The 288,358-nt window shown below is 35.2% G+C and overlaps 23 protein-coding genes and 1 long non-coding RNA gene across 27 annotated transcripts; 10 read left to right on the top strand and 14 right to left on the bottom strand.

Annotated features, from left to right (window-relative positions):
• Positions 1-13,091: 13,091 nt before the first annotated feature.
• On the bottom strand, positions 13,092-14,329 carry LOC109153084 (glycine-rich cell wall structural protein-like). 2 transcript variants are annotated; one of them, XM_019300847.1, is made up of 3 exons: positions 14,239-14,329; positions 13,860-14,082; positions 13,092-13,482 (listed from the first exon to the last, which is right to left on the bottom strand). In XM_019300847.1, the coding sequence occupies exons 2-3, from the start codon at positions 14,062-14,064 to the stop codon at positions 13,232-13,234; spliced, it is 456 nt and encodes a 151-aa protein (XP_019156392.1). In that variant the 5' UTR covers positions 14,065-14,082; positions 14,239-14,329; the 3' UTR covers positions 13,092-13,231. The 2 variants fall into 2 exon arrangements, with proteins under 2 accessions (XP_019156392.1, XP_019156394.1); XM_019300849.1 differs by having other exon boundaries at positions 13,860-14,070; positions 14,239-14,315.
• Positions 14,330-14,921: 592 nt separating this feature from the next.
• On the bottom strand, positions 14,922-23,593 carry LOC109153206 (nudix hydrolase 3-like). The gene is made up of 21 exons (XM_019301038.1): positions 23,466-23,593; positions 22,768-22,947; positions 21,624-21,701; positions 21,407-21,503; positions 20,727-20,860; positions 20,362-20,443; positions 19,820-19,906; positions 19,319-19,425; positions 18,919-19,090; positions 18,555-18,793; positions 18,392-18,473; positions 17,498-17,563; positions 17,034-17,111; positions 16,843-16,938; positions 16,554-16,660; positions 16,281-16,449; positions 16,075-16,158; positions 15,882-15,976; positions 15,710-15,800; positions 15,485-15,631; positions 14,922-15,389 (listed from the first exon to the last, which is right to left on the bottom strand). The coding sequence occupies exons 1-21, from the start codon at positions 23,543-23,545 to the stop codon at positions 15,327-15,329; spliced, it is 2,334 nt and encodes a 777-aa protein (XP_019156583.1). The 5' UTR covers positions 23,546-23,593; the 3' UTR covers positions 14,922-15,326.
• Positions 23,594-24,196: 603 nt separating this feature from the next.
• On the bottom strand, positions 24,197-27,672 carry LOC109153207 (nudix hydrolase 3-like). The gene is made up of 9 exons (XM_019301039.1): positions 27,591-27,672; positions 26,268-27,299; positions 26,050-26,146; positions 25,318-25,401; positions 25,137-25,231; positions 24,956-25,046; positions 24,736-24,882; positions 24,453-24,554; positions 24,197-24,403 (listed from the first exon to the last, which is right to left on the bottom strand). The coding sequence occupies exons 2-8, from the start codon at positions 26,597-26,599 to the stop codon at positions 24,492-24,494; spliced, it is 909 nt and encodes a 302-aa protein (XP_019156584.1). The 5' UTR covers positions 26,600-27,299; positions 27,591-27,672; the 3' UTR covers positions 24,197-24,403; positions 24,453-24,491.
• Positions 27,673-29,559: 1,887 nt separating this feature from the next.
• On the bottom strand, positions 29,560-37,220 carry LOC109153205 (nudix hydrolase 3-like). Of its 2 annotated transcripts, XM_019301037.1 has the most exons (22): positions 36,972-37,220; positions 36,245-36,424; positions 35,888-35,965; positions 35,116-35,212; positions 34,450-34,583; positions 33,510-33,591; positions 33,297-33,383; positions 32,827-32,933; positions 32,525-32,696; positions 32,203-32,441; positions 32,040-32,121; positions 31,876-31,941; positions 31,712-31,789; positions 31,521-31,616; positions 31,268-31,374; positions 30,993-31,161; positions 30,760-30,843; positions 30,569-30,663; positions 30,397-30,487; positions 30,176-30,322; positions 29,924-30,025; positions 29,560-29,889 (listed from the first exon to the last, which is right to left on the bottom strand). In XM_019301037.1, the coding sequence occupies exons 1-21, from the start codon at positions 37,049-37,051 to the stop codon at positions 29,963-29,965; spliced, it is 2,334 nt and encodes a 777-aa protein (XP_019156582.1). In that variant the 5' UTR covers positions 37,052-37,220; the 3' UTR covers positions 29,560-29,889; positions 29,924-29,962. The 2 variants fall into 2 exon arrangements, with proteins under 2 accessions (XP_019156582.1, XP_019156581.1); XM_019301036.1 differs by having other exon boundaries at positions 29,560-30,025.
• Positions 37,221-38,018: 798 nt separating this feature from the next.
• Positions 38,019-39,911, bottom strand: LOC109153281 (upstream activation factor subunit spp27-like). Its single transcript, XM_019301154.1, has 2 exons — positions 39,586-39,911; positions 38,019-38,586 (listed from the first exon to the last, which is right to left on the bottom strand). The coding sequence occupies exons 1-2, from the start codon at positions 39,808-39,810 to the stop codon at positions 38,461-38,463; spliced, it is 351 nt and encodes a 116-aa protein (XP_019156699.1). The 5' UTR covers positions 39,811-39,911; the 3' UTR covers positions 38,019-38,460.
• A 796-nt stretch (positions 39,912-40,707) lies between these two features.
• On the bottom strand, positions 40,708-43,545 carry LOC109153280 (uncharacterized zinc finger CCHC domain-containing protein At4g19190). The gene is made up of 7 exons (XM_019301153.1): positions 43,210-43,545; positions 43,008-43,070; positions 42,293-42,447; positions 42,044-42,157; positions 41,574-41,775; positions 41,309-41,423; positions 40,708-41,219 (listed from the first exon to the last, which is right to left on the bottom strand). The coding sequence occupies exons 1-7, from the start codon at positions 43,426-43,428 to the stop codon at positions 40,813-40,815; spliced, it is 1,275 nt and encodes a 424-aa protein (XP_019156698.1). The 5' UTR covers positions 43,429-43,545; the 3' UTR covers positions 40,708-40,812.
• Positions 43,546-46,708: 3,163 nt separating this feature from the next.
• LOC109152631 (ABC transporter G family member 14-like) lies at positions 46,709-49,322 on the bottom strand. The gene is made up of 4 exons (XM_019300270.1): positions 48,495-49,322; positions 48,234-48,410; positions 47,978-48,165; positions 46,709-47,901 (listed from the first exon to the last, which is right to left on the bottom strand). Exons 1-2 carry the CDS (start codon positions 49,297-49,299, stop codon positions 48,337-48,339), a joined length of 879 nt encoding a protein of 292 aa, XP_019155815.1. The 5' UTR covers positions 49,300-49,322; the 3' UTR covers positions 46,709-47,901; positions 47,978-48,165; positions 48,234-48,336.
• On the bottom strand, positions 47,257-48,103 carry LOC109152732 (ABC transporter G family member 14-like). Its single transcript, XM_019300382.1, has 2 exons — positions 47,978-48,103; positions 47,257-47,901 (listed from the first exon to the last, which is right to left on the bottom strand). Exons 1-2 carry the CDS (start codon positions 48,101-48,103, stop codon positions 47,257-47,259), a joined length of 771 nt encoding a protein of 256 aa, XP_019155927.1.
• A 20,552-nt stretch (positions 49,323-69,874) lies between the features above and the next one.
• On the bottom strand, positions 69,875-73,172 carry LOC109153325 (ABC transporter G family member 14-like). Its single transcript, XM_019301222.1, has 5 exons — positions 72,857-73,172; positions 71,666-72,458; positions 71,405-71,581; positions 71,149-71,336; positions 69,875-71,072 (listed from the first exon to the last, which is right to left on the bottom strand). Exons 1-5 carry the CDS (start codon positions 73,037-73,039, stop codon positions 70,428-70,430), a joined length of 1,986 nt encoding a protein of 661 aa, XP_019156767.1. The 5' UTR covers positions 73,040-73,172; the 3' UTR covers positions 69,875-70,427.
• Positions 73,173-95,644: 22,472 nt separating this feature from the next.
• Positions 95,645-99,753, top strand: LOC109153068 (WAT1-related protein At4g19185). 2 transcript variants are annotated; one of them, XM_019300819.1, is made up of 8 exons: positions 95,645-96,016; positions 96,908-96,970; positions 97,084-97,200; positions 97,424-97,709; positions 97,973-98,128; positions 98,755-98,906; positions 99,067-99,145; positions 99,486-99,753. In XM_019300819.1, the coding sequence occupies exons 1-8, from the start codon at positions 95,811-95,813 to the stop codon at positions 99,546-99,548; spliced, it is 1,122 nt and encodes a 373-aa protein (XP_019156364.1). In that variant the 5' UTR covers positions 95,645-95,810; the 3' UTR covers positions 99,549-99,753. The 2 variants fall into 2 exon arrangements, with proteins under 2 accessions (XP_019156364.1, XP_019156363.1); XM_019300818.1 differs by lacking the exon at positions 99,486-99,753 and having other exon boundaries at positions 95,811-96,016; positions 99,067-99,428.
• A 2,612-nt stretch (positions 99,754-102,365) lies between these two features.
• LOC109153066 (probable carotenoid cleavage dioxygenase 4, chloroplastic) lies at positions 102,366-105,843 on the bottom strand. Its single transcript, XM_019300816.1, has 3 exons — positions 104,343-105,843; positions 102,699-103,094; positions 102,366-102,667 (listed from the first exon to the last, which is right to left on the bottom strand). Exons 1-2 carry the CDS (start codon positions 105,755-105,757, stop codon positions 102,734-102,736), a joined length of 1,776 nt encoding a protein of 591 aa, XP_019156361.1. The 5' UTR covers positions 105,758-105,843; the 3' UTR covers positions 102,366-102,667; positions 102,699-102,733.
• A 4,142-nt stretch (positions 105,844-109,985) lies between these two features.
• On the bottom strand, positions 109,986-112,230 carry LOC109153069 (DNA-directed RNA polymerases II, IV and V subunit 8B-like). Its single transcript, XM_019300820.1, has 5 exons — positions 112,106-112,230; positions 111,882-111,961; positions 110,695-110,852; positions 110,406-110,500; positions 109,986-110,301 (listed from the first exon to the last, which is right to left on the bottom strand). The coding sequence occupies exons 2-5, from the start codon at positions 111,952-111,954 to the stop codon at positions 110,190-110,192; spliced, it is 438 nt and encodes a 145-aa protein (XP_019156365.1). The 5' UTR covers positions 111,955-111,961; positions 112,106-112,230; the 3' UTR covers positions 109,986-110,189.
• Positions 112,231-112,741: 511 nt separating this feature from the next.
• Positions 112,742-115,864, bottom strand: LOC109153067. The gene is made up of 9 exons (XM_019300817.1): positions 115,298-115,864; positions 114,974-115,112; positions 114,732-114,809; positions 114,250-114,610; positions 114,049-114,161; positions 113,720-113,884; positions 113,487-113,626; positions 113,316-113,408; positions 112,742-113,163 (listed from the first exon to the last, which is right to left on the bottom strand). The coding sequence occupies exons 1-9, from the start codon at positions 115,366-115,368 to the stop codon at positions 113,004-113,006; spliced, it is 1,320 nt and encodes a 439-aa protein (XP_019156362.1). The 5' UTR covers positions 115,369-115,864; the 3' UTR covers positions 112,742-113,003.
• Positions 115,865-125,093: 9,229 nt separating this feature from the next.
• Positions 125,094-129,633, top strand: LOC109153339 (peroxisome biogenesis protein 3-2-like). Its single transcript, XM_019301245.1, has 7 exons — positions 125,094-125,378; positions 125,833-125,994; positions 126,089-126,288; positions 126,449-126,579; positions 127,454-127,581; positions 128,281-128,508; positions 129,122-129,633. Exons 1-7 carry the CDS (start codon positions 125,371-125,373, stop codon positions 129,378-129,380), a joined length of 1,116 nt encoding a protein of 371 aa, XP_019156790.1. The 5' UTR covers positions 125,094-125,370; the 3' UTR covers positions 129,381-129,633.
• Positions 129,634-142,738: 13,105 nt separating this feature from the next.
• LOC109152731 (wall-associated receptor kinase-like 1) lies at positions 142,739-145,202 on the top strand. Its single transcript, XM_019300381.1, has 3 exons — positions 142,739-143,592; positions 143,727-143,768; positions 143,888-145,202. Exons 1-3 carry the CDS (start codon positions 142,755-142,757, stop codon positions 144,967-144,969), a joined length of 1,962 nt encoding a protein of 653 aa, XP_019155926.1. The 5' UTR covers positions 142,739-142,754; the 3' UTR covers positions 144,970-145,202.
• A 9,080-nt stretch (positions 145,203-154,282) lies between these two features.
• LOC109152730 (wall-associated receptor kinase-like 8) lies at positions 154,283-155,315 on the top strand. Its single transcript, XM_019300380.1, has one exon. It carries the CDS (start codon positions 154,410-154,412, stop codon positions 155,313-155,315), a length of 906 nt encoding a protein of 301 aa, XP_019155925.1. The 5' UTR covers positions 154,283-154,409.
• An 844-nt stretch (positions 155,316-156,159) lies between these two features.
• Positions 156,160-157,835, top strand: LOC109152729 (wall-associated receptor kinase-like 9). The gene is made up of 2 exons (XM_019300379.1): positions 156,160-156,201; positions 156,754-157,835. The coding sequence occupies exon 2, from the start codon at positions 156,780-156,782 to the stop codon at positions 157,833-157,835; it is 1,056 nt and encodes a 351-aa protein (XP_019155924.1). The 5' UTR covers positions 156,160-156,201; positions 156,754-156,779.
• A 3,450-nt stretch (positions 157,836-161,285) lies between these two features.
• Positions 161,286-163,717, bottom strand: LOC109153016 (wall-associated receptor kinase-like 9). Its single transcript, XM_019300735.1, has 3 exons — positions 163,080-163,717; positions 162,825-162,878; positions 161,286-162,558 (listed from the first exon to the last, which is right to left on the bottom strand). The coding sequence occupies exons 1-3, from the start codon at positions 163,678-163,680 to the stop codon at positions 161,447-161,449; spliced, it is 1,767 nt and encodes a 588-aa protein (XP_019156280.1). The 5' UTR covers positions 163,681-163,717; the 3' UTR covers positions 161,286-161,446.
• Positions 163,718-173,921: 10,204 nt separating this feature from the next.
• LOC109153012 (wall-associated receptor kinase-like 1) lies at positions 173,922-179,936 on the top strand. The gene is made up of 3 exons (XM_019300731.1): positions 173,922-174,971; positions 178,566-178,613; positions 178,785-179,936. The coding sequence occupies exons 1-3, from the start codon at positions 173,987-173,989 to the stop codon at positions 179,894-179,896; spliced, it is 2,145 nt and encodes a 714-aa protein (XP_019156276.1). The 5' UTR covers positions 173,922-173,986; the 3' UTR covers positions 179,897-179,936.
• Positions 179,937-182,307: 2,371 nt separating this feature from the next.
• Positions 182,308-247,397, top strand: LOC109153013 (wall-associated receptor kinase-like 9). Its single transcript, XM_019300732.1, has 6 exons — positions 182,308-182,610; positions 194,457-194,463; positions 207,678-207,682; positions 244,759-245,374; positions 245,548-245,604; positions 246,064-247,397. The coding sequence occupies exons 1-6, from the start codon at positions 182,335-182,337 to the stop codon at positions 247,173-247,175; spliced, it is 2,073 nt and encodes a 690-aa protein (XP_019156277.1). The 5' UTR covers positions 182,308-182,334; the 3' UTR covers positions 247,176-247,397.
• Positions 187,428-188,076, top strand: LOC109153018. The gene is made up of 2 exons (XR_002049455.1): positions 187,428-187,861; positions 187,988-188,076. It is a non-coding gene; the product is annotated as an uncharacterized LOC109153018 (long non-coding RNA).
• Positions 247,398-249,190: 1,793 nt separating the features above from the next.
• Positions 249,191-253,518, top strand: LOC109153014 (wall-associated receptor kinase-like 1). Its single transcript, XM_019300733.1, has 3 exons — positions 249,191-250,159; positions 252,201-252,245; positions 252,362-253,518. The coding sequence occupies exons 1-3, from the start codon at positions 249,271-249,273 to the stop codon at positions 253,477-253,479; spliced, it is 2,052 nt and encodes a 683-aa protein (XP_019156278.1). The 5' UTR covers positions 249,191-249,270; the 3' UTR covers positions 253,480-253,518.
• A 1,712-nt stretch (positions 253,519-255,230) lies between these two features.
• LOC109153015 (wall-associated receptor kinase-like 9) lies at positions 255,231-282,467 on the top strand. The gene is made up of 4 exons (XM_019300734.1): positions 255,231-255,305; positions 280,225-281,070; positions 281,159-281,197; positions 281,333-282,467. The coding sequence occupies exons 1-4, from the start codon at positions 255,236-255,238 to the stop codon at positions 282,427-282,429; spliced, it is 2,052 nt and encodes a 683-aa protein (XP_019156279.1). The 5' UTR covers positions 255,231-255,235; the 3' UTR covers positions 282,430-282,467.
• On the bottom strand, positions 263,916-273,048 carry LOC109153017 (wall-associated receptor kinase-like 1). Its single transcript, XM_019300736.1, has 5 exons — positions 272,191-273,048; positions 268,829-268,831; positions 265,420-265,565; positions 265,215-265,256; positions 263,916-265,103 (listed from the first exon to the last, which is right to left on the bottom strand). The coding sequence occupies exons 1-5, from the start codon at positions 272,484-272,486 to the stop codon at positions 264,010-264,012; spliced, it is 1,581 nt and encodes a 526-aa protein (XP_019156281.1). The 5' UTR covers positions 272,487-273,048; the 3' UTR covers positions 263,916-264,009.
• Positions 282,468-288,358: the final 5,891 nt, after the last annotated feature.

Genomic DNA, 288,358 nt, shown 5'->3' with positions numbered 1-288,358 from the left:
AAGGGGTCGTTTGGTTCACGGAATGTCAGATTACTTTAAGGAATGTTAGATTGCTATGAATGTTAGATTTCTGTGTTTGATTAAAATTGGGATATGTAATATAATCATGTTTGGTTTAGGGTTATATTTTATTCACACACTATAATATCCTTAATATATTTTTATATATTTAAATAAATTTAAAAATTAAAATAAATAAATAAGATGATGGTATCATATATAATTACATAATTTTAAAATATTAACTAAAATATTGAACTTGAGAAACAAAATTATTTTATATGCTAACCTAACATAATAAAAATAAAAAATATATAATTACAAAAATAATTATTTATATATGTGTGTGTGTGTAATAAACTAACATAACCAAGGTTATCTTACATAACTTAGAAATTGAAGGGAATCACATTCCTTCAAAATCCTATGTGGAGGGAATGTGACATTCCTGGGGAATGTTAGATTCCCTGAGATAATGTGAACCAAACATCGGAATGTGAGCATTGGAATGTCACATTCCATTGGTTATGTTATATAACCTGAACCAAACGCCCCCTAAAAGATTTCGCATTTATTAAATTAATTTTTTGGCGAAAGACCTTGTGGTCGAGAGTGGTATAGCTTGATCCATCATTTGAGAGGTTTCAGGTTTGAACCTCAGTTTGTATAATAGAGTTAGTAATATTCAAAAAAATAAAATAAAATTGATTACATGACCAATGATTAGCGCCAGTGTGGGAGATTAGAGGAGCTCTTTGTGCGCAATGAGTAAAAGTCTAGTCTCTGTTGATCAGTTGAGTGATGAGTGGAGCTCTTTGTGCGCAATGAGTAAAAGTTTAGCATCTGTTGATCAGTTAAGTCTCTAATATGGAGATGTCTCACCTTTGTTGATCAGTTGAGTTTTACAAATTGTTAGACCGTTAGCCTCTGTTGATCAGTTAAGTCATGATTTATCCCTTTACAAATTGTCACGAATTTGGAGACGCCGGGAGTGAACGATTCCACCCTTTTGCCACAAATAAATCCAATATAAACTTATAACTCAACTCTCCTATTTTAATACTGGTCAATTAATAACATCTTAATCGAACTTTTATCTATAAAAAAAAAAAAAAAAAAAAAAAAGAAGAATAAGGGTCAAATAGACCATCGAACTGCACATGATAATACAATTAGGGCACTGAACCCAAAAAACCAACAATTGAGTCCCTAAACTAACCAATCCCTAACCATTCTTCCAATTTGAAGGTTTCCAACAAGTCAACACATCATCCTCCAAATTAATTATTTTTTTAAAAATAAAATTTAAAAATTAATTATTAAAATTAAAAAAAAAAAAAAAAAAAAAAAAACAGATTCCGGCCGAAGACGAAGAAACCTTCGTCTCCGGCCTGTTTCTTCATCTCTACGGCCGGAGACTCTTCGTCTCCGGTCGAATTTTGTTTTTTTTTTTTTTTAATTATTTAAATAATTAATTTTTAAATTTTATTTTTTAAAAATAATTAATTTTGGAGGATGACCTGTTAACTTGTTGGAAACCTACAAATTGGAAGAATTGTTTGAAATTAGTTAGTTTAGGGACTCAATTGTTAATTTTTTAAGTTCAATGACCTAATTGCATTATCGTGTGCAGTTCGATGACCTATTTGAACTTTATTCCTAAAAAAAAATTGTAAATTTTAGTACCTTTATCAAAAAGTGAACAAAAGTTCTATTTTTTTTCCAAGTTTTCGAGAAGATGTGTTGCAGACTTAGAGCTAAGTGCAAAAATGGCGGCTAATAGTAATGGGAGAGAGGAAAGGCAGAAGGCAGAAGGAACGAACATCATCACTGTTTTACATTCACTTAAATTAGACAACAAAAATGGTGGCATGCAGAGCATAGAGATGGATGAGGCCATGAGGGGGGATGGATTTGCAAACTTCTATAATAAAGTAAAACCCACTTTTCTCCACTGCATAATTTATTTATTTATTTAGGTTAAAAGAAATGTATTTATCCATCTTCCAACTTGATATAAGTAGTGCATTGCAGAGGATAGCATTTCATTTTATTAATATTAATATATAAATGGCAACTTGGGTTTCCATTTTTTTTTTTAAATGTGAATTGCCTAAGCTAAGGTCTTTGGTTCACAAATGGACCAATAATATGTTGACTTGTTTACCTCATTTTTTTTTTTTCATTTCTTTAGTTTTTTATTCTTCAAATTTTCTCTTCTTTTTTTTTTAAAAAAAAAAATAAAATAAAATTATTTTTAAACTCAATTTTCAAGAAAATAAAATACTACGGAGTAGGTTCTAATCACAACTTCAATATGCATGTTAATATTAATCAGTTAAATATAAAATTAATAACATTAGTAAATGAAATATGAATTAATGGAATTTGGGAGATGGTGGTGGTAATGGGGGAAATGTTGTTTTCTTGTAGTTTCTTTGATGCTATTTTGTTACGAACAAAATAAAAGAATCTTGACGGACTGAAATTTTGGCCGTAGGATCGACTACAATGGAATACTCATCTGGAGCGAAATTACAATGGAACACTCATCCGTGCGCAGTTACAATGGAATACTCATCAGGAGCGCAACTACAACGGAATACTTATCAGGAGCGCAGTTACAACGGAACACTCACCCAGAGCCTTAATAAATGAAGCCGGACACAGAAACGTGCCTTCAACGTATCCATTGAGATTTTGACCACAGAGAAATGGTACAAGTTGAGCATTCCATAACATATAGTTGAGGAAGTATGTTTAATGGATATAAAGTGACGGGTTGTTTGTAGGGTATTTATCGGGACTGTGATTGGATAGACAATATTACCTAATGAGAACATTAGTTTTTATTACCTAAAATATTTTTCATGAAAAATATTTTTCTAAAAGTGAAGGAAAATAGTGTATTATGTTGTTTGGAAAACTTTTTCCTAGTTAATTCTAGGTATTTTGTTTTCTTTGAAAAAAGTTTTCCACGGAAAACTAGTATGAAAATTTTGCCCTCACTATATTTTACTCCGTATTTATTATTATTATTATTATTATTATTATTATTATTATTATTATTATTATTATTATTATTATTATTATTATTATTATTATTATTATTATGTAGGGTTATATTTGTCATTATACCCATTATTCTTTATCATTCTAAACCCAACCAAACAATGAAATTTATATTCTCAACAATTTCTTTTCCACCAACCAAACAATTGAATCAATTTTCTTGGAATTTATTTTTCATGGAATTGTTTCAATTCCATTCCTCTTCAAATGCTTGGTTCATGGAAAATATTTTCATTGAATTTGAGGAAAACTAATTTTTCTTTGTTTGGTTCATGAAAAATATTTTCCATTGGAAGATATTTTCCTCAAAAATGAGGAAAACATTTTCCATGGTCCCCCCTTGGTATTTTGTTTTCCATGGAAAACAAGTAGGAAAATTATACCCTCACAAACTTTTCTTAATTACCATTATTATTATTATTGTTGTTATTATTATGTAGGGGTATAATTGTCTTTATAGTCATTATTCTTTACAATTTCAAACTCAACCAAACAATGGAATTGATATTCACAGTAATTTATTTTCCACCAACCAAATAATGTAATTAATCTCTCCGGTAATTTATTTTCCATAGAATTTCAATTCAATTTTACCTCAAATATTTTTCGTGAACCAAACGGACCATAGAAGTTGTGCATTTACTAGTTTGAGCATAATTGTTTTTAAGAATATAATACAAGTATCGCTATACACTATTTAGAAGTTCTAATAGATAATTTTTATTTACTAGAAAAAGTGTATTTGATGAACAGTCAATAGATTTAGTACAACCTATTCTAACTAATTTACATGTGTCCGGAAACTCATAAGGCTCTCAATTCAAGTTCATCCAAATATAAGTAGAAGTGAAAGATTTTGATGATCAATATACAAGTGGAGAGCTCTATTTATATAAGAGATTCGACAAATACTCCGTATAATTCTGTAATATATAGTAAGTTGTCGATCGAATTGACATGAATTTTTTAGCTAAACATTCAAATCGGTTACATCACGTACAAGTTGTTGATGTAATGGCTGGTGAAGTGGTGACGGAATTTACTTATAGTAAAAGTGTTGATAGATACGCGCTTGAATAACATTTTTAATTTCATTTAATTTTTAAATATATAAATTTCATACATTAATACTAATTTAAATATCATGAAAAATGAAATTATAAATAATTTAAAGAAAGACTAGTTAATCATTAAATACAAAATTGTACCTATATATATATATATATATATATATATATATATATATATATATATATATATATATATATATATATATATATATATATATATATATAGAGTTGCACTCGGGTACGAACGGCTCGCCCAGGCGCGAAATAGGAATGGATTCTGTTCGTCCACGTGTCCAGATCTAATGGATGAGAAACACTGATTTTTTTTTTAAAAATGCGGTGGCATTTTCGTAAATAATTGAACATCGAAGTGCAAGTAAAATGTATTACAAGTGCATGTAAAATGTATTATAGGTGCAAGTAAAAATTTACACTGAGCATCAATACTTAGTTGCACTTATAGTTCTAAGTAGTTGCACATATAGTTCTAAGTAGTTGCACACATAGGTATAAGTAGTTGCATCTAGGTGTATGAATGTTTGCGAGTGGTTTTCAGGAGTATTACTACCCGCTGAACTCAGATCAATGAATGTTAACAAGACAAAATTACATGCACTTATAGGTGAAAGTAGGTGCACATATAGTTATAAGTAGTTGCACCTATAGTTATAAATAGTTGCACATATAGTTATAAGCACACCCAGGTGCATGAACGGTTGCGGAAAGTGAATGCTAACAAGGCAAAATTATATGCACTTATAGGTGAAAATAGGTGCACTTATAAGAGATTTTACTTGCACTTCGATGTTCAATTATTTACGAAAATGTCACCGCGTTTTTTTTTTTAAGTTATTAGATCTGGACACGTGTCACGCGCTGATTCGTTCGCATTTCCTTCCTGGGCACTTATTCGCACCTGAGTGCGTCCCTATATATATACTAGTTTTTTACGCGCATTGCGCGATTGGGATAATGCCCAATGTTTTTTTTTTTTTAATAAGTACTTTAAAGTATATCAATGCAGGATTATATTAGAATTGTTCATGCATAAATAATTGAATGTTGAATTTGTATATTTAAATAGGTAATTCTAAGTTTACAAATGCAAGATAATATAGTCAATATTGATTATAATAATTGTCAATAAAATAATTGTATAGGTATGGTTGAAACTAAATATGGGACATAAGGGAGATCAAATAAAAATTAGGGCATAAAATTTTAAATATATATTAATATTGAAGAGCTAATTATTGATTGTCAAACAAGGACATTGCAAGGAAGTTTTCCACTTCAATTTGTTGTTTAATTTGAATACTCTTTTTGTAAATAAATCCCCCAAGTAGTTAATATGATTGGCTTAATTATATTTTTTATTATATTTTTTTTATTTTTTAAAACAATTATTATTATTATTATTAGTATTATTATTATTATTAAATATATGTATACCTTAGGTCATTTTACATGTTAATCTAAAAAACTAATTTTTTTTCAAATATCTTTTTACCAACTGTTGATATAATTCGCTGGTCAAATCAGCTAATATAATCCGCTAACGCTAACCGCTAACTACTGATTGTCAAACAAGGACATTACGAGATAGTTCTCACTTTAATTTGTTGTGTGATTTGAATACTCTCTTTGTCAACAAATTCCTCTAAGTAGTTAATATGATTGGCTTTATTAATTATATTTTTCTTAATTTTTTCATAGTATTAATAAAATATTTAGTAAATAAATATATAACATTATTTTGTATTATAACTTTGATATTTAATTAAAAAAATAGTGCACAAAAAAGATAATAGGCAATGTAGTGAATATAATCAATTCATGAATTTGAATGTAAAGAATTTTTACATGGGAGAAAAATAAATAAAATATAATATAATAAAATTATTTCTCTTAATTAATTTGTTGATAATGAATAATTTTTTTTTAATAAAGACATTGTAGGGATAATGTAGCGAATATAATCAATTGATGAATTTGAATGTAAAGAATTTTTATATTGGAGAAAATAAAGACAATATAACTAATGAAATTATTTCTCTTATTTAATTTATTGATAATGAATAATTTTTTTGAATAAAAACATTGTAGATACATAATTCTAAATTAAAGATCGAATGCATATGTATTATTTTTTGTTCTAACTACTAAATTATTATTTAATTTAATAAAAGTAAAATAGAGTACTAAATATGCCAACTTTGATTGGGATGGGGTTCGAACTTTGAACTTACGACCTTTCTTATTGAAATCAATGAATAAGTTAACGGTGAACTAACATAAATTAACGGAAAAGATAATATTTAACGGAAAAGTTAACGGATAATCATATTCATTAAGGATAAATTAGTAAATCTTAAGAAAAAATTAAAATCTGATCAATCTGAGCTATTCATTTGATTAAAAAACTTGACCGCCATTTTTTCTACCCATTATAGGCCTAACTCTCTTGGGCTCTTATTAGTATATATATATATATATATATATATATATATATATATATATATATATATATATATTATTGCCACGTGGATTAATTATGTCATGTTTGGGGGCTATCTATCTAGTCCTATGGTCTTCATAAATGTTGTCCATCCCTATGACTGTCTAGAAAAATATATAAATTCTCTATTTTAATACAATTCTTCCATTGACAATAATAAATTATGTGCCGATTTCTGATTTCAGTAGGTGCATGGAAACTTCTTTTGTTTTTTGTTTTTTATTATTTTTTTTCAAAGGATAGTTAGTTTGTATTAAGTATTGTGAGGCATTGTTTTTACCGTATTTGGTACAAACATAAACGAGAAAAGAATAATTAATTTAATTATAAATAATAAATAAGACAAGTAAAATGAGACATAATGATACCAAGTTTTAGTTGTGATTTTACTTTTTAATGTTCACTTTGTGATGTAGCAATAAAATTATTTTTATTTATTGATTACTGTTATTAGGCTATTAGTCGACCTTACCCCGCGTTAAAAATAGAACCTACTGATTGTTTTACTAATCATATACGAAAAGAATCACTCATATATTACCATATAAAAACGTGAATATTACGAGTACAAATCAAAAGGAAAATATAGTATCACTCAATAAGAAATGTATACCATAAAATTATCATTAATCTAGCTAGAATCATAATATTAAAAAAAAAAAAAAGGAATAAGGTCCAAATTAGTCACGGAATGTAACATGAAAGTGCAATTAAGTCATTGAACAAAAAAATAAAAGTTCAATTAGGTAACTGAACACCTTAGATATATGCAATTTCAACCTGATAGCATGTTAACACCCATTTTTTCTACTTACGTGGACGGTGAGTTGACATTTTAAAATAATTTTTAATAATAATAAAAAAAAAAACGCCGGGTGGCTGCCGCCCACCCCCTTCGTCTCCGGCGGAGACGAAGGAGGGGGAAAGGGGTGTTTAAAAAAAATAGTTTTTTTAGTAAAAATGATATAAAAAATGTCAACTCAACATCCACGTAAAACAGACAACCGAATGAAATGGGTGTTAACTTTCTATCAGGTGAAATTGCATATATTCGAAATGCCTAGTGATCTAATTGCACTTTATTTTCATTCAGTGACCTAATTATACTTTCAGGTTATGTTTGGTGGTCAATTTGGATCTTATTCCTTAAAAAAAATAAATCTGAATTAATCATAAAAATGACAAATTAAAATTATTTCTCTCCCCTTCCCTCTCTTTATCTAATTATTATCAACCAATCAATAAATATCTTTACAATGGTAGCGAATATGCAGATCGTATCCTTACATAGAAAGGGGTATTAGCATATCAACTTTACTAAAATCATTCATAGTGAAATTAGATTTCATAATTAAATATTTCATTTTTAATATTTTTTTTTTGTTGTTATTGGGAAGTTTAACAGCAAACATTAAAGTCAACATCTCAACAACGTGGTTTGAATTGAATTATATTGGGTATTTGGGTGGAAGAATTAGTTCTTTACTGTGTAGGCAGTCTTTTTGGATTTTCTTTTTTCTTTCTTCTACTTGTTTACCATTTAATCTTTTAGTTTGACCCACTCGAAAAAGAAAAAAAGTGGCAACAATATAAGTTTAAAGTTTTTTTTTTTTTTAAATACTATTTACCTAACAAAAAATGTCATTTTCTACCCTGAAAAAGATGTTCGAGTAGGTGAAATATGAATAACTTATACCGGAAGTGGTTGGCTCTTGTTTACCATGAAGGGGGTGCATCGAAAAAGGTCATATGTTTGAATGCAATTCCTACGATGATTAGTATGAACGCAATTGAATACATTTGTGTATTGATAAGATCATTCACTGATTGTTGAAGCTCAATCTCTCCCCCGTATAAATTATATAGCCAAAATAAAGCATGAATTGAACCAGATTAGAAGAGTGTGGCATACCTTCTTGCCAACTCACTCTCAGTAATTCCGTCACACAAAGTCTTCCTAGTGTGACTTACCTCTCCTGTGTTACGTGTAGTTTACGATGATTACGACCCTATGCCACAAGTTCGAACGAGAGTGTATTGGTAAGAATCAAACTCTAATATGAGAATCATGTTCTATCCATTTCACCGTCACTTCTGAGCCATATATATATATATATATATATATATATATATATATATATATATATATATATATATATATATTACTTTTAAATGGACATCCCATTGTAATTAGAGTGAGATGATGATCGAGTTGTAATCTAGGCTAGGGCAAGATTCTCTCCGTGTTGCAGGGTTAAGAAGATTGCGGATGCAGCCATGAAGGAAATCCAAAAATGCTTAAAATTGCCCACATTTTTTTTTTTATTTCCAAGATTTGGGACACACTTTTTGTCTCTTCAGTCTTTGACAAAAATATGCCAAAAATATATCACCTTCATATGGATGCCCTATCTAATGCAAACGTAACTAATATTTATATAACTAATATTTTTTAGGTACTATTTTAATAAGATAAGTAAATAATATAATTTTAATAAATACTAAATAAATACTAACCCGAGTGATATATGAGTATACTGATTGAATGATAACGAATTTTGAATCTATTTAATTGTACGGTAAACTGAAAAATCCGATCAAAATTCATTGTCATCCAATAAAAATTAAACATTTATAGGGATGGGATACAAGAATTGGAGTCATTGACAGACAAAATGGTTCAGAGCAAGTTGGGCAATTGGCAGAACATACTCCAAAAATTGTGGAAACATATTGTAGGGGAGTGTGAGGGGTGGGTGGGAGAGGGGGGGGGGGGGGTCAATTAATGGCAAAACAATATATATGAGCTATGATTCATTGTGATGATGACAGGATGCTAATGTATGTATATATATATATATATATATATATATATATATATATATATATATATATATAGGTGGTCAGAAACCATGGTCCTCTTCCCAAGTCCCCAGTTTTGTTGGAAAAACCACTTCTCCCATCCATCACTGCTTCCAACAACTCCATCCCCTCCCTCCATTATTGCGATATGATGCTACAATTGCACCGCCCTGACCAGTGGCGGAGCCAGGATTTTTCTTCAGCGGGGGCAAAGAAGCAAAAGGAAAATAAATTAAAAAATGTTCAAATACAAGATTCAAATACAAATAAGATTGTTAAAATACAAATACATTATAAATTATAATATAAGGTTTATGATAAACTACAGGATAATACGTCACTAAACAATGTTGAAATCGTTGTAGAACTGATTCATTTGAAATTTGATCAAAAATATATTTTTCAACATACGACACTAAACAATCATTTAATAAATTAAGTAATTAGAAATTAACTAGGGATATAATCCACACTAATTAATAGTTAGCAAAAACTAACAGTAACTAATTAACAACAAAAACTATAACACTAGTAATTAATTAACAGTAATTAACACTTAGCAATTAATAAATTTAATAGTAATTTTAACAGTAAAGTAGTAAACTTAACAATTAGTCATTAACAATTAGTAACTAACAGTTGGTAATTAATAATTAACAGTAGTAACTAACATATATAATTTTGGGCAATGGGGGCAGCTGTCCCCACTGCCCCATGCTCCCTCCGCCACTGGGCCTGACAGAGCATTTAGAAATATATAAATCATGGTAACTCATTTAAACACAGAGGTTAAATCTTTACGTACTACACACAAAAAGCCCTCTCACTTTAAAAACGAAGTTGCTCCCACAATACATGCACTTTTCTCTCTAGTCTACTCATTACATGCACTTTTCTCTCTTCTCAAAAGTTTTAATTGGTCTTCACTACTAATATAAATTTTAATGTATTGATAAATGTTTTATCCAATAAACCAATTAATGCTTTAATTTTATAATGTGATGAAAGTCATTAGTCCAATTTTAGTCAATAGTGCACGTTTATGTTATATCTTTAATTTATTTGTTTAGGGTTGGTGGTAATACACTTGGTCAAGACTCAAGAGTCAAGACCCAAATTAATTCTTTAATTTGTTTTTGTTTTTAAAGTTTATTGCATGCAATATAATACTCCATTTCAATTTTCACCACAAACTCGTTGTCACTATCTGAAAATATGTAGTAGTATATTGCGTAAACAAGTTTAGTTGAGAGGGTGTTGGCAAGTGTGTAGTGAGTAAACAAGTTTGATTGAAAGGGTATTGATAAAAATCAAATTTATAATTTTATGGTATAAGTTAAAAATTTTGTTCTACTCACTCCGATCCACCATTATTTTCGGTTCTGTGTGTCATTCTTTAATCAATATATTTGCAGGTCGTCAACTAAGTAAAGATTACCAATAAATGACATGGACCCTACCCTAACCCCAAACTACCAAGTTGTCACATTTATATTTATATCATATTAATAATAATAAGAAGAAGAACAATAATAACTACAAATGTGTCACATGCGTGTAGGTTACCAAGTGGTGTATAGTTGTTGTACATCGTAGTGTACCATATAGTACTTATATATCAATTATTAGAAAATTAGTTTTATTTTAACTTGTGCAAAAAAAAAAAAAAAAAAAAAATCACGTTTTATCTGCTAAAATTGAACTAAAAATTTACATTTTTATCATGAAATTAAGATTGACTTAAATAGAAAATTTTTGAGTTATTTGAGCATAAGATTGAGAATTTTGCGAGATACAAACACCAATTGTTGGTGTAAATCGAATTTTAAAATCCCAAACATTGATTATAGAATAATTCATCAAAACAATATAGAAGTGAGAAAAAAAGAATGTTGAAAATGAAAGAATATTCTTGGCAACTTAGAGTTGCAAGAATGCAATAATGTGTACTAATTAATTACAAGGTGTCGTCTATAGAGTGTTGACCCTCTTTCAAGTTTTACAAACTGATATCTGTAGATTACAAAGCATTAGAATATTACACAACTATAACTTAGATGATGACACAATTCTTTGCGCGATTTGCCTCAAAGATGATGTTATCAACGAGAATATAAAAAAGTTGTAATCGACTATGAATGTCTAGACTTCATTAGCTGTCTAAAGTCTCATATTAGGCCTCAAGTGAGGAGATTAATTGAGATTTACTGAAATACTTTTATTTCTCCAAGTCTATTACATGATGAACCATTTCAAGTCCAAACTAGTTACCAATTATGAGTTTCTCAATCGGTCATATTATCTCAACAATAGTATACACTAGATAAGAAACAAGGTCACCCATCATTTATAATTATGTAAACATAAATAAATATTCCGCTATGATGAATAAAAAAAAAAAATAGAATTAGTTTTATATGATGAAATAGTACGTTATAGGTTTTGGGCCAGTATCATGGGTTCCTTGGATAAAGTGTCTTTACAAATGGACCTTCACAATACTTATAGTTGGGTCATGGCCGGGCAAAACAATCGTTATGCTGTGCATGGTGCACACGGTTGCAAAACGACACTGTTCCATTAAAAAATATTTATTTGGATTGTCATTAATAGCGTTAATTAGACAAATTTTTTTCGTATTTGAACAGTAGGATATATCCACAACTTCATAACTATATATCGAGAATTACATAAATTATATATCCAGAATTATATAACTATATATTCATAATTTGACAACAGTACATTCAGAAATTAATAATTACACATTCATAATTGACCTTATTGATTCTAAATATATAGTTAATTCATTCTGGATATATCGTTCATTCATTCTGGATATATAGTTCACTAATTCTGAATATATAGTTCATTAATTCTGGATATATAATTCAAATTATGCACGACATACTGTTATCGGCAACCAAAAATAATTTTTTTTTTTAAAGTTGGAAGCGTAATTTTTAATCAAAACGACATCGTTTTGCAATGGTGCACACGGTTGCACACATAATTCGCAGCTATTTTAGGGTGTGCTCAATAAGTAGAATTTTTTCAAAAATTATGTCATGGACTCGGGTCCACCTTGCAATGTGAATTTGAATTGAAATACATAATTTATAAAAATAAAGGTTAAATAGGTCACACCAAACTGCGATCAGGTCACCAAATTCAAAAATAACACAATTAGATTTCTGAACAACACACGAAGACTATATGGTCTAATGATACTCGGATTAGTTGGACTTCCATTTGGAAGATTGTGAGTTCGAATTTTAGTTGAGGCGTTATTAATTCTTTGTGTTTCAGTAGGTTGAGAAAATATATGAAAAAAAAAAATTCTTTTTTTTTTTTTGAAGAAGAAAAACTAATTCATTAAATTATGAATAAGAGAGTCCACAAGAAAAGATGGAGGGGAATCAAACCAACACAAACACAAAAAATGACGATGCTAAGAGTTTATACTTAACTAATGAAAAAATATTACCCATTTTTCAAGAAACGATGTCACACTAGATGGATATGGATATAGTAAGAATATCTATTTCTCACAAGATTGGTTTGCGGGATACAATCATGGAATTAAAGTTTATTATTCTTTCATAGAAATTATTGGAACATATATATATTATAATTAAGAAAATAATGTTATTACAGTAGAGGCGGTGCCGGCGGCCGGCGGCCATGAAAGGTGGCTAGGATCGAAAGATCACTTCCACTTCTTGAATTTTCCTCCTCCGAACATGCCGCCATATTTCCCATGCTTTCCAAACTTTCCATGCTTCCCAAACTTCCCACGCTTGAACTTTCCATGACCGTAATAGTGTCCGCCACCGCCGCCATATCCATAGTGACCGCCGCCGTGCCCGGAGTGATAACGACCGGCGCCATATCCCGCCGCTGCCGCCACCAAACCTTCCACTACCATCGGCACAGCATGGCTGCTAGATCCATATCTCCCTGAATATATATATATTAATTACTATTGTTATTATCACCCTAACACACATGCACTAACGTTGGTCATATATATAACATATAAAATATAGAGTTATAGTCTTATTATCAGTTTAAATATATATGGAACAACTCTAGTCAAGTTAGAGCAGAGTTGATTTATAATTATAAATTTTTAAGTCTAACTTCTGGTCAAAGTTGGCGGGTTGAGCGCGTCAGATATCACCTATCAAAACTTGATTCGTAGTCATTTTTTGCTTAGGATCATAAAGTGAGTTTCACCGAAAGCATACTTTTTAATATATTAAAATTTAAATATATACAGAACACATTTTTCAATTTAGTATAAGATCATAGCCCTGTAAATGGTGGGAGGTTACCTGATGAGTGGTGTGTAGGATAACCTGAAGAGTGGTAGGTAGAAGAATAGGGTTGGGGATAAGCTGAAGAGTGTGGGTATCCACTAGGAGGATACACCGCCGCTGGCGGTGGATACCCTTGCGGGGGAGGGTAAGCCGCTGCTGGCGGAGGATAGCAATAACTATTATTGTGTGGGTAGTGCAGCCCTCTATCCTTTCCCGACATTTTCTCTTATGTTAATACCTGTCAATCAATTTTCAAAAACGAAGATAACTAGGTAAGTAATAGCTAATTGGTATATATAATAAACATAATCAAACGAAGATAATTAAATAAGTGATAGTCCCACGTTATATACAGAATACGATAAACGCAAGAATGAATGAAGATTTGGCTTACAAATTATGGTTTCAAAGTTGCTTGATATGATATAAACAGAAGCTAGAAAGATTGGATGAGAAATGGTGGAAGGGGCCATGGCTATCTTTATAGGCTTCTTTGGACAATATTCATTTATTCCTGGCGTTACTAAGACGCAGGTTTGCGTGTTTTTTGCACCGTGTACACTTACACGTGTGTATATATAAAATAAGACCTTTTCTTGGACGATCATTTTTTCATGAGTGTTATCATTATTATTCTCAATAGTCAAGAATCACAAAGATATATGTGTTGGACATCGGCCGGGTTGGTTGAGTTCAGTCCCTGCTCGATTCCAGACGTAGCGTTATGGCTTACCATGAAGAGATATAGTTAAATGGTTAGTGTCCACATACTTGTCACCAATTGGTTTTGAGTAAGATATGGAGTCAGGCATGCTGTGCAACTGAGTTTGTGCATGACTTTCGGCAATCCTGGGATAGGTGACCCTCTGAGAAGTGACCATAATGCAGCGCTAAGATCCAACATCACGTCACTAGTTTTCTTTGAGATCGAGCATATCTCATGTTTAGCAGTATAATAATGAGAGAATATATATATATGTAATGACATTTTGTGTCAATCTCCCATAAACTTATTGCAATAGATTCTATACGGCTCCAATGTGATGTTAAGGGAGAACAGCATTAGATTCCAACTCAGAAAAGACACAAGTTGTGTTCTATTGTTCTCTTCACATTATATAAATCAATCTCTTGACAATAACTTTGAATTATATACATGCCATGGAATCAGTTCGATTTACGAGAAAACCCACAACTACTACTCGAATGTGTGCTCTCCCGTCTTATGATCCTAACCAGAAACGAACTGCAAAGAGATAAACCGACCTAGATTACCCATAGCTGACCGGCTCAAACCATAAAGAGTCGATAAAATCACTTGCAGCATATTGTGGAAGCAAAAGTTGATACCATTTCACATTATTCTCAAATTTTGTTTTCAGTTCTAAACACACATATCCCACATTATTCATGCAACTTTTGCTCACAACAGCATTTTAACTCACACTTCAAGAATCAAGAACACTTCCTAATGTCAAGTCTTCAATGGCTTTCGCTTAAAATTTGATCAGCAATGGGAAATTCAGGAACTATGTCCACCGGAACCTGAGAATACAGCACGGGGCAATCAGAAATATGTCAAGTGGAGAAGACAGTTTAATTTGCAGTAGAATCGCGAGAAAGGAAGTTTAGGCTCATACCCGAATCGTTTCCAGTTTTTGGAGTGCACATTGCAGTGGTGGAGTCATAACGCCATATTTCTCAAGAAGCATTCTGGCACCATCTTTATCGCCTCTCGCTTGTACTGTAAGGATTTCCCTACTCAAGCTCTCGACAACATCCTCGACCTTCCACAATAGGAAAAGTAATGAACATTTTGCTTCGGAATGATTAAAATTTAATCCTAAATGATAAGAAAATCTTACCTTATCGAAGTCAATGGAGAAAGTCTCATCAGGTTGTAAGACAAAGGCACCTTTCTCGAACATATAATTGAACTGCAGGGCCTGTCCTTTTCTGATCATATTGGAAAATTACGATATTAGTTCCATCAAAAACCGTGAAGGCAACAATATATAGGATCACACAATTGCTTACCCATGAGCTTCCTCTAATCCAAAGCGCACAGAGCGAAAACATCCAGCAAGAAAAGAGACATACATCGATCTCACTAGGCTCCTCGGAAGCAAACCCTGGCAAACATAGAAACATAAGTGGTTTTTTCTCGGTGTTTTTCTTGGGTGCATCAAAGTGGGATGGGGATTCAAAAGCCGAGGAAAAAGTTCATTACCTCGCCAATTAGAAACTTTAGGGCCCACAGCCCAACAATGTCGGCTTTAGCTTCTTCTAGCGCCGAGTGGAGCTCTTGCAGCTCCTACGATAGACAACAAAAGGAGTATTAAAGTGTTGTTAAAACACCAAACTAGTAAGCCTCTAATCAAACAACAAAACAAATTCGAAGATTCTTGAACGGCTAAAACTAATGTGAAAACTCACCAATCGAACTGTCGATTTCTTCCCATTTGGAAGTGTGATGGTGTGAGGCCCAATGCCATGGCAGCACTCGTGGCAAATTGTGTGCGTAAAGAAAGATTCAAAATCCACAAACTTCCGAAGTTCCTTGGTAATACATGCATCAGCTATAGGCTGAAGAATGAGCTTGAACCTAATTAGAAGAATATCACCAGATAAACACAAAATCATCAGCCAGAAAACTAAACATAATCGGGCGTTAAAAAATAATAGTCTCAAGGGTGAAAGCGCTTGTACTTTGCTTCCGAAACATTCTTAAGCATGACCATTGATGTTCCTCGATCTTTCACTATAGACTCATCGTTCGGAAGATTAAATGCAACTGTTTGAGGGCCCTTCACGTCCTGCCAAAGAATTGAATGTAAAGATCTCATTCATTCGCATCAAGTTTAAACACATGCAAGATTTTTAAAATCGACTATATATTTACACAAGATTCCATACGGGGTAAAGTAAGCATGACATCTTTTACGGTAGGAGAAATAAATTTCATAGAAGCTGTTATTTATACTAATCTGAGACTAACCCCGGAATTATAAAGAACCCGGATGACCCGAATAGGAGCAGCTGCCACATCTTCCGACTTATAAACATTGTCCATTGGTAAGTTCTTTTCCAAAACCTAGAGCAACACACTCTTCAGCAAAAAGTAATAGAAAAAACGAAGGAATAAATGGAGCCATAGTTTATTAAGAATGGAGTAATCTAAAAACGCACCTGCAAATGATCACCAAAGAGCTTGAGTTGAGCTGTTGCTTCGTCATCCCGGACTCCAATAAAGGCCTCAAAGGTAGCCTATGAAGACAATGGCAAATAAACCAATCATATTCCCTGTTTGGTAAAATAGTTAGCCTATAGGCCAATTTTGGCTTATTTGACCACTATTAGCTTTTTGATTTGGTTAAAAAACCAATACAAGTGTTTGGTTAATTACCTTTTTGTAATTCCAAAATGCTAAAATTCAAAAAGCTGCTCAAAGCAACTTTTCCAATTAGATTTTTGATAAAGGAAATTATACCAAACATCTATCAGCTAACAGCTAATTTACCAAACACCTTTCTTCAATCAACTAGTATACCCTCTAATTAACCCAATCAGCTAACAGCCATTTACCAAACAGGGCCAAAGGTAGTATTGGTTAAACAAGAACGGGTAGAAAGAGATGCATAACGGAAAGATACCTTATATCCAAAAAGTGCATCTTCGTAAGTTTCATACGGGCCAATAGTTACGTCCAACTTAGAGTCCTTCAAATGATGAAAATAAGGAATCATAATCAAACATCCCATGCCACAATGAATTTATGTCAAAGGTAGTATTGGTTAAACAAGAACTGGTAGACCAAAGGCATATTAGCATATATATAATTACACTTAGGTGATATAATCAGAGAAGTAATCTTTTAATGAGAAACGGATTTGACAATAACCTTAGCGCTTCAATTCTAGGTAGTTCAACACGTTATAGGTTTTCGCAGCAAGTCTTGCAAGAATCCTAATCATTTTGTGGGTCCAAGATTGTCTTCACGGACTGGTTCTTAGGGGCACTAAGACATGTATCTAGCATCTTCAACTATTATGTGAATGTGTTACTTTTCTCCTTTTTTTTAGTTGATACATTAGGTTTCCCAGCTTGCGCTGGACTAATCCTATGCCCCCAAGAACCACTGCCCAAGAGTGCTGGAGAAGGTAAATTGCGAGTCGCCCCGTCAGTCCCTAGGTTCCCACCCCTTGCCTGTACACTCTGCGCACAAGGGGTCTTCATCACCTTTGATCGGTCAAGGTCTCCAAATGACCCACCCCTCCCCCCCCCAGGGTTTCCAGTGGGATTCGAACCCCCACACTGCCACTGGAGCAAGGCTTTAAGGTGATCAATCGAACCAACTGAGCTAGCCCCGCAAGGCAAATGTGTTACTTTTATGATAATGTGACTTTGAAGCTATACATGCCGGTGATCGTTGATAAAAGGTCATAACAATATTCAAGGTTCGGACCAGTATTGGTAGAGAACAAGGCATCTAAACTATATGATCTGAATATATGCACTAAAAATAAATAGGTAAGCAACAAACATACCAACTCCATCCACGCAATATCTGAGTCGTAGTAATCATTGGAAAGAAAGGCATCCGCCTTGCTGTGTAGAAATCTTCTCAAACTAGAGGGAAAAGAATAACAAAAAATTCATAAGTCAGAAGTCCACCGCCCAAGTTTTAAAATCCAGGAACAGGCACAATACCTAAGTGAGCTCGTAAGGTCTCCGGCTTCATGTAGTAACTTCGCAGCTTCAGCAAGGAGCGAGTTGTACTCTTGACAGTACGGGACAATATATAGGTCATGCGAAGAATTTGTGGTCGATGTATTTTGAGATATTGGTATAGCCAGTTCAGATTCACTATGCCTTTTGATTACATTAAAGAATCCCATCGCTTCCTTCTTTTGATCCTCTGGGAGACCGTCTCTCCACAATGTAAATTCCTATAATAAAAGCAAGAAAATTGTGAATCCTCCTTACTACATTAGAATGAGTGTTAAAATAAATAAGTAAAATCCAAGTCAGAATAAATCTGTGCAGAAAGCAAAACTAACTTCCAATTATATACCATTTTGTCCATATCTGGTGGGTAAAAATTGGCACCAGGTGGTTTTATAACGGGAAATGCTGTTCTATACTGAAGACCCTTCCACCCTGTCACGGGCTTTGTAGCCTCGGGAAGGAGCTTTACAGCTGAGTCTGCAGTTGTCAAAAATGCCTCGTTTTCATCCAGACAGGACCTACCAGTAGAATAAATAAGAGTTTTATTTCGAAGCAATACGTTTATCCACTATCTCATCAAGTGCAGGAAGACAAGAAATAATCTTTTTAATATAAAAAGAGAAGCTTTTTCCAACAGGAAATTCAGGCTTAATTTAAAAGTCGAGAACATGCATAGGCTAGATTAGCAAAAGAACTGGTAATAAAGCAATTCCAAGACAGAAGAGAGTTTTCGAGAGTATGCATACCATGGACTTTTATTAATCTGATAATAACTCCATTTTAACTTGTCCAACTGAGATTTGCCAGCATGCTCCCTTAACCAATCTCTCAAAGATGGGTTGCTATACCAGACCTGTTTAGAATGGAATCGGAGAACCAGTAAAACACCACTCTCGTTAAGATCATTGAATTGACAAATGAATGCAATAAACAGCATGATAACCTAGTATTCAACGAAATATCTTGCTTTGCAATTTGGGTTATAGATATTTTCTCTTTTTGCCCCCCACCCCACACAAAAGCCCCCCCACAAAAATGGAAATAATGAAAATTTAACATAAAGGTGAGAAATGAACTTAATTAATTTGAAATTTTAAAGCAAAACTAAATAGTTTGAGCAATGGTTGAGAGAGAATAGGTGGGAGAAATGTCGAAAGAGAAGTTGCTCAAGTGTTCCAGCATATACAAACAATATAAAATTTATAAAATATTATTAAACTTTAATTGTCAATATTCAAATATTCAACCTGCAAGTAAAAAATCCTGTCCATAATCTTTGCAGCTTTGATAATAAGGGCTAGAGCTTTTTTATCTGCATCATTTAGCCCAGTAATCTGTAGCACAGAAAATTTGTGTCAGTGAAAACCATCATAAAGAAGCAAGTTGGTGATCATATGAGATCCAACCTTCCCATGAGTCCATGAGAACCAATCTCATCCATTAAAAAAAATAGATCTATGGATGAGATTAATTGGAGGGATTAAAAACGCGCGTGTGCATATTAGGCATTATGATCATATGATGTATGCATATTAAGCTTGTGTGCATATTATGCATGTGTTGTGTGCAACATAGGGACATGCTTAATATGCACACATCATAATGCCTAATATGCACATGCGCGTTTTTAATCCTTCCAATTAATCTCATCTATAGATCTATTTTATGAGATTGGTTCTCATGGACTCATGGGGAGGGGGTTCTCATGGGATCGCATCCCTATATATATATATATATATATATATATATATGGTCAAGATGGATGCAAGACTAAAGAAAGTGTCCAAACCTCAGCACTTAGGGAAACATGAGCATAACGACTAAGCTGCTTTTGTAGGGCCAAACTCCGTGATTCAACACTTTCTTTGTACCTGCAGCAATTGGACATTTATAGTTACGAAAAACTGGCACCAAAATTTATAATGTGGAGCACAAACATTTTTAGATTTTTTTTTATAACTAAAAACTAAAATCCACTCAAGCAGGGAGCGGGTTCTACAATCTGGGCAAGATTATTTTTATTTTTTTTAAACGAAGAAACATTAACTCTTCAGGGCACAATTCATAATCACGCTGACTATAGGATCCTTAGGAACAAATAATTTCACTTGAAAGTTGAAATATGAAATCCTTTCAGATATATATTTCACAAACCTTTTCTCAATTATCTTAAAGAGCTGACCATATTCACTATTCATGTCATAAGGCACATAATTAGGATCTTCTTTAGCAAGTAAACTTCTGTACTCATGGTAAGGGATATATTTAACAGCTGAAACTTCTGATTCCTACCAAAAAACAAAAAGTCAAAGGTGCATTCAGATTTCTGGTCAGTGGAAATAAAGATAGAATCGATAAATATGCATAAGATACTGAATAAGCAATCTCAAGGCACGGAACATGGATCTTAGTGGTCCGGATAAATAAGGCAGACTGTAGAAATTTTAAACAAAAAGTAAGAAAAAACTAGTGATGAAGGGACACAACCGACAAGTAAACCAGTAAGAGCATTAGCCACAATCAAGCCCAAAGCATAACTAAAAGATAACAAGTTAATTAATAACTAATAAGCACCGTGAGAGTACTAAAATTAGAAGATAGCTATTCAACAGTAAATATTAACACTAGTCATCTAAACCAACTCATTCAAAATGAAGAACATAAGCTAATTGTTAATATTTTAATTATCCCTTAACTTCATAAGCCAAACTTAGACAGTTGAGTGAAGAAACGGCAATTATGAAATGAACCAGTTATATGTATACTTCATATGATATATCGAAGTTGCTTCAAAATGCATGGGTAGGAAACAATGAACTGACACATCAACTGACCTGTAAGGTAAAGGCATCTAGAGGAATTGGATCTATTATGGTAACCAGATATACATCGTTGTATTCATTGTTGATGAATGTTCCATCATTGATAACACTGCAACCAGATGAAATGAAGAAAAGAAAGGATAAAATACATAACTATGGTAGTTTACACAAAACTACCAATGTCTGGCAAAAACTATATTAGGAATAACTCAGAGTTTCATCTACTAACCATTCTTGAAGAAATAAGAATATCAATTCAAATGCATCCTTCGGAAGTGTTATACCAAGTTCTTCTTGAAGCTCCCTCCTGTAAGAAGGTTAAAGGGTCATTTCAACGAGAGACACCCAACCATGAGGCATGGGAAGCACACTAATAACATATAGGCCATGTTTGGTAACATAGTTAGCTTATCAGCTAATTTTGGCTTGTTTGACTACTATTAGCTGTTTGACTTGGTTAAATAGCCAATATGAGTGTTTGATTAATTAGCTTTTTTGTAATAGCTTATTGCTCCAAAACGCTAAAATTCAAAAAGCTGCTCAAAGCAGTTTTTTCGATAAGCTTTTTGAGAAAGTCATTTTACATGTAATATAGTAATCAGCTATCAGCTAACAATTACTTTACCAAACATCTTTCTACAATCAGCTAATGCTATCAACTAGTCAAACCCACTAACCCAATCAGCTAACAACTATTTACCAAACACTCCCATAGAAAGATTATTAATTTTTTATTCACACCCCTCATATACAGTTACCATCATTGCCCCTCCCTTTCCACCATCACCCCCCTGCCTTCCAACCTTGTGATAGTTGTGACCTCCACCCACCATGCCAGCAACTCCACCAGCTCCATCCATGACCCCCCACACCATGTGTGTGGTGGATGTATAATATAGGTGTGAACATATTGTGTATATGTGAAAATGCAATCATTCATCAATTCTTATGTAAACAATGACACTACAAATTAGAATGAGAAAATTAGTTTTGGAACAATAAATTACATGGTCAGATAACCCAAAATTGTAATATTTGCAACTTAAATGTCTAAACATTCTTAGAAAGGGCCACCCGATCATTAAACAAGCATATCCCAAAAAAAAAAAAAAAGATAAGATGAGCATTTTGGCTAGCAACAACTTGGGAAGAGAAAAACACTTGAAGTTACAGAACTGTGGGAATGCTATTCATCATAACTATGATGATACTAGGGAAGAGAGTGTAAGCGATGAAATGTAAGACAAAATTCATGCATATAATAAACAATTCTCATCCAGAGATCAAAAGCTCAAGGGAATGTCCAGCAAAGGCCTGCTAATTTGGGGCCACGCTATTTCCATAGGTTAAGCTTACTGAATGGATAAACTTACGCAGCTGAAACCAGAGATGAATCCCCAGCAGATATATGACCAGCACTCGATGCATCCCACCGACCAGGCCAAGAGTCCTTGCAGTCAGCACGACACTGCAGAAGTAGCTCTTGTGTGCTTTCAGCATATATCCACACGTTAACAGCCCGATGATAATCCCCATCTCTGTGTACATCCCCTCTGCATAAGTAGCACGAAAGAAACACATTGAAATCACTACCCCAAAAAAAAAAAAAAAAATCATAATAGGTAAAGCTTGATCCTAAAACTAATGTATACTAACATGCCCAGACATAAAGTTCCTAACTTTGACCATATACTACCATATTACATACACATCAAAAATTAGTTAGGACGTTCTAAAAAATAAAGCTTCAAAATGATCATAACAGATAATAATAAATGATAAACTAACCATCATTCTCAATCGCCATTGCACTGTAAAATGCTGCAATAACCACAGAACTAATACAACTAAAAGGCACAATACACCTTTGCCTTTTCCTTCATTTCAAGCAATGAAAATTGCCCAAGTGAAAGAAAGATAGACTAAACAGAACTAACACTCTTAATCACTCTTCCTAGTAGCAAGAAATCTCAAGAATATCAGAGTACTGGGTTTAAATGTCTGAAAACGTTGAGAATCCAATTATTATCTTATTTAAAAACAAGTGAATTCATTGTCGAAGTTTGCATACCTTGGTTTTGAGATGCCGGTTTTTTCACCAGTTTTAGTGAGGACATCAAGGTACTCTACTTGCTGATGCACGGCAGCCATTATTTTGTCTTGATATAGAGAGATAGAAGTACTGAAAGTGAGCTGAGAGTAAAGAACTTATCTGGGTCGTAGGTTTACTTATTTTATACGCTAAAGTGGAGGGAGGGAATATATTTAGGAATCGAATGATCGTAGCCTCGTAGGTTACAATACTTATTATTGAATTTTGTTGTAAAATTACAAGTTACAGCGACTCATTATTAACACATATCTCTCCAAAAGATGTCTTATTTTAAGTACAACTACTAATTATTAAATATTATTTTAAGTATAATTACTCAACTCGTCATACGTATAATTACTCAGTATTAAATCTTATTTTAAGTACAATTACTGATCATGTTAGAAGTACAATTAGTAAATTATATGTACGATGCACAGATAAATTTTATTAAATTATATATTTAGATAATAAAATTAAAAATAAAAATTATAAATTATAAATAGTTCTAATAATTGAAAGTATACATTTATTTGATTATAAGATTAGTGCAAATTATTAAAGGGATGAAAGGAAAGAGGCTATGGTTATATGTTCTTAAAACTCAATTATTAATCTTAATATATATATATATATATATATATATATATATATATATATAAAACGTATTTGTCCCAAAAGAGTAACTGAGTGAATAGAATATGATTTTCACAGAAAAAATTACAAGTTCAATTCAATAAGCCTGTAGCTGATCGACTCAAACCACAAAGAGTCGATGGAATCATTTGCAGCATATTGTGGAAGCAAAAATCGATACTATTTCACTTTATTCTCAAATTATGTTTTCAGTTCTAAACATACAAATCCCACATTATTGATGCAACTTCTGTTCACAACAGCATAAAAACCCCATCATTTTATGATTTTTATCTTACACATAGTTAATGATCTCTCTCTCTCTCTGCCTGTGCTCCTCCTTCAAGAACAGTTTATAATGTCAAGTCCTCAATGGCTTTCACGTAAAATTTGATCAGCAACGGGAAATTCAGGAACTATGTCCACCGGAACCTAAGAATACAGCGCGGTGCAATCAGAAATACGTCAAGAAGAAAACATGCAGTGTTGATTCGTTCTAAGAAAGCAGTGACGTGAATCTTGATGAACATGGAAGGTTGGTTGGTTTCAGTTCGATTAGTAGAAGACAGTTTGAATTAGAATCGCGAGAAAGGAAACTTATGTTCGTTCATACCTGAATCGTTTCCAGTTTTTGGAGTGCACATTGCAGTGGAGGAGTCATAACGCCATATTTCTTAAGAAGCATTTGGGCACCATCTTTATCGCCTCTTGCTTGTACTGTAAGGATTTCCCTACTCAAGCTCTCGACAACATCCTCGACCTTTCACAATAGGAAAAATAAACATTTTGCTTCGAATGGTTACGTTTAATCCTAACAGATCACAAAATCTTGCCTTATCGAAGTCGATGGAGAAGGTCTCATCAGGTTGTAAGACAAAGGCAATTTTCTCGAACATATAATTGAACTGCAGCGCCTGCCCTTTGCTGATCATATTTGAAAATTACGATGCTAATGATGCCAATGCCATCAATAATCGTTAAGGTAACAATATATAGGATCACACAATTGCTTACCCATGAGCTTCCTCTAATCCAAAGCGCACAGAGCGAAAACATCCAGCAAGAAAAGAGACATACATCGATCTCACTAGGCTCTTCGGAAGCAAACCCTGGCCAACATAGAAACATAAGTGGTTTTTTCTCGGTGTTTTTCTTGGGTGCATCAGAGTGGGATGGTGATTCGAAAGCTCATTACCTCGCCAATTAGAAACTTTAGGGCCCACAGTCCAACAATGTCGGCTTTAGTTTCTTCTAGCGCTGAGTGGAGCTCTTGCAGCTCCTACGATAGACAATAAAAGGAGGAACATTAAAGTGTTGTTAAAACACCAAACTAGTAAGACTCTAATCAAACATCAAAACAAATTCGAAGATTTTTGAACATTAAACAAAAAAGTCAAAGGTGCATTCAGATTTCTGGTCAGTGGAAATAAAGATAGAATCGATAAATATGCATAAGATACTGAATAAGCAATCTCAAGGCACGGAACATGGATCTTAGTGGTCCGGATAAATAAGGCAGACTGTAGAAATTTTAAACAAAAAGTAAGAGCAAACTAGTGATGAAGGGACAGAACTGTACAAGTGAACCACTAGGAGCACTAGTCACAATCAAGCCCAAAGCATAACTAAAAGATAACAAGTTAATAAGCACCGTGAGAGTACTAAAATTAGAAGATAGCTACTCACCAGTAAATATTAACAATTTAACACCAGCCATCTAAATCAACTCATTCAAAATGAAGAACATAAGTTAATTGTTAATATTTTAATTATCCCTTAACTTCATAAGCCAAACTTAGACAGTTAAGGGAAGAAATGGCAATTATGAAATGAACCAGTTATATGTATACTTCATATGCAATATCGAAGTTGCTTCAAATTGCATGGGTAGGAAACTAGGAAACAATGAACTGACACATCAACTGACCTGTAAGGTAAAGGCATCCAGAGGAATTGGATCTATTATGGTAACCAGATATACATCATTGTATTCATGGTTGATGAATGTTCCATCATTGATAACGCTGTAACCAAATGAAATGAAGAAAAGAAAGGATAAAATGCATAACCTATGGAAGTTTACACAAAACTACCAATGTCTGGCAAAAACTATATTAGGAATAACTCAGAGTTTCATCTACTAACCATTCCTGAAGAAAGAAGAGTATCAATTCAAATGCATCCTTAAAGGCTAGGATCGCATCACAGGCATAGAAACTTAGGAATAAAAATGAAGCTTTTCTCGAGTGCTTCTTCTCCCCAAATGAAGCGTTTTTTTTTTGGAGTGCTTCTTCTCCTTTTCCTTCATCTGCTGAGGCCCCGGTCTTCCCAGCAGCGTCCTCGGTCTCACCTCTCCCTTCCTGTGGAGCGGTTCCATCTTTCCCGGGACTTCCCCGCCCTGTCTTGATGGTTATTGTCTTCCCTGCGTATGTTCGAAGGAGGAGGCTCTTCATACACGACCTCATCATCATCGCCATCACCCCCAAAGCTCTCTTCTGGGGCAGTAGGTGCAGACACCTCCGCTACGTGCTCTGCAAACCTCACCTTAGAAGCAACCTTGGGAGCGGCAACCACCGGCTCATCATCTGAATCTATCTCATTTCCGGCTAAGGTAGAACTCCTATACCTATGAAAACTCTCGGGGGGACATTCCATTCTGCCAACCCATCTAACATCAAAAGACAAATTAAAATTCTCACACCCATAACCAGGATCCTTGTCGAGGTTGCACCACAACTCGTAGTCCAATATAAACCGCTCACGAATGAACGAGCTGACCCCACCGTTAATGGTACTGTCTAAGAAATCACATACCTGCCCGATAACCTTCTTCAACTCGGCTTTGTCCTTACCCTTCTTTACTAGGCTATGATACGCTACCTCTTTTACTCCATCATACTCCACACGAGCATTCTGCCACGATGTGGATTGGTTTCGCAAAACCTTACTAATGCCAGCGAGGTCCACCAACGGGATGCCATTTCCCTCCATTTAAGAATCTCAAGATAGTTAATTACCTGCTTCCTTTCCGATTGATGTGCAATTGCTTCTAGGCTTTTTACCTCTTCATCATGAATTCTCTTCCATAGGCTTGTTGTTCATCAACCGACCTTTGATTGCTCTTCTTGTGTGGAGATGGCTATCTCACTTGCAACAAGGCATGGAGAAAATTCGCACCTTTCATTTGTGGAATTGCAAGTGTGATTGTACATGTATTTATAATGATTATTTAGTTCAAATCCTATTTGAAGAGAAGACATTAATAGTCAGGTAGTATAATTAGATTTCAGTCTGTATGTTTAGTTCAAATCTTATTTCAAGAGAAGACATTAATTTTTGTTATTGAAAACTGAATAGTATAATTAAATGGTGCGGCCTAGGGATTCTTCCATCAGGCCATCACTATATACATTTCAATAACACCAATGTAATGTAAAAAGCATTTAATTTTTTCGCAATCAGCATTACCTCAAAACGGTGCCGCTCACCATCTCCAGCTCTAAGCCGTCTTTGGACCACCGCAAACGCCGCTAGAAAATAGCTCAACACCCGCCGCCGTTCGCTCACCATCTCTTCAACCTTCCACTGCCGACGTCCACCACTGAGAGTGGAGACAAAAGGCCATCAAAGGCCTCAATAACGCTGACCACCGCGGCGACCTCCACCATTTGCTGCCACCACCGGAGAAGAGTTCCATCATTCCGCCTGCGCCATTCCACCACACCTCCACATTCCGCCGTCGGACCACCACTGTCGTCAAGCGCTTGCAGGCGAACTAGTGCCACCACTCCGACCGTGTTCTTCTTGCCAAAGTGTTTGGTTCCATCGCGGGTTTCGAATTAGTACGAAACACTTCGAATTAGCTAAATATTTACTTGGAATTAATTAGGGTTATTTGGGTCTTCGAACTGCTTAGCTTGATGTGGGTTCCTGTTTAGAAGTCAAAGAAATTGACTAATAGCACAAAGAAGGAGAAGACATAAAAAGACAACAATACCCTTCAATTTCACGGTCAACATACGACACTTATGACGGAAGACTAAAAGTGTCCAACGACCAATAAACATGGTTACAAATTGACAATTTTTATTATGGAAGACCAAAACTGTCCAACGCCTAATAAGTCTAGGACCAAAAATGGACTTAACTCGTTACAATACTTATTATTGAATTTTGTTGTAAGTTACAAGTTACAATGACTCATTATTAACACATAGCTCTCCAAAACATGTCTTATTTGAAGTACAACTACTAATTATTAAATACTCCGTATTATTTTAAGTATAATTACTTGTCTCGTTGTAAAATCTTATTTTTAAGTACAAGTACTGATCATAGTAGTTGATCTCGGTGCAGTATTTGAGAAGTTTTTGTAAGTATGATTTGAAAAGAGAATAAAGTAGGGGAAAGAAAAAAGAAAATTTTATTTTATATATAAAAAAAAACAATATAAAAAGGATGTCAGGTGCGCCTTTCACGCCACACAGGCGCATGTGCAATGCACGCGAGCATGTGGGTTCAGCTGTGCGCGAAACTTGCAAAGCTCCCTTCCTCACGAATAACAGCTCCCTTTTGTTTTTTTTTTTTTTTTTTTGTTTTTGTTTTTGTTTCTCTCTTACCAAATGGACCCCACAAATAACCCTCCCTTGCAAAAGCACTCTACCCTTGTAGTATCTCTCCTCCATCAACCGTTAGGGAGTGTTTGGTTGGATGGAAGTTAAATTCCATGGAAAATGTTTTCCTAAAAGTGTAGGAAAATGTTGTTTTATGTTGTTTGGTTGGATGAAAAATCTTTTCCATGGGAAGTTGAGTTCCTAAAGTTGAAGGAAAACAAAATCCTAGCAAGATATTGGTATTTTGTTTTCCAAAGGATTTGGGAAGAAAGTATTACATATTGGACTATTTTACCCTCCTCAAAGTTTATTAATTACACATGTATATATTATTGTTAAGGGCATATTGGTCTTTATATTCATAATTCCTTATCATTCCAAACCTAACCAAACAATAGAATTCATATTCACAGTAATTTCTTTTCCACCAACCAAACAATAGAATCTATTTTTCTGGTAATTTGTTTTTCATGAAATTTGAATTTCATTTCCCATCAAATATTTTCCAGCGAACCAAACGGGCTGTTATTGTTCCAAAAACTCCTCATGAACCCCTAATATGGATGCTCTAAGTAAAATTAGTAAATTATATGTGCAATGCACAGATAAAATTTTTTAAATTATATATTTAAATAATAAAATTAAAGATAAAAATTATAAAAAATTCTAATATTTGAAATTGTACATTTATTTGATTATAAGATTAGTCCAAATTCTTGAAGGACGAAAGGAAAGAGGCTATGGTCATATGTTCTTAAAACATCAATCAAAATCTTAAATCTTAATATATATAATAGGAAAAAAAAAAAAAAAAAAAACTCATGTTGTCTCCAAAAAGATAACTGAGTGAGTAGAACATGATTTTCACGGAAAAAATTACAAGTTCGATTCAATCAAGCTTGTAGCTGACCGCCGGCTCAAACCACAAAAAGTAACACATTGTAGTATCTGTGCATAACTACTTTCTTAACCTACTGAAACACAAAGAGTCAATGTCGCCTCCACTGAGGCTCGAACTCACAACAACCCATATGAGAGTGCAACCTTAGTGCCATTAGACCACAAGATCTTAGCTTCTGTTTTCAGTTCTAAACATACAAATCCCACATTATTGATGCAACTTCTGTTCACAACAGCATAAAAACCCCATCATTTTATCTTACACATAGTTAATGTTCTCTCTCTGCCTGTGCTCCTCCTTCAAGAACAGTTTATAATGTCAAGTCCTCAATGGCTTTCACGTAAAATTTGATCAGCAATGGGAAATTCAGGAACTATGTCCACCGGAACCTAAGAATACAGCGCGGTGCAATCAGAAATACGTCAAGAAGAAAACATGCAGTGTTGATTCGTTCTAAGAAAGCAGTGACTCGAATCTTGATGAACATGAAGGTTGGTTGGTTTCAGTAGAATCGCGAGAAAAGAAACTTATGTTCATACCTGAATTGTTTCCAGTTTTTGGAGTGCACATTGTAGTGGAGGAGTCATAACGCCATATTTCTTAAGAAGCATTTGGGCACCATCTTTATCGCCTCTCGCTTGTACTGTAAGGATTTCCCTACTCAAGCTCTCGACAACATCCTCGACCTTTCACAATAGGAAATATAAACATTTTGCTTCGAATGGTTAAAGTTTAATCCTGACAGATCACAAAATCTTACCTTATCGAAGTCGATGGAGAAGGTCTCATCGGGTTGTAAGACAAAGGCACCTTTCTCGAACATATAATTGAACTGCAGCGCCTGTCCTTTTCTGATCATATTTGAAAATTACGATATTAGTTCCATCAAAAACCGTGAAGGCAACAATATATAGGATCACACAATTGCTTACCCATGAGCTTCCTCTAATCCAAAGCGCACAGAGCGAAAACATCCAGCAAGAAATGAGACATACATCGATCTCACTAGGCTCTTCGGAAGCAAACCCTGGCCAACATAGAACATAATGGTTTTTTCTCGGTGTTTTTCTTGGGTGCATCAAAGTGGGATGGTGATTCGAAAGCCTAGGTAAAAGTTCATTACCTCGCCAATTAGAAACTTTAGGGCCCACAGTCCAACAATGTCGGCTTTAGCTTCTTCTAGCGCTGAGTGGAGCTCTTGCAGCTCCTACGATAGACAACAAAAGGAGTAATAATATTATTAAAGTGTTGTTAGAACACCAAACTAGTAAGCCTCTAATCAAACATCAAAACAAATTCGAAGATTTTTGAACATTAATCATCTTTCCTCGTACACTTTCATGGATGGAAACTCACCAATCTAACTGTTGATTTCTTCCCATTTGGAAGTGTGATGGTGTGAGGCCCAATGCCATGGCAGCACTCGTGGCAAATTGTGTGCGTAAAGAAAGATTCAAAATCCACAAACTCCCGAAGTTCCTTGGTAATACATGCATCAGCTATAGGTTGAAGAATGAGCTTGAACCTAATTAGAAAGAATATCACCAGATAAACACAAAATCATCAGATAATCGGGCGTTTAAAAATAAAATGTTAAAAAATAATAGTCTCAAGGGTGAAAGCGCTTGTACTTTGCTTCCGAAACATTCTTAAGCATGACCATTGATGTTCCTCGATCTTTCACTATAGACTCATCATTTGGAAGATTAAACGCAACTGTTTGAGGGCCCTTCACATCCTGCCAAAGAATTGAATGTAAAGATCTCATTCATTCGACTATATATTTACACAAAATTCCATACGGGGTAAAGTAAACATGACATCTTTTATGGTAGGAGAAATAAATTTCATAGAAGCTGTTATTTATACTAATTTGAGACTAACCCCGGAATTATAAAGAACTTGGATGACCCGAATAGGAGCAGCTGCCACATCTTCCGACTTATAAACATTGTCCATTGGTAGGTTCTTTTCCAAAACCTAGATCAACACACTCTTCAGCAAAAAGTAATAGAAAAAACGAAGGAATAAATGGAGCCATAGTTTATTAACAATGGAGTAAACTAAAAACGCACCTGCAAATGATCACCAAAGAGCTTGACTTGAGCTGTTGCTTCGTCATCTCGGACCCCAATAAATGCCTCAAAGGTAGCCTATGAAGGCAATGGCAAATAAACCAATCATATTGTTAAACAGTGTATACAAAGGGTGTAGAAAGAGATGCACAACGGAAAGATACCTTATATCCAAAAAGTGCATCTTCATAAGTTTCATACGGGCCAATAGTTACATCCAACTTAGAGTCCTTCAGATGATGAAAATAAGGAAACATAATCAAAACATCCCATGCTAGAATGATCGGAATATATGCACTACAAATAAATAGGTAAGCAACAAACATACCAACTCCATCCAGGCAATATCCGAGTCATAGTAATCATTGGAAAGGAAGGAATCCGCCTTGCTGTGTAGAAATCTTCTCAAACTAGAGGGAAAAGAATAACGAAAAATTCATAAGTCAGATGTCCACCACCCGAGTTTTAAAATCCAGGAACAGCAATAATACCTAAGCGAGCTCGTAAGGTCTCCGGCTTCATGTAGTAACTTCGCAGCTTCAGAAAGGAGCGAGTTGTACTCTTGACAGTATGGGACGATATATAGGTCATGGGAAGAATTCGGGGTCGATCTATTTTGAGATATGGGTATATCCAGTTCAGATTCACTATGCCTTCTGATTACATTAAAGAATCCCATCGCTTCCTTCTTTTGATCCTCTGGGAGACTGTCTCTCCACAACGAAAATTCCTATAATAAAAGAAAGAAAATTGTGAATCCTTACTACATTAGAGTATCAACATTAGTACGGGTATTAACTTCCAATTATATACCATTTTGTCCATATCTGGTGGATAAAAATTGGCACCAGGTGGTTTTACAACGGGAAATGCTGTTCTATACTGAAGGCCCTTCCACCCTGTCACGGACTTTGTAGCCTCGGGAAGGAGCTTTACAGCTGAGTCTGCAGTTGTCAAAAATGCCTCGTTTTCATCCAGACAGGACCTATCAGTAGAATAAATAAGAATTTTATTACGATGCGATATGTTTAACCACTATCTCATCAAGTGCAGGAAGAAAAGAAATAATCTTTTTAATACATATTTCAGAAGAGAATTTTCGAGAGTATGCATACCATGGACTTTTATTAATCTGATAATAACTCCATTTTAACTCGTCCAACTCAGATTCGCCAGCATGCTCCCTTAACCAATCTCTCAAAGATGGGTTGCTATACCAGACCTGTTTAGAATAGAATCGGAGAACCAATAAAACACCACTCTCGTTAAGATCATTGAATTGACAAACGAATGCAATCAACAGCATGATCAGAACCTAATTAATTTGAATTTTGGGTTATAGACATTTTCTCTCTTTGCCCCCCACCCCACACAAAAGCTCCCCCCAGAAAAAATGAAATAATGAAAATTTAACATAAGTGGAGAAATGAACTTCATTAAAACTAAATAGAGTGAGCAATGATTGATGAGAGAATAAGTGGGACAAATGTCGAAACAGAAGTTGCTTGACTATTCCAGCATATACAAACAATATAACATTTATAATATATTAAACTTTAATTGTCAATATTAGCAAATATTCAACCTGCAAGTAAAAAATCCTGTCCATTATCTTTGCAGCTTTGATAATAAGAGCTAGAGCCTTTTTATCTGCATCATTTAGCCCAGTAACCTGTAGCACAGAAAATTTGTGTCAGTGACAACCATCAAAAACAAGCAAGTTGGTGATATATATATATATATACACACATACATACATACATCAAGATGGATGCAAGACTAAAGAAAGTGTCAAAACCTCAGCACTAAGGGAAACATGAGCATAACGACTAAGCTGCTTTTGTAGGGCCAAACTCCGTGATTCAACACTTTCTTTGTACCTGCAGCAATTGGACATTTGATATCCCACAAGCATTTGAGAAAATTGTGAAATAATAGAAGGGATTCAATGTATTATCTCAATATAACTATACAGGGATCTACTATTTATACAAGTATTAAACTAATGGTCCCATTCCTACAAGGAAGGCCTAGGGTTTCAACACTCCCCCTCAAGCTGGAGAGTATAAATCATATGCTCCAAGCTTGTTACAAATATAACCAACTCTAGGAGCTCTAAGAGACTTAGGATATCAACGAACTGATCTGCAGAATTGACAAAGCTAGTTTTAATACACCCTGACACGATCTTCTCCCTGATGAAGTGGCAATCAATCTTGATGTGTTTGGTCTCTCATGATAAATTGGATTTGAGGCGATGTGAACAGCTGTTTGATTATCACATATCAGTGTCATTTGAGCAACATCACCACACTACAACTCTTGAAGCAAGTGATTCAACCACATTAGTTCACACGTGGCGAGGGCCATAGCCCAGTATTCAGCTTCAACACTAGACCTGGCAACCAGATCCTACTTCGTACTCTTCCAAGATATAAGATTATCACCAATGAGTATACAATAACCTGAATTAGAGCACCTGTCAAACGGACAAGCGGCCCAATCTAGTGCTTTCTTGATATACTTTAGAACCCGAACAACAATAGCCCAGTGAGTATCACAAGGATTCTCAAGAAACTGACTTAACACACTAACTACGAAAGAGATATAAGGAAAACCCTAGTACAGCTAGAATAATCATCAATAAAAGTGACAAAGTAACGAAACCCCAAAGTAAAATTGACACGACATAGACCCCAAACATTAGTATGAACCTTTCAGATATATATTTCGCAAACCTTTTCTCAATTATCTCAAAGATCTGACCATATACACTATTCACGTCATAAGGCACATAATTAGGATCTTCTTTAGCAAGTAAACTTCTGTACTCATGGTAAGGGATATATTTAACAGCTGAAACTTCTGATTCCTACCAAGAAACAAAAAGGCAATGGTGCATTCAGATTTCTTGTCAGTAGAAATAAAGAGAATCAATAAATATGCATAATAAGAAGCAATCTCAAGGCACGGAACATGGATCTTAGCAGTTCGGATAAATAAGGCAGAGTGTAGAAATTTTAAACAAAAAGTAAGAACAAAGTAGACATGAAGTGACACAACCGTACAAGTGAACCACTAGGAGCATTAGCCACAATCAAGCCCAAAGCATTACTAAAAGATAATAAGTTAATAGGCACCGTGAGAGTACAAAAATTAGACGATAGCTACTTACCAATAAATATTAACACTAGTCATCTAAGCCAACTCATTCAAAATGAAGAACATAAGCTAATTGTTAATATTTTAAATTATCCCTTAACTTCATAAGACAAACTTAGACGGCTTGTTAAAGGAAGAATGGCAATTATGAAATGAATCAGTTATATGTATACTTCATATGCTATGTCGAAGTTGCTTCAAATTGCATGGGTAGGAAACAATGAACTGACACATCAACTGACCTGAAAGGTAAAGGCATCTAGAGGAATTGGATCTATTGTGGTAACCAGATATACATCATCGTATTCATTGTTGATGAATGTTCCATCATTGATAACACTGCAACCAAATGAAATATATTATTATGTTTTCAATTTTATTAAGTGATAATGTTTTTCATAAAATGAATAGCACAAAGCAGTTGCATGCGAATGCAATATTATGATAATTCACAGACTGACGACATTCACGATTCTAAAACCACTAGAGCTTGAAATTGGAAATAACTCGGTTATTTATGCTCTAAAGTTCCTGGAATATGTTTAACACACAAGAAGCTTCGAGCATGACTGCACGAGCAGCGTAGCACAGAATCATGAAAAGTTAATAAGCAACTCAGGCACAGTATGCTCTTGCAACCATAATTTCCAACCACCATGATTCCGATAATAAGGGATGCAAATTATCCCGACAGATTCTATATCAAATTTCTAGCAATATTCTGTCTCTTCCTTTATTACCCTGCCTTTTATATTCCATAAAACCTTTTGATAGATAAACAGGGCTCTTTAAAAATTTCTTTCAAATGGCTATTGTTCAACCACAGTATTTTTTAAATCCAATTAAACATTCAACATTAAAAACAGAGCTTCTGTATTTCAATAAAGGGAGAGTCTTAACAAATTAAAAAAAAAAAAAAAAAGGATAAGATGCATAACTATAGAAGTTTACACAACACTACAAATGTCTGACAAAAAACTATATGAGGGATAACTCGGAGTTTCATCTACTAACCATTCTTGAAGAAAGGAGAATATCAATTCAAATGCATCCTTTGGAAGTGTTATACCGAGTTCTTCTTGAAGCTCCCTCCTACAAGAAGGTTAAAGGGTCATTTCAACAACAAGCATATCCCAACAACTTGGGAAGAGAAAAACACTTGAAAGTTACAGAACTGTGGGAATGTTATTCATCATTACTATGATGATACTAGGGAAGAGAATGTAAATGATGCAATTTAAGACAAAATTCATGCCTAAAATAAACAATTCTCATCCAGAGATCAAAAGCTCAAGGGAATGTCCAGCAAAGGCCTGCCAATTTGGGCCAAGCTATTTCCATAAGTTAAGCATACTGAATGGATAAACTTACATAGCTGAAACCAGAGACGAATCACCAGCAGATATATGACCAGCACTTGATGCATCCCACCGACCAGGCCAAGAGTCCTTGCAGTCAGCACGGCATTGCAGAAGTAGCTCTTGTGTGCTTTCAGCATATATCCACACGTAAACAGCCCGATGATAATCCCCATCTCTGTGTACATCCCCTCTGCATAAGTAGCACGAAAGAAACACATTGAAATCATTACCCAAAAAAATCATAATAGGTAAAGCTTGATCCTAAAAGTAATGTATACTAACATGCCCAGACATAAAGTTCCTAACTTTGACCATATACTACCATATTACATACACATCAAACATTAGTTAGGACGTTCTAAAAAATAAAGCTTCAAAATGATCATAACCAGATAACAGTAAGCTGTTAAACTACCCATCATTCTCAATCGCTATTGCACTGTAAAATGCTGCAATAACCACAGAATTAAGACAACTAAAAAGGCACAATACACCTTTGACTTTTCCTTAATTCCTAACAATGAAAATTGCCAAAGTGGAAGAAAGATAGACCAAACAGAACTAAAATTCTTATTCTCTCTTCCTTGTAACAAGAAATCTCAAGAATATCATAGTACTGGGTTAGTTTAAATGTCTAAAAAGGTTGAGAATCCAATTATCTTATTTAAAAACAAGTGAGTAAGAAAAATGATATTTTGACCAAAAATTCAGTGAATTCATTATCGAAGTTTGCATACCTTGGCTTTGAGATTCCTGTTTTTTCACCGGTTTTAGTGAGGACATCAAGGTGCTCTACTTCCTGATGCGCAGCAGCCATTGTTTTGTCTTGATAGAGAGATAGAAGTGCTGAAAGTGAGCTGAGAGTAAAAATGGGTAAAGAATTTTTCTGGGTCGTCGTCGTACTGCCGTAGCTTGCGTGGGCCGCCAATCCGAGGATCGAAACTTCTTATTTTATACGTTAAAGTGGAGGGAGGGAATATATTTAGGAATCAAATGATCATAGGTTACAATATATTGAATTTTGTTGTAATGAATCCTTGTTTATTATGGAGTATTTATTATTGAATTTTATTTTAAGTACAATTACTTATCCCATTGTAAGTACAACTACTCATTATAGAGTTTTGTTGTAAGTATAATTACTCTACTCATCATTAACGTCCAGTTATAACGATAATTATTTTTGAGTCAATATTGCTTTCATTCGATAATTATTTTTTAGTCAATATCGCCTTCATTCGATAATTATTTTTGAGTCAATATCGCCTTCAATGAAACTCAATCCAACGATCTCCGATACGAGGGAACAGCATCGCCTCCATTGAAGCTCGATCCCATGACCTCCGATACGAGGGAACAACTTGATGCTACCGAACCACGAAATCCTTGACATGGTCAAATGTTCTTAAAACATCAATCAATAATCTTAACAAAAAAACAAAATACTTATGTTGTCTCAAGAAAAGGAAACGGAGTGAATAGTGTGAGCATATAGCCATTACTGGATATGCTCCATCTCAACTAAAAGCTTAAGTTACGAACCCATGACCTTTGGTCTGGCTCTGATACCAAATTGAAACATGTGCTCCATCTCAACTAAAAGCTTAAGCTGATAGTGGGATACACAGTAATGGCTATATGCTCACAAATAGAACATGATTTTTACAGAAAAAGATCTGATGAACATCCTCTAAATCAAGCCTACCACACAAGGTTTTCAAAATTACAGTTTAGCTCTTTGTATGATTTGCAGATTATTTCAAAATCTATAAACACATTTATCAAATTTAAAAACGCTCTGTATATATTTATATTAAAAAATCTACATGACACATTTGCCTACAAGTTTAACTGAACACCTATTTCCAAAAGACTCAGAAACTGAGGGCAATGAACCAGATTTCATCTTTTGGTGCAGGCAGGGTGGCTATCAGCCTTGAGCTTCATGATTCCACAAGCAAGAACAATGCAAAGTTCAATCCAAATCAACCAACAGAATTCAAATAGCAAGAAATGTATTACTTGAAATTGTGTTGTGTCATTAAGATGGGCACATAATCAAGCATCCATGGCGAATCAACGCTCACAATCATCGTGTCCTACGCTGTTAACAAAAAACGCGGATCAAATCCAGAACAAAGATAATAGCCCACTTCAAAGGTTACATCCAAAACTAGTAAGCTCTTTATCCCCTACCCCTACTCTCAGCACATGTACATGGCAAGTTTAAGTGGCCTTGGGAAAATGCTGGGTTAGCAGCTTAGCAATCTCGAGAAACCCAACTTTGTCCTTGCCACTGAATATAGTCTTCAACTTCTCATCGCAATTTATCTCTTTCTTGTTTGCGGGATTCTGCAAATTATCAGATAGGAGAATTATAATGATGGCAAGGGAAACACTAAACAAAGCAATGGAAATAGAAACACTCCCCTCTGTTCATTTGGACTTCTATATCCTACTCTACTAAGAAAAGCAAGGCAAGTGATACAACCACTGGAGTAGCATTATTATTATTATTATTATTATTATTATTATTATTATTATTATTATTATTATTATTATTATTATTATTATTATTAGTGGTTTAGTTTATAGTGGAATAATGGGTAGTTATACAAGTAGTGGGGTATAGGAGTAGTGGATAGTCTCTAACTTTCTATGATCATGTATATATATATAGCTACATGTGTATTTGGAGAATATCAATGAAGAATATATTTATGGATGTCTGGTTTTTGGGAGTTAGACTATCACTCGAAGTATAGTCAATGGGAGTTCGGCTGTCACTCGAAGCACAGCCATGGAGTTTGGCTCTTGACTCGAAGAAGAGCAACCCATACAACCTCAGGGTTGTATCAGCAAGACGCAAGCTTTCTTGGCAAACTATCTAAAGGAGAAACCGAGAAAGCTGATAGCTTCGCAAGCTTTTAAGTAATTCAAAGTTTTCTATTCAATTGCATTGCATTTCTGCATATTAGAGCTCGATTTTAGCCTTCATTCTGCCATATAGGCATTTATCTATTAACTTTTCTTCAATTACAATTTACACATCCCTTAAAATGTCCAATAATGATTCATTTCTCCTTAGGCTAACTATGAGAAAACCAGCAGCAGATTAAACAGCATATTGAAAAAGTTCGGCCATGTCTATTGGATGATTTCAAATCTTTGATTTTAGGTTAAAGTTTTGTTCTTTTTGAACTTTGAAGGTTCATCAGTTGTGTTGTACCATGAGCTTCAAACATTTTACACCGTGTAAAAAGATTGAACATTTTTCTATGCACATAACACCATTAAAGCCCTAAGTGCTATAAATAAATATATAGACGGAGATGGAGAGATATGGGGAACCTGAAGATTATGGGCTTTGATGTATTCCCAGACTTTCTTGACGGCGTCAGTACGAGAGGCCTCAGGGGCACCTAAGAACTTCTCGAGAGCCGGGGAGACCTTGATCGGCTTCAGAATTCCGTTAGGACGGCCTCTGCCTTTCGTGGCAGTGGTAGCTGCGGAGCTCTTCGCGGCGGCCATCAGAATCCGGCAACCCTTCCCGAAAATCCGAGCTGATGAGGCCATGTTTTTCTCAGTGAATGCAAAAACCCTAGAGAGTGAAAAACAGTGTTGAGTGGCCTCGCAGTCTCGCCCGCGAAAATGTCGCAGCAAGGGTCTTTGGTAGGGTTTTTCATATCTTATTATTAAAAAAAATAAAAAATAAAAAATAGCAGTCATTACTCGAAAATGTTCAATTTAAATAAAAAATTAATAAATAATTTTAAATTATCAAACTTAAAATTTAGTAATTATTTTCCTAATAATTATTTTGACCAACTTGATATCTTTGAGAAGTCAAATATAGAGCGCTCATGAGAAATTGAATGAAACCTAACATCTCTGAGGAGTCAAACTTAGAGCGCTCATGAGAAATCGAATGAAACTTAACATTTCTGAGGAGTCAAACTTAGAGCGCTCATGAGAAATCGAATGAAACCAATGCTCATGAGAAATCGAATGAAACCTAACATCTTTGAGGAGTCAAACTTAGAGCGCTCATGAGAAATCGAATGGAACCTTACATCTCTGAGGAGTCAAACTTAGACCGCTTTACTATCCAACCGCCAATGGCATTATAATCTAGTGACAAAAAGTAATTTAGTGGTACAAAATGATTCTCCCATATCAAAAGCCCGTCGGTATTAATTCTTTATGTTCTAGTAGATTGTGAAGAACAGACTCTTTATGTTTTAGTATGTTGAAAATATAGTTATAAAGTCACTACCCTAAGTAGTTTAATAAAATGATTAAAATCCCTTTTTTTTAATAAACATCCTAAAATTTTGAACAACATTATGACACTAACTTTTTTTTTTTCTGATTTCTCCAACTTCAATCTCCCATTGGGGAGAACTAAAACAGGTGTAAAAAGTGGAGAAATAGATATAAATTGAAATTTTGTTTTTTTCATACTAACCAGCCCCCATGTTTTTAAGAACTACTAGTAAGATGTAACACACTATTAGCCAATCCAATGGCCTAATCAATGCCATTTTTTGCATATTGCACATGAAATTGTAATGCATGTCATTCTGATAAAGAATCAGAATGATGATCACGGTGGCGCCTGTGGTGGTGGTGGTGGTGGTGGTGGTGGTGATCTCTCCTCTTATGTTTCCCGGCTGAATCTGAGTAGCGAGATGAACTAGGGCGAGAGTGCCTCCGTTTGGTACTTCTCTTTCGATGCCTGTCAGAGTCGGAGCCCTCTGATGATGAGCTTGACTCGGAATGCTTTCGTGACTTCTTTTTATGTCTCTTCTTCGATCTTCTTCTTCTATCATCATCAGAAGAAGACTCGGTTTCTTCATGGCAGCGTGAATCACTGGAGGCTGGTGAGGCCCTCCTCCTGTGTTTACTCTTACTGGATTTTTTCTTCTTCGTTTTGCTTGAGAAGTTGGACAGCAGGTCAGGAATATTGTCCGTCGAGAGGAACCCTGTATTAATATATGATGATATCAGAATTTCACGCATCCAAAATACTCGCTAGCGTAAAAAGATCTTCAGAGCGATTGAGAGAATCTACCTCCATATTCATCAAATATGTCCTCTGCAACTATCTGCTGGTTGGGATCATCGGGTCTGAACCCGCCTCGAGGAGGACTCAACCCGGGTTTTTGTTTGAGTTCCCACTTTAAAGGCTGGCAGAGCAAGACAAAGATTTAGTTGTTTAGCATTACAAGATTTAGTAAATGGATCTAACACTAACCATTACGAAGCAATAAATTCCCCGAGTATAGATTGAGAAGAATACGAAAAGAAAGGCGGGATGACTTTGTCAGATCAATTACCTCACTTGACTCGGTCTGAGCTTGGATAGCTGTTAAAGGGTCGTCTCTTTTCAATCGACTCTCTTCATTTGGCATGATAGCATCTTTTAATGGGCATTCACGATCACCACTTTGATGACCAAAGTTTCCGCATCGTACACATTTGACATTGCGTATCTCAATTGCAAAAGGTTTGACCCTTGCAGGGGCACCTGTTTCCAGTCTGGAGAAATGCTATAATAATCAATATGTGTGCTAATATTCACCAACAATCAAGTCAACAATACTAAATATGAAGGTCGATAAAGTCCAACAATGCTAGACAACCTTCTTGGAGTGATACAGATTCAATCTCCCAGTATAATTCAGTTAAATTGGTAAATACCCAAAACTTCTTAAATTATAAATGCACATAGCGTAAAACTTCCAGGTAATGAAAACAAACCACCATAGCAATCCCAGATATCAAAAAGATCGCAGAAGAAACAGACCTTGGAGCATTCTTGAGGACTTCGAATTGTTCTTCTGTTGGTAAGAGACGGCCAAAGACATCTTTTGGCCTCGGTTTCTTTTTCTCTTCAATAGGAGGCATAGACTCGGGCTTCCTAAAACAGAAAGAAAAATCTTCATCAAGTTTACAATTTCAAGCAAGTAGTGAAATATATATATAACTATAACTATTACTCTCACTACTACTTTAACAAGCTCAAACTGAAATCGACACAGCTAAACAACAGTACTTTGAATCTGAAGCGCCCTCTGCAGTTGGGCTCTGAGAAGTGCCAACTTGCTCCTGCTTTTTCCTCTCATCTTCTACCTCAGCAGCTTTAGCGCTTTCCGGATTGTAGCCGGGCGGTCGAACATACATAAAACTAACAGCTTTCATCATCTCCAACTACAACATTGTAAAATCCAAATCAATATCTTCATACGATTACATATATAACAGCATATCTATGCTCATAACTTTGCATACATGAAAAACTTATAATAAAACAAGATGAAACTCAATTTAGCCCTGTTTGGTAAAATAGTTAGCCTATCAGCTAATTTTGGCTTATTAGACCACTATTAGCTATTTGACTTGGTTAAACAATCTATATGAGTGTTTGATTAAGTAACAATTTACTGCTCCAAAATGCTAAAATTCAAAAAGCGGCTCAGATTAGCTTTTTGAGAAAGTCATTTTGTATGTATCATCTAACAGCTAATTTACCAAACATTTTTCTACAATCAGCTAATGCTATCAACTAGTTAAACCAAGTAACCAAATCAGCTAACGGCCATTTATCAAGCTCTATTATACATGTATCTTTAAATAAATAAATAAATAAAAAGGAGATCTACATTTAACACAAAGATATAATATTTGTATAATTTCTTCTTACAGAGATGAATAGGAATGATAATCAGCTAAGAACTGCAAAGCAGGTGAATGAGGGAATTAGGTATTACCTTTTCTTTCTCCTTCTTGGAGACAAGAGCAGTCTGACGGAAAAAATCCTGTTCTTGAGCATACTGGAAAGGGTTTTAAGGACAGGAAATTAGTAAACTCAGTGAAAAATTGAACAAAATAGCTGGAATTGAAGGAAATTGTTCTGAAAAATTGAATAAATTGGGGAGCAATAAAATTGGTAGAGGAGTAAAGGGGTTAGACCTCTCGGGAAATCTCTTCGGCGCGGCGTTCCTTCTGGGAGTGGGTCTGCTCGGCGATCCACTTTCGGCGCTGGTTGGGGTAAGAGAGAGGGTGCCAGGGCTTCTGGTTGAGGAAAGAGTGAGACCAGGCGGTGCCGGCCTTGGTCTTGTAGTCCACTTCTCCGTCCTTGTCGGAGAACCTCTTGCTCAGCCTCGGCCCTCCGCCTTCCTCCTCCTCCATCGCTCGCGGTGGTTTCAGAGTGGGGCGGTAGCGGTAGCGGTGCAGCCGCGGTGGGTCTTGTGATGTATTTCCTTTCCTTTTGGGGTCTCGTGGGTTCTTTCCTCAGTCTCAGATTTCTATTTCAATTTCTTTTTTTTAATAACTCAACTTTTCAATTTAGTCCGACTATATTATGAATAATTTTTCAAATATTTTCAGCTCAAAAAATTTAAATTCCCACTATCTAGATTTAAATTTACCAACCACTTAAAATAATAATCAAAATGTCAATTACACTACCTGGTAATTAACTGTTAAATTTATATTTATGCTATTTTCTTAATAATTATGGTCAAATTTTTTGTGAGAAAACGGTCAAATATACTATCAAATTTTATTTAAGAAGTTAATTAGACTATCGAACTTTTGAAAGTTGTAATTAGACATATTAACATATATTAATTTAATGCATCAAATCTCAAAATCCTAAATAGTGACCTGCAATAGCAGGTCAATAATGCACTGGTGGAGCTCCGGCAACATTCCAACAAGCATGATCTTTTTCGGTTTGGTCACTATCTCCAACGATGGAGAAGGCGACCGGTTTGGTTGCCGTCTCCGTCGTTTGGTCACCGGAAAAGGTTGCACTTGCCGGAATATTGCCGGAGCTTCGCCAGTACATTATTGACATGTTATTATAGGTCACTATTAGGGTTTTGGGCTTTGATGCACTAAATTCATATGTTAATGTGTCTAATTGTCACTTTCAAAAGCTCGAGGGCCTAATTGACTTCTTAAAAAAAGTTTGATGGTGTATTTGACCCTTTTCTCAATTTTTAAATATATAATTTTTGATAACTTTTATGGTATCAATTTACTCAGTACATGATATAATTATATAATTGTACCGAGTACTAAAGACACACAATGTCATAACATTTAAAAAAAAAAAAAAAACCTTAAAATATATGTAGTCCTACAAGATAAGGCTATATATATATTTTTTTTGAGTACAGATAGGGCTAATCTAGTTGAGTATCAATTGAAGACATTCAAAACAAACCTTCTGTACCTTCAAAATATGTATGATTCAAAAGTGAATGTAATTTGGCATGAATTATTTGTATATTGGCAGCCCATTTAGCCCCAAAAAATCATATACAAGCCCATAAATGCAAATTTAGTTCAAAACTAATAAATAAAGACTTAATATCAAAATAGTTCTCGACTATAGTGATTTTTTTCAATTTCGTCCTAAACGACTTTGATGACCTAATGTAGTTTCAAACTTTTGTGTTTTTACTCACAATTGTCTTCCGTTTGTTAATCCGTTAAGTTGGTGTTAAATAGAGGGTCAATTATGTAATTTCAATACTTTCTTCTTTTTACTTCACCTGCGAAATCCAAAATACTGAAACAGTATTGAAATTACAAAATCGACCTTCTATTTAACACCAACTTGACGGATTAACAAACGGAGGACTATAGTGAGCAAAAACACGAAAGTCTGGGACTACATTAGGTCACCAAAGTCATTTAAGACGAAATTGAGAAAAACTACTATAGTCTAGGACTATTTTGGGTATTAGCTCAATAAATAAATCTTCCTTCAAATTCTTCTGCATACCCATCTTTTTCCAAGTAGGTATCACATTCTTCATTGAATGGAACTGTGATCTTTAATAGTCTTACAAGTGTGCTTGTATCATGTTGTGGGTGAGTTTAGCCTAATAGCCTTACATCTAATACTATCATCTATGACTTAGAAATCTTTTTGGATTGAATGAATTGACAATCCTAGGTTGAAATTTCTGTTGCCTGACACAAGCATAATTATCTGCAAAACTGCATCTTTATGATCTGCAACTCTGCAAGATTGCATCTTTATGGTCTGCAGTTGTTCATTCGTTGAAATCTATGGATATTGCATCACATTCCCAGCATTTGACAGACATTATTTCTTGTTTGGCTAGAATATCATGCTCTCATTCATCTAATGTGTATCTAACCTAGCAATTTAATTCATGATACTTGCTGGGCTTGAAACTTGAAACTTGAAAGTATGGATAATGTGTTGTGCATTTAGTATCCTAATCGGAGTGTTATGTTTTTTTTCGATATATTAGGTTTCTCAGTTTACGCTAGACTAATCTAAGGCTACAGAATCCCTGCCCAAGAGCCACAGTAAATCGCGAGTGGCCCATCAGTCCCCAGGTGGACTTGGGGTCCTCGCCAATGACCCCCAAGTTTCCCGTGAGATTCAAATTCCCACACTGCCCCTAGAGCAAGACTTTAGGGTAACCCGACATCCACCCGAGCTAGCCCCGTGGGGCAATCGGAGTGTTGTGTTCAGTAGCCTGGGACAGCATTGTACAGTTGATGGGCACTTCTGGCTCTGTTAGTGCAACTGCAGTTGTTGTTTTTCGTCCTTCATCAACAGTAGCCTTTCGTCGCTTTTATGGTGATGGGAAATTAAACCAGAATTGCTTAATTTACTGATGAAAAGGACGATTCTATACGGACTTGTCCTTTCACTGTCAGATAAAGGAGTGTTGTTGGGTAGTGAGTGATATATACTAAAGTAGGAAATGATAAGGATTTGAGGCATCATTTCTTGTTTTGGGCCTCCACCCAGTAGTGTTTTCCACATCCAGTGGTCTGTGCAGATCTGTGTGCTATTGATGATTTCTGGAGCAGTTCCAAGGAATTCTTGAAATTTTGATAAAGAGGATTGCAGGCCAGTATGAACCCTCCTTTTTCCTGACTGGTATTCCCACTTTTGTATTGATATGATCTTTTCTAGTCTGTTATCTTTCCAATCATCCAATGTGGTGCAAGACTGATAGGTTTGCATTTCTTCATGTAGAAGTTGCCTTGTGAAAGATGATGGTATTTTGCAGTATATGAAACCTCAAATTGCTGGGTGGCGGTCTAAAGAGCCAAGTCTAACGCCCTACCGTCTGGTGTGGATTCGAAACGCAACACACGCCGGTAGTTAGGCAAGTATAAGTAAATATAATTGCACTCTCGCTATTAGTTATAGTGAACTGTCTTGTGACCCTAGCCAGCAAAGAATTAACCAGTTTAAGTTATCCATAGCTGAGCAGATGACCAGTTCAAACCAAGAAAGCTAATAGGCTGCTCCCGCTAAGAGTCAAACTTGTAACCTTGTGGTGAGTACCAACTTGGCTGGGGTTGCCCCGTAAACCGTTGATCTTGATTGACACTAAGATTGCACTTTTCTTGTTTTTGATCTCTTTTATGGATAAAAATGATATCACAGGACAGGAACAAAATAGGGTAAAAAACATGGAATTAGGGAGAAGATTATTCATAAAAATAAGGAGACATCATCTAGACACAACTAAACTATTGAGTCATTTGTGGGAAATGCTCTCTCTTTATGCAGTCAATGGAAATGTGAAACTTATTACTTTAAAGCAGTTTTTATGTGATTTCAGAGACCCCACAAGGATTCTGAGTGCAGATATGCTGAGCACTTCATGACTTGAGTCTTCAAGGTTAGTGGATTCCCATCTTTTACTTTATCACAGCATTATGCATCTTTGTTCTGTTTATAACAACTGGTTTATTTCACAGAACAGTTGAGCTTTTGGGTCAGTCTGATGTAAAGTCATTGCCAGAAATATGGTGGAATCCTTTTTTTTTTTTTTTTTTGGGTTTTTGGGTGGTGGGGTATATGATCAAAATCTGGCAAAATGGGGGGATTATAACCTAAGTTCTACATTATTACTGATCAGTTTGAAGGGATGTAAAACTCGTCTTCTAACTGGCTTCTTTGTTGAGACTCGAGAGTGTGGTTATTGTCTTTTATGCTGGTGATGAGCTTCATCGAACACGGTGGAGTGCTAGGTAGGCGATAAACCGGTAGCCCACGAGCATCATTGCCATAACGGACACGTCCACCCACATATGGTTAAAGCCCACAGCTTTGACACCGGGGAAGTCTGCAACGCGGCAGTAGTGTCCTTTTGAGCACTCGTAGTAGTCGTTATCGTTGTACTGAACCCCGAGAAGAAGCTTGAAGCAGTAGAAGCTGTAGCTCAAGTATTTGAGCCAAAGAATGAACGGGGGGATTTGCTGAACATAGTATCCGCCCGCTATTAAGAAGACTAGCGTTGTGACTGATGCTAGTGTCGTGGCTTGTTTTACATCCATGAGTATCGCGCCAAACGCGAGTCCCAGGCTTTGGGAAACGAGGACGCTGAAGAGGACTATGAGAAGGGAGAGGGTGAAGGTGAGAGGCTCGGGTTTGAGCCCTCCCATCCAGTAAAGGATGAAGGTGAATGCGGTTGGTAATGCTAGTTCCAGTGGCAAATCTCCCACTGTTTTCGCCAGAAAGTAGGACGAGAGGCGGTACATTCCCGATGATCTTTCTTTGATTAGCATTCTTCTTTCCTGAGGGAACGTGAAAACCACATTGTAGAGTGGGTAGAACCCCCAAAAGACAGCGAAAAAGAATAGCATCGCGACCTGCATGAAGAAAGTGTACGAGATTAGTTTGCTAAAAACGGGAGGTGATCGAGATGGTTAGCAATGTGGCGCTTACTCGGTCTGCAATGTGGGAAGTTGGAGTGCGCCACCATAAAAGCCCAGCAAGAAAAGCGACGCTTATGACTTGGAAGATCCTTAGCCTGTTGAAGGCATCATATCGCCTCTCTTTTAGCCCCCTCATAAGGAGGACCTTGAATTGATGCCACCAGCTCGTGCACCACTGCTCTCCTTTCGCTTGAGATCCTGCATCGTCACGTTCGTTAACTTCTGGATCACCAACTCGAGAGATATAATTCCCGAAAGAAACTTACTTCTAGAACCATCCACTGCATAGTTGTAGCTGTGGGAATCAAGATTGCATAGCTCGGTTTTCAATGTTGTCGAAATGTTCTTGTCGTAAGCAGACAAGAGAGTTTATCTAACAGATTGGCGCTCCTGTTCCGTGCTGTTGCCTTGCTCTATTACATTGCTGGAATCTGGTTTTATACCTGAAATTTCGGGACTTGTCTTAGAACACGACGCCTGATGTTTTTGTCGGTTTCAGTACAAAAAAGGATGGGATTTGAGGTTACCATTAGCGAGATCAAGCATCAGATCAGCTGGGTTGACAGTGAGAGGCGTAGAGAAACCGATGGAAGAGAAGTATTCGAGGGCATTTGGTGCAGAGCCGTAATAGATGGGGCAGCCTTCTGAAAGCAAGACTACCTTATCGAACATATGGTAGAGGCGGCTAGACGGCTGGTGGATCGTGGTGACCACGGTTCTGCCTCCCGTGGCGAGCCGCTTGATGGTGGTGATGATCCTGAGAGCGGTGGTGGAGTCAAGCCCGGAAGTAGGCTTGTCTAGAAGCAGTAAGCTCGGGTTGATTAGCATCTCTTGGCCTATGCTCACCCTTTTCTTTTCCCCACCCGATATTCCCCGAAACAGTGGCCCTCCTATCATGCTGTTCCGGCACCTACTCAACCCCAGCTCGGTGATCACACTCTCCACGTGCTGCGATTTCTCCTCCCGGGTTAGGCTCTGGGGCAGCCTCAGCAGCGCTGTGAACAGAAGCGTTTCTTTCACTGTCAGATGCGGGTATAGAACATCATCCTGCGCCACGAATCCAGTTAGGCGTTTGATGGAGCCAGAAAACGGCTGGCTGTTGTAGGTGACCTTCCCCGATAGTTTGCCATAGAGACGCCCTCCTAGGGCCGTTAGCAGGGTGGTTTTCCCACTCCCCGATGGACCTAGCATGGCTAGTATCTCGCCCGGACACACCATACCCGTCACTCCATTCAGAATCGTCTTCTCTCTGGCACTCGATTTCCCCGTGCAGCATGATCCCTTGTCTTCCCCTCCAACCTTGTACACAATCTCTTCAAACTGGAACATCATGGTTTTACAAAATCAGCACAAATACACCACACTGAAATAGTTTCTTGATGACACTATCTTGACAAGATTTGCTGATCTAGGCTACCTAGCTATATATACATATATATGTGTGCATGTGAGCACCGGTCCAATCTCCTCCACATAAGTATTCTTAATTACTTATTTATTGTTATGAAATTCAAATTTACCCTCTTAATTACTCATGATTAATCATTTTGGTCTACACTATTAAAAGTTACAAAATATACTCTCACCTTTAAAAGATTGTAGCACTTAGAGTCACATCCTAATGGACAAAAAACTTAAGACCGTCATCAAGGTTTAATCGTTCAAACATTTTGTTGGACATTTTGGTACTTGTATTAGGGTGTAAAGAAAAAGTAGTGAGCCTGGTAGCTTCAGCCACTCCTTTTAAAAATGGTCGCTTTATTATCTTGTGTATTTTACACTAACAGAGACCAGATGAGAAAGCTAATAGAAATGATTAAAGGAAGAGCCCATCAATCTGATTCCAATTCCTGTCCATAAAAATATTGTTTTTGCAGAGCACTCAGAGAAAAATAAAAAAATAAAAAAAACAACAACTTGGGGTGTGAGTGGAATGGACTCATCTATCCTTAATCAAAGGTTAGGGTTTGATTCTTGGCTTTGAGTATGGAGCACCCTTAAATCTCCAGGTCAGCTGTCCCACCCAAAAGATGTACCCACAATTCAGTAAGGGGATTAGTCACTGTGTCTGACTGTGAAAATCCTGAGTACACAAAAAAAAAAAAATAAAAAAAAAACAAATAAAATATAAAAATAAATAAATAAATAAAGAAGCTGCAGGCATATGGGGTCCTTCATGGTGGAGCAACCGGACCCAATCTTTAATTTTTCTCCTATAGTCTGCAAGTCTATGTGATTCATGGTGCGCATTATACTTGGTTTGCACTTTCACTTCTCCTACCACCTCAAAAAAACAAAAGAAAATCTTATTCTTTTATGATCTTGGATTGCTTAATTCCCATTTATATGGGATATATGACAAAGCGATGTTAAATTTGATCCAAATAATATATCTTTTGTGTCATAACTAATTTTGTTAAGGTACATGTTTTGTCTTTATTATAATTTATTTTGTGACAGCAGAATCTAAACGATGGTGTTGTGAAATGAAAGAATTTTAGTAACTATATATATGCCCGCATCATTCAAATAATTATTCATTTGTTAAGAATGGAGAAATTAATAGTTAAAACCTCCCATCATTAATTCAACAAAGCAATATGATGTTGAATCAAAATATATCTTAACTTTATATTGTAACGGATTTTGTTAAGGTGCATGTTTCGCATCTATATATTGTAATTTGTTTTGTGAAAAAGGAACATTCGTTGCGTCCGATTGTGAAACTAATTAAGGAATATTATTATACAACCTAGGCTGGTTTACGTCCTTTTGCCAGCTAAGGTTGAGCCGGTCAGCTATGGGCAAACCTAAGCTGGTTTACGTCCTTTGACGATTAGGATTGAACCGGCCAGTTATGAATAAGCTAGACTGATTTACGTCTTTTGCCAGCTAGCTAGGATCACAAGGCGGGATTTACTCAGTGCCTACTTCGGGTAGTAAATGCGGGTTTCCCTAAAGAAGATAACTACAAAACAGCATCCTTAACTTGTTTAAGGTTTTATCTAAAACCTCTGTGACATTACTTGTGTTTTTCGGCTCGCTGTCATGTTATTCTTTAGGTGTCTAATCTGGCGCATTGGTGATTCAATTAGATCAGTGAGGTGAAATCTGGGCAGAATTGAGTGTTCATATCTTTGTGATAAAACATGAAATCCAGTGAGAATGGCAAGTTGGGCGGCGATATATGCTGCTGCGTGGCACAGTGGAAGGTCAAAGACAAGAAACAAATTCTTGAAGGAGCTTCATTAAATTGCTGCAGATGAGATCCTAGATGTCTGCTAAGCGAAGGTGGGAGAAAAAGGAGGGGATTATATTACCGGCGTCCATTTTGTGTGAATTGTGGGAGTACGTACGTGGGATTGATGCAAAGTTGCAGTATTTACTGTACTACTGTGATCAAGATCGAGAAAAATATGTATATATATACCAAATGCTGGGATCAGATGAAAATGGAATAACATGACGACAGCCGATTAGGCCGAGTGGTTTCCTCTCACGTCTGTTCCATATACCATCTCCCAGCCTCAACTTTATGCTAAAGATTTTACTGTCCCATAAAATCTCTGTCATCCAAATTTGCACGTCTGATTTACTCCTCCACTATCTTGTCGGATGAGGTGTGAAGTGAAGACCCTTGAGACGCGCGAGAGGTTTTACTTTTGGGATCCTTGGGGCGAGGGGTTTGGGTTTTTGTTGCAAATTCGAGATATATAAAAGTTCACGTATTTCAATTCGGTGAAAAAACATGTTTTCGGCCACTTTTACCTCCACAAAATAACTTTGATCTTGGTATTATTGACTTGACCACCCGTGTGCAGTGTTGTAAAATTGGCCTAGGCGCCTCTAGGCCGAAGCGATTTCAGCCCTAGGCGCCATTTGACTGGTCGACTAGTAGGTGCCATAGGCGCTGAGTTGGGCGCCTAACTCTGCCTAGTTGGCACCCAACTAGGATGAGTCAGCGCCCAACTCGGCCAAGTTGTATTTTTTGATGCTGAATTGCTCCTCTTCTATATTCCTCCAGCTATGTACTGAACTAACCATCTAACATATATAGTTGACTAGTTTGTAGGATTATAATAACCTAACAATTCACAACTCTGAGTGGAAAAAGTGGAAATGATATACTCCAATTACTCGATCGCCTGGGCGCTAGGCTCCCCTCGGACGATCGACTAGCGCATAGCGCCTTCTACAACATTGCCCGTGTGAACACCTATAAGGCAACCACTTTTTTTAATGGTTAAAAATTTTGGTTGATTAGGTTTCCTTTCCTAATTTTCAGACTATAGGTGGTCAGAAATGTCATAAAAATTTTAAAACATTAGAGTTTTGCAGTGTCAAACCTTACTAGATCTTTCGTACTAGGTATAACTATGTATGCTATTTAATTTTACATTGTATTGTCAGTATTAGCATTAATAGTATTCCGTATTCAGCAGTACAAATAAACATTGGTTATACCTAAATAACTGTCGCTATAATAATAAAAAAATAATAAGATAACAATAAATCTAGTAACAAATTAAATAGTTATAACTTAAATATATATGGATTTCAGTGTTTTACTTACGAATTTTTGTATTAATAAATTTGATTTTTCTTATGTAGTACATACCCAAAAAAAAGAAAAAAAAACCGTAACATCGGTGTTGGTTACCTGATTGGTAGCTTAAAAAACCTATATATATTTACCGAGCTTAACTTAACTCATAAGTTCTAACTATAATCTCAGTCAAAACCAAGAACGTAACTTTACATATGCATTCAATCACCTTTTCAATTCTTAATTTATTCATTTTTATAAAATATTTTTTTTAACTGCAATTCTGCATGTGGTCTCCAATAGGGTATCTTTTATATACAATTTCTTGTGCCTTTTAAAGATTCCATAATTAACATATTAATTAGCTGTAATCTTTATAGGAACTGTTGAAGTATTATTGGTGTCCTTCTACTTATATAGCCACAAAAAAAAAAAAAAAAAAAAAAAAAGTTTAATACAGCACAAATGCACATACATATATTAAATCTTAGTCAATATCCTTCTAACACAATGGCCAAAGAATTTCGTCAGTATTCGAGCCTTACATCAGATAATCTTTTTTAGTAAGGGATCAGAACATAATCCCTCCTACTGAAGATATTACTAACAAATATAGTTTGATATTCGACGTTTTTAATATTTTATAAAATTATAATCGTCATATCGAGCGGAAAAAAATATGACAGAGTGTTCGAGTGTTAATTTCTTGGATGCGAAGATCCATTGATGTAACTCAACTCAAAGTTTGTAATGATAAATGAGAAAAATGAATTTGACCCTTTAGATTAAACTACATTAAAATCTGATCCAGAATTGTGGGTGCACTTGTCACTTTCCACTCAAAAAAAAAAAAAAAAAAACATAGGATATACATGCTCCCTGTTGGAGCATATATGCTTTTTTCCCTCTCTAGCAGATGTAACAAGAGAACAATTTTTTTTTTTTTAAACTTAGAGAACAAAAAAAAAAAAAAAAAAAAAAGGAGCGTATGTAGTATAAATGAGATGACGTAAGTCTCTTTTAGCTTAACTAAATGTTTCAGTTTGAATCCGGAGATACAGTTACTTTAAAAATCATAATAAAGTGTTTTACTGTCCCTAAAATTTCACTCGGCATGGACATAATTATTAGTCTGGGTGTGCTGTCCTAATTAACAGGTCGAGGAAATATATAGATAGAATTTTTTTTTTAAATAATAATAATAAAGGAAGGAAGACATGCCCTTGTGATAGAAAGCTGTGCCATTAATCAATTGCCCAAAAGATTTATTAAGTAAATGAAAGTGAAAGCAATGGTGCTTTTCTTAATAAAGCAAATTGATTCTTGATATATATATATATATATATATATATATATATATATATATATATATATATATATATATATATATATATATATATATATATATATATATATATTCCCCTCTTGTATATATACAACATTAATTTTTGTGAACTGTGGTTTTCAACATTCGTATCGCCGAAATCTGATACGTACACCACCTTAATTAGCTAGCTTGCATGTTGTAATTTATATTGTTATCCCTTTTTCTATAAATATTCATTAGAAAGTTGGGGTTGATATATGCATGAAGTTGGATGCTAAACAAAGTCTTCTCCTAGCTTCCTTATAATATTCTTGATAACATTCTCATCTCCACCGTCCACCACCACCTAATTTAGTAATTAATCGTCGGCCCTTAATTTAGTACTTGTGAAATTTTGTAAGTGGTAAGTTTTTAATCTCATCGACCACTATTTTGAGTAGGGGTGTAAACGAGTCGAGCCCTCGAGCTCGTAAGGAAGGCTCTGCTCGAGCTCAAGCTCGATCGAGAACTGATGCTCAAGCTAGAGCTCGATAATTTTCGAGCAATTTAAGCTCGGCTCGAGTGCTCGATTGTTCGAGCTCGAGTTCGAACTTGATCTTGAGCTAGAATTTTTGTGCTGAAATTTTGTTTTGCTAAAGAGAAAAAAGGAAATAGGAATTCTTAATTTCTTATTCCTGTTTCGGCCTTCGAGGCGGAGGCCGGAGTGCCGGACAATTTCGTCCACGTTGACAAGGACTGAGGCAGAGGCCGGGCAGCTTCGTCGTCAGCAAGGGTGGAGGCGGAGACCGGAGAGGAGATTCTTGTCGTCGTAGCAGTCGGTTGAGGGTTTCGTTCTTTCGTAGCGATGTGAAATGCGAAGACGAATTGAGTTTGACTGTTTGAGACCTTACTGCCTGCTGCCTTAATTTATTTTTTAATAATAACAATAATAATATTATATATATATATATATATATATATATATATATATATATATATATATATATATATATATATATATATATATATATATATATATATATATATATATATATCGCGAGCGGCTCGACAAGCCACGAGCTTAGAATATGTGAGCTTGGCTCGAGCTTGATTATTAAACGAGTTCGGCTCGAGCTCGAGTTTGACCAAGCTCGAGCCAAGCTTTGACCGAGCCGCTCGCGAGTGGCTCGGCTAATTTACCCCTAATTGTGAGTGAAGTGTTTTAGTCCCTTGTATTTGATTTCCGGTTATTTGATTTATTGGTATTGATCATTTCAAGTATTTCAATTATTCGTGATTAGTCATTTTAGTTTACACTATTAAAAGTGACAATACGAATATATATATATATATATATATATATATATATATATATATATTCTGGAATTTAAGAAATTGTAGTAGTTTGGATCCTCAAATAGACAGAAGCCTAAGATGACATAATAAAATTTAAAATAACGTACTTACCACCTCTGTTTGATTTAGTGGTTGAGGTGAAACTCCTTAAGTGAAAAGGTTTTGAATCCCATTGACTATAGTGAGTAATCTTATGTATGAAGTATTGTGCCTGCATGGGTAGCTCAACTGGTCATAGAGGTGAAACTTTGGAAGAATGATTAGAGATCGAGTCTCAGTGAGGAGGGCTCCTTATGCGCAGTGTGCACCGGTCTAGCCTCTCTCTCTCCTCCACATAAGTCATCTTCTCCAGATGCTCTAATTCTTAATTACTTATTTATTGTTATGAAATTCAAATTTACCCTCTTAATTACTCATGATTAATCATTTTGGTCTACACTATTAAAAGTTACAAAATATACTCTCACCTTTAAAAGATTGTAGCACTTAGAGTCACATCCTAATGGACAAAAAACTTAAGACCGTCATCAAGGTTTAATCGTTCAAATTAAACATTTTGTTGGACATTTTGGTACTTGTATTAGGGTGTAAAGAAAAAGAAGTGAGCCTGGTAGCTTCAGCCACTCCTTTTAAAAATGGTCGCTTTATTATCTTGTGTATTTTACACTAACAGAGACCAGATGAGAAAGCTAATAGAAATGATTAAAGGAAGAGCCCATCAATCTGATCCCAATTCCTGTCCATAAAAATATTGTTTTTGCAGAGCACTCAGAGAATTTTTTTTTTTTTATTAAAAAAAACAACAACTTGGGGTGTGAGTGGAAGGGACTCATCTATCCTTAATCAAAGGTTAGGGTTCGATCCTTGAGTATGGAGCAGCCTTAAATCTCCAGGTCAGCTATCCCACCCAAAAGATGTACCAACAATTTAGCGAGGGGATTAGTCACTGTGTCTGACGGTGAAAATCTTGAGTACACCAAAAAAAAAATTTTAAAAAAACAAATAAAATATAAAAATAAATAAATAAATAAAGAAGCTGCAGGCATATGGGGTCCTTCATGGTGGAGCAACCGGACCCAATCTTTAATTTTTCTCCTATAGTCTGCAAGTCTATGTGATTCATGGTGCGCATTATACTTGGTTTGCACTTTCACTTCTCCTACCACCTCAAAAAAACAAAAGAAAATCTTATTCTTTTATGATCTTGGATTGCTTAATTCCCATTTATATGGGATATATAACAAAGCGATGTTAGATTTGATCCAAATAATATATCTTTTGTGTCATAACTAATTTTGTTAAGGTACATGTTTTGTCTTTATTATAATTTATTTTGTGACAGCAGAATCTAAACGATGGTGTTGTGAAATGAAAGAATTTTAGTAACTATATATATGCCCGCATCATTCAAATAATTATTCATTTGTTAAGAATGGAGAAATTAATAGTTAAAACCTCCCATCATTAATTCAACAAAGCAATATGATGTTGAATCAAAATATATCTTAACTTTATATTGTAACGGATTTTGTTAAGGTGCATGTTTCGCATCTATATATTGTAATTTGTTTTGTGAAAAAGGAACATTCGTTGCGTCCGATTGTGAAACTAATTAAGGAATATTATTATACATGCATCTTTCCAATCCTTGTTCATTTATAAGTACAGAGAAATTAAGTAGCTTCCCATCTTAAATTCAACGAAGTGATGTTGAATCGACATATATCTTAACTTTATATTATAACTGATTTTGTTAAGGTGCATGTTTTGCATCTATAGTAATTTATTTTCTGAAAAGAGATATTCGTTGCACCTATTATGAAACTAATTAAGTACGTAGTAACCATGCATCTTCACAATCCTTGTTCATTTATAAGTATGAAAAAATTAATTAACCTCAGCTCCCATCATTAACTAAACATATCTTAACTTTTATATTATAATTGGTTTTGTTAAGGTGCATGAGTCGTATCTATCTTAACTTAATTTTTTTACGTGAGATCGACATTCATAGTAGCTCCTGATTAATAATAATGTGAGACGACAAAATTTTAATAACCATACATGCATCTTTCCGATCCTTGTTCATTTGTGAGTACGGAGAAACCTCCCATCATTAACCCCCCCCCCCTTCACACTTTTTGTACATATATATTCCCTTCATCCATAGATAGCCTAATTGCCCCCATGTAAATAGCATGTAAAGATTCTCTTCACGCATGCCCTTCATTGCACAATTCAATTTCAAAAGTTAACCTAAGCTGCACCCTATACATACATTATTCATCATCACCATCATATGTTTTCCTTTTGCACCTTACACGTGTCGAGATCGACCTTCATTGAAATTTTATTTTTTGAGTACTATTGACCCTGTTACATGTATTATCTGTTCATATATACTTCCTCAACCTACTGAAGTCCAACGTACTATTGACCCTATTACATGCATTATCTGTTCATATATACTTCCTCAACCTACTGAAGTCCAACGAGTCAATATCACTCCTACTAAGGTTCGAACCAATGACTTCTTACTTGGAAGAATCACTTAATGCTACTTGATCGGTCTTTGGCGACCTTCGTAAAATTTAATTAATAAATAAAGTAATGAAATTAGCATAGCTGATAGATTTTCCACTAAAAAATGATTGGTTGGCTGCAGTAAAAATCGAATATTATGTGAGTATCGTATAAATTATATATTTTTTATAACATAAACGATCTTTTACTATTTCAATGAATATTTACCGAACTAACTTAATGTATAATTACAAGAGCGTATAGTAAAGGATTTATACTCAAAGAATATATAATCTTAATCGGCGGCATTAAGGAAAAACAAGATAGAAAAAAGGACGATGATCAAAGAATATAACCGACTTTCATGCATTTTTCTTTATATTCTTGTCGGCGGTTAAAACATTCCATCAACCTGCATAAATTATAAATATTCTCTTGGATCAATAATTGTTTTTTCTCTTTTTCTTTTGTACATTGAAAAATAAAATGGAAACTCAAAATTTGACCCGTTTAATTTGCATCTTCTCAAAGTAATTGTTGTGACAAATCCTTGGATTTAATTAACCCGAGGTCCGAATTAATAAATTCGATAAATTAAGGAAAGTGTAAATGGATAAGAAAATTGATAGGCAAAATAAGTGTTGTAGGGTCGCGGAGACTAAATATTATATTAAATGACGATTGCAATGCTATTACAAGACAATTTAATGCTATTACAAGTGTAGTTTAGGACAAAATGGATAAAACATGTTTTAATGAGACAAACACAAGGCTTTTTATACATGATGAACCCCCTAACTGCCCCTTAATGCGGTGGGAGTGTTTAAAACCCCTTTGACCGGGTTTGGTCCCGAGACCAAACCCGCAGTTTGACTGGCCAAGGCCTCATGGCCGAGCCCCCATGGTTGAGGCCTCATGGCCGAGGCCCCAGGGCGGTCTAGGTCAAGCACGGGGCTCAACCTCGGGGCCCCGGGTCCGCTCGAGTCCTCCTTGCTCCGTCTTCCCGAGTCGATTTGTTCTATTTTTAATATATCCATCACTTTGTAAATTAAGCGTTTATCACTATGCTGAAAGTCCTAACAATTTTTCTCTTGCCCCAGCACCTCCGCCCAATAATTTTGACTCAAACTTGTGACCTGCTCTGATACCAATTGTAAGATCAATAACTTACCTTATTAGGATAGTATGCCAAAAGTTGTAAGTAGTAGCGAATGTACAACTTTATTTCGTTATATTTTCATAGCAGCTAGTCAGCGCAATGTTTAGATGACAGGATGCTGGACTCGATCCTCCGATTCAAACCTTAGCCTAACATATATGTTTAGTTTCTCAATTATATATGTAGCTCTAGTCGTTTTAATTAGTCTTTCTTTAAGTTATTATTGCATATATAGGTTTAATTTAATCAGGGGAAAATGACACTTTTTCCCCCTATGTTGTTTACTTATAGCACATTTCCCCCCTGTGTTATTTATGTAGCCACTTTATTCCCCTCAATTATTTCTAAAGTGGCTATTTATCCCCCTCTCTGTTAACTAAGTGTTTGGACTGTTAAAAGTGAGGGTAAAAATGATATTTCATTTTTTCTTTATTCTTTATTCTTTTTTTTTTTGTGATAAAGATGGAGGGCTACGTTCACCGGTATTTCACTCATTTTCCTTAGTTTCTCCAACAAAACATTACTCCACATACACTGCCTAACCCTAACTCTCTATAATCTAGGAAAGAACACCCCATCTTGAAGCAATCGGAAAAAATTAACGCAACCATGAGTAGCAGGAGGGTGCTTGGATTGGATAAAACTCTAAATTGTAAATTTTTCTTGAAACCTTATATCTTTATAGCATTTGTATTTGATTATATTATTATAAGAAATTAAAGATTGAATTATCTTCATACCTGTTGCCGTAACCGGCGAGGCGGGCACCCATCTTGCATTTGGCCCGGTACGAGTATTGATCATTCCTCATATCCCCTTAATTAAAACATGCCTGAAGGATCATTGTCTGCTATATCATTATTTTCCTATTAATCCTTACTCTGGTATATGTGCTATCATTTGTTTATTTAGTTTAATAGTTGTTTGTTTATGTTTTCATAGATTTGTGTTATCTTTTGCTTATTTGTTTATTTAATTTAATATTGTTTGTTTATGTTTCCTGGAATTTGTGCTATTTCTTTTGCTTATTTGTTTATTTAATTTAATAATTATTTGCTTATGTTTCCAGAATTCCAGGGATCTGTGGACGGATGAAAGAATGGATTATGGAGTACATTTTAATTAATGCAATATGAATTTCTAAGAGAAGGAAGTGAAATACCAATTAATCCCTCCATTTTTATTAAAAAAGAAAAAATGAAATACCATTTTTACCCTTACATTTAACAGTCTAAACATTTAGTTAACGGAGAGGGGGAGAAATAGCCACTTTAGAAATAATTGAGGGGGATAAAGTGACTACATAAATAACATAGGGGGAAAATGTGCTATAAGCAAACAACATAGGGGGAAAAAGTGCCATTTTCCCTTTAATCAGTGAATCTTAGAATTTTACTACTTAATCATATATATGCTTTAATTAAAAGATACTAATAATATCATGTTTGAATTGTGTTGATTATTCTCTCAAATTTTAAGGCTTCATGATATGTCAATCAAGCTACAGCTTTTGCCCCTCACCTCCTTGAATGAGTTGATCGAATTGAATGCCACAACTCAAAGAGGGGAATATAATCCTTATCACATTTGTTTTTTTTTTTTCTTTTCTTTTGATGAGTAACAATAATATTCTTTTTTTTTTTTGTGTGTGTGTGTGTGTAAATAACAATAATATTCTTATCATCACCACATTCAATCTTATTTAGCATTATTCTTACACTACATGATGTTCTCTATGCCTCATTGACATATGTTGCTTTTCTTCTGAAATAATATTCATTTTATATCTGCACTTGACTCGTAATGAGTCGGCGGCTATAAATATATTCGATCTCCCGCCTATTTCTGATTTAATATCTTCAGATACAGTTAATGTGATAATCGAGATAGAGTCCAGATTATGCTCCGTACTATCTTGGAATTTTTCTTTTCTACTTATTGGCCAAACTACATCAACTTTTTTTTTTTTTTTTTTTTTTTAATGTTATTCCTCTTTTGATTCCCAAATTGTAGTAGTTTTTTCAATTTTGATTATCTATTTTTATTCAGTTCACTTTTTATTTCTCAACTTAAAAATATATATATATATATTCCACTTTTAGTCCAAAATAATTGAATACCGTGACTTTTTGAAAACTTCACCAAACTTTATCATACTATAATAATTTTTTAAAAAACATTTTGCACTAAAAGTGAGTTTAAAAATTTTTAAAATGACACTTATTATCCATCTATTTTCTGCAAAATAACCTTTTACACTTGACAATTATATTCTCTACAAACTAATTTTTTTAACCCAACCTTGACAAAACTTATAAGCCAAAAAAAAAAAAAAAAAAAAAAAACACTTTGCTTGAAGGACAAAAGGTGGTGATATTATAATTGAAGGACAAAATATTTTATTTTTCTATAATTTAAGAATAAAAATTGTCATTTTTCCTTTTTTTAAAAAAATTAAGGACTAAAAAACGGAACGACTCGAAGTCGAAAATAAAAATAAAAATATCACTATAGTTTAGGGATTGAAAGTGAAATATATTATGTATTATTTAGTCATATATCTAGTTAGTATTATGCCCTAATAGGGGGGCACTGACTGGCTAGATTGATTTTTTCTATACAAGAAGGGGTTTGAACTCCCGATCTTTCTTAAGGGATAAGAGTGCACGATCACTCTGTTCACGCCAACCAAGCTTGTTACTACTCTTCATTTTATATTATTTCTAAGAAAATGGTATATAAAACTCTTAATAATATATAATATGGTGTTGTAAAAAAATCAAAAAGTTATAAAAATTGACAATATAATTTTTTATATACATGAATTATGATTTTTGAGAAACAAGAATTAGTTTATTAAATCATGAGTAAGACAACTTACAAGGAAAGATGAGGATGTATCATACGACTCCCTGCAACCTAACTCAGAAAAGGTCTCCCTAGCAATCGTGTGAGCGGTACAATTCACAGATCGCTTAACAAAATAGAATTCAACACCACCAATCGTGGATGTTAATTCTTTAATACATGAATTATGATTTATTTTTTCTAGTTTTTTCTAGTTTTTACACGGCCGTTACCTAAATATGTATAACTATAAGGAGGTAAACCAATATATATTCTCCATAGCTAATTCGCTACTATCGAAAACATCAATAGACTCACTTTCCATGGGGTTGCACCATTTTTTTCCCTAAATGTTAATGAGGTAATCATGAAAGCCCCAAAGCTTAGCACATTGGGCAATCATTATGTACCAAGTTTAGAAATTAAATATACTTGTATGGAAGCTAGCTAGGAGTGTATAAACTAAGCAAAAGGGTTAGGCAAATTGAGAAAAAGACACCAAATTGCTTACAAGATGATGGAGCTGAGCTAGCAATAGATATATATTTTTTACTTTTTTTTTTTGGGTTGGGGGGGTGGGGTGGTTGTCGTCTGTGAGTTTATGAACTGGAGTTGGGAAGTTGACACGTGGCAATCACTTGTATTTTCTAGTGGGGGTAATAAAAAAAAATGTTAGGTAACATTTTGTAATTGATTTTGATTTTGATTTTTTTTTTTTTTTAAATCAAGATGGCAGGATGATGAGATGATGTTCACACATTGCAATTCCATTAAAATCGTGCTTATTATTTTGTGGTGATGAGTGGGTTGTCCCTACTCACTCATCATCATAATTTCCACTCTCATTATCATCATCATCATATATATGTTAGATATTCGAATGAGAACCTGCGAACTTGTACATGAATATACACAATTTAATATTTGAGACATATAATTGAATGCACACAATGAATCTACCTGGCCTGAATTGAAGTAGTTTATATGCATCCATGTATTAGATTGTGTGTATTTATGTTGGTTCTCACCATATTAAGCTAGAGTTTACCTAGGGGATCAGGTATACAACAATTCTACTAGTCTGTAATTTGAGAGTCTATTAAATATGGATATACCTTCATTTATGATCTTGAGAAACTAGTCACAAAGTAAAGACCGGACACCATTGATAAACAACCCACTTCCATTGTCACTACTCCAGACATCACACTCAAAGTACAACACGTGTCACAATCGATCCGCCACAAATGATGTGTCGCCACTTCAGACCTGTCACGAAGATCCAACATGTGTTCCAATTCCCTACTACAATGCTATAAATAAGGATCTCCTCCAATTAGTTAAAAGTTTGATTTTTTGGTTTCTTAGTACACTTCTTGACCACTGCCGAGCTTTCCAAACTTGTCTTACATTTTAGAATTGTACTTGAACTTGTACTATAACTCAAATATTATTAATAAACACACTCTTTACATTATATATATACCTCGTTACCACTTATATTCTACCTTAAATATTGTGCAGCGTGTAGGACTTATACCTAATAAAATTATCATCACCTTTAAAACATAAAATAACATTTACTTAAGTATTGTGATGTATATATTGAGCATCAAATGTTCCTAAGTATCTTTATATGATTCATAATGAGTTCTTATGTTACAATTATAACCTCGATCATGAAAAATATATATTATAATATGTGAAAAATTGTACAATATAAAACAAGGCACAATACTTACTACTTTATATATTATAAATAAATTAAAATAATAAACTATGGAACAACAATATTTTTATACATATAATGAAAATTGTTTACGATCATTATTACATCAATATTATCATTTTAATTTTAAAAAAGTTATCTAGAATTATTATTATTATTATTATTATTATTATTATTATTATTATTATTATTATTATTATTATTATTATTATTATTATTATTATTATTTTATTATTATTATTATTATTATTATTATTATTATTATTATTATTATTATTATTATTATTATTATTATTATTCATTTCTGGTGAATATGTGTCTGCACTTTCCATCTCTCATTTGGTCCTAATTATTGCCACTTAAAAACAACGTTAATTAGTTGTTGACCTCTACTCCCACCTCCTTTTATGAAGACAATGACTTTCATTATATTATCTCCAATAATAAAATATAATTTAATAATTATGTGATATTCTAATATATGATTCTTGACCAATTCAATATAAGCAATTTGCTTACTGAGTTTTTGCCGATTATAACGTCCACTCTATACTTCAACTTCACAATATGCCTCATATCATATACAGATATACCACCACTCTAGCTAAGTCATAGATATTTTGAAATAATAATATTCCATTTGGATTGTTGAACCACCGATATGCACACTCGAATGTTGAACCACACGCCCTTCTCATCAGCCTATAAGAATTAATATGGTGTATTAAAAAATTAAATATATGAATAAGCTAAGATTATAAAATTTTATGTTGCACTGTTTGATGTATTCATCTTTAAAAAAAAAATCTCAAAATATACCAATAAATTTGTTGACCTGGTCAAACATATAATCATGTTTCAAAAAGCTGAAAGGTCGTGGCATGCAATTGTAATATTGATAGGGGCATGAGGTAATTAAGCATTGAAAGCGATTTTGGTGATATATGCCTCTTAGGATTTTTAATCTTTTTAATTTAATTTTATTTTTTTAAAAAAAATCTTTTTAAATTTAGTTAGTGTAGTCAAGGATGATTCTGAAAGGACACAACAGATCTTCATGTCCTTATCAAACGTTAGTGGTCGGAGATTATATGTCCATTAATTAATGATTATTAACCCATTCTTAATTTTTATTAGTTAATTCTTAGTTACATATCTCATCTGTTACCTTTTGCATATTTTATTAGGTTTTCTTCCTCACTTGCTAACCACTTACCACCCCCACGTTTTAAAAGAAAAGCCTTTTCTGCCCCAAAAATAATGAAGAGTGAATAGAATATGATCCTTGTACTAAAAGTTTAAAAATTTGATATTTGTCAACATTTTTTCAATTGAATCTGTTGTACATAGTCTTTTTAGTATAGTTACTTCTCCTATGTGATTTGCGAACTATTACACAGAAACAAAATTTACTCAATGCACTAAAAAAACCCGCAGTCATTACCAATGGTATACACTGGATAAATCACACTCATGTATTGCCGGTAAACCACACAAGATGGGTAAACGACACTAGAAAGATCCTAGTGCAACAAGCTCAACTAAGAAGATATTGACAAGAATCAAACTCATGACCTTCAAATAAGAGAATGTTCTACCCACTTAGTCACTCATTTTGGAGTAAAATTATAGAGTATTATTTTATGGTTGGTTTAAATTATTTAATTTATATGTCAATTCCTAGCCATTACTAAGTTGTTTGTATGTGCACAAATGCATAATTACATCACGAGGCAACTTAAGTGACTTCAATATCGTAATACAAAATATTTTATAGAAAGAATTATTTTATTTAAATTAATCAATTAACCATTGTTATCCTACTATAGTCTATAGGTGATATTTCTATAAGGTTTGTTTCTATAAGGTTTGATTGAATTGAATAATATAAGTTTCAAGCTAAGTCTCACTCCCTGAATTATGAAAATTGTCTATTGAACTTTAATTTTTTGTTTAAGCTAGTCAAAACAACTAAAACTAGTTTATCTGCTTGTAGTCCTTTGTCGACTAGAGTAACAAGAAACGCTTCACCTAAAGAGCACATTTGGATAGCATGTAACTGCAAGCTTTTACATAAATCAAAGAATTTGAAAGATCAACTAAGATTGTAATAATTATTTTGATCTTATTTCTTATTCATGATTCCAAATTAGCCAATTAGATTTCTTTTCTTTTTTCTTTTTTCTTTTTTTTAAAAAAAAACTAAACTCTCAACTATTTTAGTCACTTCCAATCTTCTTGGGAATCTTTATTTTTAATTGATATTTTTGGTAATAGATGGAGATTTTTTGTTCTCCTTTCTTTTCTCGACCCAATTGATATTACAATATAATAATAATAATAATAATAATAATAATAATAATAATAATAATAATAATAATAATAATAATAATAATAATACTAATTATTATTATTATTATTATTGTTGTTGTTGTTGTTGTTGTTGTTGTTAGAGAAAATTATTATTTTGGTCCCTCAATTATTTCCCAACTGTCAATATAGACACATAGTCCAAAATTTTCAATTTAAACAAGTTTGATCCTCAAATTGCTTAAATTTTCGTCAATTAAATCTTTTTGAGGGACCAAAATGATGATTTTTTCATTTTTAAAATTTTGTCAATTTAATTGATAAAATTTTAAACAATTCGAGAATGAAATTAGATGAAATTAAAAACTAGAAACTATATTGAGAATTAAAAAATAATTAAGAAACCAAAATAATTATTTCCCCTTTTTTTTTTTTTTTTGAGGAATATTAGAAAATTCGACGCGCGCACACTAATGATGTTGAAATCCTTTGAAAAAAATGGCATCTTTCATCTAATAACTATTTCTGTCCTAATCATTCTGTTCCCTACTTTTCACTGGAAATGATCTTTTTTGTTCCTAAGTTATTTTTTTTAAACACAACCTTCTTAATAAAACTTATAGATGAAAAAAGTCATTTTTGAGAACACTTGAGGAACGAAAAATAACATCATTAATAATTAGTAAAAAGAAAAATATTTTCTTATAATTTAGGATTGAAAAGTGCCACTTTCCTGAATGCTTGCTTAAAAAAAAAAAAATTAAAAATACAAAGAAAATAACAAGTTATATATAAAGTCGTGGTGGAATACCTTCCAAAGGCGTGTTCAAGATACAAACTCTCATATTCCTTTAGATATACTTGAAAAATAAAAGTTTAATTTAAAGCATATCAAGTTGTCACATAGAACATCAATTTTTTACTTAGACTATAAGGTTCTTAGCCAATGCCCGGAGTTAACTGCTAGAATACCTAATTTATTAGGTGTTAGTTGATAAGATCGAATTGCTTAACACCCATAATTATACAATTAACAGTGATGGATTATTTATACTTTTCCATTATCAAACTCTCTATGATTACCTAGAAAGTGCAGTGGTTTTAAGGAATCCAAATTTATATATCCACCAAGAGATCGAAAAGAACAGCATTTCATTTTGATCCTAGATAGTGACCCATGCTATTGCAGCGGATTGAAAAAAAAAAAAAAAATATATATATATATATATATATATATACACACACACACACATACATATACATATAGGGCTAGGATCGGGTGAAAAGTAGTTGTGCGAAACATGTGGATTAATCTTATCCGATCATTTAAGATTATCAAGAGCTGTAAATTAAGGAAAAAATGCGCTAACATTTTTGTAATTAAGATAGTGCATTTTGGAAACGCTTAGCTTGATTGTACAATCACATATAATTGAAAATGCACTCAGGATTTATAATAGTAATGCCACGTGTGGACACTGTTACTTATTCGTGGATAGATGCACTATCAAATGTTTTTAAATATACCATCGTAATTACAAAAATATCACCGTATTTTTCTCATATTTTCTTACTTTTAATTTCAAACACTGATCATCCTAAATTTATAAATAAGATTAGTTCATGCATTCTCAGGTGGCTACTAGTTCTTAGAACATGATGATTATATATATACAATCTATGGATCGTTTATGTCCTTCATTAGAAGGTGCATCAAAATATTTTTTGACCCCCAATTCCATCTATATATGTACAAACACTAACTAAAACCACTTTTCAATATATATAATTGATCATATATGATTCATGAGACAAGACAAGTACTTGGGCACGACTCATTTGTATTTATATATATTTCCATAGAGTTGCCACCCTATCTAGCTAGCTAGGGTTTAATTTCCTCTTTCACTTTGCTTTAACCTGCTAGCTCAACCAAATATATATGTGCTGTCATTGTCAAAATCACCAATGATCTTCCCACTTGATAGGGGTATATATATATATATATATATATATATATATATATATATATATATATATATATATATATATCATGGCTGAATTGAATCTATACTATATTAGTTACCTTCAAAAGTGCCATGAAGATAAGTTTACTAGTGGCACTTTGTTTGAGTGACAAACATAATAATTATAATAATAAGTGTTAATTCCAATTTTTTGCCCTATAAATAACAATCCACTTTTAGTCCTTTTTTAATAAGAACATCCACATTTAGTCCCAGTATTATTGTGATATGGTCAATTTTAGTCATCTATCAATAAAATCGTTGAAATTTCATTAAATTGAAGGACATTTTGATCTTTTTAACATAAAGTGTGTTGACCCGTTATATTTTTTTATGTTTATTTTTTTAAAAAAATATTCATAATTGAAGTGCGAAATGCAATTGTATTTAACGAAATTTTAACTATTTTTTTAATGGAGGACCAAAATTGATCATGTCACAATAATACATGACCAAAAAGGGATGTTATGATAAAAAAAAAAAAGACTAAAAGTGGACTGTGACCTATAAATTTAGGACAAAAATGGAATTAACTCTAATAATAATCTCCTTCTCTTCTAACTCGATCAATTTGCAGTGCTTTTTGTGAGACATATATTTAGGTTTTCAATACCTACTTTTGAATTTTTGGCTCAAAAAGTTGTTGTGATGACGATAGGCATCGATCAAGTACATACTTAATTTAGCATTTAAGAATAGTTAAGGAAAAGTTAAGATTAAACACCTTTGCTTATCTGATCTGTGGGAGTATTATAAGTTTTACTCAAAACAAAAGGAATTAGAGATAAGAGGGGGAGGGAGAGAGATACCGAAATGAATGGAATATCCCATTTCTATTCATGATGATACATTTTCTTGTACAAACATGATAGTTTGTTGCTGTCGACATGGGCAGCTTAGTTGGTCACATAATGATAAAGTTTAAAAACAATGATTCGAGATCAAGTCTTACCAGTCGTAATGTGGGATTCAACCTTTTTGTTCCAATTAAGAACAAATCTTTCCTTGATTTACTCGTAATAAGTCATTAAGTCAGCATGCAAGCATGCTCGGTTGGGAATTCAACCTTTTTGTTCCAATTAAGAACAAATCTTTCCTTGATTTACTCGTAATAAGTCAGCATGCAACCAAACACGTGGTTTTGACAAATATTCACAAGATCGAAACTAAACTAGCTAATTAGATAAGAAAGGATCACATTCTCAGTATATATTCACGATAATTTGATGAAAATTAAGACAAGATAATACATAGTTTTACATCAGAAAGAAAAGACATTTGCCAAATATGGGAAATTGTAGCAACATTATTTCCCCCAACACGACAAAGGTGGTGGCTAATGATGAGACACCATTTGTGAAATGATAAGGATTTGAGGCATCATTTCTTGTTTTGGGCCTCCACCCAGTAGTGTTTTCCACATCCAGTGGTCTGTGCAGATCTGTGTGCTATTGATGATTTTTGGAGCAGTTCCAAGGAATTCTTGAAATTTTGTTGTGTAGATAAAGAGGATTATTGCAGGCCAGTATGATTTATGAACCCTCCTTTTTCCTGACTGGTATTCCCACTTTTGTATTGATATGATCTTTTCTAGTCTGTTATCTTTCCAATCATCCAATGTGGTTTAATTTAAGACTGATGGGTTTGCATTTCTTCATGTAGAAGTTGCCTTGTGAAAGATGGTATTTTGCAGTATATGAAACCTCTAATTGCTGGGTGGCGGTCTAAAGAGCCAAGTCTAACGCCTACCGTCTGGTGTGGATTCGAAACGCAACACACGCCGGTAGTTAGGCAAGTATAAGTAAATATAATTGCACTCTCGCTATTAGTTATAGTGAACTGTCTTGTGACCCTAGCCAGCAAAGAATTAACCAGTTTAAGTTATCCATAGCTGAGCAGATGACCAGTTCAAACCATTAAAGCTAATAGGCTGCTCCCGCTAAGAGTCAAACTTGTAACCTTGTGGTTACCAAGTCAAGAGTACCAACTTGGCTAGGGTTGCCCCGTAAACCGTTGATCTTGATTGACACTAAGATTGCACTTTTCTTGTTTTTGATCTCTTTTATGGATAAAAATGATATCATAGGACAGGAACAAAATAGGGTAAAAAACATGGAATTAGGGAGAAGATTATTCATAAAAATAAGGAGACATCATCTAGACACAACTAAACTATTGAGTCATTTGTGGGAAATGCTCTCTCTTTATGCAGTCAATGGAAATGTGAAACTTATTACTTTAAAGCAGTTTTTATGTGATTTCAGAGACCCCACAAGGATTCTGAGTGCAGATATGCTGAGCACTTCATGACTTGAGTCTTCAAGGTTAGTGGATTCCCATCTTTTACTTTATCACAGCATTATGCATCTTTGTTCTGTTTATAACAACTGGTTTATTTCACAGAACAGTTGAGCTTTTGGGTCAGTCTGATGTAAAGTCATTGCCAGAAATATGGTGGAATGGAATCCTTTTTTTTTTTTTTTTTTGGGTTTTTGGGTGGTGGGGTATATGATCAAAATCTGGCAAAATGGGGGGATTATAACCTAAGTTCTACATTATTACTGATCAGTTTGAAGGGATGTAAAACTCGTCTTCTAACTGGCTTCTTTGTTGAGACTCGAGAGTGTGGTTATTGTCTTTTATGCTGGTGATGAGCTTCATCGAACACGGTGGAGTGCTAGGTAGGCGATAAACCGGTAGCCCACGAGCATCATTGCCATAACGGACACGTCCACCCACATATGGTTAAAGCCCACAGCTTTGACACCGGGGAAGTCTGCAACGCGACAGTAGTGTCCTTTTGAGCACTCGTAGTAGTCGTTATCGTTGTACTGAACCCCGAGAAGAAGCTTGAAGCAGTAGAAGCTGTAGCTCAAGTATTTGAGCCAAAGAATGAATGGGGGGATTTGCTGAACATAGTATCCGCCCGCTATTAAGAAGACTAGCGTTGTGACTGATGCTAGTGTCGTGGCTTGTTTTACATCCATGAGTATCGCGCCAAACGCGAGTCCCAGGCTTTGGGAAACGAGGACGCTGAAGAGGACTATGAGAAGGGAGAGGGTGAAGGTGAGAGGCTCGGGTTTGAGCCCTCCCATCCAGTAAAGGATGAAGGTGAATGCGGTTGGTAATGCTAGTTCCAGTGGCAAATCTCCCACTGTTTTCGCCAGAAAGTAGGACGAGAGGCGGTACATTCCCGATGATCTTTCTTTGATTAGCATTCTTCTTTCCTGAGGGAACGTGAAAACCGCATTGTAGAGTGGGTAGAACCCCCAAAAGACAGCGAAAAAGAATAGCATCGCGACCTGCATGAAGAAAGTGTACGAGATTAGTTTGCTAAAAACGGGAGGTGATCGAGATGGTTAGCAATGTGGCGCTTACTCGGTCTGCAATGTGGGAAGTTGGAGTGCGCCACCATAAAAGCCCAGCAAGAAAAGCGACGCTTATGACTTGGAAGATCCTTAGCCTGTTGAAGGCATTATATCGCCTCTCTTTTAGCCCCCTCATAAGGAGGACCTTGAATTGATGCCACCAGCTCGTGCACCACTGCTCTCCTTTCGCTTGAGATCCTGCATCGTCACGTTCGTTAACTTCTGGATCACCAACTCGAGAGATATAATTCCCGAAAGAAACTTACTTCTAGAACCATCCACTGCATAGTTGTAGCTGTGAGAATCAAGATTGCATAGCTCGGTTTTCAATGTTGTCGAAATGTTCTTGTCGTAAGCAGACAAGAGAGTTTCTCTAACAGATTGGCGCTCCTGTTCCGTGCTGTTGCCTTGCTCTATTACATTGCTGGAATCTGGTTTTATACCTGAAATTTCGGGACTTGTCTTAGAACACGACGCCTGATGTTTTTGTCGGTTTCAGTACAAAAAAGGATGGGATTTGAGGTTACCATTAGCGAGATCAAGCATCAGATCAGCTGGGTTGACAGTGAGAGGCGTAGAGAAACCGATGGAAGAGAAGTATTCGAGGGCATTTGGTGCAGAGCCGTAATAGATGGGGCAGCCTTCTGAAAGCAAGACTACCTTATCGAACATATGGTAGAGGCGGCTAGACGGCTGGTGGATCGTGGTGACCACGGTTCTGCCTCCCGTGGCGAGCCGCTTGATGGTGGTGATGATCCTGAGAGCGGTGGTGGAGTCGAGCCCGGAAGTAGGCTCGTCTAGAAGCAGTAAGCTCGGGTTGATTAGCATCTCTTGGCCTATGCTCACCCTTTTCTTTTCCCCACCCGATATTCCCCGAAACAGTGGCCCTCCTATCATGCTGTTCCGGCACCTACTCAATCCCAGCTCGGTGATCACACTCTCCACGTGCTGCGATTTCTCCTCCCGGGTTAGGCTCTGGGGCAGCCTCAGCAGCGCTGTGAAGAGAAGCGTTTCTTTCACTGTCAGATGCGGGTATAGGACATCATCTTGCGCCACGAATCCAGTTAGGCGTTTGATGGAGCCAGAAAACGGCTGGCTGTTGTAGGTGACCTTCCCCGATAGTTTGCCATAGAGACGCCCTCCTAGGGCCGTTAGCAGGGTGGTTTTCCCACTCCCCGATGGACCTAGCATGGCTAGTATCTCGCCCGGACACACCATGCCCGTCACTCCATTCAGAATCGTCTTCTCTCTGGCACTCGATTTCCCCGTGCAGCATGATCCCTTGTCTTCCCCTCCAACCTTGTACACAATCTCTTCAAACTGGAACATCATGGTTTCACAAAATCAGCACAAATACACCACACTGAAATAGTTTCTTGATGACACTATCTTGACAAGATTTGCTGATCTAGGCTACCTAGCTATATATACATATATATATGTGCATGTAAAACCGACAGGCTAGCTTGATTTTTCGCGTGTAACCCAGGATATCCACCGTCAGACACAGTGACTTATCCCCTTGCTGAACTGTAGGCACCTCTAAGGGTGAGACGACTGGCTTGTAGATTTAAGGCTGCTCTATACACAGCGACTAATCCCATTGCTGAACTGTAGGCACCTCTAAGGGTGAGACAGCTGTCTTGGACATTTAAGGCTGTTTTTGATGCTAGTGCGTGCATTAGTGAAAAAGAGAGAGAGATATATATATACTATACCTTCAAGACTATGGGATACAAGGCTCTTTGAAGGAAGGACTGTGTATTGGTCTGCAAAGGGTAAGCCAGGCAGGGCTTGTCAGGTGCAGCATCTGCAGGCTGGTTCGTCGTGGCTGCATCATCCATCCTCTGATCGGGACTACAATTCTCGGGCTTTGGCGCTACAGAGTGAAGGGCGGGCATTGCCAAGCTGAACCGAAGAAAAGTTTGGGTTATGGAGATGGGAGTTTTGGTGGTGGATGAGTGGGGGGGAAGGGGGAAGGAGAGGAAGTTAAAGTGGTGCTTTTAACTTGGCTTGCCAAAGTGAATTGGACAGACACACATATATAAACACAGGCACACAATGAGGATCTCAATCTTAGTGTGTTTTAAATTGTGTGTGATGTAGACCAAGCCTTTTTTGAGTTATTTTCCCACCTGGTGGAGCCCCACCTCCTTTTTTCAAACTATTCTAACACTTGTGTTAAACCAATTATTTAAACTAATCTTCTTTCATTAACCTTCTCTCCTTCCTTATCATTTTGGCATCCTCTCCCTCTCTCTCATATATCTTGTGTGTTGAGATCAGTTTCTTTTTAGCAGTCCATTTTTTTTTTGGGGAGATGTGTGAATTTGACCCTTTAGCTTAAACTACATTAAAATCTGATCCAGAATTGTGGGTGCACTTGTCACTTTCCACTCAAAAAAAAAAAAAAAAAAAAACATAGGATATACATGCTCCCTGTTGGAGCATATATGCTTTTTTCCCTCTCTGGCAGATGTAACAAGAGAACTTTTTTTTTTTTTTTTTTTTTTTTTTTTTTTTTTTTTAACTTAGAGAACAAAAAAAAAAAAAAAAAAAAAAAAAAAAAAGGAGCGTATGTAGTATAAATGAGATGACATAAGTTTCTTTCAGCTTAACTAAATGTTTCAGTTTGAATCCGGAGATTCGATACAGTTATTTTAAAACTCATGATAAAGTGTTTTACTGTCCCTAAAATTTCACTCGGCATGGACATGATTATTAGTCTCGGTGTGCTGTCCTAATTAACAGGTCGAGGAAATATATGGATAGAATTTTTTTTTTTTTAAATAATAATAATAAAGGAAGGAAGACATGCCCTTGTGATAGAAAGCTGTGCCATTAATCAATTGCCGAAAAGATTTATTAAGTAAATGAAAGTGAAAGCAATGGTGCTTTTCTTAATAAAGCAAATTGATTCTTGATATATATATATATATATATATATATATATATATATATATATATATATATATATATATATATTCCCCTCTTGTATATATACAACATTAATTTTTGTGAACTGTGGTTTTCAACATTCGTATCGCCGAAATCTGATACGTACACCACCTTAATTAGCTAGCTTGCATGTTGTAATTTATATTGTTATCCCTTTTTATATAAATATTCATTAGAAAGTTGGGGTTGATATATGCATGAAGTTGGATGCTAAACAAAGTCTTCTCCTAGCTTCCTTATAATATTCTTGATAACATTCTCATCTCCACCGTCCACCACCACCTAATTTAGTAATTAACCGTCGGCCCTTAATTTAGTACTTGGTGAAATTTTTTAAGTCGTAAGTTTTTAATCTCATCGACCACTATTTTGAGTAGGGGTGTAAACGAGTCGAGCCCTCGAGCTCGTAAGGAAGGCTCTGTTCGAGCTCAAGCTCGATCGAGAACTGATGCTCGAGCTAGAGCTCGATAATTTCGAGCAATTTAAGCTCGGCTCGAGTGCTCGATTGTTCGAGCTCGAGCTCGAGTTCGAACATGATCTTGAGCTCGAATTTTTGTGCTGAATTTTTGTTTTGCTAAAGAGAAAAAAGGAAATAGGAATTCTTAATTTCTTATTCCTGTTTCTGCCTTTGAGGCGGAGGCGGAGGCCGGAGTGCCGAACAATTTCGTCCACGTTGGCAAAGACTGAGGCAGAGGCCGGGCAGCTTCGTCGTCGGCAAGGGTGGAGGCGGAGACCGGAGAGGAGATTCTTGTCGTCGTCAGCAGTCGGTTGAGGGTTTCGTTCTTTCGTAGCGATGCGAAATGCGAAGACGAATTGAGTTTGACTGTTTGAGACCTTACTACCCGCTGCCTTAATTTATTTTTTAATAATATATATATATATATATATATATATATATATATATATATATATATATATATATATATATATATATATATATATATATATATATATATGGCTCGCGAGCGGCTCGACGAGCCACGAGCCTAGAATATGTGAGCTTGGCTCGAGCTTGATTATTAAACGAGCTGTTCGAGTTTGACTCGAGCTCGAGTTTGACCAAGCTCGAGCCAAGCTTTGACCGAGCCGCTTGCGAGTGGCTCGGCTCATGTACCCCGAATCGTGAGTGAAGTGTTTTAGTCCCTTGTATTTGATTTCCGGTTATTTGATTTATTGGTATTGATCATTTCAAGTATTTCAATTATTCGTGATTAGTCATTTTAGTTTACACTATTAAAAGTGACAATAAGAATATATATATATATATATATATATATATATATATATATATATATATATATATATATTCTGGAATTTAAGAAATTGTAGTAGTTTGGATCCTCATATAGACAGAAGCCTAAGATGACATAATAAAATTTAAAATAACGTACTTACCACCTCTGTTTGATTTAGTGGTTGAGGTGAAACTCCTTAAGTGAAAAGGTTTTGAATCCCATTGACTATAGTGAGTAATCTTATGTATGAAGTATTGTGCCCGCATGGGTAGCTTAACTGGTCATAGAGGTGAAACTTTGGAAGTATTCTTAATTACTTATTTATTGTTATGAAATTCAAATTTACCCTCTTAATTACTCATGATTAATCATTTTGGTCTACACTATTAAAAGTTACAAAATATACTCTCACCTTTAAAAGATTGTAGCACTTAGAGTCACATCCTAATGGACAAAAAACTTAAGACCGTCATCAAGGTTTAATCGTTCAAACATTTTGTTGGACATTTTGGTACTTGTATTAGGGTGTAAAGAAAAAGTAGTGAGCCTGGTAGCTTCAGCCACTCCTTTTAAAAATGGTCGCTTTATTATCTTGTGTATTTTACACTAACAGAGACCAGATGAGAAAGCTAATAGAAATGATTAAAGGAAGAGCCCATCAATCTGATTCCAATTCCTGTCCATAAAAATATTGTTTTTGCAGAGCACTCAGAGAAAAATAAAAAAATAAAAAAAACAACAACTTGGGGTGTGAGTGGAATGGACTCATCTATCCTTAATCAAAGGTTAGGGTTTGATTCTTGGCTTTGAGTATGGAGCACCCTTAAATCTCCAGGTCAGCTGTCCCACCCAAAAGATGTACCCACAATTCAGTAAGGGGATTAGTCACTGTGTCTGACTGTGAAAATCCTGAGTACACAAAAAAAAAAAAATAAAAAAAAAACAAATAAAATATAAAAATAAATAAATAAATAAAGAAGCTGCAGGCATATGGGGTCCTTCATGGTGGAGCAACCGGACCCAATCTTTAATTTTTCTCCTATAGTCTGCAAGTCTATGTGATTCATGGTGCGCATTATACTTGGTTTGCACTTTCACTTCTCCTACCACCTCAAAAAAACAAAAGAAAATCTTATTCTTTTATGATCTTGGATTGCTTAATTCCCATTTATATGGGATATATGACAAAGCGATGTTAGATTTGATCCAAATAATATATCTTTTGTGTCATAACTAATTTTGTTAAGCTACATATTTCGTCTTTATTATAATTTGTTTTGTGACAGCAGAATCTAAACGATGGTGTTGTGAAATGAAAGAATTTTAGTAACTATATATATATGCCCGCATCATTCAAATAATTATTCATTTGTTAAGAATGGAGAAATTAATAGTTAAAACCTCCCATCATTAATTCAACAAAGCAATATGATGTTGAATCAAAATATATCTTAACTTTATATTGTAACGGATTTTGTTAAGGTGCATGTTTCGCATCTATATATTGTAATTTGTTTTGTGAAGAAGGAACATTCGTTGCGTCCGATTGTGAAACTAATTAAGGAATATTATTATACATGCATCTTTCCAATCCTTGTTCATTTATAAGTACAGAGAAATTAAGTAGCTTCCCATCATAAATTCAATGAAGTGATGTTGAATCGAAATATATCTTAACTTTATATTATAACTGATTTTGTTAAGGTGCATGCTTCGCATCTATAGTAATTTATTTTCTGAAAAGAGATATTCGTTGCACCTATTATGAAACTAATTAAGTACGTAGTAACCATACATCTTCACAATCCTTGTTCATTTATAAGTATGAAAAAATTAATTAACCTCAGCTCCCATCATTAACTAAACATATCTTAACTTTTATATTATAATTATTGGTTTTGTTAAGGTGCATGAGTCGTATCTATCTTAACTTAATTTTTTTTACGTGAGATCGACATTCATAATAGCTCCTGATCAATAATAATGTGAGACGACAAAATTTTAATAACCATACATGCATCTTTCCGATCCTTGTTCATTTGTGAGTACGAAGAAACCTCCCATCATTAAACCCCCCCCCCCCCCCCCCAAACTTTTTGTACATATATATTCCCTTCATCCATAGATAGCCTAATTGCCCCCATGTAAATAGCATGTAAAGATTCTCTTCACGCATGCCCTTCATTGCACAATTCAATTTGACCAAAAGTTAACCTAAGCTGCACCCTATACATACATTATTCATCATCACCATCATATGTTTTCCTTTTGCACCTTACACGTGTCGAGATCGACCTTCGTCGAAATTTTATTTTTTGAGTACTATTGACCCTGTTACACGCATTATCTGTTCATATATACTTCCTCAACCTACTGAAGTCCAACGTACTATTGACCCTGTTACATGTATTATCTGTTCATATATATATATATACTTCTTCAACCTACTGAAGTCCAACGAGTCAATATCACTCCTACTGAAGTTCGAACCAATGACCTCTCACTTGGAAGAATCACTTAATGCTACTTGATCGATCTTTGGCGACCTTCGTAAAATTTAATTAATAAATAAAGTAATGAAATTAGCATAGCTGATAGATTTTCCACTAAAAAATGATTGGTTGGCTGCAGTAAAAATCGAATATTATGTGAGTATCGTATAAATTATATATTTTTTATAACATAAACGATCTTTTACTATTTCAATGAATATTTACCGAACTAACTTAATGTATAATTATTTTAAAAAAAAAAAAAAAACTTAAATGTATAATTACAAGAGCGTATAGTAAAGGATTTATACTCAAAGAATATATAATCTTAATCGGCGGCATTAAGGAAAAACAAGATAGAAAAAAGGACGATGATCAAAGAATATAACCGACTTTCATGCATTTTTCTTTATATTCTTGTCGGCGGTTAAAACATTCCATCAACCTGCATAAATTATAAATATTCTCTTGGATCAATAATTGTTTTTTCTCTTTTTCTTTTGTACATTGAAAAATAAAATGGAAACTCAAAATTTGACCCGTTTAATTTGCATCTTCTCAAAGTAATTGTTGTGACAAATCCTTGGGATTTAATTAACCCGAGGTCCGAATTAATAAATTCGATAAATTAAGGAAAGTGTAAATGGATAAGAAAATTGATAGGCAAAATAAGTGTTGTAGGGTCGCGGAGACTAAATATTATATTAAATGACGATTGCAATGCTATTACAAGACAATTTAATGCTATTACAAGTGTAGTTTAGGACAAAATGGGTAAAACATGTTTTAATGAGACAAACACAAGGCTTTTTATACATGATGAACCCCCTAACCGCCCCTTAATGCGGTGGGAGTGTTTAAAACCCCTTTGACCGGGTTTGGTCCCGAGACCAAACCCGCAGTTTGACTGGCCAAGGCCTCATGGCCGAGCCCCCATGGTTGAGGCCTCATGGCCAAGCCCTCATGGCCGAGGCCCCAGGGCGGTCTGGGTCAAGCACGGGGCTCAACCTCAGGGCCCCGGGTCCGCTCGAGTCCTCCTTGCTCCGTCTTCCCGAGTCGATTTGTTCTATTTTTAATATATCCATCACTTTGTAAATTAAGCGTTTATCACTATGCTGAAAGTCCTAACAATTTTCCTCTTGCCCCAGCACCTCCGCCCAATAATTTTGACTCAAACTTGTGACCTGCTCTGATACCAATTGTAAGATCAATAACTTACCTTATTAGGATAGTATGCCAAAAGTTGTAAGTAGTAGCGAATGTACAACTTTATTTCGTTATATTTTCATAGCAGCTAGTCAACGCAATGTTTAGATGACAGGATGCTGGACTCGATCCTCCGATTCAAACTTTAGCCTAACATATATGTTTAGTTTCTCAATTATATATGTAGCTCTAGTGGTTTTAATTAGTCTTTCTTTAAGTTATTATTGCATATATAGGTATAATTTAATCAGGGGAAAATGACACTTTTTCCCCCTATGTTGTTTACTTATAGCACATTTCCCCCCTGTGTTATTTATGTAGCCACTTTATTCCCCTCAATTGTTTCTAAAGTGGCTATTTATCCCCCTCTCCGTTAACTAAGTGTTTGGACTATTAAAAGTGAGGGTAAAAATGATATTTCATTTTTTCTTTATTCTTTATTCTTTATTCTTTTTTTTTTTTTTTTGTGATAAAGATGGAGGGCTACGTTCACCGGTATTTCACTCATTTTCCTTAGTTTCTCCAACAAAACATTACTCCACATACACTGCCTAACCCTAACTCTCTATAATCTAGGAAAGAACACCCCATCTTGAAGCAATCGGAAAAAATTAACGCAACCATGAGTAGCAGGAGGGTGCTTGGATTGGATAAAACTCTAAATTGTAAATTTTTCTTGAAACCTTATATCTTTATAGCATTTGTATTTGATTATATTATTATAAGAAATTAAAGATTGAATTATCTTCATACCTGTTGCCGTAACCGGCGAGGCGGGCACCCATCTTGCATTTGGCCCGGTACGAGTATTGATCATTCCTCATATCCCCTTAATTAAAACATGCCTGAAGGATCATTGTCTGCTATATCATTATTTTCCTATTAATCCTTACTTTGGTATATGTGCTATCATTTGTTTATTTAGTTTAATAGTTGTTTGTTTATGTTTTCATAGATTTGTGCTATCTTTTGCTTATTTGTTTATTTAATTTAATATTGTTTGTTTATGTTTCCTGGAATTTGTGCTATTTCTTTTGCTTATTTGTTTATTTAATTTAATAATTATTTGCTTATGTTTCCAGAATTCCAGGGATCTGTGGACGGATGAAAAAATGGATTATGGAGTACATTTTAATTAATGCAATATGAATTTCTAAGAGAAGGAAGTGAATACCAATTAATCCCTCCATTTTTATTAAAAAAGAAAAAATGAAATACCATTTTTACCCTTACATTTAACAGTCTAAACATTTAGTTAACGGAGAGGGGGAGAAATAGCCACTTTAGAAATAATTGAGGGGGATAAAGTGACTACATAAATAACATAGGGGGGAAATATGCTATAAGCAAACAACATAGGGGGAAAAAGTGTCATTTTCCCTTTAATCAGTGAATCTTAGAATTTTACTACTTAAATCATATATATGCTTTAATTAAAAGATACTAATAATATCATGTTTGAATTGTGTTGATTATTCTCTCAAATTTTAAGGCTTCATGATATGTCAATCAAGCTACAGCTTTTGCCCCTCACCTCCTTGAATGAGTTGATCGAATTGAATGCCACAACTCAAAGAGGGGAAAATTTTTTTTTTTTGAAAATCAAAGAGGGGAATATTTTTTTTTGAAAATCAAAGAGGGGAATATAATCCTTATCACATTTGTTTTTTTTTTTTCTTTTCTTTTGATGAGTAACAATAATATTCTTTTTTTTTTTTTTTTGTGTGTGTGTGTGTAAATAACAATAATATTCTTATCATCACCACATTCAATCTTATTTAGCATTATTCTTACACTACATGATGTTCTCTATGCCTCATTGACATATGTTGCTTTTCTTCTGAAATAATATTCATTTTATATCTGCACTTGACTCGTAATGAGTCGGCGGCTATAAATATATTCGATCTCCCGCCTGTTTCTGATTTAATATCTTCAGATACAGTTAATGTGATAATCGAGATAGAGTCCAGATTATGTTCCGTACTATCTTGGAATTGTTCTTTTCTACTTATTGGCCAAACTACATCAACTTTTTTTTTTTTTATTTAATGTTATTCCTCTTTTGATTCCCAAATTGTAGTAGTTTTTTCAATTTTGATTATCTATTTTTATTCAGTTCACTTTTTATTTCTCAACTTAAAAAAAAAAAAAAAATATATATATATATATATATATATATATATATATATATATATATATATATATATTCCACTTTTAGTCCAAAATAATTGAATACCGTGACTTTTTGAAAACTTCACCAAACTTTATCATACTATAATAATTTTTTAAAAAACATTTTGCACTAAAAGTGAGTTTAAAAATTTTTAAAATGACACTTATTATCCATCTATTTTCTGCAAAATAACCTTTTACACTTGACAATTATATTCTCTACAAACTAATTTTTTTAACCCAACCTTGACAAAACTTATAAGCCAAAAAAAAAAAAAAAAAAAAAAAACACTTTGCTTGAAGGACAAAAGGTGGTGATATTATAATTGAAGGACAAAATATTTTATTTTTCTATAATTTTAGAATAAAAATTGTCATTTTTCCTTTTTTTAAAAAAAATTAAGGACTAAAAAACGGAACGACTCGAAGTCGAAAATAAAAATATCACTATAGTTTAGGGATTGAAAGTGAAATATATTATGTATTATTTAGTCATATATCTAGTTAGTATTATGCCCTAATAGGAGGGCACCGACTGGCCAGATTGATTTTTTCCATACAAGAGGGGGTTTGAACTCCCGATCTTTCTTAAGGGATAAGAGTGCACGATCACTCAGTTCACGCCAACCAAGCTTGTTACTACTCTTCATTTTATATTATTTCTAAGAAAATGGTATATAAAACTCTTAATAATATATAATATGGTGTTGTAAAAAAATCAAAAAGTTATAAAAATTGACAATATAATTTTTTATATACATGAATTATGATTTTTGAGAAACAAGAATTAGTTCATTAATCATGAGTAAGACAACTTACAAGGAAAGATAAGGATGTATCATACGACTCCCTGCAACCTAACTCAGAAAAGGTCTCCCTAGCAATCGTGTGAGCGGCACAATTCACAGATCGCTTAACAAAATAAAATTCAACACCACCAATCGTGGATGTTAATTCTTTAATACATGAATTATGATTTATTTTTTCTAGTTTTTATTTTAAAAAAAAAACACGTAACTGGCCGTTACCTAAATATATATAACTATAAGGAGGTAAATCAATATATATTGTCAATCGCTAATTCGCTATTATCGAAAACATCAATAGACTCACTTTCCATGGGGTTGCACCATTTTTTTCCCTAAATGTTAATGAGGTAATCATGAAAGCCCCAAAGTTTAGCACATTGGGCAATCATTATGTACCAAGTTTAGAAATTAAATATACTTGTATGGAAGCTAGCTAGGAGTGTATAAACTAAGCAAAAGGGTTAGGCAAATTGAGAAAAAGACACCAAATTGCTTACAAGATGATGGAGCTGAGCTAGCAATAGATATATATTTTTTACTTTTTTTTTTTGGTTGGGGGGTGGTTGTCGTCTGTGAGTTTATGAACTGGAGTTGGGAAGTTGACACGTGGCAATCACTTGTATTTTCTAGTGGGGGTAATAAAAAAAAATGTTAGGTAACATTTTGTAATTGATTTTGATTTTGATTTTTTTTTTTTTTTAAATCAAGATGGCAGGATGATGAGATGATGTTCACACATTGCAATTCCATTAAAATCGTGCTTATTATTTTGTGGTGATGAGTGGGTTGTCCCTACTCACTCATCATCATAATTTCCACTCTCATTATCATCATCATCATATATATGTTAGATATTCGAATGAGAACCTGCGAACTTGTACATGAATATACACAATTTAATATTTGAGACATATAATTGAATGCACACAATGAATCTACCTGGCCTGAATTGAAGTAGTTTATATGCATCCATGTATTAGATTGTGTGTATTTATGTTGGTTCTCACCATATTAAGCTAGAGTTTACCTAGGGGATCAGGTATACAACAATTCTACTAGTCTGTAATTTGAGAGTCTATTAAATATGGATATACCTTCATTTATGATCTTGAGAAACTAGTCACAAAGTAAAGACCGGACACCATTGATAAACAACCCACTTCCATTGTCACTACTCCAGACATCACACTCAAAGTACAACACGTGTCACAATCGATCCGCCACAAATGATGTGTCGCCACTTCAGACCTGTCACGAAGATCCAACATGTGTTCCAATTCCCTACTACAATGCTATAAATAAGGATCTCCTCCAATTAGTTAAAAGTTTGATTTTTTGGTTTCTTAGTACACTTCTTGACCACTGCCGAGCTTTCCAAACTTGTCTTACATTTTAGAATTGTACTTGAACTTGTACTATAACTCAAATATTATTAATAAACACACTCTTTACATTATATATATACCTCGTTACCACTTATATTCTACCTTAAATATTGTGCAGCGTGTAGGACTTATACCTAATAAAATTATCATCACCTTTAAAACATAAAATAACATTTACTTAAGTATTGTGATGTATATATTGAGCATCAAATGTTCCTAAGTATCTTTATATGATTCATAATGAGTTCTTATGTTACAATTATAACCTCGATCATGAAAAATATATATTATAATATGTGAAAAATTGTACAATATAAAACAAGGCACAATACTTACTACTTTATATATTATAAATAAATTAAAATAATAAACTATGGAACAACAATATTTTTATACATATAATGAAAATTGTTTACGATCATTATTACATCAATATTATCATTTTAATTTTAAAAAGTTATCTAGAATTATTATTATTATTATTATTATTATTATTATTATTATTATTATTATTATTATTATTATTATTATTATTATTATTATTATTATTATTATTATTATTATTATTATTATTATTATTATTATTATTATTATTATTATTATTATTATTATTATTATTATTATTATTATTATTATTATTATTATTATTCATTTCTGGTGAATATGTGTCTGCACTTTCCATCTCTCATTTGGTCCTAATTATTGCCACTTAAAAACAACGTTAATTAGTTGTTGACCTCTACTCCCACCTCCTTTTATGAAGACAATGACTTTCATTATATTATCTCCAATAATAAAATATAATTTAATAATTATGTGATATTCTAATATATGATTCTTGACCAATTCAATATAAGCAATTTGCTTACTGAGTTTTTGCCGATTATAACGTCCACTCTATACTTCAACTTCACAATATGCCTCATATCATATACAGATATACCACCACTCTAGCTAAGTCATAGATATTTTGAAATAATAATATTCCATTTGGATTGTTGAACCACCGATATGCACACTCGAATGTTGAACCACACGCCCTTCTCATCAGCCTATAAGAATTAATATGGTGTATTAAAAAATTAAATATATGAATAAGCTAAGATTATAAAATTTTATGTTGCACTGTTTGATGTATTCATCTTTAAAAAAAAAATCTCAAAATATACCAATAAATTTGTTGACCTGGTCAAACATATAATCATGTTTCAAAAAGCTGAAAGGTCGTGGCATGCAATTGTAATATTGATAGGGGCATGAGGTAATTAAGCATTGAAAGCGATTTTGGTGATATATGCCTCTTAGGATTTTTAATCTTTTTAATTTAATTTTATTTTTTTAAAAAAAATCTTTTTAAATTTAGTTAGTGTAGTCAAGGATGATTCTGAAAGGACACAACAGATCTTCATGTCCTTATCAAACGTTAGTGGTCGGAGATTATATGTCCATTAATTAATGATTATTAACCCATTCTTAATTTTTATTAGTTAATTCTTAGTTACATATCTCATCTGTTACCTTTTGCATATTTTATTAGGTTTTCTTCCTCACTTGCTAACCACTTACCACCCCCACGTTTTAAAAGAAAAGCCTTTTCTGCCCCAAAAATAATGAAGAGTGAATAGAATATGATCCTTGTACTAAAAGTTTAAAAATTTGATATTTGTCAACATTTTTTCAATTGAATCTGTTGTACATAGTCTTTTTAGTATAGTTACTTCTCCTATGTGATTTGCGAACTATTACACAGAAACAAAATTTACTCAATGCACTAAAAAAACCCGCAGTCATTACCAATGGTATACACTGGATAAATCACACTCATGTATTGCCGGTAAACCACACAAGATGGGTAAACGACACTAGAAAGATCCTAGTGCAACAAGCTCAACTAAGAAGATATTGACAAGAATCAAACTCATGACCTTCAAATAAGAGAATGTTCTACCCACTTAGTCACTCATTTTGGAGTAAAATTATAGAGTATTATTTTATGGTTGGTTTAAATTATTTAATTTATATGTCAATTCCTAGCCATTACTAAGTTGTTTGTATGTGCACAAATGCATAATTACATCACGAGGCAACTTAAGTGACTTCAATATCGTAATACAAAATATTTTATAGAAAGAATTATTTTATTTAAATTAATCAATTAACCATTGTTATCCTACTATAGTCTATAGGTGATATTTCTATAAGGTTTGTTTCTATAAGGTTTGATTGAATTGAATAATATAAGTTTCAAGCTAAGTCTCACTCCCTGAATTATGAAAATTGTCTATTGAACTTTAATTTTTTGTTTAAGCTAGTCAAAACAACTAAAACTAGTTTATCTGCTTGTAGTCCTTTGTCGACTAGAGTAACAAGAAACGCTTCACCTAAAGAGCACATTTGGATAGCATGTAACTGCAAGCTTTTACATAAATCAAAGAATTTGAAAGATCAACTAAGATTGTAATAATTATTTTGATCTTATTTCTTATTCATGATTCCAAATTAGCCAATTAGATTTCTTTTCTTTTTTCTTTTTTCTTTTTTTTAAAAAAAAACTAAACTCTCAACTATTTTAGTCACTTCCAATCTTCTTGGGAATCTTTATTTTTAATTGATATTTTTGGTAATAGATGGAGATTTTTTGTTCTCCTTTCTTTTCTCGACCCAATTGATATTACAATATAATAATAATAATAATAATAATAATAATAATAATAATAATAATAATAATAATAATAATAATAATAATAATAATAATAATACTAATTATTATTATTATTATTATTGTTGTTGTTGTTGTTGTTGTTGTTGTTAGAGAAAATTATTATTTTGGTCCCTCAATTATTTCCCAACTGTCAATATAGACACATAGTCCAAAATTTTCAATTTAAACAAGTTTGATCCTCAAATTGCTTAAATTTTCGTCAATTAAATCTTTTTGAGGGACCAAAATGATGATTTTTTCATTTTTAAAATTTTGTCAATTTAATTGATAAAATTTTAAACAATTCGAGAATGAAATTAGATGAAATTAAAAACTAGAAACTATATTGAGAATTAAAAAATAATTAAGAAACCAAAATAATTATTTCCCCTTTTTTTTTTTTTTTGAGGAATATTAGAAAATTCGACGCGCGCACACTAATGATGTTGAAATCCTTTGAAAAAAATGGCATCTTTCATCTAATAACTATTTCTGTCCTAATCATTCTGTTCCCTACTTTTCACTGGAAATGATCTTTTTTGTTCCTAAGTTATTTTTTTTAAACACAACCTTCTTAATAAAACTTATAGATGAAAAAAGTCATTTTTGAGAACACTTGAGGAACGAAAAATAACATCATTAATAATTAGTAAAAAGAAAAATATTTTCTTATAATTTAGGATTGAAAAGTGCCACTTTCCTGAATGCTTGCTTAAAAAAAAAAAAATTAAAAATACAAAGAAAATAACAAGTTATATATAAAGTCGTGGTGGAATACCTTCCAAAGGCGTGTTCAAGATACAAACTCTCATATTCCTTTAGATATACTTGAAAAATAAAAGTTTAATTTAAAGCATATCAAGTTGTCACATAGAACATCAATTTTTTACTTAGACTATAAGGTTCTTAGCCAATGCCCGGAGTTAACTGCTAGAATACCTAATTTATTAGGTGTTAGTTGATAAGATCGAATTGCTTAACACCCATAATTATACAATTAACAGTGATGGATTATTTATACTTTTCCATTATCAAACTCTCTATGATTACCTAGAAAGTGCAGTGGTTTTAAGGAATCCAAATTTATATATCCACCAAGAGATCGAAAAGAACAGCATTTCATTTTGATCCTAGATAGTGACCCATGCTATTGCAGCGGATTGAAAAAAAAAAAAAAATATATATATATATATATATATATATATATATATACACACACACACATACATATACATATAGGGCTAGGATCGGGTGAAAAGTAGTTGTGCGAAACATGTGGATTAATCTTATCCGATCATTTAAGATTATCAAGAGCTGTAAATTAAGGAAAAAATGCGCTAACATTTTTGTAATTAAGATAGTGCATTTTGGAAACGCTTAGCTTGATTGTACAATCACATATAATTGAAAATGCACTCAGGATTTATAATAGTAATGCCACGTGTGGACACTGTTACTTATTCGTGGATAGATGCACTATCAAATGTTTTTAAATATACCATCGTAATTACAAAAATATCACCGTATTTTTCTCATATTTTCTTACTTTTAATTTCAAACACTGATCATCCTAAATTTATAAATAAGATTAGTTCATGCATTCTCAGGTGGCTACTAGTTCTTAGAACATGATGATTATATATATACAATCTATGGATCGTTTATGTCCTTCATTAGAAGGTGCATCAAAATATTTTTTGACCCCCAATTCCATCTATATATGTACAAACACTAACTAAAACCACTTTTCAATATATATAATTGATCATATATGATTCATGAGACAAGACAAGTACTTGGGCACGACTCATTTGTATTTATATATATTTCCATAGAGTTGCCACCCTATCTAGCTAGCTAGGGTTTAATTTCCTCTTTCACTTTGCTTTAACCTGCTAGCTCAACCAAATATATATGTGCTGTCATTGTCAAAATCACCAATGATCTTCCCACTTGATAGGGGTATATATATATATATATATATATATATATATATATATATATATATATATATATATATACATATATATATATCATGGCTGAATTGAATCTATACTATATTAGTTACCTTCAAAAGTGCCATGAAGATAAGTTTACTAGTGGCACTTTGTTTGAGTGACAAACATAATAATTATAATAATAAGTGTTAATTCCAATTTTTTGCCCTATAAATAACAATCCACTTTTAGTCCTTTTTTAATAAGAACATCCACATTTAGTCCCAGTATTATTGTGATATGGTCAATTTTAGTCATCTATCAATAAAATCGTTGAAATTTCATTAAATTGAAGGACATTTTGATCTTTTTAACATAAAGTGTGTTGACCCGTTATATTTTTTATGTTTATTTTTTTAAAAAAATATTCATAATTGAAGAGCGAAATGCAATTGTATTTAACAAAATTTTAACTATTTTTTTAATGGAGGACCAAAATTGATCATGTCACAATAATACATAACCAAAAAGGGGTGTTCTAATAAAAAAAAAGGACTAAAAGTGAACTGTGACCTATAAATTTAGGACAAAAATGGAATTAACTCTAATAATAATCTCCTTCTCTTCTAACTCGATCAATTTGCAGTGCTTTTTGTGAGACATATATTTAGGTTTTCAATACCTACTTTTGATTTTTTGGCTCAAAAAGTTGTTGTGATGACGATAGGCATCGATCAAGTACATACTTAATTTAGCATTTAAGAATAGTTAAGGAAAAGTTAAGATTAAACACCTTTGCTTATCTGATCTGTGGGAGTATTATATAAGTTTTACTCAAAACAAAAGGAATTAGAGATAAGAGGGGGAGGGAGAGAGATACCGAAATGAATGGAATATCCCATTTCTATTCATGATGATACATTTTCTTGTACAAACATGATAGTTTGTTGCTGTCGACATGGGCAGCTTAGTTGGTCACATAATGATAAAGTTTAAAAATAATGATTCGAGATCAAGTCTTACCAGTCGTAATGTGGGATTCAACCTTTTTGTTCCAATTAAGAACAAATCTTTCCTTGATTTACTCGTAATAAGTCATTAAGTCAGCATGCAAGCATGTTCGGTTGGGAATTCAACCTTTTTGTTCCAATTAAGAACAAATCTTTCCTTGATTTACTCGTAATAAGTCAGCATGCAACCAAACACGTGGTTTTGACAAATATTCACAAGATCGAAACTAAACTAGCTAATTAGATAAGAAAGGATCACATTCTCAGTATATATTCACGATAATTTGATGAAAATTAAGACAAGATAATACATAGTTTTACATCAGAAAGAAAAGACATTTGCCAAATATGGGAAACTCTAGCAACATTATTTCCCCCAACACGACAAAGATGGTGGCCAATGATGAGACACCATTTGTGAAAAGAGTGGATCAGATTATAGATTTTTCCAAAGGTGATAATGTTGCATGCATGATTTTCGTTGCAACACATAATATAGTTTTACGTCGTCGAAAAGAAACGTGAAACGATTTGCAAAGGAAAATATATGCGTCGTGCCTGGCCTGCACTCTCCGATATAGCCGCCTCTTGTTTTGCGATACATGCACACTACACATAACATCAAATTGATTATGTCTTGAAATCGACACTCTTTTTTAAGATAGTTTTGTAGACTATAATGTCTCATGATAGAGACCAACCAAGCACTTTCTATATGGATGGTTAATTAAGTAATTATATATTTAGCCCCGTTTGGTATCATAGGCCCTGTTTGGTAAATGACTGTTAGCTGATATTTATTAGCTGGTTGGGTTAATTAGAGGGTATAGCTTGTTGATAACATTAGCTGATTGTAGAAAGGTGTTTCGTAAATTAGTTGTAGCTGTTTGGTATAATTTCCTTTCTCAAAAAGTTAATTGAAAAAGTTGCGCGCGTTGAGTAGCTTTTTGAATTTTAACATTTTGGAGTTACGAAAAGCTAATTAACCAACCACTTGTATTGATTTTTTAACCAAATCAAAAAGCTAATACTGGTCAAATAAGTCAAAATTTACCTATAAGCTAACTATTTTACCAAACAGGGTCATAGTTAATTTATCAGCCAATTTTGACTTGTTATTTGACCACTATTAGTTGTTTGACTTGATTAACCCGGCAATACGAGTGTTTGATTAATCACCTTTTTGTACTCCGTAATACTCGGTACAACCCTAAAGCTTCCTCCAAAACATTTTAGGTTCAATCAGTGTAAGAGGCACACGTGTTGATCGACATCGTATATTCTCTCATGTATATATGGAGGTACTATACATTTGATTAGTGTTAGTGGATATATGTATGTATGTATGTATGTATGTTTTGCATTGGGTTATGGGAATGTGATTAATTAAAGGGGAGTAGACAGTAGAATCCACAAAACCATGCGTTTGCCTGTAGTGTGTTTTGGTAATGAGGTTGAGTTGTATTCCCACTTATTAGCAATCAAATTTAAAGCAAAGACATGAAAACAAAAATCTGTGGTTACACAGTAGGGCACTCCACGCGCATGCACCAAATCTGATATCATTATTCAATCAAGTACAACCTATATAGAGCAGCAACAACAATAATACGACAAATAATTATTGTGTGGACTATGGTCCACGCAGTGTCATGTTGTGTGGACCAGAACAAAAAAATACATTATATAAAATAATGTATTTTCAGTACTCAAATAATGTATTTTACCTGAATATAATGTACATTTTTAATATCTAAAAGTGATACTGTAGATACGGGTATACGCAAAGTGACCCGCGGAGTGCTACTGACTGGATACTGAAGCTCGGGATTCTCAACAGTGGGTTTGGAAACTCCGGTTCAAGTAAATGCTCAAAGTCCCCCTCCAAGAGCAATAAATACCTTATTTATAGGAGGAGGAGACAGGCCCCAGGGATCCGGCATGGTCAGCACGTGGCGAGCATGCACCGGCCGCTACTGAGGTCGTGTATTATCTCGCCACGCAGCGATGCTACACTGGTGATCCCAGGAGCACGGGATCGAAGGCTCACTGGTCGGGGCCCGAGTGGAAAATGGTCGGGTGCAGGTCTCCGGCCTATCCGCATTAGGGCCAACTGCGGTATGAGTGGTCCGAAAGAGGACGGTCGGGAAGATGCCCGAGCGACCTGGCCGGTCGGTTCTGTGGCCCAGACATTCGGGATGACGTCACCGGCCGATATCGAGCATACAACTACAGTTATGAGGTGTATATCCCTATCAAAAAGTACATTATTTATGTACTGAATGTACATTATTTGATAGTATGATCTACACAGCTCTATTGACAATGTAATGATTGCAATAATACTTGAAAAGATGCAAAGGGCGTTTGTGATCCATTTGGATAAACAGTTGATCTGATTAGGAAAGTGGGAAATTATATATGCTACGTACTGCTCATTATAGAGTGGAGAAAGATATCCTCTCCTGCGTGCCTGCCCCCATCTCATCGTGCTTCCCCCTGCCCTCCAATCATTTCCACATTTTTCTTTCTTTCTTTCTTTTGTTTCTTAGCTTCTTTGCTTTATAATAATTTTCTTTGCTCTTTAACATGTGTCTTGTTTTCACCCTAGCTAGCTTGCTTTGCTTCAATCATTCAATTTGATCTTCATGTGTTTCTTTCCTACTACTTACTTTGATCCTCATATTGCATTGGTCGTAGTCGAACAAGGCTCTTCGATTGTACACTATGGACCCTGATCCAGTACACAGAATTCATGTTCATAATGCACGGAATTGTTCATAATACATATATATATAAACACGATATAATGAACATGAATTCTATGCATTATAAACATGAATTATGTCTATTATATTGCTGAAGACACATAAACACTTAACATAATACATAGAATTCATTATAAACAAGAATTCTGTGTGACTGTGGACCCTGGTCCACGATATAATTTGCCTTGAAGGCCTAGACTTGACCATCTAAGTTTTTAGGTAGCACTTCTTATGTAGTACAAGTGAGAAATGAAAGGTGGGAATGTTGGGCACGTGGTTATTGGGCCAAAGATACCAATGTGAAAACCTCAAAAGCCCTTTAATATGGGATAAATGTTTTATTATGATGGTATCTAGGAACATGAGCCCATTAGGGTAGCCTCCAACTATTCAACAAATATTATTGATGATAGATGATGAAGGTGTCAACTTTGGCATGCCGGCCGGACAATAATTCCTTGGAAATCATGCATGCATGGGCCATAAAAGTGTGACCCTGCCCCCCTTGTTGTCATCTTCACATTAGTCCGAAGGATATGGGGGATGGTCCATTCAGTATAGCAGGGAAGTAGTAGTTTCAAATGGATAAGTTGGTAGAATGGTAGGTGATAGGTATTTTTTTTGTTTATTTTTTGAAGGGAGGTGATAGGTACTTAGATATTAATGATATATAATCAATTCATATATTTATTTAATCTACACGAACGAAAATTCACAGTCGCTATTCAAAAACATAATTTAGGTGAAGTCTGTATTGTAATCCTAATCGATAAATGACTACAATGAGGTAAACCAGCTTAGGTTAGTTGTTATAATTGCCGGCTAAAACCAAGATAATCATCAATAAGCATAATTGAACTTGCCTGACCAACTTAGATAAGGGTTGCTCCACCCATACATCTACAGGGACAATTCTGAGCATGTCTAACATGTGCGACTACACAGGGTCCCCAATTTTTGGGGGCCCCATATTTAAAAGAAAAAAAAAAAGTTAGTTATATGTATATATAGAATATAGGATTTCATGCTAAGTGCGCTCTCTGTGTGTGTTCTAATCCCTTGATTCAATTCCCTACTTTTGACGGTTCCCAATTCTTAAATCTCAATTGACAAGTACCATTATTAATTAAGAATGACAATTTTTAATTTAAAATCTCAAATAATAACAATTAGCATCTTCGACCGGGACCTTATGCTAATTAGCAATTACCATTATTTTTATTTTTTAATTCAATTCCCAAATCTCAATGAACAATGTGGTGATACTGATGGAAATGAATTGTATATTGAGCTAAAATTGCTTAGAGAGATTTTATCGAAAGAAAAGATAGGGGCAATGAGTATATTGAATTCATTGAAACAAATGTGTTGTTTTCCAAATGCTACTAATGCATATCGAATATTATTGACTATCCCAATTATTGGTGCCTCTAGAAAGAAGTTTTCAAAGTCGAAATTGTTGAAATATTACTTACGATCAAGTATGTTGCAAGAGAGACTCAATGGTATAGCTTTAATCTCCATTGAAAATGAGCTTTTGGAAGAAGTTGATATCAAAAGTTTGGTAAATGATTTTGCGTCCAAATGTGCACGACGCATATCACTTTTTAAATGAAATTTTAGATGTATTTTTATATAATATTTATATTTTGATACAACTTTTTGAACAACTATTATTTATATATAAAAATTACTTGAAAAAATGGATCCAAATTAAGATATTGCACAGGGCCCCAATTTTTATTGGAACGGCCCAACATCTGATAGTGCTTTCGGGAGAGATGCATGGTACAATGGTTTCACAACTTCATCTCAAATATATATTCTCACGTGATTATATATATATATATATATCTAGATATTCTCTAAAATATAAGGAAAAGTTTACTATGCTAATCAACATGTACATGTATATCATATATACATAATTGTAGTGATATTGAAATGATTTCCTATTATATACGGAGTACCTTGTATGATGGATATATTAAGAATATGGATCCTAATCGTAGAAAATCGATCTGAATGAAGATGGAGAGCTGACCCGGGCAAGGTCAACCCAATATGGGCAAAGCCGACCCCGAGGTCGGCCATGACTCGGGCTCAACCATTGTGGTCCACTACGACATTAGAGACGAAGGCCACGAAAGGCTCTACCAGCAAGGTCGTCTTCCATGGTGAGCCTTCGGGGTCAGCTCTTGAGGTCGACCTCTAAGGGCGTTGGGGGAATACCTATTATCGTGGATCACGCTACTTCCGTGGAGTTCATTAGGCTTAATACTTTAAATAAGCATTATTTGTTTTCATCGAGAACATCTTCAATTCATCTTCATCCTTGTCTTATTATTATCAACAATCATGTTGTTATCTCATTACATGTTGTCAATTTAATCATTGTAATATATAAACATTACACAATGCATCAATACAATTCTTATCTCCGCAATCAATCCACTGTCCTTTCCTTATTATTATCTTTGTCTTTAAATTCTTTTTTTTTTTTTTTGACCACAAATCCCTATTATTATTATTATTATTATTAGACCATCCGGATCAATATAATCCATCACAATCATTATATATAAAATACCCAATAACTGATACCAAGTATGGTAAATATCTTAGAATTTATTGGGCAGATAGAGTACATCATATACATGCATGTGTCATGAATACTTCATTCCTTAGATACCAATGAATAATTCAAATGGATAAATGAATTGGTGGGTGGTAGACTGGTAGGTAGTAGGTACTGAGATCAGTATATCACCACCCATGACCCATCCATACATCTCTTTATAGTGTTGTTTTTTTGGAGAAATTGATCATTGTCCACATTTTGATTACATATTTATATTTTTTATGTGATTATGTATTTAAATATTCACTTAAAAAATACAGTGTTGCAAAAATCCCGCATAAACACCAATTAATCAGCACCTAGACACGCTAATCACTTAGCGTATCATTATAATTGATAGTTTAGACGGTCAGTCGATTAGGCCGCTTAAGCGCTGACTGCTTAGGGCTCCTAGGCACTGACTATATTATTTTGTTCAGAGAAAGTGATGTTACAACACTCTTAGCACCTTTGTGAAGTAACGACTAGGGATGTCAACGGGGCGGGGTGGGGGCGGGGGACATACCCCACATCCCCGCCCCCGACTTTTTTCCCATTTCCCGTCCCCGTCCCCGTCCCCGCCGGGGAATGGAAAACTCCCCCCATCCCCATCCCCACGGGGATTATTCGGGGACGGGGAATCCCCACCCCATTAATAAGTTATAAAAAAAATTAAATATTAAATATTCAAAAACATTTAAATAAATAACGTATATATATTCATCCCCAATTTAAAATAGTATTCAATATTTTACAATTAAACATGTTATTTAAATATGCATTTCATAAGCATGACAAACAATGACAAGAATGCTTCTAAAATTATATATATTGTATACAAAGTAATACATATGTGTGTTACATACATACATACATCGGGGACGGGGCGGGGCGGGGAGAGTACTCCCCATCCCCGTCCCCGTCCCCGGCGGGGAATTCAAAATTGCCCCCATCCCCATCCCCGATCACCTATTTCTATCCCCATCCCCGTCCCCATAGGGACGGGGAATCGGGTTCCCCGTCAGGTGCGGGTACAATTGACATCCCTAGTAACGACTCAATTAAAAAAAAAAAAAGTGTATGACAAGCAACTTAAATTTTTCTTTTATTGTCTCCATATTATTTGAGCTTACATTTCAAGAAACAGCTTTATATATAATATAATATAATTTAAATAATATAATTCTTCCACAGAATATTTAGCCTAGTACGAGAGTGGTGAGATGTCATCCTTCCAAGACCCTACACCAAATTATCGTTCGTAAGTCATAATTTCCGAGCTTCGGCAAGAAGGGAACTCCAATCCAAAGGGACCAACCACCACCTCACACAAATCTGCATACATAAGTGAAGGGGGAGGAGGAGGGTGAGATGAAATGCTAAGGATGTCAGCGGTTGGGAGTAACGGCGGCGAAGCATGGAGAGCTCATGCGACAATGGCGATGATTCAGGTCTTGTATGGAGGCTACCATGTCATTACTAAGGTCGCTCTCAACGTGGGGGTCAATCAGATCGTCTTCTGCGTCTATCGGGACCTCATCGCCATCTCCATTCTCGCTCCTGTCGCCTATTTCCGCGAAAGGTCAGCGCCCCATCTTCAAAAATTTCAACTTTTTCGTTTCTGCAAACTATGGGTGTGATTTGGACTGTGGATATGATTTGGTACCTAAGTACTGATGTCTATACAATTGTAATTTGAAGCTTAATTGGGGAATTGGCGTTAAGAGGTCGTTGACATTAGTCGTGGATGATAAATTCAGTCTACTTTTGATCCGTAATTAAACATTTTGCAGAGTATCAGCTAATTCAGTTGAATTTTGATCAAACTAGGATTCGGGTTGTGTTGTGTTGTGAATTAATAGTTTAATTCAGGACAGGGGATTAATTGAGGCTGTTTGACCATAGCTTATGTGCTTGGGGGTTAATCCCTAAGCAATTATTGAATCCAAAAGAATGTAGAATTGAGATCAAAATCAGGTTTTGAGCATGATTTGGAAATTTGTTCATCCGATGATTACCATGTAAAATGTTTTATGCTAACTTCATACCTTTATTTGCCTATTTTTCACCTGTTTGAAGCAGTTATGTTAGGTATAGATAATATGGAGTACCTTTCCGGGTATTGCTTTGTGTTTAGGGAATGAGAATATAGGGAAGAGATGATAGCTAATTGGCACGGATCGCCAGCAAAGAGGGTATTGGAAGTTGCAAAGCACTGGTTTTAAATCAGGTTGGATTGGGGTGGAGCCGTGGAGGCGGATTATGAGACTAAGTAAAACAAACCCAAAATAAAAAATAAAAATTGGCAGAAGCCGGGAGGAAATCTCCTGGCTTGTTTTCAAATAGGGTTGTGGTGTTTTTTTTCCTCTTTGTATACAGGGTTGCACCCACTTTGTGCTCTTTAATTTGATTTTTTACCAAATAAAAGGAAAAAGGTTATGTGGATTGGTGACTTGGTGTTTGTTGTTTACAGAAGGTTGAGACCTCCTTTAAACAGGCAGCTGATAGTATCATTCTGCATCCTAGGATTAACTGGGTAAGTTAAATGTGCTCACAGTTGTTTAAGTGTGTTTTCTTCTTACACCGTATATTGTTCTTCAACGTAGGATTAAGTCCTTGACACATTTTCTTTCTGGATAATTGGTCCAGGATTTTTGGAAACCAACTCTTGTTTCTGCTCGGTCTTGGATATACAAGTCCTGCTTATGCTGCAGCTATCCAACCTGCAATTCCAGTCTTCACATTTATTTTGGCTGTGTTGATGGGGTGAGTTCAAGAAGTAGTCTTCTCCGTAGATATTCTTGTACCTATATGTCTATCTAACTAACTATGCATCTATCTATCTATCTTAATTTGTCAGTGTATAGTATGTTGGTGTATGTCTTTAAATATAACCGTCTGTCTCGTTATCTTTTGCATCTATTCATTAGTGATCTATCTGTTGCATACATGAGATATTCAAATATTCAATATTACTGTTGTGTTGCAGTACAGAAACGGTGAAGTTACTTACTACAGAAGGTCAAGCAAAGATTGGAGGTACCATTGTCTGTGTTTCAGGTGCTGTTGTAATGGCACTGTACCGAGGCTCGACCATTCTTGGATATAAGGAACCGGAGTTCTCCGCACAAAATGAAATTAGTGCTCGGGGTCAGCCTGAACCTCATGGATGGTTAATGTCTAATTTCCTAGAATTGGGATTTGATAATTGGCACCTTGGCGTCTTGTGTTTAATAGGAAACTGTATGTGCATGGCAGCATACCTAGCCTTTCAGGTAGTTTATTTCATGCCAGATTAGAACTTAAAAGTTATGTTTTATTTGTGATTATGGAGCTGCTTGCTGGGAATATCATTGTACGGTTCTCCAATTTTGAAGGGATTGCCTTATACTTTATAGTTGTTTCTTTTCCTTATTTTTCTGTTTCTTTATAGCATTACAGTACTTGTCCTCTTTGCTTGTATTCATTCCTTTCCTTGGTAGGACTATTTTTTTTTACAAGAAAAGAAGAGATAGATTACCGTTTTTAAATGTTTCAGGCACCAATTTTAAAGAAATATCCTGCAAACATTTCCCTGACAGCATATTCGTATCTTTTTGGCACCATGTTAATGGGAGTGACAGCATTATTTTCAACAAACCTGTCAACAGACTGGAAATTCACACAATCTGAAGTTATTGCAGTATGCTATGCTGTAAGTTTGCCTGTTCTTCCATGTTCTATAGATTGTCCTGAGTCGTCTGGGATCAAGTTAGATTTTATGTATATGCTTGTATTCAATATCTAAGAATTACATCGTTTAGTCCTGCCCCCTCCTTCCAATGAAAGATAAATTCTTTCGTTGACTTGGGATACACGGATGGCCCAATATTCTGTGTTGCATTTTCCATTGTCTTTTGGAGTGATTAGATTTTTGCAATGTTGCAGAAGGTGCTAGGCACTAGACGGGTGTTCGGGGGCGCCTAGCGCCTAGGCGGCTGAGTAATTCGAGTATATTGTCTCCACTTTTCCCACTCAGGGCTAGGAGTTGTTAGACTGTTATAATCCCCCAAACTAGTGAAATGCATATGTTAGATGGTTAGTTGAGTACATGGTTGAGAAATATAGAAGAGGAGTAGCTGAGCAGACAAAAAAAACCACTCAGTCGAGTTGAGCGCCAACTCGGCTGAGTTGGGCACCGATTCGGTTGAGTTAGGTGCCCGACTAAGCCGAGCTATGCACTCAACTCGGCCGAGTTAGGCGCCCAGTCGGTCGGCCGACTAAAAGCCGCCTAGTCGGTTCTCCTACTTTGTAGGCTATTCACTCTGTTTTCTTTATCAGGGAATAATTGCATCCGCTCTCAACTATGGACTTCTGACATGGTGCAATAGGATTCTCGGCCCCGCTTTAGTTGCTCTTTACAATCCACTTCAACCTGCTGCATCGACAATCCTGTCAACGATTTTCCTTGGAAGCCCTATTTATTTGGGAAGGTAATACTTTACGGTTTTTGCTTCTTCTTTCTAACTTGTCTCGTGTTTAATATACATTCTTAGCACTCACAACACTTTTTGTCATCATTCTGGTTTATCCCTTCTTTGAAAAAAGCTGTTCTTTTTTCTCCTTGACTCTAACACTGATATGATAATGCAGCATATTGGGAGGACTTCTGATCATAGCCGGTCTTTATTTGGTAACGTGGGCGTCGTACAGAGAGAGACAATCATCGATGGTAACTATTCCTCATACTACTCGCTCCTCAGACCCTCTAATTCCCAGAGAATCATCTTCTCTTAACAAGATCTCATACCAGATAGGACAAATTTTCTCTGGTCCATCTACATCAATACCTAAGATGATGGATTAGCAAGTCTTGAGAGATATTTACAGGAAAATTTTTCTTGTCATCTTTGAGATTCACACATTCTAGCATTCTACAATTTTTTTTTTTTTTTTTTTTTTGGAGATATTAGTGATAAAAAATGTCAACTTATAACTGATGTCATTTCAGCCTTCACTGTTGTCTTTGCATGTTTTATGTCGATTCTTTCCTTATCATGTTGAAATTATAGGACCCGCCTTCCTCGATGGAGGGATACCACGCTATAGAGGCTATAGAAGATGATAATTCTTGAAACGCGGGGGGATTGCCACTGAGATCGGTTTCATTAGATTATGGTCTAAAGCTTAAGTTGTTAGAGAGGACTCCATTTGTTACTTTGTATGTATCATTGATGAATTGTGAGATTGCATATTTGAAAGCTTGAATAGCAAAGTGGTATGCTATTAGCCTACCAAACTTCTAAACAACAGCTAAGATTGCTCTGTTCATTTTGTCAAGCACCTCGTGCTCATATGACATATAGACATATAGTGACTCTTTCATATGGGAAGTCATGAGATCAAGCTTCAGTGGAGGCGGTGTTGACTCTGTGCTTCAATAGGTTGAGAAAGTATAGATGACCAGATATTACATTGTAATAGAGTTACTAGTATTCAGAAAAACAGCTAAAATTTTTAAAGTGGGATGGTTTAACCATTTATGGGATGTGCTACAGAGTAAGTTTGAGTGATCATGTTAAAGTTTTGCTTTAGAAACCTTGACCGATTAGACAATATAAAGACCCCTTGTGCGCAGAGTATATAGGTAGAATTAATCTTGACCGATCAGACGATATAAAGACCCCTTGTGCGTAGAGTGTAGAGGCAGAATTTACCTCCTCCAACAACTCTTGAACATGAATTCTAGAAGTTTAGAATTAGTTTAGCATAAGCTGGGATATATATATATAGGGAAGAGATCATGTGCGAAGGAGCTCCCAGGTGAAAGATGGAGAGAGATTTGAGCCGTTGATCAAATCTAAATCAACGACTTAAATCAATGAATTTTATTTTTTTTTTAAAAAGCATGCTTCTTGCCAACATGTATGCACTGTCTCAAACTGATGCACCTTAACCTATAAAACTACACACAGTTTTAAACTGATGCACCTTAAACTAGAAAAGTGACGAACCTTAAACTTTAAACATATGCACCTTAAGTTATAAAAACTATGCACCTTAAGTTATAAAAACTATGCACCTTAAGCTATAAAATTATGCACTTTAACTTGAAAACTTAAGCACCTTAAGTTTTAAATTGACTAGAAAGTGACGCACCTTAAACTTTAAACATATGCAGGCAGTCAGGCACCTTAAGTTATAAAACTACGCACCTTAAGCGATAAAAGTACGTACTTTAACCTTAAAAACTTGAGCATCTTAAATTTTAAACTGACTAGAAAATGATGCACCTTAAGCTTTAAACATACACATCTTAAGCTATAAATCTACGTACCTTAAACATAAAAAATACGCACCTTAAGTTTGAACAATACACAAAATGATTAAATTGTCACCTCGTTTTTTAATCCGTGTTGGACATTAATTTTGACAAAATTAATAACTAACAACCTTATTTTTCACCTAAGGCTTTCTTTGCACCTGATCCTTTATCGGTGAGGTAGCTTCCATATTATTTTGGAATGTTCTTGCAGTTGACATCGGTGAAGTAGCTTCCATATCCTTGCCTTGCTTTCACTCAATTGCAACACATAACATCATTTCTACTCCAGATGTGCACATAATATTGTTCCACCACCTCAACCTGAGTGCTCACCTTCTCATCATTTGGAAGTATCATAAATTCTTCATATATAATATAATCGAAATGGTATTCTTGAAATGATGGAGCTTGCAAAGTGATGTGGCATGTTATGTGGATAATAATAATAATAATAATTATTATTATTATTATGAGTTAATATCATCTGAGGTCCTCCGAGTATAGTGGTTTTGCCACGTTTAGTCCTAAACTTTCAAAATGACCATCTGTGGTCCTTCGACTTTCAAATTTAACCATTCGTGGTCCAAGTTAACCACCCATGGTCCTTCAACTATTAAATTTTAACCAACCATGGTCCTATCAAGAGGACCACGACTGGTTAAATTTCAAAACTTGAAGGACCATATGTGGTTAACTTGGACCACGAATGGTTAAATTTGAAAGTAGAAGGACCATAAATGGTCAATTTGAAAGTTTAGGACTAAACGTGGCAAAACCATTATACTCGGAGGACCTCAAATGGTATTAACTATTATTATTAACTTATGTGTATTGCAAGTTTGTAAAGTACAAAAAGACTATTGCATGATAGTATGTGGGACTTTTTTTTTTTTTTTGTTTTACTATTATTATTATTATTATTATTTTATTGTTAGATTATAATATGATGTTAAAGTGAAATCACTTTTGAAAATGAAAAGATATTGTGTAGTAAAATAATTAAAAAAAAGTTAAAATTTAATAATGTAAACACGAGAAAATGAAATTTATTTTTAGAAGTGAAAAATACTACAATGATAATGATTTTCATTCTTTACTTACATAATAATGCCAATATCAGCATCACAATCTTCCAATTTCCACCACACACACTTTAACATGCATACAATGTGCAAAATGGATAAACTTTAAAAAGTTTACCAACACACCAATAATCATTGTTGTCGATGCCAAAATTTCATCATAATTTTACTTCTAAATATTCATCTCTTTACGCGATAGTAATATATTATTAATATTTATATTTAATTATTAAGTAATTTTTTTCATTACATTTTATGTGTTGAATTCGGTTAACGAGACTTAACTGAAGTTATTTACAATCAAAATTTTCATGATATTAAATTTAGAATTAATATATATATATATATATATATATATATATATATATATATATATATATATATATATATTACATTAAAATTTTAAAGTACTATTAAACATTAAAAAAATTAAATTTAAAAATTTTAAGAAAATAGAGTTAGTTTGACTAATGCATGGAGATATAAAATGCGACAGAGGGAATATATTATTTTTTGTAACATAATGTGTGTCAACTATTTCATGGTGACCATGAATAAAAAGAGTTTCATTACATAAGTGAACATTAAAAAAAAAAAATAGCACGAAAAAAAAAACATTAGTCTTTTGCTAAAGTTTTGACAACTTTATTACAAATTTAAATATTACATACATGTATGTACATATATACAATATGAGAAATAGCTCGCGAGGCATAATTCAGTGACCAAAAGTCTAAGTGTAGGTGTAGTATTATAAACACCGTAAATAGAGACAGCCACCCTTTTGATTGTGATCGGTAACTATGGTGTTACCAACTGGTCATTGCAATTATGCAATATATATATATATATTGCAATACACAACCGATTTTGATTTTATTTTAAAGAATTATTGTTGATATAAATTGCTCTTTCAAAGGTTGTTTAGGTCACTTTCCTTAACGAATAGGCCATGGAAACCATAAGGCACCCGGGCGGGCAATCTGACGGCGGCGACAATGTCAAGGTTGGGAGTTTGGGCGTCCATTACTAAGAACTTTGATTCTCCACTCTTCTCGTCATGCACGTACGACACCACATAGCCGTCGTCCTCCGCCGCTTCCGGGTTGTCGGGCTCCCTGGCCACAAAAAATGGCTCTCCCCCAAAGCACCCCGGCCCGTACATCCGGCTACCCACTATGCAATCTCGCCGGTCGGCTTCCGACACCGACACGTCTAGCTTCACCACTCCGGATACCTTCGGCATAGGATCCCCCGCCGCTGCATACACATACCTGCATATAATCAAAGTATTTTTAATTTTTATGTATTAGTAATTTAGTACCCAATGCAACAAATTAAAGCATTATATTCTTTTCAAGTTGTACCCATAAAAACTTTAATTTACAAAAATAACAAATAAAGAATGGAAAAGGGTCAAATAGACCCTCGAATTTTAGCTTAAAAGTCAATTAGGCCCCTAAACTTTTTAAAGGTGCACCCATCAACAATTCATTTAGGTGTAATGAAGCCCAAAAATAAGTTAATAACCTGCTATCGCATGTCATTAGGGTTCAGGCCACCTTCAGGCAAATTTTCCGGCAAAAAAAAAGAAAGTAACCGACCCAGATTTGTCGAAAATTTAACCGGTCACTTTTTTTGTCGAAAATTTCACCGATCATTTTTTTTTTTTTGCCAAAAAATTCGCTAGAAGGTGGCCTGAACCCTAATGACCTGTGATAGCAGGTCATTAATTTATTTTTGGACTTCATTGCACTTATATAAATTGTTGAAGGGTGTAATTGCATTTTTAAAAGATTTAAATGCCTAATTAACTAAGCTAAAGTTCGAAGGCCTATTTCACCATTTTCCCAATAAAGAAATACTATTTCTCTATAGTTGAAGACAAAAAATTGTCACTTCCCCAATCTACTACTCCGTATTTAATTTAACTTTGATGATCTTGACTTCTCTAGTGATGTGGTGGGGCCATGAAGTATGTAATAATATTAACCAAATTTATCACATATAGTTTGTTCCTTATTATTATGGCAATCCAATTGTGGAGTTCTTTCATTAGATATTTTTGTGTCAAATATAAAGATATGGAAGGCATCTTTGAGAGTAAAGCAACAATAGGTGATGATTGTTACGTGTATGGCCTAAATTTATCGTGCCCTATGCCAACAATAAAAATCTAGAAATATATAAATATATGTAATTTTAAGTGTAAGATTTCGATTTAACTAAGAGACAGTCCTAAGTAAAATGGTTTGGTTAAATAATTAATTTGGTAATCACAATGTTTTAAATTTAACTTCACAGATGTTATCTTTTTGGTTTTGAACCAATCAACTATGAATAACCTGATTAATTTTACTCGAAGCTTTATACTTTTTTGTAAATCAAATATTTAATTATGTTATATTATTAACCTTATTAAATATATATATAGTTAGATTACTTTAAAATATTGGTGTTGTTAGCCTATGAAAGTGAGGAATCATAAATTATTTGAATCTTTGATAAGAATATATACGTACTTGTTTTTCTTGGCGATGTAAGCCGGATTGATCACCCCAAAATCAAGATTCCGGGTGGAAAGCGGTTGCCGGAAAACCACGCCGGTTTTGAGATCAATCGTCAGTTTCTCCACCGACGCGTGAACCAAATCCAAGCGTTCCAGAGTGTGTTCAACGGACAATATATTTGGAGCCACCATTACTATGGTGTTGCCGTCGTCTTCTTCCCAGGCGTTTATGGCGTGGACGATATTGAACCCCGGCACCTCGAACCACCGCATTTCCGACTCGTCTTTGGCGTACCTTGGGATCACGCCGACTCTAGGGACTTTCCCGGGGGAAGCCCCGACCGGCGAGCCGCCGTTGAGGAGGTCCAGAGGGTTCATTCCGATTTGGATGTCGGAAAAGATGGCGTAGTTTTTGGTGATGGCGAAGTCGTGCATAAATGCCGGCTGCGGCATGGAGAAAATCGGGACGTCGGGTTGTTTAACGCCGTCGGAGTTTACCCGGAAGAAGGTTAGGAACGGCGGCATTGGGCCGTAACGGAAGGCGAAGGCCTCGCCGGTCTCCGGATCGATTTTCGGGTGAGCCGTCATGCTCATTATAAGCTTCCCGTCGAAATCATGGCGGCCGAGAGTGATAACGTCGCCGTCGGCGGCGATTTTGACGGCGTAAGGGAGATCGGATTCTCCGAGCGCGAAAAGCTTCCCGCCGAAATGGGCCAAGCTGGTGTTCGCTAGGCCAATGCCGTTGCCGGGGTTAAACTGACCGGAAAGTGCGCGGGCAGCGGTCAGAGCTCCGCGGGCAGCGGAAGCGGTTAGGCCGCTGAAACCGGAGAAAACGTTGGGGATAACGGGAGAACCGATACTCCGTTCCACCTCATACTTATACGTCTTAACATAACGGCTACACAGCGTGGCTCTCCCCTGCGAGATCCTAACGGCGTGAAGCATCCCATCGCCGTCAAAAAGATGGTAGGGCCCACGCGGCAGATACTGCGGGTTAGGGCCGTTGCGGATGTACGCGCCGTCAAGGCACGACGGCAGAGCGCCCTCCACCACCTCGCACTCCGCCGGCGGGAGCTCGTCGACGGGCGCGAAATTCGCCGACAAAACATGGCGCGGATCAACGGACGGCCGGAGCGGCGGATCAATGAAAGTGTTGATGAACTCATCAAACCCGTTAAATATAAGAGTCGGTAATGACACCTCCGCCGGCGGTCTCCTAGACACCGCAGCGGCTTTTCTAGGCGGCGGAGCAGGCGGCTGCTCCGGCGGCTGAGGAGTCGGTTTTCTGGTGGTGGTTACCGTCTTTTCTTCGATTCTAACCGATGAAACGTTGAGAATAGTAAGGTTAGGCGGTGAAGGAGTTCTGTTCTTAGGAAAAGAGATTGGAAGAGTAGAGAGGAAAGAAGAAGAAGAAGAAAAAGCTTCCATTTTCTTTTGCTATTCTATTTTGTTGTGCAACAAAAAGGTCTAGAAATGGAAAAGAATGGAGACAATGCATATTAGCTTAGAGGATAATGCACCGATTTATAGAGTGATGCTCAAGGGACATGATGAAACATACGTGACAGACTGACAGACAATTCTTGCGGAAAAGGGCAAGATCGAGTGCGCTACACAACTAATTCTTTAGTTGATTCTAATTTAGGCCCAAACTCCTGCCTAAAAGTACGGGGAGGTAAATCACGAGTCGCCAGTTAACATTTTCACTGAGGTAAATCATAATCTTCCATGTGAGAGTCCAACCCGAATACTATTTGAGCACAAAAGAAGCTATTTCTAATAAGGCAAAATCTCCTATATGAGACCGTCTCATGACAAAACAAGACATAGACTTCAAGTTTAAGGCTAACATTATCCCGTCAAATCTCTCCCACGTTTAAAAATGGGTATCGCTTCCACATCACTCAATTTACAAATCATTTACTATTCACATCACATCCCTAAAAAAAAAAAAAAAAAACAAAAAAAAAAAAACAAAAACTGGCACAGCTGCTTTTGCACAGGTGCAAATTTGCAAATCCTGTTCAAAAAAAAAAAAGAGGTAAAAATGATGTCACATCATTTTGCAAATGGAGACGTTGGCAGGGATAATTCCAGCCTAATATCTAGTCGCCCAAAAGGATAGCCAAGGCCAAGTGAATCAATCAAACATGGTTCTTGTATTTAAAAGTCGCGAGTTCGATTGCGTACCTTCTTGATACAGTTTATCTTTCATGTGTTTTTAATTTGCGGGACATTATTATATAAAATTTAAATTTACTCTATGCATAATTTAAATAGTGACAATGCAAGTGACGACGTGCGTGTTTCTCTCATCCAAAAAATAAAAAATAACAATTTTAAGTCCAGCTCTAAAGCAACCAAAAAAAAAAAAAAAAAAAAGTCCATGTTGTCACTTGTATGGTTAGTTAGTTTCTTATCAGTTTCTGATAAGTCCAGCTCTAACTCTGAAAATGATAAGAAACTAACTAATTTGTATGGTTAGCATGTTCCTATAGGGTTGGTTATCTCTAATCGAGTCCATTAACAATTATATATAGCCCCCAATCACTATTACCCATTTCGTTACAAACCATGCATAATTGTAATGAATAGTGTTTTGCACGTACTAATTAATTTACTTAATATTTAATCATAACCATAATTGTAATGAATAGTGTTCCCCGGTTTTTAATTTTTTATCCTCAAATTAAAGATCTTATTAGAATATGAAAAATTACATGTAATAAAATTTTCATAAAAGGCTACATGCTGACTGAAATTTCAATGTGCCCCCTAATTCCTTCACTGTTGCTAACATTAATTCATTTCGGCAGCCACCTGATTAATGGTCCCATCCCCAACACATGCTACATGTAGATATAGTAACACGTCAAAATCAAGAAATGCGGGCCAACCTAGCTGAATTGGTGAGATTGTATGCGGGCCAATTTAGCTGAATTGGTTAGACTGTTGACTTGATAATCATAAGGTTACAAGTTTAACAGTGATCTATAGGTAATGTGGTAAATACGATGGTTCCCACAAATATGTACAAGTACTAAGGTCTATCGTAGGTGGATCCTTCTCTAATCTGCTTGTTGGTTTATGTCTTAAGCTTGGATGATGACGTAAGGTCAGAAGGTTCCGAGCTAAATAAGCTAGGCTAAGTGGAAGTGTCAAAAAGTCTCACTCCCAAGCTTCTAATGCGGTATTTATAGGAGAAGAAAGGAGACACATGTTGGCTTACTTGGCATGCGCGACACGTGGAGCTCATGCACCGACGAAGGTTCGAGGCCCTCGATGATTTCTTCACGTGTACCGAGATTCTTTACTCTTTCATTCCTGCTGCCACCGGGCTCAACTAAAAGGATAAAGCCTAAGGTTCCCAGTGTAAAGGGTCGGGTGATTCGTCCCGACCTAAGATGACTGGGGCAAAACAATACATGGTCAGTTATTGTTGCTGAGTGAACCCTACCTGTATGATACAACTTAGGTCGGGCTGACAAGCTTCTAGGCCGGTGATGCTCGGAAATGATTCGACTCCACGATCGGGTACCGAGCAAGTATACGGTATGTAGAGGGAGGTATACTCGGGGAATAATCTCTAACAATTGGCCTACTTGGTCCTTTGCATATATAGTTATAAAGCAAGATTTACCTAGTGCACACTCTTGATAGTAGTTACGAGTTTCTCTCGTTACTAAAAAAAATAAAAGACAATCAATAAAAAAAAATAAAAAAATTAAAGGATATGAAGATAAAGTATGTCAAAACAGTCACTTTCTTCTAGCCTGGGAGATTGTTAAATCTCTGAATTTTTGTGGCCAGCAGCAGTTGTACCAGGCTGCACCATCTTCATGTTAGGTGCCAAAACCCAATAATATCTGGCAAGCTAATATCTTGGTGTAGATGAGATCGAGGCTGGTATTTAACTGCACCCAGAAAAATGTAAAATCTGCAATAATTGTGGTTATGGAACAACAAGAAAAATGTAAAATCTGCAATAATTGTGGTTGATTTGAGAGTAGAGACACAGATAATCTGTAGCTTGAATGGGATGCATGGATGATAATTTCATTAGTGATTGACATTAATGACAGTGTAACAATCAACTCCTCTTATATATCTATGGATTGGACCGCGCTTAAGGTTGTAGCCAATGTTGCCGTTTTCTAGGGAATAAATATATTATACGCATCATTAATTTTTTGATGTGTACTTGTGTATTACTCATTATTTTAGTACGTGGACCAGTCATAAAATCTAAGAGCAACTCCAATAGTTCTAATTTTTTGTCAAGTTTTTTATGCAAAGGACGAAGAAGAAAAAAAAAAAAAAAAAAAAGCATTAAACATACCCTTAGTGCACGCTCTTAGTGGGCAAGCGCACACTCCCGTTGGGCGCTTGCAGCACACGCTGTCATTGAGCACTACTAGTGCCTGGTGTGCGAGGACACGCACCAGCTTACCCCTCTCTTCTTTTTTTTTTTTTTTTAAACAAATTTTCGCGAGCCCACAAAAATATCATCTCTCCTGTAATCTTATCATCTCTTTCTTTCACATCTTCAAAATGTCAGGGGGGGGGGGGGGGGGGGGGCAAATTATGCTATGCGCACGTGCGCACCTTGCAAGGTGTGCACGGCGCTAAAACGGCGTCGTTTTCCGTGAAAACGACGCTGTTTTAACTAAAAAAAAAAAAAATTGTTCGAAACGCCGTTAACGGCATATTCGTTATGAAATTATGAATATACAGTTATGACATTATGAATGTACAGTTATAGAATTATGAATGTATAGTTATGGAATTATGAACTTACAATTATGAACATAGAGCTTCGAAAATTATGAATGTTCGGTATGGAATTATGAATATACAGTATGGAATTATGAATGTACAGTTATGGAATTATGAATGTACAGTTATGAAATTATGAACATAGAACTCTGACATTATGAACTTACAATTATGAACATAGAGCTTCGAAAATTATGAATTTACAGTTATTGAATTATGAATGTACAGTTACGGAATTATGAATGTACAGTTATAGAATTATGAATGTACAGTTATGAAATTATGAATGTACAGTTATGAAATTATGAACACAAAGCTGTGAATATATGCTCCTATAACGAAGCGGTCTGAAATTAAATTTAAAAAAAAAAATAAATAAAAAATAAAAAAAATGAAGATAACGGTGCCTGACGGCACCGTTATCCGTGCCCATGAAGCACGCTGGGCACGAGCCCACAGCATAACTATCCGGGGGGGGGGGTGGGGGGGGGGGGGGGGAATCCAACAAAATCATTGATGGGGTTACTATAAGAGATGATATGGCTTGCATGGACATCTTAGTTTGTTGGTCGCAAAAATAAAATTTGGGAACAATGACCTGGGATCAGGTCTTACCAACAGCTGTGTAGGAGTAACCTCTCAAAGTCTACAATGACCTGGGATCAGGTCTTACCAACAGCTGTGTGGGAGTAACCTCTCAAAGTCTATGATTAACTGAGTTACCATAATTTACATTCTCCCAAATGTTCACCAAGGCGTGGGGTGTCCTTGAGTTGGGAATCCAACTTTTTGGGAGCAACTATAAGAGATGATATGCTTGTTACTTTGTTTATCTTTCAGTTGAAATAGTAACATTCAGTTGTAAATCATATAAAGAAGATAGAATCTTAACAAGCATTATTATGAGCCAACAGAGCATCATCTGCAAACAACATAGTACTTTGTCATCTTTATCATTACATCATGTTCATGAACAAGCCCAAAGGCTCAACATTAACACTTCAAATGTTAACGTAAACGTTAGACTGACAAATAACATCCGATAACAACAGTATCGGATCCATCAGAAAAAAAGACTTCGGCTTCAAACTTTCCTGATGAGAATGAACAGCCTCTGGTCGAGCTCGAATTTAGCTGCTATCGATGGATCTCCCCTCAGCTGCATCAGAAGTCCACCGAATGAAACATATAGATCCCTGGAGCGAGTAACAAAAAACAGGTTAACGCATTTTCTGCAAATTTCGTAATAGAAAACGATGAAAATTGGCAATCTTTAAGAGACGGGGGTAATGAAGCCTACGCTTTAGCAAGCCTTCCCGAACCTTCCTCTGATATCCTGTACAGCTTTCCTTGCATCACGTACTCGAACTTGTCAGCAAGCGATTTCCTGTTTCCCTGAGATCAAGGTTACAATACCAAGACAAAGTTAGAACTTCAAGAACGGAAGCATTTCCAATGACAAAATTTTACGGAGAATTAGCTAGGCAATCGGTTAGAAACTTTTTTACGGGCAATACAGTTAATTCACGGAAATAAAAGCTGGTTTTTGTGTGGGTATACAAGTGCGATAAATTATAGCAAAAGAATACCTGAAGAAAGTAACCAGAATCTGGTGTCCCATCCAAGTTTAATGTGGAGGCCAGAACCATCATAAACTTCTCGTCTTGGCGGATAGGATATATATCCGTGTTTATATCTAACTGCATATACATTTCAAACTGCTCGCTCCTCGCCTCAATGCGATTAACTAGGAACACACGCAATCATTATCAGTACAGCTATACACTGTTCCAAAAATAGGTATCACAGGCATTGCTTTTTTTAGGCAGAAATTCCCATCGACAACAAACTACATGTGAAACCAATGTTGTTAAGGTGGACTTTCAAGGCAAGGCGCCACCCAACCACCTAGGCGATGAGGAAATATATATATATATATATAAAATACCATATATCATTTCAAAATTTAGCATTTTAGCATATAAGCATATTCTCAAATCTCAACAATAAGTACTAAATTATGCAATAGCTTAAAATCAAACCATTTTTTTAATGGTCTTAGCTACATATTAGTAGGGTTTTTAATCGACCATTTTAAAATAATAATAATACCCGGGTTGGAGCTGGGTTAGGCATCCAAGACGCCTGGGCGAGGCAATTTATATCGTGCACCAGGGCGCGCATTGCATTGTGAGCCCTGATGCAAAACGACGTCGTTTCACATAATTGTATAAAAAAATACACATAATTGTATAAAAAAAATACACATAACTGTATAAACAAACACACATAACTGTATAAACAAATACACATAATTGTATAAACAAATACACATAGGCGAGCTCGTTAGGCGTATGGTTTCCTGGTTTCCTAGGCAACGCCTTAACAACAATGTGTTAAACATGGCAAAGTTCAACAATCAAAAGTCAAAACTAAGTGGCAATGAGCTAAAAATGAACCAAATAGGGAATCCAACCAACATATCAACAACTGAAAAAGAACACCTTTTATTACTAAACAGGGATTAAGGCTCTCAAAACACAAGGAGATTCATAATTCATTGCACACCCACATGATATATTGCTGTAAATTTGCTCCACTTTTCATTAACCCTATTGTTCAATATGCTAAACTCATTGGTTTGAGCTTTTATGTCAAGAATATGGTTCTTATCAGACATCTCCCCACATCAAAATCACAACTTTTTCAAGAAAACATTCAAGCAATATAGAGTATACCCTAAAAGAGCTGTGAGGGAGAGTGAATAGATGAATACCTTTATCGAACTTTTTCCCATCTGGGTCTATGTTAGTTACTGTAAAAATATCCTCAAACAGCGTCTCAACCATCCTGAACCTATACACATACACATTTTCGAAAGAAAATAGATTATATGAGCAGCCTGAAGCTAACAGAAGTGATAGAACCGAAATCCGGAATCGAAGTGAAAAAGATAACGATAGAAGGAATGGGAATTAGCTTAAATACGATTGCCTTTACCAGGGAGCTGATCTGAAGTCTGAACTGAGAGAAGAAGCGTCGAATCAGAGAAGAAGAAATTGAGTAATTGAGTTCGCTGATCGAACAATTTTAGGGCTGGGCTTCTGTTGCAGTGTGTTAGCAAATCCCTTTATGCAAATTGGTCCACCCTAACAAAAAGTATATTTTTAATATACTAAATGTACATTATTTTTGTACTGAATATACATTATATAACTCAGTATAAAAATAATATATATTTCCTAAATATAATGTACATTATTTTTATGCTGACTGTAAATTATTTTTGTACTGAATGTACATTATTTTATATACTATACAAAATATGGTCCACAAAATTTGTGTGGTGGACCATGGTCCACACAATAATGATTGGTATGAGAGGGCAAATTATATCATGCACGAGGGCGCACAATGCGCCTTGACTCAAAACGACGTCGTTTCTATAAATTGGGAGGTTGACGCGACAGACACCGTTCTGTCCGTCCAATTCCGTTACAGTTTTATTTTTTGTGTTTATGTATGTAATGTTAAGAGTTTATGTGTATTATATTAAGAGTTCAGGTGTATTTGTTAAGAATTTATGTGTATTATATATTATGTTAGATTATGAGTAATCAACCATAATCATCAGCATGAGAACTATACAAGAAATTCCCTTTAAAAGGTCATTTACAATGGCTATTTCATCCCATGAAACTGAGAATTAACATTATGATCTGACACCATTTTAAGCTTCATCTCATCTACTTGTACATACATCTTTGTCTCATGGACATTATGGCTCCAACATGGTCTACAGGAAGAAGTATTTACAGAAACCAGAAAGCCTACTTCTACAGTTCTACGCCTCGCTGAAAGCTTAACATGTCAGAAAACCGCGATATGATCAGCGCTGTCAAGGAACTGTAAGCCGACCTTTATGTCCCCGGGACTTCCACGAGGATTCAAGGCGCAAGAGATGTAACTTCTCGACGAATGGCTCCAAAACTTCCGCTTCCTCTTCTGGAGCGAAGGCCATGCAGATGCTAAGCTCCTGTACAGCTGCCTCGTATTCCCTGATATTTGTCAAACATGAGAGAATACGACACTAAAAGATTGAATCCAACTAATTAGCTGGTCTAACCCATAGCCTTATAAAGGTTCTCTCTTATTTTATCAATGTGAGAGTCTTAATAGTTAGATAAGTTATCAAAATCGTCGTGCATACCTACTATAGTACAACATCATGCCATAGTCTCGTCTCAGAGCCCAATTGTGTGGCTGCAGAATAAGTAATCTTTCGGATGCCATAATAGCCAGCCTAGATGGTAACGTTATCATAAGCGAAGGAGCAACACAAAATGGAAACCGTTTAATCGGGAGCAATTGTAGTATATACCTCAGATCTTGAGGTCGTAACAAGGGGACATTTGAAGCGTCGCTCTTGCTAGATCTTTCATCAGCATCACGAACAGATCTAAGCGGAGAAGTCAGCATCAGACCATGATTTGCTCTCGAAGCACGTTTCCAATGAAACCTCTGCAAGTTTAAATCGGTAGAAGCATTAAATCCAACACGGAATGATCGAATGAATCCCCGAAAACTAAAAGGTATATGAGAATAGAAGCTTACAATCAAATTGGCTAAAGCGAGTCCAATTATATCCCGGTTCGTTGCAACCTCGAGTCCTAGAAGTGAATTGCTATTTATGTCCGAGGCCTTCGATCGAGGGTCCTCCACACACTTCCCGTTAACAATGCCAAACAAACTGTGCCCGCAAGTAATCTTGAATAGCTCCTAAAACCGTGACGAATGTAGCAAGTTTAAACTTGATAGGATTAGAAAACTTAGAAGGCGCTTATATGTTTTTTTTTTAGTATTACTGACTCTGTTACAATGTAGTATCTGTTCATATAGTTACTTTCTCAACCTACTGAAGCACAAAGAGAGGCGCGGATTACCTCGGGGTTTCCTGTCTGGGGCCATATTAAAAACTCTTCCCCAACTCGGGATCCCAAAACAGTTAGATTAAGTCTTCGACAAACCTCAATATAAACAATACTGAGCAAAATCGCTGTTCATAAAGTAAACGAGCATCAAATGACATGAACACGAGTAATTAGTAAAATTTAAAACAAGAGGATGGGTATATTAGTATATACCACTGCAAGATCCCGAGGCTAATACCGAGTGCAGGTATAAACCTTTGGAATCTACCAATACATGTGACCTTTTGAAACCTCTCAACTCGAAAAGGACTACGTTCACCGCTTCCAAAACCTCGCTCAAATGGCACCCGATTTCTCGTGAAACTAGCTCTGCCTCGACTTCTCTTGCAATCGCATCCAGCTCGCCCAACCACCGATTCATACTTTTCCCGGCAAGAGGCATGGCCTCCACGTGTCGCCAATCTGGAGTATAGGACGGTATCAGAGCAGTACTTTCACTTTGGACCGCATAAGCATCCTTCTCCCGGTTGAAAGCCATGAACACCTCATCTTCGGCACCAACATAAAGCAAAGCCTATATGTAATGATCTCATTCAACATATTAATTGTCACAAATAGAAAGCGCCAAAGATGAAACATAGAACATCTTTGCTTATAAATCAATCGAGAAGAAAACTACTCGAATATATATATACCTTTGCTAGGGATATTTCTTTATCCTTCGTTCGCAAAGATACCTCCCGGGTAAACTTCTCCCTAGCATCTTTCAAAACCTGCCAAAAATGTCACAATCTCATCTAAAGCTGCAAATTTGTAACCATAAACTATGCTACAATTCATAAAACATCTAAAACCGACTGATCATCCGATTAACGGTACAGAATTATCCTCCTAAGCATAAAAACGAACATATATCGTGCAAGAAAAAGGTCCCAACCTCTGCATAGAGCTCAGCTCGAGACGAATTTCGGGTTTCAGCAAGAGCAGAAGCACTCCAAGGAGAAATGCTCAGCTTCCTCTTCTTGTGTTGTTTTTCATTCCCAATCCAACATCCAAGACGACCATCAAAACCACACCTGATGATCGTAAAGAATAAATGGATTTTGGGAATTGCCTAGGCTACAAGAACTACCACAAATGCTTCTAAAAATTCCATTCACAAATCACAAACACAGGGCACAGTTTCATCAAACCCTCATCCAAAACATAATCTGATCAACCACATTTCAGTTCTTGAGACTAAGAAGACAATTCAAGTTACCTGCATAAATTCTCCAAAGAACCCATCGTGGCTGGGTGATGAATCAACCCAGATAAGGAAGAACACAGCATTCTTGCAAACAAATGCCACAAAGTTTCAAACTTTAAGGGAAAAGAGAGAGAAGGGTATGGATTACAGTAAACAACCAAGAAAAAAAAAACAGGCAGAATTCAGAAGGGTGATCAATTAATTAATTCCTTCCTCCTTCAAGAAAATGGTGGAATTGAGACATTGAAAAGCAGAAAAGGAAAGAGACAAAGCATCTGAGAATGATGAATTGAAGCAACTGCAATCACTAAAACTGTCAGAAGAACAGAAAGTGATGACACCAGTATTACAACTACAAGAATCCCAAATATCCATGGTTTTGGTGGAACCCAAGCAGAACCCAGACTTTTATCTCTATGTATCTACACATTATACATATATGTGTGTATATATATATATATATATAATGGATGTAAAGATACATAGTTCAGGAAAGTGGTCAATACACTTTTTCATTCCTCTTTCTCGTGCACTGTAAATGATGAAGACGGTGATAAGGTGCGAAAAATATATGGTGCAACTCCGCCACCCCAAAGTTTATTATTATTATTATTTTTAATCTATTTTGTTTTGACTTTATGAATTTATGATTATGATTATGATTATTATTCAATGATAGTAAAAAATTATTATTCATTCTTTTTAAAAGGTTGAATCTCCAATCCTAAAGACCCATATCTTGGTCCGACAGAACATCAGAAAATTAATACATTATTGTTAGATGACTAAAAAAATTTGCAGCTATTATTTTTAAAAAGTATGCATTAGATATATGAAATAGGTGCAAATTGAAATAAATTTATACGAAAAGTCGACCAAAAAGAGATATTAGAAATAATAATTTTTGTAATTTTCAAAGTATAATAATCATGTTCCAGTTCCACTTACTCAACAAGCCCATTTCAGGTCACAAATAATGTATTTGACATCCCAAACATTGACATCATTACTTTGATTTAATCAAACCCCAAAATCTATTCAACTTGGTTTTAGATTTTTTATCAATTAATTGACAAAATGCCCCAAACTTTTGTTGTCTCCTATCTTTGCCCAACATGTCCAATGATATTCTATGGCATGGTTTTTATCTATGCAAATTACTAATAAACATTTGATATCTCTTAGAAAGAACGGCTAAACGATCGGACCACACAGGCGCAGAATTTATTCGTTTTCTGGCGCAGATTTTATTCGTTTAGAAAAATGGTATGTAGTGAAATTGAAACGACAAATCGTTTCAATTACAATTTCTATCAAATCTTCAATTAAAATTTATACAGTTGAAGCGTGAATTGTATTGTTTCAGTCACTCTAACCACATTTTATTTAAACGATCATGCATCCTAGGTCAATTGCTAACCCTGAAAGACAAGATTGTGGAGAACTATGCAATGCAATACAAGAACAATAATGCACTAATGCTTCCAAATCAACAAAGGGCAAACACAAGTTTATATGAACAATGAGTTTCATGAGACCAAAACCCAAATTCAGAAAGAACAGATAGAAAACCATACAAGGATAAGGCTTACAAGTGATATACAGACAGATCGAAATAAGGTTGCATGCCAAAGTCATTTAAAGATAGACCATGAGAAGACAATACACATATAATTATTTAGGTGTGGGGGGACACCATTTTTATACTCCATGAATATGTTAGAGCAGTTGACAATAATGTTGGCAAGATTAGATTAGGTAAGAGGTTGGTGTGCATTGTGTTGTCATAGTAGAGGTGTTGGATAAGGTTGCTCAGAATTTAGAAGGATCACGCAAAGCAATAATTCAGGAAAAAATTAAATTTATAGTGATTGAATTGATAAATTCTTGATTAAATTTGGAAATAATGTTGGGTTTGGATTTATAATAATAATAATTATTTTGACCGTGTTTTATTCGGTTAATTAATATTTCAAGAAATTTAATTGTTATCCTTTTAAGGTAATGCCAAATTTGTTAATTAATTAAGTTTTCTCGCGAAATTATTCACATCAAATTATATTTTTTGAAAATATTTCTTAATAATTTAATTGATGCGGAAGTAACACACTTTTTACATGTGTCACCAATCCATCTGCACAAGCATGAGGATGAAAGATTGCAGCTTGCATGCCTGGCCTTATCTAGATCTGCAGGTTGGAGTGTGTTTTGCTAGTGTGCCCACACCCCAAAACCATATATATATATATATACACACACATGACATGTGTCTATAGAATTGCACTTTGGTGCGAATAGAGCGCCCAGGTGCAAATATGCGAATGCATTATATCCGTCCACGTATTTCGATCAAATGGATGAAAAATACTGATTTTTTTAAAAAATGCAGTGGTATCTTTGTAAGTAATTGAACACCGAAGTGCAAGTAAAATGTATTACAAGTGCATGTAAAATGAATTATAGGTGAAAGTAAAAATTTACACTGAGCATCAATACTAAGTGCACCTAGAGTTATAAGTAGTTGCACCTATAGTTATAAGTAGTTGCACCTATAGTTATAAGTAGTTGCACCGAGGTGCATGAATGTTTGCGGGTGGTTTTCAGGGGTATTACTACTCGCTGAACTCATATCAATGAATGTTAACAAGGTAAAATTACATGCACTTGCAGGCGAAAGTAGGTGCACTTGTAGGTGAAAGTAGGTGCACCCGATCAATGAATGCAGACAAAAACTACGTGCACTTGCAGGCGAAAGTAGGTGCACTCGATCAATGAATGCTGACACGTGGCGTGCGCTGATTGATTCGCATTTTCCTCCTGGACACTTATTTGCACCTGAACGCGACCCTGAGTCTATATATATATATATATATATATATATATATATATATATATATATATATATATAGAGAGAGAGAGAGAGAGAGAGAGAGAGAGAGTTAATACCCAAAATCGTCCTCGACTATAGTGGTTTTTCTCAATTTTGTCCTAAACGATTTTGGTGACCTAATATCGTCCCAGACTTTTGTGTTTTGCTCAATTTAGTCCTCCATTTGTTATTCCGTCAAATTGGTGTTAAATAAAGGGATAATTCAGTAATGTCAATATTGATCTCTCTTTACTTTCAACTTGTGAAGTGCGAAATTCCTCTTTCTTGTACGAATTACACCCAGAATTACTACCGAACCTGCAAATCAAATTTTATATTCGCAGTTTTAGGAGTAATTCTGAGAGTAATTTGTAAAAAAAAAGGGATTTCGCAGTTCACATGTCTATGAGTAAAGAGATGTCAATATTAAAATTATTGAATTGTCTATTTATTTAACATCAAATGGACAGAATAACAAATGAGGGATTAAATTGAGCAAAAATACAAAAGTCTGAAACTAAATTGAGCGAAACACAAAAGTCTGGGACGATATTAGGTCACTAAAGCCGTTTAGGACGAAATTGAGAAAAATCACTATAGTCGAGTACGATTTTGGGTATTAACTATATATATATATATATATATATATATATATATATATATATATATATATATATATATATATATATATATATATATATATATATATATATATATATATATATATCTCTACAAATCTAATAAGAGCGAATAATGTTAGGCCCTTAACTGGAACAAAAAAAATGTCGGTACTAATTGTTTCTTAAAATGAATGGTTCATATTATTTTGATTTTAGTATCTTTTAATGATTTTCCTTATTTACCCTCTATTATATTATTTTCTTCCCTTAAATAACCCTAAATTCCGTTAGTTTAAACTTTAGTAACGGAATATTCCGTTAACTATTTATTATTCTTAACATACTCTTAATTTATATAAGGTCTTAGGTTCGAACCTCATCCCAAGTATAATTGACATAATTGTTAAACATATATTCCGTTAACTATTTATTATTCTTAACATACTCTTAATTTATATAAATTTTTAGGTTCGAACCTCATCACAAGTATAATTGACATAATTGTTAAACATATATTATGAATATGTTAAAATGTATTAAAAAAATATATAATATAAAATTTAATAACATAAACTTTGGTCAAATAATTAGCTCGACTAAATACATAGCATTTAAAGTTGAGCATCAAATATTATAAATCAGGAACTACTTTAAAATTATTTGATTTTCTTGAATTTTTTTATTAAAAAAAAAACAAATTTATGTTAAGTTTTTTTTTTTTTTTTTTTTTTAAATTGATCTTATTCTGATTATTTAGAACAAAACTTAATATTTCAATTATGCTTTTGCATTATTGGAATGATTTAGGCCATTATGGTATTAATATTTTTTTTGTATTTTTTTATAATGGTACAATTGTACATTACATTACTAATATTATACTATTATTTTTTTTTTATCGAACAATGTTCTTACATCATTGTCAGACCTGCGCGGCCTAACTACAAAGTTGTTGATCAAATATAATTTCATTAGTTATATTATCTTTATTTTCTACAATTCAAAGATTCCTTACCTTCAAATTTATTAATTTATTATATTTGCTACATTGTTCATTGTCTTCTATTTTACATTATCTTGTAATTAAATATCAAAATTATAATACAAAAACATGTTTTATATATATATATATATATATATATATATATATATATATATATATATATATATATATTTATTTATTTATTTATTTACCAAGTATTTTATACAAATATAATAAATATTAATATTTCGTTCAATACTTTCACATGATAACCTGGGACACACATCTCACAACACATGAAACATGTAGGAAAAAAACTACCACTACTAAATATCAATAGGTGTTTGTACGCTAAAGAGTTCATATTACAACTAAAATTTCAGTCATATACACAACAAGGTAAATCTAAAACTTCCTACACCATAATCTCATTGCATGATGAATCCATCTATGCTGCTACCAGTAACCTTATTGCATATGAAACACTACCAATAAAGAAAAAAAGAGGACATGTACTGAAGATGAAAACAATAACAATGCTACCCGAAAAAGAATTAAGAATAATTAGAGAAATTTAAATCAAAAGTAGTATTTATTTAGACTATCGCTTTAAAACTAAATATTTAGACTAGCGTTATTACAAAGTTGCAAACATTTATTTTAGTGACAATTATAATCAATCTCTCATATATTATCTTGCATTTATATACTTTAAATTACCGATTTAAATAAACAAATTCAACATTTATTTACATATGCATGAAAATCTCCTATATAATATTGCATTGATTTTGGAATACTTATTTAAAAATAATTATTGGGCATTATCTCATTCGCACAAAGTGCGTAAAAGAACTAGTATATATATATATATATATATATATCAACTAATTTTTTATTTTCTTTCCTTTTAATGAATAATATATAGATGATGTTTTTATTATTTATTTATTGTGAGTTGTGATTTTTCTTGGTATAAATCTTGCATATTTTTATCTATTAATGAGTGGCAATAAGTTGTTGATATATAATATGTAATAAATATATATCTTGTTTAATTAGTTTGGTTGGCATGAGTGGTTGTGCACTCTTGTTCCTTAATAGAGGTTAGACCATGCTTAGGATACTGATTGTAATAACTTTTTAGTGTTGGTAGTAGTTAAAGTCAAATATTTTAGAACTTAGCAATCCAATACGTACTCCATTTTTTTATACTCATAACACAAACAACTACAAATATAGTCACTTAATACATTGTATTGTCAAAATAGGCCAAAACCTACCATCGGGTGGAAGTTTATAACGCAAACAAAGCATGCGAATTTAAAGTCACATGGATCGCCAATTAGTCAACACACAAATTTACTTTATAAAATATGAAATACACAACACTAATTTTTTTAATTTTTTTTTAAGAAAATTGCACTTTTTGTCACTAAGTTATAGGGTAATTGTAGAATTCGTCCCTAAGTGTTGGGCATGCTCACTTTTCGTCCCTAAGTTATCATTGACGCTGCACTTTTTATCCCTGAGTTATAAGGTAATTGTAGGATTCGTCCCTAAGTGTTGATCATGTTCACTTTTCATCCTTGAGTTATTATTGACGTTGCACTTTTCGTCCCTAAGTTATACAAAAATTACAAATTTCGTCCCTAATCACTACTACATAAATGGTATACTACGTCACTTAATAGACGACGATTTTTTAAATAACCTTCATCTAATATATTGTGTTATACTACGTCACTTAATAGACAGTCATTGTTTAAATAACTGCCGTATATAGTTGACATACACGGCGGTTGTTTAACCGCCGTGTATAGTTAACGTACACGGAAAGTGTATATTTACAACGGCAATCACTTACACGCGCGACACTTCGACAATCGCCGTGTATGTGTAAAAAAAAATCGTAGGTGGTTATTTAAAGTGTATGATGTAAAAAAAATTAATTAAGGTATATACGGCTGTTATTTAAAAAACCGTCGTCTATTAAGTGACGTAGTATAACAAAACATACTGGACGGTGGTTATTTGAAAAACCTTTGTCTATTAAGTGACGTAGTATACCATTTATGTAGTAGTGATTATGGACGAAATTTGTAATTTTAGTATAACTTAGGGACGAAAAGTGCAACGCCAATGATAACTTAGGGACAAAAAGTGAGCATGACCTACACTTAGGGACGAATTCTATAATTACTCTATAACTTAGGGACGAAAAGTGCAACACCAATGATAATTTAGCAACGAAAAGTAAGCATGACCAACACTCTGGGACGAAATTCACAATTATCCTATAACTTAGGGATGAAAAATGTAATTTTCACTTTTTTTTTTTTTTTTTTTAATAATAACTCACAAATGACATTCATATGATATGGATGTAAGATCCACTTTAAAAATGAGATGAACGTGCAAAGATGATGATAGTCTAATACATCATTTTATAAGCAATTTTGGTAAATACTCCGTATCAGTGTTGTAAAACTCGACCTTCTCGGCGCTAGGCGGCGCCATGCCGTGCCGCTTTTGATTATAGTCAGTCATTACTCGGTCGGCCGCCTAGGCGGCCAACTCGGTCAAAATCGGCCAACTCGACTGAGTCAATCGATTTCGTCCGATTTTGACCAATTTCGTCTGATTTTGACCAATTTCGTCTCATGTTGTCTTTCATTAATTATTGATTTTAATTTTATTATGCTGTTATGACTTATAAATTATCGTTATTTCATTTATTTGAATGTGTTAATTGATTGAATGTTAAAAACAGTCTCATTAAAATTGTCAAACTACAAGTTTGTCACTAATTTTTTAAATTTTTTTGGTGCCCGCCTAGCGCCGCCTAAATTCTGCCTAGACGCTGCCTAAACCTCCTAGGCGCTAGGCGCTGCCCGGACGCTCTGCTAGCGCCTAGCGCCTACTGCAACCATGCTTCGTATATAACAAGAAATCAACAGTACTTTTAGAATCCAAAAAAAAAAAAAAAAAAACAAACAATACTTATATATTTTAAATGGGCTCACCTCACCTAGCCCATATACTTATTTAGTAAAAGCCCATCTCTAAAAATTGGGAGTAGGTCAGTGGCAAATTATTGTATGGATCATGGTGCACACAATGTTGTATGGACTATTATAAAAAGTACATTTTTAATATACTAAATGTACATTATTTTTGTATTGAATGTACATTATATAATATAATTGTATACTCAGTACATAAATAATGTACATCCCCTGAATACAATGTACATTATTTTTATATTGAATGTACATTATTTTTGTACCGAATGTACATTATTTTATAGTATACAAAATATAGTGCATACAACTTGTGTGGACCATGGTCCATACAATAATGATTGTATATCAGTTATCACTATCATATTACAACATTTTTTGATATTTTATATTCCGGGCCTTTATTTCTAAGATAAAAAAAAAAATACAAGTATTAAGTGATCGAATTGATGAAGTTTCATTATACCAAAAGATTATGTATTTGATTCTTGTCAAAATTCTTTTTGATAAAATCAGCCGCACATAATTTTTGTAGTGTAGCTTACTTTTCATGTATATATAATTTCACACATTAAATTGCCTCATATGATTATTTTGTAGGGAAGAGAGTTAAATACACACTCAAAGCATATGTTAGAACTCAATTAGGCTCTCGAACTTTTGAAAGTTACAATTAAACACATTAACGCATTACTTTAGTGCATCAAAGTCTAAAACACTAACAGCGACTTGCAATAGCATGTCAATAATACACCCGTAGAGCTCAGGCAACATTCTGGTTAGTGCGACTTTTTCTAGCAACCAAATTGATCGACTTCTCCGTCATTGGAGATGGCGACTAGTTTGGTCTCCATCAACTGGAGATGGAGATGGTGACCAATTGGTCGCCATCTCCAATGACGGAGAAGGCGATCGGTTTGGTCGCCGTCTTCGTCGTTTGGTTGTCGAAAAATATTGTGCTTGTCTGAATATTGACGGAGTTTTGCGGTGCATTATTTACCTGTTATTGTATGTCACTATTAAGATTTGGGCTTTGATGCACTAAATTAATATATTAGTATGTCTAATTGTAACTTTTAAATGTTCGAATACTCAATTTACTTTTAACATAAAGTTTGAGAGTGTGAACATTATGAGACAAAATCATGAAGGAAATAACATTATTCAGTTTTCTATTGTGTTTGCCAATTCACAAGTATATAATAAATATCAGAACGATATATTAGGTCAATGGTCTGCGTATAAAAAATTGTATATAAAGCCAGTGGCCTGTTACTCAAAGGTGCACACTGAATTAAGTATGTCTTGTCCCCAAAGGTTGAATTAAGTATGTCTTGTCCCCAAAGGTTGAATTAAGTATGTCTTGTACCTTTAGCGGGTAAAATATTATAAAAAGGTAAACTCGTCTAAGTTATTCATAACTTATGATTCATACTAAAAAAAATCAATAGACAATTCTGACAAAAAAAACTATATAATTACCATATAAATTAACCGGACAACTTAGCTGGATTTACCTTATTATATATATATAGAGTTAATACCCAAAATCGTCTTCGACTATAGTGGTTTTTCTCAATTTCGTCCTAAACGACTTTGGTGACCTAATATCGTCCCAGACTTTTGTGTTTCGCTCAATTTAGTCCCAGACTTTTGTGTTTTTGCTCAATTTAGTCCTTCATTTGTTATTCTGTCCATTTGGTGTTAAATAAATAGACAATTCAGTAATTTTAATATTGGCATCTCTTTACTCATAGACATGTGAACTGCGAAATCCTTTTTTTTTTTTTACGAATTACTCCCAGAATTACTCCTAAAACTACGAATATAAAATTTGATTTGCAGGTCCGGGAGTAATTCTGGGTGTAATTCGTACAAGAAAGAGGAATTTCGCACTTCACAAGTTGAAAGTAAAGAGAGATCAATATTGACATTACTGAATTGTCCCTTTATTTAACACCAATTTGACGAAATAACAAATGGAGGACTAAATTGAGCGAAACACAAAAGTCTGGGACGATATTAGGTTACCAAAGTCGTTTAGGACGAAATTGAGAAAAACTACTATAGTCGAGGACGATTTTGGGTATTAACTCTATATATATATATATATATATATATATATATATATATATATATATATATATATATATATATATATATATATATATATATATATATATATATATACTATGGAGTATTGGTTATTTGGTACCCCTAATTACCGAATATGGCCATATTATAAGTTGAAGAAAAAAGATGAGTAGTTGGGATTTTTGTTTAAAATTAATTTTATAAAAGCCAAAAAAAAAAAAAAAAAAAAAAAGGAAAACTCGAATCTTGTTCAGTTCTTGGTAATTGGTATCACTGAACTCTTTATGGTTTCAACCCTACGCCCACTCCTCGCAGATAACGAATTTGCTCCGACGCATCGGTGTCGGGCTCGGTTCGAATTCCGGTCGGATCCCGCTGAGCTATTCGGGTTCTGCTTCCTTTTTCGCCCTCTCGACATTTCCGCACTTCTCCGACATCTATAAGACTCGACGAAGGGCCTATCACGTTGCTACTGAAAGTTGAACGGAAACTGCAAAATGATCATGTGAGTGTAGAAATTCCCATCTCTGCTTTCACCTTTCTAGCTCTTCAGTTCGTTTGTGCTATCAATTTTGAGCTGTGATTCAATCGAATGCAGGTTTTTTGCTCTATTTGTGTATGGGTTTGATTTTATACGTGGAAAGAAAATAATGTGGAAATTGTACACTTAATTGTATATTTGAGCTTGTTGTGTTTGAAGATTAGGGAGCCACTATAAGGAAGTTGAAAGATTAAATTTTCATAGAAAATTTATGCATTCTCCTCTTTTGAGTTGCTTGCACAATTTTAATTTGATCAAGTGGCGTGTGCATTCATTTTTAATTCATTGTTTTCTTTGGGCTTACGAGTTTTCTTGTCTGGGTAAGTTTGAAATTTGCGGTCTCTTGAGAATTAGGTATTCTTAAATAGCAAGTTTTGTATTTCCATTTTGTTTTAATTTCTCCCTTTGTATGTAATAGGCAATTTTGGAGAAGGCATAAGAAGAAAGTTTATGTTACCCTTGGAGTTCTAGGTAGTGGGTTTCTATTGTATAAGCTATACGATGGGCACAGGAGACGGATATTCGAACTGGAGAAAGAACTCGAGGCTGATATGAAAAATGATGAACTCATTAAGGCCCAGTTAAGATTTTTTATTTTCTTTTTCCTACATTTTCTGGTGATCACATTTTTGTTGTTTAGTCACTGACTTGATGGTTATTTTCTTAACTGATAGAATGAAAGAACATTTCGAGAACATTCAAATAATAGCGGATTCAACAACATTGCCTCATGTAATGCAGTATTTAAGTAGTCGAATATCAGAAGAGTTGGATCTCATGCAACTGACTGAGAAGTTAATGAAAGGAAAAGATCAGCCAAATACCCTAACAGCTGCAGAGAAGCTTGAGCTATGGGATAGGCTAAAAATCTTGAGTATGGACTGGCAATCAGCCAACCACTTACCTCTGTCTCTCTATGTGTGTGTGTGTGCTCAGCATGCGCTTGTATGTATATTATAACTTATACGGGATAATTGTAGATAATTTTCATCTTTCGTACTGAATATTTTTCTTTATATTGTGTGACATTCTAGGTTTCACAAGAATGGTGTTATCTCTCTGGTCTATGACAACACTGAACCTGTATATTAGAGTTCAAGTCAACATATTAGGGAGACATCTTTATATTGATACCGCGCGTCGCTTAGGAAGTTCTTACCAAGAAGTAAGAATCAATGCTTTTTCCACCTGGTTACTCAACAGTAAAGTTTCATATATATATATATATATATATATATATATATATATATATATATATATATATATATATATATTTCATCCATATTATGATATTATTGATAAGGATATGTATGGATGTATTTGATATTCAGATAGGCCAAGTGTTGCTAAATCAATTAACTTTTGAACTAAAATTGAACTTGAACTTGCATATTCTTGAAATTATTTTCCCATATGATGTGGCTAAATGTCATAATGTTTATGGAGTGGTTTTCTTTAACATAACTACATAAGAGGAGATTCTACACATAGCTCCCGTTTTTCAATTTTGCCCTTCTGTTACCACTGCTATCTATAGTCCACCTTCCCCTCTATGTCTCCACCACCAGGAACCACCCACTAGCTGGCAGTCACTCAGTCAATCCTCTTGTTTGCCAAAACCCTCCCATGTTAATCACCTCTGCTACCCAACAGTCTTGTGGTTCTCAAATGGTTGAGAAATTGATGCTTCAATTCAGTCATTGGTACGATTTGCGTAAGTTCTAATTTGTGAATGGATTTTCATTGCTTCTGCTACTAGTTGGGTGCTGATTTTTTATTGTTACTAGGAAAGTCAAAAAGGGCTGCCAGACAAGGAAAGCCAATATAGATGAGTGAGTGTGGAGGAAATGTCAATTAGTTGGCAGCTGTGGTGGGAGATAAGTCAAGGACTGTGGTTTTGGTGGTAAGGAGGAAGAGGAAAAGGGCATCTTCCGCTGGGTAGGAAAGTGAGGGGTTTAAGCAGGGGCGAAGGGACCTTGTAATCTGGTTTCCATTTTTGGTCGCTTATTCCTAAAGCAATATTTTTCGTTTAATTGCAGGAGGAAGCGGATATAATTTACAGGGATGACCAGCAACTGTTTTTGGCCAGTGCAGATTATCTTGCCAATTATGGTCTAACTACCTTAATTTCAGATTTTGAGGCAGCAACATCCGAAGTCCTCAAGGGGTTAGCATCTCCAAGTCTTCTTTTACTGGTTTTTCATCTTGCATATCTTGTCATCTCTGCAAGCAGCATGCTAGGTTTATGTTTCTTCACCAATAATCGAGCCAAAACAGTGGAATGCAATTTTTCTGTCACACTTTATTTATATAATCGAGTTGAAAAAAGTGGGCGGGGATAATGATTGGATGATACGTTAAATATAAAGCTTTCTATACAGCCATGGCTTTCCCAAATTGAATGCTTCCTTAAGCAATGAACTTACTTTATGTGTTTAACAGTGAGAAACTCCAAAGCAGATGTTTGCACATGATTCCTCGGGGGCTAGGGAGTTTGGGTGATGGTGGCGGGTTTGAAATAATATAGCACTAAATCTATGACACTTCTGCCATAGCAATCTTGGGAAATGGTCGTTGTTCTACTAACAGCTAATTTTTGTGACTTGGTCCTCCTTTAGTTGTAAATTGATTAACAAATTCGTCATCTAAAAGTAGAATAAAATTATTGAACTGAACTCTATTTGCTTAAATTATGATTAGGGAACATAACATCATTACAACCCATTCCACGAGCAACTCTGTTTGATGTTGTCAATGCTGTAGGGGCTATTCTTCTATATTGTATTGTTTTTTCTGTAATCATTTTATCATATCTGAAATATTGTCACGCAGATCTTTTAAAATACACAAAACTCTTATTTTGCAGGAAACAGTTGAAGGACGTATTCAGCACCACTATCCTTCATGATACCGTTGTGCAGATATTGGATAGGTTCATGAGCATGGGAAGCCCTCATCATTGGCTGCGGTATTTGATGCCAGAGGACCCCAAGATATACAGCCTTGCTGCACCTTCTAGCAGCGACAACACAGATCTTTGTCGTGCTTCTAATTTTGAACAACTCATGCAGGAGACACGGGCAGTGTTATCCAGGTACTTCTGTTCTTTTCCATGTTCTGCAATGAAATTCCTTTAAGGTGATATGAAGTTGCTATCTTTGTGGCCGTAGTGCATAAGGGAACATTTTAAAAGAAAAGGCTCACCTAACTATTGGATTTTGCTTTAAACGATGCATCAAAGCCTTATAGGCTACAGATAACAAAGCTACCATTGCCAACACATCTAAAGAAAATACATTGGCCCTGTTTGGTAACATAGTTAGCCTATCAGCCACTATTAGTTGTTTGACTTGGTTAAATAATCAATATGAGTGTTTGATTAATTAGCTTTTTGTAACAACTTATTGCTCAAAAATGCTAAAATTCAAAAAGCTGTTCAAAGTAGCTTTTTCTATCAGCTTTTTGAGAATGTCATTTTGTATGTAATAAGCTAACAGCTAACAAGTAATTTACCAAACACTTTTCTACAATCAGCTAATGCTATCAACTAGTCAAACTCACTAACCCAATCAGCTAACATCGAAAAACAAGAATAATACTTCCCAGGGTTCTATGTAATAGCCCTGATAGAGAAATTTGTCTGTATCGTTCAGTTTCTTTTGGCAGTCGGGTTATCTTTGACTGATTACCCTTTTCTTCTGGGACAGTGCTGAATTTGGGAATGTAGTCGACGTGTCATTAAAGACAGTAGTTGATGCAATGGTTGAGGACATACGAGTGCAATGCGGGGAAACAAATTTAATGGTGGGCATGCCCTTGGCCAAACTTCTGCCAAGACTCGCTCACCTTGGTCAGCAACTACTCGAAGAACCCAACAGGAACAGGTATATCCAAGTTATCCAAAACTTGCCGGAAGTTGAATTAATTTTCACGCTTTTATATTCAAGCACGCCTGTCGTCTCATAGTTTAGGGAGAGCCGTTTTTACGTGTAGTTTCAGCATAGGCTTGGGATGTAAAGAACTATAAAGGGCGCTTGATGGCGGCCCTGTTAATTAAAGATAAATGATCTGACATAAAATTAGACAAAGGTGAAGGTTGATTTCTGGGTGTTCTTAATATGCTTTTACAGTAATTCTTTTGCTCCATTTGTTTCGCACTATTTGAACCTTTATTTGTACTGGGAATTCTGCAGAATAAGAAGCCTTTTTCTTGTTTTTTTTTTTTTTTTTTTTTTTTTTTTTTTTTTTTTTTTTAATTTCATGTAATAGTAAAGAGCCTTATTATAATAGTAAAGAGCCTTAATGAAAACCACTCATATTTATTTCTTGTTCAAAAGATTAGTGCAATAAATATGAGTGGTTTTCATTAAGCAACAGTGGTTTTGTGTATTTGAAATGATAATTGGTTGCAACATTAATTTCGTGGAGGCAGTGATAGGTTGCTCACAGCCACGCTGGCACGAGATCCTACAATATGATTGGCTGCATACATCCCTATCTCTAGGTTCCGCCACGTGTAAACATGGCAATTTACCCCGGTAATATTCAAAGGGGTTGTTATTTGTACCACCCTTTAATCAAAAGTGGGTATAAAATATCTTGAAATTGTAAAAAGGTGACAACTTTCATTAATTACATAAGTGGTGTAAATAATCAAATGGGAGTTATTTTGCTATTTGCTCTGATGGAATTAATTAAACTGGAGATCCAGATTAATTAACCCGAATAGATAAATAAATGTAACGAATATGTTATTAAAATGATAATAGGGGTACGAATATAGTCACGGGAAGTGATATTGTATTGGTTGAATTTATAACGCTATTACAGAGGTGTGAAACGTGTAATAACAAGACAAGAAAAAGTAAAGACATAAGATGCCTTGATTAGGACACCAAGGAAGGATTTTATAGCTTGTGTCGCCATAACAACTCCGGGAGACGCAGAAGTGCTGCAGCTATCGCCGCGCGACTCAGCCAAAGGGCGGCCGACCCCATGGAGGCCGAGCTCGGGTGGCCAACCCCACGGGGGGTGCACGCTCCTTGTGGGTCGCTTGCCCGGGGTCATTGCTTCGGGTCTGGTCCGTCCTGGGTCCATCTGTAATTATTCCATCATGCTTCATCTTGATCAAACATCATTTATTAGGTGTAATTAATAATTTTTTAATTCAAAATTTAATTAATTAAAACATTAAATTTTTTAAAAAAATGAACCCGTCGGAGAAGGTAAGGGGCTACCTTCTCCGGTGAGAAGGCAGCCTAGTGAGTCGCCTTCTCCGGCGAGAAGGCAGCCAAGTGGGTTGGTTGCCTTCTCCGATGAGAAGGCAACCCAAGTAGAAAGCTACCTGGGTCGCCTTTTCCGGTGAGAAAGTGACCCATTGGACTGCCTTCTCCGGTGAGAAAACAGTCTTTCGCCTTCTCACCGGAGAAGGTGACGACAAATTCTATATTTTTTTTTTAATTAATATTTTAGTTGTTAAAAAATAATAATAAATATTAATATTTAATCACATTTAATGATGATAGTGCAAATTACACTTTTATATTTACACCACCTATTAAAGAGATGGTGTAAATGACAAATTGGAGGGTAAATAGAATTTCTCTATTCAAAAGATTAAAAAAAAAAAAAAAAAAAAGATCAGAAACTCCCTTTACACACATGTTGGTATTCGAAATCCCAATATTGCTTTAGTGCATCCTCTGCACTCTGCCCTTCACACATAAATGCACAAACCCCATTAGTTCATTTTTGTTCTCCGTACAACCCTCCTTAGCTTTAATTTGTTCGTTTCAATCCCTCTACACCCACACCCAATCCTACTCCATATTATGTATTCCTGAATCCTGACAGAATTCCATTTTCGTGAAAGAAGGCCATAATAATCGGAAGTCCAACCACAAACATTTCAATGCAAGTCTTGCAGGTTTACAGTAAAAGTCTTCAATTTCTCTCTTTAAAAAAAAAAAATTAAAAGACAATCTTAAAAGATCTCCCAAACCAAACTGGGAAACAGATGATAGACATGCACTGCGATGGATTGATGGACAGATTTAACAAGTCACAGCTTTCTACTTCAGATTTGGACCATACCAAACGAATGGTCAAGTTCCCAATCAATCGAGCCTGTCAAGTCTTTGTAGTGTTATCACAAAAAAGTGATGTTTCTTGTAAATTCACCTTAGTGGTCTGAATATATATATATATATATATATATATATATATATATATATATATATATATATATATATATATATATATATATATATATATATATATATAGTCTTCTTCTTCTTCAATTCGTTGTTTCCAACTCATCTTCTTCTTCTTCTTCTACTCTTGGCTATTCTTTTTTGTGCAGTTTTGTTGGATTTGGGAGTTGAACATAGCCAATTCCTGGATATCCAACAAGATTGCACAAAAAGATAAGCCAAAGATGTATGATTTTCAAGATGTTTGCCAGAACCCTCCCTCTGCTGCATGCCCAACAGTCTTGTGGTTCTCAAATGGTTGAGAAATTGATGCCTCAAAAGAGAGTGTTTTACCATGTATGAAATACTATAATTTTTAAAAAACAAGCAAAGAAAATTACAACAGCAGATTCTGGGCGGAAACTTGTTACAACTTTGAGAGCTTTGTTATTGGTGTTGATTTCTGGGTGTTCTTTATTTGCTTTTACAGTAATTCTTTTGCTCTATTTGAACCTTTATTTGTACTGGGAATTCTGCAGAATAAGAAGCCTTTTCTTATTTTATAAATTTCATGTAATAGTAAAGAACCTTATTATACTCTTTCATAATTCACGTAATTGCTCTTTATATTTATTGGTTAACTCGTTATTAGTGTAAATATGAACACTATGATCCTAACATGAAACCATTGGTTGGATTTAAGTTTGTTTGTATAGATAAAATGGATGAAATATTATCTATGTAGAACATGTCTTTGAGTAGCTTGAAGCTCAGCTCTCAGAGTTAAGAATGAAATACATTCGAATTGTGCTCTTTTTGTTTGATTATAAAGATGATATTTATACTAGCTATTATAGGTCTACAATGTAGAAATGATTAAAAATAAAGTAATTACATGTATCCTTTGTGCTCGTGCTCTTCACAATCCACTATGATATGTTATCAACGCAAAATCCTTTGAGCATAATTAATTGTGGGTTGGACATATTGGACATTTGTGGGCAAGCTATTAGCTCGGCTGTTCATCTCCTTGTCTTAAACATTGACTTATCAATTACTCAACCGAACTCCTTAGTCAACTATATATTGAGCTAAGTATGGGGCCTTAGTAGTAATTCCCTCAACTATATATTGGTATTTTTGTTATTCATATCAAGAGTTACTGAGTCATATGCGTTAAATAGAATATTGAACTATACATACAAATGTAATTAGGTTATCAAATTGAAAAAAATGCAATTAACTCAAACAGGTTTTAAATTATGTAATTATACTAAAATGACTTGTTCTCCTCATTAATTATATGTCTCTTCACTTATGCAGCATTTTTTTTTAATCCACTTATATATGTATTTTTGGTAAATTCATTGTCCACGATGAGGAAAAATGTTAAAATGGACAATGGATTTTCTTTTTAAAAAGTGCCACATAAGGCTCAATTTTCAGTTGTCAATCCTCTTTTGGATTTGGTTATGTAGAAAGAACATTAAAGAAAAGTCAAAAGATAATATAATAGCAGTGTTGGACTGTTGGTATAGGAAAGGATTAAGAAATTACTTATGCATGGAAAAAAATGGGCTGGTGGAAATTAAGGAGAAAGAAGACAAAAAGTACATAAACAAATTAATTAAATAAACAAACTTTATATTGACTTGTTCTATCTCGTAATTAATTAAATTTTTTTACAAAATAATAATTGGTATAAAAATTGATATTATACTAATGTGGTGTTACCACTTACCACATGTAAAAGGAGTTAGTCCCTATGTAATAAGTGAAATTTTGAGTACATTCCTAGTTCATTATGGTAGGATTTTTATGATCTTTACGTGGTTCATTTAACAATGTAAACACAATATTCTTTGCATTAAGTAAGCAATAAATAATATTTTTGAAATTTCATAATTGTTAAAAGTTTTCTTCAATTTCATGTTCATTATTCTGTTTATGTTGAGTTGGAATAATTAAATCCAGCAATTATACCGTGGATCATGGTCCAAAAACGACGTCGTTTTTTTTTAAGTAAAGAAACGATAGTCGTTACAACTTAACAGAGCACGCATTTTTGGTGTGTGGACCATGGTCCAAAAACGACGTTGCTTCTTAAAGAAACGGCGATCGTTAAATATAACGAATCTCACATTTCTGGTATATTCAGATCAAAATGAAATTACATTATATCTAAAATGAAACTGAATAAATTTTTTCGCATATTGTGTTTATATTATCAAATGAAATTGTAATTAAATTGAAATGATAATTTAGTTGTGTTGAAATGGAACTACAGTATGTATCAAATGAAACTGAATAACATGCATGTGTTACATATTGAGTGTATATTGTCCAATGAAACTGTAGTTATATCAAAATGATACTTTAGTTTTGTTGCAATGAAACTACAGTGAATATAAAATGAAATTGAATAACAGTTTCACATATTTGAGTGTATATGTCCAATGAAACCATAGTTGAATTATAATTATAATTTACTGGTGTTGTAATAAAACTACCGTGTGTATAAAATGAAATTCAATAATAGGTCTCAATGTAATAAGACATGTATAATGTCAAATGAAACTGTAGTTGAAACAAAATGAAACCTTAGTTGTGTTGAAATGAAACTACAACGTATATAAAATGAAAACTGAATATGTTATACAAACGGAATTAATTACAAGAAACAAGTGTTGTTTCTTTTCATTAAAAGAAACGACACTATTTTGGACCATGGTCCACATTAAAATTTACCGAGGGCGAGAAGGGTTAAATGTTAGCCAACCTAACCAAAATAAGGTCTCAAATGAATGTACATGCAATTGAAATGTGTTTCGGGGCCACTATTTGAGAGTGTGCATTTTGTAAATCTTGCTTAGGGTCATACCTGATAGACTGAAATTAAGAAGGCGAATAAACTACGTACTCTTATTAGGAGTTGAACTTGAAACTTTATGTTTACCAAGTCAATAACTTGATTAACTTGGCTGGGTCTTTCAGAAGAAAAGAAAAAAAAACTTGGTTGGAATTGCCTTTATTATTATTATTAGAGTTAATTTCATTTTTGGTCCTAAATTTATAGGTGACAGACCACTTTTAGTCCATTTTTATTAGAACATCCACATTTGATCATAGTATTATTGTGGCATGACCATTTTTGGTCATCCGTCAACAAAATCTTTGAAATGTCGTTAAATACAAAGACATTTCGTTAATTTTTATACAAAGTGAGTTGATCCCGTCATACTTTTATGTTTATTATTATTATTTTTTTTTTTAAAAAATCTGTCATTGAAGACTGAAATGATTTTGTATATAACGGCATTAAAACTATTTTGTTGATAGAGTATCAAAAATGACCATGCTACAATAATACTAGGACCAAATGTGAATTTTCTAATAAAAAGAACTAAAAATAGACTGTCATCTATAAAATTAAGACAAAAAATGAAATTAACTCTTATTATTACAAAAGGCAACTGGACATGAACCACAGAGGCTAGACCGGTGCTCACTGCGCACAAGGAGCCCCCCTCACTTTGAGAGGTTACTCCCACACTGCTGCTGGTGAGACTCGATCCCTAATCATTATTTCAAAATTCCACCTCTATAACCAGTTGAGCTACCCATGCGGGCAATTAACTATTATTATTATTATTATTATTATTGGGTATAGTGTGCAGCTTCTATTGGACAAGACAGTTTTGGGACTTTGAGAGCACTGCACGTACATCACGTGCCCCAAAATATATTGGGAAGGAAGTTGATCAAAGAGAAATACAATTTGTATATGTATTCTTAGAAGTGATTAAAAGTAATCACACACACTTAATCTTTTGTCAAGTCATCGTGTGGAAATCTAAAACTATGTATTAAAATATTATTATTATTGGTGTTGTTGTTATTTAAGTGATGAAGGAAACTCAGAGTCTTTTTTTTTTTTTTTTTTTTTTTTTTTTTTTGATGTAAAATAAATCACAATATGGTCCGGGTCTTTCGCTGTCTATCCAACGGTCCAAGTCCACTCGAAGAGAATCGAACCCATGTCATCCTGAAATTCTCCCCCACAAAAAGAGTTTATTTGCCACTTGAGCTACCCTGTTGGGTTCACAATTTGTTTAAATCTTACTCATGTATAATAATAGATAAATAAATAAAGAGATGCTACACACTATAAAGACTTTGTGTAATGAGTTTGAACAAAAGTAATATGACATGTAGTAAGTAGTGGGTCAAAATGTCAATGTGGAAAATTAAATTCCAAAGTTGAAGCAGAAATAAGTGAAATATGTTAAAAGGAAAAAATAGAATAGTGAATAGAGAGATGAGGGAGAAAGGATGATAGTCTCTTCATTATCATCTTCATCTACAACAAGCTAAGTATAGAGTATATATACATAATACAAAGGTATTAAATTGATGCAATAAATGTATAACAGTTACATACGTTACAATAATAATGTCCATAATGATGATGAATTATAACACTCCCCCTTGGACATTATTTGACCACGATTTCGTCTCGTAAAAAAAAAACTTGCTAGGAAAACCCGGTGGGAAAAACCTAGACAAGAAAAGAGTACAATAGAAAATATATTCATGCCTCATTAAAAACTTCACTAGGAAAACCACGTGGGAAAAACCTAGTTGAAGGAAAGAGTACATGATATATGTAAAAACATATATTGTATTTGGTCGCCTCATTAAAAACCTTAACTTAAGAAAAACCCTGTGGGAAAAACTTAGTTAAGGGAAAAAGAGTACAACCATAAGCCTTCAGGGCGCAAACCGCATAATCTTCAGGATTTTGGGGTTTGTCCATTTAAGCAATTATTTTGCAACTTTTTCCTCATTGTCATTACTATATCATACTCATGCCTCGTTAAAAACCACACTAGAAAACCCAATGGGAGAAAAACTAGTGAGGAAAAGAGTACATGATATTTATGTATTTATGCGTTGCAAATAGTGCGCAATTGTTAGTCTTTTATGACTTAATCTTCAGGATTTTACGTTCAATCTTCCGGATTCATTCAAGTAAATGTACTTCCCGTTGTGTTGCAAATAGTGCGCAACTGTTAGTCTTTTATGACTTAATCTTCAGGATTTTACGTCCAACCTTCCGAATTGATTCGAGTAAATGTACTTCCCGTCTCCCCCTGAAGATAACAATCTTCAAGTTCTACATATATTTCAAAATTTGAAGAGATGGATTGGACAAATCTTCTGGATTGTCACTATAGTGTACAATAATCTTATGGCTCTTCTAGAGCTCATATAACATTTGTGCAACACAAGTGTTATTGTCCTCATTTTGAACATTTAGGAAAGTTCATTGTATAACCAGTTTGGGTTTCGCATTGTGGGGATCAAACAAAACAGCCAGTACCCAAGTAGCCTATTAAAACCGAATCATGGTTTCTTACATAAATGTCATGTCTTTGTATCTCGAAGATACCGGAGGATATGTTAATCATTATTCAAGTACTTCATTTGTAGGGGGAGAGCACTAGATTTTGCTAGCAATTTCATCGCAAATATGTTGCGATTATAGAACTTCTGGTTCTATAATGGTGCTCCAACGATAATGAAGTAAGGGACTTCGAGTCCAAAAAGGTTCCTTATCTGCTTCAAGAGATTATTAGGCAACCTTTAGTTTGATAAAAACATGACACTTATATGCATATAGACATATGAAAAAGCATTTTTAGATGTAGGCTGACTGGTGTATATAAAAAAATCTTCAAATAAAAACTCGATCTCCAAGTCGAGATAATACTTATAGCTTTCACAAGCTTTTGTTTCAAAAGTCTCAGTCTTTAAACATGAACTGACATCATTAAGCTCTTTATATCTTTTATTGATGTTTACACCATCAATCTTGACTGAGATAATAAATAATAAATAAGTTCATTATCAACCCTTTATCGAGCACACAATGGTACATATTATTCCTTCAATGAGGATATTAACTCCATTCGCAACCCTTTAAAGAGTAAATAATGACACATAATAATACTTAAAAATCCTCATTTTGAGAATTATGAATCCATCAGGGATTTCTCAAGATAAATTTAACTGCATATCTAAATTTATTATTCTGCCAATTGTATTATGTAGCAGAACTTAATGCCATTTACCGTGGGAGATTATATTTGATTAAAATCAATTAAGGGTCTCTGCGTGAACTCATAGGCTACAAACTCGTTTTATCACCTCATTATTCTTATTTCTCTTTCATGCACACACTCATTTGTAACCTTCAGGGTTAATGCTCAAATGGTGTATTGTTATAAAGAGAATTTATTCATTTTAGCGAGTCAAGCTATGCCTTAATTGCTCCTTTATATATTAAATAGTCATGGCACTTCTGGTGCCTAACTCTGGATCCAGATTATCATATAACAAGCAATTTGTAATGGCAATAGTGTTGTCGACAACTATAACCTTTTTGTAAAACTCCCATATTTGTAAAAGTAATGGCAATTTCTAAAACAACCAGATTCTAAACATTTCCCAAAGATATTTTGATCTGGTCATTCCGCATCCCTAGTATTACGTTTGTTTGGTGCACCTATAAATCTTACCAGGGTTTTTCGTCATCTGGACGAACGTCTGCAGGACATAATTGTTCAATCTATTTCAAGAGTGACAATATTTCTTTACTAGATCTAGTATTATGATCCATATCTCTTTCACCGATAGATCTCCTACACTTCTAGTGTCAAGGAGTATCGATAGATATGTTTGGTCCAAGGATATAGGACCTAGTCACTTCTTTTATGATCATTATGATCAATAGATGTATTTGGCAGATTATTTGCTAAAATCACAAAATAGATTATCTTTTGAACTTCCAGTTCAATCTAACTAGTACATGGATTTAAATAATGAAGATGTTTTTATTCTTATGAAATTTCTTGGCATTCCAAAAAGCTACGAAGTAGTATATTATCTCCCCCTAATGCCGAGAAACAATCTTCATTAGGAATGTAGTCAACGTACCCAATTATATGTATTGATCCCCTATCATGGGCTTTCGGTATTTAATCAATAGATGGAGGTTTCTTTGGTAGCCCTTTTAGAGGTACGTTGTGGTGGTGATATAAAAATAGACTGCGCAAATAAAATAACGCAGATAGGGAAATGTTACTTCTTAAACCACGTACTAGGTGAAAAAGGGGGTATAACAATCCTTGAAGGATTGATTTGTGATATGCATCGAGTTAGACTTAGTAAAAAAAACTTGACTCATAGTAACGTCAAGCAATCCTTCGGGGATTGATGGGATAGGTTGACCATTTTTGGTCAAGAATTCATTGTCAAGATTCATCCTAAAAGGATGACTTAGAGAATTAAAATCCTTAATCTACCTTCTGGGCAAATAAATATACAAAACAATGAGGGCTATAAATTTAAATATCATATGCCCAAATCTCATGTCAAAAAGTTTCTATAGCAGAAACTAGCATTGTAAACATGTCATAGCCTTTAACTATTATCACATGCAAGCTAAGGTTTAGCAACGACAGGTGCAACCTAACCATATTGAGAATTCATGATATTGCCACACTTATAAGTAGGGTGATGAATCTCAATAGCTATGGCCTATAACAAATAATTAATTGCCAACAAGAAATAACAAAAGCTGTTATATGAGCCTAATCAAGAGATTATATGCTAAAAGTTGTCAATTAAAGAGAAGCATGCAATAGCATGTGATATAATTGTCCCTTATGTCTTGGACACCAAACTCTCTATTGAGTCATGCACATCCATTAAAGAGTATCATGTTTGGTACACACAAGGCATGACATGACAAGAGATATTGTTTATTAATTCATAAATTAGAAAAATGAGAGAAGTACCGTTCGTCGAAGAATAATGAGCACATGTTCGCTGCCGGGCCCATTCATTCCTATTTCGGGGAGTCAAAAATAGCACTTTTCCAAGCAGGCTCTCATTTTATTTCATAGTTTCATATCAGCATGAAAACATCACAAAACAGCAAGATATACAAGCTGAAGACGGCAGAAAATTTTCAGAATTTTGACCTGGATTGCAGGATTTTCTGGGGGAAAACGGTAACACATTTTGACACAAAGTTTGGCAGATATGTAGTTCAGCAAGTCTAGAACGTACATAAAAATTTTCATCTCAATCCAAGGTGTGGAAGTATTTTTTTCTGAAATTTTTCACAACATTGCTCCAGGCAGAAAAATAATTGGCAGCACACTGCCAAAACTTTACAAATTTTTCTGGAATAACCAAAGCATATTTTTAACAAAATATTTTTACAGACATCAAATATCACGAGTCTAGGTTCTCCAGAAAAAATTTCATGCCAAAAGGAGTTCAACAAGTATTTTTCACGAATTTAATTTTCAAACTGCGCCTGTCAGAATTTTCAGGCAGTGATTACTATGTGTAAAAAAAATCACAACTTGTTTGCTTCAGGCAAACCAACATGATGTGAGTCAATTTTAACTTTTGGACAGTAGCATAGCATTAGAAATAGAAGTTGCAAACTTCATTCATGAGTCATAAATCACCTTAAAGATCAATCCCATTTGAGGTCTTATAGACCTTTATTAAAAACGATCCAATGACCAAGCATATTTGCCAAGTAGGAAAGGCACGGAACTCATAAAGTACATTCCAACAAAAAAACTAAAATTTTGATGTCTTTTTAAAAAACAATGACATTCAAAATACTTATTATAATCTGGTCATGTACTACTACAGGAGTACAAGGTGACTATCACATATGACAATGAGACGCACACTATTTTAAATAATTTTTAGTTATGTACTTCTACTAGAGTACAACGGATTCATGTACAATCCGAAAAGGTACCATCCGGGAAGTAAAAACCCGTCCAGAAAATTAAACATAGAGAAGTAAATTCTAAATTGTCAAATAATTTCGGGTGACCCACGAGAATTAACTTCTCAGATCATGCGTCCATTTTGTACATTAATGGATCACAATAATTTATTGATCATAGGATCATACGATCCTTCAGGGATCAACTTAGACTCTAAATCTTTTCGATCAAATATTCATAACCGATGGTTTAGACTAAAAGGTGTCAAATAAAAATTAGTGCTCTAAGTGTTTACCTTCTGGGCAAAACAATATTGAAAATATGCACTTTTATTGTGTTCAAATACTCACATTTGAGATATTCAAGATTCAAGACTCATGCCATATAATTTTATGATAAAAATTAGCACCATCAATATGCATGAATTTGGAAAAATAAATCATTTGACTTCCAAAACAGAATTAACTCAATTTGACATTAGTCATATAAATTGTCGTAGTGTTATTATCATATAACTAGTGCTATGAATTCGCCTTCTGGGCAATGCTATGTGTAAAATTCATGTTGTAACCACTTGTTGATCATGACAATCCTACAAGGACTATCGTATAATAAGTATATAAATCAATGACTTTAATTTTTCATCTGGGCAAAGCACCCATTAAGATTTATAATAAATCTTAACATATATGGCCTATAACAAATAATTGTTATGTCACATTTTCTTCTATGATATACACATAGCCATATTGCATAAGAGAGCAAATTGTGGCACAACAATAATTGTCATGTAATAATCAGTAGTGTCACAACATTATATATTTCAATTAAGCTCTCAAAAAAAATTAGGCATCAACAGGATGGACATGCATATGACATATTATTATCTTAAATAATAAGCATAGTCAAAATTATCTAAAAAGATAATCACTCATCTAAGTTCAAGTAATCTATGCCTTTTACCACATTTCAGTTTATAATTTGACATGGTATAACAACATTATGCAATATGATTGTATTGCCTAATAATAATAATAATTTATTGACATAATTCAAGGCAATAATATGAAGTGCATAATCAATCAAGTAGGCATAGATGATGTAGCAGTTTTAATCAAGTAGGATCAAAGACAAAGCTCGCTAGAGTATGGTCGAAACTCTAGCATGATTTTCCAACCTTTGATTTGATTTTCACTGTATTTCTATGCTAAGAAGTGTACTCCCACAAGCTAATTTTGCTTTGATACTGGGTTTATAATATGCATACGCACATATACATACAAAAAATTAGTCATAATGCATATGTTATCAGGTTCTGGAAATGGATAATACAAACACACATATCCTTATTAACATGGTTAAAAAAAAATTATCAAACTGGATTCTGTTTGCTGCCTCATTGCCACGACTAAGTGGATTATTAGCAACAGAAGAAATCAAAGGGACATTACCAATACTTAGCCAATTAAGAGCATTAACACTAGGAGCACTAACACTTTGTGATTCATTAACAGTGGTATTCATATTATCAAGACCAGAAAATCAGAAACAATAGCACTATCACTAGCAGGAACACTAAGTACTGGTAGTGTGGTTTGAGTAGCTCCATCAAAGGTCCTATGACCAGCCAAATTACCAAAGGTAGGCCGATTAGGAACAATGATTTCATGTGTTCTATGACCAGCCAGATCACTTTGGACCAGCCGATTAGAAACAATTGAAGATGATAAGCTCACCACACCAGTACTTTAAAGTGTGACCAGAAAATAGAAGTACCTTGAAGAGCCCCAATCTCCAACCACTGTGATAATCGCCACCACACCAGTACTTTAAAGTGTGACCAGAAAATAGAAGTACCTTGAAGAGCCCCAATCTCCAACCACTGTGATAATCGCCGGCCTGGAGCCTCTGTTGGTTAGAGCTCGTGCTGATAACGTGTTAAAAGGAAAAAATAGAATAGTGAATAGAGAGATGAGGGAGAAAGGATGATAGTCTCTTCATTATCATCTTCATCTACAACAAGCTAAGTATAGAGTATATATACATAATACAAAGGTATTAAATTGATGCAATAAATGTATAACAGTTACATACGTTACAATAATAATGTCCATAATGATGATGAATTATAACAAAATAGTAGAAAAGTAGGACGGATAGATCCTTCCTCTCTCCCTTATAAAGATTCATTGAATACGTTCTAACAATAACACAACACAAGCAAAAAAAAAAAAAAAATGTGGGGTGGAAAAGAGAGATCAGTAGCGGCAGCTATCCTGATGATGATGAGCTTCCCAGCGATGCTCACTTTCGCATATACAGCAGATATGTCTTATGAAGCAGATCGGTACAAGCGAGATGGGATATCCATGGTTCCAAAGGGTTGTCCAGATAAGTGTGGCAACGTTAGCATCTACTATCCCTTCGGAATTGGACCTGACAAAAGTTGCTATTTGAATGAATGGTTCCTCATAAATTGCACCAAATCCTCATCCCCTTATGGTGTCCAGAAGCCCTACTTGAGGGCCTTTTCCGATGGCAAGAACAACGGCGTAGGAGAGATTCTGGGCATTTCCTTAGAAGATCAAACAATAACAATCCAAGAGTCAATCTCTCCTCTCATCCGCGGATCGGGGGAAAACAATAATTCATTCTCCATAATTGGCCGGGGTAACACAGATTTATCTGCAAACCCATTCCTCTACTATACAGGCTACAACAAGTTCATGCTTTTCGGCTGTGGCAACGCTCTCCTCACTACTACTTCGCCTGGTCGAACTACTCAAAGAATTCAAGGTGGTTGCACGTCGGTGTGCCGCAAAACCACCGAATTTGAACGACCTTGCTACGGCATAAACTGTTGTCAATCTAGTTTAGGCATCAGTGTAGTAAAAATGCCGTACCAAGTCAACCTCACAGACTTGCCCGAAAATACCAGCAACTACGCCTTCATTGTTGCTGAAAATTGGTTCCCTAAAAGCTTACCAGGTAGCCGACAGGAAGAGGTAGTTGTTCCGGTCGTTTGGGGGTGGAGCATCCTATACGACTACTTGCAGTTGCCTCCATCCTCCTCATACATCTGCCTCAATGGAAGTTATAATACTTGGTATTGTGAATGCCAATATCCAAACAAAGGGAACCCTTATTTAGCAAATGGATGTCAAGGTATATTATATATGCTATTAATCTATATTCTCTATAAATAATGTTTACTGTTTGCATTCTGGAAAGGCTGGCTCAAGATAGATTTTGTTGTTTTACTCATCATCTGCATTCCATTTTCTGTTCTTCTCATGCAGGCAATGATAAGCTCACTGTCAAGCAACTATCAGCTATTATTGGTAAGTTAATTAAAAGTACAGTTTGAAATAGATATCAATGTAATTAAGTTTATAATAAGGATACTATATTCATGTCAATCTAGCTAATTCTTATGGACATTCTCCTCACTCAATCTCAGGTGTTTGTGCAAGTTTTGGATTTTTGCTGTTTTTATTGGCTTGCTTTATCCTCTATAAGACCATCAAGAAGAGAAAGATGAAGAAACTGAGGCACAAGTTCTTCAAGCGTAATGGAGGTCTGCTATTACAGCAACAACTCTTAGCCAAAGAAGGCACCATAGAGAAAACTAAGATTTTTACTGTAAATGAGTTGGATAAGGCCACTGATCACTTCAATGCCAATCGAATACTAGGCCGAGGCGGGCAAGGCACAGTGTACAAAGGAATGTTAATTGATGGGGAGATTGTTGCAGTTAAGAAATCGCAAGCTGTGGACGAGGACCAGGTGGAGTCATTCATCAACGAGGTTGTCATTCTTTCCCAAATCAATCATAGGAATGTTGTCAAACTATTGGGATGTTGTCTGGAGACGGAAGTTCCTATTTTGGTTTATGAATTTATACCAAATGGAACACTTTTCAGCCTCATCCATAATAATTTTGGCGACGAGCTCATTCCTCTTTCATGGGATATTCGCTTAAGGATTGCATCAGAGGTGGCTAGTGCTTTATCTTATCTCCACTCCGCCACATCAATTCCCATTTACCATAGAGACATCAAGTCCAGTAACATCCTTCTAGACGAGAAATTTCGAGCTAAGGTTTCAGATTTTGGAACGTCTAGATCTATTTCAATTGACCAAACTCACTTGACTACTGTAGTGAAGGGGACATTTGGTTATTTGGATCCCGAGTATTTCCAGTCTAGTCAATTCACAGATAAGAGTGATGTTTACAGTTTCGGAGTTGTCCTTGCTGAGCTCCTAACAGGACAAAAGCCAATTTCATTTGAAGTTAATGATGATGAGGATCGGAGCTTGGTAACACGTTTTTTATTGTCCATAGAAGAGAATCGTTTCTTGGAGATTCTTGACAGAGAAGTTTCAAAGCAAGGTAAAAGTGAAGATGTTATGGCAATTGCGTTGCTTGCACAACGTTGTTTGAACTTAAACGGAAAGAAAAGACCTACCATGAAAGAAGTGGCTGCGGAGTTGGATGCCATTAGAGCATCTCATCCTCAACTCCACTCCCCTCGGCCTTGAAAACATTGGGAATTGAGTCAGATTTCACCGTTTAAATTTTACTATATATTTTCCTTTTTTCACAGTTTAGGAGATGTCTTTTTCTTATTGTTTAATTTTAGGTAAAACTAAATAGCCTTAGAGTGAGTCTTCCGTGACATGTCACATTGATCATTATCTGTGATAAGGGTCAGGTTATGATGGCTATATAAAAATGTAATACTAATAATGAATAAATTGTTTGTTATTTATAGGGAAAAAAGTAATATTTTTTAGAAAAATTATAATACTTCTCCTAAATGGAAAATTATAATACTTTTAGAGGTGCTTGGTAGCCATGAAAGCTTCAACTGGTGGGAAAATTATTCCACGTTTGGTGCAATCTTTGATTTAGGAAAGTTAGGGCCAATGCAAATTTAGTTCCATATTATGAAGGATAGTAAATCCCACCTAGAGGAGGTAAGATTTTTTTTTTTTTTTTTTTTTTTAAGGTGATTGGGGATCTACCAAATTTATTCAATTACGTATTTATTCTTTTTAACACCAAATTAAAAGTCTTTTATAAATATAAGAAATCCGTCTCTCCCACCATTACGAAGGATAATTAACAACACTATTGATGGAAGAAATTTGTCTCCCCCAACACGTTTTTACATATGTACTATTTTGTATTTGAATATTATATTCTTTCAGCAGTCTAGAATATTTTTACATATGGTTTATTAATTATGTTTTTTTTTTTTTTTTTTTTTTTTGGCAAGGTTATATTAATGATTTTAAAAAAAATCCTAGGAAAGCTTAAATGAACCAAATATCTTAATTAATTTTCAAGGTAATTTAATTCATATTTTCAATGGTAACACCAAAAATGTTAATTAAAATTTTCCCTGCAAAGTTATTCCATAAAATATAATGCATTACTTGAAAATATTTACCCAGAAATTTAATTGATTGAAAAGTTCCAAACGCCTTCTTAAATCAAACTTTAATATTTAGAGTTGAATAGTTATTTATGGAAAAAAAATGTAATACTAGTCATGCATAAATGGACCCAGGATCTTTGTCGTGCTTCTAATTTTGAAGAACTCATGCAGGAGACATGGGCAGTGTCATCCCAACTATTGGACATATTTGGATGTATGTGGTCAATCTATTAGCTTGGCAAACAAGGTAGGTGTAGGCCGGGTAGTAATTCCCTTTAACATACACTAGTATTTTTGTTAAAGTTTTGGTTTGAAGGAAGGAATTATGGAAAAGATGAATTGTAATTTGGTAGGAAAAGAATAATGTGTGAATAAAGTAGGAATTCGATCAAATTACGTTGTTTGATATGGAGAAATAGAATTATTGAAATTGAGCAGGAAAAAAGTGGTATAAAGATTAAAATACTCTTATGTAATAATAATAGTAATAATAGCCAAGGGTAGTAGTGTCATTTCATTTCTTTTTCTTTTTTCTCACGTCCATTGAATTGCAATTCATAGGAATTCATGGGGTAGCCTATGAATTGCAATTCAACAAAAAGAGGGAATTGCACCAACCAAACAACGTAATTGAGACATCCATTGAATTCCAATTCAACTACAACTAAATTACAGTGAATCAAACGCCCTGTAAGAGTTAAGGGGTCGTATATGAATTATGATATTAAAGAAGGGGTTAATTAATAGGCTATTGAATTATACATAGGTATACAATTAGGGGGTCGTATATGAATTATGATATTAAAGAAGGGGTTAATTAATAGGTTATTGAATTATACATAGGTATACAATTAGGTCATCAAATTGAAAGAAAAAAAAAAAAGTGTAACTGTCTCAAACAAGTTAAAATGATGTAATTATATCAAAAAGGTATTTATATATGTATTTCTAGAAAATTCATTGTCCATGATGAGGAAAAATGTTTACACGGACAATGAATTTTCTATAAAAAATTAAAAAAAAAAAAAGGTGCCCAAAAGTCTCAAGTTTTAGAACTGTCAATATGCAGTGTCGGTATTGGAAAGGAATAAGAAATTTCTTAAACTTGGAATTATATAGCTGATTGAAGAGAAATGCAATTTGTATACGTATTCTTAGTAGTAATAGAAGTAATCACACGCACTTAATCTTAGTCAAGTCATTGTGGGAATCTAAAATTATTAAAATATTATTAACGCTTATAATAACCAAAAATCTATTTTCACAAAAAAAAAAAAAACCAAAAATCTAATTTCCTTAATTTGTCAATGTGGAACAACATAAACTCGGAGTAATATTACATGGAGTTAATGCCATTTTTAGTCTTAAACTTATTGGGGCATTGACACTTTTCATTCTCCATAATAAAAATTGCCATTTAGTAGCCACTGTTATTGATCGTTGGACACTTTTAGTCCTCCGTCACTTGTACCGTCTGTTGACTGTGAAAATGAAGGGCATTTATATCATTTTATGTCTTTTTCTTCACTCTCTGCCGTCTCTAGGTAGAAACCATCTCATAATACATTAATACCTAAACTATTCCAGATGTAAAGGGAAAAAAAATTATTACAAATTTCTTTTATTTTTTTTTTAAAAAAGAGCAAAAAACAAATAATTATAATCCATCGCCGACGTTTACAGGTCACCGGCGTTTCACTACCTCTCTCTTCTCCCCCACCGATGTCCACCTTCGCTCCAGATTCAAAGCCTCCACTTGTTGATTGTCATCATCCGCTACCGATTTTCACCTCCGCGCGTTTGGATCCGTACTCATAATGATTGATATATTCACAGTGAGGAGAAGGATTTGGTTTGACAGCGAAAATGAGAGAGTAGATCTTGGGGGCTCAGTGGTTGTCGACACGGTCAGAATAGAGTTGTCAGAACAGGGATAATGAACGACTCAGTGGTTGTCGACAAGAAGAACAGAGTTCCAAGGTGTTCGAAGATGGCAGCTGTAGCGGTTGCGGCTGTGGAGACGGTAGTAATAGCGAAAGTGGAGGTCTTCTCCGGTGGTGGCAGTTGGTTGCAACTGTGGCAGTTGCGGCGGGGAATAACGACTCTAGTCTTCGCTCTCTCTTTCTCTCTCTCGTCCACGAGCAGCAGCAGCCATATGTAAATCTTTCTCAAGTAAATCTCAAGAAATCAGAGTAGATGACGATGACAGTGGTGGTTTCAGCTGTGGATGTTGATGGCTAATTGATGTAGTCTGGAGATTTGAGCTCTTCATTTTGCTTCTGTTTCGCAATTTTACCCCCAAAATTTATACTCCCACCAGATTGAATTAGTGAAGGGGTTCCCTCTTAGAAGCTCCGCCTTGCAAGAACACTGTCGCCCCCGCTGATGGGATTGACTGGTGTGGGTGGTTCAAGAAGAACCCAACTGTGCTCTCTCCTCCAATACTGCCGGCGTCGTTCCAACCAACCATTCTTGAAAAATTAGCATCCAAGGTCGCCAGATTTGAAGGGTGGGCAGGCTCGGCGGGGACGGAATCGAGATGGGAATTGAAGAGAATAGAGGAGAGCGAAGGGTTGGAGCCGAAGAGGGTGAGTAATACAACTGCACATCCGCTGTTGGCTGTTCTCTGGTTGCGACGAGGGAGAGGAAATGTTTGACAATATAGAAGCGAATGAGGATGGTGAAGCTATAGTCTTTAGACAACAGAGCTGACTGATGAAGAAGACCACTGGAAATGACAAAAAAGCCCTTCGTTTTGACGGTGAACAAACAGAGAAGTTGACGGAGGACTAAAAGTGTCCAACGATCAATAAGCGTGGCTACAGATTGACAATTTTTATTATGGAGGATGAAAAGTATCAATGCCTCAATAAGTCTAAGACCAAAAATGGCATTAACTCTATTACATGTAATCATTATTGCATGGACCATATTGTGTGGATCATAAATAAAAAATACATTTTTAATATACCAATGGTATATTATTTTATATAATGTACCTTCAGTACAAAAATAATGTACTTTTAATATATTAAAAATGTACCTGATATTTATGGTCCACACAATAATTTGCCTATTACATGTGTTCTGACTTGGGAAGGTTGACCGAGTGCATGAAATATGATTCTTGTATCTAAAAGTTATGAGCTCAATTTTTTGTAATATTTTTTTGGTTGAACTTCTTGCATATAGTCTTTCGGCAAATTATGCAGTGCATCCGTATGCACCATGCAAGGTGCATACTGATGCAAAAATGACGTTGTTTTGCATAAAACGCGCGCCCTACTTAAAAAAAAAAATCAGTTTCGATTCCCAGCAACAATATTATGTTATTCATTTTTAGTTCATTCATTTTGGATTTTTTAGTTATGAAATTCTGGAAGTGTAGTTATGCAATTATGGATGTGTAGTTATGAAGTTATGGATGTGTAGTTATGCAATTCTGGAATTATAGTTATGCAATTCTGAAAGTGTAGTTATGCAATTCTGGATGTATAATTATGAAATTATGGAAGTGTAGTGAAATTATGGATGTGTAGTTATGCAATTCTGATTTTTTTTTTTTTTTTTTTTTTTTTAAGTTAGACGCCAAAACGACGTCGTTTTTGCATGGTGCATACGGATGCACAGCATAACGTTCCTAGTCTTTCTAATATTATATGTATTTTTACTTTTTATTTCATAACGTAAATTAGACATGTGAGGGGAGATATTTTATATACTTAATCCGTCTCATTTTATGTGTTTTAATTTAATTTAAGTATATGTTGGATCTAAGCGCTGCACTATGCCTACTTCCCAGGGGGTCACCCATCCCGGGATTGTCGGAAGTCAAGCATGCTTAACCACAGAGTTCTATGGTACCTGGTTGCCATATCCTACTTAAAACCAATTGGTGATAGGTAGGTGGACATTAACCATTTAACCACATCTCTCCATGGTAAGCCACAGCGCCACGTCCCGAATCGAGCAGGGGCTGACTCGGCCAACCCGGCCGACACCCAACAATCCCCCTCCCAGCACCTGCCGCAACCTTTGATCACCAAGCCCAGTTACGCAGCATGCTTGACTCGGTCCTTAGCCTACACGCCCACCATCCCCTCTTGGGATTGGACTTGGCCTGACCTACGCCCACATCCCACCTGGGACTGGACTCGGCTTTCGCCTCGCCATCGATCCGGACCCGTGACCACGGCTCTGATACCAATTGTTGGTCCCGATAGAGTGAGATGAGAGTCTAGAGGGGGGGGGGGTGAATAGACTCTTTTCTCACTCTATCGGGACCAACAAGTTGATATCTTCACTGTTGATATCTTCAATAAAATCGTCGACCACAAGACCTCGGGCACAGATGATGTGACGAAGGAGAAGTTGAAAATGCTGCATGCCTTCCTGAACGAATTTAAAGTCGATTGGTCGAAGATCATTTTCAACAATATTGTTCATACCATCACTTTTCATCGAAAAAGTCCAGGTGACATTGCGAAGAAGTTGGGATATGGTTTTGTGATAAGCCATCTTCTGGCAACGAAAGGAGTCGTTCTGCGCCCAGGAATTCGGCCTGGTCAGAAAGCATGTCATATGAAACAAAAACCATCAGGATATGACAAGCAGAAGGCGTTGGAGTTGGGAATCCCTATTGAGCAAGTCAAAGCCAAGCGGAAATCAAGAACACCTAGGGTTTCAGAAGATGAGCAGCCCAAGCCGAAACGACAAAGACGAGAAAAGCACTCCTCTCGGAGTAAGGCGAAAAAGGGCGAAGAATCTTCAGCTGTTCCAATCTCACCAAAATCTCCACAAAAGAAGAACGATCCTATTCCACCTTCCCCTCTACCAGAATCAATCATAGTCAAAGACTCATCTGAAGACGAAGATAATTTAATTCTCTCCAAAATTATCAAAAGCAGTCACTTTCGGTCTCCAGCCAAGGCTACATCTTTCCCGAAGGAATCTTCTACACCGAAAGAAGGAGACACGAAAGAAGCACTGTTTGAGGGGGAAGTTCAACCGAAAGATGATCTTCCTGATGATCAAGGACCCAAGACTGATCTCGGTTCTCCTCAAGACCACCATCCACAAGAACCTACTTTGGCAGATCAACTCCTTCGAGAGCTGACACAAGAACCTGCTAATGTAGACATGGAGGCCAGTCGCTTAAGTCTTCCACAAGAACCTGGGTCACCAGAAAAGACGAAAGAGGCGACTGATGCTTTGATCGCTTTGCCTTGTCTGCCACAAGAACCTACCAATACAGAGCAGGTAATTCTGACACAAGAACCTGTGTTGGTAGACGAGACAGCAGTAGTGCAGGTACAACCTCCGAACATCTCGAAACAGTCAGCCCCAGCTCCAGAAGTAAATGTTCCTCAACCTTCAGCAGATCAAGTGCTTAGAAAATCCATTGAAACGGACTACAATCGGGTTCTACAGTGGCAAAAGTGGCGCACTGCACCTCTGCGGATCTTTCTTGAAACTTTTGAAGCAATGCAGGATGAAGAGGACTTTGCACTTGCATGGATTGGCACTGATGAAGTTTCAAAAGCCCTTCGAATTGAAGAAATCAATCGCGTTTTCTCCTACAAAATGACAAATCGCACTCTCGGGAAAGATAAAGCTCCACTCTGCATCGAGCTCAACAAGCCACCCTTGGATCCAGTTTATGAAGAAGAACTAAAGCAACTTCGATATGCAATGTTGCTCTCAAAGATCAAGACCACTTTAGAGAAGGAACACCAAAATGATCCAAATTGTAATGCCAGTGGCACGAAAGATAAGCTTGGACGAGAGATTGAAGAAGGCGAGAGTGATGAAGATGAAGATGAAGATGAAGATGAAGATAATGATGATGTTGAAGATGCTGATGATGAGAATGATGATGATGATGACGATGATGATAATGATGGTCAGATGGGCAATGAAGGTGCTCAAGAAGCCGAACCTGAAGATAGTCACACAATCTTGATCGGTCCTGACTATGACACCTACCCTCAGAGATCTCCCTTAAGAAGACTACCATCTGACAGTAATGACTCGGACGAAGTTTCAACTTCTCATCTCAAAGATATATCACGAGCCATTGTTCCGCACATTCATCCCATAAACGAGACTCCAATCAAGCAAGAAGACGAACGTATGCGTGAGGGCAAACTGGAAGCCTCACCAATTCCTCTTAGCTCAGATAATGGTGGAAATCGGGAAGCACCACCTCAAGATGATCACATGAACACATCACCAACAAACGTTGAGGAAGAATCCCCTGCGAAGTCCCCACGAACTATCATGAACATCATGAGAGGAACTGTTCATTCAGCCGAGATCATCCACAGGCAATATCTTGCTTTAAGAGAAAAGGACGCGAAAGTCATGGATGATCTATGCAAAAAGGTCGATTTTCTGATAACAGCCCAATCTAGCCCTCAAGCACAGCCTCAATCGCAGCAACAAAGCCAATCAGATCACAAGGTCCTTGAGCGAATGACAAAGAAACTTTATGATCTCGAAGCTTCTTTGAACAAAGTTGTGCGACAACAGCACGAAATCAAGCACTCTCATTTTGGTCTCAAAGAGCGTGTGGATTTGGCCTGTACAAAGATTGACACATATCAGGACAACTCATACCAACTGGGCGAATATGCACTTCAAATTCTCGGATATGCTCAGGATATCTTGCTTGCAATCAACAAGGTCTCTTCCATTCCTCCTACCACCTGTGCTGATGATGCCAAAAAGGGGGAAAAGAGAAATGATGACAAAGATAAGGATGATGATCAGCCGAGAGATAGCACGAAAGATCAAGCTCGTGAAGCACGACACTCCCCATCTCGGACACTAAGAGACTATGACCAAAGAAACCCGAATCCATCCTCCAAGTCTCGTGGTCATCACTCCTCGAAGTCAAGATATGGTCGATACCAATCCTCCAAACAAATCAAGCCTCGACAATCATTTGGTTCTGAAGCCAAATACATCTTTACAGGTCTGCCAAAGAGAGAACAAATGAAATTAAGGCAAAAGCTTATGAGAGACAACAAAGTAACTATGGATGGCATAGGAAACTTTGTGGACTTCGTCCCATATGAAGAAGGCAGTGGCAAACGATTCGAGGGCTGCAATAATCCCACTTGGTTGAAAACAAAAGACAACCATACAAGACAAAACCACATGAGCACTCAAAATGAGAGAATCAAAAGAGCAAACAAAGAACTATGGAGGAAGCATGATGAAGAGAAAAAGAGAAGAGAAGATGAAGCAATGGAGAGAAAAAGGATCAGAAATCTCATTGAAGATCTTTCGAGTGTAACCAAAGACTCCCCACAAAATGTCATGCATAATGCAGCTTTCAAAGTGCACAAGGAATTAGGAAAGAGCTACCAAGAAGGCATGAATTCGTTTGAACTGATCTCGTGGTGGAAGTATGGTATTGTTGAAGGAAGCAACATTCGGGAAGCCTACAACAATTACACTGGTCTGAACATCAAAGGAGAACATGAAGAGCTTGTCAGGACTAACCCTATCAAAGTCTTCAGAGCAAAAATCAATGAGAAAATTGACTTCAACAGGATGCTAAAGCGACAAGAAGAAAAGGATGACCAAGAGCTCAAGGAAGCTGAACAACAGAAATCAAAGCTTTTAGAAATGTAAGTTAACTCTTGTTATATTTATGAAGTTTGTTTTTGTAATGATCACATCTTTATATATGAAACTCTCATTGTTACACATCTCGTGTCACTTGTTTGAGTTACTTGTTCTTATATCGCTTATTAAACGCTTTTATCTAGAAAAAGACTTGTAAACTCTCGAGTATGGCTGTTTTTATATAAGAAAAATCCTTATGGAACTTTTATCAGCCTTATAAGAAGAGTATAGGTTTTGGCATCATCAAAAAGGGGGAAATTGTTAGGAACATTGTATTAGGATTTTGATGATACCAATGTAATGTAGAAAAGTAGACCCCTAACCATTAGCTGTTTTTGTTTCGCTGCTTTCGTCTTAGACGAAAGTTGCCATAACTCCCCTATAATTCGTGTTAAGCTAGACAAACACACGAAAATGATTAGGGGTCTACTTTTCTACATTACATTGGTATCATCAAAATCCTAATACAATGTTCCTAACAGTATATAAAATTTATATATTTAGAAACTATATTAAAAAGTAAAAATATTATTAAACACAAAAAAAAAAAGTAAATTTAAAAAAAAAAAATTGATTTGACCAATAAATAGTAAACATGACATGTAAAATAATACCAGAGTATTAATTAATTAGCTAGTTAAAATGGCATTCATTTGGTGTTGATCATTATATTATTGGTGTGAATAGAAGAATCAAAATGAGACCAGAAATTGTGGAAAATTAAAGAAGAAAAGTATTCCAAAATTGAAGCGTAGATGATAACACTATAACAGTGACAGTTACATTAGAGAAAAGTAAACAAGCAAAGGACTACAACTTCCTCTCTCCCTTATAAACATTCATTGGATATAGGTTCTAAGATGTACACACGAAAAGAACGAAAAGAAAAGAAAAGAAAAGAAAATGATGTCCGCTAGAAATGAGATAGTAGCAGTGGCTATGGTAATGATGATGAGCTTCACAGTGATGCTCACTATGGCATATGAATCTAATATGACTGATGAGGCGTATCGGTATAAGCAAGATGGGATATCTATGGTTCCAAAGGGTTGTCCAGACAAGTGTGGCGAAGTTAGCATTTACTATCCATTTGGAACCAGGAAAGGATGCTATTTGGGCGAATGGTTCCACATAAATTGCACCACATCCTCGGATGGCGTGGAGAAACCCTACTTGAGTTTCTTCTCCAATGACAGTAGCGTAAGAGAGATTCTGGGCATTTCCTTTGAGAGTCTGACAATAACACTCAGACAGTCCATCTCTCCTGTCTGCCAAACCACCACCGATGGAAGCAATATCACCATAATTCCCGACACCAAATTATCCCAAACACCATTCTTTTACTCTTACACTCACAACAAGTTCATGCTTTTAGGTTGTGGCAACGCTCTCCTCACATCGCCTGGTTACGATATACTAGGCGGATGCACTTCCTTGTGTGGCAAATTCACGGAACGTCAGAATCTTTGCTACGGCAAAAACTGTTGTCAATTCGAGCTTAACACGTACAATAATATAAAAACATACCAAGTCAACTTCACAAACTCGGTCGCCCTCAATGCCTGCAGCTATGGCTTCTTTGTTGATCAAGATTGGTTCGCTGAAAGCTTTCCGAGCAGCCGACAGGAAGAGGTAGTTGTTCCGGTCGTGTGGTACTGGACCATCCCATACCACTACTTGCCTCCATCCATCACCTCAGATTACTGCTACAGTAGACGCTCTTATTGGGATTACTGTTCCTGCCCATATCCTAAAAAAGGGAACCCATTAATTGCAAATGGATGTCATGGTACGTACGCCACTAATTAGTATTAGTATATATTTTCCCTCTATATATAGGGGACTGCACGCATCCGCTGGCGTGCTACTCTTTTTGTTTTCTCTTTCGGATTTCCGTGTCAAATTAATTTTTTTTTTTTGCAATTTTTCTTTTCTTTCTTTTTGTTTTCCTCTTCCCCTCTCTCTTCTTGTCACCTAAAAATTGTGTAAAATTCACCACTGATATGGATGCTAAGGCTAACCACGTTAGTGGTTTTTTACCCCCTTTTAAGGCAAACAATATAATGCTTATTTGAATGAAAGAGAATTTTTGAGCTCGTCCTGCAAAATGTGATTTTTTATGAGACTCGCAGAAGAGAAAGGTAAAGGGAAAGGTGCGGTAGTGTGCCTGGGGCGCCCACTGGCACGTCAAGCCCTTTGTTTTTGTTTTTTATTTTTTTTGGCTTTTGTTTTTTTTTTTGTTTGTTTTGTTTTGTTTTGTTTTTTATTTTGTTTTTGTTTTGTTTTTGTTTTGTTTTGTTTTTTTGCATTAGATCTGTCTTTTTTTTTTTTTTCATTACTGGAAATTATTGAATTTCCGACCACATGAAAGTGATCTTAAATCAAGTTGAACGTAAAAAGTGGTCGGAAATAGCAATAAAGGTTTTTCCGGATGCCAAAAGTGGTCGGAACAAGACTTTCGACTTGATTTAAGATCACTTCTCAAATATCCTAAAAACTTCACTATTGAGGAATATCCTAAAAACTTCAACTTGATTTAAATCATTTAGGTGGTCGAAATATCCTAAAAACTTCACTATTGAGGATGTCTTAAATGATTTAATTACTGTGCAAGTTTTGTTGCTTAACGTATCAATATTTTCTTTTAATGCAGGCGGTCGCAAACTCACTGTCAAGGAACTATCCGCTATTATTGGTACGTTTAATATGTACTTTGAACGATATACGAATATGAAATATATAATTCCCCAGGAGGCCAGGACATATATAATATAATTTACACTATGGTTTCTGGCGGAAACCAGTTCCACTGGAAACCATGGCTATGGTTTCCGGCGGAACTGGGTTCCATCAGAAACCATTGCTATGGTTTCTGGCAGAACCCAGTTCCGCCAGAATTAAAAAAAAAAAAAAAATGAAAGAGAAGAGGCGGAAAATGACTTCCGCCCAAATTTGGCAGAAGTCATTTTCCGCCAAATTGGGCTCATTTTTCTCAGTCAACGGTCATTTTTCCCAATCAACGGAAAATGTTTTCCGTTGACTGGATTTTCTAGGTGTAGCCAAACACAAAAAACCCTGAAAATGACTTCCAGAAGTCATTTTCCCGGTTTTCAAACACAGCCTAATACCAATTTCCTTGCTATGTATTCCAATGATTTTTGGGTTACTAACTTATTGTAGATTAATAAATATAAAGTAAGCATTCGATCATATGAAGTTTCTACTCACTTGCACCATTCAATCTCAGGTGTTAGTGCAAGTTTTGGAATTTTGATGTTAGTATGGGGTTGTTTCATCCTCCGTAAAGCCATCAAGAAGAGAAAGATGAAGAAACAGAGGGAGAAGTTCTTCAAGCGTAATGGAGGTCTCCTTTTGCAACAACAGCTTCTAGCCAAAGAAGGGACCATTGAGAAAGCAAAGATTTTTACAACCAGGGAGTTGGATAAGGCCACTGATCATTTCAATGGCAATAGAATTGTAGGCCGAGGTGGGCAAGGAACAGTGTACAAAGGAATGTTAATTGACGGTCAAATTGTGGCAGTTAAGAAATCGCTGGCAGTGGACGAGAACCAATTAGAGCCATTCATCAATGAGGTTGTTATTCTTTCTCAAATCAATCATAGGAATGTTGTGAAATTACTGGGGTGTTGTTTGGAGACGGAAGTTCCCATTTTGGTTTATGAATTTATATCAAATGGAACGCTTTTTAGCCTTATCCATAACAATTTTGGCGACGAGCTCATTCCTCTTTCGTGGGATATTCGTCTCAGAATTGCATCAGAGGTGGCTAGTGCTTTAGCTTATCTCCACTCCGCCACATCAATTCCCATTTACCATAGAGACATCAAGTCCACTAATATCCTTCTGGATGAAAAATTCCGAGTTAAAGTTTCAGATTTTGGAACATCAAGGTCTATTTCAATAGACCAAACTCACTTGACTACCATAGTGAAGGGGACATTTGGTTACTTGGATCCAGAGTATTTTCAGTCTAGTCAATTCACAGATAAGAGTGATGTTTACAGTTTTGGAGTAGTCCTTGCTGAGCTCCTAACAGGACAAAAGCCAATTTCATTTGAAACTAATGATGATGAGGATCGGAGCTTGGTAACACGTTTTCTATTGTCCATAGAAGAAAACCGTTTCTTGGAGATTCTTGACAGAGAAGTTTCAAAGCAAGGTAAAAGGGAAGATGTTATGGCAATTGCTTTACTAGCACAGCGTTGCTTGAACTTAAACGGAAAGAAAAGACCTACCATGAAAGAAGTGGCTGCAGAGTTGGATGTCATTAGAGCATCTCATCCTCAACTCCACTCCCCTCGGCCTTGAAAACATTGAAATTGAGTCAGATTTCACCGTTTAAAGTTTTCCTTTTCACGGTATAGGAGATGTCTTTTTCTTGCTGTTTAATTTTAGGTAAAACTACTAAATAGCCTTAGAGTGAGTCTTCAATTCTGTGACATGTCTCACTGATCATTATGTGTGAGAAAAGTCGGGTCATGATGGATATGTCAAAGTTTAATGCTAATCAGAAATAAATTGTTTGTTATTTATAGGGGAAATGTAATATTTTAAAGGAAAAATATAATACTTTTATAGGCCCTTGGTAGCCATAAAAGTTTCAACTTGTGGGAAAATTATTTCTACATTTGGTGCAATCTTGGACATGGGAAAGTTAGGGCCAATGGAAATTTAATTCCATAATATGAAGTATAGTAAATTCCACCTAGGGGAGGTAAGTGTTTTTTTTTTTCTTCGAGTGGTGGGAATTCTACCAAATTTATTCAATTACATATTTATTCCCTTTTTACGGCTGAAAATTATGAAATTTTCGACCACCTGAAAGTGATTTTAAATCAAGTTGAAAGCAAAAAGTGGTCGGAAATAGTAATAAAGGTTTTTCCGGATACTAAAAATGGTCGGAACAAGACTTTCAACTTGATTTAAGATCATTTTCAGGTGGTCGGAAATTTCCTAATTTCCAGTAGTGTTTTTACACCAAATTAAAAATCTTTTATAAATATAAGAAATCCGTCTCTCCCACCATTACAAAGGATAACAACACTATTGATGGAAGAAATTTGTCTCCCCCAACACGTTTTTATATATGTACTATTTTGTATTTGAATATTAATTCTTCCTGCAGTCTAGAATTTTTTTACATCTGGTTTATTAATTATGTTTTTTTTTTTGCAAGGTTATATTAATGATTTAAAAAAAAAAATTCCCAGGAAAGCTTAAATGAACCAAATATCTTAATTAATTTTCAAGGTAATTTAATTCATATTTTCAATGATAACACCAAAAATGTTAATTAAAATTTTCTTTGCAAAGTTATTCCATCAAATGCATTACTTGGAAAGTATTTACCCAGGAATTTAATTGATGGAAAAGTTTCAAACGCCTTCTTAAACCAAATTTTAATATTTAGGGCTGAATAGTTACTTATGGGGAAAAAATGTAATACTAGTCATACATAAATTGTTTAATTGTTACTTATGAGAGAAAATGTAATACTTATGATGAAAAATGTGATCCTTTTGATACAAAATGTAATACTTTTAAATAAAAATGTAATATTAAGAGTTAAAGACTTACTATGATAAAAATTGAAATACTTATAAAAAAATCTAACCTGTCTCATAGGAGAATTTGTCATAGCCCTGTTATACGTTTTCATATTTCATGTAATTACTTCTTATATTTATTGATTTACTTGTGTGTGTATATTTTTTTTTTAAAATCACATTACAAATTAAAGAGTTATATATGGCATTTAGCATAAATAAACTTATTCCATATGGGAGGTCATCAGATCAAGTCTCGAGGCATTATTTTGATTCTTTGTACTTCAATAGGTTGAGAAAGTATGTTTGAACAGATACTACAATGTAATAGAGTCAGTAACATTCAAAAAAAAAAAAACTTATTCCATGTAACCCAATTCTAGTACCATTAAGATTCTAATCCAATAATCCAAAACCGTTGGAGTAGGGAGAAAATTGCCCTAATGTTAAAGGGTAACGTGACTTACCGGTGAATTGATAATACATTAAAAATGGACATATACTATATTAAAAATAAACATATACTAAGGTACATCTTGAAAAATGAACTCAACGTGCACGCCATAATTTGTCATGACTGTAGCTACTAGAACTGAAATCAGAAGTTGATCCCCATATAGCATAACTTTGGCTTGGTCCAATGAGGTGTTAGAGCATCTACATCAGATGAGAAATAGGGGAGAATTCACTACTTTTGAGGTCAAAATGCCATGGTGGCAGAGAGAGAATCAAGAGAGAGAAGGGGTGGGGAGCATCTGCAAATGTTGGATATTACTCTGCCCAAGAAAAATAATTAATGATGAAGGATAAAGAACCAATAGAGAAATGACATGCTTATTTTTTATATATGTTTTTTTATAAAATCAGTTTTGATTTTCTTTTCCCTCCCCTCCCACATTATTCTCTTTCCTACTCACTCTTACATTCTCCCCCTAATAACCCCAACTGATAAGGATGCTCTTATGGGCGAAGACATGTGAAAATTCGTGTGGATCCTGTGACGGTTTAAAACACTAATTGTAATAAAAAAGATTTTTAATGCAGTTTGAAAAATTCTTAATCTGCGAGTCACTCCTTGTATTGAGAAAACATTTTTTAAAAATTGTGCCACAAAAGTCTCGATTTTTAGAATTGTCAATATGTAGTGTTGGTATTGGAAAGGAATAAGAAATTTCTTAAACATGGAATATATTGAGAAGGAAGAAGCTGATTGAAGAGAAATACAATTTATATTATACACGTATTCTTAGTAGTAATAGAAGTAATGACACACTTAATCTTAGTCAAGTCATAATGGGAATCTAAAACTATTAAAATATTATTAACACTTATAATAACCAAAATCTAATTTCCTTAATTTGTCAATGTGAAACAACATACACTAGGAGTAATATTACATGTGTTCTGAACTTAGGAGGGATGATCGAGTGCATGAAATATGTTTCTTGTATCTAAAAGTTACGAGTTCGGTTTTTATTAATTTTTTTTTTTTTTTTTGGGTCGAGCCTCTTACATATAGTCTTTTAATATTATATATATTTTCACTTTTTATTTTTTAACATAAATGTAGGCACATGAGGGGAGATTTTTCATATACACCATCTGTCTCATTTGGTGTGTCAGGTTCAATTAACAAGGCTTCACTGGAGATATTTTTTAATTTAATTTGTCATAATATTAAATTTAATATTAGTATATAAAATTTATATATTTATAAATTATATTAAAAATCATATTAAACACAGAAAGTAAATTTTAAAATAATTAAAAAATACAAAAAATAATTAATTTAATCAATAAATAATAAACATGACATGTAAAATAGGACAAAGTACTAATTAATCAGCGGGTCAAAATGACATTCATTTGATGTTGATCAATATTGATGTGAATAGAGGAATCAAAATGCGACCAGAAATTGTGGAAAATTAAAGAAGAAAAGTATTCCAAAATTGAAGAACTGTGACAGTTACATTGGAGAAAAGTAAACATGGACTACACCTTCCTCAGCTCTCTCCCTTATTAAGATTCATTGGATACGTTGTGAGATGTATACAAGAAAAGAAAAGAAAATGATGTCCGCTAGAAATGAGATAATAGTAGCGGCTATGGTAATGATGATGAGCTTCACTGTGGCATATGAATTTAATATGACTGATGAAGCGTATCGGTATAAGCAGGATGAGATATCTATAGCGCTAGACTTTATACTTTTATTTTACATCCAAGGTCCAAGGATATTCTGAAATTACACATAAAATTGACTCCTACTACACGCTATTAGACGGGTGTGCTTGAATATAAAAGTGGAGAATAATTCAACTTCTAGTATCTGATAAAAGTAGATGTAGCAAATTAATAAAATAGTAAAATTTAAGGTATGAAATCTGATTCAATCTCCAATGCTTCCATGGCCAAGGGGAGATAAGAATGAGATGCTCTAATGACATCCAACTCCGCGGCCACTTCTTTCATGGTAGGCCTTTTCTTTCCGTTGAAATTCAAGCAACGCTGTGTAAGCCAAGCCATTGCCACAACATCTTCCTTTTTACCTTGCTCTATAACTTCCACATCAAGAATCTCCATGAGACGGTTCTCTTCCATGCACAACAGAAAACGTGATACCAAGCTCCTATCCTCATCATCATCTAGTTCAAACGAAATTGGCTTTTGTCCCGTCAAGAGCTCAGCAAGGACAACTCCGAAGCTGTAAACGTCACTTTTTTCTGTGAATTGGCTAGATTGAAAATACTCAGGGTCTAAATAACCAAATGTCCCCTTCACCATGGTAGTGAAGTGAGTTTTGTCAATTGAAATGGACCTTGAAGTTCCAAAATCTGAAACCTTAGCTCGAAATTTCTCGTCCAGAAGAATGTTACCCGACTTGATGTCTCTGTGGTAGATGGGAACTGATGTTGCGGAGTGGAGATAAGCTAATGCACAAGCCACCTCACATGCAATTCTGAGACGAATATCCCATGAAAGAGGAATGAGTTCGTCCTCAAAATTGTTATGGATAAGGCCGAAAAGTGTTCCATTTGGTATAAATTCATAAACCAAAATGGGAACTTCCGTCTCCAAACAACACCCCATGAGTTTCACAACATTTCTATGATTGATTTGTGAAAGAATGACAACCTCATTGATAAATGGCTCCAACTGGTCCTCGTCCACTGCCTGTGATTTCTTAACTGCAACGATTTGCCCATCAATTAACATTCCTTTGTACACTGTGCCTTGCCCACCTCGGCCTACTATTCTATCGGCACTGAAGTGATCTGTGGCCTTATCCAACTCACTTGCTGTGAAAATCTTTGTCTTCTCTACTGTCCCTTCTTTGGCTAAGAGTTGTTGCTGTAATAGGAGACCTCCATTACGCTTGAAGAACTTCTGCCTCAATTTCTTCATCTTTCTCTTCTTGATGGCTTTATAGAGGATGACACAAGCCCATATTATCAACATTAATCCAAAACTTGCACTAACACCTGCGATTGAGCAATGCAAGAGAGGAATTGAATCGCATGAGATTTATACTGATGTGCATGTAATTTGGGATTTTATCTGATCCTCACTATTTTCTCATTTTATAGGTTCCATATATGGTATCTCTGAGTCATAATAAATAGGCCATTCCAACCCAACCCATGATAAAACTTAGCAAAAAATGACTTGTTTTAAAAATGATACTCGATCGCTAGGAAAATATATGAACAGTACGGATATGATGATAATATAATATAAGCCTACGTACCGATAATAGTGGACAATTTCTTAACGCTCATCTTGTGATCGATGTAGCTCCAATCTGCAAGATGAAAAAACACAAAAATAATCAACAAATTAATTAAAGCACCAATTAAATTTAGTATAGGCTGCTAAAATGCAAGTTCATCGATGTTGTTGACACTACAAAATCTGTACAAAATGATTACATAGTATGGGCGGCAGTGAAATTTTATGTGTAGTTCATAGTAAATAAAAGGATAGATGAGAATAGCATGCATACCACATCCACCGGACAAGTACACGTTTCTGTCATCACCACCTGGGCAGTCACATTGCAAATAATTATGCCATTGTAGTTGGGGATTGATGTATGTAGAAGGAGAGCAGTACTTAGAGTAGGAGGGAGGCACGTCCTCTTGTGTGATGGTCCATCTCAACTCCACCGGGACAACTACCATTTCCTGCTGCCTGCTTGGAAGGCTTTGAAGGGTAGGTGGTAAAGAAGAAGAAGCACTGAGAAAGAAAGCATAGTTGCAAGCGTTGAAAGATGAAGAATGTGTGAAGTTGACTTGGTATGTGTTTACGTCGTAATCAACAGTAAGATGGTTGCAGTTTATGCCTTGGCAATCATGTGCAGTTTTAGGTGCTGTGGTGTTTTTGCTGCTGCAGTTTAAGTTGTAACCAGGTTGATCCAATTCTTCACCGGGCATAGTGATGAAAGCGTTTCCACAACCAAAAAGCATGAAGTTGTTGTCATTTGAGTACATAAAAGGGGTTTCAGATAATTTTGAGTTGTGGATAATATTGGAGAAATTATTGCTTCCCTGACAGGAAGGAGAGATAGACTCTTTAATTGTTATTGTTTGGGAGTCATAGGACATGCCAAGAAAATCAACACACTCATATATTATGCGTACATTCTGCTGAATGTCCGGGTGCGTACTTCCAATATACGAATTTAAATCTACGCAATCATCTATTTAAAATAACTTTCTCATACCTATTTGTTTTGAGATTAACTTCATATATATCGCGTATACAAGGGATAAATACGAGTAGTTTTACACTAAGTAGGTGAAAGGACTACTTTACTCCTTCATTTAACATCCACTTAACATTCATCTGATAGAATGACCAATATTGGAAAGAATTTGAAAGTCAAGGGACCTAAATTGTCCAAATTAAAAGTCGAGGACTAATTATGAAAAATCAATATAGTCGGAGGACCATTGCTGGAATTAACTCTATTAGCTATTATCATGCTCTTAGGAATAAATTTTGTAATACAATAACAAAAATAAGCTTTACATATATATATATATATATATATATAACAACAACAACAATAATAATAATAATACTAACTATTATTATTATTATTATTATTATTATTATTATTATTATTATATACACGTGTATCTTCGTTTATGTTTGAATTATTCTTAATTAACTCTTTAATAATAATAATAATAATCATAATAATAATAATAATAATTTTATATCTCTCTGTGTCTAACTTTTTCTCTCACACACGCACCCAAAAACTATTTCCTGCTCTCGGGGAATAGCTTTTGCATTACAATACCAAAAATATCCTTTACAAACATGCTTTTTTTTTTTTTTTTTTCATTGATTTAAGTCGTTGATTTAGATTTGATTACGGCTCACCGAAGGTATATATATATATATATATATATATATATATATATATATATATATATATATATATTTCTATTTTTTAACCAACCCACACTAGAATATAATTCAAAGTCTATTCCTTCATCTAACTAAACAATAGAATACAATTCATGTTCAAAAGTAAGGTTAAAGATTAAATATATTTCAGTATAATTTATATGTTTTTTTTTTTTTTTTTTTTTCTAATTTAAAGTTGACGTACCTTGGCATCCATTTGGTAAGTAAGCGTTACCGTATTCCAGAAATTTGCAGCTACAGCTCCAATATGTCCCTCGTAATTGCGGAGGAAAGATTTTCTCATATCGATCGCAGTCGCGTGAGTAGGTGGGGGGCAAGTAACTCAAGTCGTCTCTTGTGACGCTCCACCTCCAAACCACCGGGACAACCAGCTTGTCTTCCGGCAGCAGGTTGCTAATCCTTTGAAGGCTCAATCGGGAAGAAGTAGTAGTAAAATCATCACCAGTAGCAAGAAAGAAGGCATAGTTGCAGGCGTTGTTGACGATGGATGAATCTGTGATGTCGATTTGGTATGCATTTACATCGTAGTCAAAACTAAGATCGCAGCAGTTTATGCCATTGCAATCATATGCAAATTTTGGTGCCGCCGTGGTGTTATTGCTGCTGCAACTCAACTTGCAACCGGCCATTGTGAATTCTTGACCGGGCGTAGTGAGGACAGCGCCGCCGCAACCATAAAACATGAACCTGTTGTAACTGGAAGAGTAAAAGAATGGGGTTCCAGATAATTTTGTGTTGCTAATTATGGAGAGATTATTGCTTCCCACGGCGGACCCGGCGGTGGTATGGCAGAGAGGAGAAAACGACTCTTTCATTATTATTGATTGTCTTACATTGGAAATGCTCAGAATCTCTCTTACCCCATTCTTGCCATCAGAAAAGGAGCTCAAGAAAGGTTTCTCGACACCATCGGAGGAGGATTTGGTGCAATTTATGAGGAACCATTTGTTTAAATAACAATCTTTGCTGGGTCCAATTCCAAAAGGGTAGTAAATGCTAACGTTGCCGCAAGTGTCTCGACAACCCTTTGGAACCATAGATATCCCATCTTCCTTGTAGTTCTCAGCTTCATCATCATAGTATCTGTCGTCGTAGTCGTCCAACGGTATCTCGTATTCTGCTGCCAAAGTGAGCATCACTGTGAAGCTCATCATCATCAGCACAGTCGCCACTACTATTTCTTTTCCGGCGGCCCTCATAATGATTCTCACTTTAACGTACTCTTTCTCCTTCTCTTGTATACCTCTAAAATGTAACAAATTCAATCAATCTTATAAAGGAGCAAGCAATGTAGTCTTGTTCAATGGTGGAGCCAGCAATATTATATCAATCTTGTCCCTTAGCTTAATTTCCACGAGCAATTCGCTATCTCCTAGTTTGCCCCCGTAAGACCGCCATCTTCATTAATACACAGTTATCTTTTCTTTCTTCATTTTGACGGCCTGACATGGCACAGGAAAAAAATCACATATGTTTTTCCTACGTCGAATTAAATTATGATATGTGATAGGCTAAGTGATAGTTAGATTGCACATTTATATTTATATATTATTATATGTTCAAAACTAATTTGTGTAGTAAACACGGAGCGTATTGTCTAAAGTCCATGATTCCCAGGTCGATTCTGGGTTCAGACCCTATGCATGGTCTGTTTGTTGGTTTAAAGAATAAAGTCCAGTCAACGTGACAATGTGTCAGAGGTCTTAATTTAAATTGGTCAAATTATTATTATTATTATCCCCAAAAAATTGTAAGTTAATTTAAGTGTCGGTATGAGTCTTAATTTGAATTGGTCAGGAAAGGTTAAGAGAACATGATGGTAGGCAAATGGTGGAATTGTGGAAATGATGAGGAAGCTAGCTAGCTAGGTGAAGAAGATATTACATCGAACTCAATTCGTGGAAATTACAGGGAAGGAAGACTAAGACTCTGTTTGGCAGAGCTTATTTAGGAGCTTATAGCTTATTTTAAGCTATTAATAAGTTATAAGTTTTGTTTGGTAATGTTCTCAAAATAAGCTCCTAGCTTAAAATAAGAGTTTATTTTGGAACGCTACCTAATGTAGCGTTTCAAAATAAGCTCCTAGCTTCCTATTTTTTTTTTCCACCTTTATCCTTATTATTTTAAAGAAATAACTTAATTTACCATTCCCAATTAAAACCATTTTCTCTTATCCTTTATCCGCAACTTTCACTGCAAATATTATTATTATTATTATTATTATTATTATTATTATTATTATTATTATTATTATTATTATTATTATTATTATTATTATTATTATTATGAGATTTTCAACAATATTGCTACTTCATTATGAGATGCTAGATCATGATTATGCAAATAGTTTTATTTCAAAATGTTAATTTTTTTTTAAAAGGCAAAATGTTAAATTTTAAAAGGCTTTATAACTACAAAAAAAAAAAAAAAAAAAAAAAAAAAAAAAAAAACCAAAAAATCAAGATAATTTTGATACAATATAATAACATCCAAAACACCAATGTGAACAAAAAAAAAAAATCAAAACAAAATCTAAAAGCACTAATTTAAACTTAAAAACTCATATTACTAATAAGATAGAATGATACTGGTTTTTAATTAGAGAATAAGGTTTTAAATTGAATGAGTAATCAAATATAATAATTATGTTTTGAAAAGTTCTCAAACAAATACTAACTATGATTTTTATTCTTATTCCAAGTAAATAAACCCATAAAGCAAACACACCTTAAATAAATCTCGGCTGATTGATAGGCCATGCTGGCGCTCGAGCTGGTCAACTATGGGAAAGGCTAAGAGAACATGATGGTAGGCAGGTGGTGATGAGGTGGAATTGTGGAAATTATTGGGAAGCTAGCTAGCTAGGATAGGTGAAGAAGATATTACATAGAACTCAAATCGTGGAAATTACAGGGAAAGAAGACTAACATCCTTTTACTTGACTTGTTCAACTTTGAATCAAGTGAAAATGACTTTTTTATTTTATCAATTGAATCTTGCCTGTAGACTGTAGTGTGTTAGAATAGCGTTTAATCTCTACTAGCTTAGTGCGTTATTGAATGGTCTATATTTATTGTATTTCTATCACTTTTCATAAAGAATATATAGTGTTTAATTTCTACAATTAGACCATCAAATTGAAAAAAAAAAGTGTAACTGTCTCAAACAAATTAAAATTATGTAATTATATTAAAATGAGAAGTTTTCCAAATTAATTACAAGTCTTTTCACTTATGTGACATTTTTTAAAAAGTATTTATATATGTATTTTTAGAAAATTTACTGTCCATGAATATATGAGGAAAAATGTTAACATGGACAATGAATTTTCTAAAAGAATTTTTAAAAAAAAAAAAAAAAAGTGCCACAAAAGTCTCAATTTTAAAAATTGTCAATATGAAGTGTTGGTATTGGAAAGGAATAAGAAATTTCTTAAACATGGAATATATTGAGAACTGAGAAGGAAGCTGATTGAAGAGAAATATACAATTTATACACGTAATCATACACTTATTCTTAGTCAACTGATCAAGTCATTGTGGGAATCTAAAACTATTAAAATATTATTAATTAACACTTATAATAACCAAAAATCTAATTTCCTTAATTTGTCAGTGTGGAACAACACACACTAGGAGTAATATTACATTGCATGTGTACTGACTTGGCCGGTGGAATCATCGAGTGCATGAAATATGATTATTATATTTAAAAGTAACGAGTTTAATTTTTACTAATATATTTTTGGTCGAGTTTCTTGCATATAATCTTTATAGTATTATATGTATTTTTACTTTTTATTTCATAACGTAAATTTAGACATGTGAGGAGGAATTTTTCATATACTCCATTTGTCTCATTTTATGTGTTCTGTTAACAAGGCTTCACTAGAGGTATTTTTTAATTTAATTTGTCATAATATTAAATTTAATATTAGTATATAAAATTTATATATTTAGAAATTATATTAAAAATATTAAACACAAAAAAAAAAGAAATTAAAAATATAAAAAAAATAATTGATTTGATCGATAAATAATAAATAATTAAATATGACATGTAAAATATGACACAGAACTAATTAATTAGCGGGTCAAAATGGCATTCATTTGACGTTGATCATTATTGATATGAATAGAAGAATCAAAATGCGACAAGAAATTGTGGAAAATTAAAGAAGAAAAGTATTCCAAAATTGAAGAACCGCGCGTGACAGTTACATGGAGAAAAGTAAACATAGACTACACCTTCCTCAGCTCTCTCCCTTATTAAGATTCATTGGATACATTGTAAGATGTACACAAAGAAAAGAAAAGAGTGAATTCCATTTTTGGTCCTACTGTTATAGGGGCGCTTCCAATTTCAGTCCACTTCAATTTTTTTTTGCCACTTTACAATCACTGTTATTGAATGTGTTCCACTTTTAGTCCACCGTTAATATTTTCATCAAGAGGCCGTATAATCAAAGGGTATTTTGGTCTTTTTATGTTTGTCTCTTCTCTTTTAATCCAGGCGCTTCGTCCTCCTCCTCCGATATTCGAAGATGGCTCTTCGAACAACGAGAATGGGAAGCCAAAGCTACATCGTTTCGTTCGTTCTAACATGGGCCGTCGAGGTTTCTTAGGTTTTAGGTTTAATGTTCTCATTTCTTTAGTCAAACATAGTCTTGGATGAGAAGAAAGGTCAAAATACCCCTAGATTACACGGCCTCTTGATGGAAATACTAACGGTGGGACTAAAAGTGGAACACATTCAATAATAGTGGTTATAAAGTGGCAAAAAAAATTAAGGTAAACTAAAATTGGAAACGCCCCTATAACAGTAGAACCAAAAATGGAATTCACTCAAAAGAAAAAGAAAAAAAGAAAAAGAAAAAGATAATACCCCTAAATTTAACACTCATCATTTAACAGAAAACTTAACGGAAGACTATTTGTGGTAAAAAATGAAAGTTAAGGTACATGTTTTGGTCAAATTGAAAGTTGAAGACTAAAAGGAGTACTAGCACAATAATCATATCAGAGGATCATTTGTTGTATTAACTCTTATAAAATTAACACAACTACTCCATTTTTACTTATTCTTTTAGTAACTTTCAATCATTGATATACCTAAATGAATAGATTAGATAGCCATCATTTGATGTGGAAGTATGTTCACAAACACACATATATGTGTGCGTTCGTGTGCGTGTAAAAACTTAAATCTTTATATCTTATAACAATTATACATTAACCTTTAAAACTTATCCTATAATAATAAAGATTTAAGTTGATTTTATTCAAAGTTGAACAAGTCAAGTAAAAGCATCTTGATCTTAATTTCCAGGAATGGAATGGACTTCTATGCACCATCTTCTTCACCTTGTTAACTTCCTCATAATTTCCACCAGCTGCCAACCATCAGCTTTAATTCTTCACCTACATAATTTCCAGCTTTAATTCCTCATAATTTCCTGATATCACCTCCATCAATTAATTAATTAAAGCTAAGGTGTTGGCCCTCTTTCCCTTAATTTAATTACAAAAATAATTTTTTAAAAACTTAAGGTGTCCTAACTACAACTCAATCGAAGACCAAGTCACAAATGATAATGACATAAAAGCAACGATTCAAGTCACTCAACTAGAGACTAAGTCACAAAAAATAATATATGATAGAGACAACCTCAGTCAAGCTAAGTTAGTCAAGTTGTTGATTTTGGTATCTACAAGATTACAAGTTCGATTTTCAATCTTATTGGTTTGAGCTGGCCAGCTACAAGCAACTCAAATTAATTTACCTCCTTGTAGTCCTTTTAGCCTACTAATGGGTTAGGAATTAGGATGCATGTAAAATGTTAGCTTACCGCAATTTCTATTTATCAATACTAAATTTATGCCGGACTAGCTATTACAAAACATCTGGTGAAGAAACTGTTGTGTTATTTAAATGGAAAGCCTCAATTCCATAAGTTACATGAATCATGAAAAAGTATAATAAAGCTATATACTTTTACATTCCAACCTGCAATTAAAAACAACTCTCTTACACCATGAGAAATGTGTGCTTGAATATAGCTAGCACACTGAAAAATAATTCAACTAACGTAACTTCTGCAAGTTTTGATACCTAAAATGGTAAAATTTGAGCTATATGAAACCTGATTCAGTTTCCAATGTTTCCATGACCGTGGCGAGATGGGGATTAGATGCTTAGGGAAAAAGGGCACCAGAGAACAAGGAGTCCAAGTTGACTGTTTATGATTAACTTTTCTCTTCGGACATAATAGTAGATTAGTAAATTATAGTGACTCAATCATTTATTAGATGGTAAGAGTAGTGTCGGATGTCTAGAAGGTGTCCACTGATTATAAGTTCACACTGCAACTATCAGGACTTGATCATGTGTCCTTGCACACAATCTACTACCCAAAAACTAATTGAGTTACTTGCACATTTTGATTTTTCTATTTGCACCACTATTTAATTAAAAGTTGAACGCTTTTTCTTTATGATAAGTATTAGACCACATTTATTGACACTAAGAAAATACATATTTAAATATAATTATTGACAAAATTCATACCAAATCTTCCTTAATTTTCATGACAAGGCTGCTACAATCTTGAGGCCAGCTTGTGGAAATTAAGGGGAAGAGGTAGGGCCATCATCTTTAATTTTAAGCTTGACCAAATGTAAGCAAATAATGGACCATCCATAGAAGTAATGGAAAGATATATCCCATCACAAATAAAAATCTAAACTAATAATTGAATTACTTATTTATACGTATATATTATATACTCAGCCCATTTTCTTTATTCATTGAATATGCCATATTAATCATTATTTATCTGGAGTATGTTCCTATATGAACCCTCTCCTATACAGAGGGAGGTACAAATGAGAACATAATCTTCGTATAAAAAGTGAGGGCTAATCACACCGGTCCATCACTATCAGGGTTTAATGATTCATCAATAATTCAAGATTTTAATATAAAAAAAAACACGGGATTAACTTTATTATTATTATTATTGTTGTTGTTGTTGTTATTGTTACAATCAAAAAAAATTTGCAATATTATAATTTTTCAATATGAGATCGTGAAATCAAATTATATTCGTTCAATCATTTGTTTGGAAGGTAAAGATTTTTTAATAATTTTTTTTGTCGCATTTTTTTAAATTTCAGGGGTATTTAAGTAATTTGATTGTCATGTGCATCATTGTGCTTTGGTAATCCTGAGATCTTCTCAATTTTGGCGGTAAATCTTCTTTTTCTTGGGTTTATAGTTTATTTCCTCTGATTTCTTCTCTTTCTTTTTCTTACTGTGATTTTCTTTTTCTCTCTTAACCAAAGCTTGGGTTTTGTTCACTCGGTGGAGGCGATGCACATACACTAGCTCACCTTCATTCTGTAATTGGTGTGTGCACAAATATGTTACTACAGATGCACACAGTGCATTCAGCATGCATTGCGTGTACATTCCTTGGTGGAGATGATGCACATACAGTCGTTCGCCGTCATTCTGTAGTTGGTGTGTGCACACATAGCTAGGGATAATACAAATGCACACAGTGCATTCAGCCCATGCTGTATGTGCATTCCTTTGGAGGAGAGGATGCACAAACACTCGTTCTCCTTCATTCTGTAGTCGATGTGTGCAGACGTATTGGAGTCAATATGCACACACCATTTCCAGCCCGAACTCACCCGCTATTGCAGAAGGTGGTGTACGTTTACGAATAGACGGGTGCAATCGTGCACGCCCATCCCATTGTTTACAACAGTCTTGGTTGCATTCGTACCATGATTAAAATTCCTACAAACATGAAAAAAATATTCAATCAATTTTATTAGGATTACAAATCTTATCTTAATTACTATATCACCCATGCGAATTAATTCCATCTTAAATAAATAGGCAAAATAAGGTTAATCATGACCATTAATATTTTTTGGATGGATGCTCTAGATTTGATCTCACCTTCTCATGTGGGATGGTAATATAACAGGAACCCACCCATATATATATATAGAGAGAGGGGGGGGGGGGGGGGGAAGAGTTCAGCTGCGGGAGGGGGCTTCCCGTGCGGTTGTATGGTTGGACGCACAGTAAATATTAATTGACGCACTTTAAGTACACAACACATGCACATACATTAAGCACACAAACAAAACACATTCAGAACACAAACTCACGCACCGTAAGCACAAAACTCACGCACTTAAGCACAACACTCACTCACTTAAGTTTTCAACAACAACTCACATTAAGCACAAACCTCACGCAGTTGAAGTACAAAACTCACGCACGTTAAAATCGTACAACCGCACGAGAAACACTTAAATGCACTGCAACTTTTATATATATATATATATATATATATATATATATATATATATATATATATATATATATGATATAATTAATTATCAAATCAAGCGCTTACCATTATATCAAATAGTGAAGATGCACCTTCGTTTCTTTATATTTATATAATATTATTATATTTCAATAATGGAATATTAGACTTGGCCTTAGCTTCCAACATTAATACTTTTGAAAAGAAAATCCTTCGATGTCCACTTAAATAGTGATGGGCAACGAATTGAAGGGTGGACTGACTGATAAGTGCGACGACTAAAGAAAAATCAACATGCAACGACAAGAGTACTGAGTACATAATATTATGTATTCAGCTGTATAGTACGAAACCTGTATTGTTCAAGAGATTTATTGACAGCACTGCACATAATTGGTGTTCGGACAAATATATAGTTAAAGTTGGCAAAGAAAAATACCATTTTTACTCTTGAGGATATATAACAGTTCATTTTCGTCAAGCCATTGTGGGAAGAAAATATTTGGTGCACTCCCATTTTAAACTCCTAACTTGTACTCCCTCTCACATGCTTTTGATGTAGACATTTTCTGTGGACCCACATGATGAAAATAATCAATCCTGATTTGTCACCTCATGAAGTATAAATGATGGAGTAGAATTTTGGGAGTCTATGTAGTAGAACTCTTGTGTGAATAGGTAAATTATACCATGGGTCTTATATTGTGGACCTGATAAAAAATACGGAGTAACATTATATTCATATTATGTGTTTATAGGTATTTGTAGTTAACAGCTTATGTACATACAAATAAATTGAAGATGAATAATATGTTAATTGCAGGTAAGTACATAATTTATTAATTACAATAAATAATATGTTAACTGTATATACATAATATATTAATTTAGTAGACACATAATTTATTTATTAATTTGAGACACATAATCTGAATGTTGTTTTGGCAAGATTGACCTGGTCCATATATGGTATTACAATTGGAAAGGTATCCTCTCAAAATGAATAAGTGAGATTGAAGAAAAGTAAACATGGATCCGGACTCTTTGCTCTCTCGCTTATAAATATTCATTGGATACGTTCTAAGACGTACACAATAAAAGAAAACAAACACACACACAAGATGTCTGCTGGAAAAGAAATAGCAGCGGCTATGGTGATGATGAGTCTGAGCTTCAAAGTGATGCTCACATTGGCATCGGTGTATTATTTTCCTTCGGAATATTGGGGAGACGATATATTTTATGAAAGCGAGACGGCCAAGAGGTACAAGGAAGAAGGGATATCTATGGTTCCAAAGGGTTGTCCAGATAAGTGCGGCGAGGTTAGTATCTACTATCCCTTCGGAATTGGACCTGACAAAAGTTGCTATTTGAACGAATGGTTCCACATAAATTGCACCAAATCCTCCAATGGTGCTGAGAGAGCTTTCTTGATGAGCTCCTTTTCTGGTGACAGGGAGGGCGTACGGCGAGAGATTCTTTACATTTCCATTTTCTCAGAAATAATTGTAATCAAAGAGCCAATCTCTACTTCCGCCTGTCAAACCACCGGCTCCGGTAACGGAAGCAATAATGCCTCCATAAATAATGGAAACACAAAACTATCCCAAACCCCATTCTTTTACTCTGCCAGATACAACACGTTCTTGATTTTTGGTTGTGGTGGCGCTTCCCTCAGCAAGCCTGGTGAAGAGTTCAAACAACTCGGTTGCACTTTGAATTGCAGCAGAAAAACCACCCTACTAAAAACTGTAGGTGATTGCAAAGGCATAAACTGTTGCCAGCTCCCCATTGATGAAGATGTACAAACATACCATGTCAACTTCACAAGAACAGAATCATCAGCCGTCAAGGAGGCCGCCTGCAACTATGCCTTCTTTTTTGGTGGTTCTACTTTACCATACAGCCTTCAAAGGTTTCCAAGCAGGCAGCAGGAAGAGGTGGTTGTCCCGGTCGTTTGGAGGTGGAACATCACAAAACACGACTTGCTCTACTTGGCTCCTTCCTTCATAGACGACCACTGCGGTACAAATTATGATGGTTATTATATGTGTGATTGCCGATATCCAGAAGGAGGGAACGCTTACTTACCACACGGATGCAAAAGTACGCCACTCTACTCTTATATATTATACATCCGTCACTACTGGAAATTCTGAAATTTCCGACCACCTGAAAGTGATTTTAAATCATGTCAAAAGCCTTGTTCGGACCACTTTTGGTAACCGGAAAAACCCTTGTTGCTATTTCCGACCACTTTTGCTTTCAACTTAATTTAAGATCACTTTCAGGTGGTCGGAAATTCAATAATTTCCAGTAGTGCATCTACATTCTATAAACTAAAACTATATTTTATAAAGTTGTGCATTTTTTGTCTTCCGACCATGTCCTTAATTAGAAGGCTTGTAGAGTTCTAGGCCGGTATACGTACTTTTGGTAATGACCACATTGGGGTGTTTAGAAAATTGTTTATATGAGTCAAAATTTGTCTTTTTGGACCAACTTTAGATGTATGTTTGACTTAGTCTAACAGTACAGTATAGTTAAAATGAATAATGTTTGGTAAACTATATTTTGGTTTGGTTGATTGATTCATGTCAATAAGCTGAAAATGAAAAAACTATTTTAAGTAACTTATTGATATCAATTTATTACATTTTCTTCTTAAAAATCTAATTTACCCTTAGTACTTGGTGATTATTCTAATGTTTATATTTATTCAATTTTTATTCAAACTTACACCTTGATATCATCAAACCCCCCAATAATTGACTCTTACCGAGTGTTTAGTTGGAGGGAGGGAATTAGGAGGGAAAAAAATTGCAATTCCATGAGAAAAGAATAATGTAGGAATAAAATGAGAAAATTCCTGTGTTTGGTTTGCAAGAATAGAATTACTAGAAATTTCAATTTCAATTGGTATACATGAAAATTGAAAGGGAAGAAGTAGGCAAGGCCGGTTTTTAGATTATATTTTTGTGGTCCCGTTCTGATAAATAAATGAGGTCTACCAAAATCACAATCTTATCAATACAATAATTTTTTCTAATAATAATAATATAGTTGTGCGCAAAGAAAAAAAACGACACATTATGGAATAAATTACAATTATAACAATAATGAGAAATCTAATGCTAGTTGCAAGTTTCAAACCATAGCTTTGACCTCCAAATTGAAATTGATACACAATAAACCATGGTTGCAGTAGGTGCTAGGCGCTAGTCGGGCGCCCGGACAGCGCCTAGCGCCTAGGCGGAATCTAGACGGGCGCCAAATAATCAGTGGTAGACTTGCAGCAGTTTGACAATTTTAATGAGGTTGTTTTCAACATTTAATCAAATAACACATCCAAATAAATGAATTAATGATAATTCACAAGTCATAACATCTAAACAATGGTTTTCAAAAAAAAAAAACATTAAAACAATATTAAATTAATACTCAAATATGAAATACTCAAACACTTCAATCATCCAAAGATTCAAAGTATCAAACTAGTCTACGAGTGTATATATGTCATATTATATATATGTATTCGTGCGCGCACAGACACACACACACACACATATATAATAATAATAATAATAATAATAATAATAATAATAATAATAATAATAATAATAATAATAATAATAATAATAATAATAATAATAATAATAATAATAAAATAGGCCAAGCCGATCGGGTTAACTCGACCGAAATGGACGAGTTAACTCGACTAACTTAGACGCTAGGCGGCCAAATCGGCAGAGTTAGGCGCTAGGCGGCCGGTAACCTAGGCGGGCGCTTAGGGGGGAAATCGCCACGGTCTAGAGGCGCCTAGCCGCCTAGACCGATTTTTACAACCCTGCAATAAACGCATGTTTCTACCATTTCTACATGAAGCCTTTTAAGTATAATTGAAAACTTTTTATTCTTTATTTCTAAACTAGCTAGGTAAAAATTAAATATTGGGGCCTTTAAAATTTTGGGGTCCTCTAAAATTTGGGGGCCCTATGCAATAGCCCAGCTTGCACAGCCTAAAATCCGGCCTTGGAAGTAGGAGTATAAATATAATGAGCCAAGCCGCTCGGTCAAAGCTTGACTCGAGCTCAAGCCGAACTCAAGTAGGCCCGTTTCGTAATTGAACCGTGGAGCTCGAACTAAAATGTTTTAGGCTCGTTGTTCGCCGAGCCGCTCGCGAGCTGTATACATACATACAGGGCCGTTCCAATAAAAATAGAGGTCATGTGCGACATATGAATTTGGGTCCCTTTTCACAAGAATATCTATTAATTGAGAATCAAGGGCATATCAATTTCTTGGATCAAATATGTCAAATAAAAATGAATCATTTGGTTTATAATTGTGACCACCATTATCTAAACAACTATTAACATTCTTATCATTTTCATCGTCACAGTGATATTTATCATTGTTCTGCACACTGTTATTTAAGTTTTTTCTAGTCTCACAATCACCTTGATTTTTATTTTTTTTTTATGAAGATTAACATTTAACAAATTTTCATTGACATCATCCTTTTGCCCATCTATTTGATATTCTTTTGTAATGAATTTTTCAAGGGCTCCCTTTTGAGATTGAGTTAGTTGCTCAATTCTTCTTTTTCTTTTTACGTTTCTCAAACCCAAATGAATATTTTATAGAAAACATAATTACAAAATCCTAATAAGAAAAGAAATTTGTTTATAATCTCTATCAATAAATGATTTATCAAGAAACAAATTCTTGAATATATTATTCATTATTTAAAATTATTAAGTCAATAAGCCATGTTAATAAATAATAATTGTGAAGTAAATCAAATAATATGTACAATTAAATTAATAAGGTTTAATTCATAATTACCATATGTTTGATGAAGAACTTGAGGGAATTGACTCAATGAGGTTAATGATTAACTATTGATTATAATCTATTGACTTAGAGATTAGGGAATAGAAAAAGGGATTAGGAAAAATAGAGATTAGGATTTAAATTATCAGAATAATAGAAGATTGTATTGATGCTTTATTCTTGCGTGAGAATGTGATTACTGTAATACTGCTCAAGCCTCATAATCTTATATGTATATGTATATAATTTTTTTTTTTTTACAATATATATATATATATATATATATATATATATATATATATATATATATATATATATAGAATTACATTCATGTAAAAACAGGACTTAAAATACAAACGTGTGGACATTTCTGGATCGTTGGATTTTGGGTATCTAAGGTTGTGATTAATTTTTATGATTTTGTGTGCCCCTGTGTGCATTGTCGTTCATGGACGTGTGCACGCCGGCCCAAATATTGTGGATTCACACCTGCATACTATATTGGATGTGTGCATTGTCGTTCACGGATGTTTGCACACCCGCATTTAGGTGTGTGCACGGTATATGTCCACATGTTTGTATTTTAAGGGTGTTTGCATGTGAATGCAACCCCCTCTCTCTCTCTCTCTATCTATATATATATATATATATATATATATATATATATATATATATATTCGAGCGGCTCCGTCAACTTCAAGCTCGAGCCCAACTCTAACGTAACCAATGAAAATAAATTTAAAAAATAATGTCATATCACTTTTAAAGGTACACTACTTTAATTTATATAATGATTTTAGTATATTAACATAACATATTCATTTTTACATACATGTTAGCTAATATTTTATTCTTGTTATACAGAAATATATGGCCCGAAGATTAGCCTTAAGAAACTATCTGCTATTATCGGTGAGCTGTTGATTATCGTCATTCTGTCAATATATTTTGCTTCCTTTCTTTTTATTTTTCATAGTTTTGGATGGGTCACACTATATGGAGATTCATTCACTATAAAATGGTGGATTTTGTAATAAATAATCTTGTGGAGTTTCTGCTCATTTAGCTTCCATTAAATTCCAGGTGTTAGTGCAAGTTTTGGATTTGTGTTGTTAATATGGACTTGTGTCGTCCTCTATAAAGCCATCAAGAAGAGAAAGATGAAGAAATTGAGGCAGAAGTTCTTCAAGCGTAATGGAGGTCTCCTATTACAGCAACAACTCTTAGCAAAAGAAGGGACAGTAGAGAAGACAAAGATTTTTACAGCAAGTGAGTTGGATAAAGCCACAGATCACTTCAATGTGGATAGAATAGTAGGCCGAGGTGGGCAAGGCACAGTGTACAAAGGAATGTTAATTGATGGGCAAATCGTTGCAGTTAAGAAATCTCAAGCAGTGGACGAGGACCAACTGGAGCCATTTATCAATGAGGTTGTCATTCTTTCCCAAATCAATCATAGAAATGTTGTGAAACTCATGGGGTGTTGTTTGGAGACAGAAGTTCCCATTTTAGTTTATGAATTTATACCAAATGGAACACTTTTCGGCCTTATCCATAACAATTTTGAGGATGAACTCATTCCTCTTTCATGGAATATTCGTCTCAGAATTGCATCGGAGGTGGCTTGTGCATTAGCTTATCTCCACTCCGCAACATCAGTTCCCATCTACCACAGAGACATCAAGTCGGGTAACATTCTTCTGGACGAGAAATTTCGAGCTAAAGTTTCAGATTTTGGAACCTCAAGGTCTATTTCAATTGACAAAACTCACTTGACTACCATGGTGAAGGGGACATTTGGGTATTTAGACCCTGAGTATTTTCAATCTAGCCAGTTCACAGAAAAAAGTGACGTTTACAGTTTCGGAGTTGTCCTTGCTGAGCTCTTGACGGGACAAAAGCCAATTTCATTTGACCTTGATGATGATGAGAATAGAAGCTTGGTATCACGTTTTTTGTTGTGCATGGAAGAGAACCGTATCATGGAGATTCTTGATGTGGAAGTTATAGTGCAAGGTAAAAAGGAAGATATTGTGGCAATGGCTAGGCTTGCACAACGTTGTTTGAACTTCAACGGAAAGAAAAGGCCTACCATGAAAGAAGTGGCCACAGAGTTGGATGCCATTAAAGCATCTCATTCTCATCTCCCCTCGGCCATGGAAACATTGGAGATTGAATCAGATTTCATAGCTTAATAATTTTACTGTGTTAATTTGTTGCGTCTACTTTTCTTCAGATACCAGAAGTTGAATTATTCTCCACTTTTATATTCAAGTACACCCATCTAATAGACATATAGTAGGAGTCATTTTTATGTGTAGTTTAAGCATATCCTTATATGTAAAATAAAAGTAAAAAAATCTATCAGTTATATATATATATATATATATATATATATATATATATATATATATATATATATATATATATATATATATATATATATATATATATATATATATATATATATATATATATATATATATATATATATATATATATATATATATATATATATATATATATATATATATATATATATCATATGTTACTAGAAGATGTATTTTTAAGTTTTCATAATTCATGTATTGAGTATCTTCACTTGCTAACCTTGCTTACCCCTAGTCAGGTCACAGTGCAAAAGTAGTTTAATTTTGTGTAATTACTCGAATAGTCTAAAAATATTATCAACACGTAATTTTTTTTTTTCTTTTGTTAATTGTGGAGGTGATGATGTCGTCAGAAAGGCATTGATATTGGCTCTGTTTGGCAGAGCTTATTTAGGAGCTTATAGCTTATTTTAAGTTACTAATAAGCTATAAGCTCTGTTTGGTAATGTTCCTAAAATAAGCTCCTAGCTTAAAATAAGAGCTTATTTTGGAACGCTACTTTAGGTAGCGTTTCAAAATAAACTCCTAGCTTCCTAACTTTTTTTCCATCTTTATCCTTATTATTTTTAAAAACTGACATAATTTACCCTTATCAATTAAAACATTTTTCTCTTCTCATTTAATTTATCCGCAACTTTCACCGCAAATATTATTATTATTATTATTATTATTATTATTATTATTATTATTATTATTATTATTATGAGATTTGCAACAATGTTACTACTTCATTATGAGATACTAGATCATGATTATGCTAATAGTTTTATTTTAAAACGTTAATTTTTTTTAAAGACAAAATGTTAAATTTTAATATGTAAACAAACTAATTTAAATTTTATGAAGATGCCCTTTTTAGTCTTTTTACATTTATCAGCTTGTCAAAAAGCTAATTTTACCAAACACTTTCAATCATAACAGCTAGCTTAACAGCTCTTCAGTTTTCAGCTCCGAGCTTATAGCTTTTTAGTTTTCAGCTCCTTTGCAGCTTTCAGCTCCTAGCTTATAGCTTTTCAGCTAGGTTTGCCAAACAGAGCCATTGTCTTGATCATTAGTGTGTACGGGTGAATAGAAAAATCAAAATGCTCCAAGAAAAAAGTAGTAAACAAGAAAGAAATGGAAGCACGTACGTCAGCCGGTGGAAATTAAGGGGAAAATAACAAAGAAAGTTTAAGTTGACTTGTCAAAGATGGTATACTTAGCTTATAACTAAAAGTAAGAGTAAATACCAACGGAAGTCCTCTAACTTTGATGGTACTGCCACTTTTAGTCTTTAACTTTTAAATCAATCATTCTTAGTCCTCTTACTTTTTATTTCTAGCCATCTATGGTCCTTCCGTTAAACTTAATTAGCTTGATCATCTAATGCCGTTTTCTCAAGGATAATTCAGTCCTTTCATAATTAATTTATTAATTATTATGTTTGCTGAGTCATACCGATATACCCCGACGTCGTTTTGGCACAACCTTCGTACCAACTTTTGTACGCCATTTTGATTCACGAGCTGGTTTTGTACACGTTCATAGCTGGGGAAACCATTGTTTGACTATTCTGATGAGAAAATTAAGCATAATAATTAATAAATTAATTATGAAAGGACTGAATTATCTTTTAGAAAATGGCATTAGATGGTCAAGTTTAACGAAAGGACCATAGATGTCTAGAAACAAAAAGTAAGAAGACTAAAAGTGGTTAATATAAAAGTTAAGGACTAAAAGTGGCAGTGCCACCAAAGTCGGAGGACCTCCACCGATATTTACTCCTAAAAGTAATTTGGTTTTGGGACAATTCTATCCAATTAAAGTTGTTCTGGTTATTATCTTGATAAATGATAATTTGACTCTCAATGGGAGTTGTCTATTAACTTTTTAAATTTAAATTGATCACTTATGGACAATTTGATTTACCTCATTGAGTTCACCACCTTAAGGGAGTGACTGCTTAAAAAAAAAAAAAAAAACTGGCTTTGTTTTCTGTGAGAATGAGAAACGGAATGGTGTTGGGTTGTAAGAGAAAAGCATGCATTCATTTGGTCTTGATCATTAGTGATGCGAATAGAATGAAAATGAAAAGGCGTGGCAAAGAAGAAATGTACTATATTCCAAAATTGAAAACAGTGTAATTGGAGATAAGTCAACAAGGACTCCTCCTTGCTATCTCCATTATAAAGAATTCATTGGATATGTAATTGTTCTGAGATAAACTAACACAAGATAGAAAACCAAAAAAAAAAAAAAAAAAAATGTCTGCTGGTAAAGAAATAGCAGTGGCGGCTATGGTGATGATGAGTGTGATGAGCTTCACCTTGGCTTTGGATTACGATATGTCTTCTGAAGCCTTTCGGTATAAACTCGAAGGGATATCTATGGTTCCAAAGGGTTGTCCAGATATGTGCGGCAACGTTACCATTTACTACCCTTTCGGAATTGGTCCCAACAAAGATTGCTTTTTGAACAAATTGTTCATCATAAACTGCACCAAATCCTCCGATGGTGTCTGGAAGCCCTACTTGAGCTCCGGCAGGGACGGCGGCGTAAGAGAGATTCTGGGCATTTCCTTTGACAGACAAATAGTCGCCACCCAAGAATCAATCCCTCCTTCCCTTTGCCACCCGCCGGGCGGCCCGGGCCATCGGAGGGAAACCGTTCAATCTCCATAACTCAAACCACAAATTTCTCCAGAACCCAAGCATTCTCCTACGCTCCGGGTTACAACAAGTTCACGCTTTTAGGCTGCGGCGGCGCTCTCCTCACCTCGCCGGGCTACGGCACAGTAGGCGGATGCACGGCGTTGTGCGTCGCAAACACCGGACTTGAACGGCCTCTCAACGGCATAAACATGTGCGAACTTTTCTTGGACGGCCGTGTAGAAACGTTTGAATTCCATGTCAACTTCACAAACCCGGCGGTCGTCAATGCCTGCAACTATGCCTTCTTTGTTGATCAAAATTGGTACGCTACAAGCTTTCCCGGCGGCCGGCAGGAGCAGCTAGTTGTTCAGGTGGTGAGGAGCTGGACCGCCCCAGATTTGCATCCATCGGACCCCTCGCACTACTGCATCAATGGAAGTTCTTCCTGGGGATGTTTCTGCCAATATCCGAAAAAGGGGAACCCTTATATTGCAAATGGATGTCAAGGTACTCCACTAATCTATATATTCTCTAATAAATATGTATATATACTCACTCTCAAAATTATGTTCATTATGTAGTTAACAAATTATGCCATATAATTTTTAGACTAGAGTCCATAAGGTAATGTGAGCCCTGATTTATGGTATAACAATTCAATCATTATGGTACCGTGTCCACCTTGCAAGGTGGACACGGTTCTATGTTCAAAATTATAAAGTTATATATTCATAATTTTTGAACTTCATATTTACAATTACAAAATTCTATGTTAATAATTATGAACAATTTTGGAACCATGTCCACAATGGTCTACCCTAGAACATCTACGCCCAAAGAATCTAAGCCCTCGGTTCAAACCTACAACCATCCATTTAATAATTAGCTTGTTAGCTATTACTGGTCGCTTTAACAATACTAATCAAGGTTGAACTACATGATAGTTAGCTATTCGCTTTAACAATACTAATAATCAACCAATACTAATCAAGGTAGTTTTTTTTTTTTTTTTTTTTTTTTTTTGATAGTAAAAACCAATGGAATTAATCAAAACAATGCTGCAACACAAGGTGGTGGGATAGCCTCCCACACGGCGAGACCAGAGTATGAACCTGTCGCTCGAGCTAACACATGAGCCACTCGGTTCGCTGACCTCCTGACGTGGCGAACCCGCACATTCCCAATGTCAGTTGCAATGTCTCTACATTGCTTAACTACCAGACCAACATAAGACAAGTCTGAACTACTTGAATTAAAACTAACGCATAAATTCAAACAATCAATCTCAACAAAATAAGCATGGACGGGACGATTCTTCAACCAAGATAGAGCCTCCTTAAACGCTAGGGCCTCCGCAAGATAAGCATCTAACACACCCGGCAACCTCCCGGCACATGCCGCAATGAAACCACCATTGTGATCCCTTAACACCACCCCAAACGTGGCGAATTGATCATGCAATGCAGCATCTATATTACATTTTAAAGTACCCTCAGGTGGCGCCACCCATGCATGGGACGTAAACTGCTGTGGAACTGCATTAGAACCTGCCAAACCTTCCCAAGCACTTGCCTCACTCACTACATACTCACGCACTTGAGACAAAGACCAGAATTTTCCATTCCACACTACATCATTCCTTACCCTCCACATAACCCAGAACCTACAAGCCATGAGCACTACATGCGCCTCATCCTGGTGGTTTAACGCCATGTCCACAAACTGTACCAAGCTGCTGCCATTCAAAATATCAGCCACACCCCAGAGTTGAAGCGCCATAGGGCACTCACACAAAATATGAGCAATGGTCTCTTCATTAGCAGGACACAACGGACATCCACCTCCAATGAACACCCTCTTCTCTTTCAGTACCCCCTTCACAGGCAGGATCCCCCTTATACATCGCCACAAAAACATCCTAACCTTCGGTGACACCTTCAACCGCCACAACTTACGCCAAGACACATTACTCGGCTCCTGTTGTGCAGCATTGTGTTGGACTAGGAGCCTATACCCATGTTTCACTGTATATTGCCCACGAAGATCATTCCTCCAGTACCACACATCACTGTGCCCCGGAGCAATCGGCGTACCAATCACCCTATTAACATCAGAAGGCAACAACAAATCCCTCAAAAGGTCCTGGTCCCATGCACCATCAATAGTCATAAGGCTCGACACCGTGGCATGTCTCAACTCGTCATAGCATTCCGTGTCCAGCCCCGGGTTCTCTACATCCGCCAACCAGCTATCTCCCCAAACCAAAGTGCCCCTACCATCTCCAATCCTTCGACCTACGCCATCTCTCAACAGTTGTTGTGCCGCCACAATGCTTCTCCATAAATAGCTGGGATTATTACCCAAAGGTGCCGAAAGAAAGCTCACACTGGGAAAGTATTTTGCCTTTAAAATCCTGCAAACAAGAGAGTTAGGAGTGGTGAGAATACGCCAACCCTGCTTAGCCAACAACGCCACATTAAACTCATGCATCCTCTTGAAACCCATCCCCCCAAATGTTTTGGCTTTGCCAATCGAGCCCAGCTTAACCAATGAATTCCCCTCCTATCCGACTCCCCATTCCCCCACCAAAACCTGTTCATAATACTCTCAATGGCATTACATGTGGCTCTAGGCAACAGAAAGACAGACATAGCAAAGATCGGCATTGATGATGCTACACTCTTCAACAAAACCTCCTTCCCCGCTTTAGACAAAAGCTTTTTTTGCCACGCAGATACTCTATCCCTCACCCGCTGCTCAATATAACGGAAAACTGACCTCTTATCACGCCCCAGGAAAGAAGGCAACCCCAAATAATTTCCAAAATGCTGGACTGATTGGACACCGAAAATACTGGCTACATAGTCCCTCATCTGAGTAGATGTATTTTGACTAAACAAGATGCTGAACTTACCAAAATTGATAGCTGTTGAGATTAATAAGAACAAGAAAAATAATAATGGCAGAAAGTAAAGAAGACAGGATTTACGTGGTTCGGCAATGTGCCTACATCCACGGGAGTGAAAGTATTCTCTTATTATTTGTGATGGTGTTCAGGTGATGAGATACATTGATTATATTTATAGGCATATACTCTCCCTTTCACTCCTATTCCTTATATGAGACAAACTCATATTCCTAATCCTGAGACAAACTCATATTCCTAATCCTTATATGAGACAAACACAACAAATCTCCACCTTGGCGAATATGCTCTCTAGGAGAAAAAAGATAACTCAACAAATCTCCACCTTGGCAAACATGCCCTTTAGGAGAAAATACTTATCTAACCATCTCCACCTTCGCAAATAAGCCCTTTAGGAGAAAAAACTCATCTCATAGTCTCCCTGGATTAGGACCACCATGTTCATTTAACATTTGGAAACACCCAACAAGTCCAAACAATGTTTGAACTTGTCACTAGTAACTGCCTTGGTCAACATGTCTGCTGCATTCTCACTTGTATGAATTTTCTGCAACAAAATCTCACCAGAAACAACCAACTCTCTGACCTTATGAAACCTTACATCAATATGTTTGGTTCTGGCATGGTACACTTGATTTTTAGCTAAGAAGATGGCACTTTGACTGTCACAGTGTAATTGAACTCCATCTTGCTCAATACCCAACTCCTTAATCAAACCTGAAAGCCACAAAGCCTCTTTAGCTGCCTCAGTCACGGCCATGTATTCTGCTTCAGTTGTAGACAAAGCTACAATAGACTGAACTGATGATCTCCAGCAAATAGGACCACCCCCAAGAGTAAAAACATACCCTGTTGTAGAACGTCTATTATCCATGTCACCAGCATAATCAGAATCCACATATCCCATGAGTACATGATCATTCCGTTGACTCCCAAAAACAATACCATGCCCCATAGTGCCTCTTAAGTACCGGAGAATCCATTTAACTGCTTCCCAATGCTGCTTCCCAGGTTTAGACATGTACTTACTAACTTGGCTAACAGCATGAGCCAAATCAGGTCGAGTACAAACCATTGCATACATTAAACAGCCAACTGCACTAGCATAAGGAACCTTTGCCATATTTTCAATCTCATTAACTGTTTGAGGACACTGACTGGATGAGAGTTTAAAATGATTAGCCAAAGGGGTACTAACCGGTTTAGACTTACTCATCCCAAACCTGTCAAGAATTTTCTCTATATAACTCTGTTGAGTTAGCCACAACTTTCTTGCACTTCTATCCCTGTGAATTTCCATGCCAAGAATTTTCTGTGCAACTCCTAAGTCTTTCATATCAAATTCCTGACCCAATAAAACTTTCAATGCAGTAATATCATTCATACTCTTAGCAGCAATCAACATATCATCCACATACAGTAACAGAAAAATAAAAGAACCATCACCAAGGCTTTTCACATAGACACAACAATCATACTCACAACGTGTATAGCCAATTTGAATCATGTAAGCATCGAACCGCTTGTACCACTGCCGTGGAGCCTGTTTCAGCCCATACAAAGACCTCTTGAGTCGACAAACCAGATGCTCACCTCCGGGTTTAACAAACCCTTCAGGTTGCTTCATGTAAATTTTCTCATCTAGATCACCATGTAAAAAAGCAGTTTTCACATCCATTTGTTCCAAATGCAAATCCCAAATGGCTACCAAAGCAAGTACTAATCTGATAGAAGTATGTCTAACAACAGGAGAGAAAACCTCATCATAATCTATCCCCTTCTGTTGAGAAAACCCCTTCGCAACTAACCTAGCCTTAAACTTTTCCCCTTCTTTTTCTGATACTGGTGGCTTTTTCCTATAGACCCACTTGCACCCTATAGCCTTCTTTCCTTGAGGAAGTTGAGCTAACTCCCAAGTATGATTCTGATGTAAAGACTCCATCTCCTCAATCATACCTGCCATCCATTTATCTTTCTCCTGGCTAGAAATAGCCTCTTGAAAGGTAACTGGATCATTATTAGAAACAAGAAGTGCAAAAGAAACCATATCCTCAAACCCATACCTACTAGGTGGTTTGACATTGGTGCGTCTCGATCTATCTCTAGCCAAACTGTAATCTTGTAAATTTTCTGAACTCGAACCTGCTGCAGATGTAGAATCTGCAACTTCTTGAGTCTCAATCGTAGGTGGATTAACTACTTTCTCACTCAAAGGTACACGATCCATATCCACTTCTACTGTGCTAGAACCATCAACTAGTGCATCTTCTTTCTTTGGCTGGAACATGAAATTCTCATCAAACACCGCATCTCTGCTAATCACCACCTTTTGGGTTGCAGGATCCCAAAACTTATATCCTTTTACACCTTTCTTGTAACCCAAAAAGATGCACTTCTTCGACTTGGGATCTAACTTTGATCTCTCATCACCTGGAATAAGAACATAACTTGGACAACCAAAAACTCGTAAGTGATCAAAACTTACAGGATTACCTAACCAAACCTCCTCAGGAACCTTGCCACCAAGTGATGTCCGTGGTGATCTATTGATCAAGTAACATGCCATGTTCACTGCTTCTGCCCAAAAACACTTAGAGAGCCCAGCATTCAATCTGAGACACCTTGCTCTCTCAGCAATGGTTCTATTCAGTCGCTCAGCAACACCATTCTGTTGTGGTGTCTTACGCACTGTATAGTGCCTTTGAATTCCATGTTCTGCACAGAATTTCTGAAATTCTTTCTCAGTATATTCTGTCCCGTTGTCAGACCTCAAGTACTTGATTTTTCTTCCAGTCTGGTTCTCAACCTCAGCTTTCCACAACTTAAATTTCTCAAACACTTCAGATTTATGTTTCAAGAAATACACCCAGACTTTCCTAGAAAAATCGTCAGTAAATGTAACATAATATCGGGAGCCACCCATTGAAGGTTCCCTGGTAGGTCCCCAAACATCAGAATGCACATAATCTAGAATCCCTTTAGTTTTATGCTGCCCAGTAGAAAAACTGACTCTAGTTTGTTTCCCAAGGACACAGAACTCACAGAAATCCAACTTACAACATTTAACTCCTTTTAACAGATTCCTTTTGTGCAAATCAGACAAACCACGTTCACCAAGGTGACCCAAACGTAAATGCCACAACCTAGTAGTATCATCACTAGACTCAACAGAATGTGCTCCACCTACAACAGTACTACCCAACAACCTATATATGTTCCCTGTGGTCCTTTTCCCTTTCATCACAGTTAAAACACCCTTACTAATTTTAATGGTTTCCTTATCACTCTCAGACTTATGAACAAAACCATTAGCATGCAAACTGCCAAGAGAAATCAGGTTCTTAGTTAACCCCGGTATATGTCTAACATCATGCAAAGTTCTGACAATACCATCATACATCTGGATGTTAACATCACCAATACCTATGATATTATGACATCTATCATCACCCAGAAAAACAGAACCGAAAGTACCTGACTTATAGGTTGTGAACCATTCCCTGTTAGGTGTAATATGATAAGAGCACCCTGAGTCTAGAATCCATGCATCTGACAACTTACTTGATGAAACTGCTAGAACATCACCTTCACTATAATCTGAGTCATCAGCATGCACCACGTTCGCCGCCTCTTGTTGTGTTTTCAACTTTGGACAATCTCTCTTAATGTGCCCAATCTCATTACACCCGTAGCACCGGATTTTCCTGCTATTTCTGGACTTAGACCTGGATTTTCTCCTTCCAGAATTACCCTTCTCTTGCTTCCTTCCACGATCCTGACCCTCTTTAGCATACAAACTTTCACCAACAGACGATCCATCTCCTACACCCCGCATGCGCTTATTATGAGCCTGCAGGGCCGCAGAGATCTCGCTGTATTTAACCGTGCTTTTCCCGTATGTTAAAGTAGTCACCAGATGTTCAAAGGAAAAAGGTAATGAACATAGCAAGATCATCGCCTTGTCTTCATCTTCAATCTTGACATCAAGCCTGGCCAGATCTGAGATTATCTGGTTGAAGACATTAATATGATGCACCAAGTCTGAACCCTCCTGCATCTTAAGCCCATAAAGCCTTTGCTTTAGATACAGTTTGTTCGTTAGAGATTTTTCCATAAACTGAGTTTCCAATTTATCCCAAATTTCTTTTGGGGCTTCCAGGGCCATAACGTGATACACAATTCCATCATCCAGGCATAACCGAATGGTTCCTGCCGCACGCTCCTTCAAATCCTCCCAATCATTCTCATCCAGATTAGCTGGCTTTTCCGCCTTCAAAGTTTTGAGAAGACCCTGTTGTGCCAACAAATCCTTTACCCTGGACTGCCATAACCCAAAATTCCCTGTACCATCAAATTTTGATACCTCGAATTTTGTACTTGAACTGGTCATCTCAACAGAGCTCTGATACCAATTTGTTGAGATTAATAAGAACAAGAAAAATAATAATGGCAGAAAGTAAAGAAGACAGGATTTACGTGGTTCGGCAATGTGCCTACATCCACGGGAGTGAAAGTATTCTCTTATTATTTGTGATGGTGTTCAGGTGATGAGATACATTGATTATATTTATAGGCATATACTCTCCCTTTCACTCCTATTCCTTATATGAGACAAACTCATATTCCTAATCCTGAGACAAACTCATATTCCTAATCCTTATATGAGACAAACACAACAATAGCCTAAACCGAAGCTTCGCAATAAGCTTGTAGGCAGTTCTTAACCTCCATGGCCTCCACCCCATTCGCTCTGAAAAAGAGCAGACTATCGTCCGCGAAGAATAGATGGGAGACTGATGGTGCCCCTCGTGCGACTCGCACCCCATGTATTGCTCCACTTGCCTCGACATGCTGCAAGATCAAAGACAATCCTTCAGCACAAACAATAAACAAGTATGGCGATATTGGATCACCTTGCCTAATACCCCTGGATGGAACCACCGAACCCGCATCCTCACCATTCAACAGGATATTATACCGAACTGAACTAATAATCAAGGTAGTTAGCTATTCGCTTTAACAATACTAATAATCAACCAATACTAATCAAGGTTGAACTACATGATAGTTAGCTATTACTGGTCGCTTTAACAATACTAATAATCAACGCCCCTTTTTTTTTAAAAAAAAAAATTAGTTAAATTCCTGCCTAAACGACAGTCTAGGCCGCCTAGTCAACGGCGACCTACTCGGCGCTTAGGCCACCTAGTCTGACCGCCTAAAATGGCGATTCCGTCGAATTTCTAGGCGGTCGTCTAGCGCCTAGGAGTCGATTAATCGGCGCCTAGACGCCCATTTTTGCAACCTTGCTAATGATATATAAAGGATCATGCTATGTGAATCAAAATTTATGATCACCATTTAATATAATAATATATGATTTGTATTTGATTATTAAATAGACGCTATAGGGAACCTTATAAAGGTTTTCTTATTATGCAGGCAGTCATCGTAAGCTCACTGTCAAGGAACTATCTGCTATTATCGGTAATAAGTTGAATTGTTAATTGTCATTATTATATCAGCCAATACAAAGCATATGAAGATTCTCCTAACTCCCATCATATCACTCAATCTCAGGTGTGAGTGCAAGTTTTGGATTTGTAGTGTTAGTATCGACTTGCTTTATCCTCTATAAAGTCATCAAGAAGAGAAAGATGAAGAAACTAAGGCAGAAGTTCTTCAAACGCAATGGAGGTCTCCTATTGGAACAACAACTACTCTTAGCCAAAGAAGGGAGTATAGAGAAAGCAAAGATTTTCACAGCGAGTGAGTTAGATAAGGCCACTGATAATTTCAATGCCAATAGAATAGTAGGTCGAGGAGGGCAAGGCACAGTGTACAAAGGAATGTTGATTGATGGCCAAATCGTTGCGGTCAAGAAATCACAGGCAGTGAATGAGAATCAGTTGGTGCCATTCATTAACGAAGTTGTCATTCTTTCCCAAATCAATCATAGGAATGTTGTGAAATTACTGGGGTGTTGTTTGGAGACAGAAGTTCCCATTTTGGTTTATGAATTTATACCAAATGGAACACTTTTCAGCCTTATCCACAACAATTTTGGAGACGACCTCATTCCTCTTTCATGGGATATTCGCCTCAGGATTGCATCAGAGGTGGCTAGTGCTTTAGCTTATCTCCACTCCGCCACATCAGTTCCCATTTACCACAGAGACATCAAGTCGAGTAACATTCTTCTGGACGAGAAATTTCGAGCCAAGATTTCTGACTTTGGAATGTCCAGGTCCATTTCAATTGATCAAACTCACTTGACCACTATAGTGAAGGGGACGTTTGGTTATTTGGATCCAGAGTATTTTCAGTCAAGTAAATTAACAGATAAAAGTGATGTTTATAGCTTTGGAGTTGTCCTCGTTGAGCTCCTAACCGGACAAAAGCCAATTATATTTGATATTAATGATGATGAGGAGCGGAGCTTAATAACACGTTTTCTATTGTGCATGGAGGAGAATAGTTTTTGGGAGATTCTTGACGTGGAAGTTTCAGGACAAGGGAAAGAGGAAGATGTAGTGGCGGTTGCTTGGCTCGCACAACGGTGCTTGAACTTAAACGGGAAGAAAAGGCCTAGTATAAAAGAAGTAGCAGCAAAGTTGGACGCCATTAGAGCATCTTCTCATCCTCATAATCTCCCATTGGCAATGGAAACATTGGAAGCCAAATCAGATTTCATGCCTTAAAATTTTACTATTTTTACTACATCCGGTTATCTTCAAGTGAACAAAAACTTGGTTAAGTTGAAGTATTTTCACTGTGTCATTACTAAAAAGAATTTATTATTGGTAAATGTCAATATTTATGGTCTACTTTTCATAAATAGAAGTCTTGTGTTCCCAGTCTATATTGAGAATTTGGAATTGGAAATGATATCTGCCGTCATTGACTCTCCAACGACTTTGGATATCCATATCCACTTTTTTTGTAAATAGAAGCTTCTATTCAATATAATGAAATTCTTTAATTTCCAAACGCGCTGACACTAACTCCACATGCATGCACTTTCTTTAATTAATGAACTATTAATTCTTTTGACTTTAATTTCCATTGTTCCCAAACTTCCACGCTATTTGTATGAACTATTAATTAATGACTTGATACCAAAATGGTCCTTGACTAGTAGGTTTTTCTCAATTTCATCCTAAACAATTTTGGTGACCTAATATAGTTTCAGATTTTTATTTTTTATTCAATTTAGTCCTGTGTTTGTTATTCCGTCAAATTGATGTTAAATAAATAGACAATTCAGTAATCTCAATATTGGCCTTTATTTAATCTCAGCCTTGTGAAGTGCGAAATTCCCCTTTCTTTTACGAATTACTCCCATAATTACTCTTAGACATGCGAATCAAATTTTATATTTGCAGGTTTGGGAGTAATTCGTAAAAGAAAGGGAAATTTCGCACTTTGCACATCTAAGAGTAAAGAGATTTCAAAATTGAAATTACTGAATTGTCCCTCTATTTAATACCAAATTAAAGGAATAACAAACATATGACTAAATTGAGCAAAAACACAAAAATCTTGGACCACATTAAGTCACCAAAGTCGTTTAGGACATACGAGTTTGAGAAAAAATCAATATAGTCGAAGACCATTCTGAGTATTAATTCTTATGACTTTAATTTCCACTAATTAATGAACTACGGAGTATTAATTATTCTGACTTTAATTTCCACTAAAGTAGTATAGTGGTGGGCTATGAACCAATATTTGTATAAACCAATACGATGAGTGATCTGACTTTAATTTCCACTAAAGTAGTATAGTGGTGGGCTATGAACCAATATTTGTATAAACCAATACGATGAGTGATTTGCTACTTATATGGATTGATATATTGTAATTCTTCATTATAACTTAACCCCATCCTACATGACTTTTTGGTGGCAACACTTTCTGAAAGTACTGAAACACAAAGAACCAATAACGCCTCCACAGAGGCTCGAACTCACAATCTTCCAAATAGAAGTTCAACCCAGATACTATTAGACCACATAGTCTTGGTAGTAGAAGAGTTATTTTAATTTAATGTGTTGTTTCACATAGCGCGCCCCTGGAATGTCAAAGTAGAGTCTTCTAATTTAATTTTCTTTTTCCATTTAAATAATACAAGATAATCCTCACCCGTTGTTGAGCAATGAGCATGCTGGGAATGTGTGTGAATGAAATTTGTTTATATTAAATCATGACAAATATAATGTGAATACCTTTATGAGAAAATATAAAGAATAAATTATTAGGTTATTCAAAATTTGAACTCTTTCCGCCATTATAGACTACTTTAAACCTATTTGTTAAATAATTATTGGGCCAGGGCTCAGCTCCCATTGTACAATAGAAAAAAAGTGAATCAGTGAAATTGGAGAAAAGTACACATGGCCGGACTCGTTATAAATATTCATTGGATACATTCTAAGATGTACACAAGAAAAGAAACACATACAAAAATAAAATAAAATAATAAAAAAAAATGATGTCTGGTAGAAAAGAAATAGCAGCAGTGGCTATGGTGATGATGAGCTTCAAAGTGATGCTAAGTTTGGCAGATGCATATGATATGATTGATGAGGCGAACGACTATAAGCAAGCTGGGATATCTATGGTTCCAAAAGACTGTCCAAGCAAGTGCGGCAACGTTAGCATCTATTACCCCTTCGGAATTGGACACAACAAAGATTGCTATATGAACAAATGGTTCCGCATAAATTGCACCAAATCCTCTGATGGTGTAGAGAAGCCGTATTTGAGCTCCTTCTCCGATGACAATAGCGTAAGAGAGATTCTGGGCATTTCCGCTTTGAGTCAGACAATAACACTCAAACAGTCCATCTCTCCTGTCTGCCAAACCACCACCCGGTCCACCAATAATATCACCATAATTCGTAACACCAAATTATCCCAAACCCCATTCTTTTACTCTTACGTTGACAACAAGTTCATGCTTTTAGGCTGTGGCAACGCTCTCCTCACATCGCCGGGCCAGGATATACTAGGCGGATGCACCTCGCAGTATAGCAAATCCACGGAACCTCAACATCGGTGCTACGGCATAAACTGTTGCGAATTCCAGGTTAACACAGACGACTACTATGGAGCACAAACATACCAAATCAACTTCACAAACTCGGCGGCTCTCAATGCCTGCAGCAGCAGCTATGCCTTCTTTGTTGATCAAGATTGGTTGGATGAAAGCTTTATTCCGGACAGCCGGCGGCGAGAAGAGGTAGTTGTTCCGGTGGTGTGGGTGTGGACCATCCCAGACTTGCCTCCATTCGCCTCCTCAGAGTACTGCCACCACTACATACAGTCTGATGTCGGCGATGTGTCGCCGGCTTACACGGGTTATTATTGTTCATGCCCATATCCTAAGATAGGGAACCCATTATTTGCAAATGGATGTCACGGTACGTAAGCCACTAATCTATACTATATACAGATATAGAGCAGAGTTCAGGTGTCAATAGTTATGCAAATATGCACAAACAATGTTAGAAAATAATGTTCAACACAAATATACATCATTAGGTACGTATAATCAAAATATGCACTATTAGGTATGCATAAAAGCACCACACAGTATTTAGAAATGTGAAATTAGGAGTGGGGAGTTATACTGCATTATTTTAGGTGTGTTGTGCGTTTTTTTGTATATTTATGTTGCTGTGCATTTTTCTAACACTATTGGTGCATTTTTCAAACGGCCGCATCAGACTTCTATATATAGATATATATATTCTCTAAATATGTCTACTCTGCTCTCTGTGATTAATTTTGAAGGTAAATTTGAGCAGTGATAAATCATTCTAAAATCTAGATACTGTTTATACTCATCAATATATATAATAATGACATGTCATTCATGTGGAATGAGTTTAATTAGCAAAAATTCTTGTTTAACCACAACTAATTTAAATAATCCTCCATCTCATGCAGGTGGTCATCGTAAGCTCACGGTCAAGGAACAATCTGCTATTATTGGTCAGTTAGTTGAATTTATGTACTTATAGTCCCAAATATATAATTATGCAGGACTGGTCTAATATTACACTTTCTTTCATAAGTATTATATTTTTCATCATAAATATTGCACTTTTTCTCATAAGTATCAATTAATTTATTTATTTATTTATTATTTGTATTACACTTTTTTTTTTCTTTTAAGTAATTTTTCAACTCATAAATATTATATTTTGATTTAAAAGTACTACATTATATTATTTTCTCGTCAAAAGTATTACATTTTCTATCATAAATATTATTTTACTATCTTGACCCAACTCATCTCAAAGGAGACTCGTCCTTCTTACTTATCAACTTATTGTAGTCTAATAAATATAAATTAAGCATTCATATGAAGTTTCATTCTACTCACCTACATCACTCAATCTCAGGTGTTAGTGCAAGTTTTGGAATTTTGTTGTTAGCATGGGGTTGTTTCATCCTCCGTAAAGCCATCAAGAAGAGAAAGATGAAGAAACAGAGGCAGAAGTTCTTCAAGCGTAATGGAGGTCTCCTTTTACAACAACAACTCTCAGCTAAAGATGGAACTATAGAGAAAGCCAAGATTTTCACGGCGAGTGAGTTAGATAAGGCCACTGATCATTTCAATGCCAATAGAATTGTAGGCCGAGGAGGGCATGGCACCGTGTACAAAGGAATGTTAATTGACGGGCAGATCGTTGCAGTTAAGAAATCACAAGCCGTGAATGAGAACCAGTTGGAGCCCTTTATCAACGAGGTTGTCATTCTTTCCCAAATAAATCATAGGAATGTTGTCAAACTACTGGGGTGTTGTTTAGAGACTGAGGTTCCCATTTTGGTTTATGAATTTATTCCAAATGGGACACTTTTGAGCCTTATCCATAACAAATTTGGCGACGAGCTCATTCCACTTTCATGGGATATTCGCCTCAGAATTGCATCAGAGGTGGCTAATGCTTTAGCTTATCTCCACTCCGCCTCATCAGTTCCTATATACCATAGAGACGTCAAGTCGAGTAACATCCTTCTAGATGAGAAATTTCGAGCTAAAGTTTCAGATTTTGGAACATCAAGGTCCATTTTAATTGACCAAACTCACTTGACTACCATAGTTAAGGGTACTTTTAGTTACTTAGATCCCGAATATTTTCGGTCCAGTCAATTCACAGATAAGAGTGATGTTTATAGTTTTGGAGTAGTTCTTGCTGAGCTCCTGACGGGACAAAAGCCAATTTCATTTGAAGTTAATGATGATGAGGATAGGAGCTTGGTAACACGCTTTCTATTGTGCATGGAGGAGAACACTCTTTGGAAAATTCTTGATGTGGAAGTTTCAAATCAAGGGAAAAAGGAAGAAGTCATGGCGGTTGCTTGGCTTGCACGTACAACGTTGTTTGAATTTTAATGGGAAAAAAAGGCCTACAATGAAAGAAGTGGTTGCAGAGTTAGACACCATTAAAGCTTCAAACCCTCACTTCCCCCCTGTCCTAGAAACATTGGAAACCGAGCCAAATTTCATAGCATAAAATTTTACTATTTTGCTACAGTCTTCAGGTGTATCCAACTAATCAAAAAATTGGCAGAAATTGAATTGTTTGTCACTCTCACATTCAAGCATACATGTCTCATAGTGTATTTTCAGCATAGCGTTGGGAATTTGGGATGTAAAGAACCAATCGTTATATCGTGGACCAACAGGGTCTAGAGTGCAGTGTGGACTCTGGTCCTATACGATATTGTTTTGAATTTTAATTTTGATACGATCGTTTGTTGTTCAGTTTATGTTATAAGATTTTTTTTTTCTAACCGTAAAGCATGTATACCTGTCTTGTGTTATGCGTTTCTGTGTCTCATGTTATGCAATTCTGTACTTTTTTTTTTAAAGTTGCATATTTGTACCTTAAGCTTATGGATTCTGTACCTCAAATAAAGTAAATATAGCATGTGTTTTTGTGTCTTCTGCAATGTGTTTTTGTATCTTGTGTTATGCATTTTTGCAGGACCGATTTTTAGATTTTCATGGCCCCGTTTTGGTAAATAAATAAGGCCCTACCAAAATCACAATCTTTAAAATCAATACCGTATTTTTTTTCTAATAATAAGGTGGTAAAATGTTACTGTGCACATAGAAAAAAAAAATAAAAAGCATATTATGGAATAAATAATAGTGTGCGCACAAAAGGAAGATGTTCAAAGTTAGAACAACACTCAAGTTTTGAACCTCTAACTTCCAAGTTAAAATCCAATAAGCATATGTTCCTACCATTCATACATAGAACCTTTTATTTTTAATTGGAAACTTTTAATTTTTATTTCCAAACTAGCTAGGTAAAAATTAAATATTGGACTCTGGGGGCCCTCTAAAATTTGGAGGCCCTGTGCGCTAGCCCAGCCTAAAATACGGTCCTGTATTTTTGTGTCTCTATGTTATGGAATTCTGTACGTAAACTAAAGTAAATATAAAACGTGTGTATGTGTCTTGTGTTATGCGTTTTTGTGTTTCAAGTTATGCAATTTTACTAAAAACCGGTTGAAAATATAGTTACTAAAAATCAGAGGTTACCTAAATTTTAAACCAATTAAACCGGTTGAAATTAAAAAAATAACAAAAGAAAATTATGAAAAGACAAAAATACCCTTACTAAAAATAGAAAAAGTCATAAGAATGATTAAAAATGTCCAAAATAATAATAATCTGCTATGTTAAATGGCAAAAGCGATAGTCTGGGACTAAATTTAAAATTGCTATCAAAGATAAAAGACTTCAGGTGGAATTAACTCAAGTCAATATTTATGGTCTACTACTTTTCATAAATAGAAGTCTTGTGTTCACAGTCTATATTGAGAATTTGGAATTGGAAATGATATCTGCCGTCATGTTATTCTCCAACAACTCTGGATATCCATATCCACTTTTTGTAAATAGAAGCTTCAATATGATGAAATTCTTTAATTTCCAAAATCGTCCAAACGCGCTGACACTCACTCCACATGCATGCACTTTCTTTAATTGTAATTTATAATGTATTTTTTGTATTTTAACCTTAGCTATTTAATAATTTGTTGTTGACATGTATTTCTAACGTAGTAACGTCATTTAATAATCTTTGCATCCACTCAGATAATTTTCTCGATTCGTCCCTGTATATATTGAATATGTTGATACTTATATGGGTTGATATATTGTAATTTTTCATCATAAGTTAACCCCAACATGACTTTTTGGTGCTCCGTCCATGGTTATTATATTCAACCACATCAGATCTGTCTCATAATGTATAGTTGGAGAGTCGTTTTAATTTAATGTGTTGTTTCAGCATAGTCGCCTGGAATGTCAAAGTAGAGTCCTAATTTAATTTACTTTTTCCATTTAAATAATACAAGATAATCTTCACCTGCTGTTGAGCAGTGAGCATGCTGGAAAAGTGTGTATGAATGAAATTTGTTTATATTAAATCATGATGATGAAAAATGTGAATACCTTTATGAAAATTAAAAATTAAATAAAGAATAAATTATTAGCAGGCATGATTATATTATTGAAAATTTGAGCTCTTTCCGCCATTATAGACTACTTGAAACTTATTTATTATTAAATAATTATTGGGTCAGGGATGCTCAGCTCCCATTGTATGTGTGAATAGAAAAAAGTGGCCCAAGAAGAAAGGTATCCTCTCAAAAGTCAAAATTGAATCAGTGAAATCGGAGAAAAGTAAACATGGCCGGACTCGTTGCTCACTACTCCCTTATAAATATTCATTGGATACATTCTAAGATGTATACAAGAAAAAAAAAAATGATGTCCGCTAGAAAAGAAATAGTAGCAGCGGCTATAGTGATGATGAGCTTCAGTGTAATGCTCACACTTGCAGATGTATATAATATGACTGATGAAGCTAATCGGTATAAGGAAGATGGGATATCTATGGTTCCAAAGGGTTGTCCAAACAAGTGCGGGACCATTAGCATCTACTACCCCTTTGGAATTGGACCCAACAAAGATTGCTATCTGAATGAATGGTTCCTCATAAATTGCACCAAATCCTCAGATGGTGTGGAGAAGCCGTATTTGAGCTCCTTTTCCGATGACAATAGTGTAAGAGAGATTCTGGGCATTTCCTTTGAGAGCCAGGCAATAACAATCCAAGAGTCAACCTCTCCTATCTGCCAAACCACCAGCCGGTCCGGCAATGGAAGCAATATCACCATAATTCCCGACACCAAATTATCCCAAACCCCATTCTTTTACTCTTACAATTACAACGAGTTCATGATTTCAGGTTGTGGCAACGCTCTCCTCACATCGCCGCCTGGTTACGATATACTAGGCGGATGCACCTCGTTGTGTGGCGAATTCACGGAACCTCAACATCGTTGCTATGGCATAAACTGTTGCCAAATCCAACTTAACACATTCGGTGATATACAAACATACCAAGTCAACTTCACAAACTCGGCCGCCACTCTCAATGCCTGCAGCTATGCCTTCTTTGCTCAACAAGATTGGTTCGATGAAATCTTTCCGGGGCAGCCGCCGGCAGGAAGAGCTAGTTGTTCCGGTCGTGTGGCAGTGGATCATCCCACAATTGCCTCCATCTGCCCCCTCAGGCTACTGCTACCACCACTACGAACAGTCTGTTGGGTTTTACCGTGATCATTATGATTGTCTCTGCCCGAATCCTAAGAAAGGGAACCCATTATTTGCAAATGGATGTCACGGTACGCCACTAATCTCTCTCTATTATATATATATATATATATATATATATATATATATATATATATATATATATATAAACTCATGATCAAATGAGTCCCCACTTATCCATGAGTCTATGTAGACTGGATCATTCAATGCTTGATATCAATAACTTAGATTTCGCCGTGCATCGCAAATTGTGCTAGTGAAGTGCACAATATTTCAAGCATTCAATGATTTCGCCGTGCATCGCAAACTGTGCTGGTAAAGTGCACAGTTGTAAAGTTGGCTAAATATTTCAAACATTCAATGGTCCAGATCTGTCCACACCGACTCATGAAAAGGGTTGGATTCACCTGAACAATGGCACATATATATATATATATATATATATATATATATATATATATATATATATATATATATATATATATATATATATAGAGAGAGAGAGAGAGATAACGCGTTCAAATGAGAATGATGCGCCTAAGAGAGAACCTAGAATGCATGATATTCGTCCACGTGTCCAGATGTAACATATGAGAAACATTGATATTTTTTTAAAAAAAAAATGTGATGGTATTTTCGTAAATTATTGAACATTGAATTGCAAGTAAAATGTATTACAAGTACAAGTAGCAGTTTCATATAGTGCAAGTAAAATGTATTACAAGTACAAGTATAACCTAAGGTGCACTTAGTATTGATACTTAGTGTAAATTTACTTGCACCTGTATTACATATTACTTGCACTTGTAATACATTTTACTTGCACTATATGAAACTGCGACTTGCAATTGTAATACACTTTACTTGCACTATATGAAACTGTGACTTGTATTTGTAATACATTTTACTTGCACTTCGATGTTTAATTATTTATGAAAATACTACTGCATTTTTTTTTAAAATCAGTATTTCCCATGCCTCATCCATTAGATCGGAACACTTTAACGAATGTCATGCGTTCTTAGTTCTCTCTTGGACGCACAGTTCTCATTTGAACGCGATCGTGTGTGTGTGTATATATATATATATATATATATATATATATATATATATATATATATATATATATATATGTATGTATGTATGTATGTCAGTATGTGTGTGTGTATGTATGTCTACTATCCTCTCCGTGATTGATTAATTTTGAAGGTAAATTTATATATATATATATATATATATATATATATATATATATATATATATGTATGTATGTATGTATGTCAGTATGTGTGTGTGTATGTATGTCTACTATCCTCTCCGTGATTGATTAATTTTGAAGGTAAATTTGAGTAGTGTTATAACATTCTAAAATCTAGATACTTTTTATACTCATCAATATATATTGACAAGTAACTCAGGTGGATCAATGAGTTTAATTAGCTTAACTCTTGTTAAAAAAAAAAATAAAAAAAAAAAAAAAAAAAAAAAAAAAAAACTCTTGTTTAATCACAACTAATTAAAAACTTTCTTTCATCTCATGCAGGTGGTCGTACGCTCACTGTCAAGGAACTATCTGCTATTATTATTGGTCAGTTAGTTAAATATATGTATAGTATTAAATATATAATTTGACTGGACTGATTTAATATTATATTTTCTCTTATAAGTAACAAGTCATTTATTTTTTTTATTAGTATTACATTCTCCATCATAGATATTATATATTTTCATCTTGATCTTAACCCATTTCACATGAGACTTACTTTTTGCTTATCAAAATATATATTGTTGTCGATCTAATAAATATAAATTAATTAAGCATTCATATGAAGTTTCTACTCACTTGCATCACTTATCAATCTCAGGTGTTAGTGCAAGTTTTGGAATTTTGTTGTTAGTATTGGCTTATTTCATCCTCCGTAAAGCCATCAAGAAGAGAAAGATGAAGAAATTGAGGCAGAAGTTCTTCAAACAACAACTCTTAGCCTTAGCTATTGTTGTGTTTGTCTCATATAAGGATTAGGAATATGAGTTTGTCTCAGGATTAGGAATATGAGTTTGTCTCATATAAGGAATAGGAGTGAAAGGGAGAGTATATGCCTATAAATATAATCAATGTATCTCATCACCTGAACACCATCACAAATAATAAGAGAATACTTTCACTCCCGTGGATGTAGGCACATTGCCGAACCACGTAAATCCTGTCTTCTTTACTTTCTGCCATTATTATTTTTCTTGTTCTTATTAATCTCAACAAATTGGTATCAGAGCACTGTTGAGATGACCAGTTCAAGTACAAAATTCGAGGTATCAAAATTTGATGGTACAGGGAATTTTGGGTTATGGCAGTCCAGGGTAAAGGATTTGTTGGCACAACAGGGTCTTCTCAAAACTTTGAAGGCGGAAAAGCCAGCTAATCTGGATGAGAATGATTGGGAGGATTTGAAGGAGCGTGCGGCAGGAACCATTCGGTTATGCCTGGATGATGGAATTGTGTATCACGTTATGGCCCTGGAAGCCCCAAAAGAAATTTGGGATAAATTGGAAACTCAGTTTATGGAAAAATCTCTAACGAACAAACTGTATCTAAAGCAAAGGCTTTATGGGCTTAAGATGCAGGAGGGTTCAGACTTGGTGCATCATATTAATGTCTTCAACCAGATAATCTCAGATCTGGCCAGGCTTGATGTCAAGATTGAAGATGAAGACAAGGCGATGATCTTGCTATGTTCATTACCTTTTTCCTTTGAACATCTGGTGACTACTTTAACATACGGGAAAAGCACGGTTAAATACAGCGAGATCTCTGCGGCCCTGCAGGCTCATAATAAGCGCATGCGGGGTGTAGGAGATGGATCGTCTGTTGGTGAAAGTTTGTATGCTAAAGAGGGTCAGGATCGTGGAAGGAAGCAAGAGAAGGGTAATTCTGGAAGGAGAAAATCCAGGTCTAAGTCCAGAAATAGCAGGAAAATCCGGTGCTACGGGTGTAATGAGATTGGGCACATTAAGAGAGATTGTCCAAAGTTGAAAACACAACAAGAGGCGGCGAACGTGGTGCATGCTGATGACTCAGATTATAGTGAAGGTGATGTTCTAGCAGTTTCATCAAGTAAGTTGTCAGATGCATGGATTCTAGACTCAGGGTGCTCTTATCATATTACACCTAACAGGGAATGGTTCACAACCTATAAGTCAGGTACTTTCGGTTCTGTTTTTCTGGGTGATGATAGATGTCATAATATCATAGGTATTGGTGATGTTAACATCCAGATGTATGATGGTATTGTCAGAACTTTGCATGATGTTAGACATATACCGGGGTTAACTAAGAACCTGATTTCTCTTGGCAGTTTGCATGCTAATGGTTTTGTTCATAAGTCTGAGAGTGATAAGGAAACCATTAAAATTAGTAAGGGTGTTTTAACTGTGATGAAAGGGAAAAGGACCACAGGGAACATATATAGGTTGTTGGGTAGTACTGTTGTAGGTGGAGCACATTCTGTTGAGTCTAGTGATGATACTACTAGGTTGTGGCATTTACGTTTGGGTCACCTTGGTGAACGTGGTTTGTCTGATTTGCACAAAAGGAATCTGTTAAAAGGAGTTAAATGTTGTAAGTTGGATTTCTGTGAGTTCTGTGTCCTTGGGAAACAAACTAGAGTCAGTTTTTCTACTGGGCAGCATAAAACTAAAGGGATTCTAGATTATGTGCATTCTGATGTTTGGGGACCTACCAGGGAACCTTCAATGGGTGGCTCCCGATATTATGTTACATTTACTGACGATTTTTCTAGGAAAGTCTGGGTGTATTTCTTGAAACATAAATCTGAAGTGTTTGAGAAATTTAAGTTGTGGAAAGCTGAGGTTGAGAACCAGACTGGAAGAAAAATCAAGTACTTGAGGTCTGACAACGGGACAGAATATACTGAGAAAGAATTTCAGAAATTCTGTGCAGAACATGGAATTCAAAGGCACTATACAGTGCGTAAGACACCACAACAGAATGGTGTTGCTGAGCGACTGAATAGAACCATTGCTGAGAGAGCAAGGTGTCTCAGATTGAATGCTGGGCTCTCTAAGTGTTTTTGGGCAGAAGCAGTGAACATGGCATGTTACTTGATCAATAGATCACCACGGACATCACTTGGTGGCAAGGTTCCTGAGGAGGTTTGGTTAGGTAATCCTGTAAGTTTTGATCACTTACGAGTTTTTGGTTGTCCAAGTTATGTTCTTATTCCAGGTGATGAGAGATCAAAGTTAGATCCCAAGTCGAAGAAGTGCATCTTTTTGGGTTACAAGAAAGGTGTAAAAGGATATAAGTTTTGGGATCCTGCAACCCAAAAGGTGGTGATTAGCAGAGATGCGGTGTTTGATGAGAATTTCATGTTCCAGCCAAAGAAAGAAGATGCACTAGTTGATGGTTCTAGCACAGTAGAAGTGGATATGGATCGTGTACCTTTGAGTGAGAAAGTAGTTAATCCACCTACGATTGAGACTCAAGAAGTTGCAGATTCTACATCTGCAGCAGGTTCGAGTTCAGAAAATTTACAAGATTACAGTTTGGCTAGAGATAGATCGAGACGCACCAATGTCAAACCACCTAGTAGGTATGGGTTTGAGGATATGGTTTCTTTTGCACTTCTTGTTTCTAATAATGATCCAGTTACCTTTCAAGAGGCTATTTCTAGCCAGGAGAAAGATAAATGGATGGCAGGTATGATTGAGGAGATGGAGTCTTTACATCAGAATCATACTTGGGAGTTAGCTCAACTTCCTCAAGGAAAGAAGGCTATAGGGTGCAAGTGGGTCTATAGGAAAAAGCCACCAGTATCAGAAAAAGAAGGGGAAAAGTTTAAGGCTAGGTTAGTTGCGAAGGGGTTTTCTCAACAGAAGGGGATAGATTATGATGAGGTTTTCTCTCCTGTTGTTAGACATACTTCTATCAGATTAGTACTTGCTTTGGTAGCCATTTGGGATTTGCATTTGGAACAAATGGATGTGAAAACTGCTTTTTTACATGGTGATCTAGATGAGAAAATTTACATGAAGCAACCTGAAGGGTTTGTTAAACCCGGAGGTGAGCATCTGGTTTGTCGACTCAAGAGGTCTTTGTATGGGCTGAAACAGGCTCCACGGCAGTGGTACAAGCGGTTCGATGCTTACATGATTCAAATTGGCTATACACGTTGTGAGTATGATTGTTGTGTCTATGTGAAAAGCCTTGGTGATGGTTCTTTTATTTTTCTGTTACTGTATGTGGATGATATGTTGATTGCTGCTAAGAGTATGAATGATATTACTGCATTGAAAGTTTTATTGGGTCAGGAATTTGATATGAAAGACTTAGGAGTTGCACAGAAAATTCTTGGCATGGAAATTCACAGGGATAGAAGTGCAAGAAAGTTGTGGCTAACTCAACAGAGTTATATAGAGAAAATTCTTGACAGGTTTGGGATGAGTAAGTCTAAACCGGTTAGTACCCCTTTGGCTAATCATTTTAAACTCTCATCCAGTCAGTGTCCTCAAACAGTTAATGAGATTGAAAATATGGCAAAGGTTCCTTATGCTAGTGCAGTTGGCTGTTTAATGTATGCAATGGTTTGTACTCGACCTGATTTGGCTCATGCTGTTAGCCAAGTTAGTAAGTACATGTCTAAACCTGGGAAGCAGCATTGGGAAGCAGTTAAATGGATTCTCCGGTACTTAAGAGGCACTATGGGGCATGGTATTGTTTTTGGGAGTCAACGGAATGATCATGTACTCATGGGATATGTGGATTCTGATTATGCTGGTGACATGGATAATAGACGTTCTACAACAGGGTATGTTTTTACTCTTGGGGGTGGTCCTATTTGCTGGAGATCATCAGTTCAGTCTATTGTAGCTTTGTCTACAACTGAAGCAGAATACATGGCCGTGACTGAGGCAGCTAAAGAGGCTTTGTGGCTTTCAGGTTTGATTAAGGAGTTGGGTATTGAGCAAGATGGAGTTCAATTACACTGTGACAGTCAAAGTGCCATCTTCTTAGCTAAAAATCAAGTGTACCATGCCAGAACCAAACATATTGATGTAAGGTTTCATAAGGTCAGAGAGTTGGTTGTTTCTGGTGAGATTTTGTTGCAGAAAATTCATACAAGTGAGAATGCAGCAGACATGTTGACCAAGGCAGTTACTAGTGACAAGTTCAAACATTGTTTGGACTTGTTGGGTGTTTCCAAATGTTAAATGAACATGGTGGTCCTAATCCAGGGAGACTATGAGATGAGTTTTTTCTCCTAAAGGGCTTATTTGCGAAGGTGGAGATGGTTAGATAAGTATTTTCTCCTAAAGGGCATGTTTGCCAAGGTGGAGATTTGTTGAGTTATCTTTTTTCTCCTAGAGAGCATATTCGCCAAGGTGGAGATTTGTTGTGTTTGTCTCATATAAGGATTAGGAATATGAGTTTGTCTCAGGATTAGGAATATGAGTTTGTCTCATATAAGGAATAGGAGTGAAAGGGAGAGTATATGCCTATAAATATAATCAATGTATCTCATCACCTGAACACCATCACAAATAATAAGAGAATACTTTCACTCCCGTGGATGTAGGCACATTGCCGAACCACGTAAATCCTGTCTTCTTTACTTTCTGCCATTATTATTTTTCTTGTTCTTATTAATCTCAACAGCTATAGAAGGGAGTATAGAGAAAGCAAAGATTTTCACAGCCAGTGAATTAGCCAAAGCCACTGATCATTTCAATGCCAATAGAATAATAGGTCGAGGTGGGGAAGGTATAGTGTACAAAGGAATGTTGATTGATGGTCAAATTGTTGCGATTAAGAAATCACAAGTAGTGGACGAGAATAAATGGGAGTCATTCATCAACGAGGTTGTTATTCTTTCCCAAATCAACCATAGGAATGTCATGAAATTACTTGGTTGTTGTTTGGAGACAGAAATTCCTATTTTGGTTTATGAATTTATACCAAATGGAACGCTTTTCAACCTTATCCATAATAATCTTGGTGACGAATTCATTCCACTTTCATGGGATATTCGTCTTAGGATTGCATCAGAGGTGGCTAGTGCTTTAGCTTATCTCCACTCTGCAATCTCAATTCCTATTTACCATAGAGATATCAAGTCCAATAACATTCTTATGGATGAGAAATTTCGAGCCAAAGTTTCAGATTTTGGAATCTCAAAGTCCACTTCAATTGACCAAACTCACTTGACCACCATGGTTAAGGGGACATTTGGTTACTTGGATCCTGAGTATTTTCGGTCTGGTCAATTCACAGATAAGAGTGATGTTTATAGCTTTGGAGTAGTTCTTGTTGAGCTCTTGACTGGACAGAAGCCAATTTCATTTGAAGTTGAAGTTGATGATGACGAGGATCGGAGCTTAGTAACGCGTTTTTTATTGTGCATGGAAGGGAAGAGTTGTCTGTCAAAGATTCTTGATGTGGGAGTTTTAGAGCAAGGGAAAAAGGAAGATGTGCGGGCAGTTGCATGGCTTGCACAACGTTGCTTGAACTTCAATGGTAAAAAACGGCCTACAATGAAAGAAGTGGCTGCGGAGTTGGACGCCATTAGAACATCTAATCCCCATCCACTTCCCCACGGTCATGGAAACATTGGGAACTGAACCAGATTTCATAGCATAAAATTTTACTATTTTGCTACATTCTTCAGGTGTATCCAAGTTATCAAAAAGTTGACAGAAATTGAATTATTTTGTCACTCTGTTAGACTGTTATATTCCAGCATATATACCTGTCTCATGCATAGTGTAGTTTCAGCATAGCGTTGGGATGTAAATTAAGAACTACAAAGGGCACTTGATGGTCTTGTTAATTACAGACAAATGATCTGACATGAAAAGAACTAAGCTGAAGGTTGTTTTCTGAGTGTCTTTAATTTCCTTTTTTTTTATTTAAAGTTTCGAAGAATTGTATAATATTATTAACATTTTTTAATTTTCATAAAGAAGTCTTTTAAAAAAAATTGTATAAATAATTTTTAATAAATTTTAATAATAAATTTTTAAAAAAATTTAAAAAAAAAACGATGGTAAGCAAGTAAAATTTAAAATTTATTATTAAAATTACTTTAAAATTTATTAAAAATTATTTAAAATTTATTAAAAATGCCAAATCAGCTGCCACGTAAGCAGATAACCTGCAAAAATTGATGGTAATCTGCTATCCGGTAAAATTGCATACATTTGGAGTGTTCAGTGGCCTAATTGCACATTTTTTGTGTGTTTAGTGGCCTAATTGCACATTTTTTTTTTTTTCGTTCAGTGACCTAATTAAATTTTCAGGTTACGTTCAGTGGCCAATTTGAACCTTATTCCTTTTTAAAAATTCATTTTCTGCTAAATTTGATCATGGGTTGGATTGGCCTATTTACGACTGAGAGATACTATATATGGATGGAACCTATAAAATGAGAAAATGCATGGTGAGGATAAACATACATACTGATTTTTGTAATAATCCCAGATTACATCTTATGGAGATTCCTCTCTTGCATTGCTCAATCTCAGGTGTTAGTGCAAGTTTGGATTTGTGCTCTTAATATGGGCTTGTGTCATCCTCAATAAAGCCATCAAGAAGAGAAAGATGAAGAAGTTGAGGGAAAAACTCTTCAAGCGTAATGGAGTTCTCCTATTACAGCAACAACTCTTAGCCAAAGAAGGGACAATAGAGAAAACAAAGATTTTCACTGCATGTGAGTTGGATAAGGCCACATATCACTTCAATGCCGATAGAATAGTAGGCCGAGGTGGGCAAGACACAGTGTACAAAGGAATGTTAATTGAGGGGCAAATCGTTGCAGTTAAGAAATCTCAAGCCGTGGATGAGAACCAGTTGGAGTCATTCATCAATGAGGTTGTCATTCTTTCCCAAATCAATCATAGGAATATTGTCAAAACTTATGGGGTGTTGTTTGGAGACCGAAGTTCCCATTTTGGTTATTGAATTTATACCAAATGGAACACTTTTTGGCTTTATACATTACAATTTTGACGACGAACTCATTCCTCTTTCATGGGATATTCGTCTCAAAATTGCATCCGAGGTGGCTTGTGCATTAACTTATCTCCACTCCGCAACATCAGTTCCCATCTACCACAGAAACATCAAGTTGAGTAACATTCTTCTGGACGAGAAATTTCGAGCTAAGGTTTTAGATTTTGGAACTTCAAGGTCCATTCAATTACAAAACTCACTTGACTACCCTGGTGAAGGGGACATTTGGTTGTTTAGACCTTGCATATTCTCAATCTAGCCAGTTCACAGAAAAGAGTGACGTTTACAGCTTCGGAGTTGTCTTTGCTGAACTCTTGACAAGACAAAAGCCAATTTCATTTGAACTTAATGATGATGAGGATAGGAGCTTGGTATCACGTTTTTTATTGTGCATGGAAGAGAACCGTCTCATGGAAATTCTTGATGTGGAAGTTATAGTGCAAGGTAAAAAAGAAGATGTTGTTGCAATGGCTTCGCTTGCACAACGTTGCTTGAACTTAAACGGGAAGAAAAGGCCTACCATGAAAGAATTGAAGTGGCCACGGAGTTGGACGCCAGCCATTAAAGCATCTCATTCTCATCTCCCCTTGGCCATGGAAGCATTAGAAATTGAATCAGATTTCACAGCTTAAATTTTTCTATTTTATTAATTTGTTACATCTACCTTTCTTAAAGTATTTCTATTAAGTTATCCAGAACTTTACTAGCGCAGTTGAAATATTCTTCATTATTCTAGAATCTAGCTTATATTCAAGCACCCTTATCTCATAGCATAGGAGTCATGTTTATGTGTGGTATCAGCATATATGCACATCCTTGGATGTAAAAGTAGAAGTAAAGATGCGCGTCTGTTGCATATGTCTCATGTTATTAGAAGATGACTGATTCTTGATTCTGTATTCCTTAACAAGAGTCTTATTTACATTTTCATAATTCATGTATTTCATGAGAGATTAATATCTCCTTTTAAATAACACAACAATTCTTTCCCTAGATGTTGAGTAATCAGTTTCGTGAAAATATTAATTACCAAGACTTTTATATCACCATTTGTGTTAGGATCAAACGACTCCCAAAAGCTATATATAGTTAATAGCAAATGCGTAACTATATTCTTAACCCTTTAAATTCTTTATTGGTCTCCGCCCAACAATCCTCAGACACCGGGTGTTAGATCAAACTTGGACCTAACAATTTGTAATTAGGTTTCTGGTTCATGAGTGACAATTTATATCCTACACCACGGAGCGCGTTGCACTGTGCGCCCAGATGCAAAACGACGTCGTTTTAAATATATATATATTTTTTTGAAATTTCTCGCCCCAGTGAATGACAGTAATTTTTTCATTAAAAAAAAACCTGTTGTTCAAAAATGTACATAATGTTATACTAGAATACACATAATTGTATACATGAATGTACATAATTATATAACAAAATATACATACTCTTTTTAAAAGATAATACACATAATCTAACATAATACATAATAAACATAAACTTTTAACATAATACACATCAACTCTTAACATAATACACACAAATTTTCTGATTCGGATGTACATAATTGTATAAAAAATGTACATAACTGTATGAACAAATACACATAATTGTGTGAACAAATACACATAATCACAGCAACTTACTACCGCGCCTCCCAAAACGACGTCGTTTTGGGAGGCGCGCGACGCACAGTGCTACGCGCGCCGTAGTGTAGGGTATAACGATTTTTCATGAGTCGTCCTCCCTTTAAGTATTTAATTAATTTTTTTTTATCTCGTTGGGCCATCAGGATCTTTTTTTTTTGAAAGTCAACCATTGGGTTGTATTTATAAATGAATCATAATAGAGTCAGGAGGGACATTGTCCCAGTACATTGGTAGCGTATAATTAAAAGCAGTTGCTGCTAAAGTATGAGCTAAAGTATTATGCGATCTAGAAATAAAATTAACCGAACAATAATCTAACATATTTAAATGCGTCCTGCAGTCATCCAGTACGTAACCAAGATAGGATCTTATCTGAATAGTAGTTGATGTCAAATATGTGAGTAGTGTCTGACAATCCGTGTAGAGGTTTACCGACTGTTCACCTCTGTCTTTGAGCCACGATAACACTTCCTTGCATGCCAGAGCCTCGGCCATAAAGCGGTGAAAAACAATTCTGCGGGGGTGCACAAAATGCTGATATATAGTTGCCAGTGTGGGTAAATAAGACCGCTCCAACAGTGGCCGTCATGGACGACGGTTGGTAGCCGGCGTTGAAATAACATTGTCTTGGTTGTGGTGGGTGGTCCACGGCAGGAGCTTGCGCCATGTTGAGTTGGTGCCGCTGCTGGGATAAAATGGCGGGATTGGGCAGTGTGATCTGCTGGGCCGGTGCAGTGGGTATGGCGGCATTTAAGCTGGCAGCCACATGCACCGTTCGGGTAGTCACTCGTAGGTTGTGCCACGCCTTCACGGTTGCTAAGGCCGTGGCTACAACATTCTTCGGTCTTGGTAAGCAAGCATTCCACACAGCATCGTTCCGGGCCCTCCAAATATTGTATAAAATTGCAGCTGCAAACAATATTGCATCAGAATCTAGAACATTTAATAATGTTCCAAACCAATCATAAAAAACGTTTGTCACAATTTGGGGGATTGGAAGGTTAGATTGGGCCCATATGGCTTTTGCATAGTCACACAACACTAACGAATGCATTATATCTTCATGTTCTAATCCACACATGGCGCATGTCGGATCAATTTCCACCCTCTTTATAAGCAAATTAGTAGTAGTGGGTAATATATTGCTTATTGCTCTCCATAGAAACATTTTCCATTTGGGTGGTATTTTGAGGTGCCATAGAGTTTTCCATTTATCAAATCCCATACCAGCATTATAGGTACCCACTATATGCCTGTATCCACTCTTTACTGAATAGCATCCATTTGGATCCCCATACCAGTACCATTTATCCTCATATTCCGGGGCAATAGGGATCTTTAAGATTCTAGGTACATCACTTGGTTGGAAAATATCAGTTAAAATGTGAGGATATCCCACATTCCAGTTGTTTGGTCAATCAATCCTGCAACTTTAGCATCTGCCAATTGTACAGGCATCTCAGTATGGACCATAGGATCCAATTCATCCTGTAGCCAAGGATCCTTCCATATTAGGGTTGATTCACCATTCCCAATCCGCCTTCGCACACCACCGGTAATTAATTCTTTTGCAGCCATAATGCTCCTCCAACAGTAGCTAGGATTATTCCCTATACCTGCCTGTGAAAAAGCATGTTTAGGGTAATATCTAGCTTTATATACCCGAGATACCAATGAGTCAGTGTTTGTTAGAAAACGCCAAGCTTGCTTTCCCAACATAGCCAAATTAAATGCCTTTAGATCCTTAAAACCAAGACCACCATATTCCTTGGGTATACACAATCTATCCCATGCCTTCCAATGAATGCCCCGGTTAGTTCCTGTTCCCCACCAATATCGGTTCATTGTTCGCTCAATAGCTGCACAGACAGACACCGGCAGTAGAAACACACTCATTGAAAAGGTAGGCATTGCCTGAGCTACACTTTTCAATAATATTTCCTTACCTGCCTGCGTTAATAGTTTCTTGTTCCACGAGCCAATTCTTTGTCTGATCTTATCCTCAATATATGCAAAAGCTGCCTTTTTATTTCGTCCAATAAATGCCGGTAAACCAAGATACTTCCCAAAATTTGGAGCTTGGGTAACTCCCAGGATCTGCGCCACCATTTCCTTGTCCCCACTGCCAGTATTCTTACTATAACAAATACTAGATTTATGGTAATTAACCATCTGTCCTGAGAGAGTTTCATACCTGGCCAAACAATTTTTAATTTCACCTGCCTCATACTGATTAGCTTTAAAAAATAAGAGACTGTCATCAGCAAAGAATAAATGAGAAATCGGGGGTGCTCCTCGCGCCACTCTACAGCCATGAATCAAACCATTATTCTGTGCCCGCTGGAGTAATAGGGAAAGTCCCTCTGCACATATAATAAACAGATAGGGTGATAACGGGTCCCCCTGCCTGAGACCACGTGTAGGCGTGACCAGGTTACTAGGAGAGCCATTTATCAAGAATCTATATGACACTGTAGTCACGCATAACATAATCAGCTCCACCTATCTCTCATCAAAACCCAAAGCTTTTAGCATCCCTTCTAGGAAAGGCCACTCCATCCGGTCATAAGCCTTTGCCATATCTAACTTTAAAGCTCCCCACCCAACCGTTCCACACTGTTTCCTGTTCAGAAAGTGCCCAACCTCTGCTGCTATCTGATCTAATCCTACCACATTGTTACCTGGTTAGCTCCCACAATCACCCATGTGGAAAAAGTGACAAAACTAACGTTCGGCTTCCCATATATTTTATTTTTTTTAAAAAAAAAATTAAAATTTATTTCTTTTATTAAATTATTATTATTATTATTCTTATTATTATTATTATTATTATTATTATTATTATTATTATTATTATTATTATTATTATTATTATGTACATCTTTTAGGTCATTTTATATGTTAATCTAAACAGCTAATTTTTTCAAATATCTTTTTACCAACCGCTGATATAATTTACTGGTTAAACCCTCTAATAATATGATTGGCTTAATTTTATTTTATTTATTTTTATGGTATTAATAAAATACTTGGTAAAGAAATATATAGCATTATTTTGTATTATAACTTTGATATTTAATTTAAAAAATAGTGTACAAAAAAATATAATAGACAATGTAATGAATATAATCAATTGATGATCTGAATGTAAATAATTTTTACATTGGATAAAAATAAAGACAATAGAACTAATGAAATTATTTCTCTTAACTAATTTATTGATAATGAATAATTATTTTGAATAAAGACATTGTAAGGACAATGTAGCGAATATCATCGATTGATGAATTTGAATGTAAATAATTTTTACATTGGAGAAAAATAAAGACATTATAACTAATGAAATTATTTATCTTATTTAATTAATTGATAATGAATAATTTTTTTTTGAATAATGGTATTATAGGAACAATATAGCATAATATAATCAAGTTGAGATTTGAATTCTAATTCATTGGGGGGGGGGGGGGGGGGGGGGAAAGCCATTACATTTTTTTTTAAGCTTGTAGTAACTGTAGCGTAAAATCTAATGATTTAAATTCCATAAGGTGAATTGATTCCAAGACCTCCTATATATAAAAAGTCTCACATTTAAGTTGATGAATTACAAGTACTCAAAAAAAAAAAAAAAAGGTGATGAATTACAAGATTGTTTATGTAGAGTTTAAATTTATTTGTTGTAACTTGTAACTGTAATTTTTTATTAATTTATGAATTGTAAGTTTTAGGTCTATAAAATAAAAATTCTAACTTTATAAATGTAAAAATAATATAGAATGTAGTATAATGCTATAAATTTTTGTAATTATAATTAGAATTTAAAAAATTTAAAATTATAATATATAAACTTAAAGATTTTTTTTTAAAAAATTAATAATTTTAAACTTTTAATAAGTTAAAATGGGTTACGTTTTGTTGGGTTGGTAGTTTTAAACTGTTGATTGGACCGACATGACACGAGATAAGAATAATTTAGCTGAACTTGGTCACGCCAATCAAGAGAAACTCTCTTAAATTAAGCCTATGCTGACGTTCTATATACTTCTATCTTAATATACTCCCTCCGTCCCGAATTGGTTGTCTCAATTGTTTTTTGCACGCTTTTTAAGGAATTAAAGTAAATGTTATGTATTTTTCAATTATGCCCTTCACTTTTTCACTTTTGGGAATAAAAACAAAAGTCATAAGGGTAATTTGAGAAAAAATATAATGATGGTAATGTTCAATTTTGGAAAGAGGACAACATTTTGGGACAAACTAAAAAGAAAAGTAAGACATGCAAAATGGGACAGAGGGAGTATCATACATTTTCTTTAATTAATTGGAGTACACCGATGACTTTTAATTTATATCATCATTTGTGACTTGGTCTTTGGTAGTCTTTTTGCTTGTGAAAAAGATGGCACGCCCATGACGTAACAGTGGTTGGAATTAATAATACTTAATTAATTGACCAATAACCTAGCTTTTAATTACTTGACTTGGTTGTCAGTTGACTGTTTCAGGTTTGAATAAATAAATGACACTTTTTTTCCTTATGTTATATATAATAGGGAAGTTCTATTTGCACCACCCTATTTACTATTTGCACCCACCTATTTAATAGGTCAAATAGATGGTGCAAATACCAAAGTAGGTGGTGCAAATAAATGTAGTCAAAGTAGGTGGTAACATTTATTATTTATTATTTTTTAACAATAAACATTAAAAAAAAAAATGATCGCCTTTTTTTTTTTTTTTTTTTAATTATTTGTGTAATTATTTTTAAAATTTTTATTTTCAATACATATGTTTTTAAATTTTATTTTCAATACTTGTTTTTTTTGTTCAATATAATTTTTTTAACTTTCTATTTTCAATACTTGTTTTTGTTTATGGTTTAATTTTTAAATTCAAAATAATGATTAATTTTGTTATTTTAATATTTTTTAGGAATAAGGGTCAAATAGGCCATCGAACTGCACAGGATAATGCAATTAGGCCACTGAACCTAAAAAATCAACAATTAGGTCCCTAAACTAATCAATTTCAAACAATTATTCCAATTTCAAGGTTTCCAACAGGTCAACAGGTCATCCTCTCAAATTAATTATTTTTTTAAAAAAATAAATTTAAAAAAATAATTAATTTTAAATTTTGTTTAAAAAAAAAAAAACATACTCCGGCCGGAGACAACCGTCTCCGGCCAGTCCAGTTTTTTTGTTTTTTTAAATATTTTTTTAAATTTAAATAATTAATTTTAAAAATTTATTTTTAAAAAATAATTAATTTGGAAGGATGACCTGTTGACCTGTTGGAAACCTTCAAATTGGAAGAATTGTTTGAAATTGGTTAATTTAGGGACTCAATTGTTAGTTTTTTAGGTTCAGTGACCTAATTGAATTATTGTGTGCAGTTGGATGGCCTATTTGACCCTTATTCCTAATTTTTATAACTTAAATTTGTTGTATTCATTATTTTATCTTTTTTTATAGAGATATAATAAATAAAATTTGAATCGCTAAAAATTGTAAAAATATATTAACTTCACAATAAAAATAAAATAAAAAATAAATTCATTCAATTTCAATCTAATATAACATTTTCCCGAGTACAATTAGAGCGTACATGCTCATTGTAACTTTCAATCCTATTCATATATGGAGTCATCCATGCATTTGCACAATCATATCTAAAATAAGCCCATTGTGGAGCAATTGTAGGCATTGGGTACCCTCCTGTCAATGTTACCTTGACATAATGGTTATTATTAACATAACCAAGGGTTATTGCTACATGCTCGTACCAAGGTGGTGGGCTAGATCGAAGTGGTAAATATGTTGTACTGCCGGCCATACTCAAAACATGTAGTATCACATTGTATCGGGAAGCAATTAGTACACCCATCTCCGGCATAGTCATCCAGTGCTCAACTGGTGCACACCGATCTTGTGCAAAAAAATTCAACATGTTATAGGCATTATACCATCCTTGAGTTCCAAACATATCGGTATATTCCATTGTGTGAGACTCTAGTTCTTCGATTAAATTGGATCAAATTTTGAACCATTCGTCCTCCTTAAAACCGAGACAGAGAGCTACGGCTCGAAATCCACAGTTTCCGTCAGATTTCACATCTTGCACTTGCATGATAAAAGGATGGAATATAACCGGAAGTTGAAGCATATATGGATGGTAAAAGTGTCTATCACCTGAAGTTGGTGCAGCTGAACAACTATTCCGAGCTTGTTCTTGAAATTGAATATTATTTGGCTCGGCTTTAGTTTTTCTGAGAGATAGAGTTCTTATGAGAGATTTGTTTTTTGAAGTGGGACGCCCACGAACATTTATTTGCACGGGTGGCTCACGGATCGAAGTTGTAGATGGCGCGATCAACTCCCTCAACTTTCTCAATATGTTGAATTTACCGGTTCTTGATTGTTTCTTGAACTGATCCTTAAACATATGAAGCTCATGCTCAACACCAAAATCTTCATTGGTTAGAGAGATGGAAGATGATAAGTCGAGCTTCCTCCAAAAGATATCAATCGAATCAAGTGGGATAGGCTTACCACAGTTAAAATATGTTACCTGCTCGTGTGCACATGGAAGCCCGCAACTTGTTCGCAATCGACATCCACAATTTTCAAAAGTAATCCCGCCAGCCCGTGACCTCTCAAACTCATTAAAAATGAGATTCAGTGCATGAATAGACACAAATCCTCGCAATTCTTGAAAATGTGACGTGTTGAACCGATGTCGAATCAAAATTTTGCTTTGTTCAAGACTTGCTTTGATGGATGTGTCCTGTGACTGAATGACTCTGTCGATATAAACCAATGATGTCTCCAAATCTGACTGCGATGACTCCAAGTATTTTTTTAACTTGGCATGCTGACTCTCAACTCTGTTCGTGGTGTGATTTCCAAAATTGAGATATCGATCAGTCCAAACAGATACAAACATTTCTTTATACGGTTGCAGCCAATTATCATCAATATAACCAAAAACACCTGAAAATGTGAATAATTGAAGAAATAATTACAGTAGTTGAACAAATATGCCTTGTTAAAAAAAATATTAAAATATACATCGAATAATACCTGGAAAGTCAACCAAAACTGCTTGTATTTGAGCTAAATGGAACATATATGATTCATGAGTCTGAGACTCAACTAATGCGTTCCATGATTTGTAGAATAAATCCCAATGATGGTTTGAGGGGATCGATGCCCTGCACTTTCTCAAAATACTTCTATAGATGTGCCATCTACAAAGTAATCCTTTAGCATCCGGATACACATTTTTACATGCTTTCATCAATGCCAACTCTCGATCCGTGACAATAACACGCGGGGTAATGCATCCCTCAATTGTGGCTTTGAGACAATTTAATGCCCAAGTATAATTGGACTCATTCTCTTTGTGCATGAAGGCGAACGCTATGCAAAATGTCATGTTGGTCGAAGTTACACCAACCATTTCGACGAGAGACATCGAGTACCTATTTGTCTTATAGGTTGCATCTATCAACAGGACATGTGGAAATGCACGCCACTTCTCCATAGATTTAGGATGAACGAAGAATAAATCTTCTAACTCATCTGTTGCATTATTAGTTCGACTCTCATGCACATAACCATTGTTATGTAAAAAAGACATAACAACTTGCATTTGAGTTTTACCTGCATTATCCATCATCCGGAATTTTTGGCGTGCATTGTATATGGTTTTTGTGATGGAAACATTATCCGGATTTTGCATCTTCACCGACGTTAAAATATCTCGTGGTTTCACATGCATCGCTGACAAATTTTCCACCAATTCGACTTCATTTCCTGATAATCGCCTTGCATAAGGGTGACCTTCAAGGTGCAATGCAGGCTCATGATTATGGACTCCGCATATTACCCTAACCCTCCAGCAACCATCAACACGTATGTATTTCCCCTCCAATTGGAATGGACAATCAATTTTTCTTGTACCCGTGTTTTTAGATGAGATTTTTTTTGGCACGTAAGTACCACCACGGTCACACTGAAATATAACTGTAGGACTTTTATTTCGGGACCTTTTAATCACAATAACATAACCGAGATCCCGACCTCTACTTTGAACCCATTCAATTAAATCTTCGCGAGACATGAATGCCTAATAAAAAAATTATTTGTATCAATAATAAAAATACCTAATTAATTAATTATAATCATAAGTATACGTACTAATTAATAATCATAATAATAATTACATGCATGTATACCAACAAATTAAAAAAAACAAACAAACAAAAACAAAAACAGAAATTAAGTATACGTACTAATTAATAATAATAATAATAATAATAATAATAATAATAATAATATTAATAATTACATGCTTACAATAATAATAAGTATGCGTATGAATTTTGTTTACCGTTTCTGTAGACAATTCGCATGCAACCTCGAGATTTAGGTTCACTTGATCATCATCTTTAGTTCTATTGTCATCATAAATTTCGATTGCATTTTCGTCCTAAACAAACAAACAAATAACAACTCTTAATATATAAAGACAAAATAATATATTCAATATTGATATATTAAAGCAATGAATTTCTAATCAAAAATAAATATACATATCTAAATTTCTAAATAATATATAAAAGCAATGAATATATAAATAATACGTAATATTCAATTTACTAAGTTCACACACACACACATATATATCTATATATATATATATATATATATATATATATATATATATGAAATTAATGAACATATATGAAAGCAATGAACTTAAATTTCTAAATAATATATGAAAGCAATGAACTTAAATTTTTAAATAATATATAAAAGCAATGAACAAATATACATAAGTTCAATTGTAACATTTCAGTAACAATTCAAATAAAAAAAAATTAAAATACCTCGTAATGTTGTTGATTTTGATTTGGACCATTGTAACTAAGAAATTGGCTTTGATTTTGATCGTTGTAGCTAAACAAATTATCTATCCAACCGTCCATCACACACACACGAATTTTGATTTTGATTTTGATTGTATGACATGTACATCACACACACACACCACATATATATAGAGCCATTTAAGTCTTTTGGATTCCTTGCCATTCATTCTACACGTAATTTCATTTCACTAACAACAATATTAACTAAAAAATATGAATTGAAATTGTAAATTTACAAAATATATGTATTAAAATTATCAAGTTCAAAAAACTATCTATTGAAATCATAAATTTAAAATAAACATATATCGAAAAACAAAAAAAAATGGACCAGGAAGGCAAGGAGGCAGAAAAAAAAAAAAAAAAAAATGGCTGCTGGCTGCTCCGTTTTTTTTTTTTTTTTTTTTTTTTTTTTTTTAATTACATTTTGACCTCATAATTGTAAATTTAATAGGGTGGTGCAAATAGCATTTTGACCACCCATTAGGCTATTTGCACCACCCATATTTACTACCTTTTTACATTTTCAAAGTGCTTTATACCTCATTTTAGTCAATGGGTGGTGCAAATAGCAACACCCATATAATAATAGCATTTTTTTTTCTTGAATTATTTAAGGGGCAGTCCCTCGATATGTTAAATGGACATATTTACACTTAAAATAAATATTTCATTTATTTTTCTTCTCCAACAAATTATAACCATGATTTGCTTCAAACCGAACAGACACTATAGCAACCAAATAGAAAGGTTAGGATGACAATTTAGGACTGAAACTCGATATTTAGAGTTTATTAAAATCGCGAATCGAAACTGCCTGTTCGTGTTCTGAATTGAAAAAATATAATACATTAATTGTTGATTTTAGAATATTTTAAAAATAAAAAAAAAAATTTTAAAAGAAAGTTTGAACTAGCAGTTCAAATTGGATTCGAAACCATGAACCGATGGTTCAAAATCAAAACCAAATCGCAGTTATATATATTTATATGTGAGAATCAAAATAAATGCGAAAACGGACATACACTATTTGCAATATTATAATTCTAATTTTAAGCAAATGCTAGTAGTTGTTCTGATTAGAACCTCCGGTTCACGGTTCAGGATCCATTTTTTCAGTTCACGATTTTAATAAACAAAAACCCAAATATTGGGTTCTGGTTCTTAATCATAATCGAAAAATTTCGATTTGATTGCTATAGTATCCGGTTCAGTTCGAATCGGACCGTGGTCATCCCTATATATAAGCAATAATTTGTTGAAGAAGAGAAATAAATAAAATATTTATTTTAAGCGTTGAAATGTTCATTTAAAATATCGGGGGAGGGGGAGGAGGGGGGGGGGGGGGGGCATCACCACTTTTATAATAATATAATTGAGGGGGCAAATGTGAATGCATGAATAACTCAGAGAAGAAAATTGCTATAAACATATAACTCTGGAAAAAAAGTACTAATTTTCATATAATTAATTAAAATGTTATGTTTATGTTTATGGTGCGGAAGTTAATTATTGCACCCCTATCTTTAAGGGTGCGGGGGTGAATTATTAACTAGGTGTTAGGTATAAAGGAAGGAGTTAGGGGTGAAAAATTGCAAATCTATGGAGTATGGGGAAGAATAAAGTATGATTTCAAATGCTATTGTTTGGTTGTTAGGAATAAATTGGATTGTAAGTAGTCCATCAATAAGAAACTAAAATTCAAAAAATAATAATATAAGTATCATTCTAATATAAAGATCTCAATGAGATACTTTTAATATTATATTTTGTAACATTGATTTTATTTATATAAAAAATAATATGTGTAAACGATAATATGCAAACTAATGTTATCATTTTAATGAACTTAAAATATTGTTATAAAGATCTACATTATTATAATAATGAATCATTATCAATGACACGTTTGGTTTAGGTAATTTTAGATTACCTAGGTAATCTAAGTTTAAGTTATGTAATATTATATTACCTTATTTGGTTCAAGTAATGAGATTACCTGGTAATGTTATATTATCTTAAAGCTGATGTGGCGGTAATGTTTCAATATAATGTAATTACCTCTATTTTCTTAGGTAATCTTAAATTACCTTGAATTATTCCAACTTTGTCCTTGTTAACTAATTCTTATTTAATAATAATAATAATAATAATAATAATAATAATAATAATAATAATAATAAAATAAATAAATAAATAAGTATATGTTTATATAATCAAATATACATGTGTGTATATTTATATAATTAGTTTTTTTTTTTTAATATTTAGTCATTGATATACATTCATACATATAAATCAATAAATTTATACACACACATATAAATAAATGTATTTTGGCTGCTTGCAAACCTTAGCTTTATGCCTTTATGCTAGGGGTAGGCGTTTTGGTTTTTTCAGTTTCGGTTTTTCGGTTTTAAAAAAGTTAAACCATTTGGTGTAACATTAGAGTTCGGTTCGAATTTAATTCGGTTCGGTATTTGGTTCGATTTAAGATCTCCAAATTTCAACATTTCATAATTTTTCGAACATATTACCAAACAATACATATTCACATAATCCAAATCCAAACTTTGAGCATTATATAACAAAATAGCAATCCAAAGTTCAAACACAATACTAAGTACTAATTACCAAGCATCAGTTAACTTTTTTACACAACCAACTCTTCAGTTGGTTCACTTGGAATATTTTTATTGACAATATGAATAATCATTTATCTGTATAGTTGATATTAGAAAAACAAGTGTCAAGTACTATATAGTTAATTTTTGGACACAATATGTTATTGCTAGTGCACTCGAAATATATTCCAGTACTACAAAATAATTCTAGTACACTGGAAATCAAAATTAGAATGATTGTAAAGCACATTAGATGTATAGAAACATGAAACTAAGGAAAATATTGAATACTGTAAATATAACTCAAGTTAGATATAATTGTGAGGTAAAGGACAATTGCGACAAACAACAAAAATGCAATATAGAGAACAAGTTATAAAGAAATCAAATAAAAAATTTAAGGGAGATACGAGTGAGAATAAGAACTGAACGGTAGAGCAGGCATCAAAGGACTTGGATTTACTTCTATTATTATTTAAAAAATTATATGGTATTCGGTTCGGTTCGATTTTTACCAAACCGTTCGATTTCAGTTCGGTTCGATACCAAACCATTCGATTTATAAGAATCTCAAATCAATCGATTTTCTATTACTAGTTCGGTTCGATATAAATCGGTTCAGTTCGGTTTGATTCAGATAAACCGAACCGCGCGAATTGCCCACCCCTCCTTTATACCTTTAACTCATTGAAAACCTTAGCTCATTTAATCATCAGCTCGTTCCTTTGGTCATTCGAACCTTAGCTCAATAAAACCTTAGCTGATTTCCGGCCTTAGCTCATTAAATGCGTAGCGAATTTCCTGACTCATCCAATCCTTTGCCCATTAAAAACCTTAGCTTATTTAAATCTTATCTCCCATCCTTAACTCATTAGGAACCTTAGCTCATTATAGACCAAACTTTGCTTATACTTGAGCTGCTACGAAAGCATCATCACCTGCTTCCCGTCACTATTCTCTTGATTTTTGCTTATGACTTCTTCATCAATAAAATTACAAAAAATACATAAAAATTAGGAAGCTAGGCAGCCGGTGGAAATTATGAGGAAGCTGGCTAGGTGAAGAAGATATTACATAGAAATCAATTCGTGGAAATTACGGGAAATTAGGAAGACCAATATACTTTTATTTGACTTGTTCAACGTAACTTTGTGAAAATGATACTTTTATTTTATCAATTAAGTTTTGCATGTAGTGCATGTTAATTTAGTTTTTTAATTAGTTATTTGTACCATAGATTTAATTTTGTATTTTCAGCAGAGTGTCAGGTTTATTGCTTATGGTTTTAATGAAACTATAACATGGGGTCATTTTGCTAACGACTTAGTGCTAAAGTTATACCGCAAATAATTAAAACATTAAATATATACCATGTCAAAAGTTATATTTAGTAGCCAAGATACAATTTTATTATTTTATATTTGTATAGTACTCGACGCTATTTTTCGATGAGAGTATATTGGACTTGGCCCTCTAAATCTTCTACCAATAACTTTTACAGCATGTTTGGTTCACGAAATGAATTTGGAGGGAATACGAATGTTATTCCATAGAGAATGGAATAGATAAGGAATAGAATATGAATTATATTCTGTTGTTTGGTTGGTATATATATATATATATATATATATATATATATATATATATATATATATATATATATATATATTTATTTATTTATATTTATTCATTTATTTATTTATATTTATATTTATATACATGTATATGCATATGTGTGTGTGAGAGAGAATAACAATAATAATAATAATAATAATAATAATAATAATAATTATTATTATTATTATTATTATTATTGTTATTATTATTATTATTATTATTATTATTATTATTATTATATTATTATTATTATTATTATTATTATTATTATTATTATTATTATTATTATTATTATTATTATTATTATTATTATTATTATTATTATACAAAGACATATTTATATTTATTTTCCCACTTATCCCACATCGGTTGGAGAAGTAAGGAATGGAGCCTTGAGGCTCCTATAAAAGGAGCCTCAAGGCTCCATAATTTCAATTGCAATGCTCATCCGCTAGGCAAGCTTGCAATGCCCATCCGCTACGCATGCAGATGAGCAGGCTACTTAATTTAGGAGCCAAGGCTCCATAATTAAGGACTCTTATACAGTTAATTTTTTTTTATTTAAATATATATATATATATATATATATATATATATATATATATATATATATATATATATATATATAAATATAAAATGTCAAGGGTGTTTTGAGAAAATACTTTTCTTTTCTCAAAATGCCAATTGCAAATGCTGCAAAATGTGTATGTGTGTGTGTATATATATATATATATATATATATATATACACACACACACACACACACAAATAATTTATTTAAATGTATATATTTATTGATAGATAAAAATTATAATTAATTAAATATATACATTTATATAATACATTATATTTATTAAATAAATATATAAATATTATATAATGTGCAAAGGGTATTTTAGATATTTGTGATATAAAAGCTATTCCCAAGGGCATGTGTATAGCTAATACCAAGGCCCCCCCTATGAATGGCTATTCTCCTTGCGAAGGTAATAGCTCATTCTTAGGCATGTTATTCCCATGACAAAATGATCCAACCAAACGATAGAATAGGTCTATTACAAGAAATGTTATTTCATTCCTGACCTATTCCATGAACCAAACATGCTATTACTAAAAATGTTCTATTTAACATGTATCATGATTTTATTAAAATAATATATATATATATATATATATATATATATATATATATATAATTGTGTTTTTTTTTCATGAGTCAATTACCACGTTGCATGATCAGATAATAGGGAATTGGTTGTGGAAAATAAGGGGTCGGGAGGGCCATGATATTTTAAACCGTCTGACAAATTGTGAGAAAAAGGAATAAGGTGTCTGCATCATACAAAGACTAATCCAGGATCACATTTATAAGAGAGGAAATTTTAAACTCTGATCGCTTTTAAGAAATGAGAGTATACAATCACTCACATCAACTAAGATGTTGTATAAATTGATCTTGTTTTGGTATCATTATAAAAGTATTTAGAAAACATGTGAATTATATTGAGACACATCATACATATAATTAACCTTTTTCACTACCACAACTTTTGGTTCATGGAACCTATATTGTACAAGAGATTTACTGATAGACAGCACTGCACATAATTGATGTTCGGACAAATATATATTGTGAAATTAAAGTTGGCAAACAAAAATACCATATTTGTACTCTTGAGAATATATATTAAAGCAGTTCCATCGTCTTGGTCAAGCCATTGTATGTCTGAATAAATAAAAGTGGCCCAAGAAGCAAGAAAGGTACCTCTCAAAAGTCAACATTGATTCAGTGAAATTGGAGAAAAGTAAACATGCTCACTCCCTTATAAATATTCATTGGATACGTTCTAAGATGTAAACAAGAAAAGAAACAGATACAAGAAAAAAAAAAGAAAAGAAGAAAAGATGTGGGGTGGAAAAGAAAGATCAGTAGCGACGGCTATGGTGATGATGAGCTTCACAATGATGCTCACTTTGGCAGATGTATATAATAATATGATTTATGAGGCGTATAGGTACCAGCAAGATGGGATATCTATGGTTCCAAAGGGCTGTCAAAACAAGTGCGGCAACGTTAGCATCTACTACCCCTTCGGAATTGGACACAACAAAGATTGCTATCTCAACAAATGGTTCCTCATAAATTGCACCAAATCTTCAGATGGTGTGGAGAAGCCGTATTTGAGCTCCTTTTCCAATGGCAATAGCCTAAGAGAGATTCTGGGCATTTCCTTTGAGAGTCAGGCAATAATACTCAAACAGTCCATCTCTCCTGTCTGCCAAACCACCACCCGGTCCGCCAATGGAAGCAATATCACCATAATTCCCGACACCAAATTAACCCAATCCCCATTCTTTTACTCTGCCGATTACAACAAGTTCATGCTTTTAGGTTGTGGCAACGCTCTTCTCACGTCGCCTGGTTACGATATACTAAGCGGATGCACCTCGTTGTGTGGCAAAATCACGGAACGTCAACATAGTTGCTACGGCATAAACTGTTGTGAAATCCAACTTAACACATACTACGACTATGATATAAAAACATACCAAGTCAACTTCACAAACTCGGCCGCCGCTCTCAATGCCTGCAGCTATGCCTTCTTTGCTCATCGTGATTGGTTCGCTGAAAGCTTTCCGGGCAGCCGGCGGCAGGAAGAGATAGTTGTTCCGGTGGTGTGGATGTGGACCATCCCACACTTGCCTCCATCCGCCCCCTCAGACTACTGCCACCACTCCATACAGTCTAATGGGTCTTACAATGATAATTATTATTGTTTCTGCCCATATCTTAAGATAGGGAACCCATTAATTGCAAATGGATGTCATGGTACGCCACTAATCTATATATTCTCTAAATATGTCTACTCTCCTCTCCGTGATTGTCTGATTATTGATTAATTTTGAAGGTAAATTGAGCAGTGATATATCATTATATTCTAAATTATAGATACTTTTTATACTCATCAATATATATTGACAAGTAATTCAGGTGCATCAATGAGTTTAATTAATTAGCTTAACTCTTGTTTAATCACAACTAATTCAAAACTTTCTCCCATCGATCTCATGCAGGTGGTCGTAAGCCGCTCACTGTCATGGAACTATCTGTTATCATTGGTCAGTTAGTTGAATATATGTATGTATAGTTTCAAATATATAGTTTCGTTGGATTGATCTGACCTAATAATACATTTTTTTTTATAAGTAACAAATTATTTATTTATTTATTTTATTAATATTACATTCTCCATCATAAATATTATATATTTTCATCTTGATCTAACCCATTTCACACGAAATTAAACTTACTTTTTGCTCATCAAAATATATATATTGTTGTCGATCTAATAAATATAAATTAAGCATTCGATCATATGAAGTTTCTACTCACTTGTATCACTTAATCAATTTCAGGTGTTAGTGGAAGTTTTGTAATTTTGTTGTTAGTATGGGCTTATTTCATCCTCCGTAAAGCCATCAAGAAGAGAAAGACGAAGAAATTGAGGCAGAAGTTCTTCAAACAACAACTCTTAGCCTTAGCTATAGAAGGGAGTATAGAGAAAGCAAAGATTTTCCCAGTCAGTGAATTGGACAAGGCCACTGATCATTTCAATGCCAATAGAATAATAGGTCGAGGTGGGGAAGGCACAGTATACAAAGGAATGTTGATTGATGGTCAAATCGTTGCGATTAAGAAATCCCAAGTAGTGGACGAGAATCAGTGGGAGTCATTCATCAACGAGGTTGTTATTCTTTCCCAAATCAATCATAGGAATGTCGTGAAATTACTTGGTTGTTGTTTGGACACAGAAATTCCTATTTTGATTTATGAATTTATACCAAATGGAACGCTTTTCAACCTTATCCATAACAATCTTGGTGACGAGCTCATTCCACTTTCATGGGATATTCGTCTTAGGATTGCATCAGAGGTGGCTAGTGCTTTAGCTTATCTCCACTCTGCAATCTCAATTCCTATTTACCATAGAGATATCAAGTCCAGTAACATCCTTCTGGATGAGAAATTTCGAGCCAAAGTTTCAGATTTTGGAATCTCAAAGTCCACTTCAATTGACCAAACTCACTTGACCACCATGGTTAAAGGGACATTTGGTTACTTAGATCCCGAGTATTTTTGGTCTGGTCAATTCACAGATAAGAGTGATGTTTATAGCTTTGGGGTAGTTCTTGTTGAGCTCTTGACTGGACAAAAGCCAATTTCATTTGAAGTTGATGATGACGAGGATCGGAGCTTAGTAACACGTTTTCTATTGTGCATGGAAGAGAAGAGTTGTCTGTCAAAGATTCTTGATGTAGGAGTTTCAGAGCAAGGGAAAAAGGAAGATGTGATGGCGGTTGCATGGCTTGCACAAAGTTGCTTGAACTCCAATGGAAAGAATCGGCCTACAATGAAAGAAGTGGTTGCCGAGTTGGAAGCCATTAGAGCATCTATTCCCCATGGTCATGGAAACATTGGAAACTGATCAAATCAGATTTCATAGCATAAAGTTTCACTATTTTGCAACATCAGGTGTATCCATGTTATATTATCAAAAAAACTGGAAGAAATTCAATTATTTGTCATTCTATTATATTCCAGCAGCATACCTGTCTCATAGTGTAGTTTCAGCATAGCGTTGACGTAAAGAACTACAAAGGGCACTTATGGTCCTGGTAATTAAAGATAAATGAGCACGCATGGGCAGCTCAACTGATTATAGAGGTGAAAGTTGAAAAGAATAATCAGGGATTGAGTCTCACTAGCAACAGTGTGAGAGCAAAGCTCTCAAAGTGAGGGGCTCCTTCTGCTCAGTAAGAGTAAAGAATTAAAGATAAATGATCTGACATGAAAAGAAATCCGCTGAAGGTTGATTTCTGGCTGTCTTTAATTTGTTTTTTTTTTTTCCCTTTTTAAAAGTTTCAAAGAATTGTATAATATTATTAACATTTTTTTTTCCATAAAGAAGTCTTTTAAAAAGGGATAGGGGTCTTAATAAGAAGCTAGGAGATTAAAAAAAAAAAAAAAAAAAAAAAAAAAAAAAAAGAAAACGGTAGCCGCCTTCTCACGAAAATTAAGGAGGATTTGGTATGAATTTTGTCAATAATTCTATTTAAATAATGCCTAGTGTTTAATGTCAATAGTTGTGGTCTAATACTCATTATAAAGAAAAGCATTCAACTTTTATTTAACTAGTGTGGTCTAAATAGAAAACTTAAAATAGTGTAGTTTAGTTAGTTCTCGCGGATAGTAAATTGTAAATTAGATGGAAGATTGTAGTCTTGATAATTATAATGTTGGAGTTGTACTTTTGCCGGTTCTTTCTGAGCATTTGACATCATAATAATTATTTTTATTAGGGAGAATAATGCTTTAGATATATAAAAAGTAATCTTAAAGAGTAAAATTTTTGAGTATTTAACCGTTAAAATTAACATTTTTTTTGTTATATTGATGACTAAATTTCACCACAGCCTGATCTTGACAACTCAATTAAAGGGTCAAACATAGCGACTTGTATAATACAAAGAATGAATTAACTATTTGGGAAAAGCAAAATTATTGTTACTTTTTTTTTTGGAATAAATTATAATAAATTAATTTTTTTTTTTGAAAGAAATAAATTAAATTTTTATGGAGCCGTAGTCAATTAATCATCCAATAAGGATGGCCGGCCTGTCAAAGATGATAGAGAGCTAGAGGCCAGCTTGTGGAATTTAAGGGGGGAGAGGGCCATCATCTTTAAATTATATTTTAAGCTTGACTGCATGTAAGCAAATAACCGATCATTCATAGGAGTTATAGAAAAATGTATTTCGTATTGAATAAAAACCTAAATTAATAATTAAATTACTTATTTATATATGTTTATATATTATATGCTCAACTTATTTATCTTTATTTTTTGATCGAGCTTGTTCTTATATGAAACTTTCTCTATATAAAGGGAGGTATAAATGAAAACATGATCTTTAAAATGAGAGATGATCACAATTGTACATCAAACTTCATTGATTCAGAATTTTAGTAACAAAATATCATTTCTACCCTTGAGAAAGTATATTAAAGCATTAGTTCATATTAGTCAAGCCATTGTATGTCTGAATATAAAAAAGTTGCCGAAGAAGAAAGCTAAGGTACCTCTCAAAAGTCAAAATTGAATCAGTGAAATTGGAGAAAAGTAAACATGGAGTCATTGCTCACTCCCTAATTAGCTTATAAATATTCATTGGATACGTTCTAAGATGTACACAAGAAAAGTAAACAAACACAAACAAGAAGAAAAAAAAAATGATGTCCCCTAGAAAAGAAATAGTAGCAGCGGTGGCTATGGTGATGATGAGCTTCACAGTGATGCTCAGTTTGGCAGATATAAATAATATGACTGATGAGGCGTATCAGTACAAGCAATATGGGATATCTATGGTTCCAAAGGGTTGTCCAAACAAGTGCGGCAACGTTAGCATCTACTACCCATTCGGAATTGGACACAACAAAGATTGCTATCTGAGCCAATGGTTCCTCATAAATTGCACCAAATCCTCCAATGGTGTGGAGAAGCCGTATTTGAGCTCATTTTCCGATGGCAATAGCGTAAGAGAAATTCTGGGTATTTCCTACGAAAGTCGATCAATAACAATCCAAGAGTCAATCTCTCCTGTCTGCCAAGGAAGCAATATCACCATAATTCCAGACACCAAATTATCCCAAACCCCATTCTTTTACTCTTACCTTTACAATAAGTTCATACTTTTAGGTTGTGGCAACGCTCTCCTCACATCGCCTGGTTACGATATACTAGGCGGATGCACGTCGTTGTGTGGCAAATTCACAGAACGTCAACATCGTTGCTACGGCATAAACTGTTGCCAAATCCAACTTAACACAAACTACTATGACATAAAAACATACCAAGTCAACTTCACAAACTCGGCCGCTCTCAATGCCTGCAGCTATGCCTTCTTTGCTCATCAAGATTGGTTCGCTGAAAGCTTTCCGGGCAGCCGCCGGCAAGAAGAGCTAGTTGTTCCGGTGGTGTGGAAGTGGACCATCCCACACTTGCCTCCATCCACCCCCTCAGACTACTGCTTCCACGACATAAAGTCTGATGGGTCTTACACTGATTATTATTATTGTCAGTGCCCATATCCTAAGATAGGGAACCCATTATTTGCAAATGGATGTCATGGTACGCCACTAATCTCTACTCCCTCTCTCTCTATATATATATATTCTCTAAATATGTCTGCAAATGACTTTGTAGTCAAGTCGCATGAAGTGATTACAATATTCACTCTTTGTGCTTTCTCTAAATATGTCTACTCTCCTCTTTGTGAATCTGTGATTAAATTTGAGTAGTGATAAATCATTCTAAAATCTTGACACTGTTTATACTCATCAATATATAATAATGACGTGTCACTCAGGTGGAATGAGTTTAATTTGCACAATTCTTGTTTAATCACAACTAGGGCGGTCAAAACGGGCCAACCCGCCCCACCGTGGGCTTTTCTTTTTGCGGATTTTTGCAGGCCGGCCCGCGAAGCCCGCGGGCTAGGAGATATACAACCCAAGTCCGCCCCATGCGGACTTGCGGGCCCCGCGGGCTGGTGTTAAAATTTAAAAATAAAAAATAAAAAATGTCTAATAAGCATCTTTTCTTCTTCTTCTTCTAGGATTTGTTCTTCTGTGACTGAAAGGACAACATATCGAGGCCCCTAATTTAGTCTTCAATCCCAACCTCCTCCCAGATCAACTTGGACACTATTTCATCGTACTGCGGAACATATTCCTGCATGCCGAAATGCATTTCATTAATTATAAATAAACTTTATAAGTTTAAGACAAAATAAAAACAAAAATAAAAGTTGCCTAGTGGATTAGAGATTTTTTTCTTTAGTCTTAAACAATTATATTATATTATATAGAGAGAGAGACAGTAAACAGTAGTCAATTAGGATTAGGATTAGAAATTTAGGTTTTACCTCTTTTCTTTAGTCTTAAGCAGTTTCTTTACTGTTATATTATATTTTATAATTTATATATTATATAATATAATATATACAGATATGTTTTTTAAAGGGCTTGGCCCGCGGGTAGGCCCGCAACCCGCGCGGGCTATGGCCCTCCGCGGGCTAAGCCCGTTAGGCCCGCGTTTTCTCGGACCTATTTTTTGGTGGCCCTAACCCGCCCCACTGTGGGGCGGGTGCGGGCCAACCCGCGGATTTTGACCCACTTTGACAGCCCTAATCACAACTAATTAAAAATATTCTTCCATGTCATGCAGGTGGTCGTAAGCTCACGGTCAAGGAACTGTCTGCTATAATTGGTCAGTTAGTTGAATTTATGTATAGTCTCAACTATATATAGTATGCAGGACTAGTCTATTATTACACTTTCTTTCATAAATATTACATTTTTCATAAGATCACATTTTTCATCATAAACATTAAACTTTCTCTCATAAGTATTGCATTTTTTATCATAAGTATTATTTTACTATCTTGACCCAACTCATTTTAAAAGGAGAGTAGCCCCTTTTGCTTATCAACAAATTGTTACATTCATATGAAGTTTCATTCTACTCACCTGCATCACTCAATCTCAGGTGTTAGTGGAAGTTTTGGAATTTTGTTGTTAGTATGGAGTTGTTTCATCCTCCGTAAAGCCATCAAGAAGAGAAAGATGAAGAAACAGAGGCAGAAGTTCTTCAAGCGTAATGGAGGTCTCCTTTTACAACAACAACTCCTAGCCAAAGAAGGGACTATAGAGAAAGCTAAGATTTTCACAGTCAACGAGTTGGACAAGGCCACTGATCATTTCAATGCTAATAGAATTGTAGGCCGAGGTGGGCAAGGCACGGTGTACAAAGGAATGTTAATTGATGGGCAGATCGTTGCAGTTAAGAAATCGCAAGCCGTGGACGAGAACCAGTTGGAGCCATTCATCAACGAGGTTGTCATTCTTTCCCAAATAAATCATAGGAATGTTGTGAAACTACTGGGGTGTTGTTTAGAGACAGAAGTTCCCATTTTGGTTTATGAATTTATACCAAACGGGACACTTTTGAGCCTTATCCATAACAATTTGGGCGACGAGCTCATTCCACTGTCATGGGATATTCGCCTTAGGATTGCATCAGAGGTGGCTTGTGCTTTAGCTTATCTTCACTCAGCCACATCAATTCCCATATACCATAGAGACATTAAGTCCAGTAACATCCTTCTAGACGGGAAATTTCGAGCCAAGGTTTCAGATTTTGGAACGTCAAGTTCAATTTCAATTGACCAAACTCACTTGACTACAATAGTTAAGGGGACTTTTGGTTACTTGGATCCCGAATATTTTCAATCCAGTCAATTCACAGATAAAAGTGATGTTTATAGCTTCGGAGTTGTCCTTGCTGAGCTCCTAACAGGACAAAAGCCAATTTCATTTGAAGTTGATGATGACGAGGAACGGAGCTTGGTAACACGTTTTCTATTGCGCATGGATGAGAACAGTCTTTGGGAGATTCTTGACGTAGAAGTTTCAGAGCAAGGGAAAAAGGAAGATGTTATGGCAGTTGCTTGGCTTGCACAACGCTGTTTGAATTACAATGGGAAGAAAAGGCCTACAATGAAAGAAGTGGCTGCGGAGTTGGATGCCATTAGAGCATCTAATCCCCATCTTGCATCGGCCATGAAAACATTGGAAACAGAATCAGGTTTCATATAGCTTAAATTTTAGTATTTCAGGTGTCAAAACTTGCCAGAAGTGAGTTGAATTATCTTTGTGTGTGTTATATTCAATTCAAGCACACCTCTCTCGTGGTGTAGGAGAGTTGCTTTTATGTGTAGTTGGGAATGTAAAAGTATATAGCTTTATTATATTTTTCATAATTCGTGTAACTTATTATGGAAGTTTTCCATTTCAATAATACAGCAGTTTGTTCACCAGATCTTTAGTAATTACTAGTCCGGCATAAGTTTAGTATGACATATTTATAACATTATAACATAAGAAATTTTATTGAAGAAACAATTGATCTAAGTTTTAGTGTTAAAATTTGATGGTTCACATTTTGCAAAGATAAACGAAGTCATAAATTTCCACTTGAATATTGATGAATAGAAATTGCAGTAAGCTAACATTTTACATGCACCCTAACTCCTATATAAGCGGCCTTTGATGCTCACACGCAGCACAACCGTTGCCGTTTGTATGGTACGTGTGGTAGACAATAAATTTGGGTTTGTTGGTCTCCACCTCGTCTGGGGTACGTACTTCAAACTCATTACCAATGGTGCCAGAAAAGCTAACTCGGACATCGCCAGTATAAGTGGTGCTCTACGCGATCATAATGGCACATGGATTGTGAGGTTTACCACCAAATTGGCATTACTACTAGGTTTATTGCAGAATTTTGGAGTGTGACAACTCGAAATATTTTCCTTCAAATTTTTATTTAATGAAGTTAACCTTTTAGATTGTTTTTGTAGTAGAATGGTTATGGAATTCTAAGTTAACCTATTGTTGAGTTAACAATTTAACCGTGTTAACAATTTTTTTTATTTTTTATTTTTTGAAAATAAAGGATTAATTCATTAGATCATCCCAAAGAGAGTTTACAAGGAAACTAGGTGGATCAGATAGCCACTTTCCACAACCTGACTCAGAAACGGTAGCCCGAGCAATAGTGTGAGCTACGCGATTCGCAGATCGCTTAACAAATCTGAACTCAGCGTCATTAATCATGGACGTTAGTTCTTTAACATTACCAATAATTAAACCAAAAGCTTAAATAAAAGGAGTTCCAGAAATAGCATTAAAGACCATTTGAGAATCAGTCTCGACATCTACACTGCCCATGCCAGTATTTTTAAACCAACTTAAAGCTTCCTGTATGCTCATTGCTTCAGTTTCCTTCACCCCATACGAACCACACATGCGTACATTTTTAGCTGCCAAGATTGGATGTGTGATACAAGTCATATATACAACACATTTATGATTATAAAATAGAACTCCAGTTGAATAAACTGCTGTAGTAGTGTACTAGTATTAATGCTAATTTCTTTTTCTTTTTTTTTTTTGTAAATGTAAAAGAATGGTATACTAGCTAGAATTAATATATTATTTTTATTATTATTATTATTTTTTTTTTTGTAAAGAAAAGTTTTTTTAAAAAATGATAGCTTTCATAACATGAAGTTAGGAGATCATCCAAAAGATGGTAGCAATTCTAGAAAGGGATGGTCAAATGGGTGAAATGAGCATAATTCTTTATCTTATACTCCATAAATTTATTAATTTAAAAAATGTAACACTTTTTGACTATCAAATATTCACGATTGTTAACGTGGATGGCTCATATTAGTGCATAATTTTCCTGGGCGAAGATGGATAAGAGAATTTTGTTTTTTTTTGTTTTTGTTTTTTTTTTTAGGCAAATAAGTTATTCAAGCATAATGGAAATTTTTTGTTGTGATCAATAATAGGGATGACAATGAGCGGGACGGGACCTATACCCCCCGTCCCTGACAAGGAATTGGAAATATTCTCCATCCCAACACCCTTATAATGGTTTATATTTTTATCACTAAAAATGGTGTAATTGGAGGACAAAGAAAAGAGAACTAGAATGAAATAATATTTGTAACTGTAATCGACTAACCTTTTTTTTTTTTTAAAGCAACGGTAAGTTTTGACAAGGTTGTTTAAAAAAAAAAAAAACAAAAAAACAAAACATGCCTAGCTATAATACATGAAAGTAGTAAATCAGAGACTAAAAATATAATTTTATCAATAGTGGTCCTATCAAGGAGATAGGAGACATGATGGTAACTAGTTGAAGAAGAAGGACGGTACATACTACATAGAAGCCAAGTTGCGGAAATTAAGGGAAAAGAAGACCCACACCCGTTTACTTGACTTGTACACATGTTTCAATCAAGGGAAAATGACATTTTTATTCCATCAATTCAATGCACAAAACTATAAAACCATAACATGTGAGTACTAAATCTAAAATTTTTAAATTATTTATTTAATTTTTATCCTTATGAATTTATAAAAGTGTATTATCATTATTTATGTATGATGTACTGGTGGGCGCCATTTGTAGCGTAGCCGATGATTCTTGGCGACGTGTGTGGAGGGTCCGAGTGCCAGCTAAAGTTTGCATGTTCCTTTGGCTCGTGCGACATAAGAAAGTTTTGACAAATGCAGAGAGAGCTCGGCGAAAACTAACTGCGGACCCTTTTTGTTTTCTTTGTGCAGGACATGTAGAAGATCTACAACATCTCTTCAGAGATTGCCCTGCGGCGAAGGGCATTTGGGAAGCCATACTACCTAGACGCATGAGAGTGCACCTGGACGCTCTCCAATGGGACCAATGGCTGGAGACAAATTTAGAGGGCGATGTGAGACGCGGGTTCGACGAGAATTGGGCAGCGCAGTTTTGTACGAGGCTGTGGTGGCTCTGGAGTTGGAGAAACGATGTAGTGTTCAAAAGGCAGACTCTGGGGTTGGATCGCAAGCTGGATTGGCTAAACAAGCATGATGTGGAGGTTAAGGCCGCTTTCGCCAAGAGGCTCAACCCGGGGACTGGGGTCACAAAGGTGGCGAAGGAGACAGTTGGGTGGAAAAAACCACTGACCGGGTGGTGGAAACTAAATGTCGATGGAAGCTGCAAGGCAAATGGCGTGGCAGGCTGTGGAGGATTGATACGGGATGAACATGGCAATTGGTGTGGAGGATTTACGGCGAACATAGGACGGTGTCAGGTGCTAGAGGCGGCGGCGTGGGGAGTTTTCTATGGAATCCGCAAAGCGAAAGATCGAGGAATTACCCGACTCGTGGTGGAGAGCGATTGCATGCAATTGATAACAAAGCTGCGAATGCACAATAGTGATTTTCAAATAGACTGCAATATTCTTTGGCGAGGCGTGCAGGAGGCAAAGGGTCTTCAGGAGTGGAATTTGTGCATGTTCTCCGTGAAGGGAATAAAGCAGCTGACTCTTTGGCGAAGATGGCGACGAACTATAGTCTGGGCTATCGAGAGCTTGAGGAAGCCCCTGATGAGATTCAAGAGCTCATCAGCCATGATAATTTAGGAGCAACGTTCATTAGACATGGTTGATTCTTGGGTATCCCCCTCATTACAGATCCAAAAAAAAAAATCATTATTTATGTAAGTATCACACGCTTACCATTACGCTAAAATCTATAGCTAGTAGCGAAGGCAGTCGCAGCCCAACAATCTTCAATTGCGCAACTTGTTTTCAACGGGATTCACACTCAAGCACCTATGACCTGCTCTGATACTAACATTGTTGCAAAATTTGCGCTTAGGCGGTAGGCGGCGGTCGACCGTCTAGAAAATCACGGAAATTGGTGATTTATGCGGCCGGCGGACTAGGCGGTCGACGATTAGCAATTGTTCCTTTGTTTATTTAAAATGTGTTATTTCTCTCAAAACGACATCATTTTGAGCAAAAAAAAATCATAAAATTTTTAAATTGGTCACAAACCCAAAAAATGTAAAAAATAAAATAAAATAAAATCAAAATCATCTACTTTAATATTGATAGTTTGATACTTTGTGAGTTGTAACTTTGTGGAATTGTGTTTTGATTCTTTAAATCTTTATACAATTTATAATTCTATTTGTATTTTAGGTGAATATTTAATATTTTAATTTTAATTTTTAAAGTATTAAATAGTTTATAATTATCAAATCTTTAAAAAAATTTATTAAAAAAAAAATCAAACGTCCGAGGAACGCCTATTGATTTTTGCATACTTGAATACTAATCGTTAAATTAAGCGCTTACCATTATGCAAAAAACTATAACTAGTAACAAATTCACAATTTTATTTTCTTGTACTTATGTAACAAATTAACAAATAACAATCATGGTCATACTTCAATGATAAGATATTGGACTCGACTATTTAAGCAGCAACAATTTTATTAAAATCTACCGCTTCCGGTCTTCTTTTTTTTTCTTTTTTTTTTTTCTCGTTTTCTTGTTGGAAGTTATGCATACATTTCTTCATTTTTTTTCTTTTTTTTTTTCTTCTTCTTTTTCTCCCTCTCATTTTCTCCTTTGTAAATCTTATATTTCATCTCTTCCATTCATATATATGTTTGCCACCAATTATACTATTATAACCTTCAATAAATTTCAAATTAAATATATAGACCAGTTTAACATAATGAAATATATATTTATTTAATTTCCTTTTTAATTATATGTGTATGTATGTCATTAATATATACATATAGAGTTAATCATCAAAATCATCCATTACTATAGCGAAATTACCAATTTGGTCATTATTATTATTATTTTTTTTTTTCGTAATTAAGTCTTCAACTTTAAAAATCTTAATCAATTTGGTCCTCCGTGGTTTGTTTAGTCGTCAGACGTTCGTTTACTCGGAACCAAATTAGTAATTTTGTTATAGTCAAGGGAACATTTCAGTAATTAACTCTTCGGTTTAATAAAAGAGAAAATTGTGCATGTGATGACCGAAATGGCGAAATAGTCTCTTAATTATAGTTAAATTATCAATTTGGTCCCGAGTAAACGAGCTTCTAACCAAGCTAGTTGAGTCACGCTGTTGTCTCTTTCATATATCACCAGTCATCTGCGACTTGGTCTTTGGTTGAGTTGTTATCTCTTTCCCCTTATCATTCATGGCTTCATCGCTGGTTAAGTTGTCGTTTCTTTTCTATCATCATCTGTGACTTAGTCGCTGGATGGTTAAGTCATTGTCCATTAAATTTTTAGCTTTTTAATATTATTTTTGTATGCACTGTAGTATATATTCTTCACTAAGTATTCAATAATTTATGCTCTTTAAACTGCAAAGTTGATTTTTTTAAGGGTGAAGAACGCAACACTCTAAAAAAATTACTGATTTTGTTTCAAATTGTACTTTTTTTTCTGCAAGTTATGTGTAATAGCATACTCAATTCATGTGTTATAACTTATAAGCATCATAATTCTTACTTTTTAAAATTCTTAGTTAATTAGAATTTTGTCTACTACTATTTCAACTTATAGACCGCGGCCCTAGTCACCGAGTATTAGACATGGCCCCTTTATCGGCCTTGCCCAACCCTCTCCCAACACAAACCAATATTAATTGTTATTGTTGGGAATCGAACCCGTGACCTGGCTCTGATACCACTTGTTAGGATCAAGCGCGCGCTTACCATTCACGTAAAAAACTATAGCTAGTAGCGGAGGCGAAACTTATTTCCTTACTTATAGACCGCCATCACATTGTTCGAGACAAGCTGGGTGCTGGACTTGGCCCTTAGCCCTTAGGGGCTTTACCGACCTCTACCCAACAATTTCTCGATCCACCGGGTGCTAAACATGGCCTCTTTACCGGCCCTGCACAACACCCTATTATAACTCTAAGGCTAAAAATGTAATTTTCTCATAAATAAAAATGAAATTGTTAGGAAGTTAGAAGAACATTATGGTAGTATGTATCTGGTGGAAATTATGAGGAAGCTAGCTAGCTAGGTGATGAAAGCATTGAAGTCAATTCGTGGAAATTACGGGGAAAGAAGAAGATCAAGATACTTTTACTTGACTTGTTCAACTTTGAACAAAGTGAAAATGACACTTTTATTTTATTAATTGAATTTCACATGAGTGAAAATTTAGTCTTTTAATTTTAAAGTGACAAATTCATGACTTATGGTTTTAATGAAACTATAACATGAAGAACTCAATTTCTCATTTTGCTAAGAACTTAGGGCGTAAAATTATACCCGGCCTCAAATAATTAAATGATTAAATATATAAATTTGCCAGCTTTAATTTTGGCGTTGAATTATTATTTTTGAGCTTTATAAATTAATAAAATTTTAAGGGTACTTTAAAATAATATCATATTCAATAGGCGTCATGACTCATGATTCTTTTAGTAGTGACTCTGTTATATTGCAGTATCTGTTCATAAGTATTTTCTCAACCTACTGAAATAAAAAGTCAATATCGTCACCACTGAGGCTCGAATCCATAACCTCTCATATGAAGAGCAACTTGGTGCCATTCGACTCCCGTACAGTACGAGTAGAAAATTAAGGGGCAACATTTGCACTATGAGAGTGGCAATATATGTACCATTTTGAAAATTGAGGGGTAACATTTACCCCACTAATAATTCAGGAATGACATTGATAATTAACATATTATGGAGGGGCACAAATTACAATCTAATTATAAACTTAGCCTTTTATTTGAGATAGAGCGCATACACATTTTAATTTGATATCAGAACAAACTCCACACCAAAAGTCATGTGTAATGTTAAAGAGTCTAGTTGTATCACATATCATAATTTAATTCGATGTAGAAAAAACATATGTGATCTTTCTTTTTCAGTGTCATGTCAGGCCGTCTAAATGAAGTAAGAAAAGAATAAGAATAAGTGTGTATTAATGAAGATGGCGGTCTTGTGGGGCAAACTAGGAGATAGCGAATTGCTCGTGGAAATTATGGGACAAGATCCCTCGAGGACCACCATCTTTTTGAACTTCAAACATAACCAAGAAAAATAATTAATATAATATTGCTGGCTCCACCATTGAACAAGACTACATTGCTTGCTCCTTTATAAGATTGATTGAATTTGTTACATTTTAGAGGTATACAAGAGAAGGAGAAAGAGTACGTTAAAGTGAGAATCATTATGAGGGCCGCCGGAAAAGAAATAGTAGTGGCGACTGTGCTGATGATGATGAGCTTCACAGTGATGCTCACTTTGGCAGCAGAATACGAGATACCGTTGGACGACTACGACGACAGATACTATGATGATGAAGCTGAGAACTACAAGGAAGATGGGATATCTATGGTTCCAAAGGGTTGTCGAGACACTTGCGGCAACGTTAGCATTTACTACCCTTTTGGAATTGGACCCAGCAAAGATTGTTATTTAAACAAATGGTTCCTCATAAATTGCACCAAATCCTCCTCCGATGGTGTCGAGAAACCTTTCTTGAGCTCCTTTTCTGATGGCAAGAATGGGGTAAGAGAGATTCTGAGCATTTCCAATGTAAGACAATCAATAATAATGAAAGAGTCGTTTTCTCCTCTCTGCCATACCACCGCCGGGTCCGCCGTGGGAAGCAATAATCTCTCCATAATTAGCAACACAAAATTATCTGGAACCCCATTCTTTTACTCTTCCAGTTACAACAGGTTCATGTTTTATGGTTGCGGCGGCGCTGTCCTCACTACGCCCGGTCAAGAATTCACAATGGCCGGTTGCAAGTTGAGTTGCAGCAGCAATAACACCACGGCGGCACCAAAATTTGCATATGATTGCAATGGCATAAACTGCTGCGATCTTAGTTTTGACTACGATGTAAATGCATACCAAATCGACATCACAGATTCATCCATCGTCAACAACGCCTGCAACTATGCCTTCTTTCTTGCTACTGGTGATGATTTTACTACTACTTCTTCCCGATTGAGCCTTCAAAGGATTAGCAACCTGCTGCCGGAAGACAAGCTGGTTGTCCCGGTGGTTTGGAGGTGGAGCGTCACAAGAGACGACTTGAGTTACTTGCCCCCCACCTACTCACGCGACTGCGATCGATATGAGAAAATCTTTCCTCCGCAATTACGAGGGACATATTGGAGCTGTAGCTGCAAATTTCTGGAATACGGTAACGCTTACTTACCAAATGGATGCCAAGGTACGTCAACTTTAAATTAGAAAAAAAAAAAAAAAAAAAACATATAAATTATACTGAAATATATTTAATCTTTAACCTTACTTTTGAACATGAATTGTATTCTATTGTTTAGTTAGATGAAGGAATAGACTTTGAATTATATTCTAGTGTGGGTTGGTTAAAAAATAGAAATATATATATATATATATATATATATATATATATATATATATATATATATATATATACCTTCGGTGAGCCGTAATCAAATCTAAATCAACGACTTAAATCAATGAAAAAAAAAAAAAAAAAAGCATGTTTGTAAAGGATATTTTTGGTATTGTAATGCAAAAGCTATTCCCCGAGAGCAGGAAATAGTTTTTGGGTGCGTGTGTGAGAGAAAAAGTTAGACACAGAGAGATATAAAATTATTATTATTATTATTATGATTATTATTATTATTATTAAAGAGTTAATTAAGAATAATTCAAACATAAACGAAGATACACGTGTATATAATAATAATAATAATAATAATAATAATAATAATAATAATAATAATAATAATAGTTAGTATTATTATTATTATTGTTGTTGTTGTTATATATATATATATATATATATATATATATATATATATATATATATATATAGGCTCCGGATCCCATGAGGTCACATAGTTAGATGGGTGTATGATATCTAATCATATCCATTAGATCAATAATTATTTAATGGTGAGATTGAGTAAGAATTTGTATTGATTCTAGGAGATAGAATAGTCATAAGGGTGAATAAGTAATTGTATTCTAATAAGTATTTATGGTGAGAAATTATATGGAATATATTCCATGATTATCATCCGATTTTTTGTGATTCTAATATATATTAGCGGTAATGTAGTAGTATTGCTATTGTGATGATTCTTAAACGCAAGCCATCCCCATAGAGTTCGTCGGAGCAGCGGCTGTTCACAACATCGAGCTCAGAATGGAGGCTCCGGCCATAGGTATGTGCATTTTTTATTTTATTTTTTTTTTTATTTTTGATTTTGTGAAAACATGTCTGTGCATCATGTATTGAATTATTGTTTGTTTTCTAGTTTGTACTTATATCAAGTTGCTTAAGTGCGCGAGACCTCCATTGTTTTTCAGGTATATTTTTTTTTTTTTTGTTTTTTTTTTGTTTTGGTGTTCCGGTACATTCGTTTTGTGCATTAACCACGTAGTATAGATGGTGAATGTGTTGTGTGCGAACTCGTATCCAGGTTTGTGCAAGTGACGAACTTATTTTTTTTTTTATTTTTTTATTTTTTTATTTTTTGTTTTTGTGAAAACATGTCTGTGCATCATTTAGTGAAGTGTTGTTTGTTTTCTAGTTTGTACTTATATCAAGTTGCTTATGTGCGCGAGACCTCCATTGTTTTTCAGGCTTGGGTTTTGTTTTTTTTTTTTTTGGTAGTCCGGTTCAGTCGTTTGTGTGCGAACTCGTCTCCAGGTTTGTGCGAGTGACGAACTGCATTTTTTATTAACGGTGTTGAGATACTCGCGTGTATTTTGGTTTATTAACGGTGTTTGTGTGAACTACGTCCGTATAATGTGTGATTCCTTAGGCGTATTAGTTTAGTTTGCGGTAGTTGATTTGTTAATGCAATGCTGGCATCATTCACATGTATATCAAAAATAATAGGGAAGTATTGATTATTATTGTGTTTGTGTTGCTTTATAAAACTGTATCACGGGTAGTGTACTTTATGTGCATACATGTATAATTTAAAAACGGTTATTCGTGTATTAACAGCAGTCTGTGCCGTAAGTGGATGAGAACTTGTGCAATGTGGGTTTTGGGTTGTTGCAAAATAAGTAATTAGCATACGAAGAATAGTTTATAACCACAGAGGCCTAGAGTAATAATTTTGTTCGATGAGCAAACATTCCCAGTCGATTATTATGAACATTGATACGAAATGTATGTTACAGGTGTGGGCAGTGAAGACGAAGTCAATGCAAGTGAATCAGACAACGATTGTAGAATGGATATGAGCCCGGGAGGTACGAATTATTGGTATACAGAATGCGACCGTAGTCTGAAACCATATGAAGGTCAAATGTTTAACGCACTAGAAGATGGAATCAAATTTTATACAATGTATGCCGCATCTACCGGATTTGATGTGCGCCGAAGTTCGGATAAAAAGAACGATTTTGGTATCGTTCTGAAAAAGGATGTTGTGTGTTCGAGGCAAGGTTTTAAGGAGGATAGGGGCAAAGAAACAATGGGTGAAGCAGGGGGGTCAAAGAAGAAGAGAAGGCGGACTACTAATAGAGTTGGTTGCGGCGCAAGGATTGTAATGAAGATAGTCCCCGACGGGCGATATACGGTACACAAATTTGAAGAACGACACACCCATTGCCTGTGCCAGGAAAGCCAAAAACCACTTATGAAAGTTAATCGCAAAATAGAGATTGCACACCAAGAATTCATAACGAAGTGCGAAAAAGCAAACGTTGGTGCAAGCAAAAGTTACGACATATATGCCGAGATCGTAGGGGGGCCTCAGAATGTTGGTGCGACGCAACAGGACTTCAAGAATTACAGAAGGGATCTATTAGCGTACATGAAGTGGGGAGATGTGCAAATGGTTATATCAAATTATCTTGAGCAGAAAACAGATTGTGCTGACATGTACTTTGAGTACGAAGTGAACGCAAATGACCAATTGTCTCGTGTATTCTGGGCGGATGGTATGGCGAGGAAGAACTATGGTGCGTTCGGCGACGTGGTATCCTTTGATGCAACATACAAAACAAATAGGTATGAGAAAGTTATTTTAAATAGATGATTGCGTAGATTTAAATTCGTATATTGGAAGTACGCACCCGGACATTCAGCAGAATGTACGCATAATATATGAGTGTGTTGATTTTCTTGGCATGTCCTATGACTCCCAAACAATAACAATTAAAGAGTCTATCTCTCCTTCCTGTCAGGGAAGCAATAATTTCTCCAATATTATCCACAACTCAAAATTATCTGAAACCCCTTTTATGTACTCAAATGACAACAACTTCATGCTTTTTGGTTGTGGAAACGCTTTCATCACTATGCCCGGTGAAGAATTGGATCAACCTGGTTACAACTTAAACTGCAGCAGCAAAAACACCACAGCACCTAAAACTGCACATGATTGCCAAGGCATAAACTGCAACCATCTTACTGTTGATTACGACGTAAACACATACCAAGTCAACTTCACACATTCTTCATCTTTCAACGCTTGCAACTATGCTTTCTTTCTCAGTGCTTCTTCTTCTTTACCACCTACCCTTCAAAGCCTTCCAAGCAGGCAGCAGGAAATGGTAGTTGTCCCGGTGGAGTTGAGATGGACCATCACACAAGAGGACGTGCCTCCCTCCTACTCTAAGTACTGCTCTCCTTCTACATACATCAATCCCCAACTACAATGGCATAATTATTTGCAATGTGACTGCCCAGGTGGTGATGACAGAAACGTGTACTTGTCCGGTGGATGTGGTATGCATGCTATTCTATTATTTTCTATGAACTACATATAAAATTTGGCTGCCAGCCCAAACTATGCATTCAACATTGTACAGATTTTTTAGTGTCAACAACATCAATTTGCATTTTGGCTGGCAAGGTTGGATTAGTGCTTTGTTGATATTTTGTGTTTTTACATCTTGCAGAATGGAAGCACAAGGATTACGTGATTAGTAGTAACAAACTGCGGCCCGCTATTATCGGTAGGCCTATATTATTATCATTCTGTTGATATATTTCCTTGCCCACAAAAGGGGCAATTTCCTCGTTCCTAGAGCACCCAGGTGGCTCAGCGGCTCATTAGGTGAACCAATGTTTGGTGTCTACAATAAGTTCACCGCATTGAATATAACTGCTACACTGTGACTGCTACTAGGGCTCAAATTCTGCATGTGTCTTGGCCTACAATCTAATATCGAGGAACCAACTGAATTGCTCTTGTAGGCTGTTATATGTTTTCTTAGTATCATTTTTTAAAATTCATTTTCTGCAAAATTTTATCATGGGATGGATTGGCCTATTTAGACTGAGAGATACAATATATGGAATGGTGAGGATAAACATGCATACTGATTTTTGTAATAATCCCAGATTACATATATGCATCCATGTCGGTATCAATAATCTTATGGAGATTCCTCTCTTGCATTGCTCAATCTCAGGTATTAGTGCAAGTTTTGGATTTGTGTTCTTAATATGGGCTTTTGTCATCCTCTATAAAGCCATCAAGAAGAGAAAGATGAAGAAATTGAGGCAGAAGTTCTTCAAGCGTAATGGAGGTCTCCTATTACAGCAACAACTCTTAACCAAAGAAGGGACAATAGAGAAGACAAAGATTTTTACAGCAAGTGAGTTGGATAAAGCCACAGATCACTTCAATGCAGATAGAATAGTAGGCCGAGGCGGGCAAGGCACAGTGTACAAAGGAATGTTAATTGATGGGCAAATCGTTGCAGTTAAGAAATCTCAAGCAGTGGATGAGGACCAATTGGAGCCATTTATCAATGAGGTTGTCATTCTTTCACAAATCAATCATAGAAATGTTGTCAAACTCATGGGGTGTTGTTTGGAGACCGAAGTTCCCATTTTGGTTTATGAATTTATACCAAATGGAACACTTTTCGGCCTTATCCATAACAATTTTGACAACGAACTCATTCCCCTTTCATGGGATATTCGTCTCAGAATTGCGTCTGAGGTGGCTTGTGCATTAGCTTATCTCCACTCCGTAACATTAGTTCCCATCTACCACAGAGACATCAAGACGGGTAACATTCTTCTGGACGAGAAATTTCGAGCTAAAGTTTCAGATTTTGGAACCTCAAGATCCATTTCAATTGACAAAACTCACTTCACTACCATGGTGAAGGGGACATTTGGTTATTTAGACCCTGAGTATTTTCAATCTAGCCAGTTCACAGAAAAGAGTGACGTTTACAGCTTTGGAGTTGTCCTTGCTGAGCTCTTGACAGGACAAAAGCCAATTTCATTTGAACTGGATGATGATGAGGATAGGAGCTTGGTTTCACGTTTTCTGTTGTGCATGGAAGAGAACCGTCTCATGGAGATGCTTGATGGGGAAGTTATAGAGCAAGGTAAAAAGGAAGATGTTGTGGCAATGGCTTGGCTTGCACAGCGTTGCTTGAACTTCAACGGGAAGAAAAGGCCTACCATGAAAGAAGTGGCCACGGAGTTGGATGCCATTAAAGCATCTAATTCTCATCTCCCCTTGGCCATGGAAGCATTTGAGATTGAATCAGATTTCATAGCTTAATAAGTTTACTGTTTTAATTTGTTGCGTCTACTTTTATATTCAAGCACACCCGTCTAATAGCATATAGTAGGAGTCATTTTTAGGTGTAGTTTCAGCATATCCTTATATGTAAAATAAAAGTAAAAAATCTATCATTTATGTATATATATCTCATATGTTACTAGAAGATGTATGGTTCTTGATTCTGTTTTTCTTAATAAGAGTCTTGTTATTTTAAGTTTTCATAATTCATGTATTTAGTATCTTCACTTGCTGATCCCTCTAGTCAGGTCACAGTGCAAAAGTAGTTTAATTTTGTGTAATTACTCGAAAAGTCTAAAAATGATTAAAATATTTTCAACACGTAAATTTTTTTTTCTTTTGTTAATTGTGGAGGTGATGATGTCGTCAGAAAGGCATTGATATTGTCTTGATCATTAGTGCGTACTGGTGAATAGAAAAATCAAAATGCTCCAAGAAAAAAGTAGTAAACAAGAAAGAAATGGAAGCACGTACGTCAGCCGGTGGAAATTAAGGGGAAAATAACAAAGAAATTTTAAGTTGACTTGTCCAAGATGGTATACTTAGCTTATAACTAAAAGTAGTTTGGTTTTGGGACAATCCTATCCTTGGTAAATGATAGTTTAACTCTCAATGAAAGTTGTTTATTGACTTTTTTAATTTAAATTGATCAGTTATGGACAATTTAATTTACCTCATTGAGTTCACCTTAAGGGAGTGACGGCTTAAAAAAAAAAAAAAAAAAAAAAAAAGAACTGGCTTTGTTTTCTGTGAGAATGTGAAACGGAATGGTGTTGGGTTGTGTTGGGAAAAATCCCACCTCCTGTGACAAATAAAATCACAGGACCGACAAGAGCGCAAATACAAGATGGTACAAAACAGCCAAAATAAATAACAGACATGGAAAACCCCAAAATTACGGGAAAAAACCACGGACCACCACCAACACAATATTCCAGTATAACAAATCTTGGGTATAAAGTTGCTGGCTACACCTGAGCCAAACACCCTAAAAATCATCAAATACAACAACTCTAGGCCAAAAATCATCAAATACAACAACTGTGGGCCAAATACAATATATCACGTTCACAGGCCTAAAAAGGGATACCAACTCGTACTCAAAATATTCAACCACCACGAGCAAGGTGAATAGAATACAAATATTACGAGATTACCCAAAATGATAATGTCTGGAACAAACACTGACCTCTACAAATATTTGATGAAGAAAAGTACCCCAAAGATCTTTGGCAAACCTCACAACAAATCCATCAAACGTGCGACAAAACCTGCCGACACACGCCGCCGCCATGATACTAAAAAAGCTAGGCAAACCCATGACAAAGTAGCACAAAAAGAAGAAGAAATAGATGTTGCTCATTCAACTGCTGCATACGGCCGTGAAAAGGAAAAGAAAGAAAATTGAATTTTTCTTTCTTTTTGGCCTACTGCTTCTGTCGAAAAATATAAATGGAATATGTGTAGTATGTAGAAGTGTCTGGTGTAGTGGTGAGGAAACAATGAATTTTCCCTCCTTGATGCAGGTAGCCACCTTGGGAAATGAAGAAAGCTAATTAATTCTTCAACTTCCTCCCATAAACCTTAAGAAAATCTCCTCCCATAAACCTTAGGAAACCTCTTCCTAAGTTCCCTTAGGAAATCTCTTCCCAAGTTCATCCCAAGCAAACTTCTGCCCAATAACTTCATCCCCAACATCCACTCTTTAACTTCTACCTAATAACACATTCTCCAACCCAAATAATTGTCAGCAAACTTTTCCATCAAGCTAATAAATATTGCAGTGGAATAAGCTTGGTCCAAAATGAGCTATTTACCACATAGGAGGAAAGCCCTAACCCAACAGGTTGTAAGAGAAAAACATGCATTCATTTGGTCTTGATCATTAGTGATGTGAATAGAATGAAAATGAAAAGCCGTGGCAAAGAAGAAATGTATTATATTCCAAAATTGAAAACAGTCTAATTGGAGATAAGTCAACAATGACTCCTTCTTGCTGTCTCCATTATAAAGATTCATGGGATATGTAGTTGTTCTGAGACAAACTAACACAAGATAGAAAAAGCAAAAAAAAATGTCTGCTGCTAAAGAAATACAAGCGGCTATGGTGATGATGAGTGTGATGAGCTTCACCTTGGCTTTGGATTACGATATGTCTTCTGAAGCCTTTCGGTATAAGCTCGAAGGGATATCTATGGTTCCAAAGGGTTGTCCAGACATGTGCGGCAACGTTACTATTTACTACCCTTTCGGAATTGGTCCCAACAAAGATTGCTATTTGAACGAACTGTTCATCATAAACTGCACCAAATCCTCCAATGGTGTCTGGAAGCCCTACTTGAGCTCCGGCAGGGATGGCGGCGTAAGAGAGATTCTGGGCATTTCCTTTGACAGACAAATAGTCGCCACCCAAGAATCAATCCCTCCTTCCCTTTGCCAACCCGCCGGGCGGCCCGGGCAATCGGAGGGAAACCGTTCATTCTCCAAAACTCAAACCACAAATTTCTCCAGAACCCAAGTATTCTCCTACGCTCCGGGTTACAACAAGTTCACGCTTTTAGGCTGCGGCGGCGCTCTCCTCACCTCGCCGGGCTACGGCACAGTAGGCGGATGCACGGCGTTGTGCGTCGCAAACACCGGACTTGAACGGCCTCTCAACGGCATAAACATGTGCGAACTTTTCTTGGACGGCCGTGTAGAAACGTTTGAATTCCATGTCAACTTCACAAACCCGGCGGTCAATGCCTGCAACTATGCCTTCTTTGTTGATCAAAATTGGTACGCTACAAGCTTTCCCGGCGGCCGGCAGGAGCAGCTAGTTGTTCAGGTCGTGCGGAGCTGGACCACCCCAGATTTGCATCCATCGGACCCCTCGCACTACTGCATCAATGGAAGTTCTTCCTGGGGATGTTTCTGCCAATATCCGAAAAAGGGGAACCCGTATATTGCAAATGGATGTCAAGGTACTCCACTAATCTATATTCTCTAATAAATATGTATATATACTCACTGTCAAAATTATGTTCATTAGCTAATTAACACGTGTTTGTAGTTAACAAATTAAATTATGACATATAATTTTTAGACTAGAGTCTACAATGTATTGTGGGTCCTGATTTATGGTATAACAATTGCACAAATATTATGGATCATACAAATGCAGGCCAAACGGGCTTGGCCCGTAACTGACAGGCCAATCCCGATGGCAAATTTTACTATAGTTGTGTGGACTATGGTCAAAACGGTGTCGTTTCTTTTAATGAAAAGAAACGACACCCGTTCTGTACAATTGGTTCTGTTTGTATAACGTATTCATTTTCATTTTATATACATTGTAGTTTCAATTTAGTACAGCTAAAGTTTCATTTTGTTTCAACTACAGTTTCATTTGACACTATACATACAATAGTCTTATTACAGTGAGACCTGTTAGCAAAAATGGTGAGACGGTATCTATTAGCAAAAAAAAAAATTGAATGAAATAATCAATGATAAAAAGATAAATCATGTGGCCTTCATACTATTGAACCACAACAATAATAATAACAAAAAAATAAAAATAAAAAATTCCGACCACCCTTTAAGAATAGTCGGAATACCGACCACCAAGTTGGTCATAAAAAAGAATAGTTAATTTTAAATTATCATAAACTTTCCGACCACCTTTAAAATGTAGTCGGAATTTCCGACCACCATCTAATCGTGGTCGGAATTTCCGACCACTTTCAGACCACTCTAGCCTCCCGTCGGAAAATTGGAAAAAAATCAATTTTTGCGACCTTTTTCAGGTGGTCGGAAATGAGGTCGGAAAAACGCTGTTTTCCCGCCGTGAACACCACTTTTATAATTTTAATTCAACTTCGGTTTCATTGGACAATATACACCCAAATATGTGAAATTGTTACTCAATTTTATTTTATATACACTGTAGCTTCATTATAACACAACTAAAGTATCATTTTGATATAACTACACAATTTCATTTGACAATATACACCGTACCCAATATGTGAGACATGTTATTCAATTTCTTTTTATACATGTTTCATTTCAGTAAAACGAAAGTATCATTTCAATTCAACTACAGTTTTATTTGACAATATACACTCAATATGTGAGACATATTATTCAGTTTCATTTTATACATACTGCAGTTTCATTTCTATACAACTAAAGTATCATTTCATTTCAATTACAGTTCATATGATAATATAAACACAATATACGAGAAGAGTTATTTTTATTTATTTATTTATTTATTTATTATTATTATTATTATTATTATTATTTGTTTTTATTAGCCTTACAAGTAAACGCTTTAGGCCCAAAAGTGACCTAAGACTCACAAAATACAAAGGCTAAGAAACCTAACCAACCAAGGGGCCCAAGGCCCTTACAAGAAAAGGTCCATAATGGACTAACAAATAAAAGCCTATCAAGGCTAGCTAAAGGGCAAAAAAAAGCCTAATCTAGCAAAGGCCCAAAGGGCCAAAGGGCTCACAAAAAAAGCCTAAAAGGCTTAACAAATAAAAGGCCCATTTGGCCTTCCAATCTACAAACATGGGCGTGGATTGGCGAGAAGAGTTATTCAGTTTCATTTTAGATATATTGTAATTTCATTTTGTTAACACAAAAAATAAATACGGAATTTAATTTGTTAAAATTTAACGGTTGTTGTTTCTTTACTTAAAAAGAAACCAGGCTGTTTCATTTTTGAACCATGGTTCACATCGCTATGTCCACCGTATAACGTAAGAATCTAAACCTTCACCAACGGTGTTTGAACCTACAACCATCCATTTGAAATGTTAATCAGGATGTCATCACATTACATGGCAATTGACTATTCCTGGTCGCTTTAACAATACTAATAATATTTAAAGGATCATGCTATGAGAATCAAAATTTATGATCACCATTTAATGTAATAATATATATATGATTTGTATTTGATTATTAAATAGATGCTATAGGGAACCTTATAAAGGTTTTCTTATTATGCAGGCAGTCATCGTAAGCTCACTGTCAAGGAACTATCTGCTATTATCGGTAATAAGTTGAATTGTTATTTGTTAATTGTCATTATTATATCAATATATATTGGCAATAATATAACTCCTATATATGAAGATTCTCCTAACTCGCATCATATCACTCAATCTCAGGTGTGAGTGCAAGTTTTGGATTTGTAGTGTTAGTATCGACTTGCTTTATCCTCTATAAAGTCATCAAGAAGAGAAAAATGAAGAAACTAAGGCAGAAGTTCTTCAAACGCAATGGAGGTCTCCTATTGGAACAACAACTCTTAGCCAAAGAAGGGAGTATAGAGAAAGCAAAGATTTTCACAGCCAGTGAGTTAGACAAGGCCACTGATAATTTCAATGCCAATAGAATAGTAGGCCGAGGAGGGCAAGGCACAGTGTACAAAGGAATGTTGATTGATGGCCAAATCGTTGCGATCAAGAAATCGCAAGCAGTGAATGAGAATCAGTTGGTGCCATTCATTAACGAAGTTGTCATTCTTTCCCAAATCAATCATAGGAATATTGTGAAACTACTGGGGTGTTGTCTGGAGACCGAAGTTCCCATTTTGGTTTATGAATTTATACCAAATGGAACACTTTTCAGCCTTATCCACAACAATTTTGGAGACGACCTCATTCCTCTTTCGTGGGATATTCGCCTCAGGATTGCATCAGAGGTGGCTAGTGCTTTAGCTTATCTCCACTCCGCTACATCAGTTCCCATTTACCACAGAGACATCAAGTCGAGTAACATCCTTCTGGACGAGAAATTTCGAGCCAAGATTTCTGATTTTGGAACGTCCAAATCCATTTCAATTGATCAAACTCACTTGACCACCATAGTGAAGGGGACGTTTGGTTATTTGGATCCCGAGTATTTCCAGTCAAGTCAATTAACAGATAAAAGTGATGTTTATAGCTTTGGAGTTGTCCTCGTTGAGCTCCTAACCGGACAAAAGCCAATTATATTTGATATTAATGATGATGAGGAGCGAAGCTTAATAACACGTTTTCTATTGTGCATGAAGGAGAATAGTCTTTCGAAGATTCTTGACGTGGAAGTTTCAGATCAAGGGAAAGAGGAAGATGTAGTGGCGGTTGCTTGGCTAGCACAACGGTGCTTGAACTTAAATGGGAAGAAAAGGCCTACTATGAAGGAAGTAGCAGCAGAGTTGGACGCCATTAGAGCATCTTCTCATCCTCATAATCTCCCATTGGCAATGGAAACATTGGAAGCCGAATCAGATTTCATGCCTTAAAATTTGACTATTTTTACTACAAGTGAACAAAAACTTGGTTAAGTTGAAGTATTTTCACTGTGTCATTACTAAAAATAATTTATTATTGCTAAATGACAATCTTTATGGTCTACATACTTTTCATAAATAGAAGTCTTGTGTTCCAAGTCTATATTGAGAATTTGGAATTGGAAATGATATCTGCCGTCATTGACTCTCCAACAACTTTGGATATCCATATCCACTTTTTTTTTGTAAATAGAAGCTTCTATTCAATATAATGAAATTCTTTAATTTCCAAACGCGCTGACACTAACTCCACATGCATGCACTTTCTTTAATTAATGAACTATTAATTCTTTTGACATTAATTTCCATTGTTCCCAAACTTCCATACTATTTGTATGAACTATTAATGACTTAATACCCAAAATAGTTCTTCGATAATAGTAGATTTTCTCAATTTCGTCCTAAATGATTTTTGGTGACCTAATATAGTCCCAGATTTTTGTTTTTTGTTCAATTTAGTCCTACTTTTGTTATTCCGCCAAATTGATGTTAAATAAATGGACAATTTAGTAATCTCAATATTGGTCTTTCTTTAATCTCAGTTCTGCGAAGTGCGAAATTCCTCTTTCTTTTGCGAATTACTACCATAATTACTCTTAGACCTGCGAATCAAATTTTATATTTGCAGGTTTGGGAGTAATTAGTAAAAGAAAGAGGGATTTCGCATTTGCACGTCTAAGAGTAAAGAGATGTCAATATTGGAATTACTGAATTGTCCCTGTGTTTAATACCAAATTGAAGGAATAACAAACAGATGACTAAGTTGAGCAAAAACACAAAAGTCTTGGACCACATCAAGTCACTAAAATTGTTTAGGACGAGATTGAGAAAAACCACTATAGTCGAGGACTATTTTGAGTATTAACTCAACTATTAATTCTTATGACTTTAATTTCCACTACTTAATGAACTATTATTTATTATGACTTTAATTTCCACTAAAGTAGTATAGTGGTGGGCTATGAACCAATATATTTGTATAAAGTATAAACCAATGCGATCAAGATGAGTGATTTGCTGGAAACCATATATGTGGGATATAATGATATCGAATATAGTTGATACTTTATATGGATTGGATATATTGTAATTCTTCATCATAACTTAACCCCATCCAACTTCACTTTTTGGTGCTCCGTCCATGGTTATTATATTCAATCATAATGTATAGTAGGAGAGTCGTTTTAATTTAATGTGTTGTTTCAGTATAGCCGCCTGGAATGTCAAAGTAGAGTCTTAATTTAATTTACTTTTTCTATTGAAATAATACAAGATAATCTTCACCGTTGTTAAGCAATAAGCTAAGTGCGCTGGAAATCAAATGCGTGTGTGAATGAAATTTGTTTATATTAAATCATGACAAATGTGAATACCTTTATGAGAAAATAAAGAATAAATTATTAGCAGGCATGATTATATTATTCAAAATTTGAGCTCTTTCCGTCATTATAGACTACTTGAAATATATATATTTATTGTTAAAATATTTTTTGGGCCGAAGTTACTCAGCTCTCATTATTGTATGTGTGAAACTGTGAATATATAGAAAAAGGTGGTCCAAGAAGAAAGGTATTCTCTCAAAAGTCAAAATTGAATCAGTGAAATTGGAGAAAATTAAAGTAAACATGGCCGGACTCGTTGCTCACTCCCTAATTAGCTTATAAATATTCATTGGATACGTTCTAAGAAATACATACAAGAAAAAAAAATGTGGGGTGGAAAAGAAAGATCAGTAGCTGCAGCTATGGTGATGATGATGAGCTTCACAGTGATGCTAAGTTTGGCAGACGTATATAATATGAGTGATGAGGCCTATCAGTATAAGCAAGCTGGGATATCTATGGTTCCAGAGGGCTGTCCAAATCAGTGCGGCAACGTTAGCATCTACTACCCCTTTGGAATTGGACACAACAAAGATTGCTATTTCAACAAATGGTTCCTCATAAATTGCACCAAATCCTCAGAGGGTGTGGAGAAGCCGTATTTGAGCTCCTTTTCCGATGACCATAGCGTAAGAGAGATTCTGGGCATTTCCTTTGAGACTCAGGCAATAAAACTCAAACAGTCCATCTCTCCTGTCTGCCAAACCACCACCCGGTCCGGCGATGAAAGCAATAATATCACCATAATTTCCAACACCAAATTATCCCAAACCCCATTCTTTTACTCTTTTAGTTACAACAAGTTCATACTTTTAGGTTGTGGCGGCAACGCTCTCTTCACCTCGCCTGGTGAGGGTATACTAGGTGGATGCACCTCGTTGTGTGGCAAATTCACGGAGAGGCAACATCGTTGCTACGGCATAAACTGTTGCCAATTCCAGGTTAACACATTCTACGACGACAATGTAAAAACATACCAAGTCAACTTCACAAGTACAAACTCGGCCTGCAGCTATGCCTTCATGGTTGATCAAGATTGGTTGGCTGAAAGCTTTCCGGGTAGCCGCCGGCAAGAAGAGCTAGTTGTTCCGGTGGTGTGGAAGTGGACCATCCCACACTTGCCTCCATCCGTCCCCTCAGACTACTGCACCCGCGATGATTGGTCTCACAGTAGTGATTATTATTATTGTTCATGCCCATATCCTAAGAAAGGGAACCCATTAATTGCAAATGGATGTCATGGTACGTAAGCCACTAATCTATACTATATATATATATATATATATATATATATATATATATATATATACATTTTCATCAATATATATTCAGGTGGAATGAGTTTAATTAACACAATTCTTGTTTAATCACAACTAATTAAAACTATTCTTCCATCTCATGCAGGTGGTCATCGTAAGCTCACGGTCAAGGAACAATCTGCTATTATTGGTCAGTTACTTGAATTTATGTACTTATAGTATCAAATATATAATTATGCAGGACTGTCCTAATACTATAGTTTCTTTCAAAAGTATTACATTTTTCATAAGATCACATTTTTTCAACATAAGTATTACACTTGTTGGAAAAAAAAAATATCTTAAAATGGCATAAAATGACATGTTAAGTGACTATTTTTTGGTACAATTATTAGTGGGGTCCACTTTCGATTTGGGTCAGGTGAAAGTGGATTCGGATTCTTCGTAGTGAGACGAAGAGATTGATTTATTGTACGCTCAAAACAGATAATGAGTGAATGAGATATTGATTCTCAAAGTAGACCCATTTGAGTTGAAAATTGAAGGGAAAAAGTGAGCTTTGCCCCACATTGGTTTGGAAAGTGGATTTGCCCCCCTTATATACAAGAGCTCTTTTGGAGCTTGTAGAATTATATAGTATAGAGGCTCTCTCGCGCGGGGGGAGCGGGGTGCAAATCAAATTCCAACTAGAAACGAGATAAAAAGGCTTGATTCAAGCCCGAGCTCGTGTGCGCCGGCACCTGTGAGCACGAATGTCGAATTGGCTTGGTCTTTGGCCGTGGCCGAAACTTGCAAGTGAGGCTAGAGGCCTAGGCTTTGGCCCGCTTGCAAGTGAGGCTAGAGGGCTAGAGGCACCTACGGGCACGAATGTCGTCGGGCTTCTCCTATGCCGAATTGGCCAGGCTAGAGGCTTCGGCCCTATGAGGCTAGAGGCTTTGGCCGAAACTTGCAAGTGAGGCGTGACGGCCCTATGAGGCTAGAGGCTTTGGCCGAAACTTGCAAGTGAGGCGTGAGGCCTATGAGGCTATAGGCAACTTGCAAGTGAGGCGTGAGGCCTATGAGGCTATAGGCTTTGGCTGATCGGCTTCGGCCCTATGAAACACTTGTGCAAGTTTCGGCCCTATGAGGCTAGAGGCTTTGGATGATCGGTTTCGGTCCTATGAAACACTTTCGGCCCTATGAGGCTAGAGGCTTTGGATGATCGGTTTCGGTCCTATGAAACTTGTGCAAGTTTCGGCCAAAGCCTCTAGCCTCATAGGGCCGAAACTTGCACAAGTTTCATAGGACCGAAGCCGATCGGCCAAAGCCTCTAGCCTCACCTACGGGCACGAATGTCGTCGGGCTTCTCCTATGCCGAATTGGCCAGGCTAGAGGCTTTGGCCGAAACTTGCAAGTGAGGCTAGAGGCCTATGAGGCTAGAGGCTTTGGACGATCGGCTTCGACCCTATGAAACTTGTGCAAGTTTCGGCCCTATGAGGCTAGAGGCTTTGGCCGAAACTTGCAAGTGAGGCTAGAGGCCTATGAGGCTAGAGGCTTTGGCCGATCGGCTTCGGTCCTATGAAACTTGTGCAAGTTTCGGCCCTATGAGGCATGAGGCTTAGAGGCCTATGAGGCTAGAGGCTTTGGCCGATCGGCTTCGGTCCTATGAAACTTGTGCAAGTTTCGGCCCTATGAGGCTAGAGGCTTTGGCCGATCGGCTTCGGTCCTATGAAACTTGTGCAAGTTTCGGCCCTATGAGGCTAGAGGCTTTGGCCGAAACTTGCAAGTGAGGCTAGAGGCTTTGGCCGAAACTTGCAAGTTTCGACTTCGGCCCTATGAGGCACGAATGTTTTGCAAGTTTTGGCCCTATGAGGCTAGAGGCTTTGGCCGAAACTTGCAAGTTTCGGCCACGTTGAGGCTTGGCCGAAACTTGTAAGTTTCGGAAAGTTCAGCCCTGGCGCAAGGCCGAATTGAAACTCCTGTTGTGACCGTGGGGGTTTTAATTCAGCTGTTACGGAGTTAATTCTTTGAATTAATTCCAATTTTAATTTTTTGAATTAAAACTCAAGGTAGTGGTTGCTGTTACAGGAGTTGTAGGGGTGCCTTTAAATGCCAAATTAAAAACTACTTAATCCTTCAACCCTATATAATAGAGGGTAGATAGAGATTTACAACAACAAGAAAGCATAATTTCCAGCCTCAAAACTCTCTGCTTCTACACTTTCTTTAGTCATACTGTGTTCATCACCTTGCTTTTGTTTGCCGGATTCCTTGTTTGGGTGTTCAAACATTGAATCAGCAAGTTTTATCCTGGGAAGCCTAGGCCACGAAGCTCCTATCACTTTTGGGGGGTGGCAAATAAGGTTTTAAAGAAAGAGTGATCACTTACTCTTGCAAAAACCCAACACCAAACACTAGCCAAATTCTTCATCCTCCCTTCCCTTTGCTTTCCAGAAAAATAATAATCTTATTTAATTTGATTATTATTTGTTTTTCTACCAACGGTTCCAACAACACTTTCTCTAATAAATATCAATCAATTAATTTATTCATTATTAGTATTACACTTTTTCCTTTTAAGTAATTTTTCAACCATAAATATTATATTTTGATTTAAAAGTACGTATTATGTTTCTAATCATAAATATTATTTTACTATCTTGACTCAACCCATTTCAAAGGAGACTCGCCCTTAGCTTTTTGTTTATCAACTTATTGTAGTCTAATAAATATAAATTAAGCATTATATTCATATGAAGTTTCATTCTAATCACCTACATCACTCAATCTCAGGTGTTAGTGCAAGTTTTGGAATTTTGTTGTTAGTATGGGGTTGTTTCATCCTCCGTAAAGCCATCAAGACGAGAAAGATGAAGAAACAGAGACAGAAGTTCTTCAAGCGTAATGGAGGTCTCCTTTTACAACAACAACTCTTAGCTAAAGACGGGACTATAGAGAAAGCTAAGATTTTCACGGCGAGTGAGTTAGATAAGGCCACTGATCATTTCAATGCCAATAGAATTGTAGGCCGAGGAGGGCAAGGCACCGTGTACAAAGGAATGTTAATTGACGGACAGATTGTTGCAGTTAAGAAATCGCAAGCCGTGAATGAGAACCAGTTGGAGCCCTTCATTAACGAGGTTGTCATTCTTTCCCAAATAAATCATAGGAATGTTGTCAAACTACTGGGGTGTTGTTTAGAGACTGAAGTTCCCATTTTGGTTTATGAATTTATACCAAATGGGACACTTTTGAGCCTTATCCATAACAAATTTGGCGACGAGCTCATTCCACTTTCATGGGATATTCGCCTCAGGATTGCATAAGAGGTGGCTAGTGCTTTAGCTTATCTTCACTCCGCCTCATCAATTCCTATATACCACAGAGACATCAAGTCGAGTAACATCCTTCTGGACGAGAAATTTCGAGCTAAAGTTTCAGATTTTGGAACATCAAGGTCCATTTCAATTGACCAAACTCACTTGACTACCATAGTTAAGGGTACTTTTGGTTACTTGGATCCCGAATATTTTCGTTCCAGTCAATTCACAGATAAGAGTGATGTTTATAGCTTTGGAGTAGTCCTTGCCGAGCTCCTGACGGGACAAAAGCCAATTTCATTTGAAGCTAATGATGATGAGGATAGGAGCTTGGTAACACGCTTTCTATTGTGCATGGAGGAGAACACTCTTTGGAAGATTCTTGATGTGGTAGTTTCAGAGCAAGGAAAAAAGGAAGAAGTGATGGCGGTTGCTTGGCTTGCACAACGTTGTTTGAACTTCAATGGAAAAAAAAGGCCTACAATGAAAGAAGTGGTTGTAGAGTTGGACGCCATTAAAGCATCTAATCCCCACTTCTCCACGGTCGTGGAAACATTGGAAACTGAGCCAAATTTCGTAGCATAAAATTTTACTATTTTGCTACATTCTTCAGGTGTATCCAACTAATCAAAGATTGGCAGAAATTGAATTGTTTGTCACTCTCACATTCAAGCATACCTGTCTCATAGTGTCTTTTCATGGGATGTAAAGAACTAATTGTTACATTGTGAACCAGGATTTAGCGTTTTAAATTTTAATTTTGACAGCGATCGTTTGTTGTTTAGTTTATGTTACTGGATTTTTAATTATAAGGCATGTGTATGTGTCTTGTGTTATGCATTTCTATGTCTCACGTTATGCAATTATGTTTCTTAAGCGTATGAATTTTGTCCCTGAAATAGATTAGTAGTTTTTTAATGCAAAACATATTGTTTGTCTTATTTTACACATTTATGTCTATATTATGAAATTATGTGCCCATAGGACATAAAATATCTATATAAATCAGATTTGAAAATAAGTAAATATATAACATACGTATGTGTTTTGTGTTGTGAATCTTTGTGTCTCGTGTTATAAAATTTTATATCTCAGGAGCATTGATTTTGTACTTAAAATAAATTAAAATGAATAAGGTTCAAATTAACGTAACCTGAAAATGCAATTAGGTCACTGAACGAAAAAAAAATGTAATTAGGCCACTGAGCACCCTAAAAACGTGCAATTAGGCCCCTGAACACTCCAAATGCATGCAATTTCACCGGATAGCAGGTTACCTGCTTACGTGGCAGTTGAGTTGACATTTTTAATAATTTTTAATAAATTTTAATAATAAATTTTTAAAAATTGAAAAAAATTAAATAATAAATAAATAAATAAATAATGATATCGATCGAATATAGTTTGATATATATTGTAATTTTTCCTCATATATAACTTAACCCCACCATGACTTTTTGCAATCATTATGCCATGGAACCGTGTTCACCATTCATGGTGAACACGGTCCCAACAGTGTTAGTGCACCGTTATCTTTTATTTTTTTTCCCCTTAATTAATCACGTGACTTTTCTTCTTCATTTTCACATTTCGCGGTTTCACTTTAATTTGAGACGAGCAATGATTTCGGACATTCATAAATTATGAATCCATGCCTGCACATTCACTTTGGAACCATGCCTGCACATTCACTTTGCAAGCTTCTTCAACATCATAAATTATGAATTTTCTGTTATGAGATTATGAATTTTCTGTTATTAGATTATGAATTTTCTGTTATGAGATTATGAATTTACAGTACATTCATAATCTCATAACAGAAAATTCATAATCTGACCAAACGCGCGCCGTTAACACCACATTAGCGAATTTTATTTTTTTACGTAAAAACAGCGCCGTTTGGACCCGTGTTCACCATTCATGGTGAACACGTTTCTAGGGCATAATTTGCCGGTGCTCCGTCCATGGTTATTATATTCAACCATATCTGACTCATAATGTATAGTCGGACAGTCGTTTTAATTTAGGCCCTGTTTGGTAAAAAATTGGCCTATAGGCCAATTTTGGCTTATTTAACCACTATTGATTGTTTGATTTAGTTAAAATATCAATATAAATGTTTGGTTAATTAGCTTTTTGCAACTCCAAAAGGCTAAAATTTAAAAAGCTACTCCAAGCAACTTTTTTAATTATCTTTTTGAGAAAAGAAACTATACCAAACAGCTATCAGCTAAAAACTAATTTACCAAACACTTTTCTAAAATCAGCTATATTATCAAATATTCGTACCCTCTAATTAACACAATCAGCTAATAGCTAACAGCTATCAGCAAACAGTCATTTTACCAAACAGGACCATTAAATTAAAACGACTGTCCTACTATACATTATGAGACAGATGGGGTTGAATATAATAACCATGGACGGAGCACCAAATACTCATGTTGGCCGGGGTTAAGTTATGATGAATAATTCTATATATGTTCACAAATCCATCATAACCAATATCCCACATGGTTTCCACTTTCCAGCAAATCACTCATCTTGATCGCATTGGTTTATACAAATTAATATTGAATTGGTTCATAGCCCACCACTGTACTATTTTAGTGTGGAAATTAAAGTCATAAGAATTAATAGTCCATTAATTAAAGAAAGTGCATTATGCATGTGGAGTTAGTGTCAGCGCGTTTGGAAATTAAAGAATTTCATCATATTGAATTGAAAGCATTCAAAAAAAAGAATTGAAGCTTCTATTTACAAAAAGTGGATATGGATATCCAGAGTTGTTGGAGAGTCACATGACCGCAGATTAGCAGATATCATTTCCAATTCCAAATTCTCAATATAGAGAGGGAACACAAGATTTCTATTTATGAAAAGTAGACCATAAATATTGACATTAAGCAATAATAAATTATATTTAGTAAAAAAAATAATACATTTAGTCAACTGCTCTAGCTAGAAAGATTGTGAAAGGAATGGAATGATATATCCTTTCAGGGTAAGGATTTCTTGAGGAGTTATTGATTTAATTTGTTGGTAGTGTTTCAAACTAAAATAGTCATCAAATTATATAGGCAAAACCCATTTCAAAGGTGATTACTTTGTTGCCAACAAAGGCTCGTTTTCATCGATTGTTATACCATGGACCAAGGTTCATATTGCATTGTGAACCTTGATACAAAAATTTTATACCTTTAGTTAACACATTTTGTACCACAGTTAACAGTTTCTGTATATGTAAACAACTAACTTATTGCTGACACATAATATGACAGTTACAATTTACAGGTACATAAACTATCAAATGCAGGTACTTAATGCATCAACTACATATACAGAATCTGACTTGATAATTGCTAGCTGACACATAATATGATAGTTACATATACAGAAACTATCAACTATAGATACAGAATGTGTCAACTATAGAATCTAAACGTTATTTTGGACCAGTGTCTACAATGCAAGGTAGATCCTGGTTCATGGTATAACTTGCATGTTTTCATCGTCTTAAATGTATATTTATTATTTCATATATTTATCGTTATCCATGTTTGTATGCAGGGACGGAGCCAGAAATTCGGTTTGGGGGGGGGGGGGGGGGGGGGGGGCGAGGAAGTACGGACAGATTCAAAAAAAAAAAATCCAATAAAGGCGAAACATTAAAACAAAAGAGATAATTTAAAAAAAAAAATACCTAATAAATATAGTTGTAAATATCATAACAAAATATGAAACATAATTAATTTGATAAAATAATTTGAATAGAAAACACATTATAAATTACACATCTCATTATTAATATAAAAAAATGTTATATAGTTGCCAAGGATTCAAACCCTTGGGCCTTTACTATTGTCAAACAAGTGCTCTACCAACTAATCTAACTCATTTCTTGTTGACATTAAAAGTTTTTTTATACTAATACTAACTCTTGTACTGTATATACATATATATACATACAAAGATTATATATAGGGTGGGGTGGGGTGAAGTGAGGGGGGCAGCTGTCCCCCTTTGGCTCCGTCCTTGTTTGTATGTACGCATATATCCAAGCTAAGTATACAACATGTCACAAGTTGTAACAAATGATACAAATTTTAATTGAACACGCTCGACATATATACCTGTTAGCTGAGGTTTTAGAGTTGTAGAAAAAAAAAATTGAGTCAACCACAAAATAAAAAATGATAAGCCTCCAACTGTTCATCAAAACTAACAAAAAACGTGCAGACTAACCCGATTAGAATCCCTACCCAAAGTTGCAATATAATGAAATGTTATATTATATATCCCTTCTCCATTAAACCTCTTGTCTTTATCATTAGATGACTCAGTTTATATCCACCTCGCATAGACACCCAACACACTTTTAACTGTTAAAAATATGGAAAAAAAAAAAATTCTAATTCTCTTAATTGGAGAAGAAAATAGTATAGAGCTTTGGAAGTAAAAACATATTCTTATTGAACTGAATAAAAAGTGTTTAATACATTAGCTAGACTAAGGAAAAATAAATATGATAGCACGTTAGATTCAATTTTCAGTGTTTTGCCGACGGGCCGAGAGACAAGCATGAGATGCTATAATAGCGTCCAACTCTGTGGCTACTTCTTTCATGGTAGGTCTATTCTTCCCGTTGAAGTTCAAACAACGATGTGCAAGCAAAGCAATCGCCATAACATCTTCCTTTTGACCTTGCTTTGAAACTTCCATGTCAAGAATCTCCGTGATACGGTTTTCTTCCATGGACAATAGAAATCGTATTACCAAGCTCCGATCCTCATCATCATTAACCTCAAATGAAATTGGCTTTTGTCCAGTAAGGAGCTCAGCAAGGACAACTCCGAAGCTATAAACATCACTCTTATCTGTGAATTGACTTGACCGGAAATACTCAGGATCCAAATAACCAAATGTACCCTTCACTATGGTAGTCAAGTGAGTTTGGTCAATTGAAATCGACCTTGACGTTCCAAAATCTGAAACCTTAGCTCGAAATTTCTCATCTAGAAGGATGTTACTCGACTTAATGTCTCTATGATAAATAGGAATTGATGTCGCTGAATGGAGATAAGCCAATGCATTAGCGGTCTCAGATGCAATCCTAAGGCGAATATCCCACGAAAGAGGAATGAGCTCATCGCCAAAATTCTCATGGATAAGGCTGAAAAGCGTTCCATTTGGTATAAACTCATAAACCAAAATGGGAACTTCTGTTTCCAGACAACATCCTAGTAGTTTCACAACATTCCTATGATTGATTTGGGAAAGAATGACAACCTCATTGATGAATGACTCCACCTGGTTCTCGTCCACAACCTGTGATTTCTTAACCGCAACGATTTGCCCATCAATTAACATTCCTTTGTATACTGTGCCTTGCCCGCCTCGACCCAGTATTCTATTGGCGTTGAAGTTATCTGTGGCCTTATCCAACTCACTTGCTGTAAAAATCTTTGTCTTCTCTACTGTCCCTTCTTTGGCTAAGAGTTGTTGCTGTAATAGGAGACCTCCATTACGCTTGAAGAACTTCTGCCTCATCTTCTTCATCTTTCTCTTCTTGATGCCCTTATAGAGGATAAAGCAAGCCGACAATAATAGCAAAAATCCAAAACTTGCACTAACACCTGAGATTGAGTGATACAATTGAAGAGAATGTCAATATAATTTAGATTTAGATTAACATGAATGCTTAATGTATGTTTACTACGATATGTATTTCAAAGGGTTAAACTTACCAATAATAGTTGATAGTTGCTTGACAGTGAGCTTACCATCGTCTGCATTTGAGGAAAATAGCTAGATTAGTAAACATTTATATATATTATGCTCCAGACAGATGCAATTAATTAAACAGTAAACATTTATAGAGAATATATATATATATATATATATATATATATATATATATATATATATATATATATATATATATATATATACCTTGACATCCATTTGCTAAGTAAGGGTTCCCTTTTTTGGGAGATATGCAGTAACATTTCCAAAAGGTAGTACTTGAAGAACTTGAATAATTGTCGCAGGTGTATGAGGAGGATGGAGGCAATTGCAAGTAGTGGTGTTGGATGTTCCTGTCGAGGGATGAGATGAAGAACTCAGGTGAGAGGAAAGTTGACAGTAAACATTGAAGAGAAGAGTGGAAAAACTCATTAACTGTTCTGGAAACCAGTAGGATGATACATGTAGAGAAGCTGAGATGATAAAAACGGTTACAACAGAATCTTGGAAATGTAAGGACTAATCTACCCTTGATTTATTTACTAATCGTGGAAATCAAGCAAACATTGCTGAAAATACTGCTGAAAAGTCTGGTGAGAGTTCTGAAACTTTACTTTTAGCCAGCGATAGTTTTTCTGCAGATAAGAACATATGGTTCTTGGATACTGGGTGTAGTAACCATATGTGTGGGAAGAAAGAATTGTTTTCTGAACTGGATGAATCAGTCCGGTCTGAAGTGACATTTGGCAATAAGTCAAAGGCGCCAATTTTGGGAAAAGGTAAAATCTCTATTCAGTTGAAGGATGGTACTCACAATTTTATATCTGATGTGTTCTATGTTCCTGAACTACACCAAAACTTGTTGAGTATGGGTCAGTTGTCAGAAAAAGGATATAAGATACATATTGCTCAGGGGTGTTGTACCATTGCTGATGCTAAAGGAGTTTTGATTGCAAAGGTAAATATGTCTCAGAATCGACTATTTCCTTTGAAAATTAAGCATACTCTCCTTGCTTGCTTTAATTCTGAAGTTTGTGATGCAAATTGGTTATGGCATATGCGATATGGGCATTTTCATTTTTCTGGATTAAACTATCTTGCGAGAAAGGAACTTGTTTTTGATTTACCTGTTGTGAATGTCCCTGATCGTATATGTGAGATTTGTGTGATTGGGAAGAAGCATAGAGATCCCTTCCCTGTGGGCAAGTCAAGGAGAGCTACAAAACAGTTGGAGATTGTTCACTCAGACCTGTGTTCGTTGGAGGTTCCCTCACATGGAGGTTGTAAGTACTTTATTACTTTCATTGATGATTTCAGTAGAAAAACATGGGTTTACTTTCTGAAGCAAAAGTCTGAAGCATGTGATGTTTTCAAACAATTTAAGGCTTTTGTTGAAAAGCAGAGTGGTTATGAAATTAAAATCTTGAGAACTGATAGAGGTACAGAATATATTGCCTGTGATGATTTTCTGAAGAAGAAGGGTATTCAACATCAGATGACAGCTAGATACACTCCACAACAAAATGGAGTGGCTGAGAGGAAAAACAGGTCTATCATGGATATGGTAAGGTGCATGTTGAAATCCAAGGATCTGCCTAAACCTTTTTGGGCAGAAGCTGTTGCTTGTGCTGTCTATGTGTTGAATAGGTGTCCAACTAAAAGTGTGTGTGATAAGACACCTGAAGAAGCTTGGAGTGGGAGAAAACCCTTTATCAAATATCTCAAGGTTTTTGGATGTTTGGCATATGCCCACGTGCCGGATCCATTGAGAAAGAAGTTGGATGATAAAGGTGAGAAATGCATATTCATTGGTTATAGTGACGCTTCAAAGGCTTATAAACTATACAATCCTGAAACTAAAAAGGTTGTTATAAGTCGTGATGTCACTTTTGATGAATATGGTGCTTGGGATTGGTTAGCTAAAGATGAAAGTTCAGTTGTTATTCCTGCTGTTGAAAATATTGTTGAAGAGCAACCGATTCCAGATAATGTCCAGTCTCCTTCACAGCCAGAGTCGTCAGTTCGACGATCTCAGCGCGAGCGCCACTTACCAGCTCGCTTGCAAGATTATGTTTTGGGTCATGATAATGACTTGTCGGATGAAGAGATTATTCAATTTGCTCTTTTTGCAGATTGTGATCCTTTATCTTTTGAGGAGGCTGCTACAGAAACTCATTGGCTTAAGGCGATGGATGAGGGGATACGTGCCATTGAGAAGAATGGTACCTGGGAGTTAACAGATTTACCTCCTGGGAAGAAGCCAATTGGAGTAAAGTGGGTTTACAGAACGAAATACAAGTCAGTATATCCAACTTGAAGACGGAGACATTTCTTAAATTGAAGAATGAGATATTGGGATGACCAATATATCCAACTTGGTTTAAAGGAGGCAATGTTATAATAATAATAATAATAATAATAATAATAATAATAATAATAATATTATCATTATTAGTAATGGTTAAACCAAGTATTAAATTAGTTTGTTATGAATAATGCATGGATGCAGTAGGTGGGTTATGCATGGTATCACTACATAGATTGTGGCCTTAATTGTAGCTTTACATGGAGCATTACTCCTAATCTTTAGCTTTATTAGTGGTTATCTTTTAGTATAAATAGGTTACTATTGTTCATTCATTAATCATCAATTCAAAGAGTTATTTTTCTCCTCTCTCTCTCTTCTCAATATATAAATATAATATATAAATATATTATATTTAATATATATTATAGATATATTATATTATATTTAATATATATTATATTAAATATATTATATTTAATATATCTAACATATGTGCTGCTGCTAGGTGTTTGTCTGTAGGAGCATCAACGAACTGGCTTAGTTGCTGCACGGCGTAGGCTTTGTCGGGCCTTGTGGCAGTGAGGTATAGCATTCTGCCTACCAAGCGTCTGTAGCTACTGGGATCAGCAATGGGAATTCCATCAGTGTGAGATAAAGTTAAGCCTTGTGCCATTGGTGAACTTGCAGGCTTGCATCCGAGAAATCCGGTTTCATCAAGTATTTCCAGAGCGTACTTTCGTTGACAGATATTTAGGCCATCAGCTGAATATTTTGCTTCAATCCCCAAGAAGTAACTCAGACTGCCTAGATCCTTAATTTTGAAAGTGCTATCCATAAACTGCTTGAGCTCTTGTATTAAGTCTAGCTGAGCACTGGCCACTATAATGTCGTCAACGTACACTAACAGAGCAATAAATTTGGTTGCAGTTCCTTTTGTAAACAGAGCTGGATCGGACTTTGATTGAGTGAATCCAATATGAAGTAATGCTGCATTCAACTTGGAGTTCCATTGCCTGCTTGCTTGTTTAAGACCATATAGAGATCTAAGCAATCTACAGACTTGTTGTGGTTTCTCAGCATGAAATCCGGGAGGTAGAGACATGTATACTTCTTCATTCAAATCTCCGTGCAAGAAGGCATTGTTAACGTCCATTTGGTGAATATGCCAGGCCCTAGAAGCAGCAACATTTAGAAACGTCCGGATTGTGGTTATTCTTGCCACTGGTGAGAAGGTTTCAAGGTAATCCACACCAAGTTGTTGTGTGTAGCCCTTGGCTACTAGCCTTTCCTTGTGCCTCTCTATCGTACCATCTGCTTTCAGCTTAGTCTTATACACCCACTTGCATCAGATCGGTGTCTTTCCCGGAGGTAAATCACTTAGTTCCCATGTGTTGTTCTCTTGTAGAGCTGTGATTTCAGCATCCATTGCATTTCTCCAACACAGGTTTTTGATGGCCTGGTTGTAAGTTCTAGGCTCATCCACAGCAGTGATAGCCATTGATAAGATCTTGTGATGTGGAGTAAGGCCATTATAAGAAACGACCTTAGAAAGAATATGAGGAGTCCCATCTTTTGCTACTGTTTCACAGTAGTAATCACGTAGCTTGCATGGAACTTTTCTTTGTCTGTTCGAACGTCTGATATATATGGGAGGATCCGGTTGGCTTTCCCTATTTTCTGTGTTACTGTCATTCTCAAATGGAGGCTCTGGAGATGTTTTGCTGTCACCTGGTGTAGTTTGGGCAGTGCTGCTTGAGTCGTTAGTGGCATTCACTGGCTCAAAATAAAGAGGGACTTGCATAGGATTACTGTTGGCTGCTTCATGGTTCATACTGCCATTGTCAACTTGGAGATGGCTCATGTTCAACTTTTGAAAGTTAAACTCCTCACAATTAGATACAGGGATGATTGGCAGAGAAGGTCCACAAACAGATGGTGGATCAGTATCAATATTCATATTTTTGTTTCCAAAAGGAAATTGTGTTTCATAAAACACCACATCACGAGAGGTAAATATCAATTTTTCATGCAGATCATAGATCAAATAACCTTTTGTATTTGCAGGGAAGCCAACAAAAATACCTTTTCTGCCTCGTGCAGCCATTTTGTGCCTTGATTGAGATGGGGTGGATGCAAAGCATAGGCAGCCAAAAACTCTGATGTTGCTAAGATCAGGGATCTTCTTGTGCAGACGCTGATAAGGGGTTGTCCATTCAATAATTGGAGATGGTAATCGGTTGATCAGATATGCAGCATGAAGCACACATTGCCCCAGAAATCCAAGGGAAGATTTGCTTGAAAGCGGATGGCCCTTGCTACACTCAATATGTGTTGATGTTTGCGTTCGACAACCGCATTTTGCTGAGGCGTATTTACGCATGATCGCTGGTGGACTATGCCATGCTCATCAAAGAAGTTCACCATGTCAAACTCTTTCCCGTTATCACTGCATATAGTCTTGATTGACACACCAAACTGAGTGTGAATAAACTTGTGAAATTTCTTAACCAATTCTTGTGTTTCAGACTTAGCTCTCATCAAATGCAACCATGTGTACCTTGAATGATCATCTACAATAGTTAGAAAGTAATGTTCTCCCCCTAACGACTTTACCATGAAGGGCCCCCAGATATCTATATGTATAATATCAAAACACGCAGGTGACATAGTTTTGCTTATAGGGAATGGGGATCTCTTGTGTTTGGCAAGGTGACAAACTTCACAAGCTATACTCTTAGTATTAGGAACAGAAAAATTTTGCAGGTGTTGCATCTTATTAACGGGAAAATGTCCCAATCTTTGATGCCAAAAAGATTTTCTAACATTTCCTGGGGGTTCAAGCAGCAAGTATAGGCCCTTTTCTTCTTTAGCAAAACCAGTCATCTTCCCATGTTTCTCCCGAAGAAAGCACTGATCAGAGGCAAAGATTAAGTCATAAGGTGAATCTTGAAGAAATTTTGTAACAGATAGTATGTTGAACTGAAATGTAGGGATATGTAAAACATTTTTCAGCCACAACCCATCTCTGAGCTTAATGTTTCCCATATGTTCCACTGCAATATGTCCTCCATGTGGCAGATTAACCACTGCTCCTTCAATAATATGATATTCATCAAACAGTTCTAAAGAACATGCTATGTGGTCAGTAGCACCCGAATCCAATATCCATACAGATGAATCCAATATAATTGAATTAACACGAGTATTGGTTAAGCATCTACCTTCATTTTGAGAGTCATCCTTGTGCATAGGCATGAGAGAAACAGCTGCAGTAGTGGAAGCTTTGTTCTGGCCCATTTGTGTCTGTAAGAGAGAAATGAGCTGTTGAATCTGGTCAGATGGAACACTGCCATTGCTACTAGTAGATGCTGCCATTGTCTGTTGTTTTCCCTTCGACTTGAAACCTGGCACCCAGCCGGGGGGATAACCGTGCTTCTTATAGCACTTCTCCACTGTATGGCCATTCATGCCACAAAACGTACATTTTGCAGTCTTGTTTGTGTTGCCATTATTCATGTTTCTTCTGCCATTGAAATAATTGACTGCAGCTACCACATCTTCATTGATCGTCTGTGTAGACTGCATAGCATTGGCATGGCTTATCTCCAAGGTACTCATGTTTGTAGCATTCATCTGTCTCTCATACTTTTCAGCCATAACAAATACTCTGTGAATGTCTGGCAGAGGATCTAGAACTAGAATATTTGATTTCAGGGAATTATATTCATCACTTAAGCCTTGTAGGAACCTGATGATGCGATCTACCTCCCGTTCAGTCTTGATTTCCTCAATTAAATCACAAGGACATCTTGGATTGCATCTACACATTGGAATCGGCCTTAGTTCGTTCATCTGTTCCCAAAGAGCTCTACACTTAGTGTAGTATTCGGTCACTGAGAGATTTCCCTGCTTTAGACAATTGATCTCGTTTTGTAGGGATGAGATGCGATGTGCATCTCGCTGAGCGAACCTTTTCTTCAAATCATTCCAGACTTCCGTAGCTCTTTCCATATAGATGATACTCTGCACAATGGAAGGGTGAACTGAATTGCAAATCCATGAGCAAATCATGAGATTGCACCTCCTCCAAGCGGCGTATCGACTATGCGATCTGTCCGGCTCCATGACGCTTCCGTCAGCAACGGCCCACTTGTTTTTCACCTCAAGTGCGACGCGCATAGCAATGCTCCATGTGCCGTAATTATCGCTACCGGAGAGGGGAGGACTGACGAGAACTGTGTTGGAACTCTCGCTACTGCTTAGATGCAAGGGATTTTCTATATCGTCTGCTCGGTTACTCCTCTGTGGAGTAGTGTTTTGCGGATGGCTTGTCGGAGTTGTGCGAACGGGAGATCGGAGGATCGGCGTGGTAGGATGCGATCTCTGACTGACTGTCCAGTGCCGGAAACCGCCGCGGCGTAGCTAGCTCTTGGCCGCTCTGATACCATGTCGAGGGATGAGATGAAGAACTCAGGTGAGAGGAAAGTTGACAGTAAACATTGAAGAGAAGAGTGGAAAAACTCATTAACTGTTCTGGAAACCAGTAGGATGATACATGTAGAGAAGCTGAGATGATAAGAACGGTTACAACAGAATCTTGGAAATGTAAGGACTAATCTACCCTTGATTTATTTACTATCTTCAGGGACTTTATTGTCTAATAGTTCCACCGCCACAAGACGGGAACAACAATAACCTCTTCCTGCCCGCTGCCTGGTGAGCTTTTAGCGAACCAATTTTGATCAACAATGAAGGCATAGTTGCGGGCATTATTTACAAACAAGTTTGTAAAGCTGACTTGGTATTTTTTTACATCGCCGGTTAAATAAGCTTCGCAACAGTTTTTGCCGTTGCAAGGTTGTTCAAGTTGCGTGGTTTTGGCATCACACCACGAAGTGCAGCCGCCTAGTTTACTTTGATCAGGCGAAGTGGAAGTGAGGAGAACGTTGCCACAACCCAAAAGCATGAACTTGTTGTAGAGTCCAGAGTAGAAGAATGGGGTTGCAGCTAAATTTGTGTTGCCCCTAATTATGGACAATGAATTGTTATTATTGTTTCCCCCAGACCCGCGGATGAGAGGAGAGATTGTTTCTTGGATTGTTATTGTTTGACTTTCGAAGGAAATGCCCAGAATCTCTCTTATTCTGCCACCATATTTGCCATTGGTAAAGGCCCTCAAGTAGGGCTTGTGGACACCATGGGAGGAGGAGGAAGATTTGGTGCAATCTATGAGGAACCATTTATTCAAATATCAACTTTTGTTAGGACCAATTCCGAAGGGATAGTAGATGCTAACATTGCCGCACTTATCTGGACAACCCTTTGGAACCATAGATACCCCATCTCGCTTATACCAATAGGCTTCATCAGACATATCATCTTCAAATGCCAAAGTGAGCATCGCTGTGAAGCTCATCATCACCATAGCCACCGCTACTGATCTTTCTTTTCCACTCCACATCTTTCTTTTTTTTCTTTTTTTTTTTTTTGGGTATGTAAGTGTATGTACTGTTCCTATTCTTTTCTTGTGTATGTCTTGGAACCTATCCATCCAATGAATATTTATAAGGGAGCTGAGATAGCATGTTTTACTTGGGCTGCAACACAACCAAATTGATTAACCCCAATAATTATTTTAACATTAAATAGGTTTAAAGTAGTCTATAATGGCGGCGGAAATTCATTCATACACACTTTTCCAGCATGCTCATTGCTCTACAGCTGGTGAAGATTATCTTAATTAACTAAGTATTATTTCAATGGAAAAAGAAGACTCTACTTTGACATTCCATGGCGGCTATGCTGAAACAACACATTAAATTAAAGTCATAAGAATTAATAGTCCATTAATTAAAGAAAGTGCATGCATGTGGAGTCAATGTCAGCGCGTTTGGAAATTAAAGAATTTCATCATATTGAATTGAAGCTTCTATTTACAAAAAGTGGATATGGATATCCAGAGTTGTTGGAGAGTCACATGACGGCAGATATAATTTCCAATTCCAAATTCTCAATATAGACTGTGAACACAAGACTTCTATTTATGAAAAGTTTAGTAGACCATAAATATTGACATTTAGCAATAATAAATTATTTTTAGTAAATAACAATACATGTGGTCGATCAACTGGTCTAGCTAAAAAAGATTGTGAAAGGGATGAAATGATATATCCTTTCAGGGTAAGGATTTCTTGAGGAGTTGTTGATGAGAACTGATTGTATTATATTTTCTGAACTTGATTACAATGAGATCAGATGATGTGAATATATAGAATAGAGAGTCACAGTGTGACAATGATAAGAAGTAGAGAGTCACAGTGTGACAAGGATAAGAAGTTCTAAACAGACTCATATACATAGAGTCCTAATACTCCCCCTCAAGCACAGTGTATACTAGTAACCTGTAGCTTGTCCCTTAAGGAAGAAAATCTAGGTCCAGGCAGAGCTTTGGTGAAGATATCAGCAAGTTGATCCTTTGTGGAGATGAAGTTGACTTGGATATCGCCCGAAGCTACTCGATCACGAACAAAATGATAATCAATCTCCACATGCTTGGTGCGCGCATGAAAGATTGGATTGGCACTCATATATGTAGCTCCTAGATTATCACACCATAATTTTGGAATGGAAATACCCGGAATCTGTATCTCACGCAATAATGACATAATCCATAGAACCTCAGCACAAACATCTGCAAGAGCTTTGTATTCAGCCTCAGTGGATGACCTGGCAACAGTTCTCTGTTTCTTGCAAACCCATGATATAAGATTGCTCCCCAAGAAAACAGCAAAACCACTCGTGGATTTTCGATCGTCAGGACAACCAGCCCAATCAGAATCAGAGAAAGCATGAATGTCTCTAGATGAGCACTGTCGTATGCGTAAACCATGATCAACTGTTCCCTTAACATACCTGAGTACCCGTTTGAGCTGCTCCCAGTGTGATATGGTGGGGGCATGCATATGCTGGCATAACTGATTAACTGCAAAGGATGGGTCAGGTCGTGTGACAGTGATATATTTCAGTGCTCCAGCTAGACTCCTGTACTGTGTGGGATTATCATATAGATCTGAATTGAAGGGGACAGTTTTCGAGACAGAGATAGGTGTAGAAAGGGGTTTGCATTCAGACATTCCAGCCCGTTTTAAAATATCATTCATATACCGTTGTTGAGATAAAATAATCCCATTGTCACTCTTAACTGTTTCAATGCCCAGAAAAAAAATTTGGTTCACCAAGATCTCTGATTTTGAATGTAGCAGACAGTTTGGACAAGAGCTGAGACATAATACCTTGATCACTTCCCATTACAAGAATGTCATCCACGTACACCAATAGATAAACCAAAGCAGAGTCTTTAGAGTAATAGAACAGAGAGACATCTGTCTTGGATGCTTGAAAGCCAACCGATAATAAGAACGTATGTAGTCGATTAAACCAAGCTCTGGGAGCTTGTTTTAACCCATACAGAGATCTTTTTAACAAACAAACATGATTCGGGAAGTTAGCATCAATATAACCAGGGGGTTGCTTCATATAAACTGTTTCAGCCAGATTACCATTCAGAAAAGCATTATGAACATCTAGCTGTTTGATAGACCACCCAGATGATAAAGCTAAAGATAGAAGGAGTCTTACAGTCGTAGGCTTTACCACTGGACTAAAAGTGTCGAAGAAGTCCTGACCTGGAACCTGATTAAAACCTTTCGCAACCAGCCTGGCTTGGCTTTATGCCTTTCAATAGCACCATTAGCCTTTCTCTTCGTACGAAACACCCATTTACAGCCAATAATATTCATACCTGCAGTGGGTGGAACTAGAGACCATGTGTGGTTATGCAGGAGAGCATTGAATTCTTGGTCCATGGCTTCACGCCACTCAAGATATTTGACAGCTTGAGAGTAACATGTGGGTTCCGTGGGATGCACTTGAGCTGCTAGAGCAAAAAGAGGAGCATCTGCGTTGCTGCGAGTGGCCATAGAGTGAGTACGGACATTGGGCCTGATGGACCGCCCACGTGGACGGCCTCGCCGGCGAGCAACAGGCTCTACAGGATCACCCGACGAGGCAGCCTGTCCAGGATCCACGGCTGGTTCGAATGAAGCAGGTAGCGGCGGTTCTGGCAGCTCATCATTGGACACGGCAGGAATAAGTGTGCTGTGACTGAGAACAGATTCCGCCCAAGGTCCAGAAAACGGAGTAGATAGATCCTGCAAAGAAGTTTTAGTAGCAAAGGGGAAAACTTCTTCATCAAATCTGACATGCCTACATGTGTAAATCTTATTAGTATGTAAGTCCATGCATCTGTACCCCCTAAAGGACTCAGGATAACCTAGGAAGACACATGGAGAAGACCTGTATGACATCTTATGACGATTATATGGTCGAAGATGATAGTAGCATAAACACCCAAAGACACGAAGAAAAAGATAGGAAGGAGGGGATTTATGTAACAGGAGATGAGGACTGGAGTTATTTAATACAGAAGATGGCATTCTGTTAATTAAATAGACAGCAGTCTCAAAGGCAAAATCCCAAAATTTTAAAGGAACAGAGGCATGAGCTAGAAGAGCCAGACCAGTTTCAACAATGTGACGATGTTTTCGTTCAACACGACCATTCTGTTCATGTGTATAGGCACAGGATTGTCTATGTTGAATTCCTAATTGAACAAACAAAGAATGCAACTTTTTGTACTCAGCACCTAAATCAGACTGAATGGCCTTTATTTTGCAATTAAAGGACCGTTCAACAAGAGTACGAAATTTATCAAAGATGACATAAAGATCAGACTTTAATTTCATAGGAAAGAACCATGTATAACGGGAATAGTCATCCACAAAGATCACAAAATAACGGAAGCCAGAAGTAGATAAAGTGGGCGCAGGACCCCAAATGTCTGTGTAAATAAGATCTAGGACTTGAGAACTAGAGGAAGCAACACGGGGGAGGGGAAAACGGGCAGATTTGCCTAATTGACACGCATTGCATAAAGAATTATGACAACGAATATTATCACGAGACCCACTAACCAAACAAGAACGAAGTATATGGCTAAGAACACGGTTATGAGGATGACCTAGACGATTGTGCCAAGTGGAAGCTGAGGCACGAGCGGAAATAAACGCTGACGGAGACGAACTAGGTAATGAAAGTGTGTATAGTCCCCCCGAACTATTGCCCCGAAGAAGTATTTCCTTGGTATTGATATCTTTTACAACAAAAAAGGAGGGGTGAAACTCAAAAAAGACTTTATTAATTTTATGAATCCCAAAACCCTAGCTAACTGATACCAGATGAGAACTGATTGTATTATATTTTCTGAACTTGATTACAATGAGATCAGATGATGTGAATATATAGAATAGAGAGTCACAGTGTGACAATGATAAGAAGTAGAGAGTCACAGTGTGACAAGGATAAGAAGTTCTAAACAGACTCATATACATAGAGTCCTAATATTGTTGATTTGTTGGTAGTGTTTCAAACTAAAATAGTCATCAAATAGGCAAAACCCATTTTTAAGATGATTATTGTGTATTTGTGTTGCCAATAAAGGCTTGTTTTAATCGTCTTAAATGTACATTTATTATTTCGTATATTTATCGTTATTTATGTTTGTATGTACGCATATATACAAGAGTATACAACATGACAAAAGTTGTAACAAATTACACAAGTTTTAATGTAAAAAAATTCCATATACACACGTTCTAAGGACATTAACAGCTGGTGAAGAATGATAAACACAATATGACACAATATGACACAGTGAATAACAATCTCTCCTCTCATCCCCGGGTCTGGGGGAAACACAAATTTATCGGCAACCCCATTCTTCTACTCTGGACTCTACAACAAGTTCATACTTTTGGGTTGTGGCAACGTTCTCCTCACTTCCACTTCGCCTGGTCAAAGTAAACTAGGCGGTTGCACTTCGTGGTGTGATGCCAAAACCACGCAACTTGAACAACCTTGCAACGGCATAAACTGTTGCGAAGCTTATTTAAGCGACAATGTAAAGTTATATCAAGTCAGCTTTACAAACTTGTTTGTAAATAATACCAGCAACTATGCCTTCATTGTTGATCAAAATTGGTTCGCTAAAAGCTCACCAGTCAGCGGGCAGGAAGAGGTTATTGTTGTTCCGGTCTTGTGGCGGTGGAACATCCAACACCACTACTTGCACTTGCCTCCATCCTCCTCATACACCTGCGACGATTTAAGTTCTTCTAGTTGGTAACTGCTCTGTCGGTTTGAATGGAAAGACAATGAAGTCCAACGGTTAATTTCCAAAAGCTATGGTGTAGTGTCTGTTCTATCCGATATTCACTCAGTACTATAACTGACAATAAACGATCTATCTAATTTATCATAATAATTTCCCAATTACACGTTGGAGTTTACAATACTTTAACACTAACATTCCAAACGCGCTGGCACTGACTCCACATGCATGAACTTTCTTTAATTAATGAACTACTAATTCTTATGACTTTAATTTAATTTCCACTAAAATAGTAATTAGTACAGCGGTGTGCTATGAACCAATATTTGTATAAACCTATGCGATCAAGATGAGTGATTTGCTGGAAACCATGTGGAATATTGGTTAAGATGGATTTGTGAACAGAATTTTAGTTTGTCAACTTATCTTTAGATAAAATAGTAATTAGTACAGCGGTGGGCTATGAACCAATATTTGTATAAACCGATGCGATCAAGATGAGTGATTTGCTGGAAACCATGTGGGATATTGGTTAAGATGGATTTGTGAACAGAATTTTAGTTTGTCAACTTATCTTTAGATAAATTTGACCTAAAGTCTATTTTTTATATATATAAAGATGTTAATGAAAAAATATGAATAATTAGAATGTTTAGTTGTTTTATCTTGACTCAACCTATCTTAAAGACTCAAATAATTCGTGTGGTGTGGCTATATATGTTTGGGCTTAATATGTTTTTGTGGAATATTGGTGACATGTTTTATGGTTGTCACTCCTTTGTAATTTTCCTAGCGTATGCCCTACTTGTGTTTGTACATATTTGTTTGATCAGAATAAAAAGTACTCCATATTAGAAAACACTGACAATAACTCTAGATATAATTATGTATGATATATATAATGATATTGAATATAGACATAGTTGATACTTATATGGGTTGATATACTGTAATTTTTTTTTTATCATAAGTTAACCCCAACATGACTTTTTGGTGCTCCGTCCATGGTTATTATATTCAACCACAGGAAAAATGACACTTTTTCTTACTGACTTATATACTTATAGTATTTTTCCCTCATGAATTATTTATGTAAGCACATTAGCCTCCTCAATTATTTTAAAAGTGGTGGTTTCTCCCCTGATATATTAAATTGACATTTCTACCCTTAAAATAAACATTTTATTTATTCTTCTTCTCCAACAAATTATTGCGTATATGTAAGGATGACCATGGTTCGATTTGAACTGAACCGGACACTATAGCAATCAAATTAAAACTTTCCGGTTATGATTCAGACCTAGAACCCAATATTTGGATTTTAGTTTATTAAAATTATGAATCGAAAAAAATTGGATCCTGAACCGTGAACTGGCAGTTCCGGATCCGGTTCGCAATTTTGAGCCGTGTTAATTTTATTTTTTTTAAATAGTCTAAATTCAACAATAAATGTATTTTATTTTTTTTCAGTTCAAAACATGAACCGGCCGTTTCGGTTCATGATTTTAATAAACTCTAAATATCGGGTTTCAATTATAAATTGTAATGGGAATATTTCGATTTGATTGCTATAGTGTCTATTTGGTTTGAACCAAATTGTGGTTATAATTTGTTGGAGAAGAAAAATAAATGAAATATTTATTTGAAGGGTAAAAAGTCCATTTAACATTTCAGAGAAAAAAACAGCCACTTAAATAATTCTGGGAGAAAAAGTATTATAAGTATATATAATTCAAGAGAAAAAAGTGCTATTTTCCCTTCAACCACATCTGACTCATAATGTATGGTAGGACAGTCGCCATGATTTACATCCTCCCAAATGCTCTGTCGGGTCGGAGTGTGGGGGGCCCTTAGAGTTGGGGTTCAGCCTTTTGGAAGAATGGTAGGACAGTCGTTTTAATGTGTTGTTTTAGCATAGCCGCCATTATAGACTAGTTGAAACCTATTTATTAAAGCAAAATATTAAATGTAGTACTCCTATTTTCTACTCCCAACTTTTATTCCTACACACAAAATCTTAATAGAAACACTTGTATTAGGATTTACATGAAAAAAAAAAAAAAAAAAAAAAAAATAGTCAATCACATTAGGAAGTAAAATTTAAAAAGTATAATTTGGTAATCTATGTACTAGAACTCTTTATTAAAGTAGATTAGAGTCTTAAATTACTTTTCCCATTTAAATAATACAAGATACTCTTCACCAGCTGTTGAGCAATGAGCCTGCTGGAAATGTGTGTGAATGAAATTTGTTTATATTAAACCATAACAAATGTGAATACCTTTATAAGAAAATACCTTTATAAATATTCATTGGATGGATAGGTTCCAAGACATACAAAAGAAAAGAATAGCAACAGTACATGCACTTACATACTAACAAAAAAAAAAAAAAAAAAAAAAAAAAAAAAAGATGTGGAGTGGAAAAGAAAGATCAGTAGCAGCGTCTATGGTGATGATGAGCTTCACAGTGATGCTCACTTTGGCATTTCAAGATGATCTGCTTGATGAAGCCAATCGGTATAAGCAAGATGGGGCATCTATGGTTCCAAAAGGTTGTCCAAATAAGTGCGGCAACGTTAGCATCTATTATCCCTTCGGAATTGGGCCTAACAAAAGTTGCTATTTGAACGAATGGTTCCACATAAATTGCACCTCCTCCTTCTCCCATGGTGTCCACAAGCCCTACTTGAGGGTCTTTACTGTTGGTGGCGAAGGAGAGATTCTGGGCATTTCCTTAGAAAGTCAAACAATAACTATACAACAGTCAATCTCTCCTTTCATCCGCGGGTTTGGGGGAAACAATAATAATTCATTATCCATAATTGGGGGTAAAGCAAATTTATCTCCAACCCCATTCTTCTACTCTGGACTCTACAACAAGTTCATGCTTTTCGGTTGTGGCAATGCTCTCCTCACTTCTGATTGGCCTGATCAAAGTGATCTAGGCGGTTGCACTTCGTGGTGTGATGGCAAAACCACGCAAATTAAACAACCTTGCAACGGCAAAAACTGTTGCGAAGCTCATTTACTCGACGATGTAAAAATGTACCAACTCAACTTCACTAACTTGTTTGCAAATGCCAGCAACTATGCCTTCATTGTTGATCAAGATTGGTTCGCTAAAAGCTCACCAGGCAGCTGGCAGAAAGAGGTAGTTGTTCCGGTGGTGTGGCGGTGGAGCATCCTAGACGACTACTTGCACTTGCTTCCATCCTCCTCGTACACCTGCGACAATTTCAGTTATGCAAGTACTACCTATTGGAATTGTTACTGCATATATCCCAAAAAAGGGAACCCTTACTTAGCAAATGGATGTCAAGGTATATATATATATATTCTCTATATTTTGTTGGCTGGCTCAAGATTTTGTTGTTTTACTCATCTGCATTTAATTTTCTTCTAATGCAGATGATGATGATGATGTCAAGCAACAATCAATTATTATTGGTAAGTTTAACCGTACGTTTGAATTACATATGCTAGTATAATATAATAAATAAACATACATTAAGCATTCATGTTAATCTAAATCTAGATCATATTATTGACATTATTCTCTTCACTCGCATCACTCAATCTCAGGTGTTAGTGCAAGTTGTGGATTTTTGCTATTATTGTTGGCTTGCTTTATCCTCTATAAGGCCATCAAGAAGAGAAAGATGAAGAAAATGAGGCACAAGTTCTTCAAGCGTAATGGAGGTCTCCTATTACAGCAACAACTCTTAGCCAAAGAAGGGACCATAGAGAAGACAAAGATTTTTACAGCAAGTGAGTTGGATAAGGCCACAGATCACTTCAACGCCAATAGAATATTAGGTCGAGGTGGGCAAGGCACAGTATACAAAGGAATGTTAATTGATGGGCAAATCGTTGCAGTTAAAAAATCGCAGGCAGTACACAAGAACCAATTGGAGTCATTCATCAATGAGGTTGTCATTCTTTCCCAAATCAATCATAGAAATGTCGTGAAATTACTAGGGTGCTGTTTGGAGACGGAAGTTCCCATTTTGGTTTATGAATTTATACAAAATGGAACGCTTTTCAGCCTTATTCATAACAATTTTGGGGATGATAAGCTCATTCCTCTTTCGTGGGATATTCGTCTCAGGATTGCATCAGAGACTGCTAATGCATTGGCTTATCTCCATTCAGCAACATCAATTCCTATTTACCATAGAGACATCAAGTCGAGTAACATCCTTTTGGATGAGAAATTTCGAGCTAAGGTTTCAGATTTTGGAACATCGAGCTCCATTTCAATTGACCAAACTCACTTGACTACCGTAGTGAAGGGGACATTTGGCTATTTGGATCCCGAGTATTTCCGGTCAAGTCAATTCACGGATAAGAGTGATGTTTATAGCTTCGGAGTTGTCCTTGTTGAACTCCTCACCGGACAAAAGCCAATTTCCTTTGAAGTTAATGATGATGAGGATCGAAGCTTGGTAACACGTTTTCTATTGTCCATGGAAGAAAATCGTATCATGGAGATTCTTGACAAGGAAGTTTTAAAGAAAGGTAAAAAGGAAGATGTTATGACAATTGCTTGGCTTGCACAGCGTTGCTTGAATTTAAATGGGAAGAAAAGGCCTAACATGAAAGAAGTGGTCATAGAGTTGGACACCATTATAGCATCTCAGCCTTGTCTCCCATTAGTAGAAACATTGAAAATTGAGTAAGACGTGCTATCATAATTATTTTTCCTTAGTTTAATGTATTAAACACTCTTTATTTATTTAGTTTAATAATAATATGCTTTTACTTTCAAAACTCTATACTATATATTTTCCTCCGGTAAAGAGAATTAGAGAAAGTATATTTCGTTTTTAAAAAAAAAAAAAAAAAAACAAAAAAAAAAAACAAAGACTTAATGCATTATGTGTTAAAATAATGTACATTATGTTTTAGAATAATGTACATTATGTATTAAAATAATGTACGTACATTACATTTTAGAATAATGAAGCATATGGGGTAATATAATGAACATTATGTTTTAAAATAATGAACATTATACTTTAGAATAATGTACATTATATTTTAGAATAATATACATTATGAATTATAAAAATGTATATTGCAACTGGGCGCATAAAAAATAAAATTAAGCAAATAGACGTTATTTTTGGACAGCTGTGTGGACCACGATCCACGCTGGTTGATGCTTATATGGGATGATATATTGTAATTTTTCATCATATCTTAACTCCAAGTCTCCAACATGACTTTTTGGTGCTCCGTCCATATATGGTTATTATATTCAACCCCATCTGTCTCATAATGTATAGTGGACAGTCGTTTTAATTTAATGTGTTGTTTCAGCATAGCCGCCTGGAATGTCAAAGTAGAGTCTTCTTTTTCCATTGAAATAATAATACGTAGTCAATTAAGATAATCTCCACCGGCTGTTGAGTAATGAGCATGCTGGAAAAGTGTGTATCAATTGAATTTGTTTATATTAAATCATGTCAAATGTGAATGCCTTTATGAGAAAATAAAGAATAAATTATTAGCAGACATGATTATATTATTCGAAATTTGAGTTCTTTCCATCATTATAAATTACTTGAAACTTATTTATTGTTAAAATATTATTGGGCGGTGGTTGTTTAACTCCCATTTTTGTCAGAGTTGGACGCTATTAGAGCATCTTTCTCAGCCTCATAATCTCTCCTTGGCATGGAAAACATTATATTGGAAGCTGAATCAGATTTCATGTCTTAAAATTTTATTATTTTACTACTTTTCTTTAAGTGAACAAAAACTTGGTTAAAACTATATTCACTGTGTCATATTCAAGCACACCTCTCTCATAATGTTAATTTCCTTAACATGTGTGTATATGGAATTTTTTACATTAAATATTGTGTAATTTGTTACAACTTGTGACATGTTGTATACTTGTATATATGGGTACATACAAACATAGATAACGATAAATATATGAAATTATAAATGTACATTTAAGACAATGAGAACAAGCCTTTGTTGGCAACATATGTCCACTGATGAACTTAGAAATAGGTTTTGCCTAGTTGATGACTAATTTAGTGTTTTTTTTTTTTTTTGGTGAAGATGACTAATTTAATTAGTTTGAAACAGTATCAACCAATGTTGCAAAAATCGCGCCGCCCGGCCGCAGACGATTCGGCCGAAATCAGCCTCCTTCGTGACCGGGCGGCTTGATTTGTGGTTGTCACTCCTTTGTAATTTTCTTAGGGTATGCCTTACTGGTGTTTGTACATATTTGTTTGCTTGGAATAAAAAGAAGTACTCCGTATTAGAAAACATTGTTAATAGTATAATTATGTATGATATATATAATGATATCGAATATAGACATAGTTGATGCATATATGGATTGATATATTGTAATTTTTCATCATAACTTAACCCCAACATGACTTTTTGGTGCTCCGTCCATGGTTATTATATTCAACCGCATCTGACTCATAATGTATAATAGGACAGTCATTTTAATGTGTTGTTTCAGCATAGCCGCCATTATAGACTACAAAAACCTATTTATTAAACTAGATCAGTCTTAATTTAATTTATTTTTCCGATCCCATTTAAATAATACAAGATACTCTTTACCAGTTGTTGAGCAATGAGCCTGCTGGAAATGTGTGTGAATGAAATTTGTTTATATTAAATCATGACAAAGGTGAATACCTTTATGAGAAAATACAGAATAAATTACTAGGCGCAATTATATTAGGGAAAATGGCACTTTTTCCCCCTTTGTTATATACTTATAGCACTTTTTCCCCCTAAATTATTTAAGTGGCAGTTTTTCCCCCAGATATATTAAATGGACATATTTACCCTTCAAATAAATATTTCATTTATTTTTCTTCTCCAACAAATTATAACCACGATTTGAAAAAATAAAATACATTAAGTGTTGAATTTAGAATATTTTAAAAATAAAAAAATAAAATTTTAAAAGAAAGTTTGAACCAACCGTTCAAATTGGATCCAAAATCGTGAACCGACGGTTCAAAATAAAACTCAAACCGCGATTATATATACTTATATGTGAGAGTCAATATAAATACGGAAAAAAACATACACTATTTACAAATATTATAATTATAATTTAAGCTATTGCTAGTAGTTGTTCCGATTTGAACCTCCGGTTCACGGTTTAGGATCCATTTTTTTCCAGTTCACGATTTTAATAAACGGAAACTCAAATATTGGGTTATGTTATGAATCATAATCGAAATTTTTTAATTTGATTGCTATAGTGTTTGGTTCAGTTCGAACCGAACCGTGGTCATCCCTACGTATAAGCAATAATTTGTTGAAGAAGAGAAATAAATAAAACATTTGTTTTAAGGGTAGAAATGTCCATTTAATATTATCAGGGGGAAAAACCGCCACTTTTATAATAATTGTGGGGGCAAATATGAATGCATGAATAACACAGGAGGAAAAAGTGCTATAAGCATATAACACAGAGGGAAAAAGTGCCATTTTCCCATTATATTATTTAAAATTTGAGCTTTTTCTGTCATTGTAGACTTGTTGAAACCTATTCATTGTTAAAATAATTATTGAGCCAGGGTTGCTCAGCTCCCATTTTTGTCAGGTTGTTATGTTGTTCGAATTTGATTTTAGGTATTGCCACTATTTGAAGAAATGAAAAAGCTAATAAGTCATTTTTACAAAGTCGAAATTAATTAATTTGGTTGTGTTGCAGCCCATCCAAGTAAAACACAATTATTATTGTATGGACCATAGTCCACACAAGTTATGTAAATCATATTTTGTATACTGTAAAATAATGTACATTCAGTACAAAAATAATGTTCATTGTATTTAGGGTATGTACATTATTTTTATACTGAATGTACGTTATATTATATAATGTATATTCAGTACAAAAATAATGTACATTTAGTATATTAAAAATATATTTTTTGTTATGGTCCATATATAACACTGTGTTGCCAGTAAAACATGCTATCTCAGCTCCATTATAAATATTCATTATATTGGATGGATAGGTTCCAAGACATACACAAGAAAAGAATAGGAACAGTACATACATGCACTTACATACCCAAAAAGGAAAAGATGTGGAGTGGAAAACAGGGGACGGAGCCAGAAAACTTGAGTTGGGGGGGGCCAATGTAGTAGATAAAATTTACAATGTTAGTCCACATTATAACTAATTGCACCATATTATTATATATATCATACATTATTGTGATTATTATTGATAATGATTTCTAATTATACTATGTGTACTAAAGTATGAAATACATAATTATATGACTACGATCGACACAGTTGTCGATCGTTACTTTATAATTTTTTTTACATAACACAAAATATAATAATAAAAATAACAACATTTATTTAAATATAGATTGTCACTTAACATCAAATAAAAAATTTTGTCAATTATTTTATCACCAAATTTTTCATAATTGACTTATATTCATTTTACTGGTTAATTGAATATTTCAAAATTTGAGAGATAAAACAAAAATCAAGATGAATTAAATAATCAATATTAATTTTTGTCAATTTCAAAACTAATTATTTAAACTAGTAAATGTACATTTTAAAAATGTAAATAAATAATTAAAACACACAATAAATCACTATAACTAATAAAACCAAAGCATATATCTCAAATTTGGAGATTTTTTTTTAAATTAAAATGCATACTTGATGCCATTCATTATTAAAATCTTGATAAAAGAAATAAGATAATAAAGAAAAATGATCACTTTAATTATTTGATTTATTTCATTTTATTTAGTGAATTGAACTTTAATATATATTTTGAGTTTATTTAATATAAACATAATAGATTTTTCTTATAAAAAAAAAAAATAGAAGGGGACCAAAAGTGTATTTTATCCCTACTACATCAATATATACATACATATTTACTAAAAAAATTTAAGGTGAGGATAGGAGTGGGGTGAGGGTGGGGGGCCAAGGCCCCCCTACCCCTTAAGGTGCCTCCGTCCCTGTCGTTCTGGAAAAGAAAGATTAGTAGCGGTGGCTATATGGTGATGATGAGCTTCACAGTGATGTTCAGTTTGGCATATGAATATGATATGTCTGATGAAGCCGATCGGTATAAGATGGGGTATCTATGGTTCCAAAGGGTTGTCCAGATAAGTACGGCAACGTTAGCATCTTAATGCGTAGTATATTTGCAAACAAATAAAATTTGAAGTGGTTGTATAAAACACTAGTTACTAATTTATTCATTAGAGCTAATCCTAACATTGCTTGGATGATTGATTTGCATAAAATAAATAAAACAAAACAGAGATTCAGGATTTTGAAAACAATTAGAGAGAAGATGATATTCCTTAGATTCAAGTATTTAATCACCTAGTGCCAAATCTTAAGGACAATATTAAATCTGGGTTTAACAAGTGTGAGGATGCAAGGTGGTATAGAGCTACTCTCGTAGTCACTAACACTAGTGAATTTCTACTCTCGTGGCTTAATTAAACACCCAATAAAACAAGATCAAGCATCATAAATTCCTAACTACTACCATCTCTCGATGCGCAATAATAAGAATTAAACTCCCTAACAAAATTACCAATTTTCTCAAGGTGCAACAGTTATGTGCAATTGTGTGTGCCCTAAATTATACCCAACTCCACAACAAAGATAGCAAACGAAACAAGTAACTGTGGCCACTAATTACAAGCATCAAATAATAAAATTACAATTGCAACACAAGCATTAAACCCAAATAATAATATATTAAAGAATCTAAGAGCTCAGGCACATAGGTTCATTAACCAAAGAATCTCTAAAAGATTTAGTCAAGGCTAAATTATACATAGCAAATATTAATAAAGAAAATACAAATTATCAAAAGAGTACAAGAATGAACTAGACGATTCTCTCGAATCTTCCTAGTCTTCTTCTTGCTTCCCAAGACAACTTGTGGCTTTTGATTTCTCCATATCTTGTCTCTAAAGATCTCTGAATTCTGAATTAGGGTTGAGAAATGTGGAATTTTATAGTGGGAGTCAATCCAGGGCGAAATTGAAATTTCCTTTCTTTTATTTGGAATTACCGCCATCTTCTATTTCAATTTAGAAAGTGATATAATTTGGATTTTGGAGAATGCCAAGTTGCCAACCCTTTTAGCTTTGGAAATTGAAGCTTTTTAACTTTAGGAATTGGAGCCTTTTTACTTTGGAATGCAACAGCTTTCTAAATCTGGAGTCCAGCGCCTTTAATTTTTGGAATGCAGCGACTTTATTTTCCTTGGGCACATTCTCGACTCGTCGAGCTCTAATGGTCTCAATCGCGATTGCTTTTGTAAATTTTTGACGTGTCGAGTCTTTTACTGGGTCCCGAACTTGTTCAAAAATTACTCCAAACTCATCTTTGAACTCCTCTTGCTCATAACTTTGACCTACAATGGTTCAAAAACACTAACAAACGCCGTAAAACTAACATTCAAAACGAGTGTGAACCACAACTAAATAATAAAATAAAAGATTATGCAATTAAATTATCACAATCATGACCCTAAGCCTAACAATTATAAATAAATCAAAGTTAGTTTTCTCCAGCATAATGTGTTAGACACTCTTTATTCAGTTAAGT

This window comes from Ipomoea nil, unplaced genomic scaffold (genome assembly GCF_001879475.1).
Source record: "Ipomoea nil cultivar Tokyo-kokei standard unplaced genomic scaffold, Asagao_1.1 scaffold2480, whole genome shotgun sequence".
In the NCBI taxonomy this organism is placed as follows: Eukaryota; Viridiplantae; Streptophyta; class Magnoliopsida; order Solanales; family Convolvulaceae; genus Ipomoea; species Ipomoea nil.
The sequence above is the reverse complement of the archived record's forward strand: the minus strand, read 5'-3'. Positions and strand labels throughout refer to the sequence as shown.

Excerpts from the sequence above, each read along its gene's own strand:
- LOC109153084 (XM_019300847.1), bottom strand. The coding sequence starts at position 14,064 with ATGTCGGGAAAGGATAGAGGGCTGCACTACCCACACAATAATAGTTAT. Across the intron at positions 13,483-13,859 it reads TCCTACACACCACTCATCAG|GGAGATATGGATCTAGCAGC; the intron begins GTAACCTCCCAC and ends ATATATATTCAG.
- LOC109153206 (XM_019301038.1), bottom strand. The coding sequence starts at position 23,545 with ATGGCTGCCGTGCATCAGCAAGTAGAGTACCTTGATGTCCTCACTAAA. Across the intron at positions 15,977-16,074 it reads TAAAGTTTCTAATTGGCGAG|GGTTTGCTTCCGAGGAGCCT; the intron begins GTAATGAACTTT and ends TATGTTTGCCAG. Across the intron at positions 15,632-15,709 it reads TCTCCATTGACTTCGATAAG|GTCGAGGATGTTGTCGAGAG; the intron begins GTAAGATTTTCT and ends CTATTGTGGAAG.
- LOC109153207 (XM_019301039.1), bottom strand. The coding sequence starts at position 26,599 with ATGGCGATGATGATGAGGTCGTGTATGAAGAGCCTCCTCCTTCGAACA. Across the intron at positions 25,047-25,136 it reads GGATTAGAGGAAGCTCATGG|CAAAGGGCAGGCGCTGCAGT; the intron begins GTAAGCAATTGT and ends AAATATGATCAG. Across the intron at positions 24,555-24,735 it reads AAAAACTGGAAACGATTCAG|GTTCCGGTGGACATAGTTCC; the intron begins GTATGAACGAAC and ends CTGTATTCTTAG.
- LOC109153205 (XM_019301036.1), bottom strand. The coding sequence starts at position 37,051 with ATGGCTGCTGCGCATCAGGAAGTAGAGCACCTTGATGTCCTCACTAAA. Across the intron at positions 35,966-36,244 it reads TCGTCTCTGGTTTCAGCTAT|GAGGGAGCTTCAAGAAGAAC; the intron begins GTAAGTTTATCC and ends ACCTTCTTGTAG. Across the intron at positions 31,375-31,520 it reads AAGTTCTTTATAATTCCGGG|GATGTGAAGGGCCCTCAAAC; the intron begins GTTAGTCTCAAA and ends ATTCTTTGGCAG.
- LOC109153281 (XM_019301154.1), bottom strand. The coding sequence starts at position 39,810 with ATGGCCTCATCAGCTCGGATTTTCGGGAAGGGTTGCCGGATTCTGATG. Across the intron at positions 38,587-39,585 it reads TCAAAGCCCATAATCTTCAG|AATCCCGCAAACAAGAAAGA; the intron begins GTTCCCCATATC and ends GATAATTTGCAG.
- LOC109153280 (XM_019301153.1), bottom strand. The coding sequence starts at position 43,428 with ATGGAGGAGGAGGAAGGCGGAGGGCCGAGGCTGAGCAAGAGGTTCTCC. Across the intron at positions 43,071-43,209 it reads CCGAAGAGATTTCCCGAGAG|TATGCTCAAGAACAGGATTT; the intron begins GTCTAACCCCTT and ends AACCCTTTCCAG. Across the intron at positions 42,158-42,292 it reads GAGGGCGCTTCAGATTCAAA|GAAGCCCGAGTCTATGCCTC; the intron begins GTACTGTTGTTT and ends TTTCTGTTTTAG.
- LOC109152732 (XM_019300382.1), bottom strand. The coding sequence starts at position 48,103 with ATGAGGGGGCTAAAAGAGAGGCGATATGATGCCTTCAACAGGCTAAGG. Across the intron at positions 47,902-47,977 it reads CTTCCCACATTGCAGACCGA|GTCGCGATGCTATTCTTTTT; the intron begins GTAAGCGCCACA and ends TTCTTCATGCAG.
- LOC109152631 (XM_019300270.1), bottom strand. The coding sequence starts at position 49,299 with ATGATGTTCCAGTTTGAAGAGATTGTGTACAAGGTTGGAGGGGAAGAC. Across the intron at positions 48,411-48,494 it reads GATGCTTGATCTCGCTAATG|GTATAAAACCAGATTCCAGC; the intron begins GTAACCTCAAAT and ends CCGAAATTTCAG.
- LOC109153325 (XM_019301222.1), bottom strand. The coding sequence starts at position 73,039 with ATGCCCGCCCTTCACTCTGTAGCGCCAAAGCCCGAGAATTGTAGTCCC. Across the intron at positions 71,582-71,665 it reads GATGCTTGATCTCGCTAATG|GTATAAAACCAGATTCCAGC; the intron begins GTAACCTCAAAT and ends CCGAAATTTCAG. Across the intron at positions 71,337-71,404 it reads TGCAGTGGATGGTTCTAGAA|GATCTCAAGCGAAAGGAGAG; the intron begins GTAAGTTTCTTT and ends GTGACGATGCAG.
- LOC109153068 (XM_019300818.1), top strand. The coding sequence starts at position 95,811 with ATGCTAAGGATGTCAGCGGTTGGGAGTAACGGCGGCGAAGCATGGAGA. Across the intron at positions 96,017-96,907 it reads GTCGCCTATTTCCGCGAAAG|AAGGTTGAGACCTCCTTTAA; the intron begins GTCAGCGCCCCA and ends TGTTGTTTACAG. Across the intron at positions 97,201-97,423 it reads ATTTTGGCTGTGTTGATGGG|TACAGAAACGGTGAAGTTAC; the intron begins GTGAGTTCAAGA and ends GTTGTGTTGCAG.
- LOC109153066 (XM_019300816.1), bottom strand. The coding sequence starts at position 105,757 with ATGGAAGCTTTTTCTTCTTCTTCTTCTTTCCTCTCTACTCTTCCAATC. Across the intron at positions 103,095-104,342 it reads TACATCGCCAAGAAAAACAA|GTATGTGTATGCAGCGGCGG; the intron begins GTACGTATATAT and ends GATTATATGCAG.
- LOC109153069 (XM_019300820.1), bottom strand. The coding sequence starts at position 111,954 with ATGGTTGAGACGCTGTTTGAGGATATTTTTACAGTAACTAACATAGAC. Across the intron at positions 110,853-111,881 it reads TGGGAAAAAGTTCGATAAAG|TTAATCGCATTGAGGCGAGG; the intron begins GTATTCATCTAT and ends GTGTGTTCCTAG. Across the intron at positions 110,501-110,694 it reads ATTCTGGTTACTTTCTTCAG|GGAAACAGGAAATCGCTTGC; the intron begins GTATTCTTTTGC and ends CCTTGATCTCAG.
- LOC109153067 (XM_019300817.1), bottom strand. The coding sequence starts at position 115,368 with ATGCTGTGTTCTTCCTTATCTGGGTTGATTCATCACCCAGCCACGATG. Across the intron at positions 113,885-114,048 it reads CCCAGACAGGAAACCCCGAG|GAGCTATTCAAGATTACTTG; the intron begins GTAATCCGCGCC and ends TCACGGTTTTAG. Across the intron at positions 113,627-113,719 it reads TCGCTTTAGCCAATTTGATT|AGGTTTCATTGGAAACGTGC; the intron begins GTAAGCTTCTAT and ends TTAAACTTGCAG.
- LOC109153339 (XM_019301245.1), top strand. Across the intron at positions 125,995-126,088 it reads GATGAACTCATTAAGGCCCA|AATGAAAGAACATTTCGAGA; the intron begins GTTAAGATTTTT and ends CTTAACTGATAG. Across the intron at positions 126,289-126,448 it reads GGATAGGCTAAAAATCTTGA|GTTTCACAAGAATGGTGTTA; the intron begins GTATGGACTGGC and ends GTGACATTCTAG.
- LOC109152731 (XM_019300381.1), top strand. The coding sequence starts at position 142,755 with ATGTCTTATGAAGCAGATCGGTACAAGCGAGATGGGATATCCATGGTT. Across the intron at positions 143,593-143,726 it reads TTTAGCAAATGGATGTCAAG|GCAATGATAAGCTCACTGTC; the intron begins GTATATTATATA and ends CTTCTCATGCAG. Across the intron at positions 143,769-143,887 it reads GCAACTATCAGCTATTATTG|GTGTTTGTGCAAGTTTTGGA; the intron begins GTAAGTTAATTA and ends ACTCAATCTCAG.
- LOC109152730 (XM_019300380.1), top strand. The coding sequence starts at position 154,410 with ATGATGTCCGCTAGAAATGAGATAGTAGCAGTGGCTATGGTAATGATG.
- LOC109152729 (XM_019300379.1), top strand. The coding sequence starts at position 156,780 with ATGTTAGTATGGGGTTGTTTCATCCTCCGTAAAGCCATCAAGAAGAGA.
- LOC109153016 (XM_019300735.1), bottom strand. The coding sequence starts at position 163,680 with ATGTCCTATGACTCCCAAACAATAACAATTAAAGAGTCTATCTCTCCT. Across the intron at positions 162,879-163,079 it reads GTACTTGTCCGGTGGATGTG|ATTGGAGCTACATCGATCAC; the intron begins GTATGCATGCTA and ends TTCATCTTGCAG. Across the intron at positions 162,559-162,824 it reads GAAATTGTCCACTATTATCG|GTGTTAGTGCAAGTTTTGGA; the intron begins GTACGTAGGCTT and ends GCTCAATCGCAG.
- LOC109153012 (XM_019300731.1), top strand. The coding sequence starts at position 173,987 with ATGTCTGCTGGAAAAGAAATAGCAGCGGCTATGGTGATGATGAGTCTG. Across the intron at positions 174,972-178,565 it reads CTTACCACACGGATGCAAAA|AAATATATGGCCCGAAGATT; the intron begins GTACGCCACTCT and ends CTTGTTATACAG. Across the intron at positions 178,614-178,784 it reads GAAACTATCTGCTATTATCG|GTGTTAGTGCAAGTTTTGGA; the intron begins GTGAGCTGTTGA and ends ATTAAATTCCAG.
- LOC109153013 (XM_019300732.1), top strand. The coding sequence starts at position 182,335 with ATGTCTGCTGGTAAAGAAATAGCAGTGGCGGCTATGGTGATGATGAGT. Across the intron at positions 245,375-245,547 it reads GTACTTGTCCGGTGGATGTG|AATGGAAGCACAAGGATTAC; the intron begins GTATGCATGCTA and ends TACATCTTGCAG. Across the intron at positions 245,605-246,063 it reads ACTGCGGCCCGCTATTATCG|GTATTAGTGCAAGTTTTGGA; the intron begins GTAGGCCTATAT and ends GCTCAATCTCAG.
- LOC109153014 (XM_019300733.1), top strand. The coding sequence starts at position 249,271 with ATGTCTGCTGCTAAAGAAATACAAGCGGCTATGGTGATGATGAGTGTG. Across the intron at positions 250,160-252,200 it reads TATTGCAAATGGATGTCAAG|GCAGTCATCGTAAGCTCACT; the intron begins GTACTCCACTAA and ends CTTATTATGCAG. Across the intron at positions 252,246-252,361 it reads GGAACTATCTGCTATTATCG|GTGTGAGTGCAAGTTTTGGA; the intron begins GTAATAAGTTGA and ends ACTCAATCTCAG.
- LOC109153015 (XM_019300734.1), top strand. The coding sequence starts at position 255,236 with ATGTGGGGTGGAAAAGAAAGATCAGTAGCTGCAGCTATGGTGATGATG. Across the intron at positions 255,306-280,224 it reads GAGCTTCACAGTGATGCTAA|TCACTTTGGCATTTCAAGAT; the intron begins GTTTGGCAGACG and ends TCACAGTGATGC. Across the intron at positions 281,071-281,158 it reads CTTAGCAAATGGATGTCAAG|ATGATGATGATGATGTCAAG; the intron begins GTATATATATAT and ends CTTCTAATGCAG.
- LOC109153017 (XM_019300736.1), bottom strand. The coding sequence starts at position 272,486 with ATGCTTTTGGGTTGTGGCAACGTTCTCCTCACTTCCACTTCGCCTGAT. Across the intron at positions 265,257-265,419 it reads CTTAGCAAATGGATGTCAAG|ACGATGGTAAGCTCACTGTC; the intron begins GTATATATATAT and ends CCTCAAATGCAG. Across the intron at positions 265,104-265,214 it reads GCAACTATCAACTATTATTG|GTGTTAGTGCAAGTTTTGGA; the intron begins GTAAGTTTAACC and ends ACTCAATCTCAG.